Raw genomic sequence first — 288,358 nt, forward strand, 5'->3', positions numbered from 1 at the left:
CTGATATGTATCTTTACGTCAAATTTTATTTGAACTTATATATTGAAGAAAATTTTAAAACTCATGCTCTCACATTTGAATAATATTTCAGATTTCTTTTCAGTTAATAATTTAATAATATTAACCCATTGATTTCATGCATTCAGTATGGCTATGAATGTTGATTTGATTCTTGTTCCTTGGTAGGCAACCTGTTCTTTTCCTTTAGAAGATTCTAGAATTTTCTCTTTGGTGTCATTTTAAATTTCAGGTGTATATGTGTGTGTGTGTTTTCCTCTTCAATGCCCAGTTTGTAATCTCTGGGTTCTTTCAATCTAAGGTCATTCTCTTACTTTTTAAATGTACAGAAACCTTTTCTGTTATTTCTTATAATATTTCCTCCTATTTTGATCTTTCTCTTTTTTTTTTTTGGAAATGCTATTCTCTAGATACAGACAGTTCTATTTCTATTTTCCATATAACTTAATTTTATTTTTGCATTCCTACTTTTTTTCTTGTTCTTTTCTGTCAGAGTTTGCCAATCTGATATTCCAAATTTCCGCTTCATTAAGCAATTGTATCCATTCTACTATTAACTTCATGTCTTGTGACTTTATTTCTTGGTCTCTTGGTTCTTTTTAAAAGATTGTATGTTATTGTTCTTCTGCTGATAACTTCCCTTGGATTTGCATCCAAGTAATTTCAAAACATATTTATAAACACGCTTTCAGCATTTTTACTGAAAATTTACAGTTAATGTGGGGAAGTGGCTGTATTTTAGTGTATTTAATATGATGTGTGCTAGGACTTGCAAAGGAAAGAGTGCCTGTGGACCCCAATAAACCAAACTGTTTCTGCTTCTACTAAGAAGCAGAATTTTACAGGGTCTGAATAAAGAAATAAAAGCTAGGGATTGCAGGATTATACAGAATGTAGCAGTAATAGTTTGGGACAATAGAGAAGATTTGTTGAAAGTCTGAGCAGGGATTGTATGGGCTGTTCTGCATTCAATAGCTGTCCTATAATGGTGTCTCCAACCCTGGAATGTTACAATCACAGCGTTTGCAACATTTTCTGCAAACATGCATTTTGCCTGGTTCTAGCTAAACTGTTTGCATGGTATATAATGGGAAGAAACTTGATTGCTGTCAGTAACCAGAATATTTTTATATTTGTTTCTTTTCTCACTGTAACTGGAAGTTAATTAAAAAAGCGATGGTCTAAGTAAAAGATAGAAGCAAAAGCCTCACCAGGCACCACCCTAACCTGAGAATTAACAATTAGGAATCCTTTCTTCTTTAACAATAAACTGACGGGCGTTATCAATGCTGAGATACTTCTCTTGAGTGCTCAGCTGCCCGCCAGCAGCGCATTACCTACTTCCAATCACCTCCCGCTTCTTCCGTGAGCTTTTCCTCTCCGCCGCCTCTCTGGGCCGCCTCACGCGCGCTCAGCCCTGCGCGAGCTGCTCCTCTCCAGGTCTCAACGTCTCAACTGCTGTTCATCGCCAGGGCTCCAAGACAGCGAGCCATGTTCCTTCTTCTGGTGCTTCTCACGGGACTTGGTGGGATGCATGCAGACTTCAGTAAGTCCAGAAATCCAGGCTTCCGAGGGAGACCTTGTTCACTCTTTCCATCGCCCAGGTCCAGCTCAGACTTTACCCTGGCTCCACGCTCTCCCACTTTCTCCTGGCCCCTTGCCTCAAGGTCTGCGGCCAAAAAGGCAGAGAGGCAGCCTCCGACAGAAAATCGTTTTATTTCTTTGGGATGGCTTCCTGATCCAGAAAATGAACAAAAATGAAATTTATGGTTTTTTCCACATACAAAATTCTGCTACTCTACGAAAAATTGCATCACCGTAAAAAAAAAAAAGCTATTTATCAAGGATTGACTGATTTGGCAACTGTTAGCCTCCACCTGCCCCATTGAAAAGTGCAGATCATCCTTGTATTCAATATCTATATTCGTCCCTGCAAAATATCTCACTTTCTGGATGCATCTGTGTTTTCTCATTTCCACATCTGTTTACAACACCGAATTTGGTACTTAGCGTTAACTTAGTCAAGCTGTGCCATCGCCAAACTCTGTGTGTGTGTATGTGTGTGTGTGTGTGTGTGTGTGTGTGTATGTGTGTGTGTAGACAGGGATTTGCAGGGGAGAATGAGAATAAAAATTTGAGGTCTTGACAAGGGGTCAGAAATTTGTAGTTAAGAATGACTAGAAAGACAGTGTTGGGCGAGATGTGTAGATTATATTAAAAATAGCTGCTAATGTAGAGAAACAAATGCAGAATCAGAGAAGTGAGTAACATAAGATCACGGGTATCAAAATAACATAGTTTATATTTATTTTTAGATCCTCATAAAATCTTCCTGCAGACTACAATTCCAGAGAAGATTTCATCATCGGATGCTAAAGCAGATCCAGAACATAATGTAATTTTGATAATATTTTTAATATGAAATGTTGTTAAGTTGCGTTTAATGTCAAGACCAAAGGTGCTGAATGTGGGCAGGATTGCACTTCTTGGAGGCAGAGTTGACAGCTGAGAACAGGTTCACAAGAGGGAGCATTTTGATGTTTATGAATGTGTGAGACTGTGTGTGTGTGTTTCTGTTGATGATGAAGGATTTTAGGGATAAGATCCCTCGGGGTCAAAATGCTAGGTATAGGATCCCCCAAGTTTGAAATTTAAGGAGGCAGCAGAAAACTTGGATCCCCCCCAGGACCAGGATTAGGGTGAGGCAAGTGAGATGAGTCATGTAACTACAGGATCAGATCCTGTCTGTCTTGAAAATTTTGATATTGTTTTCATCATGGTTTTTTTGCATTGATTTTTAAAAAGGTTGCATTAAGATATTATTTATCTTGATAACCGGGTTTTCTGGTAGCCTAGTTCTAGCCCTAGTGATGCCCTAGAGATTTGTCTTAGCTTTCACTAAGTCAGTGAGGATCTGAATGGTGATGATCTCTGGGCAGGTTTATCTGTTAATGATCACGTCAATTTCACATCCAAGATTGAATGGTAGTGAAAGTTCCTTCTCTAATAATTCGGCAGAAGAATACTTCTCACATGATGTAACAAACCTGCACGTTATGCACATGTACCCTAGAACTTAAAGTATAATAACAAATAAATAAAAGAAAAAAATAATAATATCAGCAATGTCTTTAGAATTGTTAGCATTTTGTTTGCATTTATTGATAAGTAGTTTCATGTTTATTCCTGCAGAATACTATAAGATTTGCCATAAGGGTTATAAACTATAAAACCCAGCCCAAGACAGAATGATCTTTGCTTGTATATGCTTATGATTGTTGACTTAAATGAAAACAGCTGAATACTGAGATATTGTTATAAATAATTGTTATAAATACCCTTAAAACTAATCATAAGTTTTATTACTTAAGTAAATACCTGAAATTCACAGCTATAAAAATGGTTAATAGGAAAATAACTTTAAATATTGGCTATCATAATTTTTTGTAAATCATCTAGCTAAATTACTAAATTAATCAGGAAAATGTAATGGAACAAACTCATCATAATTTAGGATCTAAGGTTGTTAATTGATATTAAGTATCTGGGCAATTCCAATTTAAGAATTAAATAATTTATTAATAATTAAAGAATTAAAGAATTATTAAAATAAATTTAAGAATTTATTAAAGGTAAAATATCTTTGTCTAATTCAAGGCTTATATAAGGGTTATGTGTAAAACAAGGTAAAGGAATCAGGAAATAAGAGATATAAAGCAAGTTAAAGATATAAAGAGGTATTTTTGATTAAAAAAAGGGAAGTAACTTTATATAAGAAACAATCTTGCGTGGTAAATTTTTGTCCTAAAATAAAAATGATGGGGTTGTACAAGAAAGAGTGCTATATATGACAAAACAGTCTAAACACGTTGTAAATGAACTATGTAAGTCATAATAAGGTTAGTAAAACGAATTTTTTAAAGGGGTTGTATAATTCAGTTGGATGTAATTAAAAAGAAACCATAATAATCTTTCTAGAAATAGGTCTTTAATATTAAAAAATGCACTAACACAAAACTAAATAACTGGTTAAAACAAGCTTTTATTACAAATATTGACTTATTTTTAATTCAAGAAGTATTTAAAAGTTTAAATTCTGTAATCTGGTTTTTTCTTTTCTTTTTCTTTTTTTTTTTTTTTTTTTGAGATGGAGTCTCGCTCTGTGGCCCAGGCTGGAGTGCTGTGGCGCGATCTCGGTTCACTGCAAGCTCCGCCTCCCGGGTTCACGCCTTTCTCCTGCCTCAGCCTCCCAAGTAGCGGGGACTGCAGGCACCTGCCACCACGCCCGGCTAATTTTTTTTGTATATTTAGTAGAGACGGGGTTTTACCGTGTTAGCCAGGATGGTCTCGATCTCCTGATCTCGTGATCGGCCCACCTCGGCCTCCTAAAGTGCTGGGATTACAGGCGTGAGCCACCGCATCCGGTCTATAATCTGTTTCTTTAACATTCTTGGGATTGATATTTTAAAAGTGCTACTCTTTCACTTTTGAAAAGGCCTTGAATGATGGTTGTCTCCTTCACCTTTTGTTGGCTCCTGTGACTTTTACTAATTATCTAAAGCAAGGGAGAAAAATTGTTTTGAAAACAGGCAAATAAAGTATCTTTTGAACATAAAAAAAAAAAAAGAATACTTCTCACATGGTTTCTACCAGTATAAGATAATCTATTGTTGTTAGCAATTATGGGCCTCCAAATTTATCTTTTTTCGGTTTAGCGGTTTCAGAAACCTTTCCTGTCTGTTTCACATAAGGATATACTATTTATATTGTTTCCCCTTCCCCATACACCCTTTCTTTACCTTTTCTTCTTCTAGTAGCTGAAGGTTATTTACCAACATGCTTGTCATGCAGCTTTGAACACCCCCCTGCTCTACCTCCCAAGTGAATTACTTAGCTATGCTGGGTGTGTCAGCCCTACGACAGCTTCCCTTCCTGACTGGAAAGAAGAGGTGACATTACATCTTTGTTTAGTTTCCTTTTTCCTGAGATTAATAATACCAACTCTCCCTTTCCATTGTTTATCACTGATAATCTTTGAATTCCTCACTTGTCTAATTTCTAGAATTTTTATAAAGTCATTTATAATATGGAAATTCAGTGTGTTTCTTTTAACTATAATGATTAAAAAAGGTACATTGTAATATATTTTAGCAACAAAATTATAATTATTGTGGGATGTGATTTTATTTGAATATGTTTGGTATCATATGGGGTAGGACCTGCAAAAGTAAAAGCGCCTAAGGGCACACAGTTATAAGATTTAGTAAATAAAAACATAGAATACCCAGTTAAATGCATGTGCACATAAAGATAAAAGAGAAATATTACATGAGGCTTTACTTATACTAAAATTATTTGTTGTTCACCTGAAATAAATTATAAGCATCTAAATTACATACCTCCTTCTTAACTTACAGCTTCCTGATGATTTGACGTCCCCTAACAGTTCCCTGTTGTGTAGAATTTGCTTGTAACACTGCTTGCAGTTATAGTCTGTTTCTTTTAGATCGTAACATAATTTCTACAGTGGTTACACACAATGTATTTTATTCTTTTTTTTCTAGTGAACATTTCCAGTAGTTTTACAGTTTTCGCATTTTACATTTAGATGTGTGGTCCATTTTGAGTTAATTTTTGTGAGGGATTTAAAGTCTGTGTCTAGATTTTTTTTTTTTTAATGTGGCAATACTATTGTTCTAGTACATATTTTTGAAAAGACTCTCTTTTAAAAATATTGTTTTGCCTTGACTTCTTTGTCAAAGATCCATTGACCATATTTATGTGGATCTATTTCTGGGATCTCTATTTCTTTGAACTATTTGTCTATGATTTTGCAAACACCACCCTGTTTTGAGGACTGTACATTTATACTAAATCTTCTGTTTTTTTTTTTTTTGAGACAAAGTCTTATTCTTTTGCCTAGGCTGGAGCGCAGTGGTACGATCTTGATTTACTGCAACCTCTGCTTCCCAGGTTCAAGTGATTCTCTTGGTCTCCTGGCTCAGCCTCCTCAGTAGCTGAGACTACAGGCATCTGCCATCATGCCCAGCTAATTTTTGTGTTTTTAGTAGAGGCAGGGTTTCACCATGCTGGCCTGGCTAGTCTTGAACTCCTGACCTCAGGTGATCCACCTGCCTTGGCCTCCCAAAGTGCTGGGATTACAGGCGTGAGCCACTGTGCCTGGCCTTATGGTAAGTCTTGAAGTTGGTAAGTGTCAATTCTCCAACTTTGTTCTTCACCTTCAATATTATATTGGCTATTTTGGGTCTTCTGGCTCTGCATATAAAGTTGAAAATCAGTTTATTGGTATCTATAAAATAGCTTGCTGATAATTTCATTGGGTTTACATCGATCTGTGGGTGACACTGCAAAGAACTGACATCTTGACAATATTGAGTCTTTTTATCTATAAACATGGAATATCCCTCCATTTAGTTAGTTCTTTTTGAGTTTTTGCATTAGTTTTGTAGTTTTTCTCGTAAATACATATTTTGCTATATTTATACCTAAGCATTTCATTTTTCAGGGTGAAATGTAAATGACATTGTGTATTTTACTTAATTTATTACCTGTTCATTATTGGTATAAAGGAAAGAAAATGAGTTTTTAATATTAACTTTGTATGCTGCAACCTTGTCACAATTGTTTATTTGTTCTGGGGTTTCTTTTTGGTGATTCTTTCAGATTTTCTACGTAGACAATCATGTAATCTGTGAACAAGGACACACGTTTATTTCTAGCCAATCTGAATCCATTTTATTTACTTTTTTTTTTTTTTTTTGCTTTATTGCATTAGCTAGGACTTTCAGTATGATATTAAAAAGTACTGGAGAGAGGGGAAGTCCTTTGCCTTCTTTCTGATTTAATAGGAAAACTTCAGGGTTCTCACAGTTAAGAATGACATCAGCCATTTAGACCCTATCTCCAAATATGGTCACATTTTGAGGTGCTGGGAATCAGTACTTCATCTAATGAATTTTTGGGGGGTTACAGTTCAGCTTCTGTCATTGGGCATTGTATATGAAAAGATGTGGAGGCTCTAGATAATGTATCTTTGGGGAGTATTTTCCTCCCATTGGTTGGTTTTGTACATTTTTGGTTTATTTTAGTTTTATTTTTGTAAGATATGTGGATTTTAAATGTTATTGGTGCTTTCATATTCTCCTTTAATTTTCATCTTATTTGTTTAATATCAAAGGATTTTAAAGGGCACAATTTTAAAGGTCCCCTCCAAATTCCACTTATACTTCTTTTCACAATGCCATTCAACTAACTCCTCACAGAACATTTACCTGATACAAAGTACCTTGTTATGCTCCAGTATAAAGTTGAGGAATTGAAAACTGTTAAATGCTATTTCTCTTGCTAAAATAAATGTCAAAAATTAACCAAATACATAATTTAATGACCATTGCGTTTTGTATTGTCTTCTATGGTGTTCTCTAGACATGTCTTTAGTCTCCTTGTATTCTCTCCTACACTCTATTCCAGAGGAGTTTGATTGCTCACACAGATAAGTAAAATGCAATGGCTTTTGATGTTATATTGCTGGAGGTATATTCCATTTCTTGTACTTCTATCTTTTGGGAGGGTCTCTTTCAATGAGCAGGACAATTTACCTTCCAGGAGAGCTCTAGGTAAACAACCAATGGGTTCTCACATCCTTGATGGTGGGGTCTGTCTGAACTGAAAGATAATAATCACTGGGTAAGCCTCTCCCTCAGAGATGTGAGTAATAGTGAATAGCAGGCAAGTGAATGCTTTATACCTAGTTCTCAATGCAGAATTCTGAAGCTCCAAGTATCTGTGTGGGAAGGAAAGCCAACATAATGGTTACAGGTTGTTATTAATTTTGTCAATATTTTAAACCCTAATTTGGAGAAGATACACTATTTGGCATATGTTATTATTGAATTTTTCTAATAATTTTGTTATAGGTTGTTTACATGATTACAATAGAAGGAAAGCCATATTTTGTCCATCTCAAAAAGCAGTGAGTAATTATTTTGTCCTTTCAAAATTTAATACTTTGGCTTCTTAATTTCTAAAAGTACGTGTAAGTAGAATGAATCATTTTGATTCAAATATATTGATACCTACTCTATACTGGGTATTGAGGAAAAACCTAGGCATGCAAAAGAGAATAAAACATATTACACTGTTAAAGAATTATAATATAGAACGATAGATTCAGACACATTGATAGAAAGCAAATAATTTTATTATAATATGGTAATATGATAAATGTGTAAATAGTATGCCTTGGAAGTCAGGGGAGGCTTTTAGGGAAGAGGAAAGAGACTACTTGTATCTTAAGGGAAGAGACAGAGCTATGTAAAGAAGTGGGGCAAGACAGAGGAACACTTTTTTTTTCTCTGAGACAGAGTCTTGCTGTGTTGCCCAGGCTAGAGTGCAGTGGAGTGATCTCGGCTCACTGCAACCTCTACCTCCTGGGTTCTAGTGGTTCTTGTGCCTCAGTCTCCCAAATAGCTGAGACTACAGGTGTACACCACCATGCCTGGCTAATTTTTTGTATTTTTAGTAGAGATGGGGTTTCACCATGTTGCCCAGGCTGGCCTTGAACTCCTGACCTCAAGCATTCCTCCCTCCTTGGCCCCTCAAAGTGCTGGGATTACAGGCGTGAACCACCACACTCAGCCAACATTCTATTTAGAGAAGAAATTATGTGTACAGCATAGAGCACAGTGGCTTTTCTGATATGCACAAAGCCAATGTGAATTACTGAAGCACACATTTTCTGAAAAATAGAGGTAAAAGATTCTGGAAAGGTAGGTAGGGGCCAGGTTGTAGAAGATTCAGAATGCATGGTCAGATATTGGGAGCCAAAAATGGTTTTAAGTATGTACTTATGTAGCCACATTGAATCTCATAGGCTGTTTTTGAGGGGACAAAGTTAGAGTTAAGGTGACCAATTATATGACTATACAGTTTAGGTGAGTAATGGTGGTGGTTTGAATGATGGCACCAGTGATAGCACTTGAAAGAAAAATTCGGTGGACCTCAATACAGATTTGGTGGAATGATTGGTAAACAGTGAGGAATTTCAGATAATTTAGTTGTTGCTCAAGAAAATGAATAGGGTATAGTATAATTAACTGAGGAACATGAACAAGGGATATATTTGTGTGAGGAAGCGGTGATTTCAGTTTTTTAGCACATGTGAGAAACCCAAGTGTGTTTTTTCCTGTAGATCAGGGGTGTCCAGTCTTTTTGGCTCCCGTGAGCCACACAGGAAAAATTGTCTTGGGCCACATGTAAAATACACTTACAATAGCTGATGAGCTGAAAAAAATATTTTAAAATCTCATAATTTTTTTTTTTTTTTTTTTTTTTTTGAGACGGAGTCTCGCTCTGTCGCCCAGGCTGGAGTGCAGTGGCCGGATCTCAGCTCACTGCAAGCTCCGCCTCCCGGGTTCCCGCCATTCTCCTGCCTCAGCCTCCCGAGTAGCTGGGACCACAGGCGCCCGCCACCTCGCCCGGCTAGTTTTTTGTATTTTTTTTTAGTAGAGACGGGGTTTCACCGTATTAGCCAGGATGGTCTCGATCTCCTGACCTCGTGATCCGCCCGTCTCGGCCTCCCAAAGTGCTGGTAAGAAAGTTTACAAATTTGCTTTGGGCCACATTCAAAGTCATCCTTGGCCATATGTGGCTAGCAATTTGAATCTCTGAAAATATTCAATAGGAATATTGGAAAATAGATTTAGCTATAGGTATATAGATTGAGCAGAAAGTAGTAGCTTGTGCTCTACTTTCTTGTGCTTTTTTTTAAAATGAGTGCTGTTACGTAGGGTGCTTATAAATAGATCGTGGTTAAAGAGTGAACCCTGGGAAACAGCGATGTTTCCTGGGATAGGTTGAACAAAAACAGCAGCCAACATGGAAGATAAAGCTGAAGGGACCAGGGAGGTAGGAAGAATAGCAGAAGAATGAAGTGTTATGTAAATTAAGTGAGTGGACTGAGTGGCCACAGTTTTCAAAAAGAAGCTAGAGATCCAATGTAAAATGATTTTTTAAAATGCCTTCTGGATTTGACATTCTAATATTTGTGGATCTTTTCCAGGGACGTTTCAGGGATAATAAGAATTGAGAAACTGAAGGAATTGTGTGTAGACAATTCTTTTGATGAAATGCGTTAAGAATTGAAAAAAATGTACATAAGGAATAGCCACAGTAGAACATGGGGTCAACAAAGAGTTCTTTGGGATGATAATGACTTATTAGTATCTTTTAAAATAGCATTGTGATAAAAATCCAGTAGAGCACAAGAGTTCAAAATTATAGGAAAGAAAAAGTAGTGTCCTCTGTATATGGCACAGGATGGTATCTACAGCACCAGTGTAAGGGCTTGTTCTGAATGAAAGAAGTAACCTTCTGGCAATAAAGATAAGGAGTGCAGATGGCAACAGGTGATCTGAGAGGGAGGGAACATAGGGGTTTTGTGGGATGATTGACAGGAGTAGTGTCAAGTTTTTGAATAGTTACTGAGGGAAATAAAATTCTGACCAGAGTTATTGAGAAGAACTTGGCACTTAGCAAAGTTTAGCAAATATGAATTTGTAGTGAGACCAAGTAACTCTTTCTAAGTTTTCTGTTTATATGAGTCCGTTTTCACACTGCTGATAAAGACATACCCAAGACTGGGCAATTTACAAAAAAAAGAGGTTTATTGGACTTACGGTTCTACATGGCTAGGGAACCGTAGCCATGGCTCTCTCTTTTCCACTGTGTCCTGGGGTGGAGCATGAAGCACAATCATGGTAGAAGGCAAGGAGGAGCAAGTCACATCTTACATGGATGGCAGCAGGCAAAGAGAGAGCTTTTGCAGAGAAACTCCTGTTTTAAAAACCATCAGATCTCATGAGACCCATTCACTATCACGAGAACAGCATGGGAAAGACTTGCTCCCATGATTGAATTATCTCCCACTGGGTCCCTCCCACAAATGTAGGAATTATGGGAGCTACAAGATGAGATTTGGGTGGGGACACAGAGCCAAACTGTATCACTGTCCTAACTTTACACTTTAATTTTGAAACTTGGGTATAAAATCTAAAATCAATGAGTGAAATAGACAAAGATTAGAAAGTTCTATGCTGGAAATTGAGACCTATACTATTTCCTCTTCATGTCTCTAGCAATTTGAGTTGCTCATTTATGTGCATTTTTGTATGGTATGTCATTCTAGTTAAAATGTCTCACCAAGCACCTAATTCAGTTTAAGTGCTAGAAATACATGGACAATAGGATAAAACAAGTCAATTAACACTATTTTAAATTTTTCAGTAAAAAGAAAATTTGTATATGAATATTTTTTCTACCTTTTCTGTTTCACAACTTGGGCATGTTTTTTTATTATTTTTGCCTAGATCAATTTTATCTTCAGCTTCTCTTATTCATTCTTATGACAAAAATGACTTCCGTCATTCCAAACCTCTGCTAGTTCAGGTAAGAATTAGGTTTTTTTTTGTTACAAATTTGTAATTCTAGATTTCTTTAAAAAGACAAATATTCTATAATAACTAGAATGTTATTTTACATATTCACTGAAATTGAGTAACTTAGGCTGGTGTTTATTTCTACCTGGCACAAATTTATTAGGTAATTGCCAATCATATTAAAGTAGAAATGTAGCTAAAGTAATAAATAGTAAATGTAGCTAAAGTAAAAAATAAAAAAATATAAAGAAATATAAATAATATATTTGGGGTATATATTTTAAAAATAAGTTATCCATTAATTTTTCTTTTTTTTCGTAGATGGATTGCAATTATAATGGATATGTTGCGGGTATTCCAAATTCTCTTGTGACCCTCAGCGTATGTTCAGGACTCAGGTTGTAGACTACTTAAAGACACTCAATTTGCCAATATTATATCTGGTAGCCTATGAACTAATTCTCCATGTATCTGTTCTAATTCTATAATCACCTTTGTCATTTCAATTCCTTAAGGACTGAACCAAAATTACTAATAAAATAGGATTGATATTCCAGCAATATCTGTTCCTGATGAGAGGCTACTTGTTGATACTGACAGGATCTGCTGCTTTAGGCTTTAAGAAAGCTTGAGTGTAGGGAGATTGATTGGTCTCTTCACACTTTTTTAGTTTTCTCAAATTCTGCCCTTGTCCAATTTCTTAATGTCCTAGAATAATTGACAATTGTGGAATGCATGGGACTAATGGACACTGGCTCTGCAGTCAGTAATTATTAGGCATATTGTGCCTTCAATTCAGCCCACACAAACAAATGATTTAGGGTATCAAGTGTCAGAGGAGAGTTAAGTGTATCAAAGAGAAGGAATCAAAGACTAAAGAAGAGACTGCCTAGAGATTCTACAGGCTGATTAGAAAATCTACACAACAGAAAGGGGTTTCAACCTGTTTAAGTGCACAGATCCATGCCACTACCATGCTTTCTTGAAGATAATCACAGATTTGTAATGTAAGGTAACATGTATCCTGTGATATAGTGGTCCAGTTCTAGTGTAAGAAAGACTGCAAAAGAGAAAGAGATAAAAGTAAAAAAACCTAAGGTCTTAAAACTTAAAAACTTTAAATCTTAAAAACTGTGGCCCAAATTTCTCACTATAATATTATGGTTTTGGTAGAATCATTTCAGACTAGTTTCGATTGTCTTAACACTCAGGGGAACAATGCAGCTGAAAAACATCTCATATGTAATTGAACCAATGGAGGCTGTATCAGGATTTATACACAAGATTTATGAAGAAAAATTTGCTGACACTAATATTCTTTTAGAAGAAAATGACATTTATTCTTGGTTTAATTCAGAGTATCAAGTCAGAAAAAGTTCAGAAGTAAGTATTGGCTCTTTTATTTTAATTTAGTATAATTTTGTGTAATAAAAAATACTTTCAGAGCCAAGATTTGGTGACTTATAAATCTTAAAACTATTTTACTTTTTCATGAGGGCTCTACGTGGCTTTTAAAATGGCAAGAGAATAAACTTATGTTTGTCATTATGCTTGCGTTAGATGAAAGCTTAGCAAAAACTTAATCTTAGAAATATGAAGATATGAATATAGTATAAAAGAAACTGGAACATTAATTTTCATATGTGAGCATTTAGATAATTAATGTAAAATATTCCTTTTCTTCAATTACTCAGATAATTTAGGAGAGAATATTATACAACCTGGATTTCTCAGTTGACAGTTCAAAAATGGATGAGCGACTTACATAAAGTACATGTAAAGCAAAGTGATGAATTTTTTTCTCTACCAAGACCCATAGACTGCCCTAAATAACATGTCTGGCTCTAGCAAATTGCCATTGGTTGTAAATTTTAATATTTTTCTAGACTACACTGTTTGCCAAAAGTAACTTCCTAGTAATTGGTAGCAGAAAATCTGCTCGCATGAAAGATTAGTATGAAAAATTATCAAAAGGCTGAGAAAAACCAAAGCTTTATGTTATAAACTGAAAATTTCAGTTTCAATTATTATAAAAGTAAAAGATACCTGAGTTCTTATATATCTTGAGAAGTCTAATAGAAAAGTCTTACTACCCAGGGCACTTTGAACTGGAATCTTCTGAAATAGTACCTAAATTTTGTATTTGAAAATAGCCTCGTTATGTAATCAGGAACAATATATCTTTCAGTTTATCTCTCAATATAATTTCAGTAGAAGGTAAATTTTTGTAAATTCCTCATGACTCATGTTATGTGTTTTTCAGAAAACTGACTTTATTAAGTTATTCACTCGATATATTGAAATGCATATTGTTGTGGACAAAAATCTGGTAAGTCTTACTTTATGCATCATTATTTTAAAACTAATATATCTCTTTAACTTGATTTCAGTGAGGCAATGAAAATTACCAACCATGCTATTTTGCATTTGCAATGAACACATTCTTATAAATTATAAATCAAGTTTTTGTTATTTTGTATATAGCATCTACTCACTTTTGCAAAGTGAAGCATCTTAATTTCTAAAGCTTGTTGACTATTGTTGATTTTTCAAAAAACCTACATTCTCAGTGAAAGGATAGATTGCAACTCCCTTAAGCCCTCAACCCTCATATACAATAATAATATTTAACTGCCTCAGACTAATTGGAAGGATGGTCTATAAAACAAATACGCCACTTCTTTAAAGCAAAAGGAGAAAACAGATTATCACTTGTTTTCTTCTCAGTTCTAGGTAAATGAAACAATGAGAAAAACAAATGAACAAAATATTCATATTGAGAATTCATGGCTATACTTTGGATCTCTTATAGATTTAGGGTCCAAATATTTATTTATTTATTTATTTATTTTTTGAGACGGAGTCTCGCTCTGTCACCCAGGCTGGAGTGCAGTGGCGCGATCTCGGCTCACTGCAAGCTCCGCCTCCCGGGTTTACGCCATTCTCCTGCCTCAGCCTCCCGAGTAGCTGGGACTACAGGCGCCCGCCATCTCGCCCGGCTAATTTTTTGTATTTTTTTTAGTAGAGACGGGGTTTCACCGTGTTAGCCAGGATGGTCTCGATCTCCTGACCTCGTGATCCACCCGTCTCGGCCTCCCAAAGTGCTGGGATTACAGGCTTGAGCCACCGCGCCCGGCCCCAAATATTTATTACCTATGTGGTTAGGATTCTAATCCATGAGGCTACATTTGTCCCAGATTGGTAAAAGCCGAGGGTGCATGAGGGAAGCAAATAGTATTTATATTTGGAGGAATGCCACTTCAAGCAGAATACCTCAGGATTCCTACAGATTAATATCCGCCATACATATATGGACTCACAATCCATAAGGAAATAAAACACCATGAACAATGGTTAGCAAAACAAAAAATACATGTATGGCTAATACTAATTTTTTAAAAATATAGTTTATGATTGGCAGAACAGTAGGGTGACTGTCATTAACAATAACTTATTGTATATTTTAAAACAACTTAAAGAGTGGAATTGGAATGTTCCTAACACAAAGAAGTGATGTTAATGAATATTTGAGGTAATGGATATCCCAGTTACCCTGATTTGGATCATGACACATTGTATGCCTGTATCAAAATATCACATGTACCCCATAAGTATGTATAACTATTATGTACCCATAATAGCTAAAAATAAAAAAATTAAAATAAAATACAAGATTTTCCCCCTCAAAGAATCTGTTGATTCCAGAAAGGGTGAATATGAGTCAGGGTTGCTGAGCTAAATGTTGACAGGAATAACAGAACTTGAAGTTCATGGCTCATTAGAATTGAGTCGAGGGTACATTAGCATAGCTAAGTTGGCCCCAGTACAAAGCAAACGCATACCCTGAAATAATATTTCTATCAAATTACAAAATCAGAGGGAGGAAAGCAGAATTTTAAGCATAATCAACAAAAAGAAGGCAATTAAGAGAAAGAAAAACACATATTTAGGATTTGTTTCATAAATCCGGAACAAATTTGAAAGCTAATGTTAAGACAAAAGATTTAAACTAAAATACCTAATTAATTATATGTAGGGGGATTAAGTACTGCAATTAAAAACCAAAGATAAAGATTAAAAGCAAAGACAAAGATTATCGTACAACACACACACATAAACACACACACACATTCTGCCTACAAATGACATATGTAAAATATCGTACATATGTAACAAGAGTAAAATAATGGAAAAATATAAACAAATTTTAAAAACTAGTTTAGCTGAATTAATATCAAACAAAGTAGATTTTTAGACTTTAAGTATTTCTATTGTTGCGTAGCAAACCACTCCAAAATTTAGTGGCATAAAACGTAACAATTTATTTCTTTGGTTGGGAACCCAGAGACTTTTTGCATTTTTACCAATCTTAGACCCTTTTAGTTTAACTTGGTGGCCTTTTATTGAAATAGCTATCAGATATGGTTTTGCTGTGTCCACACCCAAATCTCATCTTGAATTGTAGTTCCCATAATCCTCATGTGTCATGGGAGGGACCGGGTAGAGATAATTGAATCATTGGGACAGTTTCCCCCATCCTGTTCTCATGATAGTGAGTTAGTTCTCATGAGATCTGATGGTTTTATAAGGCGCTCCCCCCTTTGCTGGGCACTCATTCTTCTCCTTGATGCTGCCATGTGAAGAAGGACGTTGATATGGTTTGGCTGTGTCCCCACCCATATCTCATCTTGAATTGTAGTTCTCATTATTCTTATGTTTGGTGGGTAGGACCCAGTGGGAGGTAATTGAATCATGGGGGTAGGTCTTTCCTGTGCTGTTCTTGTGATGGTGAGTAAGTCTCATGAGATCTGATGGTTTTATAAAGGGCAGTTCCCCCTCACAAGTTCTCTTGCTTGCCGCCACGTAAGACATGACTTTGCTCCTCCTTCACCTTCTGCCATGATTGTGAGGCCGCCTCAGCCATGTGAAACTGTGAGTCAAGTAAACCTCTTTCCTTTATAAATTACCCAGTGTCAGGTATGTCTTTATTAGCAGTGTGAGAACAGACTAATATACTATCTTAAACATTTTGTGGGATTTCTTTTTTAAACATTTTTTTTTTCCCAAAGAGAAAGTTCCTTAAATTAAGATTTCAAAAGCATAGAAATACACTTAGGAGGTATCAGCTACTTTATTAAAATGAAATACACATTGCCATGAGGTTACTTGTGGCAAGTATGAGGACTGACTTAGGTCTAGGTGCAGTCTAGTCGGGGGCTTGCAGGGGAAGTTCCCCTAGTGCCCTTTCTAGAAATGGTCACTAGTAGGAAATTGCCCATTCCTCTGGTTGTTTTCCAAATGTCATGTTTATGTCTGGATTTGCTTGCAGCGCCATTTGTTTGATTGCTTCTAGGTGAAAAGGGATACAGTTTATAAGAAGGTTTAAAATATTGGGCTAGAATATGAGTATAGTGAGGGAGTACAGGTTCATTGTGTTTAATAATATATTAAATGGTAGTGATTATAAGTGCATGATTTGGGAATCAGAGAGACTGGGGATTGAATCTTCCTTTTGCTCATTAGAACTCTATTTTTCTTTTTATTGGAGGAAAGCACGTAACATTAAGTTTACCATCATAACCATTTTAAAATGTATAGTTCAATAGTGTTAAGTATATACATACTGTTGTGAAACAGATTTCTAGATCTCTTTCCTTTTGAAATGGATACTATCCCCATTAAACATGAATTCCCTCGACCCTTTCCCCCCAGCTCTTGGCAACTACCTTTCTACTATCTGTTTCTGTGATTTTGACTACTTTAGATACTTCAAAGGAGTGGAATCATACAGTATTCATACGTTTGTGATTGGCTTATTTCATTGACATAATGTCTTAAAGACTCATCCATGTTGTAGCATGTAACAAAATTTTATAAATTTTTAAAGTTGAAAAATCGTCCATTATATGTATATGTCACATTTTGTTTCTCAATTCATCTGCTAATGGACATATGGGTTTCCACATATTCCTTTTGTGAATAATGCTGCTGATACACTCTGATGACTGGAGGAACACCAGGGTCCTTGGGCTCAGACTGATTTAGATAAAATGACACAGACATTGGTTTTAAGGAGTGGAGAGTTTGTTAGGCAAGAAAGAAGGAAGGAAGAAGAAAACAGCTCCCCTATACAGAGAGAGAGGGAGGGAGGATTCTAACAAAGAGAAATTCTGTGTGTGGCAGAAGAGTGGTTGCTTATATTGGGATGCTGGAGGGCCCAGGGGATTGGTTTGACCAGGTGTGTCATTCACATAGCCCACAAAAAACCTGGCCCTCCCACGTGAGCCCTTTAATATGCAAATATGGGTCACCATGATGTTTTGAACACATGGTATTATCTGGAGATGGCCATGACACTTGTGATACCTGGTGACAAGCAGAAGAAGGCAGGAATTGCCATATTGAGTGGACCCATTTTTTAATCGCTGGCATTTGCATGTCAAAGCCTGACAGTCTGGGCCTTCAAGCCTCCTTTTCTGTTAGAGAAGAAATGTTTCAGGGCGTTGCTTCTTTTTACAGGAAAATTTCCACTGAGAACCTCTACCTTTCTAGCTGCCTAAAAATTATTTATTCACAACTCCTGTATTATTCCCCACCTCAAGAGAAGCAAACCTAACTGCTGTTAGGGGATGTTGGATGATGGTTCTTTCTGGATACTTCCTGCTGAAAAAGCGCATCGTATGGGCAAAGAGCAGTGGGGTCTTCTGAGGTTGATTTAAGGGTTCTCTAAAGAATGGCATGTTTATGTGTGGATTTGCTTGCAGCACCATTTGTTGTTTGATTGCTCCTAGGCAAAAAGAGATAAATTTTACAAGAAGGTTTAAAATATTGGGCTAGAATATGAGTATTCAGATTACCACCATTAGTAGGGGTCCTATAGACCATAACTGATGGTAGAGTTTGACACCTGTTAGTTACACCAATGGATTGCAATACCAGTTTACCTTCACTAGATGTCGCTGTATGTTACTAGAAACCTTAATATAAAAGTAACATTTTCCTTGAGAAAAGCATACCTTTCCCCCTTGACTTACCATTAGAGAATAACTTTAGCTTTAGGCCCTTTTATAACTTGCAATATGATTGGGAGAAATATGCTATTGGGTGGCTAAAATGCCGTTAATTTTAACAATTCTTTTCCTTTAGTAATTAATTTTTTTATGACCTTTACAGACCATTTTATAAAATACTTAAACATTTTGACTTGTCCTAAACATCCATCCTTTAAACAACAAATCATTTCCTTTTAGGACAAGTATTTATTATATGAGATTCTTCCTTATATATGTTTTTTCTCTATAACCTTTTAATAGCTTAGAGTGCATTATATTACCGACCTTTAGTAAAAATCCTATTAAACTTAATGATAGTAAAACTTTCATGCTTCCTTCTTATTCCTGTTACTCTTGTTATAAGCAAAACAGCCTTGACTAAATCTTTTCTCCAGCTATTAATTCTGATGATGATAATTATTAGGCAAAATATTTTAGCAATTAGAATTCTACAAGGAGAATTCCGCATTGTGGGTGCTACAGTGTGCTACTGGGGTTTCAGTATAGCTTTATTGCAAATAGTAATGTGACTATAACAGTTTTCCACAAAAGGGGCATAATAAATAATTTCCATTGAAAACTTTACTTGCCAAGATCTAACATTACCCTTTGGGAACTTACGAAGTTATAAAGGCAATCCCATGTACAGTTAAATCTCCCTGCAAATATGCATGAAAATGAAGTTTTACCATTTGGCAGTGAACTTTGGGAGGAAAGGTTAGAAACAAGGAAAAGTATCTGGCGAGGTGGGAGTGGGGCTGAGTAAGGTGAGAGTCCTCACTTAGTTACTTATTTTTTATGTTTTTTTAGCTTAAGATCTTCTATTTCTTCACATTGATATTCTGGCCGTTTTTCTGGGCTGTCAGGGGTTGCTCCCTCAGTTTTTCAGACTTTGACTTGAGTGTAATGTATTCAGGAGTTGATGTTTGTAACTTTTACTGCCGAGGGGGTTGAAAGAACAGCGTAGGGCTCTTCCCAGCTTGGCTTAGGGAAGGAGAGAGAGATGAGAGTTTTTACTAATACTAAATTTCCTGGGTTAAATAAAGTTGGTTCTTATTGGAAGTGAGCTAGAGAGGCTCTATGTTTAACCACTTTAGAGGTTTTCTGCCTGAAAACAATTTTTGAGCACATTGATAAGTTTTATCCTTTCCCAAGTGAAAAGCTTGGTGAAGGAATTTTTTTTTTTTTTTTTTTTTTTGAGACAGAGTCTCACTCTGTCACTCAGGCTGGTGTTCAGTGGCACCGTATCAGCTCACTGCAACCTCTGTCTCCTGGGTTCAAGCAATTCTCCTGCCTTAGTCTCCTGAGTAGCTGGGATTACAGGTGCCCGCCACCACGCCCAGCTAATTTAAAAACATTTTTAGTAGAGACAGGGTTTCACCATGTCTCGAACTCCTGACCTCAGGTGATCTGCCTGCCTCAGCCTCCCAAAGTGCTGGGATTTTAGGTGTGAGCCACCGTGCCCAGCCCCTTGTGAAGGATTTTAAGGACTTTCTATTGGCTGGAGGCTGGCGAATGGAGTTTGCCATTCTCTGACTATAGCCATTTGGAGGGCTGAAAAGTATGCCCTTGAGAAGTGGCCTAGTTTATTTTTGCGGGGGAATACTGAGGTTAATTTTTCTTCCAGAGCCTTCCTAGATTGGAAGGGCTTGAAGCGTGTTAAGGCCTTGAAGCCTCCTTGTCACTGACTTAGCTGCCTGATCAGCTAACCTATTGTTTTTTTCTTGGCTACCTCATCTGTTTCCTTTTGCTGTTCCTTAGAGTGCATTTTGGATATTTTTTTTGTGGAAGAAAAACCGAGGATAATAGCCTGCTAATTTATTGGTGACATTTGATAGGAGATTTATTGGTGGTAAGAAAATGTTTTTGCTTTTAAATGGCAGCATGAGGATGCAGAGCTAAGAAAGCATACTTGGTGTTAGTATAAATGTTAGCTATTTTTCCCTTGGTTAATTCAAGTGCTCTTGTAAGAGCTGTTAGTTTAGCTAATTGAGTGCCTGTGCCTGGGGAGAGTGACTACTGTTTACTCAGCCTTATGTACTTCTTGCTTTAACCACTGTTTGTTAGCTAAGAAGACCTCCCCCTCGAGGACAGTAATCCTGCCACTTTATGTGGAGTGTACATAGTTAAATTATTTCCTGTGGTTAACTTGGAGGCTTTTTTGAATAGTAGAACTATCATGATAATGGCTTGGAAGCATGCGTTAGTAGGTCTTCTTAACTGCAAATAAACTTGAGAAAAATATTGGGTTAGAGTTTTTCTTGAGATGCCCCTTATGGTCATGGGAAGAGGGGAGGCCTGGATTAGAGAGGAGAAAAGAGAGAGACTGACTCTAGTGTTTAGAAGGAGATCTACTTTCCTTTCTTTAATTTGCAGAATTAGCTGGAATTGGAAATTTAATTTCCAAAAAGCTGCTGTGCTATAATGGCAGTTCGAGCCACTGGAGCTGGGGCTTGAGCCCCGGGACCCATTAGTCCTGCTGGACCATCTGTGAGACTGGTTCTGAACCCAGTAACCTCTGTCTCTGGGGGCAGTTTCGTTTCCAGTGGTTTCTGCCACAAACTAGACAGGGTTGAGGTGGCTTCATCTTGCTGCCTGGGCATTCCTTTGTAAAATGCCCTGGCCTGTCACACTAATAGCAATTAGCAGATGCACCTTGGGGGTCCTGGACTTTGCAAACCTGCAAAGCTGCTGCTGGAGACTTTGTCCTTCTTCTGAGCTTGCGTTCTTTCTTTTGGGCCTCCTTCTGGTTCCTATTACAAAAGACTGAAGTGGCCACCTTCAGGAAGTTCTCTAAGGTGCTCTTTGGTCCTATAGCTTGCTTCTGTAGTATTCTTCTAATATTGGGAGCTGCCTTTGTAATAAACTTGTCCTTCAGGATGAGCTGATCCTTGACTGAATTAGGGGATAAAGAGGCGTGTTCTATTAGGGCTTCTCTCAGCCTTTCCATAAAGGCTACAAGATTCTCATTTGGCTTTTGGTTTATTGTAGATGGTTTAGAGTAATTGAGTGGTTGGTCCTGGTTTTCCACAGGCCTTCTAAAAGTCATATGAAAAAGTGCAAGTGCTTTCTTTTCCATTCAGCTCCTGAGCTATTGGGGTTTCAGTTAGGGTTGTCTGCTGGAACTGCTTCCCTCCCAATTGGGAATGATGTTTCTATTACTTTTTCACTTTCCCAATCTGCTTTCTTACCTTTTGGTGTATTATGGGAGATATATTGTTCATTTTCAAAATTCTCTGCTGCTTGCGGAGCTGCTTGCTTTTCAGCTGCAGTGAGGGTCTGATTTAGGAGCAACATGACATTACTTCATATGAGGTGAAATACCTGAGTTAGATTTTGGAAAGTTTTTATATACCTATCAGGGTCATCAGAAAATCAGCCTAAGTCTCCTTTTATTTGCTTAAGGTCCTGTAATCAGAAGGGAACTTGAAAGGGGATCCTTAGATGGTTCCCCTGGAAGTTGCTTTCTTCATTTTGGGGAACTATTTTACCTGGGCCTGCCTGATACGATTGCTCAAAGAGCTGGGTTGGTCTTACAATGCTTGTAAAGGTTTAGTAAAAATGCTATGCCCTTGTGGAAAAGAAAATGAGTTGCTTTTTTCTTCAGTGTTCTGAGGTTAAGGAAATGCCAGTGTTTCAGAGTACATTCCAGAGGGGTGCAAGCTGAAGATAATTTGTTACCCATTTAGGAAAACAAAAGAGAATAAAAGCATTCTCTTATTCTCCTTCCTTTCCGTATGACCCAGAGTGGAGGAGAAGACAGGGAGCATCCTTGGACAGTTTTCCCTCCCTGGTTTCTGGATCCTGGCCCCATGTTAAATGTGCCACCCATGGTTGAAGGCATGGTCCTTCAAGCCATGGAATCAGATGAACTCACCGATGGGACTAACCATGCTTTACCCACGCAACCTTAGCTTCTCCGCCTTGTGTGATTCCCCTTTGACTTCCTAAACCTGTGTGATCTGCCTGGATCCCCAAAAAATGGATCTTGGGAGAGACTGTGTCACCTTTGGGTCAAGGTTCCTTTAATGTAGGCAATGTGCTAGATTGCCTGCTATTGCAGCCCATGTTAAAGCATTTACCCTTAAAAAAATGGTTCCGGCTATCTTCTGAATTTAAAATCCCCTTACTAATTAAGTACTATCTTAATTGGAGACAGAATAGGTGCCTTAAAAGAATGTAGCAACTGAATGGCCATTTTCCTGCTGATGGGACAATATCGAGACTAAAATTTGGCTGTGGAAGACATCTTACTCCTGAATGTGGCAAAGGACTGGCAATGTGTCTTATGAAGAGGATTTCTATGTCCACTAGGTGGCGCTGTTGGCTTAGAAATACCATGTGCTCATCAGCGAGTTAGTAGTGAGTGACCCCCCAGTGGGTGAACTCTCTTCCTAGAAGATTGCAATGGCATTTTCCTAAGCTATATCCCCATTCTACAGCATTTCTTGATCTTGCCTAACAGGATTATTTCCCTAGCCTGTAAAAGTTCCTACACATTCCACACACACAGAGAGTAAGAGAATACAGATAGAGAGAGAAGAAAAGATTGGCGACAGGATAACTGGAAGAGAGCCTTGAACTTAAAGGACAGATTTTTTTTTTTTTTTGTTTGTTTTTTTGAGGCGCAGTCTCGCTCTGTCGCAGGGGCTGGAGTGCAGTGGCCGGATCTCAGCTCACTGCAAGCTCCGCCTCCTGGGTTTACACCATTCTCCTGCCTCAGCCTCCCGAGTAGCTGGGACTACAGGTGCCCACCACCTCGCCCGGCTAGTTTTTGTATTTTTTTTTAGTAGAGACGGGGTTTCACCGTGTTAGCCAGGATGGTCTCGATCTCCTGACCTCGTGATCCGCCCGTCTCGGCCTCCCAAAGTGCTGGGATTACAGGCTTGAGCCACCGCGCCCGGCCATAAAGGACAGATTTAAGGTTGATTCGCTCCTAATACTCACCACTCCGATGAATGATTTCTCGGCCCATGCACCAAAGTGATACAGCTCTGATGAATGGAAGAATGGGGGACTCGGAACAAAGAGGAACCCCGTGTACAGCAAAGAATTAGTTGCTTATATTGGGAAGTTAAAGGAGGCAGCGTCTAATTTGCGTAGGGCCCAGGGAATTGGTTTAACCAGGTGTGTCATCCGAATAGCCCATGAAAAACCTGGCCCTCCCACCTTAGCCCTTTAATATGCAAATGTGGGTCACCTCAATGTTTTATCACATGGTGTTGTCTAAAGATGGCCATAATACTTGGCACACCTGGTAACAAGAAGGAAAAGGTGGGAATCGCCATATTAAGTGGACCTAGGTTTTAACTGTCGGTATTTGCATATCAAAGCTTGCTGGCCTGGCCCTTCATGCTGCCTTTTCTGTTAAATAAGAAATGTTTCAGGGGGTTGCTTCTTATTACAGGAAAATTCCCACCAAGAACCTTTACCCTTTCTAGTGGCCTAAAAACTGTTTCTTAATAACTCCTGTATTACTGCCGTGAACGTTGGTGTACAAATATTTTCTATGAGTCTGCACTTTCAATTTTTGTAGGTGTATACCCAGAAGTAGAAGGTTAGCTCATATGGTAATTCTATGTTTAACTTTTGGAAGAACTGTCATACTGTTTTCCACAGCAGCTGCACCATTTTCCATTCCCATTAGTAATGCACAAGGACGTCAATTTCTCCCCATCCTCACCAACAATTGTTATATTCAGTTTGTTTTATTAATAATAGTAATTCTAATGGGCATGAAGTGGTATCATCTTGTAGGTTTGATTTCATTTCCTTAATGATTAGTGATGTTGAGTGTCTTCTCATGTGCTTATTTCCCATCTGTAGATCTTCTTTGGAGAAATGTCTGTTCAAGTCCTTTGCCCATCTTTTAACTGCACTGTTGCTTTTGTTGCTATTGTTGTCATAGAGATTTGGGATTTCTTTATGTATTCTGGATATTAATTCCTTATATATATGATTTGCAAATATTTTCTTCCATTCTGTGTGTTGCCATTTTACTCAGTTGACAGTGTCCTCTGATGCACAAAAGTTTCTAATTTTATGTGGGTTTTTCTGTGTTTCCAGTTATAGTTTAGTCCATTCATCAAAAGACACATTCACAGATTCTTTTAAAAACAGGCACCTTTACTCTGGGAGGCTTGCCAAGCTTCTGAGTGACAACTCCCTTAATATTAGAAACTTTTGTATAACTAAGGGTGTCTACTAAGCGCAATCTTAAATCTCACAAAGGTGTCAACAAAATATATTATAGTTACACCCTTGATATGAGATAGTTTCTTACTTTGAGCATGAATGGCTGGAGATGAGGATTCTCCTTACGATCTGAACAGTTTTTTCCTTTAGAATATCTCTTTTTCTTTTACTTTATCAACAACAGCAAATATAATTATGCTAATTGACACACTTAACACTCTGATTTTAAATTATTTTGCCAAAGTTCACAAATTGATTAGGAACATTTAAAATTTTTTTTCCAAAGACTACACATTGGATACAAAGTACACTGCTCAGGTGATGGGTGAACCTAAATCTCAAACATCACCACTAAATAACTTAATTGTGTAACCAGACACCACCCTTTGCAAGTAAACTCTCAGGATTTTAGTTCCAGCGAATGAAGGCAAAAGTGACTAATCAGAGCAAACGAGACTGAGTCAGGTGCATCAGGTGCAGGGGGCATGAACCTCATCCAGCTGGCACAGAGCACTGTTTCTGTGGCCACCAGGCTGCAGACAAACCAGCAGACTGCAAAGAACCACATCACTTAGAAGCTGACAGAAGTCTTATTATTGTGATAGAATATGCTGAAACATTGAGCCTTACTGTAATACATCCTTTCATAGAGTTTTCACAATGACAGTAAAACCCTGCCACAAGTGGCACTGTCAACTTTTCTATGTGCGCTCCCTTTTCCTCACATCGACATTCGAATTACAGTCTCCTTCGTCTAAAGGAGCTGTCCTATTGAAGCAGCATCGTTGCCTGGGTTTGTCGTCTCGTGCTGAGATTAATGACACGGACACACACACACATGGAGTGGGTTAAGGAGCAGGAAGTTAAACAGGCAGAAGAAAGGAGAGAGGAGAGCAGCTTGCTCTTTCTTATGAGAGAGAGGTGTCCAAAAAGGAAAAGCCGGCCGGCCGCGGACTGCACCAGATCTTATAGGCAGGCTGGAGGAGGCAGTGTTTGATTTACGTAGGCCCCACAGTTTGGTTCGATCAGGTGTAATGTTTACATGGTGCCCGGGAAGGCTGGTTGCCCCACCCTAATCTTATTATGCAAATGGACTTTCTACGTGGCCAGCCAGCACCATCTTGTCTGCTCCTTACTGTACATGTGGCTGGCAAAGAGAAGAGATGATGGAGCCGCCATTTTGAACATGCCTGTTCCCAGGTAGCCTTTTCCTACTGGCACAACTGCCAGCATTCACCTGTACAAGCTTCTAGCTTGCTTGTCTACGTCTGCAGCTTGATTTTACAGGCTGATGTTTGTTAGAAAAGAAAATGATTTTGGAGTTGCTTTTCATTAAAAGGAAAACCTTACTGAGGACTCCTGTACCCTCACTATCTGCCTAAGTAATTTCTTCTTAACTCCCATGTAACTATCAGCTTGCTAATGAGACCAATTTATTTAACTTGCACTGCAGTACAGCCACAGAGCAGAGTAATATGTATAGGATCCAGAGGGAATGAGTCCTCCCAGCTGGCCTCTCCTGCCATTTGATTCAGTGATGAGTTCCTCTTTCTTTTGACTTAGGCTGATTTATAGAAAAAAAGCACATTCTAGAATAATTAAGTTAACTATTAGCCAGATCGCCTTTAGCTGCTGGCTTGGGTTATATAACAACTCCCTAACTCTAGAAGCTAAGGAACAGAAGGCCAGCATTTTCTTTGATTTCCTGTAGTTTTAATGCTTTTCCACTCTCCCCTCCCCTTCTCCCAGCCCACCGTTCCACCACTTCACCGCATGTGCCTTTGAAAGTCTCTGTGGATCATATTCCTCAAGTATTTTGATTATCTTGGGTGCTTCTGCTTACACTGCCATGTATTCTGGCCTCATAAGATATTCACTTTACATGACCCTTACTTGCTGTCTTTGACACACTCACCACATAACACTTGCAGAGCCAAAATTCTCAGAAAAGTACCTGCAATTATTAATGCGTAACTGGTATTCCGAAATGACTAAATGCATTGTTTCTGCTGTGGAAGAAAATGCTGGGGTGAAGCCAGAGCAAAGGTAAAAGACCTGGTTTTCCTTAAATGGATATAGCCTCAGAGACATTTATATTTTCAGAGGACCCAGTCCTGATGCTTCTGATCATTTTTCAAATCAACTTAATGAATATGAGATGGGCTGCACATTAAACTGATATAACAGGTAAATATCACCTGCATTTAGGGTGGGCAGCTGATACAGGGCAACTTTTTTCCTGTGATTCTAAAGAATTTATAAGGGGAGTAAAAATGCGGGCTGGATTTCTGAATGAGATTTACATTCTGCTCTCACTCTTGACTGGCTGCCACAATAAACATGGGAAGATATTTTTAAGCTCTCATGAGCTAAAAGCAATGCCAATTACTATGGATTGCTTTTGGTAGATTTTGGGTAATTTCACATGACAAATGTTACCTCTGCTTATGACTTCCTTAAAAGATAACTAAATGCTGAGCCCACTGGAATAAGCATCCAGAGTAGAGAGCTACATATACCCCAACATATTGTTTTTTCCAAAGCCACAAGCCTATGTCAGATGCTTTGTACCCTGCACTGCTGTCCAAGTGAAGCCTCCCTTTCTCTATCTTCCAAGTACAGCCCAAACCCTAAATGTGACCCTTTAAAAGGATCCTTTACAAAGTGGATGTTTAAAGTGAATAAAATGTCATCTAATCATCTATTCCTTTTGCCTTAAGCTGCAGAGTCATCCACATTTGCTATTTCCTTCAAGACTGCTTTCTTTTCCTAAACACCGGAAGCTTCAGAGCCACTCATGCATTGCAGTAATTTCACCCACTCAGGGTAAAAAATAAGGCCGCCTCTGTGTTGATGAAATCAGGCTGGTTCCTCAGTAGGATCTGTTGTCTAGGACTACCCTGGAGAGACATAAATTTCTAATTTTTATGCCTTACTCAAATTTCCTACATTATTTTTATTTCAAAATCCAGTGCTTTACGGCTGGGTGCAGTGGCTCATGCCTGTATTCAGCACTTTGGGAGGCTGAGGTGGGCAGATTGCTTGAAGCCAGGAGTTTGAGACCAGCCTGGCCAACATGGTGAAACCCAGTATCTACTAAAAATAAAATAAAAAACTAGCTGGGCATGGTGGTGACACCTCTAGTCCCAGCTACTCGGGAGGCTGAGGCAGGAGAATCGCTTGAACCCGGGAGGCGGAGGTTGCAGTGAGCCGAGGTTGTGCCACTGCCCTCCGGCTTGGGTGACAGAGCAAGACTCCCTCTCAAAAACATTCTTTAAAAATCCAGTGCTTTATAATGAACTGATAAGTTGCCTAAGGGGATCTCCATTCATATTATAAGATATTTCATTCACAGCTTCTCTGGGAGAGAAGCACAGAATTGTACCTCTCAGTCAGCCAACAACACTCCTGCTTGTGATGTTCACGTATAATAATGAGAAATGAGCCTCCCATGGGTGTCCCACACACGTGCATAAAAGAAATGCCATCAAAGTGAAAGTGTTGCCACGCTACACCTAGCGTAGGATCACCTGGGTTAGCTGGAAAAAAATGTGTCAGTGTCTGTAGTCATGAAGTGATTCTGTATTTTATTGTAGAAATCCTATCAAGTATCAGTTTCAAATGATTTTTTTTTTGAGATGGAGTCTCGCTCTGTTGCCCAGGCTGGAGTGCAGTGGTGCAATCTCCACTCACTGCAGCCTCTGCTTCCCAGGTTCAAGTGATTCTCTTGCCTCAGCCTCCCAAGTATCTGGAATTACAGGTGTGCACCACCACACCTGGCTAATTTTTATATTTTTAGTAGAGACAGGATCTCACCATTTTGGCCAGGCTGGTCTCGACTCCTGGCCTCAGGTGATCCACCTGCCTTGGCCTCCCAAAGTGCTAGAATTACAGGCATGAGCCACTGGGCCTGGCCTCAAGCAATTTTTACATACTCCATGCTTAAGTTGAGATGTTGCCTCTTCTTTCTTTCTTTCCAGGAGTGTCAGCAGCTATAGTCAAGTTTCAAGAAGGGGGGAATGCTGTTGGGACTGTGCAGGCAATGGCCTAAAAACAATAAAAAGCCCCACTAAAAGGTGGTTTTCTTTTGATTATTATCCTGTACTGACAATTCTAAGTAATATCAGTGATAAAATAAATCACTGGGGAAGACCACTCCCACACCTGCCCCTAGTTGATATGGCACTGTGAAAGCACTCCAATATCTTTCTTTTTTTTTCTTTTTTTTTGAGATGGAGTCTCACTCTGTCACCCAGGCTGGTGTGCAGTGGCTCACGGTAAGCTCCACCTCCTGGGTTCACGCCATTCTCCTGCCTCAGCCTCCTGAGTAGCTGGGACTACAGGCACCCTCCACCAGGCCCGGCTAATTTTTTGTATTTTTAGTGGAGATGGGGTTTCACCATGTTAGCCAGGATGGTCTCAATGTCCTCACCTCGTGAACCGCCCGTCTTGGCCTCCCAAAGTGCTGGGATTACAGGCGTGAGCCACTGCGCCTGGCTTCCAATATCTTTCTTAGGAAGGATACATCATCAGTTAAATAATGAAATCAATACATATTCACTGTAGAACATCTAGAAAATTTTGAAAAATTATTTTTAGGAGAGAATTAAAATTCGTATAACCCCGCCACTTATTGATAATCATAGACCTTTATGTCATTATTACTTTTTTGGTTATTAAAAGTAATTCTGCCATAAATATCCTTGTTACATATATTTCTTTTGGCGTTTGTGATTTTTTTTGGGAAGTGCATTCTTGAAAGTTTAACTTTTAAAAAGCATCGAATATATATCATCATGTCCTGTAAAAAGTATTTATCAATTTATGATTCCTAGATTGGTGTACACATCTCCCAACACAAAACTTTATCATGAAAAATGAATCCTGATTATTTAATTGATACTTTTTTTTGAGTTTTCCAATTGTTGTGTTACTACATTTAATAGGTCACTACTTTTGTCAGGGTAATAGTAGTTTCCTCATTGCTCTCTTAGCTTCTGGTAACAAGCGGCTCACCATTTCTCTAGCCTTTGCTAGAGAAGAGCTCCTCTGATGCATCTGGAACCCTGAGTTGCTTTCTTAGGCCGAGAGTAGTCACACATATTTGTGGTGCTTGTTATTATAGCACCTTACTTACAAGCACCAATTTTAAATACTCTAATACTCTGTAAAGAACCACCACAAAAAAGTGGCTTAATGCAAAAGCCATTTATTTAGTAATTTTGCTAGGTATTTCTTTTGGTCTGTATGTGGCTTGGCTGGGAAGTTCTGCTTGTCTCAGCTGGGCTCATTAATGCTTCTGAAATCAGCTTCTAGTCAAGAAGGTGTCTTTGATTCTGGAAGTTGGCTGACTATGAGATAGGGTCACTGGGCTTTGTGTTTTTGTCTACTAGGAGGGTATGCCAGGCTTCTTCACATAAGTGTTGCAGGGATCCCACAGCATCAAGAGAGTGAAATCCAATGTTCAAACACTTTAAAAGTCACTTTTGCTGCTGTTCCACTAGCCAAAGAAACAGAAAGTTCACCCTCCCCTCACAACCCCCACTACCCTTCCTAGTCTCTGGAAACCATCCTTCTACTCTCCATGACCATTAGTTCAATTGTCTTGATTTCTCAATCTCACAAATAAGTGAGAACATGCGATGTTTGTCTTTCTGGTCATGGCTTGTTTAACTTAACACAATAATCTCCAGTTCTGTCCATGTTGTTGCAAATGACTGGATCTCATTCTTTTTTTCATGGCTGAGTAGTACTCCATTGTGTATATGCACCACATTTTCTTTATGCATTTATCTCTTGATGGACCCTTCTAAATCTTAGTTATTGCAAACAGTGCTGCAAGAAACATAGGGATGTACTGATTTCCTTGCTTTTGGATATATACCCAGCAGTGGGATTGCTGGATCATATGGTAGCTCAATTTTTAGTTTTTTTGAGGAAAGTGCAAACTGTTCTCTTCAGTGGTACATCCCCACTAGCAGTGTACAAGGGTTTCCTTTTCTCTGCATCCTCATCAGCATTTGTCATGCGAGCCGCTTATATATTTTGGTTATTAATCCCTTGTCAGATGGGTGGTTTGCAAATATTTTCTCCCATTCAATGGGTTATGTCTTCACTTTGTTGATTGTATCTTTTTTTTTTTTTTTTTTCTTTTTTTATTTTTTATTATACTTTAAGTTCTAGGGTACATGTGCATAACGTTTACATCATGTATAACTCCCCAATGCAATCCCTCCCTCCTCCCCCCTCCCCATGATAGGCCCCAGTGTGTGATGTTCCCCTTCCCGAGTCCAAGTGATCTCATTGTTCAGTTCCCACCTATGAGTGAGAACATGCGGTGTTTGGTTTCTCTTCTTGTGATAGTTTGCTAAGAATGATGGTTTCCAGCTGCATCCATGTCCCTACAAAGGATGCAAACTCATCCTTTTTGATGGCTGCATAGTATTCCATGGTGTATATGTGCCACATTTTCTTAATCCAGTCTGTCACAGATGGACATTTGGGTTGATTCCAAGTCTTTGCTATTGTGAATAGTGCCGCAATAAACATACGTGTGCATGTGTCTTTGTAGTAGAGTAATTTATAATCCTTGGGTATATACCCAGTAGTGGGATGGCTGGGTCATATGGTACATCTAGTTCTAGATCCTTGAGGAATCGCCATACTGTTTTCCATAATGGTTGAACTAGTTTACAATCCCACCAACAGTGTAAAAGTGTTCCTATTTCTCCACATCCTCTCCAACATCTATTGTTTCCTGACTTCTTAATGCTTGCCATTCTAACTGGTGTGAGATGGTATCTCATTGTGGTTTTGATTTGCATTTCTCTGATGGCGAGTGATGATGAGCATTTTTTCATGTGTCTGTTGGCTGTATGGATGTCTTCTTTTGAGAAATGTCTGTTCATATCCTTTCCCCACTTTTTGATGGGGTTGTTTGTTTTTTTCTTGTATATTTGTTTGAGTTCTTTGTAGATTCTGGATATTAGCCCTTTGTCAGATGAGTAGGTTGCAAAAATTTTCTCCCATTCTGTAGGTTGCCTGTTCACTCTGATGGTAGTTTCTTTTGCTGTGCAAAAGCTCTTTAGTTTAATGAGATCCCATTTGTCAATTTTGGCTTTTGTTGCCGTTGCTTTTGGTGTTTTAGACATGAAGTCCTTGCCCATGCCTATGTCCTGAATGGTACTACCTAGGTTTTCTTCTAGGGTTTTTATGGTATTAGGTCTAACATTTAAGTCTCTAATCCATCTTGAATTAATTTTCGTATAAGGGGTAAGGAAAGGGTCCAGTTTCAGCTTTCTACTTGTGGCTAGCCAATTTTCCCAGCACCATTTATTAAATAGGGAATCCTTTCCCCATTTCTTGTTTCTCTCAGGTTTGTCAAAGATCAGATGGCTGTAGATGTGTGGTATTATTTCTGAGGACTCTGTTCTGTTTCACTGGTCTATTTCTCTGTTGTGGTACCAGTACCATGCTGTTTTGGTTACTGTAGCCTTGTAGTATAGTTTGAAGTCAGGTAGCGTGACGCCTCCAGCTTTGTCCTTTTGACCTAGGATTGTCTTGGCAATGCGGGCTCTTTTTTGGTTCCATATGAACTTTAAAGCAGTTTTTTCCAATTCTGTGAAGAAACTCATTGGTAGCTTGATGGGGATGGCATTGAATCTATAAATAACCTTGGGCAGTATGGCCATTTTCACGATATTGATTCTTCCTATCCATGAGCATGGTATGTTCTTCCATTTGTTTGTGTCCTCTTTGATTTCACTGAGCAGTGGTTTGTAGTTCTCCTTGAAGAGGTCCTTTACATCCCTTGTAAGCTGGATTCCTAGGTATTTTATTCTCTTTGAAGCAATTGTGAATGGAAGTTCATTCCTGACTTGGCTCTCTGCTTGTCTGTTACTGGTGTATAAGAATGCTTGTGATTTTTGCACATTAATTTTGTATCCTGAGACTTTGCTGAAGTTGCTTATCAGCTTAAGGAGATTTTGGGCTGAGACGATGGGTTTTTCTAAATATACAATCATGTCATCTGCAAACAGGGACAATTTGACTTCTTCTTTTCCTAACTGGATACCCTTGATTTCTTTCTCTTGCCTGATTGCCCTAGCCAGAACTTCCAACACTATGTTGAATAGGAGTGGTGAGAGAGGGCATCCCTGTCTTGTGCCAGTTTTCAAAGGGAATTTTTCCAGTTTTTGCCCATTCAGTATGATATTAGCTGTGGGTTTGTCGTAAATAGCTCTTATTATTTTGAGGTACGTTCCATCAATACCGAATTATTGAGCGTTTTTAGCATAAAGGGCTGTTGAATTTTGTCAAAAGCCTTTTCTGCATCTATTGAGATAATCATGTGGTTCTTGTCTTTGGTTCTGTTTATATGCTGGATTACGTTTATTGATTTGCGAATGTTGAACCAGCCTTGCATCCCAGGGATGAAGCCCACTTGATCATGGTGGATAAGCTTTTTGATGTGCTGCTGAATCCGGTTTGCCAGTATTTTATTGAGAATTTTTGCATCGATGTTCATCAGGGATATTGGTCTAAAATTCTCTTTTTTTGTTGTGTCTCTGCCAGGCTTTGGTATCAGGATGATGTTGGCCTCATAAAATGAGTTAGGGAGGATTCCCTCTTTTTCTATTGATTGGAATAGTTTCAGAACGAATGGTACCAGCTCCTCCTTGTACCTCTGGTAGAATTCAGCTGTGAATCCATCTGGTCCTGGACTTTTTTTCGTGGGTAGGCTATTAATTGTTGCCTCAATTTCAGAGCCTGTTATTGGTCTATTCAGGGATTCAACTTCTTCCTGGTTCAGTCTTGGGAGAGTGTAAGTGTCCAGGAAATTATCCATTTCTTCTAGATTTTCTAGTCGATTTGCATAGAGGCATTTATAGTATTCTCTGATGGTTGTTTGTATTTCTGTGGGGTCGGTGGTGATATCCCCTTTATCATTTTTTATTGCGTCTATTTGATTCCTCTCACTTTTCTTCTTTATTAGTCTTGCTAGCGGTCTGTCAATTTTGTTGATCTTTTCAAAAAACCAACTCCTGGATTCATTGATTTTTTGGAGGGTTTTTTGTGACTCTATCTCCTTCAGTTCTGCTCTGATCTTAGTTATTTCTTGCCTTCTGCTAGCTTTTGAATGTGTTTGCTCTTGCCTCTCTAGTTCTTTTAATTGTGATGTTAAAGTGTCAATTTTAGATCTTTCCTGCTTTCTCTTGTGGGCATTTAGTGCTATAAATTTCCCTCTACACACTGCTTTAAATGTGTCCCAGAGATTCTGGTATGTTGTATCTTTGTTCTCATTGGTTTCAAAGAACATCTTTATTTCTGCTTTCATTTCGTTATGTACCCAGTAGTCATTCAGGAGCAGGTTATTCAGTTTCCATGTAGTTGAGCGGTTTGGATTGAGTTTCTTAGTCCTGAGTTCTAGTTTGATTGCACTGTGGTCTGAGAGACAGTTTGTTATAATTTCTGTTCTTGTACATTTGCTGAGGAGTGCTTTACTTCCAATTATGTGGTCAATTTTGGAATAAGTGTGATGTGGTGCTGAGAAGAATGTATATTCTGTTGATTTGGGGTGGAGAGTTCTATAGATGTCTATTAGGTCCGCTTGGTGCAGAGATGAGTTCAATTCCTGGATATCCTTGTTAACTTTCTGTCTCGTTGATCTGTCTAATGTTGACAGTGGAGTGTTGAAATCTCCCATTATTATTGTATGGGAGTCTAAGTCTCTTTGTAGGTCTCTAAGGACTTGCTTTATGAATCTGGGTGCTCCTGTATGGGTGCATATATATTTAAGAGAGTTAGCTCTTCCTGTTGAATTGATCCTTTACCATTATGTAATGGCCTTCTTTGTCTCTTTTGATCTTTGATGGTTTCAAGTCTGTTTTATCAGAGACTAGGATTGCAACCCCTGCTTTTTTTTGTTCTCCATTTGCTTGGTAGATCTTTCTCCATCCCTTTATTTTGAGCCTATGTATGTCTTTGCATGTGAGATGGGTCTCCTGAATACAGCAGACTGATGGGTCTTGACTCTTTATCCAGTTTGCCAGTCTGTGTCTTTTAATTGGAGCATTTAGTCCATTTACATTTAAGGTTAATATTGTTATGTGTGAACTTGATCCTGTCATTATGATATTAACTGGTTATTTTGCTCATTAGTTGATGCAGTTTCTTCCTAGCCTCGATGGTCTTTACATTTTGGCATGTTTTTGCAATGGCTGGTACCGCTTGTTCCTTTCCATGTTTAGGGCTTCCTTCAGGGTCTCTTGTAAGGCAAGCCTGGTGGTGACAAAATCTCTAAGCATTTGCTTATCTGTAAAGGATTTTATTTCTCCTTCACTGATGAAACTTAGTTTGGCTGGATATGAAATTCTGGGTTGAAAATTCTTTTCTTTAAGAACGTTGAATATTGGCCCCCACTCTCTTCTGGCTTGTAGAGTTTCTGCCGAGAGATCTGCTGTTAGTCTGATGGGCTTCCCTTTGTGGGTAACCCGACCTTTCTCTCTGGCTGCCCTTAAGATTTTTTCCTTCATTTCAACTTTGGTGAATCTGGCAATTATGTGTCTTGGAGTTGCTCTTCTGGAGGAGTATCTTTGTGGCGTTCTCTGTATTTCCTGAATTTGAATGTTGGCCTGCCCTACTAGGTTGGGGAAGTTCTCCTGGATGATATCCTGAAGAGTGTTTTCCAACTTGGTTCCATTTTCCCCCTCACTTTCAGGCACCCCAATCAGACGTAGATTTGGTCTTTTTACATAATCCCATACTTCTTGCAGGCTTTGTTCATTTCTTTTTCTTCTTTTTTCTTTTGGTTTCTCTTCTCGCTTCATTTCATTCATTTGATCCTCAATCGCTGATACTCTTTCTTCCAGTTGATCAAGTCGGTTACTGAAGCTTGTGCATTTGTCACGTATTTCTCGTGTCATGGTTTTCATCTCTGTCATTTCGTTTATGATCTTCTCTGCATTAATTAGTCTAGCTGTCAATTCTTCCACTTTTTTTTCAAGATTTTTAGTTTCTTTGCGCTGGGTACGTAATTCCTCCTTTAGCTCTGAGAAGTTTGATGGACTGAAGCCTTCTTCTCTCATCTCGTCAAAGTCATTCTCTGACCAGCTTTGATCCGTTGCTGGCGATGGGCTGCGCTCCTTTGCAGGGGGAGATGCGCTCTTATTTTTTGAATTTCCAGCTTTTCTGCCCTGCTTTTTCCCCATCTTTGTGGTTTTATCTGTCTCTGGTCTTTGATGATGGTGACGTACTGATGGGGTTTTGGTATAGGTGTCCTTCCTGTTTGATAGTTTTCCGTCTGACAGTCAGAAGGACTGTCTGTTGGTCTGTTGGAGATTGCTTGAGGTCCACTCCAGACCCTGTTTGCCTGGGTATCAGCAGCAGAGGTTGCCAAAGATAGAATATTGCTGAGCAGCGAGTGTACCTGTCTGATTCTTCCTTTGGAAGTTTCCTCTCAGGGATGACTCCACCCTGTGAGGTGTGGGGTGTCAGACTGCCCCTAGTGGGGGATGTCTCCCAGCTAGGCTACTCAGGGGTCAGGGACCCACCTGAGCAGGCAGTCTGTCCGTTCTCGGATCTCAACCTCCGCGTTGGGAGATCCACGGCTCTCCCCAAAGCTGTCAGACAGAGTCGTTCGCCTCTGCACCGCCCCCGCTGCTTTCCCTATTGGACCTCAGCTGTGGGCTGTCCCCAGAGGTGGAGTCTACAGAGACAGGCAGGTTTCCTTGAGCTGCTGTGAGCTCCACCCAGTTCGAGCTTCCCAGCGGCTTTGTTTACCTACTTAAGCCTCAGCAATGGCGGGCGCCCCTCCCCCAGCCTCGCTGCTGCCTTGCGGATAGATCGCCGCAGACGGCTGTGTTAGCAGTGAGGGAGGCTCCGTGGGCGTGGGACCCTCCCGGCCAGGTGTGGGATATATTCTCCTGGTGTGCCTGTTCCTTAAAGCGCAGTATTGGGGTGGGAGTTACGCGATTTTCCAAGTGTTATGTGTCTCAGTTCCCCTGGCTAGGAAAACGGATTTCCTTCCCCCTTGCGCTTCCAGGTGAGGCGATGCCTCGCCCTGCTTCAGCTCACGCTGGTCAGGCTGCAGCAGCTGACCAGCACCGATTGTCCGGCACTCCCTAGAGAGATGACCCCAATACCTCAGTTGAAAATGCAGAAATCACCGGTCTTCTGTGTTACTCGCGCTGGGAGTTGGAGACTGGAGCTGTTCCTATTCGGCCATCTTGATTGTATCTTTCAATGTGCAGAAATTTTTATTATTTCTTTTTTGAGATGGAGTCTTGCTCTGTTGCCCAGGCTGAAGTGCAGTGGCGCAATCTCTGCTCACTGCAAGCTCTGCCTCCCGGGTTCTCGCCATTCTCCTGCCTCAGCCTCCCAAGTAGCAGGGACTAAGGCACCCACCACCATGCCCAGCTAATTTTTTGTATTTTTATTAGAGATGGGGTTTCACCATGTCAGCCGGCATGGTCTCGATCTCCTGACCTGGTGATGCACCTGCGTCAGCCTCCCAAAGTGCTGGGATTACAGGCGTGAGCCACTGCGCTGGGCCTGCAAAAGCTGTTTAACTTGATGTGATCCCATTTGTCCATGTTTGCCTGTGCTTGTGGGGTGTTGCTCAAGAAACCTTTTCCCAGACCAATGTCCTGGAGAGTTTCCTGATGTTTCTTTGTCGTAGTTTCATAGTTTGAGGTCTTAGATTAAGGCTTTAATCCATTTTGATTTGATTTTTGTATATGGTGAGAGATAAAGGTCTAGTTACATTCTTTTGCATATGGATATCCAATTTTCCCAGCATCATTTATTAAATTTGTTTAATTTTATCAAATGCTTTTTTAGCCTCAGTTGAAATGATCATATGTTTTCTATCCTTCATTCTGTTGATATGATGAATGATACTGATTGATTTGGATGTGTTGAACCATACTTGCAACCCAGGGGTAAGTCCCACTTGGTCATAATGAATGATCTTTCTAATGTATTGTTGAATTTGGTTTGCTAGTATTTTGCTGAGGAATTGTACATCAATATTCATCAGAGATATTGGCCTGTAGTTTTCTTTTCTTTCTTTCTTTTTTTTTTTTGATGTCCTTTTGTCTGGTTTTGGTATCAGGGTAATACTGGCTTTGTAGAATGAGTTTGGAAGTATTCCCTCCTCCTCTATTTTTTGGAATAGTTTGAGTAGCATTGGTATTAGTTCTTTCTATGTTTGGCAAAATTCAACAGTGAAGCCATCAGTTCCCAGTATTTTCTTCACTGAAAGGCTTTTTATTATGTCTCTCATCTCAGTACTTGTTATTCATCTGTTCAGCTTTTGGATTTCTTCTTGGATCAATCTTGGTAGGTTGCATATATCTATGAATTTGTCCATTTCTTCTAGATTTTCCAATGTATAGATATATAGTTGTTCATAGTAGACACTAATGATCCTTTGAATTTCTGCAGTATCAGTTGTAATGTCTCCTTTTCCATTTCTAATTTTATTTGGATCTTCTCTCTTTTTTTCTTAGTCTAGCTAAAGGTTTTTCAATTTTGTTTAACTTTTCAAAGAATCAACTTTTTGCTTCATTGATCTTTCATTCTTTTAATTTCATTTATTTCTGCTCTGATCTTTTTTATTTCTTCTACTAATTTTAGGTTTGGTTTGCTCTTGTTTTTGTAGTTCTTTAAAATGCATTGTTAGATTGTTTATTAGAGATTTTTCCTCTTTTTAAAATTTTTAAATTTTACTTTAAGTTCTGGGATACGTGTGCAGAACGTGCAGGTTTGTTACATAGGTACACATGTGCCATGGTGGTTTGTTGCACCCATCAACCCATCATCTAGGTTTTAAGCCCTACATACATTAGCTATTTGTCCTAATGCTCTCAGTCCCCTTGCTCCCAAGCCCCTGACAGGCCCCCATGTGTGATGTTCCCTCCTTGTGTCCATGTGTTCTCATTATTAAACTCCCACCTATGAGTGAGAACATGCAGTGTTTGGTTTTCTGTTCCTGTGTTAATTTGCTGACAATGATGGTTTCCAGCTTCATCCATGTCCCTGCAAAGGAAATAAACTCATTCTTTTTATGGCTGCAGAGTATTCCATGATGTATATGTGTCACATTTTCTTTATCCAGTCTATCATTGATGGACATTTGGGTTGGTTCCAAGTCTTTGCTATTGTGAATAGTGCTGCAATAAACATACGTGTGGATGTGTCCTTATAGTAGCATGATTTATAATCCTTTGGGTATATACCCAGTAATGGGATTGCTGGGTCAAATGGTATTTTGAATTCTAGATCCTTGAGGAATTGCCACACTGTCTTCCACAATGGTTGAATTAATTTACACTCCCATCAACAGTATAGAGGCATTCCTATTTCTCCACAGCCTTGCCAGCATCTGTTGTTTCCTGACTTTTTAATAATTGTCATTATAACTGGTGTGAGATGGTATCTCATTGTGGTTTTGATTTGCATTTCTCTAAGGACCAGTGATGATGAGCTTTTTTTCGTGTTTCTTGACCACGTAAATGTCTTGTTTTGACAAGTGTCTGTTCATATACTCTGCCCACTTTTTGATTTTTTTCCTTGTAAATTTATTTAAGTTTCTTGTAGATTCTAGATATTAGCCCTTTGTCAGATGGATAGATTGCAAAAATTTTCTCCCATTCTGTAGGTTGCCTGTTCACTCTTTTTTGATGTAGGCAATTATAGCTATAAACTTCCCTCTTAGTACTGCTTTTGTTGTATCCCATAGATTTTGGTATGTTGTATTCCCATTATCATTTGTTTCAATAAAATTTTCAATTTCATTCTTAATTTCTTCATTGAGCCACTGGTCATTCAGGATCATGTTGTTTAATTTCCATGCATTTGTATAGGTTCCAAAATTCTTCCTGTTATTAATTTCTAGTTTTATTCCATTGTCATCAGAGAAATGCTTGATTTTCTGTCAGTTTTTTGAATGCTTTAAGACCTGTTTTATGACCTAACATTTGGTCTGTCCTTGAGGACAATCCATGTGCTGGGGAGAAGAATGTGTATTCTGCAGTTCTTGGACGAAATGTTCTGTGAATATCTGTTAGATCCATTTGGTCTATAGTGCAGATTCAATCTGATTTTGTTTTGTTAACTTTCTGTCTGGAAGACATTTCTAATGCTGAAAATGGGGTGTTGAAGTCTCCAGATACTATTGTACTGGGGCCCATTTGTCTCTTTAGCTCTAATAATTGCTTTATATCCCTGCCACTTACCACTTTGTGAAAAAAAAAATAAAAAGAATTCGCTTTGTATACCTGGGTGCTCCAGTGCTGGGTGCATATATGTTTAAAATTGTTATATCCTCTTGCTGAATTGACCCCTTATTTATTATGTGCTGACCTTGTTTGTCTCTTCTTATAGTTTCTGTGTTGAAACCTATTTTGTCTGATGTAAGTGTAGCAACTCATGCTCTTTTTTGGTTTCCATTGGCATGAATATCTTTTCCTGTCTTTTTATTTTCATTCTATGTGTGTCTTTATAGTTGAAGTGTGTTTCTTGTGAACAATGGATCAATGGATCTAGTATTTTTCATCCATTCAGCCAGTCTGTATCTTTTGATTGGAGAGTTTAGTCTATTTGCATTCAATGTTATTACTGATAAGTAAGCAGAACTTACTGTTGACATTTTATTATTTGTTTTCTGGTTGTTTTGTGGTCTTTTCTTCCTTCTTTCTTTCATTCCTGTCTTTCTCTAGTGAAGTTGATTTTTTCCTTTGGTGATTATTTAGTTTCTCATTTTTTATTTTTTGTGTATGCATTGTATGTTTTTTGATTTGAGATTACCATGAGGCTTGCAAATACTCTCTTATAACATATTATATTAACCCGATGATAACACTATTTTGCATAAGCAAACAAAGAAGCAAAAAGAAAACTAGTACAAACTCTATACCTTAATTTCATCCTCCCACTTTTTAACTTTTTGTTGTTTCCATTTATATCTTATTGTACTTAGTATGTCATATACTTAATATAATCCTTGCTATTTAATACTGTCTTGGCATTTTTAAGCAATTAGACATAGGAAGAGCTTACTGGAAAAAGAAGAAATTAGAACATGTGTTATAATATGTTGTGAAAGACGATGTTTCTAACACAGTATACAGCATCATTTTTTTTTTTTATTTATTATACTTTAAGTTCTAGGGTACATGTGCATGACGTTTATATCATGTATAACTCCCCAATGCAATCCCTCCCTCCTCCCCCCTCCCCATGATAGGCCCCAGTGTGTGATGTTCCCCTTCCCGAGTCCAAGTGATCTCATTGTTCAGTTCCCACCTATGAGTGAGAACATGCGGTGTTTGGTTTTCTCTTCTTGTGATAGTTTGCTAAGAATGATGGTTTCCAGCTGCATCCATGTCCCTACAAAGGATGCAAACTCATCCTTTTTGATGGCTGCATAGTATTCCATGGTGTATATGTGCCACATTTTCTTAATCCAGTCTGTCACAGATGGACATTTGGGTTGATTCCAAGTCTTTGCTATTGTGAATAGTGCCGCAATAAACATACGTGTGCATGTGTCTTTGTAGTAGAGTAATTTATAATCCATTGGGTATATACCCAGTAGTGGGATGGCTGGGTCATATGGTACATCTAGTTCTAGATCCTTGAGGAAACGCCATACTGTTTTCCATAATGGTTGAACTAGTTTACAATCCCACCAACAGTGTAAAAGTGTTCCTATTTCTCCACATCCTCTCCAACACCTGTTGTTTCCTGACTTCTTAATGATTGCCATTCTAACTGGTGTGAGATGGTATCTCATTGTGGTTTTGATTTGCATTTCTCTGATGGCGAGTGATGACGAGCATTTTTTCATGTGTCTGTTGGCTGTATGGATGTCTTCTTTTGAGAAATGTCTGTTCATATCCTTTCCCCACTTTTTGATGGGGTTGTTTGTTTTTTTCTTGTATATTTGTTTGAGTTCTTTGTAGATTCTGGATATTAGCCCTTTGTCAGATGAGTAGGTTGCAAAAATTTTTTCCCATTCTGTAGGTTGCCTGTTCACTCTGATGGTAGTTTCTTTAGCTGTGCAAAAGCTCTTTAGTTTAATTAGATCCCATGTGTCAATTTTTGCTTTTGCTGCCGTTGCTTTTGGTGTTTTAGACATGAAGTCCTTGCCCATGCCTATGTCCTGAATGGTACTACCTAGATTTTCTTCTAGGGTTTTTATGGTATTAGGTCTAACATTTAAGTCTCTAATCCATCTTGAATTAATTTTCGTATAAGGGGTAAGGAAAGGATCCAGTTTCAGCTTTCTACTTATGGCTAGCCAATTTTCCCAGCACCATTTATTAAATAGGGAATCCTTTCCCCATTTCTTGTTTTTGTCAGGTTTGTCAAAGATCAGATGGCTGTAGATGTGTGGTATTATTTCTGAGGACTCTGTTCTGTTCCATTGGTCTATATCTCTGTTGTGGTACCAGTACCATGTACAGCATCATTTTAATGGTGATCCTGTCATTGAGGATTTTCCCACTTTCTCCACATATTGTTTTTCAGTCTAGGATTATATTTATAATAGAAATGAGAACTGCTTGAAATATCACATTTTAGAAATTCAGTATTCAATTTTCATAAAAAAGGAATAATACTGAAAATTGAATGTATTAAACATTGCTTAAAATCATGTTATTATATATTTTTATTAAATCATTATTTGCATATTATTACTGATTTCCTGGATTTCAATTGGAGTGGATTCCTATGGCTACTTTAGAATACAGCATATTGTAAAATAAAAGAGATGTGATATATTAATTACATCCACTAGTTTTTACAAATCATTTATCTTTTTCAGTTTGATTACATGGGCTCTGATATAAACGCTGTAACGCAGAAGGTTATTCAGATAATTGGCCTTGTTAACACTGTAAGTTTTTAAAAGCTATTTAAAAATATATTTTATAAAAATGATGTGTATAATAGTTTTCTGTGCTGTTGAAGAGTTTCCATAACCAAAGTACTGTATCAAATGTGTTTTTAGAAAATGTAATATAATGTTCATTTATTTATGATTTTTAATTATATTCTTCTTTTAGATGCTTACCCAGTTACAACTGACTGTTATTATATCTTCCATTGAAATCTGGTCAAATAAAAACAAAATTTCTACTACAGGGCATGCTGGAGATGTATTGTTACAATTTTTTGAATGGAAAAAGGACCATCTTAACTTCAATTGCATACTTATTTGTGTAAGTGTAGTATTCTGCATTTTATAACATTAAAGGAATAACTCAAAATGACTTAATATGTTCATTATGAAAAATAAGCATTTATTTTATATATATCTTGTGTTCTACCCATTTAATATAGATATTACAGAATGTGAGAAATGTAAGCAAGAGTCCTTGTCCTCAAGGAGTTAATGTGAGGCAAAACTTAAAATGTTTTATTAAACAACATAAAGTTATTAATAAAAGTAAAATTCCACAAAAGGTATTGAAATAACTAAAAGTTTTATTGTGAGTGCTACAATTTATTTGATTTCCTTTGGTTTATGAAACTTTACCCCAGGTTATCATATTTCTATATTCCTGGCTCACTTCTAGTTAATTCTTATGTTTTTATTTTCTAATATAATGAAGGGTTAAATTTTCCTACTGTCTAGAATTTAATGTGCAGAAAAATCTGGTCAAAAATAAGTAATAAATGAACAAAGAGGTCATAGAAATTTGAATTTTCAGGGCTATACATATAGAGGAAACCAGAATAAAAACTATAATCATTAGTGCAATAGTATTTCCATAAATTGTTAGGCCTTATCCTAATTATATTTCTGGATATTTATCAAATTCAAAAGAGAAAAGTGTATATTGAAATATTCTTAACATTGAAACTTTGAGAGAAATGTATTTATGGCATAATTCAAAGTAGTATGGTGTTTGGAAGATAGTAATTGTTTGATAATGTTTGCTTCTATGAAACTGATCACCAATAATACCACTTTTAAATTCACTTATGGCAAAAGTTATTTTTCAGCTACAGGAAACTTCCCACCTTAATAGGAGCCACATTTCCTGGGCAAATATGTAATAAGGATTTTGCTGCTGCAGTTGCTCTGGTAGGTAATTATCTGGTTTGCTCTCAATACTTTCATGTTTCAAATTTTCCTAAATATTTTAAAACATGCATAAATATATTACTTAGTTTCCTCATAATTTTATGGCTTTTATATTACTAATTTGGAGCATAATCAAGGGGTATGTCAGGAATGAGGCTAGAATGAAGCCAGTGAAAGCATGATGCATTTCCATAAAGATCAAGCACATTTACTCCTGGTTAAGGAGTAATGTTAGATCCTCCAATCCCTTTTCTCCTGGGATGTGATTATATTTTTGTGAAATGACTTGCTATCATCTTGCAGATCACTCTGTGTTCATTTTTTCCCCATTTTTGTTCTCTGTGCTTCACTTGAGATAATTTCTATTGATCTGACTTTAAATAGGATTATCCATTCTACAACAGTTTCAAATCTGCTATTAAGCCGACCAATTCAGATGGTTGAATTTTTTATTTATTTATTTATTTATTTATTTTTACTATACTTCAAGTTCTAGGGTACATGTGCATAACGTGCAGGTTTGTTACATATGTATACTTGTGCCATGTTGGTGTGCTGCACCCATCAACTCGTCAGCACCCATCAATTCATCATTTATATCATGTATAACTCCCCAATGCAATCCCTCCCCCCTCCCCCCTCCCCATGATAGGCCCCAGTGTGTGATGTTCCCCTTCCCGAGTCCAAGTGATCTCATTGTTCAGTTCCCACCTATGAGTGAGAACATGCAGTGTTTGGTTTTCTGTTCTTGTGATAGTTTGCTAAGAATGATGGTTTCCAGCTGCATCCATGTCCCTACAAAGGACGCAAACTCATCCTTTTTATGGCTGCATAGTATTCCATGGTGTATATGTGCCACATTTTCTTAATCCAGTCTGTCACTGATGGACATTTGGGTTGATTCCAAGTCTTTGCTATGTGAATAGTGCCACAATAAACATACGTGTGCATGTGTCTTTATAGCAGCATGATTTATAATCTTTTGAGTATATACCCAGTAGTGGGATGGCTGGGTCATATGGTACATCTAGTTCTAGATCCTTGAGGAATTGCCATACTGTTTTCCATAGTGGTTGAACTAGTTTACAATCCCACCAACAGTGTAAAAGTGTTCCTATTTCTCCACATCCTCTCCAACACCTGTTGTTTCCTGATTTTTTAATGATTGCTGTTCTAACTGGTGTGAGATGGTATCTCATTGTGGTTTTCATTTGCATTTCTCTGATGGTCAGTGATGATGAGCATTTTTTCATGTGTCTGTTGGCTGTATGAATGTCTTCTTTTGAGAAATGTCTGTTCATATCCTTTGCCCACTTTTTGATGGGGTTGTTTGTTTTTTTCTTGTATATTTGTTTGAGTTCTTTGTAGATTCTGGATATTAGCCCTTTGTCAGATAAGTAGATTGCAAAAATGTTCTCCCATTCTGTAGGTTGCCTGTTCACTCTGATGGTAGTTTCTTTTGCTGTGCAGAAGCTCTTTAGTTTCATTAGATCCCATTTGTCAATTTTGGCTTTTGCTGCTGTTGCTTTTGGTGTTTCAGACATGAAGTCCTTGCCCATGCCTATGTCGTGAATGGTACTACCTAGATTTTCTTCTAGGGTTTTTATGGTATTAGGTCTAACATTTAAGTCTCTAATCCATCTTGAATTAATTTTCGTATAAGGGGTAAGGAAAGGATCCAGTTTCAGCTTTCTACTTATGGCTAGCCAATTTTCCCAGCACCATTTATTAAATAGGGAATCCTTTCCCCATTTCTTGTTTCTCTCAGGTTTGTCAAAGATCAGATGGCTGTAGATGTGTGGTATTATTTCTGAGGACTCTGTTCTGTTCCATTGGTCTATATCTCTGTTTTGGTACCAGTACCGTGCTGTTTTGGTTACTGTAGCCTTGTAGTATAGTTTGAAGTCAGGTAGCGTGACGCCTCCAGCTTTGTCCTTTTGACTTAGGATTGTCTTGGCAATGCGGGCTCTTTTTTGGTTCCATATGAACTTTAAAGCCGTTTTTTTCCAATTCTGTGAAGAAAGTCATTGGTAGCTTGATGGGGATGGCATTGAATCTATAAATAACCTTGGGCAGTATGGCCATTTTCACGATATTGATTCTTACTATCCATGAGCATGGTATGTTCTTCCATTTGTTTGTGTCCTCTTTGATTTCACTGAGCAGTGGTTTGTAGTTCTCCTTGAAGAGGTCCTTGACATCCCTTGTAAGTTGGATTCCTAGGTATTTTATTCTCTTTGAAGCAATTGTGAATGGAAGTTCATTCATGATTTGGCTCTCTGTTTGTCTGTTACTGGTGTATATGAATGCTTGTGATTTTTAAACATTAATTTTGTATCCTGAGACTTCGCTGAAGTTTCTTATCAGCTTAAAGAGATTTTGGGCTGAGACAATGGGGTTTTCTAAATATACCATCATGTCATCTGCAAACAGGGACAATTTGACTTCTTCTTTTCCTAACTGAATACCCTTGATTTCTTTCTCTTGCCTGATTGCCCTAGCCAGAACTTCCAACACTATGTTAAATAGGAGTGGTGAGAGAGGGCATCCCTGTCTTGTGCCAGTTTTCAAAGGGAATTTTTCCAGTTTTTGCCCATTCAGTATGATATTAGCTGTGGGTTTGTCATAAATAGCTCTTATTATTTTGAGGTACGTTCCATCAATACTGAATTTATTGAGCGTTTTTAGCATGAAGGGCTGTTGAATTTTGTCAAATTTTGAACTTTTCTGCATCTATTGAGATAATCATGTGGTTCTTGTCTTTGGTTCTGGATTACGTTTATTGATTTGCGAATGTTGAACCAGCCTTGCATCCCAGGGATGAAGCCCACTTGATCATGGTGGATAAGCTTTTTGATGTGCTACTGGATCCGGTTTGCCGGTATTTTATTGAGGGTTTTTGCATCGATGTTCATCAGGGATATTGGTCTAAAATTCTCTTTTTTTGTTGTGTCTCTGCCCGGCTTTGGTATCAGGATGATGTTGGCCTCATAAAATGAGTTAGGGAGGATTCCCTCTTTTTTTATTGATTGGAATAGTTTCAGAAGGAATGGTACCAGCTCCTCCTTGTACCTCTGGTAGAACTCAGCTGTGAATCCATCTGGTCCTGGACTTTTTTTGGTGGGTAGGCTATTGATTGTTGCCTCAATTTCGGAGCCTGCTATTGGTCTATTCAGGGATTCAACTTCTTCCTGGTTTAGTCTTGGGAGAGTGTAAGTGTCCAGGATATTATCTATTTCTTATTTGTGTAGAGGTGTTTATAGTATTCTCTGATAGTAGTTTGTATTTCTTTGGGCTCGGTGGTGATATCCCCTTTATCATTTTTTATTGCGTCTCTTTGATTCTTCTCTCTTTTCTTCTTTATTAGTCTTGCTAGCGGTCTGTCAATTTTGTTGATCTTTTCAAAAAACCAACTCCTGGATTCATTGATTTTTTGGAGGGTTTTTTGTGTCTCTATCTCCTTCAGTTCTGCTCTGATCTTAGTCATTTCTTGCCTTCTGCTAGCTTTTGAATGTGTTTGCTCTTGCCTCTCTAGTTCTCTTAATTGCGATGTTAGAGTGTCAATTTTATCTTTCCAGCTTTCTCTTGTGGGCATTTAGTGCTATAAATTTCCCTCTACACACTGCTTTAAATGTGTCCCAGAGATTCTGGTATGTTGTATCTTTGTTCTCATTGATTTCAAAGAACATCTTTATTTCTGCTTTCATTTCGTTATGTACCCAGTAGTCATTCAGGAGCAGTTGTTCAGTTTCCATGTAGTTGATCGGTTTTGATTGAGTTTCTTAGTCGTGAGTTCTAGTTTGATTGCACTGTGGTCTGAGAGACAGTTTGTTATAATTTCTGTTCTTGTACATTTGCTGAGGAGTGCTTTACTTCCAATTATGTGGTCAATTTTGGAATAAGTGCGATGTGGTGCTGAGAAGAATGTATATTCTGTTGATTTGGGGTGGAGAGTTCTATAGATTTCTATTAGGTCCACTTGGTGCAGAGATGAGTTCAATTCCTGGATATCTTTGTTAACTTTCTGTCTCGTTGATCTGTCTAATGTTGACAGTGGAGTGTTGAAGTCTCCCATTATTATTGTATGGGAGTGTAAGTCTCTTTGTAAGTCTCTAAGGACTTGCTTTATGAATCTGGGTGCTCCTGTATTGGGTGCATATATATTTAGGATAGTTAGCTCTTCCTGTTGAATTGATCCCTTTACCATTATGTAATGGCCTTCTTTGTCTCTTTTGATCTTTGATGGTTTAAAGTCTGTTTTATCAGAGACTAGGATTGCAACCCCTGCTTTTTTTTTGTTCTCCATTTGCTTGGTAGATCTTCCTCCATCCCTTTATTTTGAGCCTATGTATGTCTCTGCATGTGAGATGGGTCTCCTGAATACAGCAGACTGACGGGTCTTGACTCTTTATCCAGTTTGCCAGTCTGTGTCTTTTAATTGGAGCATTTAGTCCATTAACATTTAAGGTTAATATTGTTATGTGTGAACTTGATCCTGCCATTATGATATTAACTGGTTATTTTGCTCGTTAGTTGATGCAGTTTCTTCCTAGCCTCAATGGTCTTTACATTTTGGCATGTTTTTGCAATGGCTGGTACCCGTCGTTCCTTTCCATGTTTAGGGCTTCCTTCAGGGTCTCTTGTAAGGCAGGCCTGGTGGTGACAAAGTCTCTAAGCATTTGCTTATCTGTAAAGGATTTGATTTCTCCTTCACTTATGAAACTTAGTTTGGCTGGATATGAAATTCTGGGTTTAAAATTCTTTTCTTTAAGAATGTTGAATATTGGCCCACTCTCTTCTGGCTTGTAGAGTTTCTGCCGAGAGATCTGCTGTTAATCTGATGGGCTTCCCTTTGTGGGTAACCCGACCTTTCTCTCTGGCTGCCCTTAAGATTTTTTCCTTCATTTCAACTTTGGTAAATCTGGCAGTTATGTGTCTTGGAGTTGCTCTTTTCGAGGAGTATCTTTGTGGCGTTCTCTGTATTTCCCGAATTTGAATGTTGGCCTGCCCTACTAGGTTGGGGAAGTTCTCCTGGATGATATCCTGCAGAGTGTTTTCCAACTTGGTTCCATTTTCCCCCTCACTTTCAGGCACCCCAATCAGACGTAGATTTGGTCTTTTTACATAATCCCATACTTCTTGCAGGCTTTGTTCATTTCTTTTTCTTCTTTTTTCTTTTGGTTTCTCTTCTCGCTTCATTTCATTCATTTGATCCTCAATCGCTGATACTCTTTCTTGCAGTTGATCGAGTCAGTTACTGAAGCTTGTGCATTTGTCACGTATTTCTCATCTCATGGTTTTCATCTCTGTCATTTCGTTTATGACCTTCTCTGCATTAATTAGTCTAGCTGTCCATTCTTCCACTGTTTTTTCAGGATTTTTAGTTTCTTTGCGCTGGGTATGTAATTCCTCCTTTAGCTCTGAGAAGTTTGATGGACTGAAGCCTTCTTCTCTCATCTCGTCAAAGTCATTCTCTGACCAGCTTTGATCCGTTGCTGGCGATGAGCTGCGCTCCTTTGCAGGGGGAGATGCGCTCTTATTTTTTGAATTTCCAGCTTTTCTACCCTGCTTTTTCCCCATCTTTGTGGTTTTATCTGTCTCTGGTCTTTGATGATGGTGACGTACTGATGGGGTTTTGATATAGGTGTCCTTCCTGTTTGATAGTTTTCCTCTGACAGTCAGGACCCTCAGCTATAGGTCTGTTGGAGATTGCTTGATGTCCACTCCAGACCCTGTTTGCCTGGGTATCAGCAGCAGAGGTTGCAGAAGATAGACTATTGCTGAACAGCGAGTGTACCTGTCTGATTCTTACTTTGGAAGCTTCCTCTCAGGGGTGTACTCCACCCTGTGAGGTGTGGTGTGTCAGACTGCCCCTAGTGGGGGATGTCTCCCAGTTAGGCTACTCAGGGGTCAGGGACCCACTTGAGCAGGCAGTCTGTCCATTCTCAGATCTCAACCTCCGTGTTGGGAGATCCACTGCTCTCTTCAAAGCTGTCAGACAGAGTCGTTCGCGTCTGCACAGGCCTCTGCTGCTTCCCCTGTTGTTGTTTAGCTGCGCCCTGTCCCCAGAGGTGGAGTCTACAGAGACAGGCAGATTTCCTTGAGCTGCTGTGAGCTCCACCCAGTTCCAGCTTCCCAGCGGCTTTGTTTACCTACCTACTTAAGCCTTAGCAATGGCGGGCGCCCCTCCCCCAGCCTCGCTGCTGCCTTGCAGATAGATCGCCGCAGACTGCTGTGTTAGCAGTGAGGGAGGCTCCGTGGGCATGGGACCCTCCCGGCCAAGTGTGGGATATATTCTCCTGGTGTGCCTGTTTCCTTAAAGCGCAGTATTGGGGTGGGAGTTATCTGATTTTCCAGGTGTTGTGTGTCTCAGTTCCCCTGGCTAGGAAAAGGGATTCCCTTCCCCCTTGTGCGTCCCAGGTGAGGCGATGCCTCGCCCTGCTTCAGCTCTCGCTGGTCTGGTTGCAGCAGCTGACCAGCACTGATTGTCCGGCACTCCCCAGTGAGATGACCCCAGTACCTCAGTTGAAAATGCAGAAATCACCGGTCTTCTGTGTCGCTCGTGCTGGGAATTGGAGACTGGAGCTGTTCCTATTCGGCCATCTTGCTCCGCCCCTGAGATGGTTGAATTTTTAAATTCTAGAGTATCTACTTTATGATTTTTAAAAAAACTTTGTTAATTAATTAAATCTTAAAATCACATAACTGAGGTATAATCAACATACAAAAGCTATACTTATTTACTGTACACAACTTGCTGAGCATGGAGATAAGTATTACACTTGTGAAACCATCACCACAATAAATGCCATAAGCATGTTTGTCATCTCCAAAAGACTAATCTGCTCCCTATGCTTATTATTATTTGTAGTATTTTGTCGTAGTAACATTTAATGGAAGTTCTATCCTCTTAGAAAATGTTTTTAAATTAATATTTTATAATTTATTTTAGATTCATTATATTCATGTGCCTGTTTGTTACATAGATATACTATGTACTGGTAGGGATTGGGCTTATAGTGTGCCCATTACCAAACAGTGAACATTGTACCCAATAGGTACAACTAGGTTCTCTATTCTCTTCCATTGATCTATGTGTCTATTTTTGTAACAGTACCATGCTGTTTTAGTTACTATAGCCTCATAGTATAATTTGAATTCAGGCAATGTGATGCCTCTAGATTTGTTCTTTTTGCTTAGAATTGCTATGGCTATTTGTGCTCTTTTTGTTTCCATATGAACTTTAGGATTTTTTTTTTTTCCTAATTCTGTTAAAACTGATGTTGATAATTTGATAGGGATTGCATCAAATCTGTAGATTGCTTTGGGTAATATGGTCATTTTAACAATATTTATTCTTCCAATCTATGAGTATGGGATATTTTTCCATTTGTTTGTGTCATCTACAATTCTTTTCCTAGTGTTCTGGAGTTCTCGTATAGATCTTTTGCCTCCTTGGTTAGATGTATTCCTAAGTATTCTGTGTGTGTGTGTGTTTATGTGTATGTGTTTGTGTGCCTACTATAAATGAGACTGTTTTCTCGATTTGGTTCTCAGCATAAATATTATTGGTATATAAAAATGCCACTCGTTGTTCATATATTTTATATCCTGAAACGTTACTGAAATAGCTTATCAAGTCTAGGAGTCTTCTGGAGGAGTTGTTAGGGTTTTCTAGGTATATGATCATGTCATCAGTGAACAGAGATAATTTGACTTCCTCTTTTTCAATTTGGATGCCATTTATTTCTTTCTCTTGCCTGATTGCTCTGGCTAGGACTTCCAGTACTATGTCGAATAGGAGTAGTGAGAGTGGGTATCCTTTCCTTTTTCCATTCTTAGGGGGAATGCTTTCAAGTTTTCTCCATTCAATATCATGTTGGCTGTGGGTTTGTCATATATAAAATTCTTATTACTTAGAAGTATATTCCATCTATGCCTCATTTGTTGAGGGGATTTTATCATAAAGGGATGTTGGATTTTGTCAAATGCCTGTTCTGCATCTATTGAGATGATCATATGGTTTTTGTTTTTAGTTCTGTTTATATGTTGAATCATGTTTACTGATTTATGTTGAACCATCCTTGGATCCCTGGAATAATGCTCACGGATTGTGCACTTGATCTGTGTTCTCTCCCTGGACTTGGAGCAGCAGGAATGGAGGCAGTAGTGGCAACAAGTGAAAAGGGCTCATCAGTGACCTCTGGGAGTAGAGTAGTATATATTCTGTTGGTAGATGAAAGTGCCTGGCCTCCTTTGTTGATGTGGTGGTGTCAACTGGCACTGGGCTCCTCAGCTCAGGCAGTGGGGCCAGGACTGCTCTGGGCAGCCAAGTCACCATTTGCCTGGGAGGCAGAGTGACACTTCAGCTCAGGCCCTGAGGGGAGAGGCAGGGCACAGTAGGGACTAGGATGGGTAGACCGAGTAGCTCCACAGTAGCTTGGCCCCACAGGGGAGGGTATAGCAGCAGCTTGGCTCAGGGATGGCAGGCCACCAGGCAGGGATGTTTCAGTAGTGGCAAAGCATCAGGGATAGAATGGGACACCTCCAGAACAGGACACACTCGGGTCCTTTTGCTTACCTTCTCCCCCAGGGAGAAGACCCTCCTGTATCTAGACTAATCTGAGCTGGGAGACACAGTCGTGGAGGCAAAGTGTTTTCTTCTGTTCTCTGTGTGGCTGTCCTGGGTTTCTATGTGTTTTTGTTTATTTATTTGTTTGAGTTGGAGTCTTGCTCTCTCACCCAGGCTGGAGTGCAGTGGTGCAATCTCAGCTCATTGCAACCTCTGCCTCCCAGGTTCAAGCAATCCTCCTGCCTCAGCCTCCTGTGTATGTGGGATTACAGTCATGCACCACCACGTTTGTATTTTTAGTAGAGACAGGGTTTCACGGCCGGGCACGGTGGCTCAAGCCTGTAATCCCAGCACTTTGGGAGGCCGAGACGGGCGGATCACGAGGTCAGGAGATCGAGACCATCCTGGCTAACACTGTGAAACCCTGTCTCTACTAAAAAATACAAAAAACTAGCCGGGCGAGGTGGCAGGCGCCTGTAGTCCCAGCTACTCGGGAGGCTGAGGCAGGAGAATGGCGTGAACCCGGGAGGCGGAGCTTGCAGTGAGCTGAGATCCGGCCACTGCACCCAGCCCCGGCGACAGAGTGTGACTCCGTCTCAAAAAAAAAAAAAAAAAAGAGACAGGGTTTCACCATGTTGGCCAAGCTGGTTTCAAACTCCTGACCTCAGGTGATTTACCCATCTTGGCATTCCAAAGTGCTGGGATTACAGGCATGAGCCACCATGTGTAGCCTATCCTGAGTTTTTGTGCTACACAGTGCTTCTGCTCTCGTTTAATATACTTGGCACACTTATTTAGCTATTTTCACCAAAGCGTAGTTGCTTATTCATTGTTTTGACTGTCTTTGTAGCGGGGAGAAGTGGTAGGGGCTTCAGTTGGCCATCTTGCTGCTGTCACTTCCCTCCCAATATCTTTTTTTAAAAAGTTTCTTTTTAATTTCATTATGATTAGTTTAAATTTGTGTTTCTTTGCTGTTCCGGTTTATCCATTTTGATTTCTGTTTGTATATTTTTCAGCTTACTTTCCTCATAGGACTTCCACTTATTAAATGCTACAGAAGGCAGGGCAAATTAAGAAAACAGGTACTACACTAGGTATTTCAAAAGGATTTAGAACAGAGAATTAGTTATACAGGTATTTCACATCTGAAAAAAGTCAAAAGGGAATAATGAGTTAACAGATAATAAAATGATAGTTACCACTCCAGAACTAAGGAAAATTGGGGTTCCCAAAATTGAGGTCAGAAGAGGGAACTTCCAACTGGCATTTAGGTCTCTGGAGGAAGGAGTATTGCCTCAAACTGCTGCTACATTGAAGGGGCATAATTACATGGGTTCTGATAGTACTGGAAGAAGTTGGAGTCAGGAAACTATTGATCCTGGAGTAAACTACAAATACTGAAATAAACTTCCACTTTAGGAGCAAAATGGTGCTGACTGGGCCATGGTGCTGAACAAAACAACTGTCCGCGGGAAAAAGAAAGCCACCTCTTTCTTCCAACTGCAGATAATTTGGTAACAAAAAAATATGAGAAATGTAGTTTGCAGAATCTTAGTCCCACAATCTTATAGCAGAGTATAGAAGGGTAGATTTGAAATTCATTTTGTTGTTTTTTATGGTGCTTGCACTCATCTGTTATATAATTTTTTCTTATGAGATTTCTTAACATATGAGGAAAAAAAGAGGATTCTAACTTTTTCATCTAACGGATAGTAGAGGGAATAGGGATCTACCAAAGTTAGGCAAAAATGTGGCCTTTGCTACCATTTATTCTTTGCTTCTTTCCTCATAATTTCTTTTGATCAAAAGCTGGGATGGGGAAGGAAAGATTGCTTGAGTTCAAGCAGTCTGCCAGGAAGTGAAGTTACTCTTTTTTGAAGGTGTACTGAAACGTTCGATGCATTCATTTATTGTTATGTTGGCCATGCTGTTTTTCTACCTGTTAGTGGGTGCAGGTGAACAATAAGCAACCCAGGAGAGTATGGAGAACCAGAAATTCAGAAACATCTCCGTGGATTGTGGCCGCCTTCTCTGAACTACTCTTCACTTATCACTCCCTCACTATCATTTACTTCAGGTTCATCAGAAACCAACTACCTTTTTACCTTAGAAGATCAGTTAACTTTCTTCTATGATGTTGTTGTTTTTGTATTTTGGAGATGTTCAGTGGCCCGTATTATTTTGCTATGTGGTGGAAGAATTAATTGATTTTGGTGGAAGTACTTAAATAAACAGAGTAATGTCATGTGAGTAATTAAGGCATATAACCGCTGAGTTATTCCGAATGTTTTCAATTTTACCTGCAACTTCAAAATAATTTGAAATTACTTAGAAACAGATGATAGCTATGTTCTTTCCCTGATATCATAACACTTTAATTGTGTTCTGAATAGTCATCTGAGCAGGACTCTTAAAGGAAAACATAAGCATTGGAAATTATGTACAGGAGAACAATAATACCTATGAGGATGTATTATTTATCGATTGTGACGTAACAGATCACACCAAAACTTAGCAGACAAAAACAATGCAGTTCTGTAGGTTAGGAATCTAGGAGGAATTCAGTGGGTGGTTCAAACTCTAGATTTCCAACAAAGACAAAATCAATGTGTCAGCAAGGGCTGGAATTATCTCAAGGTTTGACTAATGGAGGATATGCTTTCAAGCTCAGTCATGTGGCTGTTGGCAGACCTCAGAAAGTCATTTCCAAGATCACTCATGTGGGCTTCTCTACTAGTTCACCTCGTGGCATTGCAGCTGGATTCCCCTAGAGTGAGCAAGAAAGAGCAAGATAGAGAATTTAAGAAGCCAGTCCTTTTATAACATATCCTGGACATGATGACCCATCACTTCTGCTATACTCAGTTAATTAAAAGCAAGTCAGTAAGTCCAGCCTATACGCAATAAAGTGGGATTCCACAAGGACGTGAATACCAGGAGACAGGGATTATTGGGACCCATTTCAGAGGCTGTCTACTATAGAAGGAATGTAGAATCGACTATTGAAGAATATTAAAGGCATTTTGTTTAAAATAATTCAAAGAAGCCATAAACTAGGGTTTTTGACTGTTCTGTTTGCTAAGATAGCTGATAATGTCATTAAGTAATAGTGTTTTGAAACTTAATATAATTATTATGTGGACTCATTCATGTTTAATAAATCTATAATCAAAAAATTTATATAACTACTATAATTGCATCCACATAGGTATCTTGAGTGAATTTTAAGAATTACTTTCATATACTAACTTTTGATTCGGTAAATATTGTTGTATTTTAGAACTGATTATAATTATTAGTTAACTTTTTCTTTTTCTTATATTTAGTACACAGAGGGTTTATCCTTGGAGTCATATACTGTCATTATTGTTCAATTGCTTGGCCTTAATCTGGGATTAACTTATGACAAAACTGACACCTGCCATTGTTCAGGAGATGTTTGCACAATGACACCAAAAGCAGTGTAAGAATTTTCTTTATTAAATAGACATGTTCTTTCTTTAATTAATTTGTTTCTTCCTTGTTTTCTTTCAAACTTTTTTCTTTTTAATTTTTGTGGGTACATTGTAGGTGTATATATTTATGGGGTGCATGAGATGTTTTGATAGAGGCATGTAATGTGAAATAAACACATCATGGAGAATGGGGTATCCATTTCCTGAAGCATTTATATCCCTTGAGTTACAAACACTCCAGTTACACTTTTTAAGTTATTTTAAAATGTATAAATAAGTTATTATTCATTGTAGTCACCCTGTTGTGCTATCAAATAGTAGGTCTTATTCATTCTTTCTGTTTTTTTTTTTTTTTTGTACCCATTAACCACCCCCACCTCTCTATAGCCCCCTACTACCCTTCCCAGCCTCTGGTAACCATCCTTCTACTCTCTATTTCTATGAATTCAATTGTTTTGATTTGTAGATCCCACAAATAAGTGGGAACATTTGATGTTTGTCTTTCAGTGCCTGGCTTATTTCACTTAATGTAATGATGTCCACTTCCATCCATGTTTTATTTTTAATTGTGGATACATAATAGTTGTACATCATAAATACATACAGCATGCATATTTATAATATAGGTGCGATATTTTAATCCAAGCATACAATGTGTAATGATCAATTCAGGGTTATTAGGATTTCAATTACTATAAGCATTTATCAATTCTTTGCATTGGGGTGCTCCAATTCCACTCTTTTAGTTATTTTGAAATATGCAAGAAATTATTGTTAACTGTAGTCACCTTATTCTGCTACCGAACACTAGATCTTACTCTGTCTATGTAATTGTACTTTTCTACTCATCAACCATTCCCTTTCTACCTCCCCCTCCAACCTTCCCAGACTCAGGTAACCACCATTCTATTCTCTATCTCCATGCATTCAATTTTTTTAGTTCCCATATCTGAGTTAGAACATGCAATGTTGTCTTTTTGTGCCTAGCTCATTTCACTTAACATTATGTCCCAGTTTCATCCACATTGTTGAAAATGAGAAGATTTCATTCTTTTTTATGGCTGAATAAAATCCTACAGTGTATATGTACAATATTTTCTTTCCAGATTCATCCACTGATAGACACCTTAGGTTGATTTTATATCTTAGTTATTGTGAATAGTGCTGCAGTAAACATGGGAGTGCAAATACCTCTTCAATACACTAATTTTTTCTTTTGAATATACTTCTAGCAGTGAAATTGCTGGTTCATATGGTAGTTCTATTTTTAGTTTTTTCAGAAACATTTATACTGTTCTTCATAGTGGCTGTACTAACTTACATTCCCACCCAGAATGTATGAAGGTTCCTTTTATCTGCATCCTCACCAGCATCATTCTTGTCTCTCTTTTTGCTAAAAGTTATTTTAACCGGCATGAGATGATATCTCATTGTGGTTTTGATTCGCATTTATCTGGTGATTGGTGATGTGCAGCATTTTTTTTTTCCTATAGCTGTTTTTTGGCCATTTGTATGTCTTTAAAAAATGTCTGTTCAGATCTTTTGCCCATTTTAAAATCAGATTATTTGTTTTTCTGCTATTGAGTTGTTTGACTTCCTTATATATCTGGTTATTAAGCCCTTGTTAGATGGGTAGTTTGCAAATATTTTCTCCCATTCTGTAGCCTGTTCACTACACATTGCTTATTAAATCCTTGTTAGATGAGTAGTTTGCAAATATTTTCTCCCATTCTGTAGTCTGTTCACAATCAACAATCACTGTGTTGATTGTTTCTTTTGCTGTGCAGAAGCATTTTAATTTGATGTAATCCTATTTGCCTGTTTTTGCTGTGGGTGCCTGTGCTTTTGAAGTCTTACTCAGGAAATCTTTTCTCAGACAAATGTCCTGGTGTATTTCCCCAATGTTTCTTCAAGTAATTTTATAGCGTCAGGTCTTAGATTTAATTGATTTTGATTTGATTTTTATATATGGCAAGAGATAAGGTTCTAGTTTTATTCTTTGGCATGTGGATGTCCAGTATTCTCAGTATCTTTAGTTAGAGACACTGCGCTTTCCCCAGTGTATGTTCTTGGAGGCTTTGTCACAAGTGAATTGACTATAAATGTGTGGATTTATCTCTGTATTCCCTATTCTTTCCAGTGGTGTACATATCGGGTTTGTGACAGTACCGTGTTGTTTTGGCTACTGTAGCTTTGTAGTATAATTTGAAGTCAGGGATGTGATTCCTCTAGTTTTGTTCTTTTTGCTCAAGATGGCTTTGGCTCGTCTGGATCTTTTGTAGTTCCATATAAATTTTGCATTTATTTTTTCCATTTCTAAGAAGATTATCATTTCTATTTTGATAGGGATTGCCTTGAATCTATCTGTAGGTTGCTTTGGATAATATGGACATTTTAACAATATTGATTCTTCTAATTCATGAACATGGCATGTCTTTCCATTTTGTGTCTGTGTGTCCTCTTCAATTCCTTGCATCAATATTTTATAGTTTTCACTGTATGAATCTTTCACTTATTCTAAGGAACACTTGTATTTCTGTTAATCAAACTAAAATTTTTGGCAATTATACAACACTACACCAGACAACTGCAGAATACAACTTCTTTGCAACTGCAAATGGAGCACATGCAAAAATAGGCCTAGCACTCTCCCAGGCCTCTCCATGCCTGGGGAAACCCTTTCTCCTTACTATTTTCAGAATATGGATTGTAATTTTTTTCTTTTGGCCAGCTCAAGGGTACTTTCTATGGACAGGCCGTATGAATTGTCTATTTTTAATGATTCTGAAAGATCTAAATACTGACAAATGTAAAACATTGATAAAAGAAATTAAGAAGACACAAATAGAGAGCACTTGTTTATGGATTGGAAGAATTATTCTTATTAAAATGTTCATAGTATTTAAAATGATCTACAGGTTTGGTGTAATTTCTATTAAAGTTTTATTGTCATTTTTCACAGAAATAAAATAAAAATTATAAAATTTGTATGGAACCACAAAAGACACTGAATAGCCAAAGCAATCTTGAGCAGAAAGAACAAAGCTAGAGGTATCACAATACCTGGTTTCAAAATATATTACAAACATATAGTAATCACAACAGTATGGTACTGCCATAAAAACAGACAGATTGACCAAGGGAACAGGATAGAGAACCCAGAAATAAATCCACACCTCAAGTCAATTTATTTTTGACAAAGATGCCAATGGTACACAATGGGGAAAGGACAGTCACCTCAATAAAAGATGCTGAGAAAACTGATATGTGGTACTATGTTAACATTCAGAAGAATGAAATTGGACCCTTATCTCATACCATATGAAAATCAACTCAACATGGATTAAATACAAAAGCATAGGACCTGAAACTCTAAACCTACCAGAAGAAAACAAAGGGGAAATCTTTTTGACATTGGTCTGGGCAATGATTTTTTAGATATGACCCGTAAAGCACAGGAAACAAGAGCAAAGATAGACAAACGGGGTTACAACACAATAAAGGAAACAGCTAACAGAGTGAACAGACAACCCACAGACTTGGAGAAAATATTTGCAAACCATACACATGATAAAAGGATAATATCCTAAAATATATAAAGGACACAAACATCTCAACAGGGAGAACATATACAAGTCAATTCAAAAATGGGCAAAGGACCTGAATAGACACTTCTCCAAAGAAGACATACAAATGATCAATAGATTTATAAAGAGATAGTCAACATCAGTAATAATTAGAGAAATACCAATTAAGATAGCACCTCATGCCGGTTAGGATTGCAATTATCGAAAAGAAAAAATGTATGTGTTGACTAGGATGAGGAGAAGAGGAAACACTTGTACTCTGTTGGTGGGGATATAAATAATACAGCCATTATGGAAAACAATATGGATATCCCTCAGAAATACTAAAAGTAGAATACCATATGATTCAGCAATCCCACATCTGGGTATATATTAATAATAATTAAAATCCGTATGTTGAAGAAATATCTGCACCCCCATGTTCATTGCAGTTATTGACAATAGCCAAAATATGGCGGCAACCTAAGTGTCCATCAGTGGATGAATGGATAAAAACATGTGGTTGTCCTAGTTCATTTTGTGCTCCTATATCAGAATCCCAAGACTGTTAATTTATAAAGAACAGAGATTTATTTGCCTCACCATTCTGGAGTTTGAGAAATCCAAGGTGGAGAGGCCTGCATCTGGTGAGAGCCTTCTTTCTCTATCATGCTATGCAGGAGGAAGGGCAAGGGAGCACAGGTGCATATATGAGAGGAGCTGAACTTGGTTTTATAGCTAAACCACTTTTCATGATAACTGTGACAGTTCATTCAGGCCATGCATGATGGAAGCATCCTCAAGGATTAGTTCTCATGGTCTAATCAACTCTTGAAGGTCTCACTTCCCAACACTGTTGCATTTATTGGTTATTAAAATTGACACATGAATGTTGGGGGACACAAACTATAGCGTTTCACCCTGCCCCCCCAAATTCATGTCCTTCTCATAATTCAAAATACATTCATTTCACCCCAATAGCCCCCAAAGTCTTAACTTCTAGCATCAACTCAAAAATCTGAAGTTCAAATTCTAATCTAAGTCAGATGAGGGTAAGACTCTAGGCGTGGTTTATCCTGAGGCAAATTCCTCTCCAGCTGTGAGCCTGTGCAATTAACAAGTTGCATTGTTTTTTGGTGCTTCCAAAATACAATGGAGAAACAGGCACAGGATAGATATTCCCATTCCAAAAGAGAGAAATAGGCAAGAAGGAAGGGGTAACTGGTCTCACATGACTCCAAAACCCAACAGGGAAAAACAATACTGGCTTAAACCTGGAGAATAATCTCCTTTGACTCCATGTCCTACATCATGGGCATACTTGGGTGTAGGTTGAGTCTGCAAAACCTCAGGATTCTTGCTTCTTTCTGGTCAGTCCACCCAGCAGCTTTCACAGGTTGGAGTCTCATGCCTGCATCTCTCCCAGATAGAGGTTGCAGACTGGTGGCTTTAAAGTTCTGGGGCCTCAGGGGCTGCCCCACTCCCATGGCTTCACCAGGCATTTCCCTAGAAGGAACGTTCTGTGATGGTCTCACTTTTACGGCCTTGATGGGTTTTGCTCTAGTGGGAGCTCTCTGCAGTGGCTCTATCCCTGTGACAAGTCTCTGCTTGAGCTCCCAGGCTGTTGATGACATTATTTGAAAAAAATCTAGGTGGAGGTCACCATGGTCTGGCATCTCTTGTGTTCTGCAGGTTTGCAGAGTTAGCATTGTGTGGATATTGTCAAGGCTTACTACTTGTGCCCTCTGGAGAGGTGGTTGAGCCACACCTGGGCCCACTTGAGTAATGGATGGGGAAGCTGAGAAGCACTGTGTCAGAAAGCAGAGTCCCAGGGTAGTCCTGGGCAGTGAACCTGTGGATCACACCTCAGGCCTGTTCTCTGAAACCATTCAGCCCTTCTAGAGCTCTGAGCCTGTGATGCGATGAGGGGAGAGGCATACTCAAGGATCTCAGAAATGCCTTCAGGGTCATTCTCTTGTTGTCTTCCTGGTTAAGTTGGATAGAACCTGGCTTTATTCTATCCATATTAATCTCTTTAGCAAACAGTTGCTTTTTTTTTTTTGAGATGGAGTCTCACTCTGTCACCGAGGCTGGAGTGCAGTGGTGCAAGCTCAGCTTGCTGCACCCTCTGCCTCCTGGGTTCAAGCAATTCTCCTGCCTCAGCCTCCAGAGTAGCTGGAATTATAGGCTCATGCTACCATGACTGGCTAATTTTGTATTTTTAGTACAGAAGGGGTTTCACCATGTTGGCCAGGGTGGTCTAGAACTCCTGACCTCAAGTAATCCTCCCGCCTCCGCCCCCTAAAGTGCTGGAATTACAGGTGTGAGCCACCGTGCCTGGTCACAGTTGCCTTTTTAAACATGCTTTTTTATTTTTTTACATAGCCATCCTGAAAGTTTGTCAAGTCTGTCTGTTCTGCTTCTTCTAAAGATAAATTCCATATTTAAATCATTTCCATTCTCATTTTACTATAAGCAGCCAAAAGAAGCCAGGCAGCACCTTGAACACTTTGCCACTTAGATATTTCTTCTGCCAGATATCCTAGTTCATTACTCTTAAATTGAGTCATGGATGGGGAAGCTGAGAAGCACTGTGCCAGAATGCAGAGTCCCAAGGCAGCCCTGGGCAGTGAACCTGTGGAGCACAGGATGTCTTCTACCTGGTCCTAGGACGCCAAAACAATTCCACTAAATTCTTTGCAAATGTGTAGCAAGGATGGCCTTTACTTCGTTTCCAGTACCTTGTTTCTCATTTCCACTGGAGGCCTCATCAGAATGAAGTTTAAGTCCATAATTTTATTGGTTTTATGATCACAACCACTTAAGTAATATTTAAGATGTTCCAGACTTTTTCTACACTTCTTCTCTTCTTTTGAGCCCTTGCCACAATCTCCCTTAATGCTCCATTTATGACAATCTGGGACTTTTCTGCTTCTCCAAACTCTTGTAGCCCCTACCCATTATTAAGTTCCAAAGCTGCCTTTACATTTTTAGAAATTTGTTATAGCAATAGCTCCACTACTAGTACCATTTTTCTTCTTATTTTGATTTGTACTGTTAAAACAGAATGCCGATGACTGGGTAATTACAAAGAAGAGAGGTTTATTTGCCTTATGGTTCTGGATCCTGATAAGTTCAAGGTTGAGGGGCCCACATCTTGTGAGAGTTCCTTGCTGTGTTATCCCATAACAAAAGGTGTAAGGACAAGAAAGCATACACACGTACCAGAGAGGGGCTCAAACTCACTTTTATGACAAACCCACTGTTCTTTTTTTTTTTTTTTTTAATATGGAGTCTCACTCTGTCACCCAGGCTGGAGTGCAGTGGCTGGATCTCAGCTCACTGCCAGCTCCACCTCCCAGGTTTACGCCATTCTCCTGCCTCAGCCTCCTGAATAGCTGGGACTACAGGCAACCGCCACCTCGCCCGGCTAGTGTTTTTGTATTTTTTAGTAGAGACGGGGTTTCACCATGTTAGCCAGGATGGTCTTGATCTCCTGACTTCGTGATCCACCCGTCTCGGCCTCCCAAAGTGCTGGGATTACAGGCTTGAGCCACCGCGCCCGGCCTAAATTTGCTAATTGTTTTCTATGAAGAATAATGCTTTTTAAATCTCTCTTTAAAGTACCATATTATGGGATGTATAAAAATATACAACATTAATTTGTGTCATAACCATATTTTTATATTTTAGGTACTCTGGTGGTGTGAAGGATTTTAGCATCTGTAGCTTGGATGACTTTAAATATATTTCTTCTCATAATGGCCTTACATGTCTTCAGACAAACCTTCCTGAAATGCCAACCTACACACAAAGGAGAATATGTGGCAATGGATTGTTGGAAGGAGGTGAAGAATGTGATTGTGGCAATAACAACATCAGTAGAATTTTTTTCTAAAATTTTAAAAATATTCTAGTAGTAAAGAAGATAAATGCTTTATCTATTCGTAAAATATATTTGAAAAATATATTATTTGGAAAAGATGGGAGCCTTTGTTTTCTAATATTATTTTTGGAAGCATGGTCCTTAGATAATTTTTGTCTTTGGTTATTGTCTTCTGACATTATTTAGTGTATGTATTAGTTCCAAATGTAAATTTAATTGCCACTAAGAGTGTCAAAGGGATTGAAAGAATATACCCTCAACAACAAGCAGAAATAAAAACAGACAACAACATCTAAAAACAGTAGAGTATAACCAATGGGGTAGCAAAATGCATGGTTTGTTAATATAGGTAAAAACATTTTCTGTGGAAAGGTGATTCTAATTAAAATATTTTGAAATTAAATCTATCATAATTATAAAAAATATAAAAATATACAACTAAGATCAAACAAAAATAATTATAAAATATGATAAAGGGACATCAGCAGGATGGCCCATTAGACAGCACTAGAAGTGCCTAATGCTGGTCTCCCACCACAAGAAAGGACCAAAACAATGGATAAACAACTACATTTGACCAGAGTAACTTACATAGAGTGCTGGAGTACAGGAGAGGAGTGGCAAAAACCTAGCGGTGCACAGAAACTCAGAATGGCTGCCTAGAGAGAAGAAGGAAACACTGTGGTTGTGGCAAGATAAATATGTAATGATAAAGAGCAAGAAGTAAAACTCAATCGGGCCTAGAAATATAGATTACTGGCAATCTTCAAAATAATAAAACTAATGAATCTTGCAAGTCATTGAATACAAAAGTCAATATATAACAATGAATTGGATTTCTGTGTAGAAACAGCAAACAAATAGAAAATGAAATCAAATGGACAATTCTACATATAATATTTCCCAAAACATGATATGTATAGATATAACAAAATACGTGCAATTGTGCACAATAAAAATTAACATTACTCAGGAAAAACAAAAAACATTGAAATGAATGGAGACATATCCCACTTTCATGGATTGCGAGACATAATATTGAGATTTCAGCTCTACACAAATGGATCCATACATGTAACACAGCCCCAGCCAAAATCCACTTATCTTTTTGTAGAAATTGATAAGCTGATTCTACAATTGATATGGAAATGGAAATGACCTAGAATAAACCAAGCCATGAAAAGAAAAACAATAAATTGGAACACATATACGAATTTTCTATAAATTTCAATGTTTTCTATGAAGTTATAATAATGAAGACAAGGTAGTATTGACCAAAGGATAAATATATACAATTAATAAAGTAGAACAGAGAATCCAGCTATAAAATGATTTTATATGGCCACTTTATATGATAAGACAAAGGGCTATTCAATGGGTGAAGAAAATCTTTCCAACAAAATGGTATAAACTAAACATATGTGTAAATAAAATAAAACTTCACATCTCACCATACACAAAAAATTAACTTGAAATAAATTAAAGACCTAAAAATTAGAGTTAAAGCTAAAAAACTTTTGGGATAAAACATAGGAGACAATCTTTGTGGCTGGTGGTAGGCAAAATTTTTTAGATTATGGCAAAAAGAAGGAAGTTTAAAGAGAAAAATGATAAGTTGTGCTTTCTCAAATTTAGAACCCTTTTCACTCAGACTCTGATAAAAATAAAACGACAAGCTCCAGAATGTGAGAAAATATGTACAATTTATATATTGACAGGTGGCTTTTATTCAAATATGTGAAAAGACAAGACTTAGTTTCTGATCAGGTATCTAAGACACTTGGAAGTTGCCACTCCAATCTGTCAATAAGTAAAAAGGTGAACAGACTGAATAAGCAGCAACTCTTTTTAGGTCTGTTGGAGAAGTGAGATCACAGGATGAAGCACTGCCCCCAAATTCAATAGATTAACAAGTGCATACAGAGAATCACAACTTGCTAGAACAGAATCATGTGAGCTAAACTTTCACACAGACAGCACTGGAGTCGAAAAGCCTAAACTAAAACTGACAAATTGCCAGAGGCTCAGTGTATGTAACTGTGAGAGTTAAAAACTCCAGGAGGACCCAGTTATTGAGGATGTTCTCATACTTTTATGAGCTTTACCTCTAGAAGTTTAATCTTGTTCTCACAGTGAATATCAAAAAAATTCTCTTGTGCTTCCAGAAGAAGGAGGAGAAAAGGAACCATTTTGAAATAAGCCAGAGTGTTCAGTTCTTACCGAAAAGAAATGGAAGGGAGAAATTAGGATTATTATGTTTTTATGAATTGCACTATCCCTGAAGTGGTATACTGTTATTTGAAAGTGGACTTGGATTAGTTGTAAATGTATATTTTCATCTCTAGGGCCACCACAAAAAAAAATGTTTTAAAAAAGTATAACTGATACACTAAGAAAAGATAGAAAATAACATTATAAAATGCTTAGTTAAACACAAAAGGCAGGCTGAGCATCATGACGTGCAGCTGTAGTTTCAGCTACTTGAGAGGATGAGGTGAGAGGATTCCTTGAACCTAGAAGTTCAAATCAGCCTGAGCAACATGGTGAGATCATTTTTCTAAAAAGAAATAAAAAAGGAAAGAAAAAAAAGACAAAAGCAAGAAGAACTAAAGTCACACAAATAGAAAACAGCAATAAATATAGTAGTTATTCAACTGTATTCATTATCACTTTGCTTTCAATGATTTAAGTGCACCAATTTAAAAAATAAAAGAGATTGTCAGAATGGATCAAAAACCAAGATCTAGCTCTCTGTTGTGGTGGGTAATACCACAACAGAGAGTTGGAATGAAGGATGCAAAGTATTGTTCCTGGGTGTGTCTGTGAGGGTGATGCCAAAAGAGATGAACATTTGAGTCAGTGGACTGGGAGAGGCAGACCCACCCTCAATCTGCATAGGCACCATCTAATCAGCTGCCAGCACAGTTAGAATAAAAGCAGGCAGAAGAACGTGGAAAGACTAGACTGGTTGAGTCTTCTGGCCTACATCTTTCCCCCATGCTGAATGCTTCCTGCCCTTGAACATTGAACTCCAAGTTCTTCAGCTTTGGGACTCTTGGAACTTTGACCACAGACTGAAGTCTGCACTATCGGATTCCCTACTTGCTCCTCAGTGTGCAGATGGCCTATTGTGGGACCTCACCTTCTGATCATGTGAGTCAATACTCTTTAATAAACTCCCCTTCATATATACATCTATCCTATTAGTTCTGTCCCTCTAGAGAACCCTGACAAATACAGTTGTCTACAAGGAGCCCTTGTTAAGTATAAACATACATGTAGATAAAAATTAAAGAATGGAGAAAAATATGCTATGCTAACAGTAATTAAAAAATCCAGGAGAGCTATTATTAATTTCAGACAAGCAGTATGCAGAATGAGGAAAGTTTTCCTGGATAAAGGGGGACAATTATAATGACAAACGGGTCAATTCTGTAATAAGACATAAAAACTTTTAATGTGTATGTGACTAACAACAGAATGTCAAAATACATGAGGCAAAAATTTATAGAACTATAAGGAGAAGTAGATTAATCTATTATTTTAGTTGGAGACTTCAACACTCCTTTATCAGAAAAAGGCAGATCCAGCAGACAAAAAATCAGTAAAGGCATAGTAGAATTCAACAAGAACTTTAATCAACCGGATATAATGGACATCTGTAGATGACTTCATCCAACAACAAAAGAATACACATTTTTCTCAAAGTCATATTGAACATTCAGCAAGATAGACCATGTTCTGAGCCACAAATCACCACTGAACAAACTTCAAGGAATAGATACCATAAAATGTCTGACCTCAGACCACAATGAAAATGAACTAGAAATTTGTAACAGAAAGATTGCTGGAAAGTCCCTAATACTTGGGGATTAAAAATCACACTTCTAAATAACACATGGGTTATATAAGAAATATCAGGAGAAATTTAAAAATAGTTTGAACTGAATAAGAATAAATACACAGTTATCAAAAGCCATGGTATTCAGCAAAACAGTGCTCAGAGTAAAATTTATAACATTGGTTGCATGTATTAGAAAAGGAAAGAGATCTAAAATCAACAGTCTAAGCTTCCACCTTAATAAACCAGTAAAAGAACAAACTAAATTTAAGGTAAGCATAACGAAAAAATAATAAAAATTAGAGCAGAAATCAATGAAACTGAAAGCAATAAATTAATAGGTACAATCAATAAGATTAAAAGATGGTTTTTTGAAAAGATCAATAAAAGTAATATGCCTCTTACCAGACTAAGAAAAAAGAGAAATGACACATATCACTAACATCAGAAATAAAATAGAGCACATCATTACAGATGGGGTATTAAAAGGATGATCAAGAAACTATCAACAACTCTATGCCCACAAATTTTATAACTTAGATAAATTGACTAAATCCTTGAAATATAATCTGCCAAATTTAAACAAAAGCAGACAATATTAATAGGCCTATATCTATTTAAGAAATTGAATAAATAATAACCTTCTAGAAGAGAAAGCATCAGCCCCAGACAAATTTACCAATAAATTCTACTAATCATGTAAAGATAAAACATATACCAATTCTCTATAGTCTCTTTTAGAAGATAAAAGCAAAGGAAATACTCCTTAACTTATTCTGTGAAGTCAGCATACTCAAATACTGAAAACCAAAATGAAGGCCTTACAAAGAAAGAAAACTACAAAACAATATCATTCAAAAGCATAGAGGCAAAAATACCCAACAAAATATTAGCAAATAAATTCCAACAATGTATAAAAAGAGTTGTACAATACAATCAGGTAGGATTTATCCCAAATGTGCAAGGCTAATTCAACATTTGAAAATCAGCTAATGTAATCCATCACATCAACAAAGTAAAGGTGGAAAAATTATGTGATCATATTAATAGATGCATCAAAAGCATTTTATAGAAGCTAACAATCATTAATGATAAAAACTCTGAGTAAATTAAGAATAAGAAAACCTTCCTCAACTCAATTAAAAAATATCAACAAAGAACTTACCCATGAGGAATTGGAAGCTTTTTCACTAAATCAGGAACAAGTGAAGGATGTCCCCCTTCACCACTACTTTTCAATATCACACTGGAAGCCCTAGGTAATGCAATAAATGATAAATGTAAATAAGATTGATACACATTAGGAGGAAGTAAATTAAAGTGTCATTGTTCCCAAATGGCATGATAATCTATGTAAAAAATCTGAAAAAATCAGCAACAACAAAAAACTATGTGAAACAAATAAGTGGTTATAGCAAGGTTGTAGGATACAAGGTTAATATATGAAAGTCTATTGGGTGAAACCCCCACCCCTGATATCCTCGTGGGTCTTTTCTATTTCCCTAAGTGTCAGCTGGTCTGATAAATAAAGAGAAAGAGTACAAAAGAGAAACATTTTAAAGCTGGGTGTCTGGGGGAGACATCACATGTCAGCAGGTTCCGTGATGCTCCCTGAGCCGTAAAACCAGCAAGTTTTTATTAGTAATTTTCAAAAGGGGAGGGAGTGTATGAGTAGAGTGTGGGTCACAGAGATCACGTGCTTCACAAGGTAATAAAATACCACAAAGCAAATGGAGGCAGGGCGAGATCACAGGACCACAGGACGGGATGAAATTAAAATTGCTAATGAAGTTTTGGGCACAAATTGTCATTGATAACATCTTATCAGGAGACAGGGTTTGAGAGCAGAAAACCTGTCTGACCAAAATTTATTAGGCGGAAATTTCCTGTCCTAATAAGCCTGAGAGCGCTACAGGAGACTGGGGCTTATTTCATCCCTTTGGCTTTGACTGTAAAAGACAGTTACCCCTAAAGAGGCCGTTTCAGAGGCCTACCCTCAGGGGCCATTCTCTTTCTCAGGGAAGTTCCTAGCTGAGAAAAAGAATTCAGCGATATTTCTCCTATTTGCTTTTGAAAGAAGAGAAATATGGCTCTGTTCCGCCCGGCTCACCAGCAGTCAGAGTTTAAGGTTCTCTCTCTTGTTCCCTGAACATTGCTGTTATCCTGTTCTTTTTTCAAGGTGCCCAGATTTCATATTGTTCAAACACACATGCTCTACAAACAATTTGTGCAGTTAACACAATCATCACAGGGTCCTGAGGTGACATACATCGTCCTCAGCTTACAAAGATAATGGGATTAAGAGATTAAAGACAGGCATAGGAAATCACAAGGGTATTGATTGGGGAAGTGATTAGTGTTCATGAAATCTTCACAATTTATGTCCAGAGATTGCAGTAAAGACAGGCATAAGAAATTATAAAAGTATTAATTTGGGGAACTAATAAATGTCCATGAAATCTTCACAATTTACATTCTTCTGCCATGGCTTCAGCTGGTCCCTCTATTCGGGGTCCCTGACTTCCTGCAACAAAGTCAACCTTTTTCATATATACCAACAATGAACAGGTAGAATTTGAAATTAAAAATGTGATACCATCTACATTCTCATTCCCTGAAATTAAATACTTAGGTATAAATCTAAAAAAATGTTCAAGATCTATATGAGGAAAAGTATAAAACTCTGATTTAAAAAAATTCAAAACACCAAATAAACAATAATCCATGTTTATAAATAGGAAAACAATATTTTCAGATGTCAGCTCTTCCAACTTTGATCTAGAAATTCAATGCAATTCCAATCAAAATCTCAGAAAAGTTGTCTGCGGATACTGACAAAGTGATTCTAAAGTTTGTATGGAGAGGCAATAAACCCAGAATTGTCACAATATTGAAGGACAGTAACAAAGTTTGATGACTGATACTACCTGATTCAAGAGTTACTACAAATCTACAACAATGAAGAAAGTGTAGTATTTACATAAGAATAGACAGATAGATTGATGGAATGGGATACATGGGCCCAGAAATAGACCCATATAAATATAGTCAACTGATTTTTGACAAATGAGCTAAGATCATATGATGGAACAAAGATAGTATTTTCAACAAATGGTGCTAGAACAACTGGATATCCATGTGCACAAATGTGAATATTGACAAAAACCTTATACCTTTTGCAAAAACTAACTTAAAATGGATCACACTCCTAAATGTAAAATGCAAAACTATAACAATTCTATGAGATAACACAGGAGAAAATCTAGATGATCTTGGGTTTGGCAATGACTTTTTAGATTAAAAAAACCAAAGGCACATACATGAAAGAAATAATTGAGAAGATGGGCTGTATTGAAATTTAAATAATGTCTTCTCTGCACAAGATGCTTTCAAGAAAATGAAAAGACAAGTCACAGATTTTGAGAAAATATTTGCAAAAGATAGACATTATAAAGGACTTAATCCAAAATACACAAAGAACTCTTAAAGCTCAATTATACAGTTTGACTGTGTCTCTACCCTAATCTTGTCTTGAATTGTAGTTCCCATAACCCCAATGTGTGGTGGGAGGGACCCAGTGGGAGGTAATTTAATCATGGGAGTGGCTCCCCTCATGCTGTTCTTGTGATAGTGAGTGAATTCTCATGAGATCTGATGGTTTTACAAGAGGCTTTCTCCCCTTTTGCTCGGCACTTCTCCTTGCTGCAGCCATGTGAAGGATGTGTTTGCTTCCCCTTTTGCTGTGAATGTAAGTGTTCTGAGGGCTCCCCCCAAGCCATGCTGAACTTTGAGTCAATTAAACTTGTTTATAAATTACCCACTGTCAGGTATGTCTTTATTAGCAATGTGAGTCTGAACTAATACAGTAAATTGGTACCAGGAGTTGGGGGCTGCCATGGAAGGGACTTTGGAACCCAAAGATGTGGAAGTGGCTTTGGAACTGGGTAACAGGCAAAGGTTGGAAGAGTTTGGAGGGTTCAGAAAAAGACAGGAAGATGTGGGAAATTTTGGAATGTCCTTGAGACTTGTTGAATAGCTTTGATGAAAATGTTCAGAGTGATATGTACAATGAAGTTCAGGCTAAGGTGGTCTCAGATGGAAATGAGGAGCTTCTTTGGAACTGGAATAAAAGTGATTCTTGCTATGCTTCAGCAAGAGACTGGCAGCATTTTGCTCCTGCCCTAGAGGTCTGTGGAACTTTGAACTTGAGAGAGTTAATTTAGAGTATCTGGCAAAAAATATTTCTAAACAGCAAAGCATTCAAGATGTGACTTTTTAGAATTTATTCACAAAGATATTGTTTGGAGTTGGAACTTACTTACATTTCAAAGGGAAGCAGAGCAAAAAGTTTGGAAAATTCACAGACTGATGATGTGATAGAGAAGAAAAACCCCATTTTCTGAGGAGAAAGAGAAATTCAAACTATCTCCAGAAATTTGCATAAGTAATGAGAAGCCAATGTTAATCACCAAGACAATGGCGAATATATCCCCAGGGCATGTCAGAAGTCTTCAGGGCAGCCCTTCCCATCACAGACCCAGAGGCCTAGGAGGAAAAATAGTTTCATGGGCTGGGCCCAGGTCTTGCTGCTTTGTGCAGTCTCTGGATTTGGTGTCCTACATCCCAACCATGGCTAAAAGGGTGGAAGCACAGCTCAGGCCATGGCTTCAAAGGGTGCAAGCCCCAAGCCTTGGTAGCTTCCACATGGTGTTTAGCCTGTGGGTGCACAGAAGTCAAGAATTGAGGTTTGGAATCTCTGCCTAGATTTCAGAGGATGTATTGAAATGCCCGGATGTCCAGACAGAAGTTTGCTGCAGGCTGGCACCCTCATGGAGAACCTGTGCTAGGGAAGTGCAAAAGGGAAATGTGGGGTTGGAGCCTCTCCCAAGAAAGTCCCCACTGTGGCACTGCCTAGTGGAACTGTAAGAAGAGGGCCACCATTCTCCTGAACCTAGAATGGTAGATCCATTGACAGCTTGCACTGTGCACCTGGAAAAGCCAGAGACATTAATGCCAGCCCATGAAGGAAGCTGGGAGGGGTGCTGTACCTTGAAAAGCCACAGGTGCAGAGCTGCCCAAGGCTGTGGGAACCCACCTCTTGCATCAGGGTGACCTGGATGTTAGATGTGGAATCAAAGGAGATCATTTCAGAGCTTTAAGATGTGACTGCCCCAGTGGATTTTGGACTTGCATGGGGCCTGTAGCCCCTTCATTTTGGTCAATTTCTCCCATTTGGAATGGGTGTATTTACGCAATGCCTATACCCCATTGTATCTAGAAAGTAACTAACTTGCTTTTGATTTTACAGGCTCATAGGCAGAAGGAACCTACCCTGTTGGGAAAACATGATTGTGTTTTAAAATGTGACAAAGTGAGATTTGGGAAGGGCCATGGGCACAATGATATGGTTTTGCGGGGTCCCCACCCAAATCTCATCTTGAATTGTAGTTCCCCTAATGCCCATGTTTTGTGGAAGGGACCCAGTGGGAAGTAATTAAATCATGGAGGTGGTTAGCCTCATGCTGTTCTTGTGATAGTGAGTTCTCATGAGATCTGATGGTTTTATAAGGGGTTTTCTTCCTATTGCTTGGCACTTCTCCTTGCTGCAGTCATGTGAAGAAGGACATGTTTGCTTCCCATTCTGCCATGACTGTAAGTGTCCTGAGGCCTCCCCAGCCATGCTGAACTGTGAGTCAATTAAACCTCTTACCTTTGTAAATTACCCAGTCTTGAGTATGTTTTTACTAGCAGTGTGAGAAGAGAGTAATACACTCAACAGTAAGAAAACAAACAACCTGAGTAAAAAAGAGCCAAGGACTTTAACAGACACCTTGCTAAAAAAAGATATACAGATGGCAAATATGAAAAGATGCTCCACATCATATATTATTGCTGAAATGCAAATTAAAACACCAGGATACCACTACATACCTATTAAATGATCAAAAATCTAGAACACTAAAAACACAAAATGCTGGTGAGGCTGTGGGGCAACAGGAATTCTCATTCATTATTTAATAAGCAAGATGAGTGGAATACAAAATGGCACAGCCATTTTGGAAAATAGGTTGGTGGTTTCTTAGAAAACTAAATATGCTCTTACCATATTATCCAGCAATCGCTCTCTTTAGTATTTACCCAAAAGGGTTGCAGATTTGTGTCCACATATAAACATGCACACAGATGTTTCCAGTAGCTTAATTTTTAATTGACAAAACTTGGAAGCAACTAAAATATTTTTGAATAGGTAAATGAATAAATAGTCTTTGCTACATTGGACAATGGAACAATGCTCTAAAATATTATCTATTAAATAAAAAGTGCTAAAAAGAAATAAGCTATCAAGTCATGAAAAAACATGAAGAAATCTAAAATATGTATTACTAGGTAAAAGAAGCCATCTGAAAAAGCTATGTACCACATAGTTTCAACTATATGACATTCTAGAAAATATAACAGTATGGGGACAGTAAAAAGATCAGCAGTTGTCAGAGGTTAAAGGGAAGGGAGGGATGATTAGGCAGAACACAGAGGACTTTTAGGACAGTGAAACTACCCTGTATGATACTGTGGTGGTGGATACATGTCATTATAAATTTTTCAAACACATACCATGTAGAATACCAAAGTAAATCCTAACTAATGTAAAATTGAACTCCAGGTGATAATGGTGTGTCAATGTAGGGTTATCATTTGTAACAAATGTACCACTCTGATATGTTGATAAGGAGGTAGGCTGTGTATATGTGTGGGTGAGGCATGTGGAAAATCTCTGTACCTTCTGCCCAATTTTGCTGTGATCCTAACAATGCTCTAAAAATATTGTATATTAAATAAAAATTAAAAAGACAAAATCTATATTTCTTGAGAGTACATATTACAACTCAATTAAAAGGAGACAAATTACCTAATAAAAATAGGCAAAATAATTTGGGGAGTTTACAGTAGATTATTTATAAATGACAAAAAGAAGATGAAATGATGTTTAATATCACTAGTCATCTGGGAAAAATAATTAAAATCACATCATATATACTGCACACATATTAGAATATCTGTAATAATACACCCCCTTCTGATAAAAATAGTGAGTTTTGTTGAGATGTACAGCAACTGAAATTTGTTTAAATTGCTAGTTGAGTGTAAAAATATTTGAAACATTTTGGCCATGTCTTATAAAGTTAAATATATACTTTCCTTTTGCCCTAGATTTCCATCTCTGAGTATTTTTTTCCCAAAGAAATGAAAATATATATCCCCTAAAATATTTGTACGTGAATGTTTAGAGCTGCTTTATTCATGGCAGCCAAATACTAGAAACAATCCAAATATCCATCATCATGTGGACAGATACATTGTGGTCATTGGAAAACTACTCAGCAATACAAAAATGAACAAAATGCTGATAAATTTACCACCATTGGTTAATCACAAAATGATTATGCTGATTGAAATGAGCCAGATTCACAAGGTTATGTAATATATGATTCTGTTTCTGTAAAATTATAAAATATGGTAAGTAATCCTTAGTGTGAAGAAGTGGTTGACTTCAATAAGTAGGAGATGTCTCTGGTTGGCAATGAGAGTGTTCTGTAACTTGATTATATGAGTAAATGCATATGGCAAATTCATTAAACTAAACATTTTAAATGGGTGTAGTTTATTGCAGTTGAGTTAGTTGAAGGGTACATGCTTTCAGTTACGCAAGAATACCCTCTACTGTAAATTTATATAGCCAGAATGCTTCCCCCAGAATACTTTTGTTGATTCTGTAGTTAACTCCATTTATGATTGTGATTCAACAATGATTCACTAATTGGAGTTCTATCCTAATTTGCTGACTCTTACCAAGTAAATTTATTTTTATTAAATCTGGTATATTAGCTACTGTTGAATTATTTCTCAACCTCATACAAATTATATTAACCCAAAACCTTTCAGCACACACACCAAGACAATCAATAAAACCTGGGTTAGGGCCTGATTTGTAGCACTTGCTGAATTCCTTCCTTTAAACATTCCTACAATGGCAGATTTAAAGTGACAAATGCAACATTATTAAATGCAGAGTTGGAAAAATGTAAATGGTAGCAGATCATTATACAGTATTTCCACCAAAAATTAATAATAGATATTAATATCTTCAAGAGTATAGCTAAAATTAAAATGTAGGAAAATAAGAAATGATGTTGTCAATATTTGCTACCCTTTAAAAATATAATTTATTTCATTGTAAATTAATGAAATTCAATTTTTATTAATGGCTTTGTTAGCAACCAGTTCACAAAATTTCTGAAAATTTAACAATTGACCCTTGCAAGCCAGAACAGGGTTGGTCCAGAACACTAGGACATGTAATAATTATAAGTTAAAAATCACCCAAACATAGTTTCAAAATATTTTAAAGCGAAATTTTACTATGAGGAGAGACAGATAAATTCACAATCACTTTAAGAGGTGTTACATCTTTGGTAGCAAACAATAGAAAAAACATATGAAGGCCGGGCGCGGTGGCTCACACCTGTAATCCCAGCACTTTGGGAGCCAAGATGGATGGATAGCTTGAGGTCAGGATTTCAAGACCAGCCTGACCAACATGGTGAAACCCCGTCTCTACTAAAAATTCAAAAATTAGCCAAGTGTGGTGGCAGATGCCTGTAATCCCAGCTATTCAGGAGGCTGAGGCAAGAGAATTGCATGAACCCAGGAGGTGGAGGTTGTAGTGAGCTGAGATCATGCTACTGCACTCCTGCCTGGGCAACGAAGTGAGACTTCTCATATTAAAAAAAAAAAAAAAAGAAAGAAAGAAAAAAGAAAAAGCAAATAAAAAAATTGTTACAGATGCACAATATTTGAACAACATATTAAAGATGACCTAATTAAAATATGTAAAACATGTTTTCTAAGAACTGCTGGGAACACATTATTTTACTTATTTACTTTTTATAATTTTTACTTTTATTTCAGATTGGGTGGGGGTACATGTGCAGGGTTGTTTTCTGGGTATATTGTGTGATGCTGAGGTTTCAGATACAATTGATCCTGTCACCCAGGCACTGAGCTTAGCACCCAATAGTTTTTCCACCCTTGCCTCCCTTCCCCACTTCCCACTCTAGTAGCCCTCAGTATCTATTGTTGCTACCTTTATGTCTATGAGCACCCAATGTTTAGCTTCCATTTGTAAGTAAGAATAAGCAGTGTTTGGTTTTCTGTTCTTGCATTAATTCACTTAGGATAATGGCATATGGTTTTTGTTTTTAATTCTATTTATGTGATGAATCACATTTATTGATTCACATATGTTGAACCAATCTTGCATCCCATGAATGATGCCTACTTGATCATGGTGAATTAACTTTTTGATGTTCTGCTGGATTTGGTTTGCTAGTATTTTGTTGAGGATCTTTATGTCTATGTTCACCAGGAACATTAGCCTGTAGTTTTCTTTTTTTCATTATGTCTTTGCCAGGTTTTATTATTAGGGTTATGCTGACTTCATAGAATGAGTTAGGGAGGAGTTCTTCCTCCTTGATTTTTTGGAATAGTTTCAATGGAATTGGTGCCAGCTTTTCTTTGTATGTCTGCTTGAATTCAGTTGTGAATTCATCTGGTCTGGGGCTTTTTTTGGTTGGTAAGTTTTTATTATTGATTCAATTTCTGAACTCGATATTAGCCTGTTCAGGGTTTCAATTTCTTCTGATTCAATCTTGGGAAATGGTGTGTTTCCAGGAATTTATCCATTTCCTCTAGATTTTCTAGTTCATGTGCACAGAAGTGTTAATAATAGGCTCAGTATCTTTTACATTTCTATGTGGCTGGTTATAATGTTACCTTTGTCATTTCTGATTGTGCTTATTTGGATCTTTCCTCTTTTTTCTTTGTCAGCCTAGCTAGTGGTCTATCAATCTTGTTTATCCTTTCAAATAACACTTTTGGTTTTGTTGATTCTTTGTATTTTTGGGTTTCAATATCATTTCATTCTGCTCTGATTTTAGTTATTTATTTTTTTCTGCTAGCTTTGGGGTTAGTGTGTTCTTGTTTTCCTGGTTCCTCTAGGTGTGAGGTTAGAGTGTTAATTTGAGGCCTTTGTAACTTTTTGACATAAGCATTTGCCACCATAAACTTTCCTCTTAACACCATTTTTGCTGCATCCTAGAGATTTTGGTATGTTATGTGTTTTCATTTATTTCAAAACAGTTTTTGATTTCTGCCTTAATTTTGTTATTTACTCAAAAGTCATTGAGGAGCAAGTTGTTTAATTTTCGTGTAATTGTGTGGTTTTGAGAGATGTTTTGGGCATTTACTTCTATTTTTATTTCACTATGGTCTGAGATTATGCTTGGTGTGATTTTAATTTTTTAAAATTTATTGAGACTCACTTTATGGCCAAGCTTGTGGTTGGTCTTACAGTATGCTCTCTGTACAGATGAGAAAAATACATATTTTGTGGTTGATGGGTGGTGTGTTCTGTAGATGTCTATTAGGTCCAATTGGTCAAGACTCAAATTTCAGGCCAGAATTTCTTTGTTAATTTTCTGCCTCAGTGATCTGTCTAATGCTGTCAGTGGGGATGTTGAAATCCTCCAGTATTATTTTGTGGCTAAGTCTTTTGGTAGGTCTAGTAGTACTTGTTTTATGAATCTGGGTGCTCCAGTGTTGGGTGCATATATTTTTAGAATAGTTACATCTTCTCATTGAACTGAACCCTTTCTCATTATGTAATGTCATTCTTTGTCCTTTTTTTAAATGTTGTTGGTTTTATGTCTGTTTTATTTGATGTAAGAATAGAGACGCTGTTCTTTTTGTTTTGTGTTTGCATGATAGATGTCTCTGAAACCATTTACTTTGAGTCTGTGGTTGTCATTACATGTGATATGGTCTCTTGAAGACAGCAGACAAATGGTTCTTGTTTTTTTATCCAACTTGCCAATCCATGCCTTTTAAGAAGGGCATTTAGACCATTTAAATTCAAGGTTGATGTTTATATGTGGGGTTTTGATACTATCACAAAGTTGTTAGCTGGCTGTTTTGTAGTTTCTGTTGTGCATTGCCTTATAGGGTCTGTAGATTAGGTACTTAAGTGTGTTTTTGTGGTAGCATATATCATTCTTTGTTTCCTTGTTTAGAATTCTCTTAAGGATCTCTTGTAAGGCTGGTCTAGTGGTAATGAGTTCCCTTAGCACTTGCTTCTCTGGACAATATTTTATTTCTCTATTTATGAAGCTTAGTTTGGTGGGATATGAAATTCTTAGTTGGAATATGATTAAAAATGCTGAAAATAAGCTCCCAATCTCTCTTGGCTTATAAGCTATCTGCTGAAAAGTTCACTGTTAGCTGATGGGTTTCCCTTTATACATGATCTGACCCTTTTCTCTAGTTGCCTTTAAGACTTTTTCATTAGCATTGAACTTGGACAGTGTAGTGACTATGTGCATCGGGAACACATTTTTTTAACCATAATAAATATATTCAGTGTGTCAGTATTTTATCCCAATCACTGCCAACTAATCCTTGGTCTTAACCAAGTCATACCTAGCCCTAGAGGTTATGAGACAACTGGCGTAAAATTATATTTTCAAAGTAGGTATGTATTTTTAACTATGTAAGTAATACACAAATATATGATAATTGTAAAAAAATCAAACATTAAAGATTAACGTAAAATTTCCCCTTGGGACCATCACTCCCATCTCTAAGGTCCCCATTGTTAACAGCTTTGTGTATATTTTTTCAGACTTTTTATTCTATTTTTACATATATATGTGTCTATAGAAATATGGGCTATAATTCTGTGGAGGAGGTTTTGGACAAATGATACTCTATATATTTTCTGGAAAATTACTTTTCTTACTCAACAATATGCTTCAAATATATTTATATCTATGCATAAAGGCTGCATAATGTTCCAGTGGAAAAAAAAAGATACACAAGAGTATTTTTACCCAGTACATTGCAACAAAGTACAAATCAATAAATAAATCAATTAATAATTTATTTTGCTGCCGAGAAGTTCACTCAATAAACCAATTAACATAGCCAGAATATCCTCAATATTTGCAAAGTTAAAAAAAAGTATGCTTTTAAATTACCAGTGGGTAAATATATTACAATGAAAATTAGACATTATCAAAACTCAGCAATATATCTATAACTATATTTCAATGAAAATTTATAGACTTAAATGTATAAATAATAAAGATAAGAGCAAGAATTAATAAAATAAGCAATCATTATATAATAGATAGCTTAAAGAGAAAACTTGGTTCCTTGAAAAAACTAAAACAAAGTTAAAAATTTTCAAATAACACTAATGAAACCAAATAATAAAAGGTATAAACAACCAATATTAGGACTGAAAAAGAAAAAAAAAAAACTCAGAACCTACAGCTAGAAAGAGGACATAATGCAAAAATTTATGTTAATAAATATGAATATTCTGTGAATATGAGAATTGCTAGAATGGTAAAACTTACAAATTACTGACTCAATGAGAAACAACAAATTAGAATGTTCTCATAACTAACAAAAGAGTTATATCTCTATTTTAAAAGCTTCTGACAACTACCACCAGCCCAGTAGATTTCTCTGATAAATTCTAATATTGAAAGAGGTAATAATCCAATTTTCTTCTTCTTCTTCTTCTTTTTTTTTCTTTTTCTTTTTTTTTAACAAACAAGGCTCCATTCATTTTATAAACCAGTGTAAACTTGACACAGAAAAAACCTTTGAGAAGCTTATTAGAGGAAAAGAAAATTAGAGACCAGAGTCACCAATGAACTTAGATACAGAAATTCTAAACAAATGTTAGCAAGACAAATTTGGACTTATTTTAATAATGTAAAATTGATTTTGTATTTGAATATAAATCAACCTTATTCACCACAGTAAAATAAATAAGGACAAAATTTATGCTAGATCCAATAAATAAATACAAAACTTACTGTAAAATTAAACATCTGTTTTCTAGAGCAGTACTCTTCAATGGAACTTTTCATAATTATGGAAATGTTCTTTTGTGCCATACAATACACTTTCCACTAATCATATGTTAGTGTGTTGAGCACTCAAAATGTGGCTCATGTGACTGAGTACATAAATTATTAACTTTGTTTAATGTTAGTTAATTTAAATTTAAATAGCTACACATGGCCAGTAGTTGTCATATTTAACATATTTAACATTGTGGGTCTAGAATCTCTAGTTTCTCATTTCTTCCAAAGAAGTTAGGTGGAAGCATTGAGAAAACAGTAAACATTTGTGATTTTATGAACAATTTTTGAGGTTATTTAATTTTGGTTTCTACAGGTGAATAAATCTGGCTGATACGATTTGTTATAAAATGAATAATATAAGGAAATGTTTAAAGAGAATGTTAGTTAATAAGATATCTAATAACTGTTTTCTCTAGGTTTTGGCCCCATAGGAATATCATTGAAATTATATGAAATATAGTGACATAATATATTTCTTTTTTAAAATTTCAACTTTTAATTCAGCTACAGGGGGTACATTTGCAGGTTTGTTACATGGGCATATTGCACACAGGTGGTGAGCATAGTACTCAATAGGTGGTTTTTCAACCCCCTCCCTTTCTTCTTCCTCAAGACAATACATTTATTTTACACATTACTGAATGAGATATTGATTTCTACAAATCTCACATAAAGAATGGGATTATGAAAAATCAGTGAATTTTAGGAAAGCTTTATACTTTGTAAAGTTATATGTCACAGTTTTATTTGGTGATTCCTAATTATATGTGATTAACTAACAGTATTTTTTTTACAGAATTGTACACATAAATTATGTTGTGATCCTTTAACATGTAGACTGAAAGGTAATGCGCTGTGTGGTTCTGGAGATTGCTGTTCAAAAGATTGCAAGGTAAGCGGCAATTTATATCTGACAATGGCTCAGCATCAAATGTCTTGAAATACTTGTTTCAAGGAGATGGAAAACGTATCAGTAATATGTTCAGCCCTTGCCACCATATTATATCCAAGCAACCTAAGACCCACTATCATACTTAAATCCATTCAGTAATCTATCACTTCCTGTACTCTCATGTACACAATGCCTAATGCTGCTTCTCTCCCAGCTTGATGTTCCAACTCAACATATCAGTTATTGTTACAACCATTTTGTCTCTCTTATTGACACCATTTAATGAATTCCTGGTGGACAAGAGGTAGAGCAAGTTGGTGGAATAAGACTCTCCAGTGATTGTTCCCCCACAAAAACATCAGTTTGAACAACTGTTCAGGTATGAAAATACCTGCATAAGAGCTAAGGAAGCCAGGAGATGAAACAGCTCTGTCGTCTGGGTTATATACCCTGGTTCTTTGTCACGGTCCAGAAAGAATTCAGGACACGGACACACACGAGGAGTGGGTTTGGGAGTGGAAAGCTTAATAGACAAGAAGAGAGTAAAAGCTTCCTCATAATGAGAAAGTGGGTCGCCAAAAAGAGGGTCTCCTGTTCGTGTGGAACGCAATGGGTTTTGTACAGAGACTTGAGGAGGCAGCAATTAATTTACATAGGGCTCAGGGAATTGGTTTGACCAGGTGTGGGGTTTACACAGCCCTGGAAAAGACTGGCCCTCCCACCCTTGTCTTTTATTATGCAAATGCAGCCTCCACCTGGTGGCGGCCATGATACCTGTACACGTGGTTTTACTTCGAGGCTGTCATGACACCCTTAAACATGGTGACAAGGAAAAGAGGGCAGGGGACACCATATTGAATGTACCTGGCTTCCAGGTACAACTGCCTACATTTACATATAAAAGCTTCTAGTTTACATATCTATGCCTGACTTACCAGGCCGCTTTCTGTTAAGAGAAGAAATGGTTTGGGGCTGCTTTTTATTAAAGGAAAATTCCACCAAGAGCTTTTACCCTTTCTAGCTGCCTAAAAATTATTTCTTAATAATTCCTGTATTAGTGAGAGGTCATAGTGCCTGGTTATAGCATGATAAGAAAAGATGCATTAAAGAGGGTAGGAAGGACAGTTTTACATTACCTGCATCGCCCCTCCCTGAACCGCACAGCACAGCACAGCACAGAGAAAAGATACTGTCTGCTTGCCAGAAAAAGAGGGAAGTGAGACTAGGACTGTATCTTTTAACCAATACCAGGTCTGAGGAGTGGAAAAATACTGAATATCAGAGGTCAGAAAAGTCAGGAAACTCCCCTTAATGCTAAAACAACAAGGTTATCTGGAAAGTCCCTAGCAGGGCAAGCGGCCGTTTGTGGTTTGGTCAAAGGGTGGGAACCAATTAACAACTGACTAATGTTTAACTTTAAATGTCAGCCAATTGTAAACCTACAACTGTAAAAATTCCCAGTGACTCTGTAACTTGCTGTAACTTGTTTGTGTCTGACTATAAAAGACGGCTGAACACCAAGCTCAGGGTCTCTCCCTAGGATCGGATACCTAGCTGGAGGGAACCGAGTTCGAACTCGAAATAAAGCGATCCCTGCCACTTGGCTTTGTCTCTGGACTCTGGTGGTTGCTTTCGGGTCATCGCGGGTCTGGGCATTACAGGTCAACCGCAGTAAAACCTGGCACTAGGCAGATGCCCAAGGCCCTTGAATCTTGGCTGGTACTTATGATCTGAGCTTTCAGACCTGATGCAGCACCAAACAGTAATCGGTAGCCCCTGCAGGATGGCCTCAAGTTTCGGCCTGCATCACCACCCACCTACTACAACAGTGTTGGGCTCCAGGAAGCCCACAGTGACAAGCTGACTTCAGCAGCTGGGAGAGTTGAATTCTAGCCCAATGTTTCAGTAACTTTAGCAGCCAAGAGACCGAAAATCAAACAGGAATCCTGGAGCTGAAAATACAATGAATGATGTTTAAAAATGCAGTAAAGAGTGCAAACAGCAGAACTGATAAAGCCAAAGAAGGAATCTGTGAAATAGGACACAACTATTTTGAAAATATTCAGTTAGAGGAGAAAGCAGAAAAAGAATGAAAAAGAATGAAGAAAACTCACAGGATTTATGGGGCACTATCAGAAAAGGTAATATATGAGCAGCTGGTGTTCAAGAAAGAATAAAAACGATAAAGAGATAGTGGCCAAGTGCGGTGGCTCACGCCTGTAATCCCAGCACTTTGGGAGGCCGAGGCTGGCAGATCACAAGATCAGGAGATCGAGACCATCCTGGCTAACACAGTGAAACCCCGTCTCTACTAAAAAATTAGCCAAGCGTGGTGGCGGGCGCCTACAGTCCCAGCTACTTGGGAGGCTGAGGCAGGAGAATGGCATGAACCCGGGACGTGAAGCTTGCAGTAAGCCGAGATCACACCACTGCACTCCAGGACAGAGAGAGACTCCACCTCAAAAAAAAAAAAAAAAAGAGAGAGAGAGAGATAGCTTATTTACAGAAATAATAGCAGAAAACTCTCCACACCTAGAAAAAGACATAATCCAGGTACAGGAAAAGTCAAAGGTCTCCAATTAGTTTCAATCCAAATAATCAATAAATGTATATGTTCTAATTGATCCCTATCTAGCCATTCCCCTGTCTCTCTCCCTCTCCACAGCCTTTTCTGTTCCTCGAAAGACAACAATATTGACATTAGACTAATTAATAACCATACATTGCCTCTAAGCGTTCACCAGAAAGAAAGTTTCATGTTTTTCATTTTAAGTCAAGAGCTAGAAATGATAAAACTTCCTGCGACAGGCATGTCAAAAGCTGAAATAGGTTGAAAGCCAGGCTTTTGTGCTAAACAGTTAGCCAAGTTATAAATACAAAGGAAAGTTCTTGAAGGAAAGTAAAAGCCCTAGCCCAGTGAACACACAAATGGTAAGAAAGCAAAACAGGCTTATTGCTGATACGGAAAAAGTTTTAGTGGTTTGGATAGAAGATCCAACCAGTCACAACATTCCCTCAAGCCAAAGCCTAATCCAGAGCAAGGCCCTAACTCTCTTTAATTTTATGAGGGCTGAGAGAAGTGAGTAAGCTGCAGGAGAAAATTTTAAGCTAGAAGATGTTGGTTCATAAGTTTTAAGGAAAGAAGCTTTTTCCATAGCATGAGTGTAAGGTGAAGCAGCAAGCGCTGATATAGAAGCTGCAGCAAGTTATCCAAAAGATCTAGCTAAGATCATTGATGATGGTATCTACACTAAACAATGGATTTTCGTGTAGATGAAACAGCCTTCTATTGAGAAAAGATATTAATATAGTTTGGCTATTTGTCCCTATCGAAATCTCATGTTAAATTGTAATCCCCACTGCTGGAGGTGGGAGGTGTTTGGATTATGGGGGTGGATCCCTCATGGCTTGATGCTATCTTCACAATAGTGATTAAGTTCTCATGAGATCTGGTTGGTTAAAAGTGTGTGGCATGTCTCCCCTCTCCCCCACCAACTCCCTCTTGCTTTGGCTCCTGTTCTCCCCATGTGATGTGCCTGCCCTCCTTTGCCTTCTGCCATGATTGGAAGCTTCCTGAGGCCTCCTCAGAAGAAGATGCCACTATATTTCCTGTACACCCTGCAGAACCGTGAATCAATTAAATGTCTTTTATTATAAATTACTCAATCTCAGATACTACTTTATGGCAGTGGAAGAATGGCCTAATACCGATGCTTTCTAGAACTTTCATAGCTAGAGAGAATTTAATGCCTGGCTTCAAAGCTTTAGGCTGACTCTTTTGTTATGGGCTAATACAACTGGTGACTTTAAGTTAAAGCCAATGATCATTTATCATTCCAAAAATCCCATGACCCTTAAGAATTGTGCTAAATCTACTCTGCCTGTGCTCTATATTGGAACAACAAAGCCTGGATGACAGCACATCTGTTTATAGCATGGCTTAATGAATATGTTCAGCTCATTGTTGAGAGCCAATACTCAGGAAAAAAAGATTCCTTTGAAAACATTACTGCTCATTGACAATGCAACTAGTCACCCAAGAGCTCTGATGGAGATGTATAAGCAGATTAATGTTTTCTACCTGCTTAGCACAATATCCATTCTGCAGCTCATGGTCAGACAAATGATCAAGGAGTCATTTTGACTTTCAAGCCTTATTATGTAAGACTCTAGCTGCCATAGATAGTGTCTTCCAATGGGTCTGGGCAAAATTATCTAAAAACCTTCAGAAAGGATACACCATTTAAAATACCATTAAGAACATTTGCAATTCATAGATGGAGATCAAAATATCAACATTAACAGGAGTTTGGGAGAAGTTGATTCAAACTTTCATGGATGACTTTGAGGGGTTCAAGATTTCAGTGGAGGAAATAGCTGCAGATGTGATACAAATAGTAAGAGAACTAGAATTAGAAATAGAGTCTGAAGATGTGACCGAATTGCTGCAATCTCCTAATAAAACTTGAATTGATGAGGAGTTGTTTCTTATGGATAAGCAAAGAAAGTGATTTCTTGAGATGGAATATATTCCTGGTGAAGGTACTGTGAACATTGTTAAAATGGCAATGTTGTCCTATTTTAAGATATTGCCACAGCCACTTCAACTGTTAACAGCCACCACCCTGATTAGTTGGCGGCCGTCAACATTGAGGCAAGATCCTCCAACAGCAAAAAGATTACCAGTAAACTGAAGGCTTAGATGATTGTTATCACTTTTTATCAATAAAATATTTTTTAATTAAAGTGTGCATATTTTTTAGGCATAACCCTATTACACATGTAATAGACTACAATATAGTTTGAACACAACTTATATGCACTGAGAAACCCCAAAACTTACGTGGCTTGCTTTATTACTGTATTTGTTTTACTGAGGTTCTCTGAAACTGAATCCACAGTACCTCTGAGGTACATCTATATATAGAAAACTCCACCCCCCAAAAACCACAAAAACTGTTAGGTTTAGTGAATAAATTCTGTAAAGTTGTAGGATACAAAATTTACGTACTAAAGTCAGTGGTGTTCCTATACATTAATAGTGAATTATTTCAAAAAGAAATCAAGAGAACAATCCCATTATGATAGATAAAAATAAAATACTTAAGGATAAATTTAACTAGGGAGTTAAATGATGCCTACACTGAAAACTATAAAACATTGATGATAGAAATTGAAGACACAAATAAATGGAAAGCTATCCCCTGTTCATGGATTGGAAAAATTAATATTGTTAAAATATCTGTAATACCCAAAGCAACCTACAGGTTAATTGCAATTCTTATCAAAATACCAATGACACTCTTCACAGAAATAGAAAAATAATTCCTAAAGTTCAAATGAAATCAGCAAAGACCCCCAATAGCCAAAGCAATTTTGTACAAAAAGAACAAAGCCATAGGCATCACACTACACAGCTATGGTAACCAAAAGAGCATGGTACTGGCATAAAACCAGATACTTAGACCAATGGAACAAAATACAGAGCCCAGAAATAATTCCACTTGCTTACAGTCAACTGATTTTCTACAAAGGTGCCAAGAATACATAACTGAAGAAAGGGTAGTTTCTTCAATAAATGGTGCTGGAAAAACTGGATGTCCACATACAGAATTATGAAGTTAGATCCTTGTCTCTCTCCATGTGCAAAAATAAAACTGAAATGGATTAAAGACTTAAATATAAGACTCAAAGTTGTAAAACTACTTGAAGAAAACAGAGAAAAAGCTTCATGACATTGTTCTGGTCAGTTATTATTTTGGACATGACTTCAAAAACATAGACAATGAAAGCAAAAATATACAAATGGGATTACATCAAGCTGAAAAGCCTCTGCACAGCAAAGGAAACAATCAAAAAAGTGAAGAGAGAATCTACAGAATGGGAGAAAATATTTGAAAACTATACATCTGATAAGGGTTAATATCCAAAATACATAAGGAATTCAAACAACTCAATAGCAAGAAAACAACCCAATTAAAAAATGTGGAAAATATCTGAATAGGCATTTCTCAAAAGGAGTCATATAGATGGCCAACAGATATATTAAAAAAGTGCTCAATATTACTATCTTGAGTATCTTGTCAATCAAAACCACAATGAGCTATCACCTCACTTCTGTTGGAATGGGTATGATCAAAAGACAACAGATAACAAGTCTTGGCAAGGATACGGAGTAAGGAGCACCCCTACACACTGTTTATGGGCTTGTAAATTAATACAACCATTATGGAAGACAATAGGGGAGTTCCTGAATATATTAAAAATAGAATTACCATGAGACCCAGTGATTCCTCTACTGGGTTTGTATCCAAAGGAAATAAAATCTGTTTGTTGAAGAGACATTAACATTCCTGTGTTTATTCCAGCACTATTCACAATAGCCAAATTATGGAATCAATCTCTGTGTCCATCAACAGATGACTAGATAAAGACAGTGTGGTATACATACACAGTGGAATACTATTTAGCCATAAAAAGTAGGAAATTCTGTAATTTGTGGCAGTATAGTTAAACCAGGAGGATACTATCTTCAGATAAATGAGCCAATGGAACAAAATACATAGACAACAGAAAGACAAATAATGTATAACCTCACTCATATGTGGAATCTTACAAAGTTGATCTCATAGAATTAGAGATTAGAATGGTTGTTGTAGGGAGGAAGGAATGAGGAGATGTTGGTTGAAGGATGTGTAATTAAGTTATAGAGGGAGAATAAATCCAAGATAACTATTGTATAGCATAGTTACTATAATTATGTTGTATTTGTGACAAATGCAGAGCATGGATAGTAATGTTCTGACTACAAAAAAGCTATTATATAGTTCACTTTAAAATATTGTGTTGTATATGATAAATACATGTAATTTTATCTATCAATTAAAAAATTCCTAAATAATTTTCCACACCCAGCAGAGTTCACTGAAATACTCTGGGAAAATGAAACAAACTCTGGAACAGGGTAAATGGCAGACATCCATAAGATTGGTGGGAGTGTAGGCTTTTAAAATTAAGTCATTATAGGATCTATAAGCAGTTTCAGAAAAAAATACTATTCTCAAAAAAAAAAATTGCAAGGCTTGGCGTCTTTGAACTAAGAGAATGTTGTAAGAATAGAATAAAACAAAAGTGAAGATGAATAAAATGAAGAATCATTACAGATAACCTACATTCACAATTTAAACTTAAGATAAATGCCAAGCTTAGAGAATATCAGAATTCTTGTGGCTCAAACTAGTTATTGACATGGAAGATAAATGTAAGAAATTAGAGCCAAATGTAAGCATTATAGCAGAGATAAAAATAGAAAAAAATAGGTAGCACTGAACACACAGATAGTAAATTTTTAAAATCAATATAAAAATTCAGTGACTTCCAGCGTTCTGTTTAGCTTTCTCACATTATTCCTAAAATTACATAGAGCACCAGCACTTTGGGAGGCCGAGACGGGCGGATCACGAGGTCAGGAGATCGAGACCATCCTGGCTAAAACAGTGAAACCCCGTCTCTATTAAAAAATACAAAAAAAAAAAAACTAGCCGGGCGAGGTGGCGGGTGCCTGTAGTCCCAGCTACTCGGGAGGCTGAGGCAGGAGAATGGGGTGAACCCGGGAGGCGGAGCTTGCAGTGAGCTGAGATCCGGCCACTGCACTCCAGCCTGGGCGACAGAGCAAGACTCTGTCTCAAAAAAAAAAAAAAAAAAAAAAAAAAAAATTACATAGAGCGACAAAGTGCAGATCAAACCTTGCCAAAATAGGATGAGATAAAAGGCTGGCATTAGAAGCAGACAGGTTCATTTACAGCTTAAAGTTGTTTGTTCATTCACTAATTCAGGAAATAATTTACTCCACACTATCTAGTGGGAAATAGTAAAGAGAATAAACATATATGCAAACAAACACTAAACAAGATAGTTTCAGGCAGGGATAAGTGATTTAAAAATAAAACAAAATAGGACAATAGAATAAAAAGTGAGAGAAGAGGGTATTTAGCCAGAGTAAACAGGAATTGTCTTTCTGCAGGGTGACATTTGAGCTAAAACCTTAATGATAAAGAAAATAATTGGCATAGAGTCTTCAGGGAATAAGTGAAGTGGTAGAGAGATCCTTATTTTGGACATGACTTCAAAAACATAGACAACAAAAGCAAAAATATACAAATGGGATTACATCAACCTGAAAGGAAGATGTATGCATAAAGGAAGAAAAGTGACCTGTTTTGCTCTAATTTAATGACTAATAGAGAAATAGCGTGCTGGTCCTAGTCAATGTGACTCTTCAGAATTATTCAGCCATGATTTTTTTTTCTCAGTGTTACTGATGGAGAAACAAAAGTATATAGCTAACAGTTATTTTCAAAGTGTGGATTCTGTCAAGATTGTCAACTCAAATCATAATTAGGTAAGATGATTTAGAACCACATTCTAAAATGTTGTTGACTGCACGTTCTCACTTATAAATGGGAGTACACATGGACGCAAAGAACGAAACAGCAGACACCAGGGCTTAGATGAGAGTGGAGGGTGTGAGGAGAATGAAGATCGAAAAACTGCTTATCAGGTAAGCAGATAAGCTTACCTGAGTGACAAAATTATCTATGCAGCAAATCCCTGTGACACATAAGTTACCCATGTAACAAACCTGCATAGGTGTCCCTTGAACCTAAAAAAATGTTGGAAAGAAAAAAATGGAGATGTTAAGCTAAAAAATGTGGTTGACTAATCAAACAATTTTTAAATTGGTTCCTGTTTTAAAGGTGATTAAAAATGATTTTGTTTGCATACAAATATCAGCTCCTGAATTTACCAACAGATTTGCTATCGTGTAGTGGTAGATGGTTTACCAGACAGAGTTTATACGATTATTGAAATGGGCTCCATCATGGTTTGATGCTCAATTCTAATGCCAGATTGTTTTGAGAAGAAATGTTTCATGTGCTCTTTCCAGAGGCAAATCTCCTGATAGAGCAATTACATAGGATATATTTGGTAAAGCTCTGGCCAGTCTGATAATTCACTGCCTAAGTCCAGATAGCCTGACTGGTGAATTCTAACAAATATTTAAAGAAGGTATAATACAAAAATACTCCACAACCTTTTGCATAAAATAGAAGAGGGAGGAACACTTCAAAATTTATTTTATGAGAACAGTATTACCTTGATACTAACGCTAGACAAGGACATTACAAGAAAATAAAACTATAGATCAATATCCTTCATGAATATGGATGCAAAACATCCTTTAAAAATGGCAAACAGAATAAAGAAACATAAAAGGAAGTATCCATCATGACCAAAAAGGATTATCTCAGTAATGCAAAAGTGGTACAGTTAATGTAACACACCATACTTATATAATAAAGGACAAGAAAATACAAGATCATCTCAAGTGATGCAGAAAAAGGAATAACAAAATAACACCCATTATAGATTATTAACAAATGGTAAATAGAAGGGAACTTCCCCTACCTGATGCAAAGTATTTATGAAAAACCTACAGCTAGCATCATACTAACCAAGAAATTCTCAATGCTCTCCACCCTAAAATTAGAATGAAAGAAGGATGCAAGCTCTCAGTACTTCTGCTAAACATTGTGTTGGAGGTCCAAGAGAGTAAAATCAGGTAGGTATAAAAATTAAAATGCATCTAACTTGGAAGACAAAAAGTATAACTGTCTTTATTTGCAGATTACATGACCCTGTGTATGTAAAATCTTAGGAAATTTACCAAAATACCTGTTTGAATAAATAAATGAATTCAGCAAAGTCACAGGATACGCAATTGCTATGCAAAAGTGAATTGTACTTCTATATACTAGCAATGGAAAATACAAAAATAAAATTAAGAATAGAATTTCATTCACAATAGCATAAAAATGAATACTTAGGCATATATTAACAATACAAAATATACAGGCAAACAACAAAAAATTTCTGAGAAAAACAAAAACCTAAGTAAATGCTGAGGTATTCCATGTGAATGAGTTGAAAGATGGTATTGTTAAGATAGCGAATCTCCCTTCTGTCAGGGGTCTGCAGTATTACCCCTTGGTTCAGTAAATCAGTAGGAAGACTCATGTGATTGAGCATAGAATTGTACTCATCACTATAATTTATTACAGAAAAAGGATACAAAGCAAAATTAGCAGAGGAAAAAGGCTCATGGGTCAAGTATGAAGGAAAGTAGTCACAGGCTTCCAAGAGTCATTTCCTAGTAGAGTCACACAATGATGGACTTAATTTCTCTAGCAATGAATTATGATAATATGTGTGAAATATTGACTGCTGGGAACCCGGACCCTAAGCTTTTTATTGGAGGCTGGTCACACAGGCATCTTTTGCCTAGCATCTACCAAAATTCCAGACTCTTAGATGGAAATTGGTTGTTCATTATAAATACCAAGGTCTAAACAGTTCAGGCACAGTGACTTATTAGTTAGGCAATGGTGGGAACTCTAACTCAGGTGTCAGTCAAAGGCCAGCCTTGCGAATATACCTTTCTAAGTATAGCAGTCTTAAGTCTGCTATGTTAACTCTTTTCTGTACATCTCTAAATTGATCTATGGATTTAAGACAATCTTTGGCAAAATTCCAGTAGGCTTCTTTACAGAAATTGATGACATAATCCTAAAAATTCTGGAAATGCAAGGGACCCAGAAGTGCTGAAACAATCCTGAAGAACAAATTGATGGAGTCACCATTTCATATTTCAAAAATTACTACAAAGCTAAAGTAATCTAGCTCAACATTGTACTGGCATAACAATAAATACATGGATAAATGGGATGGAATTGAGAGTCCAGAAATAAACTCTTATATTTATAGTCCATTGAGTTTTGACAAATGTGTCAAGACAATTTGATAAAGGAATAATAGTCTTTTCAGCAAAGGCCGTTGGGACAATTCAATGTCCACATACAGAAAAGTAAATTTGGGCCCTTTTATCATGCCACACACAAAATTTAACTCAAAATAGACAATCAACCTAACTGCAGTAGTTAAAACTATACATTTATTGGAAGAAAACATACGAAAAAATATTCATAATCTTGGGTTTGCCAGAAATTTCCAAGATACAACACCAAAAGTATAATTCATAAAAGAAATAGTTGGTAAATTGGACTTTCTCAAAATTAAAAATCTTTGTGCCTCAGAAAACACTGTTAAGACAATAAAAAGACAAGCCACAGAGGGGAGGAAAATATTTACAAACTGTATTTCTGATATAGTACTTGTATACAGAATCTATGAATCATCCTAACAACTCAATAATTGAAGGGAAACAATCCAATTACAAATGTATGCAATATTTGAACAGGTTAAATACCTGTTCAAAGAAGATAGGCAAATATATACAAAGTTATATACAATGATAGACAAAATATATAGAAATATATACAAAATGGTAATTACATGGAATAATAAATAGATAAAAACTAGTAAAGACATTGTTAGTCATTAGCAATGTGTATATTCAAACAAGATACTACAAGACACCCACTAGAATGGCTGTAATCAAATGACAGAAAATAACAAATATTGGCGAAAACATAGAGAAACAGGAACTCATAGACTGCCAGTAGGACCAAAAAATGGTGTTACTACTTTGGGAAACCAGTTTGACAGTCTCTTAAGCAGTTTAACATAAGTTTACCAATTGAACGAAGGATTCTACTCCTAGGTCTACTCAAGATAAATGAAAACATGTATTTACAAAAATTTGCATATGGATGTCTATAGCAACATTATTCAAGGACCAAAATCTGAAAACAACTCAAGTATCTATAAACAAATTGACAAAAACTATGATATAGCTGTATAATGGAATACTAGAGAGCAATAAAGGTTGACAGAATACTCATACATATTACAATCTCAAAAACACTACTATGCAAGAGAAGCTAAATACAAAACCCTGCCTATTTTATCATTTTATTTGTAGAAAAGATCCCAAAATGCAAATTTTATAGAGACAGTAAGTAGATTAGTGGTTACCTGGGGCCAGCCACAGGCATGGGGATTAACTATAAATGGATATTGGGGATCTTATCCTATGCTAATAGAAATGTCCTAAACTTGGGTTGTGGTGCTGGTTGCACAACCATGTAAATTTTCTTAAAATATCACTAAAGTGTACACTTAACATAGGTGAATTTTATGGTATGTAAGCTATAAATTAAACCTCAATAAAGTTAAAAACAGAAAAGGTCACCCTGATGAAGATAAACTCCCACCTAGTGGCCAAGAAACATGTTTCTCCTGAATTTAGTGATTGTGGACTCATGAGTTGTGTTAGTTGATAATAAGTGAAAAAAATGATTTGAGCATATTTGTAGGCCATGGGAAATATTTATTAAAATGGTGACCTTGCAGGTTTTACAGTGAGAATTGTAGAATGATGGAAATGTCATCCAGTATGTCAGTGGAGCAGCTGACATCTCTAAAAAGAAGAAGTAAATAAGAATATGTAGGTGTTATTGAAAATAATATCACATGGTGAGAAACAATGTGGCATAATAGAACAAAACTGAAATCAGAATCTTTGGATTTAAATTTGTGTCTATACTTTTGTCTCTCATAATGTCATATAGTTGTAAGAATATACACATGTAGCCTTTTCAGGTTGGCTTATTTCAGTTATCAACATATATTTATAGTTCATCTATGTTTTATAGCTATAGTTCATGGCTTGGTAGCTAATTGCTTTTTATAGCTGGATAATATTCAATTATATGAATGTACCAGAGTTTATGTATGTATTTATCTATTGAAAGACATTTTGTTTACTTCCCAATTTGGGTAATTATAAATAAATCTGTAATAAACCTCCTAAAAATAAAAAATTCCATTACCCATCTTGTCAAGTCACATTATAGACTCACAACTTCCTAACCTGAAAAACAGTGTTTGTTTTAATTATTTAACAGATATATATTTGGGGTGCAATGTATTTGAATATTGTTTTTTGGAAATATGCTAATTCAATAAGCTATTCTTTTTTATCATACATTTTATTTGAGATTGCCACAGCTTTCTGGACACACACATGCACACACATGAGTAAGCGAAGATAATAGGTTGACCCTGAAAACAGCATAATTTTCAAAAAATTAAAAGGGCTCCTCATAATATACAATTAATATGTCAGAGTTTTATTCAACTCATTAATGAGGAAACTAGGAAGAATAATAGGCTTGTTCAAGAGTACGTAACAAAACTATATAAATAGGATTTGGAAACAAAAGAATGTTAGAATAATATTGCTATGTTCAAAACTGGTTAATATCCACAGGAAAAAAAATAACTTACTTGGCTATCTTTTCTAAATGATAGGAATTATTTCCTATTCTATCAGACAAAAACCTAAAAGTTAATATATAACTTCACAAAGTCTATGACAATTAATCAATATTTCTTAGTTTCATTACTTTTTTTCTAGCCTCTATTTCATTTATTTCTGTTCTTATCTTTATTTCCTTTTTTCTATTAACTTTGGATTTTGCTTTTTCTAGTTCCTTGAGGTGTAATTAACTTTAGATTGATTATTTGATATCTTTCTTCTTTTTTGATGTAGATATTTATTGCTGGAATGATTTTTGCTGCATCTGATAAGTTTTAGTATATTGTGTGACTATTATTGTTTGTATCAAGATGTTTCAAAATATTTTTACATTTTCATTTTAAGTTCTTCTTTTTTTTTTTTTTTTTTTTTTTTTTTTTTTGAGGCAGAGTCTCGCTCTGTCGCCCAGACTGGAGTGCAGTGGCGCAATCTCGGCTCACTGCAAGCTCCGCCTCCTGGGTTCACGCCATTCTCCTGCCTCAGCCTCTCAAGTAGCTGGGACTACAGGCGCCCGCCACCTCGCCCGGCTAGTTTTTTGTATTTTAAGTAGAGACGGGGTTTCACTATGTTAGCCAGGATGGTCTCGATCTCCTGACCTCGTGATCCGCCCGTCTCGGCCTCCCAAAGTGCTGGGATTACAGGCTTGAGCCACCGCGCCCGGCCTTAAGTTCTTCTTTGCTCCATTGATTGTTTAGCAGTATGTTGCTTAATTTTCATATACTTGTAAATTTTCCAAATTCCAAGTCCTGTTATTGACTTCTTGCTCTATATCAATGTGGTGAGAAAGATACTTGATACTATTTCAATCATTTAAAATTTTCTAAGACTTGTTTTGCTGCCTGACCTATGATCTATCCTGGAGCATATTTCATGTGTTCTTGAGAAAAATATATATTCTCTTGCTGTTTGATAGAATGTTTTTTATGTGTATATTAGGTCCATTTGGTCTAAAGTATAGTTTGAGTCTGACGTTTTCTTATTAATTTTCTATCTGGATTATCTGTCTGTTGTTGAAAGTGGAATATTGAAGTCCATTATGATTATTGCATTATAGTATATATCTCCTTCAAAGTCTATTAATATTGATATATATCATATTTTATATATTATACATACACACACAATTACTACTAGACCTCAGAAATGAGGTTGATGGCAACACAATGATAGTGGGGGACTTCAATACTCCATTGAGAGCACTAGAAAGCTCCAAGACAGAAAGTCAACAAAGAAACAATGGACTTAAAGTACACCCTAGAACAAATGGACTTAACACATATTCACAGAACATTCTACCCGACGACTGCAGAATGTACATTCTGTTCATCAGCACATGGAACATACTCCAAGATAGACCATATGATAGACCACAAAACAAGTCTCAATAAAGATAAGAAAATCAAAATCATTGTCAAGTACTCTCTCAGACCACAGTGTAATAAAACTGGAAATCAACTTCAAAAGGAACCCTCAAAACCATGCAAGTATATCAAGTTGAATAACCTGCTTCTGAATGATCATTGGGTCACCAATGAAATCAAGATGGAAATTGAAAAATTCTTTGAACTGAATGGTAATAGTGGCACAACCTATCAAAACCTCTGTGATACAGCAAAAGTAGTGCTAAGAGGAAAGTTCATGGCATTAAATGGTGACATCAAAAAGTCTGAAAGAGCACAAATAGGCAATCTAAGGTCACACCTCAAAAAACTCAAAAAACAAGGACAAACCAAACCCAACCCCAGCAGAAAAAGAGAAATAACAAAGATCAGAGCAGAACTAAATGAAATTGAAATAAAAAAATACGAAAAATAAATGAAACAAAAAGTTGGTTCTTTGAAAAGATAAACAAATATGATAGACCGTTAGTGAGATTAACCAAGAAAAGAAGACAGAAGATCCAAATAACCTCAATTAGAAACAAAATAGGAGACATTACAACTGATATTACAGACATACAAAAGATAATTCAAGGCTACTATAAACACCTTTGTGTGCACAAACTAGAAAACCTACGGGAGATAGATAAATTCCTGGAAATATACAACCATCCTAGATTAAAGCAGAAAGAAATAGAAGCTCTGAACAGATCAATAATGAGTAGCAAGATTGAAACATTAATAAAAAAATGCCAACAACAAAAAAAGTTCAGGATTACATGGATTCACAACTGAATTCTTTCAGACATTGAAAAAATTGGTACCAATCCTACTGAAACTATTCCAAAAGATAGAGGAAGAGGGAATCCTCCCTAAGTCATTCTATTAGGCCAGTATTACCCTAATACCAAAACTGGGAAAGGATGTAACATGGAAAGAAAACTACAGACCAATACCACTGATGAACATAGAAGCAAAAGTCCTCAACTCAATACTAGCTAAATGAATTCAACAGCATGTTAAAAAGATAATCTACCATGATCAAGTGGATTTTAAACAAGGGATGCACGGATGATTTAACATACAGAAGTCAACAAATGTGATACACTACATAAACAGAAGTGAAAACAAAAATCATATGATCCTCAATAGATGCATAAAAGCATTTGACAAAATCCAGCATTCTTTTATGATTAAGACCAGCAAAATTGGCATAGAAGGGACATACCTAAATGGGAAAAAGTTGGAAGCATTCCCCCCTGAGAACTGGAACAAGATAAGGGTGCTCACTTTCACCACTCCTATTAAACATCATACTGAAAGTCCTAGCCAGAGCAATCGGACAAGAGAAAAAAATAAAGGGGATCCAAATTGATAATGAGGAAGTCAAACTGTGGCTGTTCACCTATGATATGATCATATACCTAGAAAACCCTAGAGACTTATTTAAAATCTCCTGGATCCAATGAATGAATTCAATAAGTTTCTGGATACAAAATCAATGTACACAGATCAGTAGCACTTCTATCCACCAACAGCAACCAAGCTGAGAATCAAATCAAGAACTCAACCCGTTTACAACAGCTGCAAAAATAAACCCTTAAGAATATATGTAACCAAAGAGGTGAAAGATCTCTACAAGGAAAACTACAAAACACTGGTGAAAGAAATCATAGATGACACAAACAAATGGAAACATCCCATGCTCATGGATGGGTAGAATCAATATTATGAAAATGACCATATTGCAAAAAGCAATCTATAATTTCAATGCAATTCTCATGACAATACCATCATTGTTCTTCACAGAACTAGAAAAACAATCCTAAAATTTATGGGGAAAACAAAAAGAGCCCACATAGCCAAAGCAAGACTAAGCAAGAAGAACAAATCTGCAGGTACCACATTACTAGACTTCACACTATGCTGCAAGGCTATAGTTACCAGAACAGCATGATACTGATATAAAAACAGGCAAGTAGATCAATAGAACAAAACAGAGGACCCAGAAAAAGACCCAATACTTAACAGCTAACTGATCTTCAACACAGCAAACAAAAACATAAAGTGTGGAAAGGACACCCTATTCAACAAGTGGTGCTGGGATAATTGGCAAGCCACATGTAGAAGAATGAAACTGGATCCTCATCATTCACCTTATACAAAAATTAATCAAGATGAATTAAAGACTTAAATCTAACACCTGAAACCATAAAATTCTAGAAGATAACATGGTAAAAGCTCTTCTAGACATTGGCCAAGGCAAAGACTTCATGACTGAGGACCAAAAATCAAATGCAACAAAAACAAAGATAAATAGATGGGACTTAATTAAAAAGCTTCTGCACAGCAAAAGAAATGATCAGCAGAGTAAACAGACAACACACAGAGTAGGAGAAAATCTTCACAAACTGTGCATCAGACAAAGGACCAATATCCAGAATCTACAAGGAATGCAAACAAATCAACAAGAAAAACAACAACAGCAACAAATAATCCTATCAAAAAGTGGGCTAAGGACATGAATAGACAATTCTCAAAAGAAGATACACAGATGACCAACAAACATATGAAAAAATGCTCAACATCACTAATTATCAGGGAATTGCGAATCAAAACCACAGTGCAATACCACCTTACTCCTGCAAAAATGGCCATAATTCTTTTTTTTTTTGAGACGGAGTCTCGCTCTGTAGCCCTGGCTGGGGTGCAGTGGCCGGATCTCAGCTCACTGCAAGCTCCGCCTCCCGGGTTTACGCCATTCTCCTGCCTCAGCCTCCCAAGTAGCTGGGACTACAGGCGCCCGCCACCTCGCCCGGCTAGATTTTTGTATTTTTTTAGTAGAGACGGGGTTTCACCGTGTTAGCCAGGATGGTCTCGATCTCCTGACCTCGTGATCCACCCGTCTCGGTCTCCCAAAGTGCTGGGATTACAGGCTTGAGCCACTGCGCCCGGCCAAGAATGGCCATAATTAAAACATTTTTTTTTTTTTTAAAGATGTTGGTGTGGATGTGGTGAAAAGGGAAAACTTTTACACTGCTGGTGGGAATGTAAACTAGTACAAGCACTGTGAAAAGGACTATGGGCATTCCTTAAATAACCAAAAGTAGATCTACCATTTGATCCAGCAATCCCACTCGGGGACATCTACCCAGAGGAAAATAAGTCATTATATGAAAAAGACCCTTGCTTATGCATGTTTATAGCAGCACAATTCACAATTGCAAAAATATGGGACCAGTCTAAATGCCTATCAACCAACAAGTGGACAAAGAACCACCAAGTGGGTAAAGGATTTATGGTATGTATATATAGTGTATACATATGTGTATATATATACATACACACATATACAATTGACTACTACTCAGCCATAAAAAGGAATGAAATAATGGCATCTGCAGTAACCTGGATGGAATTGGAGACCGTTATTCTAAGTGAAGTAACTCAGGAATGGAAAACCAAACATCATATATTCTCATCGTATATTCTCAAACGATAAATCCTCATCATAAACATTTAAAAAGTATTGCAGGCTTTAAAAAAGAGATATTTTAAGAATCCCGTGTGATGCTTAAGTAGTTAATAGGTGGAAGCTAAGCTATAAGGATGCAAAGCCTTAAGAGTAATATAATGGACTCTGGAGATCTGTGGGAAAGTATGGGAGTGGGGTGAGGGATAAAAGACTACACACTGGGTGCAGTGTACACTGCTTGGGTGATGGGTGCACCAAAATTTCAGAAATCACACCTAAAGAACTTATCCATGTAGCCAAACCCCACCGGTTCTCCCAAACAATTGAAATAATTAATAGTAGTAATAATAATAATAATAATAAAGGTAAGATCCAGAATAAAAAAAGATGAGCCCATGAGGTGCACTTCTTGAGCAACACAATTCAATTTATTTAATTTTACCTCAATGATTGTGAAAATATATTTTTTTAATATTCTAAAGTCACCACTCTCATATACCTACAAAGTTAAAATATTTTTAGAAGAGTTTTCTCTGCCTCTCAATGGAGGAGCCAATAGGATGATAAAGCTTGTTTCAAAGAGTATTTGAGGAAGTGAGTGTTCATAGAGATTTTTAAAAATGTTAGAATAGGCCGGGCGTGGTGGCTTACACGTGTAATCCCAGTACTTTGGGAGGCCGAGGTGGGAGGATCACGAGGTCAGGAGATCGAGACTATCTGGGCTAACATGGTGAAACCCTGTCTCTACTAAAAAATACAGCAAAAATAAGCCGGGCGTGGTGGTGGGCGCCTGCAGTCCCGCTACTTGGGAGGCTGAGGCAGGAGAATGTCGTGAACCTGGGAGGCGGAGCTTGCAGTGAGCCGAGATTGCGCCACTGCACTCCAGCCGGGGGGACAGAGCCAGACTCCGTGTAAAAAAAAAAAAAAAAAAGAATAAAAGTACGATTGCCTTTTATACCAATTTGTAAAAGGAAACAAATTCTGAAGAAACAAGTGTTGATACTTTCTCATTATACATATGCAAATTTCCTCTATAAACACTTTGAATCATTAGTTTTGAATTTAATGTCTCTAAGCTTGAGTGACACAGTAGATACTGTATTTGTCTTCTCATGCATCACCTAAAAAATTTGTGTGAGACTTTCTACAGATAGCAAATACTTGAAAGCTTAAGAAAAAGTTGGCAAAAACAATTTTGAGAAGATAAATGTTATATAAGCTGGGCCTTCAGGACCTTTGAAAACTAGGAAAATTTTTATTTACTTTGCATAGGATAATGACAGTAGCCATAAGAGACTGGCGCATGTGTTGAAGAAAGAAGAGTTTTCAGAGATGATGATTAGATGCTTCTCAGCAAAAGTAAATATGTAGAAAGGGAAGCCCAGAAGCAGATGAGAAATATGTAATTATGGAAGTTATTTTTAAGTTTTTTGCAACACGAAATTTGAAATAAATATGAAATAAATTTTCTCATGTGTGTTCTTAGAATATCTTCATCATTTATGTGATACATTTCTTGTGTATAAAAAATGGGTAATACTTATAAGAGAAGCTAGAAACTCAAAGATAAGCAGACGTCCATAAAGGAAAGAAAAAGTGGAGCTGGGGAATATAAAAATTATTTGTAATCCATTTTGACTGAGTCCAAACTGCTCAGTTGGGCAGTTTCTGGTTTCTCCATATCAATCTTAAAGAAGAAATCAGCAGCCATTTATAAAACAATAACTCCTCATCATAAACATTTAAAAAATATTGCAGGCTTTAAAAGGAGATACTTTAAGAATCCCGTGTGATGCTTAAGTAGTTAACAAGAAGATTTAATTTTCTAATTGCTATTAGAAACTTAGGGGAAAAAAAATGGACCAGCATACAGAGCCTACAGAGAAATAAAACTTAAATATCATTGATATTTAAAGTTTTATGTTCCTCTTTCCTCCTAGTTCAAACCAGCTAATACGATTTGCAGGAAATCAGTTGATGAAGAATGTGATTTCACTGAATTTTGCAATGGAAGCCATCCATACTGTTTGCTTGACACTTATGTACGTGATGGAGAATATTGTGATTCAGGTGGAGCCTTCTGTTTTCAAGGAAGGTGTCGAACTTTTGACAAACAATGTGATGATTTAATCGGAAGAGGTAATAATTATAATTTTTTTCTTAGTCCCTAAATTCTGATTATTCCAAAGTCTGTTATTGAATTTTATGGAACAAAAATGTAAACATATGTGTTAATGACTGAAGTCTTGCACAGTGTATATTAGTGTTAAAGAAAAGCAAAATTATCTTTTCTTTTTCTTTTTTGAGACGGCGTTTCTCCCTTTCGCCCAGGCTGGAGTGCGGTGGCGTGATCTCAGCTCACTGTAACCTCCGCCTCTTGGGTTCAAGCGAGCCTCCTGCTACAGCCTCTGGAGTAGCTGGGATTATAGGAGCACGCCATCATGGCTGGCTAAGATTGTGTTTTTAGTAGAGACGGTGTTTCACCATGTTGGCCAGGCTTGTCTCAAACTCTTAGCCTCAAGTGATCTGCCCACCCCATCCTCCCAAAGTGCTGGGATTACAGGCACGAGCCACTGCGCCTGGTGCAAAAACAAAATTCTCTTGATTGTGAAATACAACAACAAAAAACCTCTCTGAATTTATATGGAATTCTTGTTCCCACGGAAAAGAAACCTCAAGTGAAAATGCAGTTTTTCAAAATATTATATAGAATTTGTGGTGGGGGTTTAGTTTGAAGGAAACAAGGTGTTTTAATCAGAGGAAAGCAGGGCGAATCACTGATTAGTTGGGTTTCGAAGGGCTTGCTGATAAGTGAGGGCTTCAGTTCACTACCAATCTAGTCCATTTTGATAATTTCCTATAAATGTCATTTGCTTCATTGGAAGATACAAATTCCTGAACGTATGCGGTGTATGTTCTCTGAGAGTGAAATCCCTTGAGGTCTTCTCTAACCAGGTCGTAGATCTCTAAATATTGTCTACAGCAATGTGACTGCCAGGAATTTAAGGAGAAGGTGAGATGGAGGTTTTGATGATTATCATAATTTATGGCAAGACAACAGCTATAGACTTTAAAACATTGTTCACATACAAACAAAGAGCTGGGTGCAGTAGCTCATGCCTGTAATCCCAGCACTTTGGGAGGCCAAGGCGGGCAGATCACAAGGTCAGGAGCTCAAGACCAGCCTGGCCAACATGGTGAAACCCTGTCTCTACTAAAAATACAAAAATTAGCCAGGTGTGCTCGGGATGAGGCGGGAGAATCGCTTGAATCCCGGGAGGCAGAGGTTGCAGTGAGCTGAGATCATGTCACTGCACTCCAGTCTGGGCGACAGAGCAAGACGCCATCTTGGAAAACAAAAACAAAAACAAAATCATACAAACAAATGACCAGTAAAATTAGGAGGAATGGGACAGTACTCCAGATTTATGATTTAATGTTTCTTTAAGTAAAGCCAGGACTCAATGCTAGGCAGATAAAATTAGAGCCACATAGTGGATTGCCAATCAGGTGTCTTCCAGCTTATGCTATTCACTGTGTATTTAGTATTATCAGTGATTTTGAGAGATTTTAAAGTCCTTTGTGAGAACTGTGGGAGTACAGGAGTATTTGCCCCAAATAATACAATTTTTTTTTTTTTTGGAAGACAAGCATGACTTCTAAAGCATCTTGATTTTAAAATAATGTATGTCCACTTCTAGAGAGCACGTATTAATGCATCTAGGACGTGATAATTCTACACTTGACTACCAGTGAGTTTTTGTACTTATTTTTGAAAAACAATCTCACTTTGCTAGCCTCCTGAGGGCAATAGAAGCCTGATGAAAATTTATCCTCAATGGTACCTGTATTTCAACACATTTTTTTTTTTTTTTTTTTTTTGAGACGGAGTCTCGCTCTGTCGCCCAGGCTGGAGTGCAGTGGCCGGATTTCAGCTCACTGCAAGCTCCGCCTCCCGGGTTCCCACCATTCTCCTGCCTCAGCCTCCCTAGTAGCTGGGGCTACAGGCGCCCTCGCCCGGCTAGTTTTTTTTTGTATTTTTTAGTAGAGACGGGGTTTCACCATGTTAGCCAGGATGGTCTCGATCTCCTGACCTTGTGATCCGCCTGTCTCGGCCTCCCTAAGTGCTGGGATTACAGGCTTGAGCCACCGCACCCGGCCTCAACACATATTAAATCCAATTCTTTGTACAATAACATGCTATATGGGTTTGCACCCTAGGAGCAATAGGCTACACCATATAGCCTAGGTTTGTAGCAGGCTATACCATCTAGGTTTGTTTAAGTACACTGTATGATGTTCACACAACAATGGATACATTGCTTAGAACATATCCTCATCATTAAGCAACTCATGACTGTACTCAGTAAATATAAGTTAGTATTATTATTAGATTATGATATGTGTTCCCTACAAATATCTAATTATTTGACTAGGTCATCTATGAGCTGTCATGGTCAGCTAAAATGATCCTTGAACAGGGTTTGATATAATTGTGAAGTAGGCATTAGTTTTGCATGGTAAAACCTATATACTGTTTGTAGGAAACAGACAATAAGAATTCTTATACCACAGGCCTAAGACAAATCATCATGCACCCCCAAATTGTTGGTTTCTGGACAAAATATACTAATGAAGTTGTCATATTGAAAGACATAGCTTATTCATCAAGCAATAGCATTTAAAGTAGGGAAATCTTGTAGATCTATGGTAAAAGAACAAGGTTAAGTATTAAGTTTTTTTTTTTTTTTTTCAAAAAATGAAACCAGTAAAGGAAAAACACCTCAACTGATTACCACCTTTTTCTAAGCTCTTTACTAAATATTGTTTTTGGAAATGTCTGGCCCCTACAGTACGCTCCTCTTCAGTGTTATCTCTGCAGATGCAAAAACTTCCTATTGTAGGTATAATATAAAATTATGTTATTACCTTTGGTGTTATTTGGTTTGTGGTTATGTTTGCCCTCAATAAGGCTGAAAGTCTCATTAGTTGTAAAGTTCCATATATTATTAGAGGGCTTCATGATCAAGTTGGGTTGTATATCATCTAGACAAATGTTAAGTGCTAATCCAACAGTTATATAAAGTTTTCTCAACCTCAGCACTAGTGATATTTTAGGCCAGATCACACTTTGTTGTGAGGAGTGGGGGCAGGGAATGCTTCTCCTGTGCATTGTAGGATATTTGGTAGTGTTTGTGGCCTCTGCCCACTAGACAGGATGCGTGGAGACACTTTTGGTTGTCCCAGCATGGATGGGGTGAATCTTGGCTTCTAGTGAGTACAGGTCACCAGATCAGGTGATGGATGCTGCTAAATGCTTTACAATACACAGGATAACCTCTACAACAAAGAATTATGTCTGCCGTGCTGCATTGAGACCTCCTTCTCTAGAGAGGGCCAGAAGTTTGACTACTTTTGCTGATTAAGACTCTGAAAAAGGATTATATTCCACACTAAAGTATGAACAGTTTTTGCAAAACTAACCTGGTAATGTTTCTTTTTCAATTTTTAAGATATGATTTATCAAAAACCGTGTTGGATCAATATTCTTATGAAAGTGTCACAAAGATTGACTCTGGGCATAGATATTTTCCAAACCATAGAAGCATACTTACCAGGGAATTGTAAAAGATTTGCTGGATTATTGGATAGTTGTGTGAGAAGGAGAAATAAACAATATTTCATGATTATTTAATCAACTAACAAAATATGTTCAGGGTTTTCAGCATATATGTTCAGGCTTATTTAGTTTAAAGCACTATAAAATTTAAATGTAATCCTTGTACAAGGTCTGAGGATGCTTCAACTAATTTATCTGAAGCTACAATTGCTCTGGATTTAAGAAACAGACTATAAACAGGTGATGGAGCTTTGATGAGCACTGGGCAGTTAGGTAAATATTCCTATAATACGACTCGAGCTTTAATGAACACATAGACACTAACATTTATGATAATCTGGAAAACAGAGTAAAGATGATTATTGAAGGCTGTGTTGGGGTCCTGAAGGCATCTTTTACCTCTCAGTTCACTGAAAGATATTCTGAAATGTTTGAAAAAGTAAAATCATGTATGGAACTTAGTATTGCATAAAATTAGGAACCAATTGTGTATTTAACCATTTAATCCTGGACATCCTTAAATTTATAAATGTCTTTCAGAAATTTCTTTTGGATAATTATGAATAGTCAACAATCTTTTGACTATTTCAGACAAAGTTCTTCCTTTGGCTGACAAATTATGGCTAGGTGATAAAATAGGATAGTGAAGCTTTTCCTTAAAAATTTTATACTCCCTTTTAGCCAATGCAATAGATAAATATATAGAGATAACTCGAAAACTCCAAATAAGTACAGATAGAAGATCGCCTACTTTGGATGAAGGTAGATCTGGAAGGATTCTTTATATTTTGAGATGCTGATTTAAACTATGAAAAAAGTAAGGTGGATACTCAGAAAAGCCTTAATGTATTATTGTCGAAGTATATTACAAACTTGCTCAGTTGAAGGCAATTAAATATTGGCTATCTTCTGTGACACAAAAGAATGCTGAACACAAGACTATCAAAATAATAAATTTAGCTTCAGGCAAGACTGAAAAAAGTGTACAGTGTTTTTTTTTTTTTTTTTTTTTTTTTTTAGTTTTTCAATGTTTATTTTAGCTTTGGGGGAGTACATGTAAAGATTTGTCACTGAGGCTTGCTGTACGAATGATCCCATCACTTAGATAGTGAGCATAGTCCTGATAGGTAGCCTTCCAACCCTCTCCCTCTTTTTATCCTCCTCCCTCAAGCAGTCCCCAGAATCTACTGTTCCTGTCTTTGTGTCCAAGTAAATTCTGTGTTTACCACAAGTGAGAACGTGTGGTATTTGGTTTTCTGTTCCTGCATTAGTTTGCTTAGGATAATGGCCTCCAGCTGCATCCATGTTGCTGCAAATAACATGATTTCATTCTTTTTATGGCTGCATAGTATTCCATGGTGTATATGTACTACATTTTCTTTATTCAGCCTACTGTTGATGGGCTTCTTGGTTGAGTCCATGTCTTTGCTATTGTGAGTAGTGTTGTGATGAAGATAAACATGCATGTGTCTTTTTGGTAGAGTCATTTATTTTTCTTTGGGTATATACTGGTACCAGGATTGCTGGGTTGAATGGTAGTTCTGTTTTAAGTTCTTTGAGAAATCTCCACACTGCTTTTTATAGTGGCTGAACTAATTTACATTCCCCCCAATAGTGTATAAGTGTTCCCTTTTCTCTACAACCTTGCCAGCATCTGTTGTTTTTGGAACTTTTTAATGAATGGTGATGTTGAGCATTTTAAAGTATATTTATTGCCCCCATGTTTTTCTTCTTTTGTGGAGTGTGTTCATATTCTTTGCCCATTTTTTTAAACAGAGTTATTTGTTTTCTGTTTGTAGAATTGCTTATAGATTCTGGATATTAGACCTTTGTCAGATGTATAGTTTATGAATATTTTCTCCTATTCTGTAGGTTTTCTGTTTACCGTCTTGATAGTTTCTTTTGCTGTGCAGCAGCCCTTTATTTTAATTAGGTTTCATTATCAGTTTTTGTTTTAGTTATAAATTCTTCTTCAAGGCTGATGTCTGGAATGGTATTTTCTAGATTTTCTTCTAGAGTTTTCATGTTTTTAGGTCTTATATTTGTTTTTAATCAATATTGAGTTAATTTTTGTATTTAGTGAAAGGAAGGGGTCCAGTTTCAGTCTTCTGAATAGATCTGTTGTTTCACAGTAGCAGAATCTATTATATAAATAACAGTGTACTATATACAAAAAATAACTTTACTGACAGTATATCTTTAAAGATCAGTTCATTTAGGAAGTCAAGGGAAAGATAAGGCATTGACAAATGCTGCAGCATCATTTGATAAGTGTTGGGCCATTGTACCATTGCTTTTTGGTCATATGGACCATTGCCTATTTCAAAAATGTTTCTTAAAATATGGCTATCAATATAGCCTTAATATCCTTAATTCTTAGAGAATGAAAGTTTTTTGATCGATTTTCTATGTTGGGCATCAGTTGTCATCAAAGGAGATCTACGTTGCTGTTCCTGGCTTGCTAGTTTTCTGAGTCCCTTTGAAAATGTTCAGCTGTGTTTTGGAGTCTCCCAGATTTGCAGATTCTCATTCCAATTTATTTTTTTCTTTCAATGTCTCCTATTTTGGATTTTATACAAAAAAAGAGGATAGGGCTTCTTTCATTTTAGGTTTCTACTCAACAGCATTCAATAATTTCTCTTCCTCTGAGGAGCTAATAGATGAATCGCTATAGGTCTACTCCCTTAGACGGTAAGTGGATAATAAAATAATACAACTAAAAATTCCAGAGCAAACTTTTTATGTCTCCTTGTGGCTTTGGAATATGCTTTATGTGGTTCTTAGCTCAGGTCTAGGCCATAACTTAAATTAAATTTGCAAAGATTACTATCTATACTAACAGTATTAAATAGGTATTAAATCATTAAATTGGTAGTTTTCTTGGGAGAGACCTTGAGGAAAAAGCAATTTGAATAGGAATTTGGGGAAGCGAGGTGAGGGAACAGGACAGTAGGTGATAATGTCAAAATAGGATAATGAATGTTAGAAGCACAAGGAGATAAATTTCAGATTGATTTACTTTCATTGGCTTTTTCCAAAAAATCTTTAAGAGATGCAATTTTTGTATCAGAATATTGTTCTGAAGACCCTGAACTTTTGTTCTAAAGTCTGATCCTTTCATATTTGGTACTTCTGTTCTTAAGCTCTTTTAGCTACATCATCTTTGGCATGTCAAAAGTTCTCTATGATGGCAATTGCTATTTTAAATCATCTTTGTGAAGTTTTGGTGGTTATCAAGGTAAACTAAAAATGGGGATTACAGTGAAAATCTATTTAGCAGTAATTCTGTCAGGTGTGTTTTAGATGCAGAGAGACCAATTTTAAGACAGTCATTTCAAACAGGATCTGTAAGTTTTGTGAAACGGTACCTCTGTCTTCTCAACACTGTATAGTTAATAGCCCAAAAACAATTAGCTTTAGACTGTCCAAACATGATAGGGAGGTTTTCTATGTTAAAGTGATATTGATTTTAAAGACAAAGACTCTCTTCCTGAGGGTATTTTAGAGCTCAGGGTAACCATTGTTGCTTCAGTGAAAAAACAGCCTAATGGGACCCTCTTATATATTTTTCTTTAAGGCTGGGCTAGACAATGTCTTATAGAATCTGTATACTGCCTGAGTTATTTGAAGGTTGTTTTAAAACACTGAATACAGGATCAAATGTCATAAACAACAGAAAGAACAAATGATTCCATAACTTGATTAATAAAAGAAAAAATATCAGCATATAAAGTTCACCCACCTCCTTGCTTTTGTTTTCTAGTTCAGCATTTTTTAATTTTTTTGAGATGGAGTCTCACTCTGTTGCCCAGGCTGGAGTGCAGTGGTTGGAGTGCAATGGTGCCATCTCGGCTCACTGCAACCTCTGCCTCCCAGGTTCAAGTGATTCTCCTGCCTCAGCCTCCCAAGTACCTGGGATTACAGGCATCTGCTACCACACCCAGCTAATTTTTGTATTTTTAATAGAGATGGAGTTTTGCCATGTTGGTCAGGCTGGTCTCAAACTCCCGACCTCAGGTGATCCACCCGCCTCGGCCTCCCAAAGTGCTGGGATTACAGGCGTGAGCCACCACGCCTGGGCTAGTTCAGCATTTTGGATTCCCACTAGCGTTGGGGCTTGACCACATAAGGCTCAGGGAATATGCAGTACTGTTGTAGAGTATGAAAGTTCTAATAAACAAAATCAACAAGAGTCTTGAAGGTATTTTCAATAGAAGACCTCTAGGCAATCATAATTCACTCTAATTTGAAAAACAAAAAGCTGAAACGATTTAGAGTTCTTGCTCTAGTTTATCTACAAGGCTGCACGCCTAACAGAAGGCCTACATCTTTCCTTATAACTTTGACATGAAGTAACTTTGAAAGCATATTTAATTAATGTAAAACGTCAGTATAATAATAAAATACTTTTAATGAGAGGGACATCAGAGTCTGACAACTTCACTTCACTTTACTAAGGAAATGAGGCCCAGAGAGGTCACATAAGTTTCCCTCTATCACACTGCCTAGTGGAGAGACAGACCTGAACACTGACTTTGGGTTCTGTTCAGTGATCTCCTCATTTGTGCCATTGCACCCTCCTGGCTGGACTGGCTATTAAAAAACTGCCTAGAACTTATATAACATTTCACCCCACTCTGGCATGATTAAAAGCTATAGGTGACTGGGCCCAAGAGCCACTGATGATATTAAACTTCAAAAATTGATTGACGGCATGAAAGATTGTATGAGATTCAATTAATTTCAGCTCTCCTGAGTAAATGCTAATTGTGAAAATTGCATAATTTTATTTTATTTGCTTACTAATGTGCTACTCAGTCTTATCACTTCAGCCTGGGCAATCCAAGCATAGGTCCACACTGGTTGCAACTTCTTTCTATTTTATACTAGAAAATATATTTATGAGACCCTCTGCCCCCAGCTAGGGCCTGTTTTATTATATTTTGATGCTTCTTGTTCAATTAGACATTTTGGTAATAGGTGTGGTCTGGAAATATTTGTATGTGGAATATAGTTTTATGGATCTATCTTGTCTCACCTTTGTCTTCTCCCTGCCCCAGATATTTAACTGCAGAAGACTAAAATGATGCATTCTTTTATTTGTATTTCCTCTACTTCTCAATTCTGATGTCCCAAAGGGACCAAATTTAGAAGTAGCAGCTTGTAGTAGTAGTCAGTGTAACCAAGTGCAAGACATTGGTTTTCCTAACCAGGTAAGCAGAAACACAGATACCTGTGAGCCTTCATCATAGGCCTGCTCTGGGATTCAGACGGGGTGGGAAAGCACTGTAGTTCTACAACACAAGGAATTAACAACTAAGGTGAACAATTGCATAAGCATCCACAAAATAGAGGCATTTTGTCCAAAGTTTTTTGCATGCAGCTGCATAAGAAAAGAAAGAAAAAGAAGAAAAGAAAAACAGAAATAAACCTCCACACGAGTCGTTGACTTTTACTCGGGCCATACCAGGCAAAAAACCCCACAACACAACATAACAAAAAAACCAGCCACACATTCTTTTTTATAGAATCTCCTCCAAGAACATTTCCACAGCAGGTTACTACAGTCCCTAATGTGATCAGCCCTTAACATAGTCTCTCCCACTATTGACTGTGCACCTTGAGGTTCCAGGAGGCACAGCGACTTCAGATGTCACAAGGGTTTGTCCTAAAATCTCCCAAACTAAACTCCAGTCACTGCCTTTCTTAAACTGTGCTTTTAGGTGTTGTGGAGACCTCAGTTCAAAGCCCATGAGATGGAGGCAGGAATAGGAAAGCTGCTGAAGAAAATGCCTGAATCTCCCAGGGCTTTGGAGAATTAGGTGGTAGGACTGCCCTGCACAGGTATCATCATCCTAGGGGGAAAAGAAATTCCTGGCCAGCAGTGGGTCACCCAGAGCAACAGGGCCTTGAGAGTCAAAAAAAAAAAAAAAAAAAAAAAACAACGCAGAAATTCCTGCCATCCTGACCCTCAAAAATGGAACTGAAAAGAGACACCAGAGAGATGCTGGGTTGTTAAGGGGTACATGGGAATATCCCATGTTTTGCTGCTTTTTCTCCTGGGCAAGGTGGGCTGCCAGGGCCACTCTGGGTTGGGTCCGTGGACTTCAGGAGGTTGCAGAGAAAGCTTCCTGAGCCTCGCCAGGGAACCACTGGCTAATTGCAAAGGCTGTACTTGTTGCTCAGTAAAGCAGGGTTATGGAATAATGACCCGTCCCTGTCCCCGTCTAGAGGTTTAGTGTTTTGTTCATTGTAGATTTTTCTTGCACTAATTTTGATTTTTTTATACTATTGCATTCAGATGTTATTTATTTTGTATTCTTAGGTTTATACCTTAAATTTTGAGCCATCTGAATTGTGGCTCTCTATATAATTTAGAGGAACTGGGAAGTTTAAATTAGATTTAATCAAAGAAGTATTTTGTCTGGAGCAAAGCACACAAACCCGATTACTTATTGGGTGAGTTCAAGAGTAGGCTTTTTCGAAAAAGAATTGCTGATGTTGGTGGATTCCACTCACAAATCTGTCCTGGCCTGTTCTGTAGCACCTTGTACATGTCTGGATTGTGCTCCTTAACAGAGTGACATTTGCAGATCATGTTCTCTAAGTATGAAAGTCTGTGAAATTATTCAAGAGAGCTCTCTTGTCAATTAAATAGTGGTAACAACAAATGATCTCTATTTTGATTACATATGACTAACATGATCAATGGAAGCTACCTCTAAACTACTAAGTGAAAGTAATAGGACAGTTATTATAGATGTTTGAATTTTTCATAATTTTAAAATTAGACATAACTAAATATATAAAGGACTGAAGTAGATGAACATTGATATTCTTTCTAATTTTAAAATTCAATTTTAATTTAGTGATTATTAGGATCTAATAATCTAACAATGGATGCTGACTCTAGTGTGGAGCAAGGAGAGTTAAATGAAGTGTTCATTGTGTTTGTCGTCATTATTGCACTACAGATACTATTTTTTACTGTTTCATTTGGAATAAGAGTAAACAGCATTTTCACATGGGGTAGAGAAGTAAGGCAGGAAGTAAATAATTTATAGGAAATAGGGTGACAGTTGCTTATTTGTCTAACAATACAGAACCATTCGAATAATGTTGTTTGTTTTCTGTTTGCTGCAGAAGAAAGTCTTCTAGGCTTATAAAAAGGAGTTTGTTTTTTAATCCTAGCTCTGCCCCCAGAAACTTTTAGTCCTGGGTAATGATAAACTTTCTTATGGATCACATTATAATTTCCAGACTGAGTCTATCATTTCTTTAACGTAATTTAAATTCTGTATTGTAATTTACTTAAGTTTTTGTTGTTGTTCATAGGTTCAAGAGGTGCTCCAATTTTCTGTTATGATGAAATTAATACCAGAGGAGACAAGTTTGGAAACTGTGGCACTGAATATTGTTTGTTTCAGTATGTATTTAGAAAATTATAAATCTGTTTGGAATGTAGGTTAGAGATTGCTAAAATCCTAGGAAATATATTCTATGCAGTCAAATCGAATGTTGGGGTCAGGTTTTCTTCATTACATAATCTGAGCTGGACAATATTATCCACTGCCTACAAGAACATGTGTTCGGTGCCTATAATGTTAAAACAACAATGACCGTAAAAATGGCCTCTGTTTATTGTTGTGATGAGTTAGACATTGTTATGCAGCTTGTATATATTATATATTTATAATATAAGTTATAAATATACAACTTACATACATCAAATGTGCATAATAATTACTTATCTCATTTACTATTGAAAAAACTGGAGACCAGAGATCATTTTCTCAAATTCAGCAGTTATTGTGGAACAGATCACAGCTGTCATAGTGTAAAAACCATCAGTTTTTCACTTGCCAGTTTGCCTTATGAAACAAAAAAGAATCATAACATAAGTCATTGTGCAACAAAAAAGTACTGAGAGAAAATTGTTGAAATTTGGATTTAAATTAGTAAATCACTTTTTAAAAATTTCACTATGTCAGCATCCTATGTTATCTCAATAAACAATAAGGTAATTTTTTTCTTCCTTGTGCTTCTAGACATATTCTATGTGGAAAATTAGTCTGTACGTGGGAACACAGAGACTTAATATCACGTCCAAATTTATCTGTGATTTATGCACATGTACGAGACCAAACATGTGTGTCTACATATCTACCCAGGAGGAAGCCACCTCCAGTACAGGCATCTGTTTCAAGCACATCATATTATTCAGTTGATGACAGAGATGAAACATTTGTACAAGATGGTTCCGTGTGTGGTCCTGATATGGTAATTAGAAATATAAAAATTAAAGTGTTTTAAAATTATTTTTATACTCATTTTGACAATATACTAACCAATGCATTTTCTTCCATTTTTTCTTGTGGTAAAATGCACGTAATATAAAAATTGCCATTTTAACCTTTTAAAGTATACAATTCAGTGGTATTATATACATTCATAATGCTGTAAAATCATCACCACCCTCTATCTTCATAAATCTTTTCATTTTGTAAAACTGAAACTCATTTCATTAAACAATAACGCCTCATTCCTACCTCCCCTGATCCCCTGAAAAACCACCATTCTACTTTCTGACTCTATAAATTTGACTACTATAGGTATCTGACATAAGAATAATATAGTATTTTTCTTTATGTGACTGGCTTATTTCACTTAGCATAAGACCCTTAAGTTTCAGCCATACTGTAGTATGTCAGAATTTCCTTCATTTTTAAAGCTGACTACTATTCTGTTGTATGTACATTCTGCATTTTATCTATACATCTGTTGATGAACATATGTGATCATTCCATGTTTTAGCTATTATAAACAATGCCACTATAATCATGGCAGTATAAATATATCTTCAAAACTGTACTTTCCATTTCTGAGGGTATATACCTGGAAGTAGAATTGCTGGATCACATGGTAATTCTATTTTTAAATTTTTGAGGAACTGCTGTACCGTCTTCCACAGTGGCTATACCATTTTACATTTCTACTAGCCATGCATAATGGTTTTAGTTTCTCCACATTCTCACCAACACTTACTTTCTATTTTTTTTCTTTTTTCGATCATAGCCATCCTATCAAGTGGTATCTCACTGTAATTTTGATTTGCATTTCCCTAATGGTTTGTGATTTTGAGCAGCTTTTCATGTGCTTTTTGACCATTTGTCTATCTTCTTTAGGGAAATGTCTATTTAAATGCTATTCCCATTTTTAAATCATCTTTCTTTGTTGTTTAGTTTTAGGAATTCTCTATATATTTTGGATATTACTCTCTTATGATATGATTTTAAAATATTTTCTTACATTCTTTGAGTTGCCTGTTTACTCTGTTGATAGTATCTTTTAATGCACAATTTAAGAACAATTATAAAGTCCAATTAGTCTATTTTTTCTTTTGTTGCATGTACTTTTGGTGTCATAGCCAATAAATCACTGGCTTTTGCCCTATATTTTATTCTAAGAGTATTATAGTTTTAAGGTCTTATGTTTACCTATAGGATCCATTTCAAGTTCATTTTTGTATGTGGTGTTAGGTAAAGGTTCAGTTTTATTCTTTTGTGTGTGGACATCTAGTTTCTCCAGCACAATTTGTTGCAAAGATTGCCCTCTCTCTATTGAATGGTCTCAGCACCCTTGTAAAAATTCAGTAGTATCTTTTGACCATATATGCAAGCATTTGTTTATGGGCTATTTATTCTATTCCATTGGTAATATATTAGTCTTTATGCCAGTACCACAATGTTTTCATTCCTGTAGCTTCCTAGTAAGTTTTGAAATTGGGAAATGTGACTCTTTTAGCTTTGTTCTTCTTTTTCAAGATTGTTTTTGGGGTTCCTTGAGATTCTCTATGAATTTTAGTATAAATTTTTCCATTTCTGCAAAAAAATCATTGGGATTTTTATAGTAATTGAATCTGTAGATCACTTTGAATAGTATGGACATCTTAAACTGCCTTGTTAAATTAATTCTTTAAGTACTTTGCTCTAAGTACTTTTTGATGCTATCATAAATGGAAATGTATTCAAAATATTCCTTTCAGAGTGTTCATTGTTACTGTATAGAAATGAAGCCAGTTTTTGTATGTTAATTTTGTATTTTGCCACTTTGCTGAATACATTGTTAATTCTAACAGTTTGGTATAATCCTTAGAGTTTTCTACCTGTAAAATTATGTCCTCTGGAAATAGAAAAGTTTTAATGGTTCCTTTCCAATTTGGATGCCTTTTATTTCTTTTTCTTGCCTAATATCTCTGACTAAACTTCCAGTACAATGTTGAAGAGAAGTAGTGAAAGGAAGTATCCTTGCCCTGTTCCTGATCTTAGAGGAGAAGCTTTAAAGTCGTATCATTAAGTATAATGGTATGTGGGGTTTTTATATATGGATTTTTATCGTATTGAGGTAGTTTTCTTCTACCTCATGACCGAGTGTACTTTGGGTGCTTGTGTTATGAAAGGTATTGAATTTTGTTAAAACCTTTTCTTTATCAATTAAGATGATCATTTTGTTTTCCTTCTTCATTCTATTAATGTGGTTATTACATTGGTCAGTTATCATACACTGAACCATCCTTGCATTCCAGAAATCTCAGTTGATCATAGTGTGTACTCTTAATATAGCGCAGTTTGTCAGCATTTTACTGAGGATTCTACATCTTTGTTCGTAATGGTTATTGGTCTGTATTTTTTCTTTACAGTGTATTTTTCTGGCTTTGATATCAGGGTAATGGTGACCTTATAAAATGAGTTAGAAGATGTTTCCTCTTCTTCATGTTTTTGGAAAAATTTGAGAAGAACTGGTGTTAATTCTTCTTTACATATTTGAAGCCATTATGTCCAGAAATTTTCTTCATAGGAAGGTTTATGATTATTAATTAATTAATTATTTGAATTATTAATTAAATCTCCTTATGAGTTAGGAGTCTGTTCAGGTTTTTAAGTTCTTCATAGTGTTGATAGGTTTTGTGTTTCTATTAATTTGTCAGTTTTATCAAGCTAATCCAGTTCACTGGTAAACAATTGGTCTTGGTATTCTTTTTTTTTTTTTTTTGAGATGGAGTCTCGCTCTTTCGCCCAGGCTGGAGTGCAGTGGCAGGATCTCAGCTCACTGCAAGCTCCGCCTCCCGGGTTTACGCCATTTTCCTGCCTCAGCCTCCCGAGTAGCTGGGACTACAGGCGCCCGCCACCTCGCCCGGCTAGTTTTTTGTATTTTTTTAGTAGAGACGAGGTTTCACCATGTTAGCCAGGATGGTCTTGATCTCTTGACCTCGTGATCCACCCGTCTCGGCCTCCCAAAGTGCTGGGATTACAGGCTTGAGCCACCGCGCCCGGCCGGTTTTGGTATTCTTATAATCCTTTCTATTTCTGTAGAATTGGTAGTAATGTTCTCACTTTTATTCCTGACTTTAGTAATTTGAGTTTTCTGTCTTTATTTGTACGTCTAGATAAAGTTTTGTCAATTTTGTTCATCTTTTCAAAGAACAAATTTTTGGTTTCATTAACTTTATTGTTTTACTCTGTATTTTATCTCTGCTTTACTCTTTATTTTCTTCCTTCTGCTAGAATTTAGTTTAGTTTGTTTTGTTTTCTCTATTTCCTTAAGTTGTAAAGTTAGGTTGTTGATTTTAAATTTCTCTTCTTTTTTATGTAGCATTTATGCTAATAAGTATTCCCCCTAGAATTTCTTTCACTTCATTCCATAAGTTTTGGAATATTGAGTTTATATTTCTATTTGTTTGTATTTTCTAATTTCCTTAGTGATTCTTTCTTTGATCCACTGGTTCCTTAAGATTGTTTTGTTTAATTTCTATGGCTTTGTGAAGTTTACAGTTTTACTTAGATTATTTTTCCAGATTTTTAATTTACTTTTTTTATTAGAAATTATTATTCTAAATTTTTGATAGATTAAATAATTTATTTTTAAATTTTTATAGATTCAGGGAGGTACATGTGCAGGTATTGGTGAAGTTTTGACATCTAGTGTGCCTGTCACCTGAATAATGAACATTGTCTCCAGTCAGTTATTTTTCAACCCTAACCCCCTGATTCTTCCCCACTTTTGGGGCTCCTGGTGCCTATTATTTCCATCTTTATGTCCATGTGTACCCATTTTTTAGCTTCCACTTATAGGTGAGAACACATGGTATTTGATTTTCAGTTTCTGAGTTAGTTCATATATATGATAATGGTGTCTACCTTTATCCATGTTGCTGTACTGCATGGGACATGATTTAATTATTTTTATTGCTACATAGTAATTAATGTATTATATATCTTTATATAGCTAGATATATAATTCATTATTATATATAAAAATATATAATAAATTAACATATATTAGTATAATATAAAATATATAATATATTTTATAATATTATATAAAAATATATATAATATATTATAGAATATATTTTACATATAATATAAAATATATTATATTAATGTATAATAAATAAATTATATAATTCATATATAATAAATTCAGAATAAATTCGTATATAATCATATATAATAAATAAATTATATACCTAGATATATAGGTATATAATACATGAATTACTACACAGTAATGTATATAATATAAATACATAAATAATATGTAACAAATTCATTTAATTATAATATATGATAAATGCATTTATTAGATATAGAATATAATTAATATAATTTATTATTTATAATGATTCTTATATATAATAAATGAATGATATATCTAGATATATAAAGATTTTTATAAAAGATATTTATATATAAAAGATAAAGATATATATCTAGATATATAAAGATATTTATAAATTTAGATAATTCATTTATTATGTATTATATAGTATATAATTAATTATATATTATATAATAAATGAATTATATATCTGTTACCTTTACACATGAATTATATATATGTGTTACCTTTTCTCCACATGAATTATGTATATGTGTTACCTTTTCTTCACATATATATAATTATATATGTGTTACATTTTATCCACATCCTTACCAACATCTATTGTTTTTAGACTTTTTAAGAATAACCATTCTGAGGCCTGGTGGGGTGGCGCACACCTGTAGTCCCAGCATTTTGGGAGGCTGAGGAAGGTGGATCTTGAGGTCAGGAGACTGAGACCATCCTGGCTAACACGGTGAAACCCCGTCTCTACTAAAAATACAAAAAAATTGGCCGCGTGTAGTGGCGGGTGCCTGTAGTCCCAGCTACTCGGGAGGCTGAGGCAGAGGAATGGCGTGAACCCTGGAGGTGGAGCTTGCAGTGAGCAGAGATTGTGCCACTGAGCTCCAGCCTGGGTGACAGAACGAGACTCCATCTCAAAAAGAAAAAAAAAAGAAAAAGAAAAAAACCATTTGGACTGATGTGAGATGGGGCAGCATCATAACTTTAAATTACATTTCTCTGATCTTTGGTGATGCTCAGCATTTTATCATATGTTTGCTAGCCACTCGTATATCTTATTTTGAGAGATGTCTGTTCATGTCCTTTGCCCACTTGTTACTGGGATTATTTGTTTTTCAGCTGAGTTGTTGCGTTCCTGGTGGATTCTGGATATCAGTTCTTTGTTGGATGCATAGTTTGCAAATATTTTCTCCCATTCTGTAGGTTGTCTGTTTACTCTGTTGTTATTTTTTTGCTATGTAGACACTTTTTTAAGTTTAATTATATCCTATCTATTTTTGTTGTTGTTGTTGTTACATTTTCTTTTGGAATTTTAGTCCTAAATTCTATTTGGGGTTTTAATCCTAATTTTTTTGGATAGAAGAGTTGTTTCCTAGACTTTCTTCAGGAATTGTTATAGTTCCATGTTTTAGGTTTAAGTTTTGAATCCATCATCAGTTAATTTTTGTATATTGTTAAAGGTAGGGGTCCAGATTCATTCTTCTGCATTTCGCTAACCAGCTATCCCAGAACCATTTATTAGATAGAGAGTCCTTTCTCCATTTCTTATTGAATTTTGGGTGTGGATCTTTTATCCTGCAACTGTCCTGTGTTAACTGAGTTGTAGGAGTTTGATTGTGGACTTCTTGGGATTTTTTAATGTAGAAAATAATTTGGAAATAGAGACCATTTTATTTTTTCCTTTTCAATCTGTATATGTTTTATTTCTTTTTCTTGCTTTACTGCAATGGCTAGAACTTACAGTATGATGTTGAATAAGAGTGTTGAGAGAGGATGTCCTGGACTTTTTCCTAATCTAAGAGGAATGTATTAAGTCTTTCATCATTAAATATGATGTTAGATGTAGGTTTTTTTTTTTTTTTTGCAGATGCCCCTTGAGTCAACCATCTTCTACTGCTAACTTATTGAAGGTTTTTATTATACTTGTGTCTTGAATTTTGTCAAATGCTTTTTGTGTGTCGATTGATGTGGTCACATGATTTTTCTTCTTTAATTCATTGAATGTTGGATTACATTAATCAATTTTTAAATGTAGAACCAGCATTACTTACTTGGTGTTAATATCACTTGGTCATTGTGTATAAACTTTTTATACATTGTTGCACTTAGTTTGCTAGTATTTTGTTGAATAATCTTTGTATCCAAATTCATGAGGGGTATTGGTCTGTAGTTTTTTTTGTTGTTGTTGTTGCAATGTGTTTATCTGATTTTGGTCATTTTATATGGCATTATAAAATTAATTGAAAACTGTTTTTTATTTTTCTGTTTTTGGAAAGAGATTGTGTAAAATGTATGTTAATTTTTTCTTTAAATGTTGATAGAATTCTCTAGTGAAATCATTTGGGCCTGGAAATTTCATTTCTTAGGAGTTTTTAAACTATGAATTCAATTTCTTCAATTGTTGTAATGGTCTTCAGATTATAAGCTGTTTCTTGGTGATTTTTGGTTGTTCATGGTTTCCTAGAAATTGGTCGATTTCCTCAAAGTTTCTGAATTTATAAAGGTAAAGCTGTTCATAGTATTTCTTTATAATTCTGTGTAATGGCTGCAGGATCTGCAATGATATCCTTTATCTCATTTCTGATATTGGTGATTTGTGTCTCCTTTTTTAAACTTGTCAGTCTTGCTAAAGTTATTAATTTCATAAAAAATTTTCAAAGAATTTGCTTTTTGTTTCATTGGTTTTTCTCAGTCTTGCTAACAATTTATTAATTTCATAAAAAAATTTTAAAGATTCCACTCTGATATATTGGTTTTCTTTATTTTCCAGCTTTTAATTTCATATGGAACTTGCAATCAACTTCATTGATTTCTGCTTTTATTATAATTTACTTTCTTTTGCTTTGAGTTTAATTTCTTCTTCCTTTCCTCCAGTTTCTTGAAGTGGTAACTTCAATGATTGCTTTGAGGCTTTTTCTCATTTATAGCATTTGCTCTTATAAATCTCCCTCACAGAACTGTTTTAGCTGCATCCTACATATTTTAATGTATATTTCTGTTTTCTTTTGGTTCTATGTTTTTTTTTTTAGTTCTTTGAGGGTTATTTGATACACGAATTATTGATAAATGTATTGTTTTATTTCAACATATTTAGAGATTTTCCTATTGTATTTCTTTTACTGATTACAGGTTTGGCTTTATTATTATCACAGAACATGTTCTCATAATTTTAATTTTTAAAAACTTGTTTAGGTTTTCTTTATGATAAGGAATATGATATATCTTGCTGCATATTCCATAGGCACTTGTAGAAATGTATATTCTGTTGCTGCTGGTTGTAGTGACCTGTATATGCATCAATTAAATCCTATTTTGTTCAGATTCCCGTATATCTGCTGACTTTCTGTATAATTTCTGTAAATTACTGAGACAAAGGTGTCAAAATATCCAACTTCAATTGTGGATTTGTCTATTTTCCTTTCAGTGCTATTACTTTTTGCCTCATGTTTGGAGGCTTTGTGGTTTGAGGTGTAGATATTTAGGATAATTGTGTGTAATTGTTGGAATGATTATCATATCATGACATAGTGTCTTCATTTGTCTTTAGTAATTTTCTTTGCTCTGAAGTCTACTCTATCAGGTATAAATATAGCTACTCCTGCTTTTATGGATAAAAGTTTGAATGAGATATTTTTTCTGTCCTTTTTATTTAAATCTATCTCTGCCATTGAATTCGGGGTGAGTTTTTAAAAGCATCACATAGTTGAGTCATGCCTTTAATACAGTGTGGCCTGGTCTTTTGGTTGGTATAATGTTTTTGCCTAAGTATGTTATTTCATTATTTGTTTCCTCTGGTTCCCATTCTTACTTTTCTCTTTTCTTGCCTTTCAATGGGTGATTTAAACATTGTTTTAGGATGCTATCTTGATCCAGTTATAATGTTTCTAAGTCAGCCATCTCTTTGAGTAGTTTTCATAGTGGCTGCTCAAGGTCTTACGATATATATATGTGGCCTAAAGAGGCCACTTTGAGTGAAATGAGAAAACAACCTCACTCTCATTTTAGTTGTATTTACCTTCCTTACATTTAAGTGTCATTGGTGGTGTTATAATTTTTGTTTCAATCATTAACTGTAATTTTAAAAACCTATAAAGAAATGGATAGTCCATTTTATTTACTCATCTTCCTTTCCTTGTTTTTTACTTCCTTTGTGGTGTTCCAAGATTTCTGATAAACGTTTCTTTGCTATTTCAAGTTTACTGATTTGAGCTCAGTCACTTGGCTTTTTTTTTTTTTTTTTTAATTTAGGTTATTCTATTTTTTCTTTCTATAATTCCCATTTGGTTTATTTTTATATCACCTTTTCCTTTGCTAAGATTTTTGTATTTTTAAATTTGTTTCAAGAAGATTTGTAATTGATTATTTATTTATTTTTAGAATAGCTGCTTTACAGTCCTTGTCGTATAATCCTATCATCTGAATCATCTTGGTTCTGATATCAGTTGGTTGTCTTTTATCATTCAAGTTGTGATTTTCTCAGCTTTTGGAAAGACTTAGTTGCATCCAGAAATTGTATTTATTATGTTAGGAGACTCTGTGTCCAATATAAAGCACTGTTTTAGCAGCAAGCAATCTCGTTTAGGTCTTGGCCTTCTTTTGTGGGCTGTTCCAAAGGCAGTCAGATCCTTTACAATGTTGTTTGGTTGGCTTGGTTTACCTATTGCCACTGGGGCTCTCCATGGTCTTTGCTGGTGTCTCCTGGAAGGATAGGAGATTCCTCAGGCCAGCCAACTGCATGTCTCTCTGTAGGGGAGAGGTACGGTGGAGTTCTTCATCAGGTCCCAAGTTTCTCACTCCCACAGTTTTCCTTATGTCTCTGGATAGAGAAAGGGGTCTCAGACCTGCACATTCAAACAAGCCTCCTGTGCTAATATATTTGTTATGTTTCCATCTCTCCTTTTTGTTCTACCCATTCACCTGGTAATGTCTTTACATGGTATGAATTTTCACTCAAATGATTACATAGTCTTTAGGTGGACCTTAGGTGGGCCTCTTAAAGAATGTTTAAATAGAATATTGAAAAGTTAGGTAATTCTCCATTTTCCCTATTTATTTACAAGTTCAGCAGTATATGTTATTAATGATCTTCACACCTCTTTTAAGAGCAATATAATATTTTAGCAATTTTTATACATAAATTTTTTGATGTTCTGACATATATAATCTAGTAATTTTGCATGCATTATTAGTGAGTAAATCTCTAGACAAGAGTTGAAGATCTCAAATGAATAATAGTTTTGGTTGAGTAAGATATTATGTGAGCAAGAATTTTTCTTCATTGGCATGGTTTTTGCGATAACATTTTTTGAATTGTATTTATTGTTTCAATAGAAAAGCCAAATGTGTGTTGGTTTTTACTTTTTATAATGGACTCTGATTTTTTCCTGATTGGTAGATGAATACTTTAATTAAACTATTATTACAATATTATGTTCTACTATAATATAATGCACATTATTGTTATTATTTATATAACATACCAAAATATGAAAACAACATTAACAATTAATTAATGTTGCACAATGTAATTATGCAATATTGTTGGAAACATGTAATATTCTATAAATTAACAATATATTTAATATGATTTTAATAGCCTAATTGATTTAAGTCAAGAAGATACTATGTGAAGTTAAATTAACATGCTGTTTTTGAGAGAAAGCTTCTGAGTAGACTTGCTAAATACAAATTTATTTCTATTTAGTAACATTTTGATAATAAATAGCATATAAAAAAAACAAAGTCCCTGTTATTTCTTGCTCATTTCAAAATATATGGAATACAAATATGATCTGAAGCCTCCTTTACCCTCGAAATCTAAATGGTATTAGCTCAAACCTCCATTACAGAGTCCTGACTCTCCTGTTTCTGCATATAGTCATTATTATGACCCAAAGACAAAACTCACTCCAAATATAAAACTCTTTTACAACATGGTGAATTTAGTGACAGTTTTTTGATAATTAAAGATCACATAAATGTATGTCATACGTTAGAAAAATTTAAATTCACCCATGACACTTTTCTTTCTTAGAAGGCCTTTTATCCATCTCACCAAGGGGAGTTTCCCATTGTCCCATTACCTCATATCATTACCTGTTGTCCTTTCTTCCCTCTTTCTTTGTATTTTGTCATATGGAATAGTAAACTATCTTCCTTTGCTGCTGATACTCCTGATTTTGAGATCTCACTTCTCTACTCAATAGTTCTCTAGCCTGGCTGCTCTTGAGAAACAACTGGATCCTCTCCCCAGAGTTTTTGATGTAGTGCTCTCAAGGGGAGCTCACACATGGGTATATTTTAAAACGTTCTGCAGATAATTCTTGAACTCAAAGGACTAATCAAGTTGTTTTTTCCAGTAATTTATCTAAGTTGACTTCCGATACTAAATGGAAAGAAAATAACACCTCTGGCTTCTTACATATGATTACATCTTTACAATCTGAAAGTACATAGTTTATTTCATGTTTACTTCAATGTAGTCACAATTTTTTTTTTTTTCCACTGGACACTCACAGCTTTTTAATGCAAACTTTTGATAATATGAATTCTAGTATTTTCTTGAAATTTTAAACGTGTTAGCCATGCACAAAATCTGATTTTTTGACTGATTTTATTTTGTACTTTTTTTGCTTTGTTTTTAGTATTGTTTCAAAATGCGTTGTAAGCATGTTAGATTCCTGATGAATTTTGAAATGTGCGAGGCTTCTAATCATTGCAATGGTCATGGAGTAAGTAACTGCAATGTTTATTTTAAGCAGCTTGCTTTTAACAATCAAACAATTTGACGATTTAAAAAACATGACTTTTTTTGCTTGCCATTTTTATGTCATTTGGTGTCATTTAACAGTCTATAATTTATAACCTCAATTTTGTCTTCTTAAGAAACTTATCAAACTACTTATTAGAGAAGACAAAGAGAAAACATTTAAGATGATTCTGGATGTTTAAAATGTTTGATGGATATGTGAGGTGGATGTGCTATAAGCAATAGAAGATAGAAACTGGTAAATAAAGATCATTAGAATTTTCTTGCTAATGATGCAAGTTAATTTAGTGTCTAGGCTGTCAGCTAGCAAGTAGATTATAATTAGTGACAAGTTACTGGTAATTTGAGGTATTTGGGCCTGGCTATGGGGGGAGTTAAAAGAATTTTTTAGAAAAAATTTGATTTGACAGCAAAAGCTAGATGTACTTTGCACAGTATGAACATCAGCAAGGGAAAATTCAATAAATTTATCTATTTAGATAAATTCTCTAGAATGAGATACTCTGTGGAGTAAGTATAGATTATTCATTAGTCTTCATTGAAATTATTCTTTTTTTTATTATTTAAGGTTTGCAACAATTTTAACCATTGCCATTGTGAAAAGGGGTATAATCCTCCTTACTGCCAACCAAAGAAAGAAGCATTTGGAAGTATTGATGATGGACACTTAGTACCAGCTGGTTAGTGTTCTTAAAATTGTATTAATTATGTGTAGTATGTAAGACAGTAAATTATAGGCTTCAAGCCAGATTACAAAGCAACTAATGTCAACATGCTTTTATTTTATTTGTAAGATTTAAAAAATGTTGACAGTGCAAGTTTGTGCTGTTCTTTCTATATTAGCATTGACACTGTTTACTGAGAAAAAGTATGGCTAATGTTAGGCAGTTTGAAAAGTAGAAATTTTGGTGTGTAAAATTTGACCAGTTAATTTAAACTGTTCACTTTGGATCATCTCCTATATTTATATTTACTATTATATTTATGTTTACTGTATTTATTATAAACTCCTATAAACTAGAGCTTATAATAGTGTCAGTATAGTCATTATTATATTAAGGCCCCTAGAATCTTTCAGACTGTCTTTTCTTCCTATTCACTTATAATTGGTTGTCTTTCTCCTGCATTGTAAGGGCTCCACGCTAATCTTTGGAAATTTGCTCTTTCTAATCCTGTCCTGATGTTCCTGAGTGGTATTTTGAGATTAATCAGGCCTAGATGAATTGGGGTCAACTGGAGGTGAAGGGCATACCCTGGTTTTAGAAGGTATGAGTCTACCCAAAATAACTGGGAGCATAAATGGGCTGCGAACTCTACCCCCATCTCTCTCTTTTTCTGTGTGTGAGATGGAGTTTCGCTCTTGTCACCTAGGCTGGAGTGCAACGATCTCTGCTCACTGAACCTCCGCCTCCTGGGTTCAAGCAATTCTCCAGCCTCAGGCTCCCGAGTAGCTGGGATTACAGGTGCCCACCACCAAGACCAGCTAATTTTTGTATTTTTAGTAGAGGCAGAGTTTCACCATGTTGGCCAGGCCTCTACCCCTATCTCTTTTAGGACCTTGCAAGAAAGTCCTGAAACTTTGGGGCAGACTTATCTGTAGCTTGGATGCTACATAAAAGCATACATAGGCTGATCAGCTTTTTAAAGAGACAGTACAAAGCCACATCAAACTATGTATCAGACAAAAAATACCCCATAGTAATTAAACCTATAACATATAAGTATATTCATATATTATTATTTTCATATAACATGAAAAATAAATGTTTATTTGAATTATATATTTTCAGTAAACAGTAGTTTACAATGAGAAACAGAAAGTCCTATAATATAGCAATTTAACTCTTTAAAAATCCTTTACTGGGCATTTAAATTTTTATTTTTATTTTTATTTAAATTTCTATTTTTATTTAAAATTTTCAGCCTATATTATTATATATCCTGAAGGTACATAAATGTAAGACTTTAAAAGAAAGAACATAAATTAGCTAATTGCTTGAACTTGGGAGTTGGAGGTTGCAGTGAGCCGAGGGCATGCCACTGCACTCCAGACTAGGTGACAGAGCAAGACTCTGATTCAATAATAATAATAATAATAATACAGTCATTTAGCCGCCTTATCTGTGATATCTGGGTCATGTTGGTGTTTGTATTATAATTGTTCTAATTTTCATAATCCAAGTTCTTAGAAAACACAGTTACAATATTCTCAATTTGAAAAATTATACCTGTGCTATCTTGATACAACAGTTATTCTGTACTATAAGTCAAAGTGGGACTGTTAACACTGATGCTTTCGATACCTTTAAATTGCACATTTAAGTTACATTAGTCAGAGTGAACACACAGATTGTGGTTGCCAACATCAGCAGTAATGGGAAGAAAAAGAAAAAAAAGCAGCAATAGCAACTATAGAAGATGGATAGTTGGTGTGTTAGTCATTTGACACTAAAACAGTGTTGGTTTTAGTCCCTATTTTTTTCGTCTTTTATATTTCATTTTATATTAATATTTTATATTTTGTTCTTTTCCCTGCAACCTTCCACAGTAGTTGCCAACCAGAAATTTTTCTATCCCAGTGACAGATTCACTAGTGTGTAAGACTTTCAGTACTACAACTAGGATACGTTTTAGGCAAACCTGTATGATTGATATCCTAGGCCGACCACTCTAAGTCTAGATGGAAGTCCAGATGGCAGCACATGAGCCTGCAGTCAGAGAAAACCTTCTAAGCCAACTAGTTTCCTTTAGCCAGTTGCCATGGGCTCTTCTTTCATCTCCTCCATTCTGGGGCTTACAGGTCTACCCTGAAAGACCTGAGCTGATATGTTAGTTGGCTGTATGTTTTGTCTCCATGTAGTCCCTTCGGAGGCCCTGTACCCAGTCAGGGGGGCCTTGGGCTTTCCCCAGTAAAGCCTGGACTCAATGTGGGAGAAACGCTTGTGATCCTGAATGCATTTTAGGACATAAAGAGTTTGGGTTGCAAAGGTCATCTAAATGAGTCCAGGTTTATTTCATTATCCCCATTCTGCTTTTTAATATCACTGATTTGTGTTACCATAATATGACCCAGAAAAAGTGTCAAATTATGGATTAGATTGCCTTAATTATAAGCCAAAAACATTGTTGACTTTTGTTACTATTTCATGAATATTTTCAAGGAACTTATAATCTGTTTTATAGCATTATGCATATAATCATATAAACATAAGTACATAATTGAATATGTATGAATATGTGCTTGTATGTATGACTATCTGCTTTTTGCATATGCTGGAGTCTAAATTCACACATATTTTTGCCTAATTGTCTACTTAGTATATAAAATTATAAAGAGTATATTTTAATCTAACTTTATGATTTTTCTTTCCATAGTTTTTCATTTTATCCTAACCCTCAGAGATGACCATTAATAATACTATATACATACCTGATTTTCAGAGGTTATTATTAACCCTTTTAATCTTTGACAAGCTCATAGACCAGAAAAAATTATATTCTACTTACATTTCTTTAATGTCATGGGGCTTCCCAGTTACTTGATGGCGATAGGAAATTTATGATTTTTCTGTGAATTACTATTTCATCACTTTTGTCTATCTATTTTATGTGTTTATTTGACCTTTTATAACATACGCATGCAAACACACACACACAAGTGTTGTACAATACTCATAAAATTTACCATCTGAATGCTTTTTAAGTGTTTAATTCCATGACATTAAGTCCATTGTTGTGCAACATCATCCCTCTGCAGAGCTCTTTCCATGTTGCAAAGCCAAAACTGTAAATCAATTAAACAATAAGCTCTCATTCCTCCTCTTCCCAGGCCCTGCAAACTATTATTCTACTTTCTGTCTCTGAATTTGACAACTTCAGTAACTCATATAAATGGAATGAATCATGCCATATTTGTCTTTTTTGAAAAAGCCTGGCTTTTTTCACTAAGCCTGATGTCCTTAAGGTTCATACATATTGTAGTGTGTGTCAGAATTTCATTTCTTTTAAAGGGTGAATAACATTTTATTGTATGTATATGCCACATTTTGTTTAGCCATTCATCTGTCAATGGATACTTGGGTTTCTTCCACGTTTGCGCTATTGTGTATAATGTTTCTGTGACTATGGGCTTACAAATATCTCAAGACCCTGTTTTCAATTATTTTGTGTATACATTCAGAAGTGAACTTGCTGTGTCATATGGTGATTATATTTCTAAGTATTCTGAGGAATCACCATACTATTTTCCAGCAGCGACATTGTTTTACATTCCCACTAGCAGTGTACAAGTTATTTTCTGTTTCAATTTCTCCACATCCTTGTCAATACTTGTTATTTTCTGTTTTTTTTTTTTTTTTTCTGATAGTAGCCATCCTGATGGGTGTGAAGTGGTATCTTTTTGTGTCTTTCATCCCTGTATAGGTATAATAGGATCTTATAGATCAGAAATTTATCATTTTTAAAAAGGGTATAGTTTTGTTAAAAATTGGTTATTGGGGGATATTTTCTGTTATTGTATTTCAACATCACTTGTTACATGTAGAAAATCTACTGATATTTGTGCATAAGTTTAATCAATGGATTATCACTGTATTGAGAAGTCTATTTGTTTATTTTTTTGGGGATTAACATTTTTGAAATGATGTAAACTGCAATTAATAGCAATTTTGCCACATCTTTTCAACAGTAGTTCTGTGAATGGAGAGAGAGATAGAGAGAGATAGAGAGAGAGAAAGAGAGAGAAACAGAAAGACAGAGGGAGGGAGGGAGCACGTACATTCTGGTCTCTCCACTTTTTGTGAAGACAACAATCCCATCAGATTAGGACCCCACACTTATTACCTCATTTAACCCTAATTATTTCTCAAAGTCCTCATCTCCAAACATCATCACATTGGGGGTTAAGGCTTAAACATATGTATTTAGGGGGACACAATTCAGTTCATAAAATTCTACTCTGTGTTGCTCAAATTCATGTTCTTCTTACATGCAAAAAAAATTCATCCCATCCCAAGAGTCCCAAAAGCCTTAAGTCATTCCAGTATCAATTTTAAGTACAAAGTCTCATCTGAATAGCATCTAAATCAGGAATGGGTAACATTCGAGATATGATTTATCTTGAGACAAAATTTCTCCCCAACTGTGAATGTGTAAAACCAGACAAATTATGTGTTTCCAAAATACATTTTATTTTATTTATTTATTTATTTTGAGACAGAGTCTTGCTCTGTTGCCCAGGATGGAGTGCAGTGGCGCAATCTTGACTCACTGCAAGCTCTGCCTCCCGGGTTCACCCCATTCTCCTGCCTCAGCCTCCCAAGTAGCTGGGACCACAGGTGCCCACCACCACGCCCGGCTAATTTTTTGTATTTTCAGTAGAAATGGGGTTTCACCGTGTTAGCCAGGATGGTCTTGATCTCCTGACCTCCTGATCTGCCTGCCTCGGCCTCCCAAAGTGCTGGGATTACAGGCATGAGCCACCGCACCCGGCCCTGTTTCCAAAATATAATAGTGAAATAAACATAGGACAGACATTCCCATTCCAAAAGGGATAAATTAGAGGGAAGGAAGAGATGATGAGTTTCAAGCAATTCCAAAACCTAGCAGTGCAAGTTCCATTGTATCTTAGGCGTGAGAGTTGGCCGTACACTACACACCAGACACCTCAATTGCTTTATCTTTAATCTTCCATATGAACTGAGATGTAAATTAAAATCCTATCCAAATCCTATTTGGCTTAATGTTCTTCCCTCCAGGTCCACTGAGGTGGTGCATTACTTCCACAGTCCTAGGTGGCAGACCCACTCCCTTGGCTTGGTAGGCTCCCCTGTTCGTACTATCTTTACAATGTCCCACCCATAAGGCACTGGGCTAGGGCTACCTGGTCCACTGAAATTAAAAAGGAGGCCCCACCCTCTATAACCAAAGAGAATGCAGCCTTGATCCTTTGGTCTGTGGCACTTTGATAATCTTTGAGTCAATGGCGCAATTATTCTTTCCTTTTCTTGAAAGATAAAGCATGCTCATAGCCAAAGAGCCCTTTTGTCCCATTCTTTTTCCTTCATTTCCAACTGGCAATGTCTCTGCCAGTATAATTCCATCTATGCTGGTATTGTCTTAGATTTCTGATTTCTGCTGAGATGGCTGATTAAATACATTATTCACATTCATAATCTCTTTATCAAATGATTTTCTGGCCCCATCCTTTGTATTCTCTCCAGAACACGTTTTCTGATTTTGAGAAATATGGATAGGCTGAGAATTTCTGGTTAACAATTATTTCAATTACTTCTTTAATCCATCTCTCCTCTCTTTCATTTTACCATAAGCAGTCAGGAGGACTCAGGCCATGTCTTGAACATTTTGCCTAGGGGTCACCTCAGCTGTTACCCAACGTCAGCTTGCAAACTCTATCTTTTACAAAACTTTAGAACACAATTTAGCCAAGTCTTTGCCATTTTTTTAAAACAGGAATGGCTTTTCCTTCATTGTCCAATAACATGTTGCTTTACTTCTGTCTAAGACCTCACTAGAAGCACCTTTAATATTCGTATTTCTCCCAACATTCTGTTCATGATTATGTACGTATTCTCTAAGAAGAGGTAGGTGTTCTCTTTTCTCTCAGTGCTCTCACCAGAACCACCTTTAATATCTATATTTCTGTCAACAGTCCTTTACTGCAATCTAGGCTTTTTGTAGTTTGCACCTTAAAATGATTCCAACCTCTACCCATTTCCCAGTCCCAAAGCCACAGCTATAGTTTTAGGTATTTGTTAGAGCAGCACCTCATATCTTGGTACCAAAATCTGTATTAGTCAGGGTTCTCCAGAGAAACTGAATGAATAAGATATCAGTTCATCATATGGTGGAAGGTTGAGAACTCAAAAATCATCAATAAAACACTAGCAACATCCACTTTATACTTTAGTGTTTTTGTTTTTATTATATTCATTTTTTATATATGAAAGAAATGTTTAATGTTTGGAAATGATGTTGGTAATGATATCTTCTCCTTTTCATTGGGATAATAAAATCTCTGATGTAATTTAAAATTGCTATTTTTCATTCCAGAGAAAAGTTACATGGAGGAGGGAAGACATGCCCCTTTTCAAAAACAACGTTTTCAACTCATTTTCTATATTTTGCTACCTGTGCTTATTATTACTACTGCCATTTTAATAAAACGGAAAAAATTGAGAGAGCTATGCTATAGAGGGGAAACTGAAAGTGAGAGGTATGTATATACATATATATATAATGTACACACAAATATATGTAAAATATATGTACATATATTTACTCTTATTACATTTAGAAAGACAAGAAAAATGTATTTGTGTTTCATCAGGAATAATCTCCAACTGTAGGTAAGGCAATATAAAGAGAGGCTCAGGGAGACATTTACAAAATGGTTTGATGCCCTTTGTTATTTGTTTTGATATTTCTTCTCATCTTACAAATTACTAAAACCACACAGTTTACCACTAGTATAATGGTAAGAGCAGATATGGCTGCCAGGGGAATTTTGGAGGTTTATTTAGCCTCTTAGTTCACCGACCCTGTCCATAAAGTCATATCACCTATGAACTCCATTAGAATTACATGACACTGCATTTCAAGGGAACTTCCAAAAACTAAATTTATTAGATACAGATTCTCAGGCCAGTGATGAACATCTTTATTAGAACACCTCTCTCAATTAGAGATAATGTCTATAAACCTATTTTGACAATATTTGTTTTTCTAAATATAGATATTGCTGATTTGTAAAATCATTTCTTAATTAGAAACTACATGTGTAGTTAATAATGTCAGGTTAAAGAGACAGGAGGCACCACCATGTAGGAAGAGAATTACACTTAGCTTCGGGAAACCTTGTTTTAAGTTATAAATCTTGCATGTAACCCTGTAATACAGTGAATAAGTGATTTAATCTTTATTTACTTAATATTATTCTCTATAACTCTACAGAATGGGAGATAATAATAGCTTTTCAATGTATCTAAACTTTTGAGTATATCAATTTAATGAGTGAAATCATCATGCTATCTGTAACCAGTTGCACAAAATTTTAAACTTCATATTGAGCCCCTTATTCATAATTTACAATATTTCATCACAGATATATTTACATCTAGTTTTACCCTCCAAGAACTGATGCAAAGATAAAACATGTTTATATTTTTTGAGAGAGAGAAAGAAATATATTGAGCTGTATATAAAAAGTATTTAAAATTTGTGAGTGCTACTTTATGTTTTGGCTTATTGGAACTGAGAAATTAGGGATATCATAAAATAAGGGGACCTGCCTATATAAATGTGGGTTTACAAACATAAATTATTGATTACATGTAGAATGAGAATGAGAAGACTCAATTACCAGACTGAGGTAACTGATGGCGTTTGTTCTAATATTGAAACAGTACCTGTTTAAGTTGTGAAAAGGAGATTTTCATTTATTTGAATTGCTGTTTCTTTGAAGAACAGTTTTCATTCAGGTATTTATTCAAGAATTACTATTTTCCTCACTTTAAAACAAAGTTTATCAATTTTATAGCTCTGTGTCAGAAGAAAGCAGCAGTAACAACAAGTCATCCCTCAGTGAAAGGTGAGTATAGAACTATATGTTGAATCATTTTGCATTGTAAGTTTTGATCATTGCTTATGAGCACTTAAAAATGGTTAGTTTGAAACCAAACTTTTTTAATGTATTTGTTTAATTCTGTCTATAGGTTGTTTTATAATAATAAATAATAAAACTTGGTTTTGTGATACCTCAGTCTCTCCTTCTTGACCTATAAAAGGAGAGAATTTTGTGCACTCACACTAGCAACTACCATCTATGAGCATGTAAATCATGGGTTTGTTTTTTTCTTTAGCATTGGGTAGGAGCATTTGTGTTTTAGTGATATCTTACTGGCATATAAAAAGATAACTGATGGCCGGGCGCGGTGGCTCAAGCCTGTAATCCCAGCACTTTGGGAGGCCGAGACGGGCGGATCACGAGGTCAGGAGATCGAGATCATCCTGGCTAACACGGTGAAACCCCGTCTCTACTAAAAATACAAAAACTAGCCAGGCGAGGTGACGGGCGCCTGTAGTCCCAGCTACTCAGGAGGCTGAGGCAGGAGAATGGCGTAAAGCCGGGAGGCGCAGCTTGCAGTGAGCCGAGATCCGGCCACTGCACTCCAGCCCGGGCGACAGAGTGAGACTCCGTCTCAAAAAAAAAAAAAAAAGATAACTGATGCTCTAATCAGCAGTACCAACCTTGTTGGCATCAGGGACGGGTTTAGTGGAAGAAAATTTTCCCATAGGGCGGGGTGGAGGGGGATAGTTTCAGCTCACACCATCAATCATTAGTTAGATTCCCATAAGGAGTGTGCAACCTAGACCTCTCACACGTGCAGTTCACAATTGAGTTCATGCTGCTATGAGAATCTAATGCCACTGCTGACCTGACAGGAGGTGGAGTTGAGGCAGCTTTGGGCCTCAGATGAGCCCCAGGTGAGCCCCAGTACTATGCTGATCTGGGAGGCTGTACGCTTCCGGTGTGACACAGCAGGGTACCAGCTGTGATGGCCACAGGAGTGCTCATATCTCCCCTTTCCCAATTCCAGGCAGCCCACTGCACAGACAGATTCCTTCTTCCTGAGGAAAAGAGAGAGAAGAGAGCAAGGGACTTTGCCTGTGAACATAGGAATTTCTCCCTATTTCCCTCCAAGGCCATCAGAGTTGGGTATTTAGGAGTCTGCAAGAGATACAGCATCTCTGGGCTTAGAGATCCCACTAGCACTGAAATGCCTGTAGAGGCAACAGACTTAAGTAACTTAATACTCAATCTTCTTTGAATTCTTGGAAAGTCCTTTGAAGAAGGACAAGTAAAAACAAAGCCAGACTGTGAAGACTAGAATAAATACCTAGAGACAGTGATAGACTGCAATACAATAATAGTAAGGGCCTTTTAACACCACACTTTCAGCAGTGGTCAGATCATCCATACAGAAAATCATCAATGAAATATTGGAATTAAACAACACTAGATCAAATGGCCCTAATTGACATTTACAGAATATTTTATGTAACTAGTGCAGAATATATGTTAATTTCATCGGCACATAGAACATCCTCCAGGACAGATCATATGTAAGGCCACAAAACAAGTCTTAACACATTGAAAGATGGAATAATATCAAGTTATCATTTTGAAAAACAGTGGAATGAAATTAGAAATCAATGAAAAGAGGAACTTTGGAAACTATACAAATACATGAAAATTAAACAATATGCTCTTGAAAGACTGGTGTGTCAATAAAGAAATTAAGAAGGAAATATTTTTAAAAATGGAAGGAAACAAAAATGGGAACATAACATACCAAAGTCTATGGAATGCAGCAAAACCAGTACTGAAAGGAAGGTTTATACCTATACATACTGACACCAAAAAAGTAGAAAGACTTCAGTTATGCAACCTCATGGTGCAACGCAAGAAAGAAAGCAAGGACAAACCAAACCACAAATTAGTAGAAGAAAATAAATAATAAAACCTAGAGCAGAAATAAATGAAATTGAGAATTAGAAAGGTCCATGAAACAAGAAGTTTGTTTTTGAAAAGATAAACACGTCTTTTGCTACATTGCCCAAGAAAAAGAAAAAAATGGATTGAATACTTAAATGTAAGATATGATTTATATGAGCACAAATCAGAGAAAAAGACCTTGCAATTGACACTTCAGTAATTTAAAGACAGCATTCAAGTAGAGATATTATGAGCAAATGTGTGTCAATAATTTGGAAAACCTAGAAGAAATGGACAAATTCCTAGACACATACAGTCATAATGAATAATGACATAGTAGCTGCAATAAAAAGTTTGCCATCCAAGAATAGTTCAGGACTAGATAGCTTTAATATTGTATTCTACCAAATATTTAAAGAAGAACTAGTACCAATTTTACTCAAACTATTCCGAAACATTGAGAAGGAGGGAATATTCCCAATATCATTCTACAAGGCCAACATTTCCCTCAAAAACCATACAAAGACACAGCAATAACAACAAAAACCTACAGGCCAACATCCTGATGAACATGCAAAAATCCTCAACACAATACTAGCAAACTGAATTCAACAACGCATTAAAAAGATTATTTATCACGATCAAGTAGGATTCATCACAGGGATGCAAGGATGGTTCAGCAATGCAAATCAGTAAATGTGACCTATCACATAAATAGAATCAAGGACAAAATCCATGCGGTCATTTCAATAGAGGCTCAAAAAGCATTTGTAACACTCAACATAACTTCATAATAAAAACTCTTAATGTAGTTTAGCAGGAACATATCTCAAAACAATAAAGGCCATGTATATCAAACTCATAGACAGCAGCATTCTAAATGGAGAAAAATTGAAAGCCTTTCCTTTATGATGTAGAAAAACACAAGAATGTCCATTTTGCTTCTTTTATTTATCATAGTACTGGAAGTCCTAGTCAGAGCGATTAGACAAAAGAAAGATATCAAGGGTGTCCAAATTGGAAAGGCAGAAATCAAATTCTTATGTGCAGATGATATGATCTCATATTTAGAAAAATCTAAAGACTCCTCCAAGGGGAAAAAAACTGTTAGAGGTGATAAATGTAATTAGTGACATCGGGGGATACAAAATCAAACAAAAATTAGTAGCATTTCTATATGCCAACAGTGAACAACCTACAAATAAAGAAAGTAATCCTATTTACAACAGCTATAAAAATACCTAGGAATAAATTTAATCATAAAAGTGAAAGATTGCTGCAATGAAAATTGTAAAACACTTAACTAACTGGTAGTGGTGGCTCACGCCTGTAATTCCAGCACTTTGGGGGGCCAAGGTGGGTGGACTGCCTGAGCTCAGAAGTTCGAAACTACCCTGGGCAACATGGAGAAACCTTGTCTCTACTAAAATACCAAAGAAAAAAAAAAAAGCCATGCATGGTGATGCAAGCATGTAATCCCAGCTACTCGGGAGGCCAAGGCAGGAGAATCACTTGAGTGTGGGAGGCAGAGGTTGCAGTGGGCCAAATCATGACACCACACTCCAGCTTGGGTGACACAGTGAGACTCCATCTCAAAAATAAATAAAAATAAGAACAAAAATAAAACACTTATCAAAGAAATTAGAGAGGACACAAAAAAGTGGAAATATATCCCAAGCCCATGGATTAGAAGAATTAATACTGTTTAAATGTCCATAAAACCCAAAGCAATCTGGAGATTCAATGCAATCCCTATCAAAATACCAATGACATTCTTCACAGAAATAGAATAATAATCCAAAAATTCATATGGAACCACAAAAGATAGTCTCTTTAACAAATAGTGTTGGGAATATTTTATATCCTCATGCTAAAGATTGAAATTGGGCCATTATCTTATACACAAAGGCCAACACAAAATGGATTGAAGACTTAAATGTAAGATATGAATTATAAAACTCTTAGAAGAAAACAGAAAAATCTTCATGACATTGGTCTTGGCAATGATTTCATGGATATGACATGAAAAGCACAGACAACCAATGAAAAAAAGACATATGGGGCAACATTAAACTCAAAAGCTTCTTCATAGCAAAGGAAATGCTGAAAATCCAATGGAATGGGAGAAAATATTTGCAAACCATTTATCAGTTAAGGAGTTAATTCCCAAAATATATTAAGAACTCTTTCAACTCGATAGCAAAAAACTAATAACCTGATTAAAAGTTACTTTAAGACTTGAATAGACATTTTGCCAAATAACATATATGACTCTTACAACTCTATAGCAAAATATCTAATAATTTAAAAAATGGGCTAAAGACTTCAGTAGACATTTCTCCCAAGAAGACATACAAGTGGCCAATAAGCATATGAAAAGATGCTCAATTTCATTAACTATCAAATGTATACTAATCAAAACCACAATGAGATTCACCTCACACCTGTTAGGATGGATCTTAAAAAAAAAAATCAACAATAGTGAAATGTTGAGGAGGATGTGGAGAAATTAGAATCTTTGTGTATACTGTTGGTGGGAATGCAAAATATTGAAACCATTATGGAAAATGACATAGAGGGTTATCAAAAATAAAAAATACAATTACCATATAATCCAGCAATTCTACTTCTTGAAATTTATGGAAAAGAGTTGAAATCAGGAAACCAAAGAGATATTAGCATTCCAATGTTCATTGAAGCACTATTCACAACTCTCAAGTGTGGCTACAACCTAAATGTCTGTCGATGAATAAGTGGATAAAAACAAATGTGGCATCTCTCTCCTCCTCCTCTCTCTCTCTCTCTCTCTGTCTGTCTCTGTGTGTGTGTGTGTGTGTGTATGTATCTAATGGAATATTATTCAGCCTTAAAAAGGAGATCCTGTAACATGTAAAACATGGATGAACCTTGAGGACAAATACTGAAATAATTCCACTTACTTGAGATATCTAAAAAGTCAAACTCACAAAATTAGAGCAGAATGCTGGTTTCCAGGGACTAGGGGGTGGCAAATGGGTAGTTGCATGTCAGTGGGCTAAAGTCTCAAATATGCATGATGAAAATATTCTAGAGATCTCATGAAAAACATTGTCCCTAAAATTAACAAATCTGTATTGTATGCTTAAAAATGTGGTAAGATGGTCGATCTCATGCTGTGTTCTTACCATATATAGCACAACTTTTTAAAAATAAAAACTTTTGCGATTCAAAAGATACCCTTAAGAAGGGAAAAAGGAACCGTGAATGTGGAAAAAATCTTTGTAATACATATTTCAAATGAAAGATTCACATTCAGAATATATACTGAACTCCCACAAATTGATAAAAAATAGATGAGAATATAATGACCAAAATATTTGAAGAAACACTTCACAAAAGATGATATCAAAGGGGCACAGAATATGAAAATGTGCTTAATGCCATTACTCTAAGATATGAATTAAAATCAAAATGATATTTTCCTAAACTACTACAACAGTTTCTAAAATTAAAAAAATGGACATCATCAAGGATAGGCAAGGATATCAAGCTACTAAAACTCTCACGTGGTGCTGGTGTGAGGGTATTCTGGTACAGCATACTTTTCACTACTGTTCAGGAGTTTAGCATCTTCTAAACCTGAATATTTATGTAATCTATTACAGCAGTCTGTGTTCATTCAGGGCATAGAAACAACACAGTGATTTAAGCAGGGGATGCAAGTATAAAGACGAATTTACCTATAATAGAAGAGTAACTATAAGATATTGGGAAAACATCCTTTTCATGAGACCCTAGTGGAGAGTACATAAGGAAGAACTAACTTAGAAGTGGGTATCCTTCCCATGCCTGAGGTGGAAAAGATACAGTTGCCTCGGTGGAAAAGATGTAGTTGCAACCTACTGAATGGCAGGGGAAGTTTATTCATTTTCTTGAGTCAGATCTGGTCATCAGTTGTGTGGCATGCAGAAGGAAACCATCTAGACCACAGAAAACCATAGTTGAGCTGCAGCTGGTGGCCAAGTATGAGATAATGTAGTGGAAGTGGGGGTGTCAGTTCAGTAAGAGGACTGAACCTCAATAATCAGATGTGAAATTCAAATTAAAAACACAGTATGATACTACTAAATGCATGCTAGATGGCTATCATTATAACAACTTACAATGTCAATTAGTGAGAATATGGAGCAACTGGAGCTTTTATATCCCCTGTAGGGAATGTAAATTTACAAAATCAATTTGGAAAACTGGTAAAATCTATTAAGGCTTTGCTAATGCCTATTTTATAACCCAGAAGATTCCACTCATTGGTGTGTACCATTAGTAATGTGCACATGTGTGGATCAAGAGACATGCACAAGAATGTTCATGGCAGAACTGGTTGATGAAAACATTGGAAACAACCTGACTTTACATCTTATTGCCTTCTTTCCCAATATCAGTAATATATGTATATGTGGGTCTCTGTTTATTTAACATAAACTCAGTCAAAAGGTTTTTGGAGACATGGCCAAGGAGAATCAGGAAAAAGATTCTGAAATTCATATGAAAGAAGAATATGTGGTATCCAGGTAAACCTTAGTATTAAATAACACGAATTAAAATAAAAATCTGTTTGTTTGTTTGTTTGTTGATTGATTGATTGATTGCTTGATTTTTTAAGAGAGGGAGTTTCTCTTCGTCACCCAAGCTGGAATGCAGTGGCATGATCATAATTCACTGCAGCCTCAACCTCTGGGGCTCAAGTGGACCTCCCATCTCAACCTTCCAAGTAGATGAGACTACAGGCACACATCATCACTCCTGGGGAATTATTTTTTGTAGACATGAGGGTATTCCTGTGTTGCCCAGGCTGGTCTCAAACTCTTCAGCTCAAGTGATCTTCTTGTCTTGGGCTCACAAAATGTTGGCATTATAAGCATGAGTCACCCATGCCTGATCTGCTTATTTTTTTAAAGTATATTTTCTGATTAAAATATATAAGAAATTTTGGTAGGTACATGAATTAAGACAAATATTTTCATAATTACAATAACTAATAAAATCTCCATCAATAATTGATATGTACATCTTCTCAAATATTTTTCTAAGCAAAATATTAAAAATACTTCTTTTACTTTGAGAATATTGGGACAAATTTTTATGTATTAAAATGCAGTCATATCATTTTGTGGGATGTAGTAGTCAAATTAAAAATAAAAAATCATTTATTTTATGTTAGAAAGAACAAATGAAAGTCACAAGTGAACACTCTGATAGTTGATTTCTCAGCAAGGCAAAGTTTACTCTGCAGAAGGGTGCTGTTCATTAGTTTGGTCACCATGAGAGCACACCGAACAAAGGAAAGCAGCAGCTTTATCCCTAATGCATTGGGTTCCTACTGCTGTGTCCAGTCTCCATTGGCTAGAGTTGGACCACAGAATCTAAGCTGAACCCGATTGGCTAACTTGAGAAGTGCAGGGATGTGGTTACACTGGCAGAAAACAGTTTTGGTGGGGTGGGGGGAGGAGGGGATCAAGCGGGGATAGAGGGAGCGTTGTGATGGGAGCGTTGTAAATCACAGAGTGAGTAACAGATGTGGAATGTGGGCTCTATAGATAAAGACTGTGAGGAAGTTTGTTTCCTAGGGCAAGGGAACACAGAGAGTAAGGGAGTCTTGCCTTGAAAGCAGGAAACAAAAGACTAGGAAACTTAAACAAGTTAACCCTTTGAAGAAGAATGTCTTACTGTATTTAACATCTTAAAAGTCTATAATTATGAGTGTTTGTGCTACTTCCAGTTTTTAGTTATTACAAATGCCCTGTAATAAGCATTCTGGTATGGATATATATCTGTGAGCAATTGTCCAGTTATTGCCTGAGATAAATCCCCAGAAGATATCAAGAATAAATATAGTGTAATATGAAGACTTTTGTTGTTTTAAAATATCTATTACTAAATTATCAGTCCGTTTGTATCCAGTTGTAACTTTCATAATTTACTTATTTATTAGCTAGTTTGGATATGTGAGTGATATACTTTCTGAGCCCTAGCATATCTTAAATTCTACTTCCTTTATTATACTACCTTATTGAATTTTCTTTGTAATTTTCCACTATGTCACTTAGTAATGAGCTATTTCTATAAGGAATATAGAAATAGAGGTAGAAAATACAAAATTTGAGCATATGGAATTAGAGGCATTTTGAGACTCCCTTTAGTATGAAGGAAGCTTAGCATGTTTTATCTTTAAAAAATCCCTTCACTAATCTTTCTGTTACGTAAATTGAGATTTTAGACCTAGCCTACTGCTAATAAATTTCTGCTTTTAAATATTGTTTATTTTGGTTCTAAAATATTTTGTCTTTTTCAGTTTTATACTTAAGTTTATAACAAACATTTTGAATTCATTTTATATTTAACTGGTTTCATTTTTTGAAGTTCTAAAGAATGATTTTAACTTTTAATGGTGTTAAAAGCCTTTTTCTAGTCAGAGAACTTGAAATGCTCGAATCTTGACTTTGCCATAACTTTCTTCTCTTATTCAATAAATAATGTGTGTATGTGAGTGTGTGAATCATTCTTCTTCTTCTTATAGTAGTAATGTATAAAGAACACTGATTAAAAATATATATGAGAGTAAAAGAATGAAACGGCAATCTTCATTAACCCCAGCACCAGGGATGATCATTCTTAAAAAATTTCATTATATAGATATATACACCAATGTGCATGCATGCATGTGTGTGTATATGTACATGTTGGTGTTATCTAATAAAAAGGTACTTAGAATTACTATCTTTTAATTTTAAAATAAAATCATTGCATATGTTTAGAATGGAGTTTTCAAGGCACTTTATTTATTGACCTAAATAGTTACCAAACATGGATTAAAAAAACCAGTGTACTTTCACAAGTCACTTCTATTATAAAACTGAGAGTATTGTCAGTTGAGGTAACAGGTAATATTTTTCTGGAATTTTTATTTTCTTAATGTTTTTGTTTTTAATCACCCATAGTTTTAAAATTACTTGAGTTAGAAATGTGTTAGCTACAAGAAAGAAAAATGACCAACACTGGCATTTTATTTGTTTTGTTTTCTCTTATAGCACCAGTCTCTAACAACCTTGAATGCTAATACTTGGAGAGAGGAGAGTAACAAATACATCATCAGAAACTGGCCCGAACCAAGGAGGAACAAAACACAATTTCTCTCTCAGTGCGAAGGGTTTTAAACTGTGAAATAAATCATCCGGCCTGAATCTCATGACTTATGTCCATTGAATTCTCTGTATTTGCAGTCCAAATTCTACCTTGTCAAATTTGGATCCATAAGATGCTCTGAATCAGGTGAAAGGAGCCTAAGACCTTCATCTAATAAAGCTAAGCGGGACTGCCAGTCAGCCGCACAGCAGAGTATCTGTTTCCCCTTCTGCTTCTTAGGTTGACCAGAATCTCTCTCAAGTCTGACCTATCCCTTTTCTTTCAGAGTTCCTAGCCTCTAGCTAGTCTGTGACTGGTTACAGTGACTTTTATGCAGATGATACCTGAGTCCAGTTCTTCTCTTCTTACTCCTGCTTATTTTTGAAAGTTGTAAACCCACTTTAGTGTGTTAAAATACCTATTTGCCAAAAGTAGATTTACCATAAAGCTAAGGAAGCAAAAACTTAAGAACAACTTAGTTGCACAGATTCTCTTTAAAGTCATGAGCCTAACTTTGTATTCTTAGAGTTTATCAAATTATATAAGTTTCAGGCCCCATTGAGCCTGAATCATGTCTTCTGTTCACACGTTCCTTTGGCAGTGGTGTGCTAGAGACAGTTCATATCATCTCACCAGAGCTCACCAGTTAAAGTTTCAGAATATGTGCAAGTCAGTTGTTAAACAGCCATTATAAAAAATATTATTTAAATCTAATACATTAAAAACCAATAGTCAAATAACACCATTCATTATTTTTTATTTTTATCTTTGCTTTTTAGGTTATGACTATTGCATCTTTATGGTTAAACTACTATACTATGGTAATGTGTGACTTACATGTATTACAAACTCTTCCAGAAATATCAAATGGTAGCTTGAAATTAGCCTTTGCTGAGACTGATAAACCTATCGTTGTGGACTTCCTCTCCTTCATATCACAGAAATAGCTGTATAATAATTGCTAGCAAACCACTGTTCTTGGGGATAGTTCACCTTTTTTCTGTTTTTGTTTTTAATAGCTTGTTGAAGGTACTTTTCTCTCATTGCTCAAATCTATCCCCAACTCTTTCTGAATATGAATACCCAATTGGTCTCAAAAAAATTGAGTATAGAAAGAATATAAATAAACACAATAAAGGTCATGTGTTAAAAATTAAACCCCACAGCTAACATCATACTGAATGGGGAAAAGCTGAAAGCTTTTCTTGTAAGATCTGGAAGAAGGCAAGTTTCCCACTTCTACTACTTTAATTCAACATACTATTGGAAGTACTAGCCAGAGCAGTTAGGTAAGAGAAAGAAAATAAAAGGCATATAAATAGGAAAGGAAGAAGTCAAAGTATCCCTGTTTGCAGATGACATAATCATATATTTAGAAAATCCTGAAGACTTCACCAAAAAAAAAAAAAAAATTGTTAGAAAAAATAAGATAGTAAAGTTGCAGAATGCAAAATTAACATATAAAAATCAGTAGCATTTCTATGTACCAATAGTGAACTATCTGAAAAGGAAATCAAGAATCAAGTTAATTTACAATAGCTACAAAATGTTAAATATCTAGGAATAAACCAAGAAGATGAAAGAACTCTACATGAAAAATATAAAAGATTGATAAAAGAAGCTGAAGAGAACACAAGTAAAAAATTCCATGTTTATGGATCAGAAGAATTAATATTGTCAAAATGTCCATATTTATCCAAAGCAATCTTCAGATTCTTCAGAAATCTCTATCAAAATATCAGTGAAATTCTTCCCAGAAATAGAAAAAACAATCTTAAAATCCAGATGGAAATGGAAAAGACTCTAGTAGCCAAAGCAATCTTGCAAAAAGAACAAAGCTGGAGGCATCACAGTACCCACTTCAAAATATGCTACAAAATATAGTAATGAAAACAGCATGGCACTGGCATAAAAAACAGTCACATAGAACAATGGAATCAAATAGAGAATAAATCCATGTTCAGGGCCAGCTAATTTTCATCAAAGGTAGCAAAACACACATTGGGAGAAGGACTGTCTCCTCTGCCGAGACCAGCTTGATTGGGGAGACCCTAACCCAGTGGCACTAGAGGAATTAAAGACACATACATAGAAATATAGAGGTGTGATATGGGAAATCAGGGGTCTCACAGCCTTCAGAGCTGAGGGCCCTGAACAGAGATTTGTCCACATATTTATTAACAGCAAGCCAGTCATTAACATTGCTTCTATGGATATTCGATTAACTAAAAGTATCAAGGGATGGTCCGAATTAAAGAAATAGGTTGGGCTAGTTAACCGCAGAAGCAGCATGTCCTTAAGGCGCAGATCACTCATGCTATTGTTTGTGGCTTAAGAATGCCTTTAAGCGATTTTCTGCCCTGGGCGGGCGAGGTGTTCCTTGCCCTCATTCTGGTAAACCCACAACCTTCCAGTGTGGGCGTTAGAGCCATTATGAACATGTTACAGTGCTGCAGAGATTTTGTTTATGGCCAGTTTTGGTGCCGGTTTATGGCCAGATTTTGGGGGCCCTGCTCCCAACTCTCCTCAGTAAGTGGTGCTGGCAAAACTGGCTATCCACATACAGAACAGTAAAACTAGGCCAGCATCTCTCACCATACACATAAAATTAATTCAAAATAAATTAAAGACTTAAATTTAAGACCTCAAACTGTGAAACTACTAGAAGACTATAGGGGAAACACTTTATAAAATTGGACTGGGCAAGGATTTTTCTCAATAAGACCTCAGAAGAACAGGCAATAAAAGCAAAAATAGACAAATGAGATTACATCAAACTAAAATGCTTCTGCATTACAAAGGATATCAATAGTGTGAAAAGACAACCTATTAAGAAAAAGTATTTGCAAAATATGCATCTGACAAGGGATTAATACCCAGAGTATATAAGGACCTGAAACAACTCAGTAGCAAAACAAACCAAATAATCCAATTTTAAAATGGGCAAAAGACCTGAATAAACATTTCTCAAAAGAAGAAGTAATGGCTAAGAGATACACAGGCATATGAAAAGGTGCTCAACATAATTGATTGTCATAAAAATGAATAGAAATTACCATGAGATATCATCTCACCCCAGTTAAAATAGCTTATATCAAAAAGATAAGGAATAACACATGCTGGTGAGAAAGTAGAGAAAAAAAAACACCCTTGTATACTATTAGTGGGAACATAAATTAGTACAACCACTATGGAGAACAGTTTGGAGGTTCCTCAAAATCTAAAACTTGGGGTATCATATGATCTAGCAGTCCCACTGCTGAACATATACCCAAAAGAAAGAAAATCAGGCCAGGCGCAGTGGCTTATGCCTGTAATCCCAGCACTTTGGGAGGCTGAGGCAGTTGGAAGTCAGGAGTTCGAGACCAGCCTGGCCAACATGGTGAAACCCTGTCTCTACTAAAAATACAAAAATTAGCCAGGCATGGTAGTGGGCACCTATAATCCCAACTACTTAGGGGGCTGAGGCAGAAGAATTGCTTGAACCTGGGAGGCGGCGGTTGCACTAAGCCAAGATTGCACCACTGCACTTCAGCCTGGGCAACAAGAGTGAAACTCTGTCTCAAAAAAAAAAGAAAGGCAAAGAAAAAGAAAAAGTTCAGAATGTTGAAGAGATATATGCACTCCCATGTTTGTTGCAGCACTGTTCACAATAGCCAAAAATTGGAAACAACCTAAGCATCCATCACAGATTAATGGATACAGAAAATGTGGTACACATACAGAATGGAGTACTTTCAGCCATAAAAAGAATGAGATCCTGTCATTTGCAAGGAGGTTGAACTGCTGATCATTATGTTAAGTGAAATAAGCCAGGCACAGAAAAGCAGACATCAAATATTGTCACTTATTTGTGGTATCTAAAAATCAAAACAATTGAACTCATGGAGATAGGGAGTAGAAGGATGGTTACCAGAGGCTCAGAATGGTAGTGGCAATGAGGGTGAGGTTTTTAGAAGGGAGATGTTCTTATTCATTCATAGAATTTTATTCATTCATAGAAAGAATGAATAAGACCTACTAATTGCTAGCACAACAAGGTGACTATAAAAATGTACATTTTAAAATAACTAAAAGTACAATTGGATTCTTTGTAACACAAAGGAAAAATTGAGGGAATAGATACCTCATTCTGCATGATGTGATTATTACTGATTGCATACTTGTATCAAAATATCTCGTGTATCTCATAAATATCTACACCTACTATGTATCCACAAGAATTAAATATAAAAATAAAATGGCCAAGATATATATGAAAAAATGGTCAACATCACTAATTATCAGTAAAATTCAATTCAAAGTCATAATGAAATACTATTTCACCTTAGTTAGAATGGCTATCAAAACACCAGGGGTTTGGTCTTGGTTCTGCTGCTCACTGCACAGAAAGTCAATGACTGAGACAATGAGTATTGACAGGGAAGATGCTTTAATCGGGTGCTGCAGCCAAGAATCAGTCCAAATTCATCTCCCTGACCGAATTGGAGATTTATATAGCAGGGAAGAAATATGTAACTAGATGTGGGAAAACAGGAACTCAGGAGGGGTAAAGAAGCAATCATGGGCTGGGTGTGGTGGCTCACGCTTGTAATCCCAGCAATTTGGGAGGCCAAGGTGGGTGAATCACCTGAGGTCAGGAGTTGGAGACCGGCCTGACCATCATGGTAAAACCCCGTCTTACTAAAGATACAAAACTTAGCCAGGATTGGTGGTTGGTGCCTGTAGTCCCAGCTACTCAGGAGATTCAGGCAGGAGAATCACTTGAACCCAGGAGGGGGAGGTTGCAGTGAGCTGAGATTGTGCCACTGCACTCCAGCCTGGGTGATAGAGACTCCTCTGAAAAACAAAAAAAAAACCAAAAAAACAAAATAAAACAAAAAAACCCAAATAAAAAAAAGAAGCAATCATGACAAATGAGACAATGAATTATTGTCTGGATGTGATGATCTGGTGAGTTTCAGTTTTTAAATACTTTCTGAGAGACCTGGGAGTCCTTTCCTGAGGAAGGAGCTCAGATAAAATGAATGTAAGTTTTAAGTTTTAACACCAGAAGAGTCAATTTCTATGTTTATCAAAAACAAACAAAAATAAAACTGTCCATGGGACTCTTGGATTGGCTTCATGGCTATGATAAAAAATACAAAAAATAATGAATGTTGATGAGAGTGTAGAGAAAAGGGAACTCTTTTGCACTGTTAATGGGAATGTAAATTAGTACAGCCATTATGGAAAACAGTAAGGGGCTAAAAACTCACATGTTAGTTTTTGGAACTACCATGTGAGTCTGAAATCCCACTACTGGGTATATATCCAAAGGAAATGAAACTATATGTTGAAGAGATATATGCCATCCCTTGTTTATTATAGCTTTGTTAACAATAGCCAAGATATGAAATCAACATAAAAGGCTATCTACTGATTAATGTATTTAAAAATGTGATATATATACAAAACAAAATATTCTTCAGCCACATTAAGCAATGAAATTCTGTCATTTGCAGCAACTTGGATGAAGCTGAAGGGCATCGTGTTAAGAGAAATAAGCCAGGCAGAGACACAAATGATCTCAACTCACATGGGATCAACAAAGTTGATTTCATAGAAGTTAAGAATAGAATAGTAGTTACTAGAGGTTTGAGGTGAGGATACTGTATTAGTCCATTTTCATGTTGCTGATAAAGACATACCCAAGACTGGGAAGAAAAAGAGTTTTAATTGGACTTACAGTTCCACATGGCTGGGGAGGCTGCAGAATTATGGTATGGCAGGAGGCAAAAGGCACTTCTTACATGGTGGCAGCAAGAGAAAATGAGGAAGAACCAAAAGTAGAAACCCCTGATAAACCCATCAGATCTTGGGAGACTTACTCACTATCACGAGAATAGCACGGGAAAGATCAGCCTCCAGGATTCAATTACCTTTCCCTGGGTCCCTCCCACCACATGTGGGAATTCTGGGTGACACAATTCAAGTTGAGATTTGAGTGGGGACACAGTCAAACCATATCATTCCACCCCGGCCCCTCCCAAATCTCATGTCCCCACATTTCAAAACCAATCATGCCTTCCCAACAATCCCCCAGTCTTAACTCATTTCAGCATTAATTCAAAAGTCCACAGTTCAAAGTTTCATTTGAGACAAGGCCAGTCCCTTCTGCCTATGAGCCTGTAAAATCAAAGGCAAGCCAGTTACTTCCTAGATACAATGGGGGTACAGGCATTGGGTAAATACAGCCATTCCAAATGGGAAAAATTGGCCAAAACAAAGGGGTTACAGGGCCCATGTAAGTTCAAAATCCAGCAGGGCACTCAAATTTTAGAGCTCCAAAATGATCTGTTTGACCCCAGGTCTCACATCCAGGTCACACTGTTGCAAGAGGTGGGCTCCCATGGTCTTGGGCAGCTCCACCCTTGTGGCTTTGCAGGGTATAGCCTCCCTCCTGGCTACTTTCATGGGCTGGCATTGAGTGCCTGTGGCTTTTCCAGGTGCACAGAACAAGCTGTTGGTGGATCTACCATTCTGGGGTCTGGAGAATGGTGGACCTCTTCTCATAGCGCCACTAGGCAGTGCCCCAGTAGGGACTCTTTGTAAGGGCTCTGACCCCACATTTCCCTTCCACACTGTCCTAGCAGAGGTTTCCCAGCCCTGCAGCAAACTTTTTCCTGGGCATCCACGTGTCTCCCTACATCTTCAGAAATCTAAGTGGAGGTTCCCAAACCTCAATTATTGACTTCTGTGCATCCACAGGCTCAATACCACATGGAAGCTGCCAATACTTGGTGCTTCCACCCTCTGAAGCCACAGCCTGAGGTCTATGTTGGTCCCTTTCAGCCATGGCTAGAGCAGCTGGGACACAGGGCACCAAGTCCCTAGGCTGCACACAGCACAGTGACTCTGGGTACAGCCCATGAAACCACTTTTTCTTCCTGGGCCTCTGGGCCTGTGATGGGAGGGGCTACTGTGAAGGTCTCTGACATGGCCTGGAGACATTTTTATCATGGCTTGGGAATTAACATTAGGCTTCTTGCTAATGCAAATTTCTGCAGTCGGCTTGAATTTCTCTTCAAAAAATGAGTTTTTCTTTTCTACTGCATTGTCAGGCTGCAAATTTTCTGAACTTTTATGCTGTTTCCTTTTTAAAACAGAATGCTTTTAACAGGAGCCAAGTCATCTTTAGAATGGTTTGCTGCTTAGAAATTTCTTCCACTAGATATCCCCAAATCATCTCTCTCAAGTTCAAAGTTCCACAAATCTCTAGGGTAGGGACAAAATGCTACCAGTGTCTTTGCTAAAACATAACAAAAGTCATCTTTGCTCCAGTTCCCAACAAGTTTCTCATCTCCATCCAAGATCGCCTCAACCTGGACCTTATTGTTCATATCACTATCAGCATTTTTGTCAAAGCCATTCAACAAGTCTCTAGGAGGTTCCAAACTTTCCCACATTTTCCTATCTTCTTCTGAGCTTTCCAAAGTGTTCCAACCTCTGCCTGTTACTCAGTTCTAAAGTTGCTTCCACATTTTCAGGTATCTTTTCAGCAACACCCCACTCCTGGTACCAATTTACTGTATTAGTCCATTTACACGCTGCTGATAAAGACATACCTGAGACTGGGAAGAAAAAGAGGTTTCATTGGACTTACAGTTCCACATGCCTGGGAAGGCCTCAGAAGCATGGCAGAAGATGAAAGGCACTTCTTGCATGGTGGTGGCAAGAGAAAATGAGGAAGAAGCAAAAGTAGAAACTCCTGATAAACCCATCAGACCTCATGAGACTTATTCACTATCATGAGAATAGCATGGGAAATATCTGCTCCCATGATTCAATTACCTCTCCACTGGGTCCCTCCCACATGAACATGAGAACACATGAGAACACATGAGAATTCTGAGAGATGCAATTCAAGTTGAGATTTGGGTGGGACAGAGCCAAACCATATCAGGTACCAAGATACATTGGTCAATGAGTACAATGTTACAGTTAGACAAGAAGTTATAGTGTTCTACTACACTGTAGGGTGACTATAGAAAATAAAAACATATATTTCGAGATAGCTGGAAGAGAAGACTATGAATGTTACCACCACAAGAAGTGATAAACATTCAAAGTGATGGGTACAGTAATTACCCCAATTTAATCATTTTATTCAATGTTTACATGCATTGAAGAATCACACTGTGCCCCAGAAACATGTACAATCATTGTGTATAGGTTATAAATAATAAAAATGAATAATACATAAAAGAATACTCAATTTTCTGGGTCCCTAGGACATTTGACATGGTTTGGAGTGAGCTTAACACCAACATCTGTCAGAGTTCCAAAAGATACATTTCAGACCTGCTCTCTGTTATGGAGGGTGGAGAAGCTGCTAAGAGATAACTAGAGTTGCACCACCAAAAATAACAAGGCTACCAAGTCTGTGATCCACGGACCTTACCCTTAGAGCTGTTCAAATACTGATAAGCTGGGAGGTCTGAGAAGAGGAGCAGTACGTAAGGCAAACATTTACCAGTTGCTATGATTAAATGTACCAAGTTTATGAAAACCTAACGTAAGTGAAATACTCTCAAGGCTCTGGGCCAGTGTGAGTTTGGGACATCTTATAAAATAGGATTTCTCCTTTTACTGACATCTACCCTGAAATTGTAGAAAGAAGTGGAGGGGAGAAGAAATATTTGAAGATGGAGTAGAAATTTCTTGGAAAAAAGTGACTTGCTTTTATATCTGAAGAGAGAGGTAGGTGCTACAAGTTTGAAGGTGCTGTAAAAAGAAAATATTTTGCTTCCTGGAAAAAAACTTTCTTGTTACTCAGAACTCCATACAAAGTGTGTCAAAGGCTGGTGATGATTTTGGTCCCTTATTTTTTTCTGAAATTACTCTGGAAAAATCATCACTTATCTCTACAGTGTTAAATTTATGAATTCCTATTCCTCCTCTTTTTTTTTTGCTTTTTAAATTGGTATTTGATTGTCTTTTTAAAAACTTGCTCCTTTCATTTCTAAAATGTTTTTTATCTGTTTTGATTTTTAGCCCTGTGTCTAATCTCTCCAAGAATTTTTTCTTGCTTTGCTTTATTACAATCAACTTATTTGTTTATTAATGTTTACTCACTCTTGATTTCTATCTCTTTTCACTTCATACCAGTAGTTTATAACTATGTGTGTAGATTATTCCACTTGGGGAGATTTTCCAAATACTCATTACATAGCACCAATTCTAAAGATTCTTATTCAGTAGGACATTTCTCTGATACCATCAGTTATTCTTTGGGCACAAATATTTGTATTGCTAATGATTCAAATATACATATATAAAGCTCAATATTTTAACTGAATTCTTATGCCTAGTGAACTTGAGAGTAGGTTCATGATGAACTGAACATCAGATGACCAATTCTCCATGAGTATTTTATGCAACTTTACATATTTTTTTTCCTTTTAGATTCATCATGCAGATGTGTAGGTTCGTTACAGGCATACATTGTGTAATGGTGAGGTTTGGGCTTCTAGTGAACCCACCACCTAAATAGTGAACATTATACCCAACAAATAATTTTTCAACCCTCATTCACCTCCAGTCTCCTTGCTTTTGGAGTCCCCAGTGTTTATTATTTCTGTTTTTGTGTTCATGTGTATCCATGGTGTAGGTCTCACTTATAGGTAAGAACATGCAGTATTTCATTATCTATTTCTGAGTTATTTCGCTTAGGATAATGGCCTCAGGCTCCATCCATGTTGCTGCAAAGGACATGATTTCATTTTTTGACTGTAAAGAATTCCATGGTGTGTGTGTATGCATTCAATCAACCATTGATGGACACTTAGGTGATTCCATGAGCAAATTCACTTTTTGAATTCCAGGGCCAAGGAAGAAGCCTACTTAAACAGATATAGCACAGATCATGCAGGACACCTCTGTGAACCACCAAGAAAACCTGTAAAACTTGCCTTCTTTACCAGAATTATAGTTAAGAACAAAGACAAGTTTCGGGGGATGCTCTTACCCATGATGCTTGAGATGATCCATCCTAACATTTTAGAATTTCTAACAATTTAAAATCCATCTGATGTTGGTTATCATATATCATCTTAGGCAGGTCCAACAATTTTCCTGGGCAGCAGAGTCTGTCCTCTATGTGATAACTAGATATCCATGCTTCTTCAGTCTTGTGGCTCCATATTCTCACCACATGGTCCCACAGTTGCCAACAAAATTGAAGGAAGTGTGAAAAACTCATACTTGCTCACTAAGTGCCTCTAACCAGCAGTGATACAACAAGTAATTTATTCTCAGAGTCCATTGACCCAATCTAGTCACACAGTCCTAGCTGCAAAGGTGGCTGGGAAACATCAAGATAACCTATAGAATATTTGGTGAGTGCTACTTCCCTCTCACACTGTGAAATAGAAACTATGAAGGTTGTACCGCCTGTGACTAGTTACGGGCATGCCATAGTTCCCATATTGGAACATCTTCTAAATCACTCTGTGACAGGACTGTGATCATTTATCTGGCAAATGCATTCCAGCTCCCTTCCTCCCTTTTTGGAGTACTCTTGTTATCTAGGATGGGTGAGACAAGTTCTTGTATAATCAGTTTGCTGCTTTTCAGGTTGGATGTCAAATAAATCTCTGAGTTACATCAATGTTGGAACAGCGTTGTCACTGTGCTGACAAAGTCTAGAGCCATTTTTAAAGCCTGGAAATTCTGGAAGCAGGTATGCATATCAATTGATGCAGAAAAACATTCACAAACACGAAACAAACTGGGAATAAAAGAAAAATGCCTTAATATAATACAAGCCATAGATGAGAAACCCATAGTTAACATAATCGTCACTGGTGAAAGTTTGTAAGGTTTTTCTCTAAGATCAGAAGGAAGATAAAGATGCCTGCTTTTGCATAATCTGAGTGGTATGGGTGGCACATGGGAGTGCCATTTGCAGATCTCCCACTACCAGGAGCATAAACAATAAACGGGCCGAGCGCGGTGGCTCAAGCCTGTAATCCCAGCACTTTGGGAGGCCGAGACGGGCGGATCACGAGGTCAGGAGATCGAGACCATCCTGGCTAATATGGTGAAACCTCGTCTCTACTAAAAAATACAAAAAACTAGCCGGGCGACGAGGCGGGCGCCTGTAGTCCCAGCTACTCGGGAGGCTGAGACAGAAGAATGGCGTGAACCCGGGAGGCGGAGCTTGCAGTGAGCTGAGAGCCGGCCACTGCACTCCAGCCTGGGCGGCAGAGCAAGACTCCGTCTCAAAAAAAAAAAAAAAAAAAAAAAAAAAAAAAGCAATAAACGGTCTGAGCAGCTGCAGGCTGAAATGCATCAGTGCATTTTTATGAAGTCCTCACTTCCCATGGTGTGCTCCCAACCAGTGACTGAAAATGATGGAGATCCTAAGGAAGGCATTCTTAGGAGACCTGAGATTCCCCTGACAGCGGCTCTGGCTTGAGGACTTCCCAACAGCTTTGTGAAAACTTCCTGGTAGTGCATGGGCCTTCTTTAAGCTGTATAAAGCCTGGATGGCTTCCATCCAACTTTCTCTCCTTCTCTTTTTTACTTCAGTGTCTGGCAGCTTTCTCAGCCTTTTCATCTTTCTTTTCTTTATTTTTATTTTTTTGCACAGGGCTGTTTCTCCTGTCTTGGTGTCTATTTCTCAGAAAATCCAAACGAAAAGAAGTGATAATGAGACTATTATAAGTACACAAGGGGTAAGATGTAAATTTGTCTTGGCTTAACTAACCTTGCAACTGACAGAGTATATGATCCTGGTTGGGAGGTGGGGGAGAGATAGTCCCTGCCACGAGATGACAGTAAAATTATAAAAAATGTTTGGTAACTGAGAAAAATGTTCCAATAGAGACACATTTGACAGATGCAATAAAGCAGACATTTAAAGTCAGTGGAGTTTGGCCAGGTGCAGTGGCTCACTCCTGTAATCGAAGCACTTTGGGAGGCTGAGGTGGGATCACCTGAGGCCAGGAGTTCGAGAACAGCCTGTCCAACATAGTGAAACCCTGTCACTACTAAAAATACAAAAATGAGCTGGGCGTGATTGCGCGTGCCTGTATTCCCAGCTACTTAGGATGAGAATTGCTTGAACCCGGGAAGTGAAGGTTGCAGTGAGATCACACCACTGCACTCCAGCCTGGATGACAGAGGGAGACTCTGTTTCATAAATAAATAAATAAGTCAGTGGCGTTAGCTGATTGCTGCTAAGTTTTATTGATTATTGATGCCATGCAGAAGGATAATGAGATATTGAGGGCTGTTAACAAGCGATTACTGGCTATGATTGAGACCCAGAGAATCTCAGTGGTAACTTACAAAGAGGCCTTTATCAGTCATAGCAGATAGGAGAATGGCAGGTGGAAGTTCTGTTTGTTGCAGCAGCAAGCTCTAGAGAATCTAAATACTCAGCCAAAAGAGCTTTGTTGTGCTAAGGTTTCGACATTGTAGAGACAATTTGGGATCCTGAGAATTAGAAAGAGGACTTCTGGATGTAAGTCTCTGAAGATATTGACTTCACAAAACCCACTTCTACTGGGTTCATTGGGTTTGCAGAGTAACCCAGTTTTGCATTTCCACATTTATTGTAGATGCTGCTGAGCATGTTAGAATCCTGTGTCCAGAGATCAAATAGCAAACAAATGAACAAACAAACAAAACAAAGAACAATCACTGTACTGTTAAGGAAAATTGATTTTAATCAGCAGGAGGAGGTAAGGGTGTTTTACCCAATGGAGGCAGCAGAGAATAGAGGTGGAACCCAAATGATCTGTTTGGGATTATTCCACTGTAACTATGAAAGGACATGTGCAACCCTGGCATGAGAAAAGTATGACAATTCATGGTGCAAGCACGATAAAGATTTGATTACATACCCATTAAGGCATGGAGTCAGGCCATGTGAGACCTGAGCAGGAGGGTTGTTCAGAATGTGCTGTAGGTATTAGGGGCTAATTTATAACAAATAGTTAGATACAATTTTCCCTTAAAGTTTAGATACATCTTTTTAAAAAAATCCTTTATATTACCTAAAATCAGAAATGTAGTAAAATGTAGATTTGTTGTATAAATTAATTTTTCAATATAAGATTCATTAGATCTAGAGTTCTAGATCCATGAAATCCTTGCATTTTAGTTTTCTAATTTGTTATTTTGAAGCTAACAAATAAGCTACACCCTTATAAATTTTGAGTTGAGCATAAGCAATTGAATCCAAGGACTTCAAGTTCTGTATTAAGTACATTTGATGTGAAATCTAACTTGGCTACAAAACAAGGGGTTGGGGGTAGAAAATGCAACTTCTGGCATATGTTTTTATGGGTGTAATAATTCTATGGGGTTTTAAATAACTTTATTGAGATATGTTTTGTATATCCTAAAATTTGCCTACTTCAACTGTACAATTCAATATTTTTAATAACTTGTGCTGTGGCTATCATCATAAATCACTTTAGGCCGTTTTCATCCATCACCCCATAAAATCCCTCTTGTCAATTTACAGATAATCCCTGTTTCCAACCATAGCCCCAGGCAACAATTAATCTATGTTCTGTTTCTATAAACTTGCATTTTCACTACATTTCATACAAGTGGAATCAAAATCCCTTATTTCTGCCTGAGTTTTTAGAGTTGAACAAGGCTGGAGAAAATTAATCTCACATGGTTCATTAATGTCTCCACTTAATTCCGGCTCACTACACTTGCATTGGCCTTAATGCCTCTACAATTCCATTAGAAATTCTCTTTGTTAAATTTTTGGCAACTTTCATGTTTCTAAATGCAATGGTTATTTCTTTTTATCTATTATTTTAGGTTCAAGGGGGCACATGTGCCTGTTTGGTTATGTTGTTAAAATAATGTGCCACTGATGTTTGGTGTATAAATGATCCCATCATACAGGGAGTGAATATAGTACCTGATAGTTTTTCAATCTTCTCCCACTTCCTGACATCCCTCCTCTAATAGTCCCCACTTTGTGTTGTGCACATCCTTATGTCTTCGTGTACCCAAAGTTTAGTTCCTACTTATAAATGAGAACATGTGATATTTGGTTTTCTGTTCCTGCATTAATTCACTAAGATAATGGCCTCCAGCTGCATCCATGCATTCATTTTTCTTTTATGGCTGCGTAGCATTCCGTGGTGTATATGTACACATTTCCTTTATTCAATCCACCATTGATGGGCATCTAGGTTGATTCCATTTCTTTGCTATTGTGATTCCATGTCATTGCTATGTTGCAATTAACATACAAGTACATGTGTCTTTTTGGTAGAATGCTTTATTTCTCTTTGGGTATATATCTAGCAATGGGATTGCTGGGTCGAATGGTAGCTCTCAGTTCTTCGAGAGATTTTTAAATTGCTTTCCACAGTGGCTGAACTAATTTAAATTACCAAAACAGAGTATGAGTGTTCCCTATTCTCTGTAACCTTACCAACATTTGTTATCTTTTGACGTTTGAATAATAACCATTCTGACTGATGGCGAATAGTATTTCAATGTGGTTTTGAGTAGCATTTCTCTAATGATTAGTGATGTTAAGCATTTTTTATATATTTATTGGTCACATGTATGTCTTATTTTGAGAAGTGTCTGTTCATATCCTTTGCCCCTTTTAAATAGGGTTATTTAATGCTTGTGGATTGTTTAGGCTCCTTACAGATTTTGTATATTACACCATTGTCAGATCATAATTTGTGAATACTTTCTCCCATTATGTAGGTTGTTTACTCTTTAGTTTCTTTAGCTATGCAGAAGCTCTTTAGTTTAATTAGGTCCCACTTGTCAATTTTTGGTTTTTGTTGCAATTGCTTTTGAGGACTTTGTCATAAATTATTTACCAAAGCTGATGTCTACAATAGTATTCCCTAGGTTTTCTTCTCATATTTTTGTGGTTTTAGGTCCTAAATTTAATATTTTAACCCATCTTGAATTAATTTTTGTATATGGTAAATGGAAGGGGACTAGTTTCAATATTGTGCATATGTCTAATCAGTTATCTCAGCACTGTTTATTGAATAGGGAGTCCTTTCACCATTGTCTGTTATTGTTGACTTTGTCAAATATCAGACAGTTATAGGTTTGTGGCTTTATTTCTGGATCCTCTAATCTTTTCCATTGGTCTATGTGCCTGTTTTTGTACCAGTACCGTGATGTTTTGATTACTGTAGCCCAGCAGTGTAGTTTGAAGTTGGGTACTGTGATACTTCTGGCTTTGTTCCTTTTGCTTTGGATTGCTTTAGCTATTCAGGCTTTTTTTTTTCTTTGGTTCCACATTAATTTTAGAATAGTTTCTTTCTAATTCTGTGAAACATAACACTGGTAGTTTGACAGGAATACCACTGAATGTGCAAATCATTTTGGGCAGTATGACCATTTTAACAATATTGATTATTCCTATCCATGGTCATGGAAAGTTTTTCCATTTGTTTGTTCCATCTCTGATTTCTTTTTGTAATGTTTTGTAGTTCTTATTGTAGAGAACTTTGTCCATTCTAGTTAGCTGTAGTCCTAGAGATATTTTTTCTCTTTGTGAGTATTGTAAATGAGATTGCATTCTTGATTTGGCTCTCAGCTTGAATACTATTGGCATATCAAAATACTACTGATTTTTGTACACTAATTTTGTATCTTAAAATTTTACTTTAGTTGTTTATCTGTTCTAGGAGGCCTTGGTGGAGTCTTTAGGGTTTTGTAGGTATAGAATCATGTTGCCAGCAAAGAGAGAGAGTTGAACTTTCTCTATTCCTATTTGGATGCCTTTAATTTCTTTCTCTTACCTGATTGCTCTGACTAGGATTTCTAGTACTGTGTTGAATAAGAGTGGTGGGAGTGGGTATCCCTGACTTGTTCCAGTAATTAGAAGGAATGCTTCCAGCTTTTGCCACTTCAGTGTGATGTTGGCTGTGGGTTTGTCATAGATGGCTCTTAGTATTTTGAGGTATTTTCCTTTAATGCGTAATTTGTTGAAAGTTTTTGACATAGAGGAATGGTTGAATTTTATTGAAATCCTTTTCTGTGTCTATTAAGATGGTAACATGATTTTTTAAAAATTATGTTTATGTGGTGAATCACTTTTATTGATTTGCATATGTTGAACCAACCTTGCATCCCTGGAATAAAGCCTACTCAATTGTGGTGAATTAACTTTTTGTTTTGTTGGTGGATTTCCCTGGCTAGTATTTTATTGAGGAGTCTTGCATCTATGTTCCTCAGAGATATTGGCCTGAAATTTTCTTTTTTGTTGTGTCTCTGCCAGGTTTTGGTATCAGAATAATGCTGGCTTCATAGAATAACTTAGAGAGGTGCTCCTCCTCCTCAGTTGTCTCTAATAATTTCAGTAGGATTTGTACTGTCTCATCTTCATATGTCTGGTAGAATTCAGCTGTGAATCTGTTTGGTCCAGGTCTTTTACTGGTAGGTAGGTTTTTTATTAGTGATTCAATTTCAAAGCTCGTTATTGGGGAGTAGGGGTTGGGGCCAAGATGGCTGACTAGAAGCAGTGGAAATCAGAGGCTCTCATTGAAAAGATCCAAAAGAGCATGTAAATCCTGCACTGGTGACTGAGGTATCCAAGTCCTGTTATTAGGACGGACTAGGTGACTGGTGTGACCCATGGAGGAAAAGGAAGAACAGTGTGGTGCAGCAGCCCACCAGAGAGCCACATGGGGCAGGGGAGCTCCCACCCCCAGCCAAGGGAGGCAGTGAGTGAGCATGATACCCAGCCTGGGAAACCATGCTCTTTCCAGGGAAATGTGCAATCCATGAATTGGAAAATCCCACTTGGGAGCCCATGCCACTGGAGCTTTGGGTCCCAACCACGGAGCCATGCAGATTCTCAACACCTTCTAGGGTAGGATCAGCCTAAACCTGAGTTCCCATGGGCAGGGGTGGCCATCACCACTGCTGTGACTGCGTGCAGTCTAAGCCATCTGAGCTCCTTGGGGGAGGGGTGGGAGCCAAAACTATGGCTGCAGGGCCTCTCTGCAGGAACTCCAACTCCAGTCAGGGGCTCAGGGACAGAACTATGATTTCCCTGGGCCTGAGCTCCCTTGGGAGAAAGGTGGCTGTATGCTCCATGGACCAGCAGAGTTAGCCTTTTCTCCTGCTAGATTTGAGGAATCTGTGCAGCCCAGATGACTGGGTTTCCCCCCAATGCAGCATGCTCTTTCCACCAAGGGACAGCCAAAGTGCCTCATTAAATGGGCCCTGCTTCCCATGTCACTGAACTGGGTGAGACTCCCCCAACAGGGATTGTCAGGCAACCTATACAGGGGTGCTCCTACTGGCATTAGGTCAGTGCCCCTCGAGGTCAGGGATCCCAGAGAAAGGAGCAGGTAACCCTTTTTACTGTTCTCCAGCCTCCTTGAGTGACGTCTCCAGGTATGGGAGCAAACTAGATGAATAGGGCCTGAAGTGAAACCCCAGCAAATTGCAGCAGCCTTAGAGAAGAGAGACATGACTGTTGAAAGAAACAACAAAAACAAAAACAACACAAAGGAACAACAGCAGCATCAACAAAAAACGTCTCTGCAAAAATTTCATCCAAGGGTCATCTGAAGGCAGTCTCAAAGATTGAAACTAGACAAATTCATGAAGATGAGAAAGAATCAATAAAAGAACATTGAAAACCAAAAGGTCAGAGTGGCTCGTCTCCTCCAGATGATAGCAGCACCTCTCCAGCAAGTCTCCAGAACTGGACAGAGGATGAGATGGACTAATTGACAGAAGTAGGTTTCAGAAGGTGGGTAATAACAAACTTCACTGAGGTTATGGAGCATTCTCCAACCCAATCCAAAGAAACTAAGAACCTTGATAAAAGTTAGAAAAGCTGTTAACTAGAATAACTAGTTTAGAGAGGAACATAAATGGGCTAATGGAGCTGAAAAACACAGCATGAGCATTTCATGAAGCATACACAAGTATCAATAGCCAAATCAAGCAAGCAGAAGAAAGAATATCAGAGATGGAAGACTATCTTGCTGAAATAAGGCAGGTAGAAAAGCTTAGAGAAAAATGAAAAGGAATGAAGAAAACCTTCAAGAAAGTGGGACTATGTAAAAAGACCAAACCTATCACTGATTGGAGTACCTGAAAGAGACAGGTATAATGGAACCAAGCTGGAAAGCACACTTTAAGATATTAACCAGAAGCACTTCCAACCTAGCAAGAAAGGCCAACATTCAAATTCAGGAAAAACAGAGAACCCCATTAAGACACTCTACAAAAAAATCAAGCCCATGACATATAATTATCAGGTTTTCCAATGTCAAAATGAAGGAAAAAATATTAAGTGCAGCCTGAGAGAAAGGCTGGGTCACATACCAAGGGAAGCCCATCAGACTAACAGTGGATCTCTCAGCAGAAACCTTACAAACCAGAAGAAAGAAAGTGGGGACCAATATTCAACATTTTTAAAGGAAAGAATTTTCAACCTAGAATTTCATATCCAGCCAGACTAAGCTTCAAAAGTGAAAGAGAAATGAAATCCTTTTCAGACAAGCAAATACTGAGGGAATTCATCACCACAAGCTCTTCCTTGCAAGAACTCCTGAAGGAGGAACTAAATATGGAAAGGAAAATCTCATATCAGCCATTGCAAAACACATGAAGACACAAAAACCAGTGATACTATGAAGAAATGACATCAACTAGTGTGCAAAATAACCAGTTAGCTTCATGATGACAGGATCAAATTCACACATAGCAATATTAACCTTAAATGTAAATGAGCTAAATGCCCCAATTAAAAGACAGACTCGAAAACTGGATAAAGAGTCAAGACCCGTTGGTGTGCTGTATTCAAGAGACCCATCTCATGTGCAAAGACACACACAGGGTCAAAATAAAGAGATGAAGGAATATTTACCAAGCAAATGTAAAGCAGAAAAAAGCAGGGGTTGCAATCTTACTCTCTGACAAAACAGACTTTAAATCAACAAAGTTAGAGACAAAGAAGGGCATTACATAATGGCAAAGGGATCAATTCAACAAGAAGAGCTAACTACCCTAAATATGTATGTACCCAATGCAGGAGCATCCAGATTCATAAAACAAGTTCTCAGAGACCTACAAAAAGACTTAGACTCCCATGCAAGAATACTGGGAGACTTTAACACCCCACTGTCAATATTAGACAGATCAATAAGACAGAAGGTAAACAAGGATATGCAGGAGTTGAACTCAGCTCTGAATCAAGTGGACCAAATAGATATCTACAGAACTCTCCACCCCAAAACAACAGAATATACATTCTTCTTGGTGTCACATGGCACTTATTCTAAAATCTACCACAGAATTGAAAGATTCTGCAAATGGAAATAACTGAACTTATAACAGTTTCTCAGATGACAGTGCAATCAAATTAGAACTCAAGAGTAAGACACTCACAACCACACAACTACATGTAAATTGAACAAGCTGTTACTTAATGACTCCAGGTAAAATAATGAAATGAAGGCAGAAATCAAGAAGTTATTTGAAACCAATGAGAACCAAGAGACAATATACCAGAATCCGCTGGACACAGCTAAAGCAGTTTTAAGAAGGAAATGTATAGCACTAAATGCCCACATCAGAAAACTAGAAAGATCTCAAATTGACACCACAATTAAAGAATTAGAGAAGCAGGAGCAAACAAATCAAAAGGCTAGCAGAAGACAAGAAATAAATAAGATCAGAGCCGAACTGAAGGAGAGAGGGAGAGAGATGAAAAAAACCCTTCAAAGAATCAATTGATCCAGGAGCTGTTTTTTTTTTTGAAAAAATTAATAAAATAGATATAATGGTAGGTAGGTTAATAAAGAAGAAAAGAGAGAAGAAGCAAATAGGCACAATAAAAAATGATAAAGTGAATATCACTGCTGACCCAATAGAAATACAAACTATCATCAGAGAATACTATACACTACTCTATTCAAATAAATTAGAAAATCTAGAGGAAATGAATACATTCCTGGACACATACACCCTTCCAAGACTAAACCAGGAAGAAGTCCAGTCCCTGAATAGACCAATAACAAGTTCTGAAATTGAAGCAGTAATAAATAGCCTACCAACCAACCAAAAAAAAAAAAAAAGAAAAACCTGGGACCAGACAGATTCAAACCCAAATTGTACCAGAGGTACAAAGAGGAGCTGGTACCATTCCTTCAGAAATGATTCCAAATAATTGAAAAGGTGGGACTCCTCCCTAACTCATTTTATGAGGCCAGCATCATCTTGAGACCAAAACTTGACAGAGATACAACAACAAAAAAAGAAAACTTCAGGCCAATATCCTTGATGAATATTGATGCAAACATCCTTGATAAAATACTGGAAAACTGAATCCAGCAACATATCAAAAAGCTTATCCACCATGATCAAGCTGGCTTCCTCCCTGGGATGCAAGGTTGGTTCCACATATGCAAATCAATCAACATAATTCATTACATAAACAAAACCAATGACAAATTCCCATGACTATCTCAACAGGTGCAGGAATTATGTAACATCTCTTTTTTTTTTTTATTTTTATTTTTATTTTTTTTATTTTTTTTATTTTTTATTATACTTTAAGTTCTAGGGTACATGTGCATAACGTTTATATCATGTATAACTCCCCAATGCAATCCCTCCCTCCTCCCCCCTCCCCCTGATAGGCCCCAGTGTGTGATGTTCCCCTTCCCGAGTCCAAGTGATCTCATTGTTCAGTTCCCACCTATGAGTGAGAACATGCGGTGTTTGGTTTCTCTTCTTGTGATAGTTTGCTAAGAATGATGGTTTCCAGCTGCATCCATGTCCCTACAAAGGACGCAAACTCATCCTTTTTGATGGCTGCATAGTATTCCATGGTGTATATGTGCCACATTTTCTTAATCCAGTCTGTCACAGATGGACATTTGGGTTGATTCCAAGTCTTTGCTATTGTGAATAGTGCCGCAATAAACATACGTGTGCATGTGTCTTTGTAGTAGAGTAATTTATAATCCTTTGGGTATATACCCAGTAGTGGGATGGCTGGGTCATATGGTACATCTAGTTCTAGATCCTTGAGGAATCGCCATACTGTTTTCCATAATGGTTGAACTAGTTTACAATCCCACCAACAGTGTAAAAGTGTTCCTATTTCTCCACATCCTCTCCAACATCTATTGTTTCCTGACTTCTTAATGATTGCCATTCTAACTGGTGTGAGATGGTATCTCATTGTGGTTTTGATTTGCATTTCTCTGATGGCGAGTGATGACGAGCATTTTTTCATGTGTCTGTTGGCTGTATGGATGTCTTCTTTTGAGAAATGTCTGTTCATATCCTTTGCCCACTTTTTGATGGGGTTGTTTGTTTTTTTCTTGTATATTTGTTTGAGTTCTTTGTAGATTCTGGATATTAGCCCTTTGTCAGATGAGTAGGTTGCAAAAATTTTCTCCCATTCTGTAGGTTGCCTGTTCACTCTGATGGTAGTTTCTTTTGCTGTGCAAAAGCTCTTTAGTTTAATGAGATCCCATTTGTCAATTTTGCTTTTGCTGCCGTTGCTTTTGGTGTTTTAGACATGAAGTCCTTGCCCATGCCTATGTCCTGAATGGTACTACCTAGATTTTCTTCTAGGGTTTTTATGGTATTAGGTCTAACATTTAAGTCTCTAATCCATCTTGAATTAATTTTCGTATAAGGGGTAAGGAAAGGATCCAGTTTCAGCTTTCTACTTGTGGCTAGCCAATTTTCCCAGCACCATTTATTAAATAGGGAATCCTTTCCCCATTTCTTGTTTCTCTCAGGTTTGTCAAAGATCAGATGGCTGTAGATGTGTGGTATTATTTCTGAGGACTCTGTTCTGTTCCACTGGTCTATTTCTCTGTTGTGGTACCAGTACCATGCTGTTTTGGTTACTGTAGCCTTGTAGTATAGTTTGAAGTCAGGTAGCGTGACGCCTCCAGCTTTGTCCTTTTGACCTAGGATTGTCTTGGCAATGCGGGCTCTTTTTTGGTTCCATATGAACTTTAAAGCAGTTTTTTTCCAATTCTGTGAAGAAAGTCATTGGTAGCTTGATGGGGATGGCATTGAATCTATAAATAACCTTGGGCAGTATGGCCATTTTCACGATATTGATTCTTCCTATCCATGAGCATGGTATGTTCTTCCATTTGTTTGTGTCCTCTTTGATTTCACTGAGCAGTGGTTTGTAGTTCTCCTTGAAGAGTCCTTTACATCCCTTGTAAGCTGGATTCCTAGGTATTTTATTCTCTTTGAAGCAATTGTGAATGGAAGTTCATTCCTGACTTGGCTCTCTGCTTGTCTGTTACTGGTGTATAAGAATGCTTGTGATTTTTGCACATTAATTTTGTATCCTGAGACTTTGCTGAAGTTGCTTATCAGCTTAAGGAGATTTTGGGCTGAGACGATGGGTTTTTCTAAATATACAATCATGTCATCTGCAAACAGGGACAATTTGACTTCTTCTTTTCCTAACTGGATACCCTTGATTTCTTTCTCTTGCCTGATGGCCCTAGCCAGAACTTCCAACACTATGTTGAATAGGAGTGGTGAGAGAGGGCATCCCTGTCTTGTGCCAGTTTTCAAAGGGAATTTTTCCAGTTTTTGCCCATTCAGTATGATATTAGCTGTGGGTTTGTCGTAAATAGCTCTTATTATTTTGAGGTACGTTCCATCAATACCGAATTTATTGAGCGTTTTTAGCATAAAGGGCTGTTGAATTTTGTCAAAAGCCTTTTCTGCATCTATTGAGATAATCATGTGGTTCTTGTCTTTGGTTCTGTTTATATGCTGGATTACATTTATTGATTTGCGAATGTTGAACCAGCCTTGCATCCCAGGGATGAAGCCCACTTGATCATGGTGGATAAGCTTTTTGATGTGCTGCTGAATCCGGTTTGCCAGTATTTTATTGAGAATTTTTGCATCGATGTTCATCAGGGATATTGGTCTAAAATTCTCTTTTTTTGTTGTGTCTCTGCCAGGCTTTGGTATCAGGATGATGTTGGCCTCATAAAATGAGTTAGGGAGGATTCCCTCTTTTTCTATTGATTGGAATAGTTTCAGAAGGAATGGTACCAGCTCCTCCTTGTACCTCTGGTAGAATTCAGCTGTGAATCCATCTGGTCCTGGACTTTTTTTCGTGGGTAGGCTATTAATTGTTGCCTCAATTTCAGAGCCTGTTATTGGTCTATTCAGGGATTCAACTTCTTCCTGGTTCAGTCTTGGGAGAGTGTAAGTGTCCAGGAATTATCCATTTCTTCTAGATTTTCTAGTTGATTTGCGTAGAGGCATTTATAGTATTCTCTGATGGTTGTTTGTATTTCTGTGGGGTCGGTGGTGATATCCCCTTTATCATTTTTTATTGCGTCTATTTGATTCCTCTCTCTTTTCTTCTTTATTAGTCTTGCTAGCGGTCTGTCAATTTTGTTGATCTTTTCAAAAAACCAACTCCTGGATTCATTGATTTTTTGGAGGGTTTTTTGTGACTCTATCTCCTTCAGTTCTGCTCTGATCTTAGTTATTTCTTGCCTTCTGCTAGCTTTTGAATGTGTTTGCTCTTGCCTCTCTAGTTCTTTTAATTGTGATGTTAAAGTGTCAATTTTAGATCTTTCCTGCTTTCTCTTGTGGGCATTTAGTGCTATAAATTTCCCTCTACACACTGCTTTAAATGTGTCCCAGAGATTCTGGTATGTTGTATCTTTGTTCTCATTGGTTTCAAAGAACATCTTTATTTCTGCTTTCATTTCGTTATGTACCCAGTAGTCATTCAGGAGCAGGTTATTCAGTTTCCATGTAGTTGAGCGGTTTGGATTGAGTTTCTTAGTCCTGAGTTCTAGTTTGATTGCACTGTGGTCTGAGAGACAGTTTGTTATAATTTCTGTTCTTGTACATTTGCTGAGGAGTGCTTTACTTCCAATTATGTGGTCAATTTTGGAATAAGTGCGATGTGGTGCTGAGAAGAATGTATATTCTGTTGATTTGGGGTGGAGAGTTCTATAGATGTCTATTAGGTCTGCTTGGTGCAGAGATGAGTTCAATTCCTGGATATCCTTGTTAACTTTCTGTCTCGTTGATCTGTCTAATGTTGACAGTGGAGTGTTGAAATCTCCCATTATTATTGTATGGGCGTCTAAGTCTCTTTGTAGGTCTCTAAGGACTTGCTTTATGAATCTGGGTGCTCCTGTATTGGGTGCATATATATTTAGGAGAGTTAGCTCTTCCTGTTGAATTGATCCCTTTACCATTATGTAATGGCCTTCTTTGTCTCTTTTGATCTTTGATGGTTTAAAGTCTGTTTTATCAGAGACTAGGATTGCAACCCCTGCTTTTTTTGTTCTCCATTTGCTTGGTAGATCTTTCTCCATCCCTTTATTTTGAGCCTATGTATGTCTCTGCATGTGAGATGGGTCTCCTGAATACAGCAGACTGATGGGTCTTGACTCTTTATCCAGTTTGCCAGTCTGTGTCTTTTAATTGGAGCATTTAGTCCATTTACATTTAAGGTAATATTGTTATGTGTGAACTTGATCCTGTCATTATGATATTAACTGGTTATTTTGCTCATTAGTTGATGCAGTTTCTTCCTAGCCTCGATGGTCTTTACATTTTGGCATGTTTTTGCAATGGCTGGTACCGCTTGTTCCTTTCCATGTTTAGGGCTTCCTTCAGGTCTCTTGTAAGGCAGGCCTGGTGGTGACAAAATCTCTAAGCATTTGCTTATCTGTAAAGGATTTTATTTCTCCTTCACTGATGAAACTTAGTTTGGCTGGATATGAAATTCTGGGTTGAAAATTCTTTTCTTTAAGAACGTTGAATATTGGCCCCCACTCTCTTCTGGCTTGTAGAGTTTCTGCTGAGAGATCTGCTGTTAGTCTGATGGGCTTCCCTTTGTGGGTAACCCGACCTTTCTCTCTGGCTGCCCTTAAGATTTTTTCCTTCATTTCAACTTTGGTGAATCTGGCAATTATGTGTCTTGGAGTTGCTCTTCTGGAGGAGTATCTTTGTGGCGTTCTCTGTATTTCCTGAATTTGAATGTTGGCCTGCCCTACTAGGTTGGGGAAGTTCTCCTGGATGATATCCTGAAGAGTGTTTTCCAACTTGGTTCCATTTTCCCCCTCACTTTCAGGCACCCCAATCAGACGTAGATTTGGTCTTTTTACATAATCCCATACTTCTTGCAGGCTTTGTTCATTTCTTTTTCTTCTTTTTTCTTTTGGTTTCTCTTCTCGCTTCATTTCATTCATTTGATCCTCAATCGCTGATACTCTTTCTTCCAGTTGATCGAGTCGGTTACTGAAGCTTGTGCATTTGTCACGTATTTCTCGTGTCATGGTTTTCATCTCTGTCATTTCGTTTATGATCTTCTCTGCATTAATTAGTCTAGCTGTCAATTCTTCCACTTTTTTTTCAAGATTTTTAGTTTCTTTGCGCTGGGTACGTAATTCCTCCTTTAGCTCTGAGAAGTTTGATGGACTGAAGCCTTCTTCTCTCATCTCGTCAAAGTCATTCTCTGACCAGCTTTGATCCGTTGCTGGCGATGGGCTGCGCTCCTTTGCAGGGGGAGATGCGCTCTTATTTTTTGAATTTCCAGCTTTTCTGCCCTGCTTTTTCCCCATCTTTGTGGTTTTATCTGTCTCTGGTCTTTGATGATGGTGACGTACTGATGGGGTTTTGGTATAGGTGTCCTTCCTGTTTGATAGTTTTCCGTCTGACAGTCAGAAGGACTGTCTGTTGGTCTGTTGGAGATTGCTTGAGGTCCACTCCAGACCCTGTTTGCCTGGGTATCAGCAGCAGAGGTTGCCAAAGATAGAATATTGCTGAGCAGCGAGTGTACCTGTCTGATTCTTCCTTTGGAAGTTTCCTCTCAGGGATGACTCCACCCTGTGAGGTGTGGGGTGTCAGACTGCCCCTAGTGGGGGATGTCTCCCAGCTAGGCTACTCAGGGGTCAGGGACCCACCTGAGCAGGCAGTCTGTCCGTTCTCGGATCTCAACCTCCGCGTTGGAGATCCACGGCTCTCCCCAAAGCTGTCAGACAGAGTCGTTCGCCTCTGCACCGCCCCCGCTGCTTTCCCTATTGGACCTCAGCTGTGGGCTGTCCCCAGAGGTGGAGTCTACAGAGACAGGCAGGTTTCCTTGAGCTGCTGTGAGCTCCACCCAGTTCGAGCTTCCCAGCGGCTTTGTTTACCTACTTAAGCCTCAGCAATGGCGGGCGCCCCTCCCCCAGCCTCGCTGGTGCCTTGCGGATAGATCGCCGCAGACGGCTGTGTTAGCAGTGAGGGAGGCTCCGTGGGCGTGGGACCCTCCCAGCCAGGTGTGGGATATATTCTCCTGGTGTGCCTGTTTCCTTAAAGCGCAGTATTGGGGTGGGAGTTACGCGATTTTCCAGGTGTTATGTGTCTCAGTTCCCCTGGCTAGGAAAACCGATTTCCTTCCCCCTTGCGCTTCCAGGTGAGGCGATGCCTCGCCCTGCTTCAGCTCACGCTGGTCAGGCTGCAGCAGCTGACCAGCACCGATTGTCCGGCACTCCCTAGAGAGATGACCCCAGTACCTCAGTTGAAAATGCAGAAATCACCGGTCTTCTGTGTTACTCGTGCTGGGAGTTGGAGACTGGAGCTGTTCCTATTCGGCCATCTTGCTCCGCCCCTCCAACATCTCTTCATGTTAAAAACTCTCAATAAACTAGGTATTGATGGAACAAACCTAAAAATAATGAGTCATATATGACAAACCCACAGTCAATATCATACTTAATGGGCAAAAGCTGGAAGACTTCCCTTTGAAATCCCGCATCCTATTCAACATAGTATTGGAAGTTCTGGCCAAGGCCATCAGGCAAGATAAAGAAATAAAGGTATTCAATAGGAAGATAGGAAGTAAAATTGTCTCTGTTTGCAGACAACATGATCCTATATTTAGAAAACCCCATCATCTCAGTCCCAAAACTCCTTAAGCTGATAAGCAACTTCAGCAAAATCTCAGGATACAAAATCAGTGTGCAAAAGTCACAAGCATTCCTATACACAAACAATTGAAAAGCAGAGAGTCAAATTATGAATGAACTCCCATTCACAACTGCTACAAAGAGAATAAAGTACCTAGGAATACAGCTAGCAGGGGATGTGAAGGACCTCTTCAAGGAGAACTACTAACCACTGCTCAAGGAAATAAGAGAGAACACAAACAAATGGAAAAATATTCCATCCTCATGGATAGGAAGGATCAATATTGTGAAAATGGCCATACAGCCCAAAGTAATTTATAGATTCAATGGTATTTCCATCAAACTACCATTGACATTCTTCACAGAATTAGAAAAAACTACTTTAAAATTCATATGGAACCAAAAGAGAGCCCACATAGCCAAGGCAATCCTAAGCAAAAAGAACAAAGCTGGAGGTATCATGCTACCTGACTTCAAACTATACTACAAAGCTATGGTACCAAAACAGTATGGTACTGGTACCAAAACAAACATATAGACGAATGGAACACAATAGAGACCTCAGAAATAAAACCACACATCTACAACCATCTGGTTTTCAACAAACCTGGCAAAAAACAAAACAAAACAAAACAAAAAACCAGGAATGGGGAAAGGATTCCCTATTTATTACATGATGCTGGGAAAACTGGCTAGCCATATGCAGAAAACTGAAACTGGACCCCTTCCTTACACCTTATACAAAAATATACTCAAGATGGATTAAAGACTTAAATGTAAAACCCAAAACCATAAGAACCCCTGAGGAAAACCTAGATAATACCTGTCAAGACATAGGCATAGCCAAAGATTTTATGCTGAAATTGCCAAGAGGAATTGCAACAAAAGCTAAAATTGATAAATAGTATCTAATTAAACTAAAGAACTACTGCATAACAGAAGAAACTATCATCAGAGCAAAAAGGCAATCCATAGAATGGGAGAAAATTTTTGCAGTCCACCCATCTGACAAAGGTCTAATATTCAGAATTTATAAGGAATTTAAACAAATTTACAAGAAAAAAACAATCCCATGAAAAACTGGTTAAAGGATATGAATAGACCCTTCTCAAGAGAAGACATTTATGTGGCCAATAAACATATGAAAAAAAGCTCAACATCACTGATCATTAGAGAAATGCAAATCAAAACCACAATGAGATACTATCTCATGACACTCAAATGGTGATTATTAAAAAGTCAAGAAACAACAGATGCTGCTGTGGCTGTGGAGAAATAGGAATGCTTTTACATTGTTGGTGGGAATGTGAATTAGTTCAATCATTGTGGAAGACTGTGTGGGAATTCCTCAAGGATCTAGAACCAGAAACACCATCTGACCCAGCAATTCCACTACTGGGTATATACCCAAAGGAATATAATTCATTGTATTATAAAAATACATGCACACACATGTTTAGTGCAGCATTATTCACAATAGCAAAGACATGGAACCAGCCCAAATGCCCTAGTGATAGACTGGATAAAGAAAATATGGTACATATATAACATGGAATACTATGCAGCCACAAAAAGAATGAGATTATGTTTTTTGCAGGGACATGGATGAAGCTGAAAGCCATCATCCACAGCAAACTAACACAGAAATAGAAAATCAGTCACCACCTGTTCTCATTCATAAGTGAGAGTTGAATAATGAGAACACATGGACGCAGGAAGGGGAACAACACACACAGGAGCCTTTGATGGGAGGTAAAGGAAGGGAGAGCATCAGGACAAATAGCTAATGTGTGCAAGGCTTAAAATCTAGATGATGGGTTGATAGGTGCAGCATACCACCATGTCACACATATACCTATGTAGCAAACCTGCACCTTCTACACTTGTATTCTGGAACTTAAAATAAAAACAAAACAAAAACAGTGAAAAAGAAAGAAAAAAGTTCATTATTGTTTTATTGAGGGTTTAAATTTCTTCCTTTTTCAATCTTGGGAAGCTGTGCATTTCCAGTAATTTATCCATTTCTTATATATTTTCTGTTTTCCATAGAGGTGTTGATAATGGTCTCTCAGGATATTTTGTGTTTCTGTAGCGTTGATTGTAAAACTACCTTTGTCATTTCTGATTGCGTTATTTTGATCTTCTCTTTTTTTAAATTCTCTTTGTTAAACTAGCAAGCAATGTCTCAATCATGTTTATTCTTTAAAAAAACAACTCTGGGTTTCAATGATTTTGTTTTCCCTTCCCTTCCCTTCCCTTCCCTTCCCTTCCCTTCCCTTCCCTTCCCTTCCCTTCCCTTCCCTTTCCTTCCTTCCCTTCCCTTCCCTTCCCTTCCCTTCCCTGCCCTTTTCCTCAGAGTATTGCCCTGTAATTCAGGCTGGATGGAGTGCAGTGGCATGATCTTGGTTCACTGCAACCTCTGCCTCCCTCCTTCAAGCAATCCTCATGCCTCAGCTTCCTAAGTAGCTGGGATTACAGGCACACATCACCACACCGGGCTCATTTTTGTAGAGACAAAGTTTCTCCAGGTTTGGCAGGATGGTCTCAAATTTCTGGCCTCAAGTAATCTGCCTGTCTTGGCCTCCCAAAGTGCTGGGGCTACAGGCCTGAGCAACCGAATCTGGACTTTCATTGATTTTTTTTTTTTTGATGTAAGTTCTCATTTTCAATTTTGGTCAGTTTTGCTCTGATTTTTGATACTTCTTTTCTTTTCTGCTAGCTTTGGGAGCAGATTGCTCTTGTTTTTCTAGTTCCTTCAACGGTGATGTTAGGTTGTTAATTTGAGATCTTTCTAACTTCTTGATGCTAGGTGTTTAACACTATAAACTCTTTGCTTAACATTACTTAAGCTGTGTCTCAAAGATACCAAGTATATTGTGTCTCTGTCTTCATTTATTTCAAATATTTAAAAAAATTTTTGCATTAATTTTATTGTTTGCCCAAAAGTCATTCAGGAGTACATTGTTTAATTTCTATGTAATTGTTTGATTTTGAGAGATCTTCTTGGTATTGATTTATATTTTTATTGCTTAGTCTGATTTCAATTTTTGTGAATTATTTGAGACTTACTTCATGATCAGGCATGTGATTGATCTTAGAGTAAGTTCTGTGTGCAGATGAGAAGAGTGTATATTCTGTTGCTGTTGGGTGGTGTATTCTGTTGATGTCTTTTAGTTCCAATGGATCCAGTGCTGAGTTTAATTAAGTTCAGAACTTCTTTGTTAGTTTTCTGCCTTAATATTCTGTGAAATGCTCTCAGGGGGATGTTGAAGTCCCTCACTATTCTTGTATGGCTTTCTAAACCCTTTTGTAGATCTAGAAAAACTCTTTTTTATGCATCTAGGTGCTCCAATGTCAGGTATGTATAAATTTAGGGCAGTTACATCTTCTTGCTGAAGAGAAGCAATGGTTATTTCTTAGTCTTTATTTTTTTCTGATTAATCAGCAACATTTGGCATAGCTGATCAGTCTCTCCTGTATAAAATACTTCCTCATTTGGCTGCAGGATGCCACAGGCTCTTTCTTTAACTCTTGCTAATGTAGTTACTGCTTCTCAGTTTTTTTTTTCCAATACCTCCTGATTTGTCTCTAGAAGTTAGTACTCCATGATGCTGTCCTTGAATTTTGTTTTTCTAGATACATTATTGCCTATCTCATCTAGTCTTATGTTTATTATTATATCTTTAAAAATAGCTAAAAGAGATTATTTTAAATGTTCTTGTGTAAAGAAATAAATATTTGAGTTGATGGATATGTTAATTAACCTAGATTTGATCATTCCACAATGTATGCATGTATCAAAACATTACATTGTACCCTATATATAGATACAGTTGTATTTGTTAAAAGTAGAAACAGTAACATAACAGTCATATATGTGTTAATTACTCCCAGTATCTATCTCTGCTTTATACTTCTTCAGTGAACTCCAGATTCAATTATTTCACTACCTACTTGATAGTTCCACATGAAGATACTTATTAGAATTCTCGTATTTAAAATGACCCTAATGGACTTCTGATCACATTCCCAATACCATTTGCATTCTTCTAGTTTTTCAGAACAAAACCTTGGAGTCATTTTGCCATCTTTTTTTATTACTTTGTTTTCGCCTCAAATTCAGTGAATTATTAAATCTCATGTTTTTCTCTTTAAAGTACATCCAGAATTGTGCCTCAACCCCTGCTACTATTCTATTTAAAACCATCATCATGTTGTGTGGATGGCTGCAATAGTCTTCTGACTGGTCTTTTTACTTCTGCTTATTTGCCTTGCAGATTATTATATGAAAATATTGGTCTGATGCTGTCACTTATTTGTTCAAACTCTCTGATGATGTCTCATTTCTATGACACCATCTGTAACTACATTCATGCTCACTCCAGGCGCATTGCCCCCCAGCTGTTCTTTGTATAAACAAAGGATACTTTGGCCTCAGGGTCTCTGCATTTTTTCCTAACTCTATCTGGAATAACATTTATGTGAAAATACATGTTACTTCTACTTTATATCTTTACCTATTCAATAAAATTTTCCATGTCATCCAATTTACATTTTGTTACCACCAGTCTTTCCCACTAGGCTTAATTTATTGTTATCTAAAACACAAGAAAACTAAGAATGTTGTCTTTTCTTTACTGCTGTATCCCAGTGCCTAGAAGAGGGTCTGTCAGATAGTAGACACTAAGTATTTGTTGAATGAACACATACACAGCCCTACATGCTAATGTCTGATCCAAAGGAGTCACAGAGTCTGTTCCAGTGTTAAGAAAGTGTGAACTCTCTGATACACCATTTCTATGAATTTCAACCAATTACTTAATTGCTAAGACATAGTGAAATTACCATCATCAAAAAAATGCTGTTATATGAATCCTATACATTCATATTAATTTTATTGTTTATAAACATATATATTAAATTCATAACTCAAACATTATTTCTATTTATCTTTGATAATTCTATTCCAGAAGTATTTGTTTTATGCATATAATAAGAAATCAGCTGTTTGTATTCTGATTCTTCACATTTTAAACTAAGACTGAGTTGTCTTTGACTTTTATTTTCACATGCTTCTCTCTTGAGCTAGACATGTTACTCAAGATTGATATGTTTTTCCATGTTGAGTATTTAGTTCAAATATTTTATTGCATTTATTTGACCACTGCTTCAATTTGACTGTCGTAGATAGAAGGTGCATGTGACAGTGATAAAACCCAGGCACAAAAGAATACTTGTTGGGTCATAGGTGGTCAAGAGTATAGAGAGTTTTCACAACTTTTGTCTTCCTGTAAATGTGTATTAATAATTCTGTATCATTGACATTATTGTTATTAGCAAATCTTTGAGAGAGTTGAGAGAGAAAAAGAGAGAGAATAACTGCAATGGCAAGAGTTAAATCATGAGACTGGAATACTCTGTAAGCTAAATGAAGAAAATAATTCGTGGAGTAGACACTTATCAGCTATGCCAAATGTTGCAAACAGGATCAAGAAAAGTGAAGATTAAAAAAAGCCATTGTCAGGGGCAGACCAAGATGGCCAAATAGGAACAGCTCCAGTCTCCAGCTCCCAGCGTGAGCGACACAGAAGACAGGTGATTTCTACATTTTCAACGGAGGTACTGGGTTCATCTCACTAGGGAGTGCTGGACAATATCAGTGCCGGTCAGCTGCTGCAGCCCGACCAGCAAGAGCCGAAGCAGGGCAAGGCATCGCCTCACCTGGGAAGCGCAAGGGGGAAGGGAATCCCTTTTCCTAGCCAGGGGAACTGAGACACACAACACCTGGAAAATCGGGTAACTCCCACCCCAATACTGCGCTGTACCAAGGGTCTTAGCAAATGGGCACACCAGGAGATTATATCCCACACCTGGCCGGGAGGGTCCCACGCCCACCCAGGGAGCCTCCCTCATTGCTAGCACAGCAGTCTGCAATCTAACTGCAAGGCAGCAGCAAGGCTAGGGGAGGGGCACCCGCCATTGCTGAGGCTTAAGTAGGTAAACAAAGCTGCTGGGAAGCTCGAACTGGGTGGAGCTCATAGCAGCTGAAAGAGGCCTACCTGTTGCTGTAGACTCCACCTCTGGGGATAGGGCACAGCTAAACAACAACAACAACAACAACAGCAGCAGCAGCAGCAGCAGAAACCTCTGCAGATGCAAAGGACTCTGTCTGACAGCTTTGAAGAGAGCAGTGGATCTCCCAACATGGAGGTTGAGATCTGAGAACGGACAGACTGCCTGCTCAAGTGGGTCCCTGACCCCTGAGTAGCCTGACTCGGAGACATCCCCCACTAGGGGCAGACTGACACCCCACACCTCACATGGTGGAGTACACCCGTGAGAGAAGCTTCCAAAGCAAGAATCAGACAGGTACAATCGCTGTTCAGCAATATTCTATCTTCGGCAGCCTTGGCTGCTGATACCCAGGCAAAGAGGGTCTGGAGTGGACCTCAAGCAATCTCCAACAGACCTACAGCTGAGGGTCCTGACTGTTAGAAGGAAAACTAACAAACAGGAAGGACACCCACACCAAAACCCCATCAGTATGTCACCATCATCAAAGACCAGAGGCAGATAAAACCACAAAAATGGGGAAAAAGCAGGGCAGAAAAGCTGGGAATTCAAAAAATAAAAGCACATCCCCCACTGCAAAGGAACGCAGCTCATCGCCAGCAACAGATCAAAGCTGGACAGAGAATGACTTTGACGAGATGAGAGAAGAAGGCTTCAGTCCATCAAAATTCTCAGAGCTAAAGGAGAAATTACGTACCCAGCACAAAGAAACTAAAAATCTTGAAAAAAGAGTGGAAGAATTGATAACAAGAATAATTAATGCAGAGAAGGCCATAAACGAACTGACAGAGATGAAAACCATGACACGAGAAATACGTGACAAATGCACAAGCTTCAGTAAACGACTCAATCAACTGGAAGAAGGAGTATCAGCGATTGAAGATCAAATGAATGAAATGAAGTGAGAAGAGAAATCTAAAGAAAAAAGAAGAAAAAGAAATGAACAAAGCCTGCAAGAAGTATGGGATTATGTAAAAAGACCAAATCTACGTCTGATTGGGGTGCCTGAAAGTGAGGGGGAAAATGGAACCAAGCTGGAAAACACTCTTCAGGATATCATCCAGGAGAACTTCCCCAACCTACTAGGGCAGGCCAACATTCACATTCAGGAAACACAGAGAACGCCACAAAGATACTCCTCCAGAAGAGCAACTCCAAGACACATAATTGCCAGATTCACCAAAGTTGAAATGAAAGAAAAATCTTAAGGGCAGCCAGAGAGAAAGGTCAGGTTACCCACAAAGGGAAGCCCATCAGACTAACAGCAGATCTCTCGGCAGAAACTCTACAAGCCAGAAGAGAGTGGGGTCAATATTCAACGTTCTTAAAGAAAAGAATTTTAAACCCTGAATTTCATATCCAGCCAAACTAAGTTTCATAAGTGAAGGAGAAATCAAATCCTTTACAGATAAGCAAATGCTTAGAGATTTTGTCACCACCAGGCCTGCCTTACAAGAGACCCTGAAGGAAGCACTAAACATGGAAAGGAACGACTGGTACCAGCCATTGCAAAAACATGCCAAAATGTAAAGACCATCGAGGCTAGGAAGAAACTGCATCAACTAACGAGCCAAACAGCCAGTCAATATCATAATGGCAGGATCAAGTTCACACATAACAATATTAACCTTAAATGTAAATGGACTAAATGCTCCAATTAAAAGACACACACTGGCACACTGGATAAAGAGTCAGAACCCATCAGTTTGCTGTATTCAGGAGACCCACCTCACAGGCAGAGACATACATATGCTCAAAATAAAGGGATGGAGGGAGATCTACCAAGCAAATGGAGAACAAAAAAAAGCAGGGGTTGCAATCCTAGTCTCTGATAAAACAGACTTTAAACCATCAGAGATCAAAAGAGACAAAGAAGGCCATTACATAATGGTAAAGGGATCAATTCAACAGGAAGAGGTAAGTATCCTAAATATATATGCACCCAATACAGGAGCACCCAGATTCATAAAGCAAGTCCTTAGAGACTTACAAAGAGACTTAGACTCCCATACAATAATAATGGGAGACTTCAACACCTCACTGTCAACAGTAGACAGATCAACGAGACAGAAAGTTAACAAGGATATCCAGGAATTGAACTCATCTCTACAGGAAGCAGACGTAATAGACATCTACAGAACTCTCCACCCCAAATCAACAGAATATACATTCTTCTCAGCACCACATCACACTTATTCCAAAATTGATCACATAATTGGAAGTAAAGCACTCCTCAGCAAATGTACAAGAACAGAAATTATAACAAACTGTCTCTCAGACCACAGTGCAATCAAACTAGAACTCAGGACTAAGAAACTCAATCAAAACCGCTCAACTACATGGAAACTGAACAACCTGCTCCTGAATGACTACTGGGTACATAACGAAATGAAGGCAGAAATAAAGATGTTCTTTGAAACCAATGAGAGCAAAGACACAACATACGAGAATCTCTGGGACACATTTAAAGCAGTGTGTAGAGGGAAATTTATACCACTAAATTCTCACAAGAGAAAGCTGGAAAGATCTAAAATGGACACTGTAACATCACAATTAAAAGAACTAGAGAAGCAAGAGCAAACACATTCAAAAGCTAGCAGAAGGCAAGAAATAACTAAGATCAGAGCAGAACTGAAGGAGATAGAAACACAAAAAACCCTCCAAAAAAAATCAATGAATCCAGGAGTTGGTTTTTTGAAAAGATCAACAAAATTGATAGACCGCTAGCAAGACTAATAAAGAAGAAAAGAGAGAAGAATCAAAGAGACGCAATAAAAAATGATAAAGGAGATATCACCACCGACCCCAAAGAAATACAAACTACTATCAGAGAATACTATAAACACCTCTACGCAAATAAGAAATGGATAATTTCCTGGACACTTACACTCTCCCAAGACTAAACCAGGAAGAAGCTGAATCCCTGAATAGACCAATAACAGGCATTGAAATTGAGGCAATAATTAATAGCCTGCCAACCAAAAAAAGTCCAGGATCAGATGAATTCACAACTGAATTCTACCAGAGGTACAAGGAGGAGCTGGTACCATTCCTTCTGAAACTATTCCAATCAATAGAAAAAGAGGGAATCCTCCCTAACTCATTTTATGAGGCCAACATCATCTTGATACCAAAGTCTGGCAGAGACACAACAAAAAAGAGAATTTTAGACCAATATCCCTGATGAACATGGATGCAAAAATCCTCAATAAAATACTGGCAAATCGGATCCAGCAGCACATCCAAAAGCTTATCCACCATGATCAAGTGGGCTTCATTCTTGGGATGCAAGGCTGGTTCAACATTCGCAAATCAATAAACGTAATCCAGCATATAAACAGAACCAAAGACAAAAACCACATGATTATCTCAATAGATGCAGAAAAGGCCTTTGACAAAATTCAACAGCCCTTCATGCTAAAAATGCTCAGTAAATTCGATATTGATGGAACATATCTCAAAATAATAAGAGCTATTTATGACAGACCCACAGCCAATATCATACTGAATGGGCAAAAACTGGAAAAATTCTCTTTGAAAACTGGCACAAGACAGGGATGCCCTCTCTCACCACTCCTATTCAACATAGTGTTGGAAGTTTTGGCTAGGGCAATCAGGCAAGAAAAAGAAATCAAGGGTATTCAGTTCGGAAAGAAGAAGTCAAATAGTCCCTGTTTGCAGATGACATGATTGTGTTTTTAGAAAACCCCATTGTCTCAGCTCAAAATCTCCTTAAGCTGAGAAGAAACTTCAGCAAAGTCTCAGGATACAAAATTAATGTGCAAAAATCACAAGCATTCTTATACACCAGTAACAGACAAACAGAAAGCCAAATCAGGAATGAACTTCCATTCACAATAGCTTCAAAGGAATAAAATACCTAGGAATCCAACTTACAAGGGATGTAAAGGACTTCTTCAAGGAGAACTACAAACCACTGCTCAGTGAAATCAAAGAGGACACAAAGAAATGGAAGAGCATACCATGCTCATTGATAGGAAGAATCAATATCGTGAAAATGGCCATACTGCCCAAGGTTATTTATAGATTCAATGCCATCCCCATCAAGCTACCAATGAGTTTCTTCACAGAATTGGAAAAAACTGCTTTAAAGTTCATATGGAACCAAAAAAGAGCCTGCATTGCCAAGACAATCCTAAGTCAAAAGAACAAAGCTGGAGGCATCACAATACCTGACTTCAAACTATACTACAAGGCTACAGTAACCAAAACAGCATGGTACTGGTACCAAAACAGAGATATAGACCAATGGAATAGAACAGAGTCCTCAGAAATAATACCACACATCTACAGCCATCTGATTTTTGACACACCTGAGAAAAACAAGAAATGGGGAAAAAATTCCCTATTTAATAAATGGTGTGGGGAAAATTGGCTAGCCATAAGTAGAAAGCTGAAACTGGATCCTTTCCTTACTCCTTATAGGAAAATTAATTCAAGATGGATTAGAGACTTAAATGTTAGACCTAATACCATAAAAACCCTAGAAGAAAATCTAGGTAATGCCATTCAGGACATAGGCATGGGCAAGGACTTCATGTCTAAAACATTAAAAGCAATGACAACAAAAGCCACAATTGACAAATGGGATCTAATTAAACTAAAGAGCTTCTGCACAGCAAAAGAAACTACCATCAGAGTGAACAGGCAACCTACAGAATGGGAGAAAATTTTTGCAGCCTACTCATCTGACAAAGGGCTAATATCCAGAATCTACAAAGAACTCAAACAAATATACAAGAAAAAAACAAACAACCCCATCAAAAAGTGGGCAAAGGATATGAACAGACATTTCTCAAAAGAAGACATTCATACAGCCAACAGACACATGAAAAAATTCTCATCATCACTCGCCATCAGAGAAATGCAAATCAAAACCACAATCAGATACCATCTCACACCAGTTAAATTGGGAATCATTAAAAAGTCAGGAAACAACAAGTGCTGGAGAGGATGTGGAGAAATAGGGACACTTTTACACCGTTGGTGGGATTGTAAACTAGTTCAACCATTATGGAAAACAGTATGGCGATTCCTCAAGGATCTAGAACTAGAAGTACCATATGACCCAGCCATCCCATTACTGGGTATATACCCAAAGGATTATAAATCATGCTGCTATAAAGACACATGCACACGTATGTTTATTGTGGCACTAGTCACAATAGCAAAGACTTGGAATCAACCCAAATGTCCATCAGTGACAGACTGGATTAAGAAAATGTGGCACAGGGGCGGAGCAAGATGGCCGAATAGGAGCAGCTCCAGTCTCCAACTCCCAGCGCGAGCGACACAGAAGACCGGTGATTTCTGCGTTTTCAACTGAGGTACTGGGGTCATCTCGCTAGGGAGTGCCGGACAATCGGTGCTGGTCAGCTGCTGCAGCCTGACCAGCGTGAGCTGAAGCAGGGTGAGGCATCGCCTCACCTGGAAGCGCAAGGGGGAAAGGAATCCCTTTTTCCTAGCCAGGGGAACTGAGACACACAACACCTGGAAAATCGGGTAACTCCCACCCCAATACTGCGCTTTAAGGAAACAGGCACACCAGGAGAATATATCCCACACCTGGCCGGGAGGGTCCCACGCCCACGGAGCCTCCCTCACTGCTAACACAGCCGTCTGCGGGGATCTATCCGCAAGGCAGCAGCGAGGCTGGGGGAGGGGCGCCCGCCATTGCTGAGGCTTAAGTAGGTAAACAAAGCCGCTGGGAAGCTCGAACTGGGTGGAGCTCACAGCAGCTCAAGGAAGCCTGCCTGTCTCTGTAGACTCTACCTCTGCGGACAGCGCACAGCTGCAGCCCATTAGGGGAAAGAGCGGGGGCGGTGCAGAGGCGAACGACTCTGTCTGACAGCTTTGGGGAGAGCCGTGGATCTCCTAACGCGGAGGTTGAGATCCGAGAACGGACAGACTGCCTGCTCAGGTGGGTCCCTGACCCCTGAGTAGCCTAGCTGGGAGACATCCCCCACTAGGGGCAGTCTGACACCCCACACCTCACAGGGTGGCGTCACCCCTGAGAGGAAACTTCCAAAGAAAGAATCAGACAGGTACACTCGCTGTTCAGCAATATTCTATCTTCGGCAACCTCTGCTGCTGATACCCAGGCAAACAGGGTCTGGAGTGGACCTCAAGCAATCTCCAACAGACCAACAGACAGTCCTTCTGACTGTCAGACGGAAAACTATCAAACAGGAAGGACACCTATACCAAAACCCCATCCGTACGTCACCATCATCAAAGTCCAGAGACAGATAAAACCACAAAGATGGGGAAGAAGCAGGGCAGAAAAGCTGGAAATTCAAAAAATAAGAGCGCATCTCCCCCTGCAAAGGAGCGCAGCCCATCGCCAGCAACGGATCAAAGCTGGTCAGAGAATGACATTGACGAGATGAGAGAAGAAGGCTTCACTCCATCAAACCTCTCAGAGCTAAAGGAGGAATTACGTACCCAGCGCAAAGAAACTAAAAATCTTGAAAAAAAAGTGGAAGAATTGACAGCTAGATTAATTAATGCAGAGAAGATCATAAACGAAATGACAGAGATGAAAACCATGACACGAGAAATACGTGACAAATGCACAAGCTTCAGTAACCGACTCGATCAACTGGAAGAAAGAGTATCAGCGATTGAGGATCAAATGAATGAATGAAGCGAGAAGAGAAAACCAAAAGAAAAAAGAAGAAAAAGAAATGAACAAAGCCTGCAAGAAGTATGGGATTATGTAAAAAGACCAAATCTACGTCTGATTGGGGTGCCTGAAAGTGAGGGGGAAAATGGAACCAAGTGGAAAACACTCTTCAGGATATCATCCAGGAGAACTTCCCCAACCTAGTAGGGCAGGCCAACATTCAAATTCAGGAAATACAGAGAACGCCACAAAGATACTCCTCCAGAAGAGCAACTCCAAGACACATAATTGCCAGATTCACCAAAGTTGAAATGAAGGAAAAAATCTTAAGGGCAGCCAGAGAGAAAGATCGGGTTACCCACAAAGGGAAGCCCATCAGAATAACAGCAGACCTCTCGGCAGAAACTCTACAAGCCAGAAGAGAGTGGGGGCCAATATTCAACGTTCTTAAAGAAAAGAATTTTCAACCCAGAATTTCATATCCAGCCAAACTGAGCTTCATCAGTGAAGGAGAAATAAAATCCTTTACAGATAAGCAAATGCTTAGAGATTTTGTCACCACCAGGCCTGCCTTACAAGAGACCCTGAAGGAAGCCCTAAACATGGAAAGGAACAAGCGGTACCAGCCATTGCAAAAACATGCCAAAATGTAAAGACCATCGAGGCTAGGAAGCAACTGCATCAACTAACGAGCAAAATAACCAGTTAATATCATAATGACAGGATCAAGTTCACACATAACAATATTAACCTTAAATGTCAATGGACTAAATGCCCAATTAAAAGACACAGACTGGCAAACTGGATCAAGAGTCAAGACCCATCAGTCTGCTGTATTCAGGAGACCCATCTCACATGCAGAGACATACATAGGCTCAAAATAAAGGGATGGAGGAAGATCTACCAAGCAAATGGAGAACAAAAAAAAGCAGGGGTTGCAATCCTAGTCTCTGATAAAACAGACTTTAAACCATCAAAGATCAAAAGAGACAAAGAAGGCCATTACATCATGGTAAAGGGATCAATTCAACAGGAAGAGCTAACTCTCCTAATATATATGCACCAATACAGGAGCACCCAGATTCATAAAGCAAGTCCTTAGAGACCTACAAAGAGACTTAGACGCCCATACAATAATAATGGGAGACTTCAACACTCCACTGTCAACATTAGACAGATCAACGAGACAGAAAGTTAACAAGGATATCCAGGAATTGAACTCATCTCTGCACCAAGCGGACCTAATAGACATCTATAGAACTCTCCACCCCAAATCAACAGAATATACATTCTTCTCAGCACCACATCGCACTTATTCCAAAATTGACCACATAATTGGAAGTAAAGCACTCCTCAGCAAATGTACAAGAACAGAAATTATAACAAACTGTCTCTCAGACCACAGTGCAATCAAACTAGAACTCAGGACTAAGAAACTCAATCCAAACCGCTCAACTACATGGAAACTGAACAACCTGCTCCTGAATGACTACTGGGTACATAACGAAATGAAAGCAGAAATAAAGATGTTCTTTGAAACCAATGAGAACAAAGATACAACATACCAGAATCTCTGGGACACATTTAAAGCAGTGTGTAGAGGGAAATTTATAGCACTAAATGCCCACAAAGAAAGCAGGAGAGATCTAAAATGGACACTCTAACATCACAATTAAAAGAACTAGAGAGGCAAGAGCAAACACATTCAAAAGCTAGCAGAAGGCAAGAAATAACTAAGATCAGAGCAGAACTGAAGGAGATAGAGACACAAAAAACCCTCCAAAAAATCAATGAATCCAGGAGTTGGTTTTTTGAAAAGATCAACAAAATTGACAGACCGCTAGCTAGACTTATAAAGAAGAAAAGAGAGAGGAATCAAATAGACGCAATAAAAAATGATAAAGGGGATATCACCACCAACCCCACAGAAATACAACTACCATCAGAGAATACTATAAACGCCTCTACGCAAATCAACTAGAAAATCTAGAAGAAATGGATAATTCCTGGACACTTACACTCTCCCAAGACTAAACCAGGAAGAAGTTGAATCCCTGAATAGACCAATAGCAGGCTCTGAAATTGAGGCAACAATTAATAGCCTACCCACCAAAAAAAGTCCAGGACCAGATGGATTCACAGCTGAATTCTACCAGAGGTACAAGGTGGAGCTGGTACCATTCCTTCTGAAACTATTTCAATCAATAGAAAAAGAGGGAATCCTCCCTAACTCATTTTATGAGGCCAACATCATCCTGATACCAAAGCCTGGCAGAGACACAACAAAAAGAGAGAATTTTAGACCAATATCCCTGATGAACATCGATGCAAAAATCCTCAATAAAATACTGGCAAACCGGATTCAGCAGCACATCAAAAAGCTTATCCACCATGATCAAGTGGGCTTCATCCCTGGGATGCAAGGCTGGTTCAACATTCGCAAATCAATAAACGTAATCCAGCATATAAACAGAACCAAAGACAAGAACCACATGATTATCTCAATAGATGCAGAAAAGGCTTTTGACAAAATTCAACAGCCCTTTATGCTAAAAACGCTCAATAAATTTGGTATTGATGGAACGTACCTCAAAATAATAAGAGCTATTTATGACAAACCCACAGCTAATATCATACTGAATGGGCAAAAACTGGAAAAATTCCCTTGAAAACTGGCACAAGACAGGGATGCCCTCTCTCACCACTCCTATTCAACATAGTGTTGGAAGTTCTGGCTAGGGCAATCAGGCAAGAGAAAGAAATCAAGGGTATCCAGTTAGGAAAAGAAGAAGTCAAATTGTCCCTGTTTGCAGATGACATGATTGTATATTTAGAAAACCCCATTGTCTCAGCCCAAAATCTGCTTAAGCTGATAAGCAACTTCAGCAAAGTCTCAGGATACAAAATTAATGTGCAAAAATCACAAGCATTCTTATACACCAGTAACAGACAAGTAGAGAGCCAAATCAGGAATCAACTTCCATTCACAATGCTTCAAAGAGAATCAAATACCTAGGAATCCAGCTTACAAGGGATGTAAAGGACCTCTTCAAGGAGAACTACAAACCACTGCTCAGGGAAATCAAAGAGGACACAAACAAATGGAAGAACATACCATGCTCATGGATAGGAAGAATCAATATCGTGAAAATGGCCATACTGCCCAAGGTTATTTATAGATTCAATGCCATCCCCATCAAGCTACCAATGACTTTCTTCACAGAATTGGAAAAAACGGCTTTAAAGTTCATATGGAACCAAAAAAGATCCCGCATTGCGAAGACAATCCTAAGTCAAAAGGACAAAGCTGGAGGCGTCACGCTACCTGACTTCAAACTATACTACAAGGCTACAGTAACCAAAACAGCATGGTACTGGTACCACAACAGAGATATAGACCAATGGAAGAGAACAGAGTCCTCAGAAATAATACCACACATCTACAGCCATCTGATCTTTGACAAACCTGAGAGAAACAAGAAATGGGGAAAGGATTCCCTATTAATAAATGGTGCTGGGAAAATTGGCTAGCCATAAGTAGAAAGCTGAAACTGGATCCTTTCCTTACCCCTTATACGAAAATTAATTCAAGATGGATTAGAGACTTAAATGTTAGACCTAATACCATAAAAACCCTAGAAGAAAATCTAGGTAGTACCATTCAGGACATAGGCATGGGCAAGGACTTCATGTCTAAAACACCAAAAGCAACGGCAGCAAAAGCAAAAATTGACACATGGGATCTAATAAACTAAAGAGCTTTTGCACAGCCAAAGAAACTAACATCAGAGTGAACAGGCAACCTACAGAATGGGAAAAAATTTTTGCAACCTACTCATCTGACAAAGGGCTAATATCCAGAATCTACCAAGAACTCAAACAAATATACAAGAAAAAAGCAAACAACCCCATCAAAAAGTGGGCAAAGGATATGAACAGACATTTCTCAAAAGAAGACATCCATACCGCCAACAGACACATGAAAAAATGCTCATCATCACTGGCCATCAGAGAAATGCAAATCAAAACCACAATGAGATACCATCTCACACCAGTTAGAATGGCAATCATTAAGAAGTCAGGAAACAACAGGTGTTGGAGAGGATGTGGAGAAATAGGAACACTTTTACACTGTTGGTGGGATTGTAAACTAGTTCAACCATTATGGAAAACAGTATGGCGATTCCTCAAGGATCTAGAACTAGATGTAACATATGACCCAGCCATCCACTACTGGGTATATACCCAAAGGATTATAAATTACTCTACTACAAAGACACATGCACACGTTTGTTTATTGCGGCACTATTCACAATAGCAAAGACTTGGAATCAACCCAATGTCCATCTGTGACAGACTGGATTAAGAAAATGTGGCACATATACACCATGGAATACTATGCAGCCATCAAAAAGGATGAGTTTGCGTCCTTTGTAGGGACATGGATGCAGCTGGAAACCATCATTCTTAGCAAACTATCACAAGAAGAGAAAACCAAACACCGCATGTTCTCACTCATAGGTGGGAACTGAACAATGAGATCACTTGGACTCGGGAAGGGGAACATCACACACTGGGGCCTATCATGGGGAGGGGGGAGGAGGGAGGGATTGCATTGGGGAGTTATACATGATATAAACGTCATGCACATGTACCCTAGAACTTAAAGTATAATAAAAAAATAAAAAAATAAAAAAAAAAAAAAAAAAAAAAAAAGAAAATGTGGCACATATACACCATGGAATACTATGCAGCCATAAAAAAGGATGAGTTTGAGTCCTTTGTAGGGACATAGATGCAGCTGGAGACCATCATTCTCAGCAAACTATCGCAAGAACAGAAAACCAAACACTGCATGTTCTCACTCATAGGTGGGAACTGAACAATGAGATCACCTGGACTTGGGAAGGGGAACATCACACACCGGGCCTCTCATGGGGAGGGGGGAGGGGGGAGGGGGGAGGGGGAAGGATTGCACTGGGAGTTATACCTGATGTAAATGATGAGTTGATGGGTGCAGCACACCAACATGGCACAAGTATACATATGTAACAAACCTGCACGTTATGCACATGTACCCTAGAACTTAAAGTATAATAATAATCATAATAATAGTAAAAGAAAAGCCATTGTCATTAAAAAATATAGGGACCATTGCTGATCTCTTAAAAATAAACATTTTTATTGCAGTTGTAGAGTCATGAAAGGCCAACATGACGTTTGTAAGCCTTCATTAATTAGGGTGGTGGTCATAAATTAAGTGAGAATAATTTTCTCCAGCCTTGTTCAAGTACATGGTTGCAGGCAGACAAGGGGTAGTTGTTATAAATATGTATTTTAAAAGATACAGGCAGAGAAGAGGCTGTTTGATTTCATTTGTATGAAATTTTGAAAAAAAAAGCAAACCAGGAAAGAGAAAGCAGAGATTTATTGTTGACTGGAGCTGTGGGTGAGAACAGATTAACTGAAATGACATGAAAGCTCTCATTTGGAAAATAAAATGTTGTGAAACTGATACGTGGTTGATGGTTGCAAAACTGCATAAAGTTATTTAAAAAATTGAATTTTTACATGTCAGTGAATTTTATGATATATAAAATACACTAAATAAAGTCTTTTAAAAAAATAAACACATACATGATTTATACATTATAAATAAGTATGCAACTAGATTAATTTCCCACCAATAACCACTTGTATAACTATATTCAATTTCACATTAGACATAATATATAACTTGTTGTTCTTTATTTTAATGGCTTATACTCAGTTGGAGATTTATAAATACGTAGCTTATTTTTTTAAAATGCAAAATTCTCACAGATCTAATATACAAGACCTGATGAATCCTAAGTGAAAAATAGAACAATAAAACTGTACATTTTACTGCATTTGTGAATTTAAATATGGTACAAAAACTTTAAAAAGGAAAATCTAAGCTTGAAGAAAAAATAATATCTTATTGTTAAAGGGTACAAACATACAATAAGCAGATGGAATAAATTAAATGCTTGATAGCAGAATAGGATGACTACATTTAATGAAATGTTATGTAATCAGGTGACGGGCACCCTAAATACCCTCGCTTGATAACCGTGTATTATACACATGGACTGAAATTTCAAAAAAAAAAAAAACATGCACCCTATATATTTGTACAAATATAAATATAAATAAAATAAAAATGAAAATAAACACAAGAAGTAAAAATGCTTCAAAATTATAACTTGCAAAATCAATATTATTGGTCATTTACCTTCTCTGAAATTTCATCCTCATTTTGCCCTATCTTCTGTGGAACTGGGGTATGCAAGAATATTCCTTCAGAATCTGCAGTTGAAAAATGTTTTTTGATTTTACGTTGTTTGTATCAACAATCACCTCAGTCAAGCAATGCTTATTAATCCTGAGTCAATGGTGGGGTCAAAATGTAGGAAAAGTTATTTATGAGTGTCCACTCTCCAGTGTGATATACACTTTCACGACGTTATCAATGGTACATTGAAAATGATTGAGATACAAAATATCAAACAAAAAAAATCAGTTTCTGCAGTTCCACAGGATAGTCCAGTTCCTCTTCTGAATCACACTGGAGCCCATTTCTCCTCAGATTGAAGGCAGTGCATCCCCATCTCTATTCTCCATCACAGAATGGGGAGACCCTGAAAGTCCTGCTGCGTGTGGGTAGCTAAAACCCTGGGCCCTGATGCAGAGCTCAGATATCTCCTCTGCTAACGTCCGTGGCTCACCTGGCCTGATCTGAGAAGGTGTGATACATGAGAGGCACCAGCATGGGATCCGGGAAAGGGGCTGTAGAGGGTCTCAGAGATACGGGAAATTGTTCTCCAGGAATAGTCCAACCCTTTTCTGAGCAAAAGGAAAATAAATTTTAGGCTACTATGGACTTAGGTGGGCTTGAAGCCTTCCATGCTCAGCAAGGAAGGTAAAGAGTAAGAACATGGCTTGGCCAGAGTGCAGGAAGCACAGCCAAGGACAAAGGTCCCCTGAGGCTCATGGAAGCTCTTGGTCACTGGGCCAAAGGGCCACTTCAGAGTAGAGTGTGCTGTCCCAGAGCCCTTGAGGTGACAACTGAGGTTGCTTTCTGCCTGAGTTGGCTCAGCATTATGGAATCCAAGAGCCTGGGAAGCTTCAGCAGGGCAAGGAGAGGAAACACCAGACACAAGCACACGCAATGGAGCACAACTGCTTTGTTGTGGGGAAGCTTAAATTCTTTAAACCCTTTAGTAGTGATGTAAAGGCAAATAAGCCTCATTTGGACTCATAGTGAAGTTCTTGAAAACATCTCTGCATCACAGTTTTTTTTTTTTCTGGTAGGATTTATTTATTATGGAGAAACAGGAAAATAGAAATATTAATTACCATTACTAGCAATTACTACTGACAACTTCTTACATACCACTGCCGACTTAAATGTTTAATATGTTTGCAAATGAAAACAAATCAAGAAAATGGTACTTTATCCTGATAATTCCATCAAAAAGCACTTTTACTCAACTATGCATCTTTTTAAAAATACTAGATTACAATCAGTGGAGAAAGGGAAAGAAAAGCTTTAAAATGCAACCTGACTGTGTTGTGTAAATGGTGATTCTAAGCACTACTGAAGAACCCGTGGAGATCAGAAGGGCAGCAAGGCAAGGGGAGAGAGGAAAAGTGACACCACTGTAAAAGGAAGCGTATATATCTGCCTTCCTGCACTTTGACAAATATCTTAAACTGCACATGTCCAGAACTAATTCTTTTTTTTTTTTTTTTGAGATGAAGTCTTGCACTGTTGCCTTGGCTGGGGTGCAGTGGCATGATCTTGGCTCACTGCAACCTCTGCTTCCTGGGTTCAAGCAATCCTCCTGCCTCAGCCTCCCAAGTAACTGGGATTATAGGTGCCCACCACCACTCCTGGCTAATTTTTTTTGTATTTTTAGTACAGATGGGGTTTCACTATGTTGGCCAGGCTGGTCTCGAACTCCTGACCTTGTGATCCACCCACGTTGGCCTCCCAACCTGCTGGGATTACAGGCATAAGCCACAGTGCCCAGCCCTAACTCATCTTTTATCCCATTCCTTACCTAAAACCCAAGTACACCATGTTACAGGGATGAACTGTGTTGACAGTTTCAAAATAAAACTCTGGTCAGGACTAAAACTCAGGCCTACTAGAGACTGGTACATCTGGGCAATAGAAATCATAAGGAAGAGGCAGGACAGTGAGCATAAAGGCCCAAAATTGCCCTCATTGCCATGAGGCTGAGATAAATCTAGTAGAACAATTCCAATTTGCATTTTAAACAGCCTTATTAAGACATAATTCACATACCACAAAAATCACCCACTTAAAGCATAAGACTAAATGATTGTTAGTATGCTCACTGGTATGTGTGACCATCACCATAATCAATTTGAGATAAGTTTCATCTTATTATGAAGAAACCCTATACCCTTTAGCCATCACCTTCCCATATACAAGTTCTTTATCTCACACCTCTACTCCCTAAAAAAACCATTAAACTAAGAGCTGTCCGTGTTCTGGACATATCATACAAATAAATACACATGTAAATATCTGGTGTTGGTGACTGGCTTTATTTACTTAATATAACGGTTTCAAGGATCAACCATGTTGAATAAGAGTGGATATACCACATTTTGTTTATCCATTCTTCAGTTGATGGATGTTTGGAATAGGAAACTCTGGACGTCTGTGATGAGGCTCCTCTACCCCTGTCCCAGGAGCATCTTCGTTTGTGATGGAGACTGTAGGTCCTAATTGGATTCCACGTGGGCTGGTGGATCCCTAATCCATGTGTAATGCTCTGCGATGTGTAGAAGTGCCCCCATCTCAGCAAGAGGTGGAGGGGAGGGGAGACCAAGACAAGAAAATCTTACCCAGAAAAGCCCAGCTTCAGGGAAGACAGAGTGGCAAGTTTGGGTTTCCCCAAAGGACAGAGAAATATTCTAGAGCAGTTTATACAGGGCCAAGGAAGCATAATACCTGGTGGTACAGCTGTCTATGACCCAGAGCTCAGTTTGAGCAATTCATTTAAGGTAGGATTTAGGCTAATGACTAATGTGACTGTGGAGCTGACTTTACTCAGCAATACTTCCTCTCTCAATATTCCAAAACCTAGAATGAATAGGACAAGGGGATAATTAACTATTAGAGGGGGGTGGGCTGCAGGTGTCCTGTCTTGGGATGAGAGCAGTCAGCATGCCATGGGCATCTGAGAGTGGGCAGGAGCAGTGGACAATGGAAGTGATATGGATTGGAGAAAGGGAAACACAGGGTGGAAGAGGGTGGCTCCCCAGAAAAGGCCCACCCTCAAGCCTGGATACAATGGCCCTAACTGAGAACAGGCATTCCTGTTTTCATGCCCAAAAAGTTACCTTTTGGCCCACCATGATCCCTATCTTGTACTCATAAACCTTGAACTCTAGCTTCCAGAAGCAGACAAGCAGATGAGGAGACAAAACAAGCAGATGGACAGCAGAATGACATGGCAGAGAAAAAGAGAAGAGAAGGAAAGTCTGAACACTGAGATGAGTTTGGCAGGGGTCAGCTGGAGAAGAGTCTGGCCACTTGATGCTCAACTCCAGGGGAAGGTCGTCTTCCCACTCCATTCCCCTCTTCCAGCTCCTCATCTATCCCACTGAGAGCTACCTCCATCACTCAATAAAATCTCACATTCATCCTGACAGAGCAGAAGCATCATGGTCTTGGATAAGCACAGTCATTTTAAAGTTCACCTTGATCAAAAATTGCCTAAATCCAAAGGGCATCAGCCTAATGGGTAAGGTCAGCATGACCATAAACCACAAATAACATCTCCAACCAGAAACATTCCAAACCCCTTCCTCAGCAGAAACATACCAGTACCAAGCTAACCTCCCCTCTCGCTGGAGGAATGTCAGCCTCAAGATAACCTCCTCTCTGATCAGAGACATTCCAACCCTGCCATAAACTTCTCCCCCACACAGAAACATTCCAAGCTTGTGATAAGCTCTCTCACCCTAAAAAACCAATGAATACTCTTAGTCTGTAAGAGACAGAGCTCCTGACCACACAAAAAAAAAAAAAAAAAAAAAAAAATCCAGGAAGGCCCTCTCAGGTTCATATTCCAAAATAAACCTGTCTTTGACTGTTGGGTCACTTTTTGTGTTTCTCTCCTCTTTCTTTAACTCTTACAAATTCTTCAAGCCCATGTGTGACCCAATTCTTCCAGGCAGGAGCTAGAATACAGAAAGCTGTCACATTGGCCCTCTGCCTTTGCAAAAAGGCAGAGGGTCCACTGAGCTGGTTAACATAAGCCGTATGTGAATGGCAAAGTGGAAAGAGCTCTGTAATACTGGGGTTACAGGCACCCACCCCTAGACACTACCATGGGTCTGGAACCCAAAGCACTCAATCTGGCTCCTGCACCTCCCTGTCTGTGTGCTCCCCATCACGTTAGGGGTTTGAGCAGTGTTGGCACTGAACGGGCAAGCCATACCCCTGTCACACCTCCTGTGAAGAGATCCAGGAACTCTCCTGTTTCACCTGGGGTCCTGTCCAGGATACAAACAAAGGTGAGTTAAAAAGCAGATCTGCCTCTTCTCCGAGACTCTGCCACCTCTCTCTTTCCTGCTCTGTTTCCCTCCAGGGAGGTCTAGCCACCACATGGGACTGGAGTAAAGCCATGGGGCAACCAAAAGCATTTTTTTTTTTTTTTTTTTGCTGAAAGGCCCCAGGACTGAACTCTGTAGGTCAAGACCCCAGACTTCCACTGGTGTCTTTTCTTCTCTCACAGTTTAAAACGGCTCTTATCTCTTCCTTTATAATGTCAAAGGTTTTGCTACATGTTGCGGCAATAATATTAAACAGGATGAGCACTTGACTCAGCCATCAAAGATGCAAATCAGAACAAATACTTTTCATTTGTTCTTAAATGTGCCATCCCCAGCCTGACAGCCACAGGCACGTGTGGCCCCCAGCATGTCCTCTCCTTACCCCCTCCTGTCCTGACTCAGGCACCTAGAGGTGTCCACAGCACGCACAAGAGGAACAGGAAAAGACTGTGAGACTGTGGCTGCCACAGGGACCTAGCACAGCCAGCTACCTGCCCATTGTGCCAATAGAACTTTTCCTCCCCAGCCAAGGAATTTAGCCAGATCTGAACCAGAGGAAGAATACAAGGATTAATGGGACCCATTTGCACTGAGCAAGGGGTTCTTCCCCCAGGACCTTCCCCTTTTGCCTCGTAAGCTGTTTTTTCTTTTTTACATTTTCTAAGAGAGGGTTCCTACCCCCAGCACTCTGCTTATAATAGAGAAAATAATGGAAGAGTGACCCCTGCTGATAACTGAAAATTCAGCAGGGCTCATTTGAGACAATCTAAACAGATATAGCCCCTGAAATACTTTGTCTGAAACTCGGTTCCAAGCCTCAGGCTGAAGTCCTAGTAAGGAAAACCAGATTTGAGGGATCCAAAGCCAGGCAACAGGCACAATGTAGATGGGCAGGACCAATCCCTGCCAACTAAACACCCCCACCTCATGAAAGGAGGCTATGTTCCATGGCATAATGAGGCCCAGGGAACTCAAAGTTTGCCAACAGTTGGGAAGATGGAGGCATAGGTGAGAGTGGGTAATTCCTATTCTCTAGGCCTTCCCTGCTTCATGGGTGCATGCTGCATTAGCACCCATGCATGGCACCTGCTAAGGTTGCCAGGACTTGGGGACGAAAAGATGGAAGAGAAAGGGAGGATGTTCACTTACTCTCTCACACCCCGAGTTTTCACCGAAAGAAGAGTTGAGGGATGCCTCTATTCCCTGTCTTTCAGAATGGGCAATCAGCTGTCTTTACCATCCCCAGCTTATACTCCTCTGAAGTGTATTTTGAACCACTGGAACTGCTTTGACACTCAGAATGTGAAGGAAGAATGCCTCATAGCCCTCTGCATAAATTTTTGGCTAAATTATGGACTGGAAGACCATTCATTTCAGTACCATCAGGCAGTTGGACCTTTTCTGTAGACGTGAGGACAGATGGTGTGAGGCCCCATATGGGCAGGCTTTCTATACCTTGAAAGGTCATCCAGACCTTTGCTAACAGTGTAGGATAGATCCAGCCCTACTGTTTGTTGTCTCAGGAAAGGCTGCAGGGGGTGAGCCAAGGGAACTAAGGATACAAATCCTAGAGGCACCCCCAGCAGAGGAGCCATTTCCCTCCAGCCCTGCTCCTCCAGGTACATCTCAATCTCCCTATCCAACTTCAGCCTCTCACTTACCCCCTCCTAGAAATCTTCACCTGAGACAAGCCCCAGTCTCACCCCTGCCCTTCCAACAATTGCTTCAGATGCCTGGTGAGTTTGACCCCAGTAAAGTCCAGATCCCCTTCTCACTACAGGCATTAAAGCAAATTAAAGGGGCTCTTGGCAAGTTTTCAGATGGCCCTGTCCAATATATAGAGGCTTTCCAGAATTTCATCCAAGTATTTGAACTCTCCTGGAGAGACATGGTGTTACTTTTGAATCAGACCCTGACAGACACAGAGAAGCAGGCTGCTCTTCAAGCAGCAGAGAAATTTGGGGATGAGCTTTGTAGCACATATAGCATCAGGGAAGAAGGTGAACATTATCCAACTGGAAGAGAGACAGTACTAATGAATGACCCTGGATGGGATCCCAATGGTGAGAGGGGAGACTGGAAGACGAGACACTTTCAGGTGTGCATAATGGAGGACTTGTGTAGGACCAGGACCAAGCCTCTCAGTTATACTAAGTTATCCATGATTGACCAGGGAGCTGATGAAAATCCCACTGCCTTCTTGGAAAGACTTAGCGAGGCCTTGGTAAAGCACCTGTCTATCTCCTGATTCAGTTGAGGAACAACTAATCCTAAAGGATAAGTTTATTATTCAGGCAGCCCCTGATATCAGGAGGAAGCTGCAAAAAACAGGTCCTGGGACCAGATAGTACTTTATAGAACTTCCTGAAAGTGGCCACTTCAGTCTTTTGTAATAGAGACAGGGAGGTCCAGGAAAGAGAGAGGAAATACAGGAAAGAGACAAGGGCTTTAATGTCCACCAAGCAAGACCACAAACCCCAGAATTCCCAGGGTGTACCTGTTAACTGCTACAGATGTGGCAAGACAAGCAGATCAGCAAACGAGGGCTTTGAGCAGGGGCATCCGAACAGGTGAGCCACTCCCCTGCCACATGTCCTGTGAGGGAGATCACTGAACTCTCCTGTTTCAGAAGGCTTTAAAGCTTATGATGTAACAACTTCCAAAGTTACAAAGAGACAAAGCTGCTCACTTCCTGCTAAAGGATCATGGAGGGTAGAAGAATCAATAGACACAAGCTTGTATGCTTTTAGTCATATGATTTATTTTGTTTTGTGAAATTGAAAGTTTTAAGTTAACGGTGAGTTTCTTGGTAATATCCTTTCTTCATCTGATGGCTTTGATTTTATCACTTGGTTACTGTTGCAGAGGAAATACGAAAAAATAAAAATGTTAAATCTTCACTGTTAATAAAAGCTGTTATTTACTATTCAACTATTGGTAGAACACTTAGTTAGTATAGTGAGACACTGATTATACTGGTGCAGTCTGTGTCTGTGATTCAGGAAATTTATAAATCTAAATTTATTTTTCATAAATGGATTGTAATAGCTACATTAAAAGGGAATATTATAAATTGATATTTATATTTTTAATTTACACAGTCTCTAAACTTTACATGGATAAATGAAAATCATCAACAAAGAAACAGAAGAAAAGTATAAAGGAAAACCACAAAAAGGAAACAGAAAAAAAACAGCAACAGAAATATGTGAAAAAATAGGAAAGAATTACTATAAATTTTTCTCTATGTATCTGAGGAGGAAAAGAACTTTCAAAAACCCTCTGTGCATTTCCAGTGGTAAGAACCCACACACTTGTTTAAAGGCAAACTAACTCTTCAATCCTCTCCACTTCCTCACCCCAAACAAAACCAGTTATTTCTCTACTATAAAATGTGTCACTGGTAAAAGATGTCACTATCCATTCTGTCAGAAGAGTGGAGGTTTTTTAGTTCTCTCTTTTATTCTAACCCAAAAACGTCCATCCAGTCACTACTCTAACAGATCGGGCCTCTGTCATACCTCTGAAAACGTTTTTGTGCTTTTCCTCCTCTGCAATCCTGTCCTCATCACACCTTTCCTGTGCATTCAACAGTCTCTTAACAGCTTCACTACTTTCCATTTGTGACTGAATCTACTTTCCCTATTTTATCCCAGTGAAATTTGTAAACTGCAAGACATATAGTACCAAATCCGTTTCTTACCATCTTGAAAAGTACCTTACCTATGTTCTTAGTCATACAGAAGAATATTTAAACTCCTCATTGTGACATACAAGATACTTATTTTGGCTCATGGTTACCTACATGGATTTTACATCTCAGCATTCATAAACTTGCAAATTCCCAGCACTTTGGGAGGCCGAGGTGGGCAGATCATGAGGTCAGGATATCGGGACCACCCTGGCCAACATGGTGAAACCCTGTCTGTACTAAAAATACAAAAATTAGCTGGGTGTCGTGGCACACACCTGTAGTCCCAGCTACTCAGGAGGCTGAGGCAGGAGAATCACCTGAACCCAGGTGGCAGAGGTTGCAGTGAGTCAATATTGTGCCATTGCACTCCAGCCTGGGCAACAGAGTGAGACTCCATCTCAAAAAAACAAAAAAAAAAGTCAAAATTTTGTAAATAAAGAGAGGTGGTTTTACTTTTTAGCCTTGCTATTTTCCTGCTGTATATCAATAGCCATATTATTTAAGCATTTTTTCTTACATTCTGCATCCAAACTGTCAGTACATTCTGTTGCATTACCTTCAAAATGTATCCATAAGACCATCCTTACCACCCCTGGTCTGAAGCGCCACCTTTTCTCACCTGGATTACTGCAGTAGTTTCTCCACATCTACTCTTGCCATCATATAGCTGTTTGTTTTCAACAAAGCAGCTTTTTAAAGTGTAAGTCACATGCACCATCCAGTGATTCCTCCTTTTCACTCAAAGTAAGACAGATGGCCTCCAAGAGCGCCAACACCCTCCATGGGTGTTACTTCTCTGACCTCATCACAACTGCAACCCTCTTGGTAACTCTTCTCCAGATAGAATGACATCCTTGATATTTCTCCAACATTCCTGACTTATTTTAGCATCATATCATATATATGTTTTGAAAGCTGCTGTGAAGATATTTGCATGGATAATGCCAATATATGCCTGTGTGGGGTAGATTTGATGTGCAGCTGGAATGGAAAAGCTCTATCTTTATCCCTGGAAAGCCTGGATGTCTGGTTTTGACTTTTTCCTAGGAGAAGGGGAGTAGTATTTATGATGATCCACTTACAATTTAAAATAAGAAAGCTTGGGCCCTAGTGTCTCTCTAATTCCCAATGCTTAGTGGCAGGTAAGGAAACAGAGACCCATTGACTTAACTGTCAACAAAGTCAGATATGAGGGAATGGCAGCTAAGTAATTAGATGAACTCTTGATCTCACTCATGGTTGAAGTTTTGACTTTTCCATTTATTCCCAGTGATAGGCCTAACACATCAAATATAATTATTTCTTTACACATATGAATTAGAACTTTGAACAATATATATGAATGCCTATTTTATCCCATGTTAAACATTTTTTAAAAAGTATCTTTCTGCCTTTGAAGAAAGGTGCATTTAACATTTTGCCTGGCATCTCATGTGTCTCAATCGATGTAAATTCCATTCCCAATCCCCAGTCATATATCAGGCTATATTTGTTCAAGATTGTGGCAATCTTAAGAGTTTAAATTCTGAAGTCCGATTGTCTTAAGTTAAACTCTACTACAATACTCACTAAAATTCTATTTTCCTGGGGAATCAGTTTATTTCCTTTTATCCATTTCCTCATCTCTAAAATACCGGTAACAATATCTATGGCATTTTAGTAAGGATCAATCATCGTAAATGTGGAGAGACAATCTGTGTAAATCGCCCAATGAGAACCTTAAATAAGGCCAGAGGAGGTATGATTGTTTATGAATATTTTACAAAAATATTTATAATCTCTGTAACATCATTCTTTATTACAAAAATGTTGTTCAATACATCTCTGGCTAATGTTTCTAAATAAGTATAATATTTAGAATATTTCTAAATAAGTATAAAACATGATTAACATCAAATATATTCTCTTATCTTTGTGTTTTTTTTTTTGAGATGGAGTCTGGCTCTGTCACCCAGGCTGGAGTGCGGTGGCCGGATCTCAGCTCACTGCAAGCTCCGCCTCCCAGGTTTACGCCATTCTCCTGCCTCCACCTCCCAAGTAGCTGGGACTACAGGCGCCCGCCTTGTCGCCCGGCTAGTTTTTTTTTGTATTCTTTAGTAGAGATGGGGTTTCACCGTATTAGCCAGGATGGTCTCGATCTCCTGACCTTGTGATCCGCTCGTCTCGGCCTCCCAAAGTGCTGGGATTACAGGCTTGAGCCACCGCGCCCGGCCTCTTATCTTTGTTTTACTAGATGGTATTAATAAATAGGAGTCAAGATGATGAAATATGGGAATAATAGTTTTCTCGTACTGAGGTATTGTTAAAAGTAAAAAAATACTCCATGAGTTATCATTTTCTTAACAATTTGATTACTTCACATCACCTTTAACTCTGTGACTGGCTGTTGTTACTACTGCTGTCTTCTGAGATAGATCTGTATAAAAGAGATAACGTTAGGAAACACTGTAGTCTTGAGTGAAATCAGGAAAAGTTTAAAAAGCTAGATTGGCACTAATTAATCAATTAATATGTATCAAGTGGCCAAGTGCAAGCAGAGCAGTCAATTTGGAAAAAACGGACATAGACAAGAAGGGGTGACGTCAATTATAAAGCCTTCAGCTGCTAAAGAGAATGACCTAGTACCTGATCATCTGGCTCATTGCTATCCTTTTTTGCTTCAGCCCTACTTCATTTCTTACCCTGGCGGCCCTGAAACCACTTACTGTTGTAAAACTTAGGCTGTTGTGACCAGATTTTGTCAGTTTTAATCAATGATCCCACTTGTTCTTCCTTTTGAGTTCTCAAATCCCTACATATACATAAAACAAATTATGGTTTGATATGGTGTTAGAGTAAAAAAAAAAAAACAAGCTGTACAAGTTACCTTACCTATAATTTCCAAAAAACATGAGCCATATTAATTATGCACAAAATACAAAGTATCCTGAGTTCTCTCCCTCATTCTATACCATCTCCTATTTTTCTTAACTTCTACATATTCTATTCACAAAATTTTCTTCCCTGACTATTTCTGTGGACCTTTTTGGCACAACTGGTTGTCAATGCAAGAGAAATGGGGTTCCTTGGGAAGTCAACAGAACTTCCTAAACAATTGTAGAGAACTTGAATTTCTATGTGAAAGGCAATGAGGCTTTACTGAATAGCTTTAATTGTTCTTGGCCCTGTAAGAACATGCAGGATACTCAGATGACTGAAATAAAAACACAACACAACAAAACAAAAAGCAAACAAAAAACTGTTATATGCTGAGAACTTACTCAATATTTCTTGTCTCACTCTGTTGCCCTGGCTGGAGTGCAGTGGCATGATCTTGGCTCACTGCAACCTCCGGTTTCTGGGTTCAAGCAATTCTCCTGCCTCAGCCGCCCGAGTAGCTGGGACAGCTGGGACTACAGGCGTATGCCAGCACGCCTGGCTAATTTTTTGTATTTTAGTAGAGACGGGGTTTCACCGTGTTGCCTAGGCTGGTCTCACATTCCTGAGCTCAGGCAATCTGCCTGCCTCGGCCTCCCAAAGTGCTAGGATTACAGGCCTGAGCTTACTAAATATTTCTAAACATTAATCCAATCCATCCTAGAGTCCCTTCTTGGATTCTGAATTGCACTGAATTCTTCCCATAATCAATTTTAATATTAAATTAAAAATAATACATTTACTTACTTGCTGCTTATTGTTCCCACTTTGCTCCAAAATCTCTTCATTTTATTCCATTTAAGACTGACAATAGCAATTAAAATGAGCAAAGGTGAAAAAATGTAGAAACTGATCAAAAGACCATTGTTTTTAGGAGCAGCACGTCGTTTTGGAAACAAGGGTACACTTTTATCTGAAAACATGAGAGTACCTTTTTAACTATTTGAAAAATGATCAAATCATACCAGAATTTGAATTATAGAAATTTAGAGCTCAGTACAGTTAAAGAATGAATATATTTGAATTTAAAAGTGTTTTTAGCCTTCTCTGACTGGGCCCCAAAGTGCATTACACATTTTGTATGTCAACTCAATACACTTATACATATAATTGACAATACACTGTCATTGACAATATATAATATTTTCATAAATGTACTTATTTTATTGACATAAAAATACATATTTATTGACATAAATTTACTTATAATTCCTTCATGTATACTTAATATTTACTTATATAATCTATTTTAGTGTATCATATTTCTTTTTGTGAACTGCATTAAGTACATACACATTGATGTGCAACCATCACCACTACCCTGCTTCAGAACTTTCTCATTCTGCAAAACTGAAATTTTTTACCCATTCAATATTAATGCACCATTTTTCCCTCTCCCCAGCGGAACCACCATTATTCTGCTTTGACTCCATGAATCTAACTAACCTAGGTACTAATGGAAGCAGAACTCAGCCCCTGGCAACCACCATTCTACTTTGACTCTGAGTTTGACTACTCTAGGTAGCTGATAGAAGCAGAATCGTATAATATTTGTCATGTTGTGACAGGCTTATTTCACTGATCATAAGGTCTTCAGTTTATATCTACATTGTAGGGTGTGACAGGATTGTCTTCATTTCAAGGGTGAATAATCTTCCATTGTATCTCTACACCTTATTATGGTTATCCATTTACTTGTCAATAAACATTTGGGTTTTCCATGTTTTGGCTATTGCAAATAATGCTGCTATAAGCATGGGTATAGAAACATCTGCTTGAGTACAAGGAGGAGCTGCTACCATTCCTTCTGAAACTACTTCAATCAATAGAAAAAGAGGGAATTCTCCCTAACTCATTTTATGAGGCCACCATCATCCTGATACCAAAGCCTGGCAGAGACGCAACAAAAAAAGAGAATTTTAGACCAATATCCCTGATGAACATAGATGCAAAAATCCTCAATAAAATACTGGCAAACAGAATCCAGCAGTGCATCAAAAAGCTTATCCACCATGGGCTTCATCCCTGGGATGCAAGGCTGGTCCAACATATGCAAATCAATAAACATAATCCAGCATATAAACAGAACCAAAGACAAAAACCACATGATTATCTCAATAGATGCAGAAAAGGCCTTTGACAAAATTCCACAGTGCTTCATGCTAAAAACTCTAAATAAATTCGGTATTGATGGAACGTATCTCAAAATAATAAGAGCTATTTATGACAAACCCACAGCTAATATCATACTGAATGGGCAAAAGCTGGAAGCATTCCCTTTGAAAACTGGCACAAGACAGGGATGCCCTCTCTCACCACTCCTATTCAACATAGTGCTGGAAGTTCTGGCTAGGGCAATCAGGCAAGAGAAAGAAATCAAGGGTATTCAGTTAGGAAAATAAAGCAAATTGTCCCTGTTTGCAGATGACATGATTGTATATTTAGAAAACTCCATTGTCTCAGCCCAAAATCTCCTTAAGCTGATAACCAACTTCAGCAAAGTCTCAGGATACAAAATCATTGTGCAAAAATCACAAGCATTCTTATACACCAGGAACAGACAAACAGAGAGCCAAATCGTGAATGAACTCCCATTCACAATAGCTTCAAAGAGAATAAAATACCTAGGAATCCAACTTACAAGGGATGTCAAGGATCTCTTCAAGGAGAACTACAAACCACTGCTTAGTGAAATGAAAGAGGACACAAACAAATGGAAGAATATAGCATGCTCATGGATAGGAAGAATCAATATCTTGAAAATGGCCATACTGTCCAATGTAATTTATAGATTCAATGCCATCTCCATTAAGCTACCAATGACTTTCTTCACAGAATTGGAAAAAACGGCTTTAAAGTTCATATGGAACTAAAAAAGAGCCCACATTGCCAAGACAATCCTAAGCCAAAAGAACAAAGCTGGAGGCATCATGCTACCTGACTTCAAACTATACTGTAAGGCTACAGTAACCAAAACAGCATGGTACTGGTACCAAAACAGAGATACAGACCAATGGAACAGAACAGAGCCCTCAGAAATAATACCACACATCTACAGCCATCTGATCTTTGATAAACCTGACAAAAACAAGAAATGGGGAAAGGATTCCCTATTTAATAAATGGTGCCGGGAAATTGGCTAGCCATAAGTAGAAAGCTGAAACTGGATCCTTTCCTTACTCCTTATATGAAAATTAATTCAAGATGGATTAGAGACTTAAATGTTAGACCTAATACCATAAAAACCCTAGAAGAAAACCTAGGTAGTACCATTCAGGACATAGGCATGGGCAAGGACTTCATGTCTAAAACACCAAAAACAATGGCAGCAAAAGCCAAAATTGACAAATGGGATCTAATTAAACTAAAGAGCTTCTGCACAGCAAAAGAAACTACCAGCAGAGTGAACAGGCAACCTACAGAATGGGAGAAAATGTTTGCAATCTACTCATCTGACAAAGGGCTAATATCCAGAACCTACAAATAACTCAAACAAAAAGAAAAAAAGTTAATTGCACAAATATAAAAACCATATAATTTTATTTATATAACATTCATAAAACCACATAATTAGAGAGATGGAGAAGCATTTAATGGTTGGAAGGAGAGTTAGAGATGAGGGAAAAGAAAAAAATGTATCTACCAAGGGGTCATGTTAGACAACCATGTAGTGACGATACAGCTATGCACTGTCATTGTGATAGCTGTACATAAATCTAAACTGTGATAAAATTGCATAGAACACACACACACGCACACACACAAACACACAGACACACAAATGAGTGTAAATATACTGGAGAAATCTGATTAAGGTCTCTGTATGTTAGCAATGTTCATTTCCCAGTTTTGACATTGTAGGACAGATTTGCAACATTTTAACATTGGTGAAAGATGAGGGTAGGTTAATTTATTCTTCTTTTAATTTACTTATGTATATATTTATTTCAACTACTTTTTTCTTCCTAAACTAACTGAAACTACTTTCTTCAGTATCATCTACCAATAAAGTACCCCAAATTCTAAGTTGTGGGAACAAGGAAACTCATTCTAACAACCTCTTGGCATATATTTTTTCTTGATCTTTAACTCCTATTGTCTTTAACTCCTATGCTCTTAAGTTGCCATATTAAGATATTCACACATCTAGTTATATGCCACTTCAGCATATTTGACATATGAATCCATTCCTCAAGTATTTATTCAAGTATAGAATTCTAATAGTAAAAGAAAGGTTTAGTAAAAACAAATATATTTATTCATGACTTTCATCAAATTAATTTAAAAATATTCATTGCCACAGACTATTCATATGCTGTAGGCATGAACAATTTCATGATTTTTCTCTTTTGATATTACAGTTAACTTTAAAGATTGAATTTGATTGTGAATTGGGATATCACAGTAGGTGACGTCCTTGGAATACACAGACTATATAATAAAACTACAATGTTTTCTATAATTTAACTACACTTGCATAGAAAACTCTGCGTATAAATAGAAATATTCTGGTAACCCTGCTTAAAGTGAAGGGGAGGGCTTTTAAAATGTTTGTTTCTAGGTGAGAATTAAAACTATACAGAAAATTTTGGTTGGCAGACAGATTTAGAGCTGTCTGGCTCTAGATCCAATTTAGTAGCTGCTAGTCACAGTGGTCATTTAAATTTAAATTAAATTAGGTAAAATACAGTTGAAATTTCAGTTCCTTAGTTGCATTATCCACATGTTGGATGTTTGATAGTTATACAGGACAGCAAAGATGTAGACCATTTCTATGAGAGCAGAAAGCTGTATTGAAACACAGATCTAGAGACTAACCTACTGAAAGCCAAAATCCGTCATCGATGCTTCCTCCTGGTGATGACATTGATGGCTCACAATCTGGAGGAGCATAACCAGGATCACATTGACAATGGAAATGTTCATTGCAAATCTAAAACCAAAACAAACAAACAAAAAAAGCATTTATATACAACCAAAAATTAACTGCCTTATATGTGATTGTTAATACTACCATTTAATATAAGGAGTTTTAAACTTAATATGAAAAATAATTTTAAAAATAAGAGACAGTATGATAAGTGTTCATGCAATATATTTTCAAACATCATAGAGGTATCTTCTTGTTTGTCTCTTACATTTCTAATAAAGTCAATACCATTCTTGATACAATTTAAATGCTTTTTATTAGAAGGGCATACAGATTATGATGCTAGAAACCATAGAATGGTGGAAGTAAAAATTTATTATAAATTGTGTTGGACTTAAAAAAATAGTTGTGATGAGAGCCAAATTTTATTTAAAAAAATAGGGGGGAAAGCCAAAATTTTAAGACGCTTGCTCAATCAGATACAGACACAAAAAATTTGTATAGAAAGCTAGAAAAAATGTAAAAATGTGATCTGGCAGACGAAAGGAAAAAGGGCCAGTAGAGAATTCAGAAATAAATGCACGCAAAATTCATTATGAAATTCAATTAAAACTATGTAAGAAAGAAAAGAAACTGTAAATAATAGATGTGTAAGTAATTTTGGGGAAAAATTGACGTAAACCACACAGGCAGGCCACTTTTTTCCTGAATTACTATAAAAAAAAGAATCATCAATATGGCAGAAGACACTGACCACAAGGAGACAAATGCATGCTTAGAATAACTTATAAAGTTTACAACATTTCTATAAGCCAGTAGATAAGTTTACAATAGATGAGGAGACAGAGATGTGAGTGGCAGATATGACCATACATACTTAGGAACTGTGTTATTAATTATCAAATAAATGCAAATTAATAATGGACTTAGCATGTTAAAAGATTAATACAACTAATCTGGACAGAATATGAGGAAATGCACATTTTCATACATGATAGGTGGGAGAAAAAACTGGTATAATGTTTCTTGATGACAGTATATTAATTAGAAAAATTCAAATTGTGCATATGTTCAGCCCAAACAAATTTTATTTGCTAATAATTTAAAAAAGCATATCAATGTGCAAAGGTAAATTTACAGTCATATCTGTTGTACCACTATTTGTAATAATTAAGCTAAAATTTAACATTAATTGAAAGGCCATCAGTGAATGGCGTTTCAAATATAGTATGGATGAGCCATATAGTGAAATAAGTCGAAGCTCTTGAGGAATGAAACATATTTTAATGGATTGAAAACTGTGATCTCATAAATCAATGTGCATAACAGTGTGTGGATGTTCATAAATATTATATAAGTATACATACACTCAATTATAAACAATATGTATATATATGCATAAAAGTATAAGTATAGTCCTTAATACATCCATTTCCAAAATTTAATAATCTTAATCTAATATCATAATAATGGATTCTGTTTCACGGTGCATTTTTTACAAAGTGTAAACTTATTTGCTCATGAGGCCTATAACAATGTGATTATACGCATAAATAATATGTATGTATAAATAGTAGATCTACTTTCCTTATTTAATGACAATTTTCAAAAAGAAATTTTCACATCTAATACTTGTGAACTTTGTTATTATCGTAGAACATGTTATTGACATAGATTAAAATAATTATACTGAGAAAAATAGTAACTGTTACATACCCCATTCTGTCCACAATTTGTAGTACATTTTGTTATATTTAGTTCACTAAGATATCTGCATCCATGCGAATGACATACCTAAAATGTTACAAAGCAAACAACAAAAAAAATACTAAATGTAAAGTAAAGAGATAAGGAATTATATTCGTACAAATATTATATGCACAGGAGACCTACAGAACAGATGAATCTGAATTTCATAACATTTTAATAAAAACCATAGGAACAATTCTAAATGGTATGTTATTACTTAATAAGAAATATTACAAGTGAGATATTTTCAGAAAGCAGAAATATACATTTTTATTGCAAACTGGTACAAGAAAAAAGTAGCCAGCTTGTACTAGCAATTTTAATTTATAGGACCTCTTTTAACATTTTTTATGCACCTTTCTTTTATTTACTCATGTAGACCCTTAGAAGGAGATATTTGTTTTTTATTTTTTTATTTTTTATTTTTTATTATACTTTAAGTTCTAGGGTACATGTGCATAACGTGCAGGTTTGTTACATATGTATACTTGTGCCATGTTGGTGTGCTGCACCCATCAACTCGTCAGCACCCATCAATTCGTCATTTATATCAGGTAAAACTTCCAATGCAATCCCTCCCCCCCCATGATAGGCCCCGGTGTGTGATGTTCCCAGAAGGAGATATTTTTATGCTCATTTTGTATTTGAGTAGTACGGTGGCTGTGTCAAATGGTGGGTCTACATTTAGTACTTTGAGAAATCTCCATACTGTTTCTCAAAGAGGTTGTACTAATTTACATTCCCAACATCAGTGTATAAACTTTCCTTTTTCTCCACATTCTTGACATCTATTGTTTTTGACTTTTTAATAATAGACATTCTGACTTGTGTAAGATGGTATCTCATTAAGGTTTTACTCTGATAGTTGGTGATGTTGGGCGTTTTTTCCCATGTTTTTTGGCCACTTGTATGTCTTAGTTTGAGAAGTGTCTATTCATGTCCTTTGCCCACTTGTTAATGGGGTTACTTGGTTATTTTGTTGCTATTGCGTTGTTTGAGTTCCTTGCAGATTCTGGATATTAGTCCTTTGTTGGATTTATAATTTGCAAATATTTTTTCCCATTCTGTAGGCTATCAGTTTACTCTGTTGTTTCCTTTGCTGTGCAGAAGCTTTTTAGTTTAATTAAGTCCCATTTGTCTGCTTTTGTTTTCATTGTGTTTGCTTTTGAGGACTTGGTCATGTATTCTTTGCCTGGGCCAATGTCCAAGAGTTTTTTGTAGGTTTTCTTCTAGGGTGTTTATGGTTTCAGATCTTACATTTAGGCCTTTAATCCACTTTGAGTTATTTCATGTATATGCTGAGAGGTATGGGTCCAATGTCAGTCTTCTGCATATGCTATCCAGTTTTCCCAGCACCTTTTTGAAGATGGTCTTTTCCCCAATGTATGTTCTTGTTGGCTTTATTGAAGATCAACTTGAAGTAAATATGTGGATTTCTGGTATCTCTTTTCTGTTCCATTGATCTATGTGTCTATTTTTATAATTATATCTTGCTGTTTTGGTTACCATTGGATTGTAGTGTAACTTAAAGCTAAGTAATGTAATGCTTCCAGCATTGTTCTTTTTGGTTAGGATTACTTTGACTAATTAAGCTGTTTTTGTGTCATATAAGTTTCATATTTTTTTATTTCTGTGAAAAATGACATTTTTTTAAAATAAGAAAAACGTAACTTTATATACACAGTCAGAACTTCATCATTTCAAAATGAAACAAGTATTCTTGAGTTTGCAATTAGGCCTTAAGCATTTATCCATGCATTTAACGGGAACCTTTCCAGGAACATTTGCACAAACTGAACAGCCACATGTCATCTACATACATCAAGGATGGAAAACACCTTGTTTGCTTGTTACCACTGTCCCCATGGAATTTCCATGGCAAACTTTCTTTTTTACTTTTTAACTTATTTTTTTATTATACTTTAAGTTCTAGGGTACATGTGCATAACGTGCAGGTTTGTTACATATGTATACTTGTGCCATGTTGGTGTGCTGCACCCATCAACTCGTCAGCAACCATCAATTCGTCATTTATATCAAGTATAACTCCCAATGCAATCCTTACCCCCTCCCACCTCCCCATGATAGGCCCCGATGTGTGACGTTCCCCTTCCCGAGTCCAAGTGATCTCATTGTTCAGTTCCCACCTATGAGTGAGAACATGCGGTGTTTGGTTTTCTGTTCTTGTGATAGTTTGCTAAGAATGATGGTTTCCAGCTGCATCCATGTCCCTACAAAGGACACAAACTCATCCTTTTTGATGGCTGCATAGTATTCCATGGTGTATATGTGCCACATTTTCTTAATCCAGTCTGTCACTGATGGACATTTGGGTTGATTCCAAGTCTTAGCTATTGTGAATAGTGCTGCAATAAACATACGTGTGCATGTGTCTTTATAGCAGCATGATGTATAATCCTTTGGGTATATACCCAGGAGTGGGATGGCTGGGTCATATGGTACATCTAGTTCTAGATCCTTGAGGAATCGTCATACTGTTTTCCATAATGGTTGAACTAGTTTACAATCCCACCAACAGTGTAAAAGTGTTCCTATTTCTCCACATCCTCTCCAGCACTTGTTGTTCCTGACTTTTTATGGTTGCCATTCTAACTGGTGTGAGATGGTATCTCATTGTGGTTTTGATTTGCATTTCTCTGATGGCGAGTGATGATGAGCATTTTATCATGAATCTGTTGGCTGTATGAATGTCTTCTTTTGAGAAATGTCTGTTCATATCATTTGCCCACTTTTTGATGGGGTTGTTTGTTTTTTTCTTGTAAATTTGAGTTCTTTGTAGATTCTGGATATTAGCCTTCTGTCAGATGAGTAGATTGCAAACATTTTCTCCCATTCTGTAGGTTGCCTGTTCACTCTGATGGTAGCTTCTTTTGCTGTGCAGAAGCTCTTTAGTCTAATTAGATCCCATTTGTCAATTTTGGGTTTTGCTGCCGTTGCTTTTGGTGTTTTAGACATGAAGTCCTTGCCCATGCCTATATCCTGAATGGTACTACCTAGGTTTTCTTCTAGGGTTTTTATGGTATTAGGTCTAACATTTAAGTCTCTAATCCATCTTGAATTAATTTTCATATAAGGAGTAAGGAAGGATCCAGTTTCAGCTTTCTACTTATGGCTAGCCAATTTTCCCAGCACCATTTATTAAATAGGGAATCCGTTCACCATTTCTTGTCTTTCTCAGGTTTGTCAAAGATCAGATGGCTGTAGATGTGTGGTATTATTTCTGAGGACTCTGTTCTCTTCCATTGGTCTATATCTCTGTTTTGGTACCAGTACCATGCTGTTTTGGTTACTGTAGCCTTGTAGTATAGTTTGAAGTCAGGTAGCGTGATGCCTCCAGCTTTGTCCTTTTGACTTAGGATTGCCTTGGTAATGCGGGCTCTTTTTTGGTTCCATATGAACTTTAAAGCCGTTTTTTCCAATTCTGTGAAGAAACTCATTGGTAGCTTGATGGGGATGTCATTGAATCTATAAATAACCTTGGGCAGTATGGCCATTTTCACGATATTGATTCTTCCTATCCATGAGCATGGTATGTTCTTCCATTTGTTTGTGTCCTCTTTGATTTCACTGAGCAGTGGTTTGTAGTTCTCCTTGAAGAGATCCTTGACATCCCTTGTAAGTTGGATTCCTAGGTATTTTATTCTCTTTGAAGCAATCGTGAATAGAAGTTCATTCCTGATTTGGCTCTCTGTTTGTCTGTTACTGGTGTATAAGAATGCTTGTGATTTTTGCACAATGATTTTGTATCCTGAGACTTTGCTGAAGTTTCTTCTCAGCTTAAGGAGATTTTGGGCTGAGACAATAGGGCTTTCTAAATATACAATCACGTCATCTGCAAACAGGGACAATTTGACTTCTTCTTTTCCTAACTGAATACCCTTTATTTTTTCTCTTGCCTGATTGCCCTAGCCAGAACTTCCAGCACTATGTTGAATAGGAGTGGTGAGAGAGGGCATCCCTGTCTTGTGCCAGTTTTCAAAGGGAATTTTTCCAGTTTTTGCCCATTCAGTATGATATTGGCTGTGGGTTTGTCGTAAATAGCTCTTATTATTTTGAGATACGTTCCATCAATACCGAATTTATTGAGCGTTTTTATCATGAAGGGATGTTGAATTTTGTCAAAAGCCTTTTCTGCATCTATTGAGATAATCATGTGGTTCTTGTCTTTGGTTCTGTTTATATGCTGGATTACGTTTATTGATTTGCGAATGTTGAACCAGCCTTGCATCCCAGGGATGAAGCCCACTTGATCATGGTGGATAAGCTTTTTGATGTGCTGCTGAATCCGGTTTGCCAGTATTTTATTGAGGATTTTTGCATCGATGTTCATCAGGGATATTGGTCTAAAATTCTCTCTTTTTGTTGTGTCTCTGCCAGGCTTTGGTATCAGGATGATGGTGGCCTCATAAAATGAGTTCGGGAGGATTCCCTCCTTTTCAATCGATTGGAATAGTTTCAGAAGGAATGGTACCAGCTCCTCCTTGTACCTCTGGTAGAATTCAGCTGTGAATCCATCTGGTCCTGGACTTTTTTTGGTTGGTAGGCTATTAATTATTGCCTGAATTTCAGAGCCTGTTATTGGTCTATTCAGGGATTCAACTTCTTCCTGGTTTAGTCTTGGAAGAGTGTAAGCATCCAGGAAATTATCCATTTCTTCTAGATTTTCTAGTTGATTTGCGTAGAGGCATTTATAGTATTCTCTGATGGTAGTTTGTATTTCTGTGGGGTCGGTGGTGATATCCCCTTTAGCATTTTTTATTGCGTCTCTTTGATTCTTCTCTCTTTTCTTCTTTATTAGTCTTGCTAGCGGTCTGTCAATTTTGTTGATGTTTTCAAAAAACCAACTCTTGGATTCATTGATTTTTTGGAGGGTTTTTTGTGTCTCTATCTCCTTCAGTTCTGCTCTGATCTTAGTTATTTCTTGCCTTCTGCTAGCTTTTGAATGTGTTTGCTCTTGCTTCTCCAGTTTTTTTTAATTGTGATTTTAGAATGTCAATTTTAGATCTTTCCTGCTTTCTCTTGTGGGTATTTAGTGCTATAAATTTCCCTCTACACACTGCTTTAAATGTGTCCCAGAGATTCTGGTATGTTGTATCTTTGTTCTCATTGGTTTCAGAGAACATCTTTATTTCTGCCTTCATTTCGTTATGTACCCAGTTGTCATTCAGGAGCAGGTTGTTCAGTTTCCATGTAGTTGAGCGGTTTTGATTGGGTTTCTTAGTCCTGAGTTCTAGTTTGATTGCACTGTGGTCTGAGAGACAGTTTGTTATAATTTCTGTTCTTTTACATTTGCTAAGGAGTGCTTTACTTCCAATGATGTGGTCAATTTTGGAATAAGTGCGATGTGGTGCTGAGAAGAATGTATATTCTGTTGATTTGGGGTGGAGAGTTCTATAGATGTCTATTAGGTCCGCTTGGTGAAGCGATGAGTTCAATTCCTGGATATCCTTGTTAAGTTTCTGTCTCGTTGATCTGTCTAATGTTGACAGTGGAGTGTGGAAGCCTCCCATCATTATTGTATGGGAGTCTAAGTCTCTTTGTAAGTCTCTAAGGACTTGCTTTATGAATTTGGGTGCTCCTGTATTGGGTGCATATATATTTAGGATAGTTAGCTCTTCCTGTTCAATTGATCCCTTTACCATTATGTAATGGCCTTCTTTGTCTCTTTTGATCTTTGATGGTTTAAAGTCTATTTTATCAGAGACTAGGATTGCAATCCCTGCTTTTTTTGTTCTCCATTTGCTTGGTAGATCTTCCTCCATCCCTTTATTTTGAGCCTATATATGTCTCTGCATGTGAGATGGGTCTCCTGAATACAGCAGACTGATGGGTCTTGACTCTTTATCCGTTTGCCAGTCTGTGTCTTTTAATTGGAGCATTTAGTCCATTAACATTTAAGGTTAATATTGTTATGTGTGAACTTGATCCTGCCATTATGATATTAACTGGTCATTTTGCTCGTTAGTTGATGCAGTTTCTTCCTAGCCTCGATGGTCTTTACATTTTGGCATGTTTTTGCAATGGCTGGTACCGGTTGTTCCTTTCCATGTTTAGGCTTCCTTCAGGGTCTCTTGTAAGGCAGGCCTGGTGGTGACAAAATCTCTAAGCATTTGCTGGTCTGTAAAGGATTTTATTTCTCCTTCACTTATGAAACTTAGTTTGGCTGGATATGAAATTCTGGGTTTAAAATTCTTTTCTTTAAGAATGTTGAATATTGGCCCCCACTCTCTTCTGGCTTGTAGAGTTTCTGCCGAGAGGTCTGCTGTTAGTCTGATGGGCTTCCCTTTGTGGGTAACCCGACCTTTCTCTCTGGCTGCCCTTAAGATTTTTTCCTTCATTTCAACTTAGGTGAATCTGGCAATTATGTGTCTTGGAGTTGTTCTTCTGGAGGAGTATCTTTGTGGTGTTCTCTGTATTTCCTGAATTTGAATGTTGGCCTGCCCTACCTGGTTGGGGAAGCTCTCCTGGATGATATCCTGCAGAGTGTTTTCCAAGTTGGTTTCATTTTCCCCCTCACTTTCAGGCACCCCAATCAGACGTAGATTTGGTCTTTTTACATAATCCCATACTTCTTGCAGGCTTTGTTCATTTCTTTTTCTTCTTTTTTCTTTTGGTTTCTCTTCTCGCTTCATTTCATTCATTGGATCCTCAATCGCTGATACTCTTTCTTCCAGTTGATCGAGTCGGTTACTGAAGCTTGTGAATTTGTCATGTATTTCTCGTGTCATGATTTTCATCTCTGTCATTTCATTTATGACCTTCTCTGCATTAATTATTCTAGCTATCAATTCTTCCACTCTTTTTTCAAGATTTTTAGTTTCTTTGTGCTGGGTACACAATTCCTCCTTTAGCTCTGAGAAGTTTGATGGACTGAAGCCTTCTTCTCTCATCTCGTCAAAGTCATTCTCTGACCAGCTTTGATCCATTGCTGGCGATGAGCTGCGTGCTCCTTTGCATGGGGAGATGCGCTCTTATTTTTTGAATTTCCAGCTTTTCTGCCCTGCTTCTTCCCCATCTTTGTGGTTTTATCTGCCTCTGGTCTTTGTCAATGGTGACGTACTGATGGGGTTTTGGTATAGGTTTTCTTCCTGTTTGATAGTTTTCCTTCTAATAATCAGGACCCTCAGCTGTAGGTCTGTTGGAGATTGCTTGAGGTCCACTCCAGACCCTGTTTGCCTGGGTATCAGCAGCAGAGGTTGCAGAAGATAGAATATTGCTGAACAGCGAGTGTTGCTATCTGATTCTTGCTCTGGAAGCTTCGTCTCGGGGTGTAGCCCACCGTGTGAGGTGTGGGGTGTCAGACTGCCCCTAGTGGGGGATGTCTCCCAATTAGGCTACTCAGGGGTCAGGGACCCACTTGAGCAGGCAGTCTGTCCGTTCTCAGGTCTCAGCCTCCATGTTGGGAGATCCACTGCTCTCTTCAAAGCTGTCAGACAGAGTCGTTCGCATCTGCGCAGGCCTCTGCTGCTTCCCCTGTTGTTGTTTAGCTGTGCCCTGTCCCCAGAGGTGGAGTCTACAGAGACAGGCAGGTTTCCTTGAGCTGCTGTGAGCTCCACCCAGTTCGAGATTCCCAGCAGCTTTGTTTACCTACTTAAGCCTCAGCAATGGCGGGCGCCCCTCCCCCAGGCTCGCTGCTGCCTTGCGTTAGATCGCAGACTGCTGTGCTAGCAATGAGGGAGGCTCCGTGGCTGTGGGACCCTCCCGGCCAGGTGTGGGTATAATCTCCTGGTGTGCCAGTTTGCTTAAAGCGCAGTATTGGGGTGGGAATTATCCCATTTTCCAGGTGTTGTGTATCTCAGTACCCCTGGCTAGGAAAATGGATTCCCTTCCCCCTTGCGCTTCCCAGGTGAGGCAATGCCTCGCCCTACTTCAGCTCTCGCTGGTCAGGCTGCAGCAGCTGACCAGCACCGATTGTCCGGCACTCCCCAGTGAGATGACCCCAGTACCTCAGTTGAAAATGCAGAAATCACCAGTCTTCTGTGTCACTCGCGCCGGGAGTTGGAGACTGGAGCTGTTCCTATTCGGCCATCTTGCTCTGCCCTCCCAACATTTTTATTTTGATAAGGATTGCATTGAATCCTTATCCTGTAGATTGTTTCGACAAGTATGGTCATTTTGATGATATTGATTCTCCCAATCCATGAGCACAGGATGCTTTCCCACTTGTCTGCATCATCTGTAATTTATTTTATTTATTTAATTCAGTGTTTTGTAGTTCTTGTAGAGATCCTTCTCCTCCTTGGTTAAATACATTCCTAGGTATTTAATTTTATTTTTTGGTAGCTATTGTAAATGAGACTGTTTTCTTGATTTTGTCCTTGGCTAGATCATTATTGGTATATAGAAACACTACTAACATGTGTCTATTAATTTTGTATCATGAAACTTTATTAAATTCATTTATCAAATCTAAAAGTTTTTTTTTTGGAGTCATTAGGGTTTTCTAGACAAAAGCTCAATCATCAGGAATAATTTGACTTCCTCTTTTCCAGTCTGGATGACTTTATTATTTTCTCTTGCCTTATTGGTTTGGTGAGGACTTCCAGTTAAGTAAGAGTGATAAAAGTGGGCATCTTTACCTTGCTTTAGTTCTTACAGGAAATGTTTTCAATTTTTCCTTGTTAAGTATAATGTTGGTTGTATGTTGGCTCTATGTTTGTTGTAGATTGCCTTTATGATGTTGAAGAATGTTCCTTGTATGCTGAGTTTATTGCAAATTTTTATCCGAAGAGATGCTGTAATTCATACAGTGATTTCTCAGCATCAATTGAGATTATCATATGGTTTTTTCTTTCATTCTGTTGATGTGATGGATCAAATTTTTGATTTGCATATGTTGAACCATCTTTGGATCCCTGGGATGCATCCCACATAATCACGATGTATTATGTTTTTGATGTGCTGTTCGATTTGATTTGCTAGTATTTTTTGAGGACGTTTGCATCTATGTTTTCCAGAGATATTGGTCTTTACTTTTTTTTAAGCCTTTCTTTGGTTTTGGTATCAGATGATACTGGCCTTGTAGTATGAGTTTGAGAGACTTTCCTCCTCCTTGATTTTTAAAAATTGTTTCAAAAAGATTCTAATTATTATTTATTCTATTAGTCTAATTATTATTCTATTCTGGAGGTAGAATTGGGCAGTGAATCCATATGGTCCTAGCCTTTTTTTTGTTCTTGGGATAATTTTTAATTACTGATTCAATTCTCACTAGTCATTATTGGTCTCCTTGGGAGTTGTATTTCTTCCTGGTTCAATCTTGGTAGGTTTTATGTTTTCAGGAATTTATCTATTTCCTCTAGCTTTTCTAGCTTGTGAGCATAAAGTTGTTCATAATAGTTTCTAATAATCTTTTGTATTTCTGTGGTGAGTCATAATGCCTGCTTTTTTATTTCTCATTTTGTTTGTTTAGATCTTCTATCTTTTCTTCTTCTTTAGTCTAGCTGATAGTGATAGGGACAGGGGGCAGAAAAATCGTAGGCAGAAGAGGGTGGGTCCCTGGCAAAGCCCCACCCTCAAGCCGAAAAGCCTGAGACCGTAGCCCAAAGTGAGAACTCATAACCCTGTTTTCCTGCTCACATGCTGCCTTTTCCCAAACATCCAAGGCCCACCCCACTCCCTCACCCTGTGCCTATAAAGACCCCCAGACTCAGCCAGCAGAGAGAAGCAGCTGGACACTGGGGACTACAGCCGGACATTGGAGAGAAGTGGTTTGACTTCAGAGGGGCAGCTTGATGGTGTAACTTTGGAGAAGAGTCCAGCTGGAGATGGCCTGACTTGAGGGGATGATTACCTGCCCGTCCCCTTTCCAGCTCCCCTTTCCACTGACAGCCCTTTTCCCTGGCAATAAAATCTCTCGCATTTACCATTTTCAATTCGCTTGAGCGACCTCATTTTTTTCTGGATGCCAGGCGAGAGCTCAGGAGCCATGAGTGTGGATACAAAAGGCTGCCACACTGGCCCTTTGCCCTCGCTGGCAGAGGACATCTGCCGGCCCACTGAGCTGTTAACACTTAAGCCATCTGCAGACTGCAGAGCTAAAAGAGCACTGAAACATGTCCTCTGGAGCTTCAAGGGTCACAGGCACCCCCCTTAGATGCTGCTGTGGGGCCCTCAGGGAGTTTGTTTCTGCCACACCCAAAAGCACTTGCTGCGGCTCCTTTACCCGCTCACCTGCACGCTCCCTCCTACGAGGGGTGGAATGCAGCAGGTCCCAGCGAGTGGAGTTCACTCCTGCCAGCACCACAGTGGCTGGCTGGTTTCTGCGCTCCTATACTCCAGTTCCCGCCTCCTTTGCTCCTGTGCTCCCTCCCGCGAGGAGCTGAGAGCAACAGGCTGAGTAAACAGGGCACCCCTGTCGTGAATCCCGCGAAAGGGTTGGGGAAATATCCTGCTTCAGTAGTGTATCAATTTTATCTTTTTGAAGAACAAACTTTTTGTCCTGTTGATCCATTGGGTTTGTTTTGTTTGCTATCTGTTTAGTAATGACGGACCTCTCTTCTCACTCTGTTAGTTCTCATGAGAGCTGGTTTTTTTTTCCCAAAGGTGTCTAGAACTTCCCTCCTCTCTCTCTTGCTTCTTCTCTCACCATGTGATCTCTGCACATACCAGTTCCCCTTCTCTTTCCACCAAGAGGAAGCAGCCTGAAGCCCTCACCAGAAGCAGATGCTGGCACTGTGCTTCTTGTTCAGTCTGCAGAACTGTGAGCCAAATAAACCTATTTCTTTTATAAGTTACCTAGTGTTAGTATTCCTTCATAGCCACACAACAACTGACTAAGACACATTAAATCTCACAAGTTAAGGGGCTTCGCCCCTCAAGACTGGCCCCATATCAGGTGCAAGTATTAGGTAAGCCATACTTCTGACAGACCAGATATAAATTGGGGGTTCTCATGATACCCTCCACAGTGTAACAATGTTAGAATGGCTCACAGAACTCAGGAAAATACTTTACTTATAGTTAATGGTTTATTATATAAGATACAACTCAAGAACAGCTACATGGATGATATATTTAGGGCAAGGTATTGGAGGAGAGGAGAAGAATTTCCATGCTTTCTCCAGCTGCACCACACTCCCAGCAAACTGATATGTAATAAACCCAGAAGATCATTGAATCTCTTTTTTCAAGGGTTTTAATAGAGCTCAATTTCCAGCCCTGCCTCTCTTCTTCCAAAAGTCCAGTGAGTCAGGCTGAAAGTCCCAACCCTCTAATTGCTTGGTCATCCTGATAACCAGCCCTGTTCTAAGGCCAGCTGAGGGTCCCACCCTAAATCACCTGATGGAAATAAGCACAATTTCAGGTGTGACTGAAATGTGTTTATTCATTCTCAAGAACAAAACACACTCCCATCGCTTAGGAAATTCCAAGGGTTTTAATAGAAGCTGTGTGTCAAGAATCAGAGACAGAGACCAAACATGTTCTGTGTTATGCTATATATATTATATATATATAAAAGATAAAATTAGTATACCTTTTATATATAAAAGATGCAATTAGTTAATATATTTAAGTATTTATGCTTCTGTATTTATAGTAAATATTTTCTCAGTTTGTTTTATATGGTCTTTGAAGGGATGACATATTACTTTATGATATAGTCAGCATCAGTATGTTCCTTTGATTAATTCATTACTTTTATGTGTGACTATCTTTTCCCATTCTGAGATAAGTATACTTTTCATTTAAATTTATCTTTTATTTTAAAAATATATTTTATATGTAAATTATTTTTATAAAAATGTGTGATAATTGTATACTTTCTAAATTAGTCAACTGGCCTATCAGGGAGTCTTAGATTCTCAAGCAAGAGGAAACAAGTTTAAATATCGGTAGTAAAAATTTAATAAAAATAACGGATAGTAAAGCAAGGATTTCTTCAACCAGCTGAAATTCTGATCAGTGTATCTTAAGATCTTGATATGGTAACTGAAATTTGTAGCATTAATTATAAATGAAAATTTAAGCATCCTCTCAATCTCTCTTTCTTTCTCTCTCTCATACACACACTTCAGACACTCACAGACAAATCCACCATCTATAGTATCAATAAAAATTTTATTTACCTTTTGCTGACCACACGCAGTTATATCTTCTGTATAGGTCCTCAATTGTTTTGAAGCATTTCTTGCATGTGCCGACACACATACATGACCTCCAAGGTAAGTATATTGTATATCTAAGTCTGTCATTGGTACTAGTTGTGAATGTATCCAGTGACAAACAATCTTTCCACAAAGGATATCACTAGCAACATAAGACAGAAAAACGTTACCAATTTGTCACTCAGGTACACAATTATTAGGTTAATAACAATTCAAAAGTAAGGATAATTCAAAATATTACTCAGATCATAACAGCAAAGCTTTTCACAGCACACAATGCCTTATTAAATGCAACAAATAAATCTATCTGCATATACTAGATACTGTCTCTCATTTATTTCAAGTCACTCTTTGCAGTACATACACAAAACACAACATATGCACTTGGAAGATGTATACTTTTCTAAATACGTACAAAAAATGACAGCGTTGACCACAGTTTCCAAATTTGTCATTTTGAAAATTCACTTCCTCTGTACACAGAAGATTAGCGGACTTAGAAACTGAAAACATACGAAGTTATAGTTACTTATATTAAAAATATTAAAAGGTAAAAGTGTGATAAGTGAATAGAGAGCTATCTAGACCACAACAATGTCCAGTCAGTATAATCTGCTATAAATTTTTGATGTCCTTTACTGGCTTTACAAGGAGAAGCACTTACTGAAAACTACACACACGAGAAGAGAAAAATTCATGTTATAGTGTAGAAATAATTAAGAAATCAGTCACCTGCTCTCTTATCTACTATTCTAATAGTCTACTCCCTTTGCAACAACCACCTTCAGCTGGACTAATGTCCTACTATTGCGTCCTGTAGCTATTAGGTCTATTTTAACTCTTGACATCATTCAAAGTTGCTTTTATTTGCAATTTTATTTCCAAATTTGAATGTAAAACAACACTTTCAGTGATGGCTCTTGGGTGGGTTACTGACTTTAGAATAGCTACAATTTAAATATAAACCACAAAAAAAAGGTATAACAATTACATTTTCCAAATAACTGTGAACACTGTCTATCCCTTTCTCTGCATATTCCTTTAAAGCAATAGCTAGTCTTATTACTGCAGGATTCTAAATCAGCAGCTTTCACATCAGGTACACAAAACTCAGATGTTCCATTGCAATATTCTGGAAAATCACACATATCTATGCTTTTTCTGCAGACATGGCCTCTTGCATGGATCTGTGAGAGAAAGAAAAACAAATACATTTATTTTTCAGGCTCAATCCGGTTTACCTCCACTACCAAGAATTGAAATGGACTAAATCAAACAAGGAGCTCCAATGACCTATCTATACGACATATTGAGAATGCTTGCTTGAGAATTGTCAGCTTAAAAGCAAGGATATCCAAGAGATGCATCGAATCAAATTCCTGTTTGAAACAAACACTCACTAGAGCATGAAGCCAGACCTATCTTCAATTTTAACCTAAGTTCGTGTTTATTTTTCTTTGCTCGGACATTCATCATCCAGTTACAACTGACCAATACATAATCAGTATTAATGTTTTTATTTAAAAATTACCTGTAGGAATATCTAAGCACTCATTAGAAACAGGTAATAAAGGCCAGGTGTGGTGGTTCACACCTGTAATCCCAGCACTTTGGGAGGCCGAGGCGGGCAGATCACCTGAGGTTAGGTGTTCAAGATCAGCCTGGCCAACATGGTGAAACCCCGTCTATACTAAAAATACAAAAATGTGCTGGGTGTGGTGGCATGCTCTGTAATCCCAGCTACTTGAAGGCTGAGGTGAGAGAATCACTTGAACCTGGGAGGTGGAGGTTGCAGTGAGCTGAGACCGCACCACTGCACTCCAGCCTGGGCAACAAGGGCAAAACTCCATCTCGGAGGGGGCGGAGGGGAAGAAAGAAAAAGAAATAGGTAATACAACTTACCGTACAAGTTTTATTGTTACAGCATGGTCCAGTGCCACATTCTGCAAATCCAATTAGAGTACAATCTGCAGGATTACAGCATTTTTTATAAGTGCATGCCTAAAAGCAAATACAATAAATTTAAATGTTTTACATCAAACTTTAGTAAATAAATAGTTTTATTTTCAAAATAAAGTATCTCTCCAACTTGATTCTAATCACACCATGACTTTTGGATTCTGTATTTTTACACCACTTCACTTAAACTTAATATACTTTCTTTATAAGAAAAAAAAAGATGACAATGAAAATACTCACAATTTCATTCTAAAGAAATTGATCTATTAAAAATTTAGTGCAATTTTTTTAAAAAATTATTTTTGTTTATGAAAGCATGCATGCAAGTTTTCATATTTTTTTTACTTACTATGCCATAAGTACACTTCTGTATTATCAAATCCTCTCAAGGGGAGTCGCTGGAAGAGTTTGGAGGAACAGGATAGAAAAAGCCTACATTTGGCCAGGTGCAGTGGCTCACCTGTGATCACCCAATCAGGGTGGAGGCTGCAATGAGCTGAGATCGGGCCGCTGTACTTCAGCTTGGGTGACAGAGCAAGATTGTATATCAATAAATAAATACAAATAAAAAGCACAGATTCTTGTTAGGGATTAAAGGACAAGAAGATGAGGGAAAGTTTTAAACTTCTTAGAGATTAGATAAATGCTCATGACCAGAATGTTGATAGAAATATGGATAGCAGGCCGGGCGCGGTGGCTCAAGCCTGTAATCCCAGCACTTTGGGAGGCCGAGACGGGCGGATCACGAGGTCAGGAGATCGAGACCATCCTGGCTAACACAGTGAAACCCCGTCTCTACTAAAAATACAAAAACTAGCCAGGCGAGGTGGCGGGCGCCTGTAGTCCCAGCTACTCGGGAGGCTGAGGCAGGAGAATGGCGTGAACCCGGGAGGCGGAGCTTGCAGTGAGCTGAGATCCGGCCACTGCACTCCAGTCCGGGCGACAGAGCTAGACTCCGCCTCAAAAAAAAAAAAAAAAAAAAAAAAAAAAAAAAAAAGAAATATGGATAGCAAAGATCATTCTCATCAGGTTAAGATGAAACTGAAGAACAAGGTTTTGGAAGCAAGGGCCATCCTTGCTATAAACTGGTCAAGAACTTGGCTGAACTATGACCATGCCTGAGGGGTTTGCAGAAGGCCAAACATAAGAGTGATGAACTAGGATATATGGCAGAAAAAATTTAATGTAGCAAAGTTCTCAGAATGTTGTGTGGTTGCTTCTAATTTCTTATTGTAAACTGCTAGAGAAAAGGGCGATGGAGCAGAAAAACTTGAAAAATTCATAGTTTGGCAGTCTAGTAAGGAAAGAAAGTGCATTTACAGGAGAGAAAACCAAGGATGTAGCACAGGGACACCTTTGCTTAAGAGATTAACAAAGATAGAAGAAAGCTGATACGGTTAGGATCGGTGTTCCTACCCAATTCTCCCTGCAATGTCAATTGTAATCCCCAGTGTTGGAGGTGGGGTCTAGTGGGAGGTGGCTGAATCATAGGGGTAGTTTCTCATGGTTTAACACCACCCCACTGTGGAACTGTTCTCATGACAGAGTTCTCACAAGATTTGGTTGTTTAAAAGTGTGTAGCACCTCTTCCTTCTCTCTCTCTTCCTCCTCCTCAGGCCATGTGAAATACACCTACTTCCCCTTCATCTTCTGACATGATTGTAAGTTTCCTGAGGCCTCCCCCAGCTGTGCTTCCTGTAGAGCCAGAAGAACGATAAATCAATCAAACCCTTTTTCTTTCTTTATAAGTTACCCAGTACCAAGTATTTCTTTATAGCATTGAGAAAATGAACTAATACAAAAGCCGAGTGCTATTCCTCAAGCAATGAAAGAAATGCCCCAAAGGCATTTCAGATACCTTTGAGGCCCAGATGCCTAGGAGGGCTGAATGGCTTCAGAGGACAAGTCCAGGGCACTCTCCATGAGCTCACTGACCAATTCCACCTCAGGATACTGCTCCTGGCCCTGCTGCACAATGCCCTACAGCTACCATGGCCTCAGCTGCAACGGCCATAGGTACAGCTCCTATCGCAGCTCCAGATGGTACAAGTCATTAACCTTGGTGGAATCTACATGGTGCTAATTTTGCAGGCTTGCAGAAAGTAAGAACTGTGGAAGCATGGCAGCTCCCACTCAGATTTCAAAGGATGTCCTTGAAAGCCTGGAGACCCAGCAGAGACTTGTTGCAAGAGCAAAGCCACCACAGAGTCTCCCCAGAGCAGTGCCTAGTGGAACTGTGAGAGTGGAACTAACACAGAGACCCCAGAACTATACAGCAACCAGCATACAATGCCAGCCTGGTGGTGTTGGGATGATTGAGCCCAGCCAAACCATAGGGATAGGGCGACCCAATGCCCTGGAGCCCACAGTACCTGTTTGTAGAAGATGCAGGACATGTCGTCAAAGGAAATTATTCAGGAGTCTGAATGCCCATCATTGGCTCTCTTGGGTTTCAGACTTGCTTGAGGCCTGTTACCCATTTCTTCTTGTCTATTTCTCCTTTTCAAAATGGGGTTGTGTGTGCTGTGCTTGTAAGTAAATAACTTGTGTTGATTTTACAGGTTCTTAAAGTATCCCTAACAGACATATTGGCAGTCCTCCCCAGTGGACTCCTTGTGGCTAAAATGAGACACACCAGAAACCAGAATATCATGGCTAGCAAAATGAAGGGGTAGTCATGTATTCTGGTATAGTTAATTCTATGCCAGCTGATAACCCTCTCCCGTACCTTGTGGTCCTGCCACAACTCCAACTGGACAGAAGATTTGTCTTATAAACATTCTTTATTGATAAACACTCATGAACTTCAAGCCAGTTTCAGACAACTTATAGAGACTGCACACGAACTGTCTTTGTGCCCTACAGTCCCCTTTTGACATAAAGAGCCAAATTCCACCTCATTTTAGTGCTAATTAAAAGTGAAATGAAAGTAGAACATATGTTACACAAATGTTTACTCACTGTATACGTGCCTGACTTCCTTTATGAATATTCATAGATTTCTCCCAATTTTGCACAGATGTGTGTAAAGCCGACTCTGTAAGACATATATACCACCTCCCACTTCCCTTCTGCAGAGAATGAACTTCTAGCTTTCACTGGAAGCTGTGTTCCCCAATCTACAGATTGCTTCTCCCTCTGAAAATAGTCTTTTCCTTTTCTTCCTTCATGGCTATCAAAGTCTTTTGTTAACAATTCTGGCAACATGGGATGGGATTCACAGTGGCCCCTGATTTCTTTCTTGGCACTGCCTTGAAAAATTTCTAAGTTCAATTTCTTCCTGGTTACACTGGGCAAGAACTGGGTAAGCACTATTGAATCTAAGAGTTCATGCTTTTAGATTGAAATCTAGGGAACTGTTTTCTTTAAGAAAGGTCTGCCCATTCAGCTGTGGCCTGCAGTCCACCTGCAGTCCAGCAGGGATGCCTGCACCAAGGTTGCACTGGGAAGGCCACCTTCTTTAGGTGAGTGCTGTGTGTAACTTACCCAGTATGGAAATGGTTTTGGACCAACTACTGTCAGAGACTCTGGGGTTTACACATGTTTAAAAACTATAGGAAAAATTCTTGTTAATATTTGGTATCCTGGATAAAAATAAGTCGATATAACTTAAAGCTTTCTTGGCCACAATGGGGAACATCTAACATGTCTCAATCAGTTTATCTACATGCGCAATAAAGAACAGAAGATTCCACACCTCTCAAAAGCAATGTGAGGTCTTTTTCGTTTGCTAAAATGAAAGCTCTAAGTGAAATCAAGGATCCCTAGTTGCCCCTTTAAATGAGACTAAATCAAAACTTAATCAAGATCTTAAAAAAATTGAAAATCCTTCTAAATCGGACCCTAAATCCAAAACTAAAAAGGACACTGTGCCTTCTTGCCTTTCTCCTTGAACTCCACCAATGTCACCCCCATATGCATTAGCCCCTTGCTGCCAATCACTTCTCTCTGAGCTGCCTTTCTTTCCTTCACCTTCTATTCATGGGCAACCCTCTCTAGTTGCTAATTCTGCAACCCCTCTGATCACACCTTTTTTTAAATTTCCAAACATAATTATATTAATGTAGATCAAACATCTGAATGATTAACAAAATTTTCCACTTTTCTTCACACTTTAGGGGTGATACAAAATGTACATTAAAAAAAATATTGACTGAAGACTCATTAATATTATTATTATTATTATTATTTTTTCGTCAGAAGATTGTGTGTCAAGTTTATTGAGGTCTAATTTACATACAATAAAAGGCCCTCATTTCTTTCTTTTTTTTTTTTTTTAGGATGAGTTTGTGTCCTTTGTAGGGACATGGATGCAGCTGGAAACCATCATTCTTTGATAGCAAACTATCACAAGAACAGAAAACCAAACACCGCATGTTCTCACTTATAGGTGGGAACTGAACAATGAGATCACTTGGACTCGGAAGGGGAACATCACACATCGGGGCCTATCATGGGGAGGGGGGAGGGGGAAGGGGGAAGGGGGAAGGGGGAAGGGGGGAGGGGGGAGGGATTGCAATGGGAGTTATACCTGATATAAATGACGAATTGATGGGTGCTGACGAGTTGATGGGTACAGCACACCAACATGGCACAAGTATACATATGTAACAAACCTGCACGTTATGCACATGTACCCTAGAACTTAAAGTATAATAAAAAAATAAAAAAAAAATAAAACAAACAAACAAACAACAACAACAACAACAAAACCAAAAAAAAAAAAAAAGAAATGATCACACTTTTTAAAAGGATTGCTAACCAGGCTTGCAGATTACCTCTTACTGTCCTGGGACAAAGTCTGAGCTTTCCAGCATTAGTCAAAGATTTTTCTAATCCTAAAATAGACTCGCTTGAGTTTGAATGCTGCTTTAGTTTGATTATAAATGTTTACCAGCCAGGACCTCCTGATGTTCACTAGTTGATTCAAATGTTAGTGGAAAATGTCTTAACCCAAAGATGGATGTGTTTAGATGACTGGACTAAGCCCCAAGATGATTTTCAGCATACTAGGGAAATAGCCTTTGAAGTGGTGAGAAAAACAATTGTTGAAATGATTAAAGCCATCTCGGCACTCTTTCTTGACAAACTAATTGGAACGCCATTGACTCAGAAAAAAGACAAATCTGTCATTGATTCCTTTGACTGATTCAAAAGACTTTCTTTTTTCTTTCTTTCTTTCTTTTTTCTTTTCTTTTCTTTTTTTTTTTTTTTGAGACAGAGTCTCACTCTGTTGCCGAGGCTGGAGTGGAGTGGTACAATCTCGGCTCACTGCAACCTCCACCTCCTGGGTTCAAGTGGTTCTCCAGCCTCAGCCTCCTGGATAGCTGGGATTACAGGCACATACCACCACAACCGGCTATTTTTTTGTAAATTTTTTGTATTTAGTAGAGAAGGGGTTTCACCATGATGGTCTGGCTGCTGTCAAACTCCTGACCTCAGGTGATCCACCCACCTCGGCCTCCCAATGTGCTGGGATAATAGGCGTGAGCGACTGCACCTGGCCGATTCAAAAGGCTTTCTACAAAATTCTGGTATCAAAGATCTAACTGATGATATTATAAAACTTTTAAACTCACTTTCCCTCAAGTAAGTTAAAGCCCTTAGCACCCTGGCTAAGCAATATGATCCCAACTGGCCTTCTAAGAGACCCTATGATATAGCTTCTTTGGCCAATCACCTCTCTAAAATCCTAGAAAAGAAAAAAGAGGCTAAAGCCACCAAGGCACTAGATGGCAAGAAAGACAGATAAACTCATGACCTTGCATATTCAACAACTTGTAAAGTCTCTCCCATATCAGCGAACTCCATTTAATAGTTAGAAATTAGTTTTGTCTGCTGCAAGAGGTATAATTTGCTTTTTCTGGCATTGGAAATGAGACTGTAAAAAATATAAATGAGGGCTTCAGAAGGACACCAATAAGATAAAGAAGCTCCCTTCTGTGGAAACAATAAGAGAAATATTTATTGATCAGAACTAGGGGAATCCTTTCCCCATTTCTTGTTTCTCTCAAGTTTGTCAAAGATCAGATGGCTGCAGATGTGTGGTATTATTTCTGAGGACTCTGTTCTGTTCCATTGGTCTATATCTCTGTTTTGGTACCAGTACCATGCTGTTTTGGTTACTGTAGCCTTGTAGTATAGTTTGAAGTCAGGTAGCGTGATGCCTCCAGCTTTGTCCTTTTGACTTAGGATTGTCTTGGCAATGCGGGCTCTTTTTTGGTTCCATATGAGCTTTAAAGCAGTTTTTTCCAATTCTGTGAAGAAACTCATTGGTAGCTTGATGGGAATGGCATTGGATCTATAAATAACCTTGGGCAGTATGGCCATTTTCACGATATTGATTCTTCCTATCCATGAGCATGGTATGTTCTTCCATTTGTTTGTGTCCTCTTTGATTTCACTGAGCAGTGGTTTGTAGTTCTCCTTGAAGAGGTCCTTGACATCCCTTGTAAGTTGGATTCCTAGGTATTTTATTCTCTTTGAAGCAATTGTGAATGGAAGTTCATTCCTGATTTGGCTCTCTGTTTGTCTGTTACTGGTGGATAAGAATGCTTGTGATTTTTGCACATTAATTTTGTATCCTGAGACTTTGCTGAAGTTGCTTATCAGCTTAAGGAGATTTTGGGCAGAGACAATGGGGTTTTCTAAATATATAATCATGTCATCTGCAAACAGGGACAATTTGACTTCTTCTTTTCCTAAGTGAATACCCTTGATTTCTTTCCCTTGCCTGATTGCCCTAGCCAGAACTTCCAACACTATGTTGAATAGGAGTGGTGAGAGAGGGCATCCCTGTCTTGTGCCAGTTTTCAAAGGGAATTTTTCCAGTTTTTGCCCATTCAGTATGATACTGGCTGTGGGTTTTTCATAAATAGCTCTTATTATTTTGAGGTACGTTCCATCAATACCGAATTTATTGAGCGTTTTTAGCATGAAGAGCTGTTGAATTTTGTCAAAGGCCTTTTCTGCATCTATTGAGATAATCATGTGGTTCTTGTCTTTGGTTCTGTTTATATGCTGGTGCTGGGAAAATTGGCTAGCCATAAGTAGAAAGCTGAAACTGGATCCTTTCCTTACTCCTTATACGAAAATTAATTCAAGATGGATTAGAGACTTAAATGTTATACCTAATACCATAAAAACCCTAGAAGAAAACCTAGGTAGTACCATTCAGGACGTAGGCATGGGCAAGGACTTCATGTCTAAAACACCAAAAGCAACGGCAGCAAAAGCCAAAATTGACAAATGAAATCTAATTAAACTAAAGAGCTTCTGCACAGCAAAAGAAACTACCATCAGAGTGAACAGGCAACCTACAGAATGGGAGAAAATTTTTGCAATCTACTTATCTGATAAAGGGCTAATATCCAGAACCTACAAAGAACTCAAACAAATTTACAAGAAAAAAACAAACAACCCCATCAAAAAGTGGGCAAAGGATATGAACAGACATTTCTCAAAAGAAGACATTCATACAGCCAACAGACACATGAAAAAATGCTCATGATCACTGGCCATCAGCGAAATGCAAATCAAAACCACAATGAGATACCATCTCACACCAGTTAGAATGGCAATCATTAAAAAGTCAGGAAACAACAGGTGCTGGAGAGGATGTGGAGAAATAGGAACACTTTTACACTGTTGGTGGGATTGTAAACTAGTTCAACCATTATGGAAAACAGTATGGCGATTCCTCAAGGATCTAGAACTAGATGTACCATATGACCCAGTCATCCCATTACTGGGTATATACTCAAAGGATCATAAATCATGCTGCTATAAAGACACATGCACACGTATGTTTATTGCGACACTATTCACAATAGCAAAGACTTGGAATCAACCCAAATGTGCATCAGTGACAGACTGGATTAAGAAAATGTGGCACATATACACCATGGAATACTATGCAGCCATAAAAAAGGATGAGTTTGTGTCCTTTGTAGGGATGTGGATGCAGCTGGAAACCATCATTCTTAGCAAACTATCACAAGAACAGAAAGCCAAACACTGCATGTTCTCACTCATAGGTGGGAACTGAACAATGAGATCACTTGGACTCGGGAAGGGGAACATGGCACACTGGGGCCTATCATGGGGAGGGGGGAGGGGGGAGAGATTGCTTTGGGAGTTATACCTGATGTAAATGATGAGTTGATGGGTGCTGACGAGTTGATGGGTGCAGCACACCAACATGGCACAAGTATACATATGTAACAAACCTGCACGTTATGCACATGTACCCTAGAACTTAAAGTATAATAATAATAATAAAAAAAGATTAAAAAAAAAAAAAGAACTAGGGGTACTCCAGGGAGACATGGGAGATTTTTCCTCTCCTTTCAGTCAATCGGTTGGGAGAGGTTTTTCTTAAAAATTAACAACAGAATAGTCCAAGTTGTAATAAACACTGCATCTATGCTTAACCTTGACTCCTTTTAAAATCCAACCACCCAGAGTGACCAAGCTATTCATATGGCTGAGTCACTAAGCAATCTAAGACTATCTTCAAGTCTGAACTAGTTTCTTACCAACTAGGGCCTCTTACTGGCATTGCAGCTTTTTACTTCTTCCTTTTGCCCCAATACACCTAATAGGAAGGGACTTTCTTGAAAAATATCAAGCTTGTTTTTCTTTCACCTATAATGGAGACATTGTTTTAAAGGTCTCCTTGCCTGAGACTTCAGCCTCTGACCTCAGCCATGTATTCCCCTTAGTAGTGTCCAGTCATCCAGTTGATCCTGGACATCCAGCTCTAAAGAAACTGTTTGAAATCCTTTGGGAATAAATCAATACCAATGTCAGCCTGATCCAGTCAGCACCACCCATTTCTACACAAATAGATCCTAACAAACCTCTACTGAACATAAAATAATATCCCTTCCACCATGAGGCTTTAGCTGGTATAGAACCCATTGTCAATAATTTCATTTTCAAGGAGCTTATAGTCCCTTATACCAGTCCCTGTAACATACCCCTTCTACCTGTTTCTAAGCTAATAGAAAGGGATGGAGACTTGCCCAGGATCTTAGAGCCATTCATAACATTTTATTTCCTTGCATCTTGTTGTGCTTGTTCCACATACCCTCTTAACCAATATACCTTCTAACACCCAATATTTTTCTGCTGTTGATCTCTGTAGTACTTTTTTTCACCATCCCTGTCGACCTCGAAAGTGCGTTTCTTTTTGCCTTCACATGGAAGGGCCATCAGTTCACCTGAACAGTGCACCCTCCAGGATGCACTGAAAGCCCTACCTATTTTTCCCAGATCTTACAGGCTGACTTAAAAGACATAACCTTCTCGACATGAACAGACACTTCTCAAAAGAAGACATTTATGCAGCCACCAAACATGAAAAAAAAAGCTCATCATCAATGGTCATTAGAGAAGTGCAAATCAAAACCACATTAAGATACCATCTCACACCAGTTAGAATTGTGATCATTAGAAAGTCAGGAAACAACAGATGCTGGGGAGGATGTGGAGAAATAAGAACGCTTTTACACTGTTGGTGGGAGTATAAATTAGCTTAACCACTGTGGAAGACAGTGTGGCAATTCCTCAAGGATCTAGAACTAGAAATACCATTTGACCCAGCAATCCCATTACTGGGTATATACCCAAAGGATTATAAATCATTCTACTATAAAGACACATGCACATGTATATTTATTACAGCATTGTTCACAATAGCAAAGACTTGGAACCAACCCAAATGCTCACCAATAGATAGACTGCATAGACTGGATAAAGAAAATGTGGCACATATATCCCATGGAATACTAAGCAGCCATAAAAAGGATGAGTTCATGTCCTTTGCAGGGAAATGGATGAAGCTGGAAACCATCATTCTCAGCAAACTAACACAGGAACAGAAAACCAAACACTGCATGTTCTCACTCATAAGTGGGAGTTTAACAATAAGAACACATGGACACAGGGAGGGGAATATTACACACCAGGGCTTGTTGGGGAGATGGGGGCTAGGAGAGGGATAGCATTAGGATAAATACCTAATGTAGATGATGTGTTGATGAGTGCAGCAAACCACCATGGCATATATATACCTATGTAACAAACCTGCATGTTCTGCAAATGTATCCCAGAACTTAAAGTATAATTAAAAAAAAAAAAGGCATAACTTTCTCACATAGCCCAACTCTATTGCAATACATTGGTGATTTGCTTTTGTGTCCTCCCTTATGAAATATCTGTCTCACTGACACACTCTCCATTTACTTCACCAGCTATGTCTTAAGGGCCATAAAGATTCTAAAGATAAACTACAGTTTTGATGACAATTAAATCTCTTGGATATTTGCTGACCCCTTGGGACTCAACGTTAACCCTTTCCTTCTTCAAGGCATATTTTTCTTCCCCATTCCCACTATGAAAAGACAAAACTTAGGGGCTTTCTAGGAAACATGGACTATTGTAGAGCTTAGAACATTAATTTTGCTTTACTGGCACAACCTTTATATACCCTGATTAAGGCCTCTTCTCCTGACCCCCTTACCTGGACTACTGATGGTGAACAGGACTTTAAGTCTCTGAAAGATAAGCTGTCCTCTGCCCAACACCCTCCGCCCCCCAATTTGGGACACTGTATTTATGACCTCCCTTTTCCCCCTTTTTGTTCATGCTCAAGAGGGAGTTTGAACTCAACCACATGGGGGTAATAATTTACCCAACTGGTTACAAGAATGCCAAACTAGATTGTGTTTATCTGGGGCTACCACCATGTTTCAAGACAGTTGTCACAACCACTGTCCTTATAAAAACCACCGAGAAAATAGTAATGGGATTTCCTCTCACTGTTTATGGTCCTCACTCAGTTAAAGCCCTTCTCACTTCTCGCCAAATCCAGTGTCTTTCAGCCAGGCTACTGACTGCCTATGAAATACTTCTCTTTCCCAACCTATTTTCTGTTGTAATCTCCTTAACTCTGTTCCTCCTTTCCCTTCACCAGAAGATTCTCTATGACTGCATTACCTTTATACTCTTCTTTCACCCCATATGAATTTAAAGGAAACGCCCTTACCCAATTCTGATTTTGTCTGGTAGATTGATGGGCCTTTTTTTCAGAGACCCTACTGGCTTCTATTAAGCTAGGTTTGCAGTTGTTTCCCTGCAAACTATTGAATCAGGCCTTCTGCCCAACAGGCAGAATTCAGTGCTCTTAACCGAGTTTGCCTGTTGGCCAAAGATAAAACTGCAAACATTTACACAGATAGCAGGTATGCTTTTTGGGTTGCTCATGACTTTGGAATTCTCTGGAAATAGAGGATTTCTAACCTCTTCTGGACTGCTCATCAGAAACAGAGACCACATTTTGTCACTTCTTGATGCCATTCAAGTTCCTAGGGCTCTGGCCATGATTAAAATTCAAGGCAATTCCTTTAGACATACCAAAAATAGCAAAGACAAACATCTAGCTGAGAGTGCAGTTAAGTCTGCAGCCTTAAACAACACCCCCTCTTCTGTTATGACTGTCTTAATCCAGGCTCCATCCTTACATCCTGTTCTAAAAATCTCTTGAAATAACATCTCAAAAAAGTGCTCAGAACTTGAAAAGGAAAACTAGACAAAACGAGGCTGTATCTATAATCCCAGATCCCAACTATGGGCTAAACCTAACAAACATTCAGTCCTTCTAGAAAATTTACCAAGGGTCACTCTTACTTTTGTATATAACCCCACCATTAGAGTTCTGACCAAAGGATCCAATGGTGTAAACAGTGCTGTTGGGGATTCTCCCTGGTGATTGCTTCTCAAGTTAATATATTAGGCAAAATTCACTCATACAATGCAGGGAAGTCCTTAAGGGCTACCCCAGGCAAATTCCCATTGCGAAAAGGGCCTTTCTAAAAACTGACTACTGACTTTATCTAATATTCCCTTTCTCAGTGATACAAATATGTACCTGTCATGATAGATATGTAGTTTTACAGCGGGAAAGCTTTCCCCTGCAGACAAGCCACAGCGCTGCCAGTAGCCAAAGTACTTCATGAGAAAATTACCTATGGAGTTCCACCAAGTTCCATAGTGATCAGGGAACTCATTTTACTGGCCAAGCATTAAAATGAGTTGCTAATGTTTGGCCTATTCTACGACATTTCAGTGGTGCTTACCACACCCAATCTTTTGGGCTTGTAAAATGAACCAAGAGAATATTAAACTCAATTGGCTAAAATTACAAGCAAGTTCAATCTGTCCTGGCCCAAAGCTCTTCCTCTGGTTTTGGTAATTGTGAAGTCTATCCCCACCAGAGTTGCTTTTCCCCTTTTGAGGTGGTCACAGGTCAATCCATATATTTAACCGAAGAAATATTTTCCCCTACTCAGATACAAGAAGATCTCCTGACCTACTGCCAAGTCCTGGAGGACTTGTTAAGGCTCTAAAGACTAACAGCTGGTTGTGAGACCCTTTACAGTCATCAAACAGGAGATGAACCCCAATATCATAATGTCCAGCCCAAAGACTTTATATATTAGAAGAGATATTGCTGAATGACTCCCTCCAATCCCACTAGAAAGGTCCATTTCAAGTACACTTAATTAACCCACTGTGCTGCTAAGGTACAGGTCATTAACTCCTGAGTACATATACCTCACCTAAAAACAATACCAGACTCTGCTGAGAACTGGGCTTCAGTATCAGTATCTGACACTAAGCTCAGGTTGACTAAAGCTTCAATGCCAAGACAAGAAAAGGATGACAACTGAGGTAGACTGCCCTCTCACAAAACTCCAGGCCTATATGGTCTGGATGAATCAATGTTTATATTTACCTTATAATACTCATTGTTCTTATCACTTTAGGAGTTTTCTATCCAATGTAAAATAGAACACTTATCTTTGCTTTACTTATTCTAAACTAACATGCCCAGTCTTTATGATTACTTTATAACTGTTTCCATTATTATAACATTAGCAGTCTTGTCTATCCTGGATATCTTAAGCCATGCTGGGATAGTTCCATGTATTCCAGTACTTAGATACTCATAAGCCTTTGCAAAACTGTAAGACTTTTTGTCTGGTTAAACTCTTTGTTCCAGAGCTTTGTGAATGGTTATGTTGACTAGTCCAGTTCAAAATATATTTTACTCTCTTCTTTATAACTGTTCCTTGGTCTCACTGCATAGACTGACACGATGACACTTTGGCTAAGCTGCCCTAAAGTATTGTTACAAAAAGAAACCTATCAGATGGTTAGATTCACCAATAACTTCCCACATTCATTCATGGTAAACATGTGACATTGACAATACTTGTCACTGACTTCTCATGTATCCTTAACATCACCACTTATCTGGACCAACTGCTTTCCCTGTTGACTCTGAGTCCAATTGCCTCAAGACTCAAATATTACCACCTCTTGGTTTAATTTGTCCCATGTTATTAATGTTAGAAACCCATTCTATACCAGTAGACTCCTCGATCTTTAAACTACTGGATAGATAAATATAGTCTAGATTGAATAAAGAAAGGTATGTCCCTACTATTCAAATGATTCATGATTCAATTCAATACTGTCAACATTTACCATGAATAAATTAGTGAACACACCCTTGAGGGCATCGCTTGTGCCTTCACCAGGATTTGTGTTTATATGGGACATAGGGTCTGATCTGCCTGGATGGGGATGGGCACACCATTGCCTCAACAGGTTACACATAAAAGGTTCAGACTTGCTTATGAAAAGACCCCTGCTCTCTCTTTATTATAAAACTAAAAGGTCTATGCTAACAGGATGTAAAGATAATATAGGCAAAAACATCCTAGAACTATTACTTCTAAGTGCTTGGGTTTATGTTACTAGAGATATAATTCAGAAACCTATCCACTACCATTGGTTAGATAGTTAATGACACTGTAGAAAGCCTCAGAGCGCAACAAAAAGTTTCTGAACTCCCTTGCTCAAATAATACTAAATAAACGATTGCCTTAAATTTTCTCCTAGCCAAACTGAGAAGAGTCTGCACAGTGGCCCATGTAACTGGTTACACTTACATCAACACCTCAGATAAAGTAGAGGTTCCTATAAAAAGAATTTCCAAACAAGCGAAATCGTTGTGAGATATACAAACTACTGATCCTCTCCATCTATTTAGTAGGCTTCCTGTCAGCCTGGAACATTCTTTTCACGCTGACATTCAAGTGCTTGTTATAATCACAGTCTTCATCATACTTTTCTTCCTAATAGTTAAATTACTTAAGCAACTGCTGTAAGTCTACTGTTAAAATCAGAATTATGGCAGCATAAGATATTCAACTGATAGATAAAATAAACCTATAAACCTAGCTACAGTCTCATCCCTACAGTGCTGTTCTGGTGCAGGAATGTGTATATGTACGAAGACAGCTGTGCTAGTTAAAAACAAGTGTTACAATCTCCCATAAATAGAGAGTTTTAACTGTAACCCTGATGCCTATGACTTCCCTGTGTAACTGGAGTCTGTGAAGTATTTCACTGACAGGTACCAGCCACAAGCTTGTTTACTTAGTCTCTGTAAACATTTTAATAATCTTCCTGCCAGACTGCAGCTTTCTCCCATCTCCAACAAAATATTTTTAACCTGTCTACCCTTTTCCCCTGCCTGGCCTAAGTTATACAGTTAGTTCTAAGTCTCTCTGCCACATGAGTCTCTTCAAGGGACTTGATATACTCAGGACAGGTAGCCATGCCACCCTGGCACCAATATGGGACATGGTGTAAATTGGTCATCAAGGCTGCCTATAGCAGGTTTCAACTAACAGGGAAAACAATGAATATAAATATTCCAACAGGCAGCCAAAATGGACTCCCTGTGGCTAAAATGAGATTTAGCAAAAAAGAGAATCTCATCCCTAGCAGGATGGAGGATCAGTCACATATCCCAGTGTTATTAATTGCCATAAGATTTCTCTCTGGTAATTAAGCAGAAATAAACCCCTGAAAAGCATTCCTGAAACAACTGCAGCTGGGAAATTTCCCAGCTGACCCTGACAGGCTGCTAATGCTAGTCAACACCCCCAACACCCCCTATGCCTGCGCCTTGCAGTCCTGCCGTAACTCCAGTTGAACAGAGGACTGGTCCTTCATTGATAAACAGTCACAAATCTCAAGTCAGTTTTAAGCAGTTTACAGAGACTATGCACAGACTATCTTTGTGTCCTATTGGTTCTTTTTGATGTAAAAAGCCAAATTCTGCCTCATTTTAATACTAAAACCCTACACCAAAGTGAACATTGAGTGCATGTTACATGTATTTTCACCCACTGTGCAGGCACTTGACTTCCCTCACGAATATTCATAGATTTTCCCCAACCCTGCTTAATATGCAAGTAAGTCTGACTCTGTAAGATATGTATCAGCTCCCCCTTCCTTCTGCGGAACATGCAATTTTGATTTTCCCTGAAAGGGCATTTCCCAAACTGTGGATTGCTTCTCTCTCTAAAGTAAAGTATCCTTTCTTTCCTCTGTGGACCTCACAGTCTTTTGTTCATAGATCATAGATGAGACTTCAGCCCACACATCAGTGGATAGGAGATGTTTTAAGATGGTATAAGGTATACAAGCAGCAAACTGCCAAACTACCTAGGGATGAATCCAGCTATTTGGTTTGGTTTTGTGTGATGAGCAAGGAGAAAGGGTAAAGTGGTTGCTACAGACACTGGTTATCTGATCATGTGGCCATGAAACAAGAGCAGCTATGGCAGGTGGATAACGAACACCTTAGACCCTGGGGAGTCAAGAGTAGAAGGAGAAAAAATTAAAATCTCAGCTCTCATTTGTGGGACAGTTGGGCTGACCCTGTCGACTCACAATGCTTTGGTGATCATCTTGTTCTGGGCTATCACCACTGTTCTTAACCTAAGTACTGGATACCCCTACTAAGGAAACTTTTCTTAAGAAAACCTTAACCTGAGACCTTTCTCTTTTTTTTTATTTAAGGATCTTATTTTTTATTTCTATAGATTTAGGGGGTACAAGTGCAGTTTTGGTCACTTCTGGGCTTTTAGTTTACCCATCACCCAAATAGAGTACATTGTACCCAAAAGGTGTTTTCTTGTCCCTTACGCTCCTCCCACCTTCCCACCTTTCCAAGTCTCCAGTGCCTACTGTTCCACTCTCCATGTCCCTCTGTACACGATTTGTTTATGTTACAGGTAGGCAGCCGCTATGCAAGATAAAGTTCTGCACACTAATATAGTTTCCTTTAGCCACATCTTGTTAAATATGAATGTCTCCATTACTGTCAAGGAAAAGAAAGACTCTCTTGTGTATTTTGCTCAAGCCCATAGCTACCCCTCTGAATTATATGGCTTGCTGGACCTGTCAACTCAGTAATCGTCCTGGCAAAAACCATTAGTTATTACTCTGAACACTTCAGAAATAGATTTCCTCCCACAGGAAATAATAATTTCCTCCCACTACAAAATGCTGCTGAGAAAAAAAATCAGACATAAATAAATGGAGGTGTACACCTCAAACATATCTAAAGATTCGATGCAATATCTTTCAGGAGATCAGTCTACTTTGTTTTTGGTACCAATTGAAAAAAAGTCAGAAATTTACAATAAAATTCAAAGGGCCCAAAATACTCAAGACAACTATGAACCAGAAAAACAGTGTGAGGAATATACAATACAATATCTCAAAAGTTAATAAAAAATGTGTATTTGTCCTGTGTCCAAGTGTTCTCATTGTTCAATTCCCACCTGTGAGTGAGAACATGTGGTGTTTGGTTTTCTGTCCTTGCGATAGTTTGCTCGGAATGATGGTGAACATCACACACCGGGGCCTGTTGTGGGTTTGGGGGTGGGGGAGGGGCAGCATTAGGGGATACACCTAATGTAAATGCCGAGTTAATGGGTGCAGCACAGCAACATGGCACATGTATACATATGTAACAAATCTGTACATTGTGAACAAGTACCCTAGAACTTAAAGTATAATAATAAAAAAAAGAAATGTGTATTTATCAAGATAGTGTACAAGAGGAGGAAAAGCAGAAACTATTGGTACAAGAGGAGGAAAAGCAGAAACATGCACATATGTTCACTTGATTGATGATCAAGGGTATGATTCAGTGTAATAATGAAAGGACAGTCTTCAAATAAATTGTGAATATTTAATTTAATAACTTTATGTGTATATATGTGTGTATACACACACACACATAAACTACAAACTGAGTGCATATCTAAATTAAAATGATAAAAGGTATTCCAAATATCTTGAGAAAAACAGATCAACACACATTAAGTCCTACGTGTTATCTGTAAGTATTTGCTGCATGGCAAATACTTAGAGGCTTAAAACAATGGATCATTTATTATTTTATGTTTTCTTTGGGTCAGGAATGCAGGTGTGGCTTACATGGCCAATTATGGCTTAAGATCTCCCACACAGTATTGTTAAGATGAAGCTCTCCTGGTTCTGAGTGCTGTTTAATTCATGAATCACACTGTGCTTCAATAAACTGCTATATTTCTCTAAAGTTTTTCTTTTCACAAATGGAAGACATCTTTAAAAAAAGAACCAAAAGGAAATTTTAAAGATGTTAAATATTGCAATGAAAAATTAACTGGATCTCTTAATAAAAGGAAATATTAGTGGTCTTGAAATATAATAGTCAAATATATCCATATCAAAGCACTGAGTGAAAACTGAAGAAAAAAAAAAGAGCTTCCATGAAAAAAGAGTAAAACTTTCACTAGTCAAACAAAAACATATTACGAAGCTGAAATAATGCAGTTTTCAATGGAAACACATTAATGTTTTAAGTAAATTGTTTACATAAAAATTATGTTGAAGAAAGTGTAAGAATATGAAAGACATTTAACATATATTAATCAGCATGAGAATATATAAATAAATAGAAAGGAAAAGGGTGGGGCATGGTGGCTCACGTTTGTAATCCCAGCACTTTGAGAGGCCGAGGCAGGTGGATAACCTGAGGTCAGAAGTTTGAGACTAGCCTGGCCAACATGATGAAATCCTGTCTCTACTAAAAATACAAAAATTAGCTGGCGTGGTGGCAGGTACCTGTAATCCCAGCTACTCCAGGGGCTGAGGCAGGAGAATCGCTTGAACCCAGCAGGCAGAGGTTATAGTGAGCTGAGATCACACCACTGCACTCAAGCCTGGGCGACAAGAGCGAAACTCCGACTCCAAAAAAAAAAAAAAAAAAGGAGAAAATACAAATAAAATAAACCTTTCACAGGAAAGAACAGACATTTCACAGCAAAGAAAACTTATACAGGGTTAGTAAAACTTTGAAGATATAATCAATCTGACTAGCAATTAAGGAAAGTCTAATTGAAACCACAAAGAGATAATATTTTACACAAATACACTGGCAAAAATGACAAAGTCTGGCAATACTATGTACTAAATAGGGTATAAAATAAACAACTTGTTATACAGTAAACAGCCATTGGGTGTGTTAATTAGCACATTTATTTTTGAAATAAATTTCCCATTGCCAAGGCATGATCCACCCACTTGATAATCCAGAAATTCTACATCTAAGTGTGTAGCCAGAAGATGCTTATGTACATCAAGAGTTAAATACAAGACATAATAAAACTCTTCAGAATGCGAGGGGGAAAAAACCTATGAGCACTCCAACTGCTCATAAATAGAAAAAATCAGTAATTGTATATTTCCATACATACTGGATTATTACACAAAAAGTGAATAAATGAACTGTGTCACACAAAATTACTTGGATATTGTTAGTAATATAGGGGATGAAGAAAACAGTCCCAGAAGATTATGCTACATTTTTTAAATGGTCTAAAATTCAAAGCTAATAAAAACTGTGGTCAAATTATAAAATGATATTGTTAAATTAAAAATATGGATAGAATTTACTTTTTGGATAGAGAAAAGGGTGAAAAATTAGGGATAGTTGGGCCATGGATGTATCATTATTGTATCATGTATATTATCATAAATGACAATGAACCAAAGACTATAATTAGTCTAATTCTTTGGAAGCAAGTTAACATAAATGAAGTTGCTACAGATGCAAGGACTAAAATTAGGAGGTAAGAAAATAAATGAAAACACACATGTAACAACTTAGCCACCAATGTAGTCACTTTGGTGGAATTTAAGGGATGATTAGATTATGATATTATTGATGCTACTGATGTGTGTGGTACTAAAAAGTGATATTGCTACCATTGCTTCTAAAATGATAAAAATCTGTTTTTTAAATTGATGTCACACTTACCCGGGGCTTAGACTCTAAACATTTCAAATTTAGGATGAGTCAGTTATTGCATGCCCCATATCTCTCTATCTTATATTTGACAAAATAGTAAATATTTTTTAAAAATTTCCTCCTTGTATATATCATATCTATATCTATAGACTCCATAAAAAATAAACACAAAACATAATGAAAAAAACGAATCTTTGGATAACCTGTAAGCTTTGCCACTAACCTTTCTAAAGCCACAATCACACTGCTCTGTAGGTTCCAAAATTCCATTGCCACAAGTTGCAGATTTTTGGTAAGTCATTTCTGAAACTGTTTTATCCTGAAAACATTTAAGTTCAGGCTGCAGAACTATCTGTTTAAATCCATCCATGCTGCAACTGCTAAAAAACTTCATACCATGGGATCGTCTAAAATTAAATTGTACTTCTTAGATAAATGTACTAAAAGAATCAAAGTAATAGTCCTCAACAAAGTACTACGAATGCTGAACTACTTCAATTAGAGAAGAGCCAAAAGGAGAAGAGGGTGCTTTTATTTTTAATACAGGTGATAAGCAAAAAATAAATTAGTTTCTATTGTTATTTGATATGATAGACACTGAGAGAGTAAAGAAAGTTAAAATGGTAATGCACTTAATAATATTTGGTACACAATAAGCTCCATTTGAGTATATCCTATTATTGTCAACATTAAGAAACAAAATTTGGTTGATTGCATTAATGAAAAATCATAATTACTTGTTTTTTGTTAAAATTAATCAAAAAAGTTATTCCAATACTGAAGTATATAAGTTGTACAAATTCTAGATTCCTTTCACTTTGTTTTAATTTTTGTATTTCTACACATTTAAGTATACTGCTTAATGTGTAATTTTGTGTAATTTTGTAATAATCTCAAACTTTAAAGAAATAATGCAAATATAGCCCCCAAAATAAATTTTGTTTTCTGAAACAGTTAAGAGGCCAACAATATGTTCCGCGAACACTAGATACATCTATATAGTTCCTACACAGAAATGGGTTATTCTACCTCAGCACTCTAGACCCTTCAAAATCATAAAATAAAGATGTGTTATTAATATCTAATCCTTGAACTCCATTCAGATTTTCCCAAACATCACAGTCCTAGCATTTTATAGCAACAGAATCCAGTTCAGAATCAAGCATTGCAAAATTCTCATGTCTTCTTAGTTCTCACATCTCCTTAGTTTAGTTGCTTCTCAAACTTCTTACTACCTAGGTACTATTTCATCTGATGACGCTGAACAGTTTTTCAACCAATGCAACTAGACTGTTGTAAGGTAATCATTAGCATCCACTTTTTCTCTAAATAATATCATTGAATGTAGAACTATTAAGCACATTTTCTACAACATTCTATACTTTCTTTAATGTCTTAAATAAGCACACTTGTATCTAAAAAAATTTCTTAAATTATATTGCACGAGGTTCTACATCAAGGAATACTAGAAATATTTCTTAAGAGAAAACATAGAGTTGATAAAAACAACGCCTTACATCGCATCAGGATTCATTATGCATGTAGGTCGTGGACAGTAACAGTTGTAGATATCATCATATGTCAATCCCAGATTAATTCCAAGCAACTGTGCCATAACAACTGAAAAGGCCTCTACAGTGATTTTCTTTGGATACTAAATAGAAACAAACAAACAAAAACTCAGATTTATTGCCTAAGATTTTTTTGTTCACTCCTTTGATCTTGTCAAATGTTTCTGGCCATACTGCATAAATGCAAGTGCAAATTTTAAAAACTGCTATTTATTTACTTAGAAATAAATTATTTCTAACTATTTATTTAGAAATAAAAATATGTACAGTTTTTTATTCCTTTTGAGTGACAATATTTTTAATCAAAATGGCATTGACCTAAAATAAGAATAATTCAATCATATATTTTTATGACATACTATTGAATTTAATTTCAGCAAATTTCAGAAAACATTCTGAGAAGTAGGAAGATTATTTTAGTAACTATAATATTTCTCAAGAGAACACTTGGAAAAGATATACAGATTTTGGAGAATTGAACTGGCAATCAGTTTTGACCTCAGAAATAATTTGCAAAGAGTCAATTAATTTTTTAAAGTAGAATAATATAATATCTTACAAGTAGCATTTCTACAAACTTCCAGAAACCTTGTCATTACCTCTATATTTTTTCCTATTTCTGAACATCATATAGTGAAAATAATACCACATATAGTCTTCTAGCAAGGGTTTCTCTCATCACAAATTTAAGGATTTTCCACATCTTATTGTGGCTTATTATTTAAATCACTGAGTAGTATTCCGTTGTATGGATGTTCTAAAGTTTGCTCATCCATTCACCTGTTAAAGGATATCTAAGTTACTTCCTAATCTGTGACAATTATGAATAAAGCTAAAAACACATATGTGAAATTTTTTTGGTGGATAAAAGTTTTTAACTCATTTAGGTAAATACTAAGGAGGATGATTGCTGGATCATATGGCAAGGGTAAGTTGAGTATTGTAAGAAACTGTAAAACTGTTATCCACAGTGGATATCATTCGCATTTCTGTCAACAATAAATGACAGTTCCTGTTGGTCTCACAGAATTTGATGCTTTCCATATTTGATGTTGACTGTGACTGGTAAGCTACTTTCTTGTCTTTTTCCTGATCTAAGTAGTAACGTGTTATTTACTCAAAATATGTTGTTTCCTGGTTTTTTTGATGCTCTCTTTAAGTTAAATAAGTTCCCCTGTATTTTTAGTTTGCTGAGTGTTTATTATAAATAGTCTCAGATTTGTTTTTTCGGAATCTACTACTAGAATCATAATTTTTCTTTTTTAGTCTATTAATATAATGGAGGACATTATTTTATATTCATATGATAAACCAATCATGCATATCTGGGATAAATTACATATGTATGTACATTATTGCTATATATATGTATGTTACATATATTATACACACACTTTTGTCGCCCAGGGCTGAAGTGCAATGGCGTGATCTCGGCTCACCGTAACCTCTGCCTTCTGGATTTAAGTGATTCTCCTGCCTCAGCCTCTTGAGTAGCTGGGATTACGGGCATGCACCACTATGCCACTATGCCCAGCTAACTTTTTAAAATTTTAGTAGAGATGAAGTTTCACCATGTTGGCCAGGCTGGTTTTGAACTCCTGACCTCAGGTGATCCACCCACCTCGGCCTCCCAAAGGGCTTGGATTACAGATGTGAGCCACTGCACCCGGCTCTGGTTTTAATTTCACATAGCTGAAAGAGGTGCTGAAGTAGAAAAACCACTGACACAATCCCTCGTCAATCCTGTGGCAGCAGTGGCATACTGCAAAGAGCATTTCTTTGTGCTGGCGGGAGGAGAGCGCAGCAATTGTGAGGCATTGAACTCAGTGCTGCACTGTTATAGCAGAAAACAAAACTGGGCCAAACTCAGCTGATGTCCACCTATGGAGGGAGTATTCAAACCAGCCCTAGCTAGAGAGGAATCGTTGATCTCAGTGGTTGGAACTTGAGTTCCTACAAGACTCACCACCATGGGCTAAAGTGCTCTAGGGCCCTAAATAAACTTGAAAGGCAGTCTAGGCCACAAGGACTGCAATTCTAGGTGAATCCTAGTGCTGAACTGGGCCCAGAGCCAGTAGACTGGGGGCACATGGCCTATTGAGATATGAGTTGGTGTGACTAAGGGAGTGCTGGCATCACCTCATCCCCAACCCCAGGCTGCAGAGCTCACAGTTCCAAAAGAGACCCCTTCCCTCTGCTTGAGGAGGGGAACGGAAAGAGTAGGGAAGGTTTTGTCTTGCATTTTGGATGCCAGCTCAGCCACAGCAGGATAGGGCACTAGTCAGAGTCCTGAGGACCCCTTTTTAGGGCTTAGTTCCTGGATATCATTTCCAGAAGGAACCACTGCCTTGAAGGGATGGACCCAGTCCTGAAAAACATCATCACCTGCTAACTGAAGAGTCCTTGAGACCTGAATAACCAGCAGTGATACCCAGGGAGTGTGCCATGGGCGTTGGGTGAGGCTGTGAGACTTGCTGGCTTTGGGTGAGACTCTACATTCTCAGCTGTGGTGGCAACAGTCTCAAGACTCCTTTGCTTGAGAAAAGTGGAGGGAAAAGTAAAGGGAACTTTGTCTTGCATGTTAGGTAGCACCTCAGCCATAGGGCAGTAGACCACCAAGTAGGCTCTCTGGGTCCCTGATTCATTTCTGGACCTGCCCAAGGCCAGAGGGGAGCCCAATGCCCTGAAGGATGAGTCCCAGGCCAGGCAGCATTCACCACCAGCTGACTGAAGAGCCCTTGGGCATTAAGGGAACATTAGCAGTAGTCTGGCAGTGCTTTCCATGGGCCTGTGTTGGTGATGGCAATGGGGTGAGGCTCCTCACCCAGTTTGTCCATACATGACAAACAATATGCTCCTGAATAACCAGTGGGTCAATGAAGAAATTAAGATGGATATTGAAAAATTTCTTTAAACAAATAATAATGGAAAAATGACATACCAAAACCTGTGGGATACAGTAAAAGCAGTATGAAGAGGGAAATTTATAAGTATGCACACCAAAAAAGAAGTAAAACTTCAAGTAAACAACCTAATATGTGTCTTAAAGAACCAGAAAAGCAAGAGCAAACCAAATTCATAATTAGTAGAAGAAAATAAATACTAAAGGTCAGAGCAGAAACAAATGAAATTGAAATGAAGAAAATAATACAAAAGATCAAAGAAACAAAAAGTTGGTCTTTTGAAAAGTTAAACTAAATTGACAGACCTTTAGCCAGACTAAGAAAAAAAAAAGAGAGAGAAGATCCAAATAAATAAAATCAGAGATGAAAAAGGAGACATTACCACTGATATCACAGAAATTCAAAGGATCATTGGTGGCTACTATGAGCAACTACATGCCAATAAAATGAAAATCTAGAAGAAATGGACAAATTCCTAGAAACATACAACCTACCAAGATTGGACCATGAAGAAATCCAAATCCTGAACAGACCAATAACAAGTAACAGATCGAAGTGATAATAAAATGCCTTCCTGGAGAGAAAAGGCCAGGACTTGATCGCTGCACTGCTGAATTCTACCAAACATTTATGAAGAACTAATACCAATCTTACTCAAATAATTCTGAAAAACAGAGTAGAAAGGAATACTACCAAACTCATTCTATGAGGCTAGTACTACCTTGATACCAAAACCAAAGACACATGGAAAAAAGAAACCTACAGGCCAATATCTCTGATGAATATTAACATAAAATTTCTCAACAAAATAGTAGCAAACCAGATTCAACAGTGCATTAAAAAGATCATTCTTCATGTCCAAGTGTGGTTTATCCCTGGGATGCAAGGATGGTTCAACACATGCAAATCAATCAATGTGCTACATCTTATCAATGGAAATCAAGGACAAAAACCATGTGATTATTTCAATTGATGTTGAAAAAGCCTTTGATCAACTTCAAAATCTCTTGGTGATAAAAATACTCAAAAGCGGGGGTGCGCCCAAGATGGCCGAATAGAAACAGCTCCAGCCTCCAGCTCCCAGCGTTAGTGACACAGAAGACGGGTGATTTCTGCATTTTCAACTGAGGTACTGGGATCATCTCACTGGGGAGTGCCAGACAATCGGTGCTGGTCAGCTGGTGCAGCCCGACAAGCGAGAGCTGAAGCAGGGTGAGGCATTGCCTCACCTGGGAAGCGCAAGGGGGAAGAGAATCCCTTTTCCTAGCCAAGGGGAACTGAGACACACAACACCTGGAAAATTGGGTAACTCCCACCCTAACACTGCACTTCACTAAGGGTCTTAGCAAATGGTACACCAGGAGATTATATCCCACACCTGGCCCAGAGGGTCCTATGCCCACGGAGCCTCCCTCATTGCTAGCACTGCAGTCTGGGATCTAACTGCAAGGTGGCAGCAAAGCTGGGGGAGGGACGCCAGCCATTGCTGAGGTTTAAGTGGGTAAACAAAGCCACCAGGAAGCTTGAATTGGGTGGAGCCCACTGCAGCTCAAGGAGGCCAGCCTGCCTCTGTAGACTCGTCCTCTGGGGACAGGGCATAGCTAAACAAAAAGCAGCAGAAACCTCGGCAGAGGTAAATGCCCCTGTCTGACACATTGAAGAGAGCAATGCATCTCCCAGCATGGAGGTTGAGATCTGAGAACAGAAGACTGCCTGCTCAAGTGGGTCCCTGACCCCTGAGTAGCCTAACTTGGAGACATCCCCCACTAGGTGCAGACTGACACCTCACACCTCACACGGTGGGGTACACCCCTGAGACGAAGCTTCCAGAGCAAAAATCAGACAGCAACGCTTGCTGTTCAGTAATATTCTATCTCCTGCAGCCTCTGCTGCTGATACCCAGGCAAACAGGGTCTGGAATGGACAGCAGGCAAACTCCAACAGACCAACAGCTGAGTTCAGGTCCTGACTGTTAGAAGGAAAACTAACAAACAGAAAGGACAACCACACCAAAACCCCATCAGTACGTCACCATCGTCAAAGACCAAAGGCAGATAAAATCACAAAGATGGGGAAAAAGCAATGCAGAAAAGCTGGAAATTCAAAAAATCAGAGTGCATCTCCCACTCCAAAGGAACGCAGCTCATTGCCAGCAATGGAACAAAGCTGGACGGAGAATGACTTTGACGAGCTGAGAGAAGAAGGCCTCAGTTGATCAAACTTCTCAGAGCTAAAGGAGGAACTACATAACCAGCACAAAGAAACTAAAAACCTTGAAAAAAGAATGGATGAACAGATAACTAGAATAATCAATGCAGAGAAGACCTTAAAAGAACTGATAGAGATGAAAACCATAACACGAGAAATACGTGACAAATGCACAAGCTTCAGTAACTGACTCGATCAACTGGAAGAAAGAGTATCAGTGATTGAGGATCAAATGAATGAAATGAAGAAAGAAGAGAAGTGCGGAGAAAAAAGAGTAAAAAGAAATGAACAAATCCTCGAAGAAGTATGGGATTATGTGAAAAGACCAAATCTACATCTGATTGGTGTGCCTGAAAGTGAGGGGGGAAATGGAACAAAGTTGGAAAACACTCTGCAGGATATCATCCAGGAGAACTTCCCCAACTTAGTAAGGCAGGCCAACATTCAAATTCAGGAAATACAGACAATGCCACAAAGATACTCCTTGAGAAGAGCAACTCCAAGACACATAACTGTCAGATTCACCAAAGTTGAAATGAAGGAAAAAATGTTAAGGGCAGCCAGAGAGAAAGGTCAGGTTACACACAAAGGGAAGCCCATCAGACTAACAGCAGACCTCTCGGCAGAAACTCTCCAAGCCAGAAGAGAGTGGGGGCCAATATTCAACATTCTTAAAAAAAAGAATTTTAAACCCAGAATTTCATATCCAGCCAAACTAAGTTTCATAAGTGAAGGAGAAATAACATCCTTTACAGACCACCAAATGCTTAGAGATTTTGTCACTACCAGGCGTGCCCTACAAGAGATCGTGAAAGAAGCACTAAGCATGGAAAGGAACAACAGGTACCAGCTATTGCAAAAACATGCCAAAATGTAAAGTCCATCGATGCTAGGAAGAAACTGCATCAACTAGCAAGCAAAATAACCAGCCAATATCATAATGGCAGGATCAAGTTCACACATAACAATATTAACCTTAAATGTAAATGGACTAAATGGTCCAATGAAAAGACACAGACTGGCAAACTGGATAAAGAGTCAAGACCCATCAGTCTGCTGTATTCAGGAGACCCATCTCACATGTAGTGACATACATAGACTCAAAATAAAGGGATGCAGGAAGATCTACCAAGCAAATGGAAAACCAAAAAAGCAAGGTTGCAATCCTAGTCTCTGATAAAACAGACTTTAAACCATCAAAGATCAAAAGAGACAAAGAAGGCCATTACATAATGGTAAAGGGATCAATTCATCAGGAAGAGCTAACTATCCTAAATATATATATGCACCCAGTACAGGAGCACCCAGATTCATAAAGCAAGTCCTTAGAGACTTACAAAGAGACTTAGTCTCCCATACAATAATAATGGGAGACTTCAACACTCCACTGTCAACATTAGACAGATCAACGAGACAGAAAGTTAACAAGGATATCCAGGAATTGAACTCATCGCTGCACCAAGCAGACCTAATAGACATCTACAGAACTCTCCACCCCAAATCAACAGAATATACATTCTTATCAGCACCACATCACACTTATTCCAAAATTGACCACATAGTTGGAAGTAAAGCACTCCTCAGCAAATGTAAAAGAACAGAAATTATAACAAACTGTCTCTCAGACCACAGTGCAATCAAACTAGAACTCAGGACTAAGAAACTCAATCAAAATTGCTCAACTACATGGAAACTGAACAACCTGCTCCTGAATGACTACTGGGTACATAACGAAAAGAAGGCAGAAATAAAGATGTTCTTTGAAACCAATGAGAACAAAGATACAACATACCAGAATCTCTGGGACACATTTAAAGCAGTATGTAGAGGGAAATTTATAGCACTAAATGCCCACAAGAGAAAGCAGGAAAGATCTAAAATTGACACTCTAGCATTGCAATTAAAAGAACTGGAGAAGCAAGAGCAAACACATTTAAAAGCTAGCAGAAGGCGAGAAATAACTAAGATCAGAGCAGAACTGAAGGAGATAGAGACACAAAAAGCCCTCCAAAAAAATCAATGAATCCAGGAGCTGGTTTTTTGAAAAGATCAACAAAATTGATAGACTGTTAGCAAGACTAATAAAGAAGAAAAGAGAAGAGAATCAAATAGATGCAATAAAAAATGATAAAGGGGATATCACCAGGGACCCCACAGAAATACAAACTACCATCAGAGAATACTATAAACACCTCTATGCAAATAAACTAGAAAACCTAGAAGAAATGGATAATTTCCTGGACACTTACACTCTTCCAAGACTAAACCAGGAAGAAGTTGAATCCCTGAATAGACCAATGGCAGGCTCTGTAATTGAGGCAATAATTAATAGCCTACCAACCAAAAAAAATCCAGGACCAGATGGACTCACAGCCGAATTCTACCAGAGGTACAAGGAGGAGCTGGTACCATTCCTTCTGAAACTATTCCAATCAATAGAAAAAGAGGGAATCCTCCTTAACTCATTTTATGAGGCCAACATCATCCTGATACCAAAGCCTGAAAGAGATGCAACAAAAAAACAGATTTTGAGACCAATATCCCTGATGAACATGGATGCAAAAATCCTCAATAAAATACTGGCAAACAGAATCCAGCAGCACATCAAAAAGCTTATCCACCATGATCAAGTGGGCTTCATCCCTGGGATGCAAGGCTGGTTCAACATATGCAAATCAATAAACATGATCCAGCATATAAACAGAACCAAATACAAAAACCACATGATTATCTGAATAGATGCCCTTCATGCTAAAAATTCTCAATAAATTTGGTATTAATAGAATGTATCTCAAAATAATAAGAGCTATTTATGACAAACCCACAGCCAATATCATACTGAATGGGCAAAAACTGGAAAAATTCCCTTTGAAAACTGGCACAAGACAGGGATGCCCTCTCTCACCACTCCTATTCAACATAGTGTTGGAAGTTCTGGCTAGGGCAATCAGGCAAGAGAAAGAAATCAAGGGTATCCAGTTAGGAAAAGAAGAAGTCAAATTGTTCCTGTTTGCAGATGACATGATTGTATATTTAGAAAACCCCATCATCTCGGTCCAAAATCTCCTTAAGCTGATAAGCAACTTCAGCAAAGTCTCAGGATACAAAATCAATGTGCAAAAATCACAAGCATTCTTATATACCAGTAACAAACAAACAAAGAGCCAAATCATGAATGAACTTCCATTCACAATAGCTTCAAAGAGAATAAAATACCTAGGAATCCAATTTACAAGAAATGTGAAGGACCTCTTCAAGGAGAACTACAAACCACTGCTCAGTGAAATCAAAGAGGACACAAACAAATGGAAGAACATTCCATGCTCATGGATAGGAAGAATCAATATTGTGAAAATGGCCATATTGCCCAAGGTAATTTATAGATTCAATGCCATCCCCATTAAGCTACCAATGAGTTTCTTCACAGAATTGGAGAAAACTGCTTTAAAGTTCATATGGAACCAAAAAAGACCCTGCATTGCCAAGACTATCCTAAGCCAAGAAAACAAAGCTGGAGGCATCATGCTACCTGACTTCAAACTATACTACAAGGCTACAGTAACCACAACAGCATGGTACTGGTACCAAAACAGAGAGATAGACCAATGGAACAGAACAGAGCCCTCAGAAATAATACCACACATCTACAGCCATCTGATCTTTGATAATCCTGACAAAAACAAGAAATGGGGAAAGGATTCCCTATTTAATAAATGGTCCTGGGAAAACTGGCTAGCCATAAGTAGAAAGCTGAAACTGGATCCTTTCCTTACTCCTTATACAAAAATTAATTCACGATGGATTAGATACTTAAATGTTAGATCTAAAATCATAAAAAACCCTAGAAGAAAACCTAGGTAGTACCATTCAGGACATAGGCATGGGCAAGGACTTCATGTCTAAAACACCAAAAGCAAGGGCAACAAAAGCCAAAATTGACAAATGGGGTCTAATTAAACTAAAGAGCTTCTGCACAGCAAAAGAAACTACCAGCAGAGTGAACAGGCAACCTACAGAATGGGAGAAAATGTTTGCAATCTACTCATCTGATAAAGGGATAATATCCAGAACCTACAAAGAACTCAAACAAATTTACAAGATTAAAAATAAACAACCTCATCAAAAACTGGGCAAAAGATATGAACTGACATTTCTCAAAAGAAGACATTCATACAGCCAACAGACACATGAAAAAATGCTCATCATCACTGGCCATCAGAGAAATGCAAATCAAAACCACAATGAGATACTATCTCACACCATTTAGAATGGCAATCATTAAAAAGTCAGGACACAACAGGTGCTGGAGAGGATGTGGAGAAATAGGAACACTTTTACACTGTTGGTGGGACTGTAAACTAGTTCAACCATTGTGGAAAACAGTGTGTTGATTCCTCAAGGATCTAGAACTAGAAGTACCATATGACCCAGCCATCCCCTTACTGGGTATATACCCAAAGGATTATAAGTCATGCTGCTATAAAGACACATGCACACGTATGTTTATTGTGGCACTATTCAGAACAGCAGAGACTTGGAGTCAACCCAAATGTGCATCAGTGACAGACTGGATTAAGGAAATGTGGCACATATACACCATGGAATACTATGCAGCCATAAAAAAGGATGAGTTCGTGTCCCTTGTAGGGACATGGATGCAGCTGGAAACCATCATTCTCAGCAAACTATCACAAGAACAGAAAAACAAATACCGCATGTTCTCACTCACAAATGGGAATTGAGCAATGAGAACACTTGGACACAGGAAGGGAAGCATCACACACCGGGTCCTATTGTGGGGAGGGAGTTGGGGGAGAGGGATAGCATTAGGATATATACCTAATGTAAATGACGAGTTAATGGGTGCAGTACAGCAACATGGCACATGTATACATATGTAACAAACGTGCACGTTGTGCACATGTACCCTAGAACTTAAAGTATAATAATAATAAAAAAATACTCAAAAGCTAGTATAGAAGAAGCTGGCCTCAAAATGATAAAAGCCATATATGACAGACCCACAGTTAGTATCACACTCACTGAGGAAAAACTGAAAGCCTTTCCTCTGTGATCTGGAATATGAAAAGGACACTTTCTCCACAGTTATTCAACATAGTACTGAAAGTCCTAGCTAGAGCAATCAGACAAGAAATAAAGGGCATCCAAATTGAAAACTCAAAAGTCAAGTTATCCATGTTTGAAGATGATATAATCTTATATTTGAGAAAACCTAAAGATTCCATGAAAAAACTATTAGAATTGATAAACACATTCAGTAAATTTGTAGGATACAAAATCGACAAACAAAAATCAGTAGCATTTCTATGTACCAACAGAAAATAATCTGGAAGAGAACATTTTAAATGTGATAACATTTTCAATAGCCACCAATAAAATTAAATACCTAGAAATTAACCAAAGAAGTGAAAGATCTCAGTAATGGAAACTACGAAGTATAAAACGCTGATGTAAGAAATTGAAGAGGAAACAAAAAAATGAAAAGGTATTCCATGTTTATGGATTGGAAGAATCCATATTGCTAAAATGCCCATACTACCGAAAACAATCTCCAGATTCCATGCAAACCCTCTCAAAATACTGATGACATGATTCACAGAAAGAGAAAAAAATCCGACAATATATATGGAACCACAGAAGTCCCAGAATAGGCAAAGCCAAAATAACAAAGTTGGGGGAATTACATTACCTGACTACAAATTATGCTACATCGCTACAGTAACCAAAGTAGCATGGCACTGGCATAAAAGCAGATATTTAGACCAATGGAACAGAATAGAGAACCTAGAAACAAATCCACACAGCTACAGTGAACTCATTTTTGACAAAGGTGCCAAGAACATACACCGGGGAGAAAACAGTCTCTTCAATAAATGGTGCTGGGAAAACTGGATATCCACGGGCAGAAAAATTAAACTAGACTCTTATCTCTCACCATACACAAAATTCAAATAAAAATGAATTAAAGTCTTAAATCTAAAACCTCAAACTATTTAACTACTAAAAAATTTAGAGAAATTAGAGAAATTTATGAAAGGATGAATCCGTTCATGGATTAAAGTATAAACGGGCTATCCTAAGAATGAGACTGGTGGCTTTATAAGAAGAGGAAGAGAGACCTGACTGGCATGCTCAGGTCCCTTGCCACGTGATGCCCTGTGTCACCTTGCAGCATTTTCATCAGCCACAAGCACTCACCAGATGTGGCCCCTTTACCTTAGACTTTGCAACTTCCACAACTATAAGGAATAAATTTCTCTAAAATTACACAGTTTAAGGTATTCTGTAATAAGTGATAGAAAATTGATTGTTAAGACAGTATTTATCCAAAAGTAATAGAATCAGAATATCAAGGAGATACATGCGCTTCCATGTTTATTGCAGCATTACATACAGTAGCCAAGATATGGAAATAACCTAGACATCCATTGTCAGATGACAGGATAAAGAAAATGTGGTATATACTTACAATTAAATACATTTCAGTCATCAAAACAATGGAAATTCTGTCACGTGCTACAACATAGATTAACATTGAAGAGATTATGTTAAATGAAATAAACCAGTCACAGAAAGAACATACTGCATGACTGCACTTATATGAGGAATATGAAGTTATTGAATTGATGGAAACAGAAAGTTAAATGGTGGTTTCCAGGTGGTTAATGGGTATAGAGTTTCAGTTTTTTAAAAAAAATGTTCCAGAGATTTGTTTCACAACAGTGGGAATATACTTAACACTACTAAACTGTACACTTGAAAATGGCTAGAGTTATACATTTTATGTTACCTGTTTTCACTCCCAGCAAGAAACCTCTTGAAAAATTACATTTGATTTCCCAAATCTAAAAATACAGTTTTCAAAGATTATCAAAACAGTGTGAGAGATTACCAGAGCAATTCCTGTTGCAAACTTTGGATCACATGCCATTCCATGATATGTTGCTCCCACATAAGTAGAATGGTTCCTATAATTGAATAATGAAATTTTTCTTGTGGATATGTGTATTTCAAAATAGCAATAACTTACTCACATTTTATGAGTTGGATTTCTATATAAAGGTATGCTTTCTCCAAAACACAGAAATTACATATAATGTCTTATGCTTTCAGTCATTAAGATTTGGGTATCCCCTATAGTTCATACAAAGTTAAGTCCTAAAAGTTGTTTAACATTATCAAATACACAGCCCAAAACCTAGCAGTGCCTGATTCTTTCAAAAAATTAATCATCACTGGAAGGATATAATTAATTCCATGATATAAAAGTCAAAAGTGTTTATTGCTGTAATTTGTATGTAGTAAACTAACTCCAAAAGTGTGAAGAAAGGTAGGACTGAAAGCGATAGAGATAAAATATGCATCAGATGTATGAAGAGAAAGAGAGGTAGGGTGTAGAAACTATCCTTATATATTTATAGTGTAATATTTCTCTGCAATCCTAGAGACTCTTTATTCCAATGCATTGATAAATATATTCCACATATTGCCTAAGGTCTTTAAATTGGGTTTTTGAGTTTTGCATATGAAATAATCAAGTTAGTAAAATAAAAATATGTAAAGACTTTTGAAAGATACAGACCAAGTAGGTAAATAGCTATATCTTAGGTCAGTATAGAAATACCAGAAGGAAACCACAGGGAGAATAAAGTAGTCTGTTTTAGTTTTTTATTAATATTTCATATTGTAAGAAGCATTTTATGCAATTATTGCATTCAATGAATTAACTTATATTTATGTAATGTTAAAGTGATAGTTTCAATTATTTACCAGTGAGAAGGTCTTTACAGAGAGGTATCATGTTTTTATCACAAGACTTTCCATTTTTCAGCTTATTACATTTCTATAATTAAACAGGTTACTATGAGCTACTATGATTTAATTAGTGTCTTACATGGTTATTAGAATCTTAATATTTTACAGTTCGCCAATACAGTCTTGAGATAGCTTTTTAATAATTTTTTGTTATATAAAATTTATATATAATTATGATAGCTAAGATAATTTGATCAAATCTTTCTAAATATGAATAAAGTACTTACATTAATAAGTATGTCATATCATAAGACCTTTGAAACAAAAGTTTTTGTTTCCAAGGCAAAAATCGCTGTAGTATTTCATCAGCATGACCACTTGTTGAAATCTTATTTTGATCTGACCAGATCTCCAAGGAAGACAGCATAACTGTTACATTAAGCTGGGAAAACATCTGAGAACAGAAATTAAGTGTTTTACTATTTTAGGTAACCATAAATATGACATTACTTCTCAATATCTAATGCTAATATATTTAATTTACTATTTTTTGAAGATAAAATCATTGGTGAATAAAACTAGTGGTTGGGCTACATTTACATTTTTACTTTTTGTTAAAATGTAAATGCTATATATATGTACACAAACACAAACAATTTTACTTCATTAATTGCTATTTTGCTTACTTAAATATAAAATATAAATACTTACAGTGTTGATAAGACCAAAGATTTGGAAAACTTTCTCAACTGCAACTGCCACCGCAGAGCCCATATAATCATACTGAAAGACAAATTTTGTTTCTTAATCATTAGTTAAAAACAACTAACTACCACATTTTAAGTGGATTTAAATATAAATGTAAAAGTAACTCAGTGGTCAATTGAAGAGGCCCTAAATAGAATTAAAATATATCACAGCTTACCAGGTTTTAAACATCAGCCTAGCATTTGATAAATTAATCAATGATATTAAAATGAGGTAATTGTGATTATCTTCCTCTTTACAGATAAAGAAATTCAAAGTCAAAGTATTAAGGTATGAAGAGTGAATAACCTACTGGTTAGCCCGGTGTGGAGGCTGGCGCCTGTAATCCAAGTAGCTAGCTTTTAAAAAATTTAATTAATTAATTAATTTAAAATTTCAATTTGCATATAGTTGTTTTTTATTGTCTTTGTCATTTATTTACTGTTTAGTCTGTTGATATTTTGAGACTATATATCAATCAATTACATATCAGTATATCAGTTTTGTGTTTATATATCAATAATCACAAGATATCAACAGACCAAACACTAGATGACAAAGACAATGAAAAAACAACTATATGCAAATTAAAAATTTAAAGGAATATAAGTACATAGAAATATTAATAATCAAAGGATGAAAACACATCATCTAACATCAGGAAAATACTACAAAAGAAAAAATATGTTATGTGATAATTATATTAATTAACATAATACATTGATAAGAATAAAACTTAAGGGCAAAAAATGGACATGCTTATTGCAACGTATTAATAAAATAATTCATCAGGGAGATGGAGACTTTTTAAATTTGCTTATAACTAAAAACATGGCTGCAAAATATATAAAACAAGATTTAACACAATTAAAAATAGAAGCTGACTATCACACTGAGATATTTTACATAGGTCTCTTAATAACAAATAAATTAAGAGGAAAAATTAATAGGAAAGATACCCAAGACTTTAAAAACCCAAAGGAATGTTGGATAAAATATACATACATAGAAGCTTATGTACAACAATGAGAATATGTATTTTTTTTTCAAATACAAGTAAAAGTTTTATGCACATTGATTCATATTAACCAATATCAGGCCATAGAACACATCTTTGAATAAGAAACAGAGTGTCACTTAAATCACATTATCTGAATACAATGCAACTAAGTTATGGTGGACTTGATAAAAATATTTTAACAATGCTATTTTTAATGAAATGGATACCTCTGTTGTGGTTATATGAGATGATAGGCTTATTCTAGGCAAATACACACTAAAGAATGTAAGAGTAAAGCTTCATGATGAGCTTTACAAGTTACTTTCAAATTTAAACGAAGAGTGCACAAGTGATAATGGGATACAATATTAATAAATGTGAGAAAAGAGAATAAGGGTCCTCTTTGTATTATTTTATTCTTGTAACTTTTCTGAGAGTTTCAAATTATTTCCAAAAGAAATGTTTAAAAAGTGAAGATGAAATAAAGACAATTTCAGATGAAAAGAAACTGAGGAGAATCCAGCAGGCTAAAGAGAAATATCATACATTAAGACCTACTAGAAGGTATGAAAAGTTCTGCAAGTGAAAAATGTATGTGTGTGTGTGTGTGTATTTTCATATATATTCATATATATGAAATACTTTTGAAATATATATGAAATACATATGTATGAATATTTATGAATACATATTCATATATATAATACTTTTTATTTCTTTAATTTCTTTTTAAAATCATTGAATATTTAATTTTTAAAAATCTATTTTTCAGTTTATAACACATGGAGAGGTAAAAATATTTAAAAACAGAATCATAATGACTTACCAGGCTTAAATGAAATTTTACTGCTCTGAGGCTCTTACATTATTAATGAAGTGGTATAACATTAATTCTAGATGATGATAAGTAAAGAATACTAATCAGAATCCCTAGGGAAACTACTAAGGTTGGACACTGGAAAGAGAAGCATAGCAAAAAATAAATAAATAAATAAATAAATAAAATAAAGGTTAAATATAACCCATTGATCCAAGTGTAGGAAAGAAGAAACAAATAAGCAAATAATTGATGGGATGTAAGAACACTAATAGTAAAGTATTATTTAACCTACATCCATAGTTATCAATTCTTTTGAGAAAAAAATCAACATTCTATGATTCTTCCCATTTTTAAGATACAGAACTTCTATCAGAGATGGTGACTATAAAACATAAAGTAATCTTCTGAGGGATAATATTTAATAACAAAGATTTCCAACTGAGTAATAAAATAACTCACTTAAAAATAGAAATAGATTGAAGAATTTCAATCAACAATTGGAGTGGATCTAAAAGTATCTGCAGCTAGATATGCTACAATAGATTAGAGTGTAGTGGAACCCTTCCACATGAAGTTATACATTATTGGGACAATTGATATCAATTTAGAAATCAATATATAAATATTGATCCCCCATGTCACTATAAAAACAAGTGAAAACATTTCTTTATCTCCTGCTAGACTGAGACACACATTCAAACAGATTAAAATATATCTGCATTGAAAACGTTGAGAGTTTTTTATTCATATTCTCTCTGAATTTCAACAAAAGCAAAGATATAATAAACATACTGATATTGCATACCATGGCTTTATCCATAATGATTTGTATTTTCAGAGTTCTTTTCGATAGCATGGCACCTGAATTTATCTGTGAAATAGAGGACATGAATTACATAGCACATTTTCAAAATTTTTACATTGCAGTTGTCATGCGCAATACATATACACACACACTCACAAGTGAGATATAGAATATCTATCCATTTAGCTACCTATCTATCTATATGCAGATGGATGATAGATACACAGACACAGATACACGAATATAGATATAAGTAATAACACAAGAGGATGGGTACACACTTAGCAGGTGGGATTCCAACCAAGAAAATCAGAAGCATTTTACTTTATGTTGTTGATAATTAGAATTGTCAAAAAGTCACTGAAATGAGGAAAAATCCCATATTTCCTTCCCCTTTTAACATTACTATGTACTCTGTAGCACACCACTCCCTCACCAATCTTCAAAGTGAACTAACATCCGTAAACATTTCCCCAAATGTTGCCTTTATTTTCTTACTATTTTTGTACTTCTACTTCTTCATGTTAACTTTATTGGGGTTTACATTCAATAAAATATGTCCATTTTAAGTATAAACTTACATTAGTGAGTAATGTATACACCATCACAATTTATAAATTGGTATTTAGAACAATTGGAAGAATTACATCAAAATATTAAGAGCACTATCTTTAAACAATGAGGTTTCACACAATTTCTACAATTTCTAGTGTATTATCTTGCCTCCTTTTCACTTTTACATTTTCTATCAAAATAACACCTTTAAATAAAAAAAATGCATGTGCCAAAAAACTTATAAAGCAATTTGATCAAATTGGTAATAATTTTCTTAGTAAGATACAAAATCAATATAAAAATAACTGTATGTCAATAAAAATCCCCGCAATTAAGGAAACAGGTTATGATGCTTTAGAATTATGTGTGTTTATAACGATTACATTTTCTAAATATCTGAATAAACAAATACATGCTGTAAACAAATATCCTACAACTGAACTTTTTAATATAATAAATATCAGTTTAAATTTGTTCTCCAAATGTGTCAAATTTCAGAATTTCACTGTGAATAACCTTATCAACAGTAAGACCAATGAAGAACTCATAAATGAGAATACTCACATCTGATTTGACAAGAATCCTGTACGACTGATCTATATATTGAGCCACGGGGTAATTTTCTTGAAAGGAGGAATGACCAATAGCATCATTTTTTATTCGATAAACTACATGCTCATATGTAGGTGAAGATTCCAATGGTTCAATACCATAACTGATATTATCTAACTGCAATAATCCTCTGGATATTCAAATACAAAAAAGAAATAAAAATGTTATTGGTGCATTTGAATACACTTTATGCTAATAAGAGTTTTTTTTCTGAATACATTTTATGCTTGCCAGCCTGGGATAGAGAAAAAGAGAATAGAAAAAAAGATCAAAAGAATATGTAAAAAAGAAAAGTATTTAAGAAAATAAAGTTTATATTTCTCTGTATTTATTCTGCCCTTCAGGAAGTTTCTGGAAATTAAAGGCTCACATAAAATCTCAATGTACATATCTGGAATATGCCATTACCTGAGTCCAGAACAGGTGCGTAGTGTCACAGCTGATTTTGGAGTGTCTGCAGCATATCCTTGGTAAAAGCAATGAGCCTAAAAAGGAATACAGAAAGATATATTCATAAATGATTTGGAAACAAAGTCCTAGCTTTCATCTTTACTTCCTATATATTGTCAAGCATTCACATTTAGCCATTGTCATCATATTATTTATCAGGTATTGAATCTCCATATTAATCTACAATCTCTTTCTCTAAGTTCTTTTCTGCTATGTTATTAGCTCCTAAACATTTTCATAATTTCTATCCCAATTGCTGACACTGGTAGGCCAAATTTACCCCTAGTAGCAGTTATCAGAGCCCAAGTGGACCAATCAATCCTACCCAAACACGCATTTACAGCAATGTGCCTATTACACTCACACCATCAAGACTAACAAACTCAAGCAGGGAAATCCATACCCTGCTCCATGTCCAGCAACAGCAGCAGTCACCTGCACTTGCGATGGTGCCAGCAGGATCTGAATCTATAAGCCCCTCACAAAGAGGTAGAAGGCAAACCAGGTCCCAACCTCTCTCCAGCAGTAGAGAGGAATCCAGACTCAATAGCTTCCGGCTGTGCACCCAGCAGGAGAAAACGATCCTCATGAGTTACTTCCCATTTTTCCCTACTGTAAGTAGAAAAAGATAATTCAGATAGGAGCTATCTTCAACCAGGGTCACCAGCAGAGATAGAATCAAGCACACTGAAATCTAGTAGCGGAGAAAAGGCAGGATAAATGTTCTCCATCCTATGGATCTTTCCTTACCCACCTCAAACAGAAACACTACCTGGCCCACGGAAGTACGATTTATACCTCTAGCTTAACTGCTTAAGAGGCAGCAGAAGGTCCAATGCAGCCAGAGCAATGAAACACAACAGAATAATATTGTAAAGAAAAACTGTTATTGGAACAGTGGACTCCAGTAAAACAAAGCTCAAACTGAATGACTGTCTTCTAAAATAGAATATTAAAAGAAGGTCAAGAGCCTTGACTAAATGTCAAGGATACAATCAAAATAATTCATTATAACAAGGACCAGGAATATCCCAACAGGAATGAGAAAAGAAAATCAACTGATGACATCGTTGAGATGAGTCATAGGATATTAAAAAATATTTGAAAGAAGTAATAAAAATTGCACTAATGAATAATGACAAATTCTCTTGAAATAAATGAAATAACAGAAAATCTTAGGAAATAAATAGAAGCCAAAAAGGGAACAAATGAAAATATTAGAACTGAAATATATAATAAACAAACAAGTGAATCACTGAATAAGCTCTATAATCTGGAGTACAGATGACAGTGGATAGGATCACCAGGGTTAAGGAGAATTCAATTCCATATACCCAACCTACAAAATAGAGGACAAGTGGCTGAAAAATGTATGATGTCTCAATAACTTGTAAAACAATAGCAGAAGATCTATAATTTATAATTTAAAAAGAAAAAAAATGGGGTTTAAATAATATTTAAAATATTATTACTAAAATAATTTTAAAATATTATTTTAAATATTAAATAATATTTAAAATATTATTACAGCCAGATTGTGAAATAGGAATCCCAGAACACTTCTTCTCCCCACAAGCATACCAATTCAGCAACATTATATGGGAAAATTACCTTTGTGAGTAATCAGAAACTAATATAGAGACAGACACGCTGGGAGGATGCAAAACTAGACTCCCTAAAGCTGGTAGAGAGATTGGGTCACTCTCTTCCCAGGGAACCCAAAGATATCCGCACCTAGATCTATTTTAATCAAACATTAAAAGATCAAAAACAAAGAGAATTTTGTAAACTACAAAAGAATGGCAACTTGTCGCATACAAAGGAAACTCCATAGGACTGTGAACAGCCTTTTTTTTTTTTTTTTTTGTCAGAAGAAACCATGCTGGCCAGAAGAGAGTGGGATGAGACATTTTTTAAAAGCGCTGAAAGAAAAATTAAGCCAAAAAGAATGCTATACAAAGCATTATAGATTTCTTACAAAATCTATAAGAAACTCACTTGAGACTTAAGTACACATATAGGATGAAGGTAAAGAGATGGAAAAATGAATTCTATGCAAATGGTAAGCAAAAGGGGGCAGAGATTTGTATGCTTATATCAAAGAAAATAGATTTTAACACATAAACCATCATAAGAGAAAAAATGGCATTTTTCAGGGTCAATATCTGAAGAAGATAGATTACTTATAAATATGTACACACTCAATATTAGAACATGTAAATAAATCTGAAGGAAGAAAGAGACACCAATACTATAATGACAAGAGACTTTAATACCTTATTATAAATAATGAATAGAACATCCAAAGAGAAGATTAATAAGAAAACAGAAGATTTGAATATTACTATAAATCAAATAGTTCTAAAAAACATTTAAGGAATTTCATTGAACAGCGGAAGAATACACTTTCTTCTAAAGTACACTTGGATCTTTTCCAGACAGATCACATATTAGGCTAAAAAACAAATCTAAAAATTTTAAAAATATTGAAATCATAACAAGTGTCTTTTCTGAACCCAATAGAAAGAAGCTAAAAAATAAATAGTATAAGGCAAACTAAAATATTAACATATATGTTGAAATTGACACACTATTGAATAACTATTGACTGAAAGAATAACATCAAAACAGAAATTAGAAAATACCTTGAAATAAGTGAAAACATAAAAATAAAAGTAAACAAAAAATATTAAAACAAATGGATGCAGGAAAAGCAATACTATGAGAAGAGTTCATAGCAATATATGCCTACATTAAAAAAGGCATATCTCAAATATGTTTATCTGAAGGATCTAGAAAAACACGATGAAACTAAGCCCCAAATTAGCAGAGAAAATTAAAAAAACAAAGATTAGAACAGAAATAAAACAAAAATAGAAAAACCAATATAGAAACAAAGAAGTTCATGTTTCGAAAAGAAACAAAATTGACAATTAAACTTAGCTATGCTAAGAAAATAGAAAGGATGCAAATAAATAAAATCAAAAATAAAACAGAGACTTTCTGACTAATCCCACAGAAACAGAAAAAGATCATGTAAGAGACTAGTATGAACAATTTTCTGTCAGCAAACTGGATAATCCAGAAGAAATTGATAAATTTCTAGAAACATAGAAACTGCCAAGATTGAATCATAACGAAGTACAAAATTTAAAAGGACTCACAACTAGAATGAAGATTAGATCAATCAAAACCTACCGACAAACAAAGCGCAGGATCAGAGAACTTTACTGTTGAACTCTACCAAACATTTAAAGAATAATCAATGCCACAATAACCATTCTTAAACTCTTGCAAAAAACTGAAAAAGGAAACACTTCCAAACTTACCCTACGAGGCCAGACATCAAAGCCACATAAATCATTATAGGAAAAGAAAACTACAAGCCAATATTCCTGATGCATATAGATGGAAAAAGTCTCAAAAACATCTGAATGCAACAGAATATTAAAAGTGTCCTACACTATGACCAGGTGGGGTTTATCTCTGGAATGTAATAGTAGTTCAACATAAGACAATCAATTAATGTGATACACTATATTATATAATAAATAATACAATTTACAGGATGAAATTAATAGATGCAGAAAAAGCAAATTTCAGCTTCCTTTATAGGATCTTATCCATACATTATTATGACCCTAATACAAAAATCAAAGTCAGTACAAAACAAAACTTGCAGATCATTATCTCTCATGAATACTGATGAGAGAAACCTCAAGATAATAAGTCATGTGTAAAAAAATTATAATTAATCATGCCAGGACTTGGTTGTAATTTTTTAGGTATGCAAAACTGTTTCAAGATTTAAAAATAAATCAATTCGACCCAGCATGCCAAAAGACCAAAAAAGAAAAGAAAAACTTGTAATCCTATCAACTGATGTAGAAAAAGCATTTTCTGTAACTAAATAGCCATTGATGAACAAAAAGAACAAAATAAACTTTTAGCAGGCTAGAAATAGAGGAGAATTTTCTCAGCTTCATACAGAGACTATAAGAAAACCTAAAGCTAAAATTATTTTTTCACAATGAAAGACTGAATATGTTTTCCAGGAAACTGAGAATAATCGAAGAATGCCCTCACTATGGTTATTCAGCATAGTCCTGGACATTTTAGCAAATTACAGTGAGGCAAGGCAAAGAAATGAAAAGCGGACTGACATACTGGTTGAAAATGAAGAAAGAAAATTGTCTATATTTGTTAAAGACGTGTCTATGTAGGAAATCTCAAGGCATCTATTAAAAAGCCCTTTTAGGCCGGGCGCGGTGGCTCAAGCCTGTAATCCCAGCACTTTGGGAGGCCGAGACGGGCGGATCACGAGGTCAGGAGATCGAGACCATCCTGGCTAACACGGTGAAACCCCGTCTCTACTAAAAATACAAAAACTAGCCGGGCGAGGTGGCGGGCGTCTGTAGTCCCAGCTACTCGGGAGGCTGAGGCGGGAGAATGGCGCAAACCCGGGAGGCAGAGCTTGCAGTGAGCTGAGATCCGGCCACTGCACTCCAGTCCGGGCGACAGAGCGAGACTCCGCCTCAAAAAAAAAAAAAAAAAAAAGCCCTTTTAGAACTAATTGGTGAATTTAGCAAGATTGTAGAATAGTAGATGAAACCCAGAAAACGAATTGCATCACTAGAACAGTATACATGTGGAAACTAAAATTAAAACACAATATCATTTACAGTTGCTCCAATAAAATGAAATACTTAGGTATAAACCTAAAAAATGTATAGGATCTGAAAGCTGAAATAACTAAAACACTAGTGAAAGACATATGTAAAAGACCAAATAAATTGAGAGACTTACTGTGTTTTTGAATTGGAAAACTTAACATAGTAAAGATGTCAGTTCTCCCCAAATTGATCTATGGATTTAACACAATTTCTATCATAGTCCTAGCAAGTTTTTTTTTTTTTTTTTTTTTTGCACATGGAGTAGCTTTATCTAAATCTTACATAAAAAAGCAAAATATCTAGAATAGAAGAGTTTAAAAAGTTTAAGAAAGAATAATAAAATGGGAAAAACCACTCTAGTTAACAACCCAGACATATATCCACACTAGATCCACAGATTTTTTTTGACAAAGTAGTTAAAAGAGCAATTCAAAGCAGAAATATAGCCTTTTAAAAATATAGTGTTGTAACTATTATACATCTAGTCAAGACTGAACTTTGATCCAAATTCCACACCTTATACATTACCTCAACATAGATAAAGAATTAAATGTAAAGTATAAACTTAAAAACCCCCCAGAAAGTCTTCAGAAACTACTGTTACGTAGAGTCCATAGGTATGACATGCAAACAGCCAATCATAACAAGAAACTGTTGATAAATTAGCCCTCATCAAAAATAAAACTCTTTGATCAGTGAAGACCATTTGAAAAGTAAGACAAATCACCGACAGGGACAAAATATTTGCAAAGCACATGTTTGACAAAGGACATATTCAAAATATAGAAAACTTAAAAATCAACAGTAATCAGCAACCTTAAACTCCAAACTCTCAGATTTCTGCTTGGTTCCATGTCTGGATGCTACGGTTCCGACTATCTACAGTAGGGGGCAAACTTAAACATGAAATTCACCTCCTGTGCTTACATTCTCTCAGGTACAAAATTCCTAATCAGCCTATTGCCACATGGCTCAAAACAAGTGTCTCACGTAATTTTTTTTTTTTTCTGACTTCGAATTGTAATTTGGTAGGGAGGCAAAATCCTTTACCAGTTACCATACTGTAGATTTCGTCATCTCTCAGTTCCAATTCAGCAATAGAGTGTGACCAGTCATTGCCTTTCACTTCCTCTCAGTCGCGTGAATAAATGTCTTACAGAGTCATAAATACCTTACAGGGTGTAATAAATATCTTACAGGGTAAAGTGAACTTTCTCATATAATTTCAAAACTTTCTTGACTCTTTAATGTCTTTCAGCCTGTAATCCCAGCACTTTAGGAGGCCAAGGTAGGCAGATTACTTGAACCTAGGAGCTGGAGACCAGCCTGGGCAACATGGTGAAATCCCGACTCTACTAAAAATACAAAAATTATCTGGGTGTGGTGTCGTGTACCTATAGTCCCAGCTACTCGGGAGACTAAGGTGGGAGGATCACCTGAGCCTGGGAGGCACAGGATGCAGTGAGCCAAGATTGCACTGGGGTGACAGAGTGAGCCCTCGTCTCAAAAAACAAAGAGAAAACAAAACCAAAAAGAAAAAAGTTTTTCTGATACAACTCGAATTCCGCGGTTTCACATTTGGACCTATTAAGCTTCGGTACACTGTCTACTTTTTCGCATCCTCACTCTCATTAGTTCCCTGGGGTCTTTCTGTAAGGTAATGTCTACCATTTTCTCCACTGCCCAGGCCCTCTCATATATCGATTGAAACTTCTCGGTGTGTCTTCGCTGCTTCAGACACTTTTTTTCTCCCTAAAACTCCTACTAATACTTCCAGACATACTTTAAATGTCCTTTTTGGAGAAATGATTCCTAAGTTCCAGATTTTTAAAAACGTAGTTCTATTCAATATGCTTTCATAATAATTGCCACATTATATTTAATTTTGTAATCTGTTTTCTCAATAATTATGTGGGCCATAAAGCATTCATTTCCTCCCCAACAATGGCACCTTAACCACATAAAAAAATGTACATTTACTTGGCAGAAACCAAAACTTACCTTTGAAAATGAAGAATCTACATACAATGTTCCTGATTCATTGTATAAATACACCAGGAAATGTGGGTGTAAAAATGACCTAATTCAATAAAAATAATGACACTTCATTGTAATTATATCATTAATTAAAAAATAACTTCCAGAATAATAAAATTAAACAAAATTTACTTTCAATACAAACATCTAAAAATGAAATGGACTTATCTCTATATTAACTTGCTGCTTTTTGATACCATATTGTGAATATAAGAAAGAATAATAACCAGTATAATCAGAAAAATGTGTGGATGCTTTAATGAATTTAAAATAATCAGCTAGGGCCAGGTATAGTGGCTCACACATGTTATACCAGCACTTTGGAAGGCCAAACCTGGAGGATTGCTTGAGCTAAGGAGTTCAAGACCAGCCGGGGCAACATATGGAGACCACTCATCTCTACTAAAAATAAAAGTAAAAATAAAAACGAATTGGTGGATCATGGTGGTGTGTGCCTGTAGTCTTAGCTACTTGGGAGGTCAAGGCGAGAGGATGGCTTGAGCTAAAGAAATCTAGGCTGCAGTGAGTTACGATTGCACCACTGCACTCCAGCGTGGGCAACTGAGTGAGACCCTGTCTCAAAAATAAAATAAAATGAAATAAAATAAAATAGGCCAGGTGCGGTGGCTCATGCCTGTAATCCCAGCACTTTAGGAGGCTGAGGCAGGCGGATCACGAGGTCTGGAAATCGAGAACATCCTGGTGAAATCCTGACTCTATTAAAAATACAAAAATTATCTGGGTGTGGTGGCGTGTGTACTTGGGAGACTGAGGCAGGAGAATCGCTTAAACCCAGGAGGCAGAGGTTGACCCAAGATCATGCCACTGTGCTCCAGCCTGGTGACAGAACGAGACTCTGTCTCAAAATAAAAATAAATAAATAAATAAATGAATAAATAAAATAACTGACAAACACAGATAGATGTATGTACAGTAATAGGTAGGTCTACCAGATTTCAAAAGAGGTTTTCTTTTAGATTCAACTGTAATTTTATGGCTCATATACTTTGTTAACAAGTAACAATAGATTTTATATATTTGCATTAGTGTTCATGATGTTACTTTACATGATGTTAGTTTACATGATGTTTTCATGATGTTGGTAAAAACAACCCCAAAATTCTTAGTGTCATAAAACAGCAATGAGTGCCCTTCACAAGTTTACTAAAAATTCAGCTCCATCCTTCCTTCCTTCTGGAACCTAGGAAAAGGCAGAGTGCCTCCCTGAAACAGTCTCAAAATGACAACCTGAAATTGATGACTAAAATGAATCACAGAGAAGATATAAAATGTTAAATGAATCTAATATTCAGTCTCTTATTTAAGCTCAATTTAGGGTAGTGATTGTAAAAATTTGAGACACTAAAAATAATGAATGAAAAAAATGGTAACTTACTGTTTTTCAAGCAGGAAAGTGTATGGTTTCCCCTCAATTTTGATGGAATAAGTGGCCTGTAGCAAAATATTCAGAGAGAAAGTAATTGGTAGAGATTCTAACTTCTCAAAAGTTAAACGTCACAGTTCCTTGAAACATATATTCATTCATACAAATGTAGATTATATCCTGCATGTATCAAAATTGGAACGTACAACAGAATTAATTGTAATTTAAATAAACACAAGGAGTCTAAATTTCAAAACTCAGATCATTAATCATTAGCATATATTATTATGAGATTTGAATTTAAAATGGGGATAATGTTTAGAAATGCTGAGAAAACAGTTTAAGAAACTTGAATTTTGTTATCTTTGTTCTATTTTGCAGCTCTCAGCACAAATAAATTGAAAATGAAATAATGCAGCACAGGTTCCCAGTTAAAAATAAAAGACTTACTGCTCAGCTGCCAGAGGTACTACCCACAGGCAATCCTCATCTCCCTGCCCACTTTGGCTCTCGCCTTAGCTCAAGAGAGTCATCTTACACAAAGTCACGCTTTCTGGGACAGCCCACATTTAATTAGAAGCTCCTCTATTTAATGGAGGTTTCTGGTTCAGAAAGATTTAGTATGGTGTTCCAAACAGATTAAATATGGTGATATCTTCATGATAAATTGATATTTGTATCAATAATAAAAATTCCTTTCGTTTCCACAACCTTTTAAGGCAATTTTATTTTTTCAACTTTATTGAGCTATGACTGAAAAACAAGTTTTGTATTTATTTAAAGTGTGTAAAAGATGTATATGATGTTTTAACATACATATACATTGTGAAATGATTAAAACAATCAAATTACTATATCTATCACCTCACATAGTTACCATTTTATCATATATGGTGAGAACATTTGAGGTCTATTCTTAGCAAATTTTAAGTAAACTAAACATTATTATTAACTATAGTGACCATGATGTGCATTAGATCTTCTGAATTTATTAATCTTATAACTGAAAGTTATAACATTATATAAGATTATATAAGAAATTAATAAATTTTTAACATATTTGACCAATGTCTTCTCTTTTCACCCACACCTCCACCCCCTGGTGACTACCGTCTAATTTCTGTCACTATGTGTTTGACTTTATTTTTAAGATACTATGTATAAGTGAGATAATGCAGCATTTGTCTTTGAGTGTCTGGCTTATTTCACTTAGCATAATGTCCTCCAGGTACAACCAGGTTGTTACAAATGATGGATGGCAGGATTTCCTTCTTTTTAAAAACTGAATACTTTCCATTGTTTGTCTCTTTATCGATCAATTGATCGATCATCTATCAATCTACATTTTCTTTATCCATATACCCAGAGATGAATGCCATACTATTTTGATTATGATAGATATATAATTTACTTTTAGTATATTGTATATATTTAAAGTATACAACATAAGTTTTTGATAGTCTTATCTTGATATAGAAATAGATAAGTGATTTTGGCAGTCAAGCAAATTAAAATATATATCATTCCAATATAGTTACTTTCTTTTATATTTTCCTTGTTGTTGTTTTGGTGGTAAGAGTACCTAAAATCTACTTTACTGGCAAATTGCTGGTATAAAACATCTTATTGTTAACTACAGTTCTTTTGTACATTAGATTTCTTAGATGTTTCATCCTATGTAACTACGACTCTGTACCTTTTTACCTACATTTTCACATTTGCCCCTGCACCCTCCTCCTCACACGGAGTCCCTGGTAACCATTGTTTGCTCCACAATTCTATGTATGAAAATTTTTGAAATTCCACATATAGGTAAGATCAGGCAGAATTTTTCATTCTGTGTCTAGCTTATGCCACATAGCATAATGTCCTTTCCCTTATTTCATGTCATCACAAGGGTAGAATCTACTTCTTTTTAAAGACAGAATAATATTCTATTTCATATATAAATACATATATACCACAATTTCTCTATCCACTCATCTGTATATGGACATTTTGGTTACTTTCATATCTTGACTGTTGGGAATAATGCTGCAATGAACATGAGAGTGCAAATATCTTTATGAGGTAGTGATTTCATTGTAATATAATTGGAAATGAAGAAATGTGATGGTGCATCAGGGTTTTTGCTCAGAATTGTTTTAACTATTTTGAGTCTTTTGCGGTTCCATGAGAATTTTAGATTTGTTTTTTTCTGTTTTGGTGAAAAATGCCATCAGAATGTTGGTGGGCATTGCATCATTGCATTGAATCTGGAGGCTGCTTTGGGTAATATGCACATTTTAACAATATTAATCCTTCTAATCCATGAGTAAGGGATATCTTTCCATTTGTTTCTGTCTTCTTCAATTTTTCTTATCAATTTATAGCTTGTAGTTTTCAATGTACAGATCTCTCACCACCATAGTTAAATGTATTGCTAAATATTTTATTCTTTTTGATGTTATTATAAGTAATTTTTTAAAAAAATTCTTCCTCAGCTAGTTTACTATCAGTGTGTGGAAACACAGCTGATCGGTTTTATGTTGGTTTTTGCATACTGCAACTTGACTGAATTCATGTCTTCGTTCTAACCTTTTCTTCATATAGAATGTTTAGGATTTTCTATGTATAAGATCATGTCTTCTGATAATAGACAATTTCACTTGGAGGCATTTTATTTTCTCTTCTTGAATAATCCTTCTGGTGCAACTTCCACCTATGGAGAAGTCCAAAGATAATGTTAGTCTTATCTCGCAAAGAGGCAAGTTTCTCTCATCTAATTGTCGAGGAAGGGCTATCCAAGAAAAGGTCAGAAGGACTTCCTGACCGAGGGGCTTTATGTCAGGGCCTGCATGGGCACTTCCTCTCCCTTGGCAAAGACTGCGGTCTCTCATAGGACACTTGAAGTGACTTAGGTCTTCCCTGCTTAAGACCAGTGGCTGCCATCTAAGTCCCATATGTGTTTGGAGAAGGCAATACTCCATTTGGCTGTAGTTGGCAGCTCAAGTTTGGCTTGGGATTTTCCAAGTGTTCCCATCCTTTGGCCTCTTCATTGGAAGCACCACATCTCCTGTCACTTGCACACTCTGCCATTGATGGCATACAACAATTTAGTTTTCCTGTGCTTGTTTCCTGAGAGCAAGGCAGCGGCAGGTCTCAGATTTCTTTGAATAAATGTGAGGTGTTATGTAAGAAATGCAGCCACATACACACCGATTTTATTTTATTTATTTATTTTTTTGAGACAAACTCTCACTCTGTTGCCCAGGCTGGAGTGCAAGGGTGCTACCTTGCCTCCCTGCAACCTCCGCCTCTGGGGTTCAAGCGATTTTCCTGCCTCAGCCTCCCTAGTAGCTGACACCACAGGTGCTTCCCACCATGCCCAGCTAATTTTTTTTTTTTTTTAAGTAGAGATGGGGTTTCATCATATTGGCCAGGCTGGTCTCAAACTCCTGACCTCAAGTGATTTGCCCGCCTTGGTCTCCCAAATTGCTGGGTTTACAGGCATGGCCACTGTGCCCAACCTGATCTCTTTATCTTTTCCAGGCTGTCCTCCCCCGACCTTCCCTTTCTTCCTTCAGAACATGCTCACAAAGGCCCCCTAAGCAGTGGGTACTGGAGATAGCAGAGAGAACAAGGCTCAGCCCTGCTGGGTGCAGTGTGGGTGGCAGACAAGGATATTGAAGATTACAATAGCCCAGTCTCCTGGTGGAAATGCACAGGGGACTGTGGGAATGCGCAAACAGGTGGCCTAGCCCAGCCGTGAGAGGGACTTGCAAGGGGGGCTTCCTGGGTCCCTGGGTGAGGATGTGAATTCTGGCTTCCACTGGGCCTACACTGAGTGCCCCTGGCTAGGGGTCAAAAGACCTACAGGAAGAAGCTGAGACACAAAATACAATTTTAAAGACTTAACTTGAATTGAAGTGAGGATTGCTGTCGGGGATGCACTTCCAAGTGGTCTTTGGGAGTGGTCTGCTTGGCCTTTGTTACAAGCAGGTAATTTTTTTTTTTTTTAAGATGGAGTTCAATGTTTAACAGTAGTGGTGAGACTGGGCACCAGTGTAGTTTTCATGATATTAGAAGAAAAGCTTTCAGCTTTTCCATATTGAGTATGATGTCAGATATAGGCCTGTCATTTATGGCCTTTATTATTTTGAAGTAAATTCTTTCTATACCCAATTAGTTGAGAATTTTTATCATAAAAGAATGCTGGATTTTGTCCAAAGCCTTTACTTTATCTATTGGAATGATGATATGTTTGTTATCCTTTATTCTCTTAATATCCTTGGAGTATCTCAGTCCAACTTTGGTATTAGAGTAATATTGTAATACTGGCTTCATGAAATAAGTTTGGAAGTGCTCCTTCCTCTTCCATTTTTTGGAAAACTCTGAGAATAATTGTTGTTTACTCTTTTTTAAAAAAAATGTTTGGTAGAAATCACCAGTGAAGTCATCTGGTCTTGGACTTTTCTTTATAGGAGATTTTTGATTATTGATTCAGTCTTACTTGTTATAGATCTCCTCAGGTTTTCTATTTTTCATTATTCAGTCTTCATAGATTGTTTCTAGGTTGCTGTCCATTTCTTCCAGGTTATGCAGTTGGTCGGCATAAAATTGTTCATAGCATGATGCTTTTACTTGGTGATGTCAATTGTAATGTCTCCTCCTTTATTTCTGGTATTGCATATTTGAGTCCTCTGCTTTTCCTAATATTATTAAAGGTTTATTAATTTTATTTATCTTTTTAAAAATATAACTCTTAGTTTTGTTCCTCTATCTATGGTTATTTTACTCTCTTTTTTTCACCCTTTGTTTTCTTCTTTGACCAATTGGTTATTTAAGAAGGTGTTGTTTAATTTCCACTTATTTAGGAGTTTTCTATTTTTCCCTGTTTCTATTTGATGGAACGTTCTACAGAGGTCTTTTAGGTCCATTTGGTCTAAAGCGTAGTTTAAGTCTAAATGTTCCTCATTAATTTTCTGCTATATAAATCTATCCATGGTTGAAATTGGGGTATTGAAGTCCCTGTCAATATTATTTCTCATTTCCATTCTGTTTAAATTTGCTTTATACATTTAGGGGGCTCTGTGTTGGGTGCATATACACTTTAAATTGTTGTAGCTTCTTGATTAACTGGCCCCTTTTGATTACAGTATGACTTTTTTGCCTTTTGCTACAGTTTTTGACTTAAAGTCTATTTTTGTCTCATAAAAGCATAGAGATTTCTTTCCTCTTTGGATTTTGATTTCCATGCAATATCTTTTCCTTTCCCTTCACTTTCAGCCCCTGCATGTTCTTAAAGCTGAAGTGTGTCTCTCTCAGGCAGCATATCTTTGGATACTTTTAACCCATTCAGCCACTCTAGGTCTTTTGATTGGAGAGTTTATAGTCCATTTAAATTTAGAGTAATTATTGACATGAAGACTTACTATTGCCATTTTGATAATTGTTTTCTGGCTGTTTTATATGTTGTTTTGTGCATTTTTCCTCTCTTGCTGTGTTCCTCTGTGATTTGATGTTATCCTGCAGTGGTATCTATTAATTATTTTCTCTTTAATTTTTGTGTATTTACTACAGATTTTTGTTTCATGGTTTACCACGAGGCTTACATAAACATATAGTTATATCAGGTTATTTTAAGATTCTAGAAATTTAACTTCAATCACATACAAAAACTATGCATTATTATTTCTACACATATGCATAATTTTATGTTATCTATGTCAAATTTTCCATCTTTTTATGTTTTGTATCCATTAACTATGGCAGTGATAGTTATTTGAACACTTTTGACTTTTAACCTTTATGTTAGAGTTATAAGTGATTCATACACCACTATTACAGTATTATAGTATTCTGAAATTGACTTATATTTACCTTTGCCTGTGGGTATTACACTTTCATATGTGCTCCTGTTAAAATTTAGCCTCCTTTCGTTTTAGCTTAAATAACTCCTTTTAGCATTTATTAGGCAACCCTGGTGGTAATAAACTTCCTCAGCCTTTGTTTGTACAGGATATTTTTTATCCTTCATTTCTGAATGACAGGGCTGTCAGGTAAAATATTGGCTATTTATATATTTTTAGTTATATTCCTATGCAATTTTCAAGTGCATGTCAAATTTATGTATGTAATTTATTTAGTCTTACTCATCATGCATTGTGTAATATCCATTATCACTTATTTCTTCTTCACCCTGTGAAATACATAGAAGTATGTCTACAAATTGCTAAATGCATTTTTGACTTCCTTGTTAAGTTTTATCCTAATTGACTGTTACCATATAATTAGTTTTATGCTACTAGTATTTGATTTTTAATTTTCTTTCTTCACTATCATCAATTTTGTTGACCGTTTTATACATTCTTCAGAAGAATGTACATTACCTACAGTGGCATAGAGCTAAATTACAGCTGGATTGGAAAAGCTCTATCTTTAGATCTGGGGATCCCTACACGTCTGGATATTTCAGATTCCTGTCCAAAACAAAGGGAGTGATATTTATAATGGGCTTTCAGGGCTCAAAACGTCCCTGGCCAAGGGAGCCTCCTCAGTGTTTGCCTAATTATTTTGACAAGCCCTGCTTGACTATTTAAAGAGTCACTGAAAGATGTCAGCTGAGTTCTCTGAAAGCCAACATTTCTCCTGTAGTTCTTTTGTTGGTAGACTCAGTATGCTTCAGGAACACAGAGATTGTGTTTCTAAACAGGGAGCTCACAGTGAATGTTTCTTGGATTCATGGGTGATAAACTGTAGAGTCTAGTGAGTCCTAAAACATATCAGAACTGGAGAAAACAATACATTCACTTCACTGGGTTCATGTTCTATATATGTCCATTGGATAAAAATATTTTTGTTGTTCAAATTTTCTTTATCTTTATGAATTTTTTTATGATTTGTCAACCAACATTCGAGGAAAACATTTTAAGATCTCACTATGGAAATGGATTTCACAATTTCTTCCTCTAGAGGTATGAATTTTCACTTTATAGGTGCTGAATGCATTTTATTAAATTTATACAACTTCAGAATTGTTAAATGTTCCTAGTAAGCTGAATATTTCATCACTAAAACATAATGCTTATCTCTCACAGTGGTGTGTGCATGTGTGTGTTTGTGTGTGTTAGTGGAGATGAGAAAACTGAACAAAGCCTGGTGACAGTTCAAAAAGATATATATCATTATTGTTTGTTAATGAGAGTCAAATGTAAAGTAACTTTTCTGGAAGATATTCTGCGATGTTTATTAAAAAATTTAATGGCTTGCCCATTGATCTACATAAACAACTATCAAAGAAATTTTATGAAACTACAAATTGAAAATTTGATAAGATATATGTTACATCCATATGACATATCAGGAAGTCATAAAAATGAGAGCCATATTAATTATCATAAAAGTAAATCCAATATTTATAAATAAATGAAAAAGTCAATTACAGTCATATATAATCATTGAAAATATATGTGTGCATGTGCATATGTTTCTAAATATTCATTTAGTACAAATTTATTATTTTTAGAGACTGGTGTGGATATTCACTTTATTCAGCAATCTCTGTATTACCTCAATTTAATTTTACAACATACCTACTTTCCTATTCTAATCAGATGAAAGATGACATTACTTTCATTTTTACAAAGGATTTATATACACATGTATAGGCATGAAGATAGTCTTTATATATTATCATATTAAAAACATATTGCTTGGTAAATATTAGTATGACCTCAACTATATAATAATACAGATTAAATGTACATATTTTCTAAAAGAACCCAGTAGACTGAATATGGTTCCTTTATGTTATAGGAATCTGGGGATTCTTTTTCTGAATCTCTGTTTTAAAACAGTTATCTAACATTCATATATTACTTGAGAAATGAAAAAAATATCAAACTCTTGCTGTCATTCAGACCAAATGACTCCTTAGCACGGTAAATTAGAACACAAACAAAATTTCACAAAGGGATATGTATGAATCGACTGGGGCCATGTAGTCCAGAGAAAAGAAAACATCATAATTTTAAAAGGTGATCTCTTAATTACATGCGTTTCTGAAACATCGCCATCATTGGTGTTTGTCTGGATCTTCCGTGGTACTGTAATTTGCAGAACTGGTGTTTCAGAATCTGCATGAGGAAAAGCATATGTGAACATTCCCAGTGTATTCATGTCACAGGGTCCTTTCTCATCACTCTTTAAACTTTCATCGCGTACACGCGCGCGCGCGCGCGCGCGCACACACACACACACACACACACACTCTGTCCAGTTCCAGGAAACAGCTCCTGCAGGCGTGGGAGGTTTACCCTAGCTCTGCCCAAGGACACTTCAGGGCTTGGTGACCTCAGCCCTGCGTGGGAGAAGTATGGGCTACAGGTCCCAGACCCCATCCGGCATCCCCGCTTCCCGCTGCAGCCTGTGATCCGACACTTGTGAGCGGTTCTGAGGCGCCCTCCCCAGCCTGGCCTGCGCTTCTCTGCCCTGCGAAAGGCGAAAGGGGAAAGGCGGCGTCCTCTCCTGCAAGGCTCTTTACTTACGCGGGCCCGCGGAGGTCAGCCGGCCCAGGCCTGAGAGGATCAGCAAGACAGACAGCATTGCGTAGCCGGCGGCCCAGCCACAGGGACGGCCGTTGCCCTTGGAACGGCTCCAGCTCGAGGCCAGGGTGGTGGAGGCGGAGCGGAGCGGAAGGGCCGTGTGGTCTGCGAGGTGCGGAGGGAACCCAGCTCCGTGGATCCCGAGGCAGGTGGATCCTACAGCCCAGCGCGCCCGCCCACAGTGGGCTGCATCGGAGGAGGCACGTGGGAGCCGGCATTTCTGGGCACGTGGGCTCTTTTTTTTCTAAAAAGTTGACATTTACAATGCATTCAGGGGTAACATAGGGTTATAAAGCACATTTCTACTCTAGACCTTTTGCTGATGAAGTCTTGGCAAGATGACTGTTCCACATCATAGCCTTCTGGGAAGACGGTTGAATTACTGTAGTGAAGGAAAACAGAAAAAAAAAAAAAAAGGAATCACAGTATGTTTAGCAGCAGCCAATTGCCAATTTTAGTAATATCTAGTTCTAGTTTTCTGCTCTTAAGACTCAGGTGAAAACACAAACACATACTGAAAACTAAAAAATCAGTTTCTTAGAAAACTGTCTAAGGAGTTTAAATAAAATGCAAAATATGAATATATGGATGTATTTTATTATTTTAGTACGATTTATAAGTATCAGGCAAAACAAATCGCACCTATAAAATTACTTCATAAAAACAATCAAAATCCATTTATGTATTGACTTTTCCACACTTTGGTTCTTAGAAAAGCTTTATGGCTTAGGGAGACTGAATGAAAAGCCAGACATATTTTCCCCCATCACTATGGAGTTCACACAAGGAATGATAATATAGTTAAGTGGAAATAATTTTATTTTATCTCTTACTACATAGGTAGGTGGTTTGCCTAATTTCAATTTTTTTTACAATTTATTATTTATTGTAACATTTGTATTATAGTAAAATACACAATATAAAAATTACTATCTTAATGCTTTTTAAGCCTACTTTTCAGTGGAATTAAATACATCCGTATTGCTGGGCAGCCATCACTATCATTCATATCCAAAACTTTGGATTTCGCCAATTTTTACATAAACTGACTTGTGTTTGTGATTTCATGTATAGATTTGTGTACCCAATACAAAAATTGACATACATATTGACATACAGAGCTATTGCATGACCACAAGGATCCTATATACAGTGGCTATAGAGTATACTGACCTGCCTTACTCCTCCTAATTCTTAATCCCTGACAAACGCTAATCCAGTCTCCACAATCCATCTCCGTAATATTATTTTTGGTAGTATATATAAGAGGCATTATATAGTGTCTCTTGAAATTTGTTTTTTCACTCATATTATTCCCTTGAGATACATCAAATTATTTTCTTATATTAGTAATTCAGTCTTTGTTATTTCTGAGTAGTATACATAATACAAATGTTCCACAGTTTATTTAACCATTCATCCATCAAACAACATTTGGGTAGTTTCCAGTTTTTAAATTTGCAAAAAACATTGCTATGAATGTTCATGTACATGTTTTTATATATAAATCAATTACATATTGGTTAGACTAAGTAAGAAAACAGTAGACTGAAATAAATGAAAATTCAAAATAAATGAAGAGACCTCCCAACTGATACCAGAAAAATAGAAATGATCATAAGGGAATACTATGAACAGTTATACGCCAAGAGATTGGATAAACAAGGAGAAATAGATACTTTTTTACATGCATACAATCTATTAAGATTGAATCATGAAAAATAGAAAATCTGAGCAGGCCAATAATGAATAAGAAGATTGAATTAATAATAAAAAGGCTCCCATGAAATAAAAGTGCAAGACTTTACAGCTGAATTCTACCAAACATCTAGAGAATTGATACCAATCCTTCAAAACTCTTCTGAGAAACTGAAGAAGAGGCAATTCTTCCAAACTCATTTTAACACACGAACATTATCCTGAAACCAAACCAGACAAGGACATCATAAAGAATGAAAACTACAGGCAGAGTGCGGTGGCACACAACTGGAATCCCAGCAATTCGGGAGGCCAAGCAGGTGGATCACCTGAGGTCAGGAGTTCAAGACCAGCCTGGCCAACAGGATGAAACCCTGTCTCTACGAAAAATACAAAAATTAGCTGGGCATGGTGGTGGGTACCTGTAGTCCTAGCAACTTGGGAGGCTGAGGCAGGAGAATCACTTGAACCCAGGAGGCAGAGGTTGCAGTGAGCCAAGATCGTGCCACTGCACTCCAGCCTGGATGACAGACCAAGACTCTGTCTTAAAAAAAAAACAAAAACAAAAACAAAAACTACAAGCCACTAGTCCTATAAACATGGATGCAGAAATCCTCAACAAAATACTAGCAAATCAAATTTAACAGTACATTAAAGGGGTAATCCTCCGTGATCAAGTGGGATTTATTCCTAGGATACAACAATGGTTCACAATACACAAATGAATTCATAGAATATACCACACTAACAGAATGAAGTACAGAAATCCTATGATTATCTCAAAAGTTGAATACAAAGCATTTGAGAAATTTCTTCATCCTTTCATAAAATACTCTGATCAAATTAAGCATAGAAGGAATGTTTCTTTGTTCAATAAAGGCTATGTATGACAAACACAGAGCTAACATCATAATCAATAGTGAAAGGCTGAAAGATTTTTTTCTCTGCGATTACAAACAAGACAAGGATATCCACACTCTTCACTTTGTTCCAACATAATATCATTTCTGGTCACAATTAGGCAAGAAAAATTTAAAAATGCATTCTAATAGGAAAGGAAGAAGTGAAATGGACTCTTTGTAAATGACATAATATCATATCCAAAATTATGTATGTTTTATGGCTATAATATAAATTTTTATATATTAAAATATAAATATGTATATATTTTAATATATAAGTATATATAAATTCTATATAATTTATAATTTTAAATTAATATAATTTAAAATTAAAGACTCCACCAAAAAACTGATAGAACTAATAAACCAATTCAGTAAAGATGCAGAATATAAAATCAGAGTATAAATATCAGTAGTGTTTGTATGCACTAACAAAAACTGTGCGAAAAAGAGATTTAAAAATTAGCATCTTTATTAAAATACTTGGGAATCAATTTAACCAAGGATGTGAGAGATCTACCTATGTGCTGGAAATAATAAAACATCAATGAAAGAAATTGAAGAAGGTACAAATACTTGGAAAGATATTCCTTGTTTATGAATTGGAATAATTAATATGTTAAAATCTCAGTGATATCCTAAGCAGTCTACAGATCAGTCCAATCCCTATCAAAAATACAAGGACATTTTCCACAGAATGGAAAAAACAATGCTAAAATTTTTATAGTACAACAGAAGACCTCAAATCATCAAAGAAATCTTGAGCCAAAAAGACAAAGCTGAAGACATCACACTGCTTGTTTCAAAACATGTTACAGAGCTATAGTAATCAGACCTTCATGTACTGACATAAAAACAGACCGATTAAGCAATGGAACAGAATAGATCCCAGAAATAGTCCCCACAAAATTTTGGTCAATTGATTTTTGAAAAAGGTGCCATAAACATATAATGGGGAAATTACAGTTTCCTCAATAAATTCTTTTGGGAAAAGTTCATATCCACATGCAGAAATATGAAATTGGATCCGTATCTCATAGCATATGCAAAAATAGACAAAAATTGCATTACCGACATAATGGTAATATCTAAAATTGTAAACTGTTAGGAAAATACAGGGGAGGAGCTCCACAACATTGGCCCGGGGAATAGTTTTTTGAGAACTGCATCAAACTGAAAAGCTTTTTCACAGCAAAGAAAAACAACACAATGACGACATATTTTCTGATTGGCAGAAAATATTAGTAAGCTATAAATCTGATAAGGGACGAGTATCCAAAATATGTTGGAAACATCTTAACAGCAAGAAAACAAATAACCTGATTGGGCAAAGTATCTGAGTATAGACATTTCTCAGAAGAAGACACACAAGTGGCCAAAAAATATATAAAAATATGCACAAAATCACCAATCATCCAAGAAATGCAAATTAAAATCACAATGAGTTATCACCTTAGACATGTTAAAATAGGTATTATCAAAAAGACAAAAGATAACTAGTGACAAGAAGGATGTGGACAAAAGGAAACCCTTGTTCATTGTTGGTGGAAATGTAATTTAGTGCAGCCATTATGGAAAACAGTATCGAATTTCTCAAAAAAATTAAAACATAGCTACCATATAATCCAGCAATTCTACTTCTGGGCATATATCCAAAGCATTTTAAATCAGTATATTAAATAAATGTCTACACCCATTTTCATTTCAGCATTATTTACAATAGCCAAGATTCATCAACAGATGAATGGATTAAGAAAATGCCCAGTATCTATTTCTCCTATTCTATTGTTCACAATGGAATACTTTTCAGCCTTAACAAAATGAGGAAATTATGTAATTTGCAACAACATGGAGAAAGCTTGAGGGCATAATGCTTAGTGAAATAGGCCAGGCACAGAAAGACAAATATTGCATTATATCAGTTATGTATGAAATCTAGAAAAGTCAAACTTAGAATTAGAGAACAGAATGATGGTTAACAGAGCTTGGAGGTAAGGAAGTGGAGAGATGTTGGTCGAAGGGTACAGAGTTTCAGTTAGACAGATGGAATAAGATTTTAAGATCTATCATATAGTATGCTGAACATAGTTAATAATAATGTAATTCATATTTCAAAAATGCTATTAGAGTAGATTGCAATTTTTCACACCACAAAAAGAACAATTATGTGAGGTGGTTAATATGTAATTTATCTTAAGTATTCCATAATGTATGCATATATCAAAACATCATATTGTACCCATAAATAAATACATATATTTATTTTATTTAAAAATTAAATACAAACACCCAATATGTAATGTGAAAGTCACATTTAAGGAAATAGAGAAAAAAGTAAATTAAGAAAGCAATGATATAAAACTGATGGGAAAGAAAATCTAATAACATGTGATGGTTAATTTCATGTGTCAATTTTGCTAGGCCACGTTGCTCAGATATTTGGTCAAACATTATTCTCGGTGTTTCTATGAGACTGTTTTAAATGTGGTTCACACCGGTGGACTTTGAGTAAAGTGGATTGTTCTCCATAATGTGGGTTGGCCTCATCCCATCTGTTGAATACTGGAGAGAATGAAAAGACTGACCTTCCTCCAACAGGAACTTCAGCATCGGGTCCTTTTGGTTTTCAGCCTGACAGCCTCTGGACCTCAATTGTAGCATCAGCTCTTCCTCTCTCCACCCTCCTGGCCAACTCTGCTGATTTTGAACAAGTCAGCCTCTGTAATCATAAAAGCCAATTCCTTATGATAGATAGCTTTCTATTTATATAAACATCCTATTGATTCTGTTTCTCTGGAGAGCCCTGACTAATATAGTAAGAAAAGCTAACAATGGCAGTTCAAGATAAGTGAAATTATCATGAATAAAGTAGCATGAAAAGTATTCCAAGTTATTAAAGAATAGAAGTTTATTGAAATAAAGTTGCCCTAAATGAGAAAAAAATATTTTAAGAAACTCTGATAAAAACTTGTATCACTGAGGTATAGTGAAATTAATATATTGGACTGTGTAATTAAATAATGAAAAATCCTATGGGCATCTTGGCCACAAGGAAAGTCAATAATGAGGTTAGGAAAACTGACTGGTGTTGGGCTTTGACAAAATGGGGTGCTTACAAATGAGTCAAATAATTTCTGTGAACTTACTGGAGGACATACAGTATCTCAGTGTTTTACACAGTCAAATTCGCATTGTAGTATAAACATTCTCACTTTTTCAAGAATTCTAAGACTGCAGTATCTGTGGAACTTTGTGGCAATGTTACTTAAATCAATACAGCCAAATAAGAACTGAAATGCACAATGTAACAGATACATGTAGAGAATCATGGGATCATAAGGATAGTTCCAGGAAAAATCCTTTGCAAAAATTCCACATCCATTCATGATTTAAAAGTAGGAATGGAGAACTTTATTGGTCCCAGAGTGTATAAGGAAGTTTAGAATACATATATATACTAGGTATAAGGAGGTTTAGAATATATATATATATATATATATATATATATATATATATATATATATATATTTTGAGACAGAGTTTGGGTCTTGTTGCCCAGGCTGGAGTACAATAGCGCAATCTTGGCACACCGCAACCTCCAACTCCGGGGTTCAAGCAATTCTCATGCCTCAGCCTCCTGAGTAGCTAGGATTACAGGCATGCACCACCACTTCAGATTAATTTTGTATTTTTAGTAGAGTGGTGTTTCTCCAAGTTGGTCAGGCTGGTCTCGAACTCCCGACTTCAGGTGATCCACTCGTCTTGGTCTCCAAAAGTGCTGGGATTACAGGCATGAGCCACCGTGCCTGGCCTGTGTAATATATTTTAATTCTTATGTGTCATAAATTGCACAAGAAATTAATTTTTAATTGAGTATTTAGTTGTTGTTTAAAGAAATTAAAGAAAGAATGTATTTTATGTTCCTCCACATATTTACCATTTCCAAAGCTTTTAATTCCTCTAAAAGGTCTGTGTTTCTGATGTGTATTTTTTGACTATTGAATTTTCTTTAGCTTTTGTTCATCTGAAATTATCTTTACTTGTTAAATACTTTACTTGGGAATAACATCAACTTTCAGAAAAGCTGCAACATTGAGAATGATACAAAGAATCCCTCTATTCTCTTTATCTATATGTATTGTTAATTTGTATCTTATTATCACTTTGTTCTCTCCATGTAAAAACAAGTTGTATATTGCATCATGAAGCATTATTCTCAAATATTTTAGTGTGTATTTACATAGAACAAGAACGTTACCTTTTATAATTACCGTGGAGTTATATGCCTCAGAAAGAATAGCCACATTTATCTTCTACCACTTTGTTGGATAATATAAGTGCTACTATGTATTATATTTAAAGAAGCTGTTTTATGGTCTAATATGGATCAGTTTATATAAGACTTTCATATATGCTTCAAAAATGTATATAATCTCTGAAACTTCCATATACGTGTATGATATCCACCACTTCCTTGGGTTTTAACATCTTGTGTATTGTTACAGATTAATTCATCTGCTTGATCTATTAGTTATTGAGATAACTACATAGCAATAGCTCACTCTAATAGTCAATTTCTATTTATTATTTTATTAGTTTCTTTCAAGTGTTTTGTAGCCATATTACTAGGTATAAGGAAGTTTAGAATAGGTTTATTTTTCTGATGAGTTGAATATTTTTATCAATATGTTGTGATAAGCATGTCCATTTTTGGCCTTTAAGCTCTATAATAGTTATATATTAAACACAACTATTAACATATAATGATCAATATAACTATTATGTTAACTAATATAACTATCATATAACATAACATATGCTTATTTTCTAGTATTTTTCTGGTATATTGTCATCCTTTAGCTCTTAGTATTTCTGTGTCCTTATGTTTTCAGGGTTTTAAATTTGTTTATACAGGATTTTTTTTACCCTCTTTATCCGTTAGTATTTGATCTGTTGTTATTTTGTGGTTATTTGGACTCGCTTCCATTATCATGCTTTTGTTTTCTGCTGTCTTGCTTTTCATATGTTCAGCCTTGTAAATGAGCACCTTCACTCATGCCACATATCCTACATTGTGTAAATGTGTAATATGGTTAATTGAGGAAGGTTACATACAGAGAACTAGGAAAATGTAAAACTATTTCTAAAAGGCCTGGACTCCAAGTTAGGAAAATAACATCTCTTTTGTCTATATCAGAGAGGAAAATTCTATTGCATTATTTTTTTCTGTCAGGAGTTTTCTGTAGACTTGCTGGAGACTGTTGAAGATCCCAAGCTATGAATTTTTGTGTTTTCAGCAAACAGAAATGTGTGTGTACACTATTTGCTACAATGTTTCAGAGAAAATGCTATAATTTTTCTGTTGAATGAGGATATATTATTGAAATTAATCACCATTGCAGTACTCAGGGCAGTGTGTTTAGAAGGCACATTGTTTATTCAGGATAAATAGTCATGTTGTTTTATTGGAATGAAGACGAATGATGGAATTATACAACAGTAGACAAAATAGGCTTAGTAGCTGAGTAAAATGTCTGAGGCCTGGTTCTGGTCTTTAATGAATATGTGCTCTTGTGGAACAGGAATTAAAAGAAATTAAGGAGTGTGTAAGCAGAAACTCAGTTGTATGTAAGAAAACCCAGTTCCCTCTGAGAAAGAGAAAGAGCTGGAGTCCTTTAAAAATTAACTGCCTGTTTTACTGTGGCCAGTGAGCCTTTCTCTCCTCCTTTCCCAGGCATTGTGAAGACCCTGATTCCCTAGCTGTGCAGTTGCAAGGTCACTAGACAGATAAACTCAAGTCACAAAACATGTTTTTCTTTTAAAAGTAAGAAATGATGTAATACATGTCACAATTAATTAAATAACTGTCTTTATTTCTCACTTCTGTAATATGCTTCCCCCTGCACAGATCTCCCCCCGCCCCCACGAAATGCTTAAAAGGTAACGTAACTCGTTGTTCAGGGCTCAGTCCGTCCTTTGGATGTTAATCTGACTGGGCTGGTGCACCTAAATAATTAATAAATATCCTCCTGAACCCCATCAGTCTCTCTGATTCCTTAAAAATATCCCACAACATTGGAAACTTCACTTTTTGACCTTTTATACATACATATATGTAAGGAAGATAATCACAACTGTGTCATTTTAATATCATCAATTAATGTATAAAGCCTCTAGGGTTATGCCTCAAACTTAGCACTTAATTTTGTTTTTGTCTCTTCACTTTAGCACTGCATTATTCTAACATTTTATATTTAAATACATTTACAATATGATAGTTCAGTCATTTTCACTAGGGATTAAGAAAGAAAATTTGTCTTTTAGTATGCTTATATGGGCTCTGACATGACAGCTGCAGCTGAGAAAGTTGTCTATATCTTTGGTCTTGTCAACACTGTAAGTATTTATCTTTAGTATTTAACAAGAAACATTTATTTTAATGCAGTAACTATATAAATAGCATTTTCACTTTTATAAAAACTACAGTTGTGCTAACTAGTTTCATCCACCAATGGATTCTTCTCCAAAAAATAGTAAATTGAGCATATTAGCATTACATATGGAGATGTAATGTCATATTTATGGTCACCCAAAACCGTATATCATATATCTTCTGTTTTCAGATGTTTTCTCAGCTTAAAATGACTATTATTCTATCTTCTTTGGAGCTCTGGTCAGATGAAAATAAGATTTCAACTAATGGGGATGCTGGTGATGTACTGCAAAGGTTTTTGTCAGGGAAACAAAAATTTGTGTTTCAAAAGTCCAATATCATGGCATATTTATTAATGTAAGCAATTTATTCACACTGATAGGGGGGTTTTCAAATATTTAATATGTTCACTATCAAAACTATACACAAAATTTATTATACGTATAATGCTAAGACATCTTAAAAAGATGTATTAATACTGTGTTGTCAAAATGCAGAATATAAAAATCTGATAACCATATAAGGCACCAATTAAATCATAGTAGGACGTTGTTCTTAAAGTGGACCATTTATTTATGAAAATGTAATGAGCTGAAAAATGTAAAGCTTTTGGATAAACGTGGCGCCTTAATAATTGTAAAGCTCTTCTCAGTGATAAATAGTTAAAACCATCATTTTATCATTATTTAAAATGTAAACCAATGGCAAGCAAAATATGCAAAAATAATGGAATAGAAAAATTGCATATGATGCTGGCTATAACACAAAACATTAAAATAGTAAATAACTGAAATGGATTACTTTATGAACCCTGTAGTTTTTCTGGCATTTCTATGATAATCTAACATATAGCTATTAAACTAATTGCTGTGCATCTTTGAAGAGTCTTTACATGGATTTTTTTGTTTGTTTGTTTTACTAATTTGATTATTTAGGGCCAAAAACCCAGTCCTAAAGATCTTAAGCAATACGTAATAAATTTGCAAATCTATGGTGTGTACTATGGAAGCAGAAATAAGGTTTAGGAATTCAGAAGCAACATTAACAAACGACTAAAATGTGTGAAGATATCATACTATATCATCTCTCTCTTTTTTGTAATGAATGTACTGCATGTTCTATCTCTCTCTCTCTCTCTCACCTTTAACATTCCTTACAACATTTAGTGTCGGTTTACTATGTGAAAATTATGGCAGTATGGAAGTTGATTCCTGATTTGGCTCTCTGCTTGTCTGTTACTGGTGTATAAGAATGCTTGGGATTTTTGCACATTAATTTTGTATCCTGAGACTTTGCTGAAGTTGCTTATCAGCTTAAGGAGATTTTGGGCTGAGACGATGGGGTTTTCTAATATACAATCATGTCATCTGCAAACAGGGACAATTTGACTTCTTCTTTTCCTAACTGGATACCCTTGATTTCTTTCTCTTGCCTGATTGCCCTAGCCAGAACTTCCAACACTATGCTGAATAGGAGTGGTGAGAGAGGGCATCCCTGTCTTGTGCCAGTTTTCAAAGGGAATTTTTCCAGTTTTTGCCCATTCAGTATGATATTAGCTGTGGGTTTGTCGTAAATAGCTCTTATTATTTTGAGGTACGTTCCATCAATACCGAATTTATTGAGCGTTTTTAGCATGAAGGGCTGTTGAATTTTGTCAAAAGCCTTTTCTGCATCTATTGAGATAATCATGTGGTTCTTGTCTTTGGTTCTGTTTATATGCTGGATTACGTTTATTGATTTGCGAATGTAGAACCAGCCTTGCATCCCAGGGATGAAGCCCACTTGATCATGGTGGATAAGCTTTTTGATGTGCTGCTGAATCCGGTTTGCCAGTATTTTATTGAGAATTTTTGCATCGATGTTCATCAGGGATATTGGTCTAAAATTCTCTTTTTTTGTTGTGTCTCTGCCAGGCTTTGGTATCAGGATGATGTTGGCCTCATAAAATGAGTTAGGGAGGATTCCCTCTTTTTCTATTGATTGGAATAGTTTCAGAAGGAATGGTACCAGCTCCTCCTTGTACCTCTGGTAGAATTCAGCTGTGAATCCATCTGGTCCTGGACTTTTTTTCGTGGGTAGGCTATTAATTGTTGCCTCAATTTCAGAGCCTGTTATTGGTCTATTCAGGGATTCAACTTCTTCCTGGTTCAGTCTTGGGAGAGTGTAAGTGTCCAGGAAATTATCCATTTCTTCTAGATTTTCTAGTTGATTTGCGTAGAGGCATTTATAGTATTCTCTGATGGTTGTTTGTATTTCTGTGGGGTCGGTGGTGATATCCCCTTTATCATTTTTTATTGCGTCTATTTGATTCCTCTCTCTTTTCTTCTTTATTAGTCTTGCTAGCGGTCTGTCAATTTTGTTGATCTTTTCAAAAAACCAACTCCTGGATTCATTGATTTTTTGGAGGGTTTTTTGTGTCTCTATCTCCTTCAGTTCTGCTCTGATCTTAGTTATTTCTTGCCTTCTGCTAGCTTTGAATAAAATACCTAGGAACCCAGCTTACAAGAGATGTAAAGGACCTCTTCAAGGAGAACTACAAACCACTGCTCAGTGAAATCAAAGAGGACACAAACAAATGGAAGAACATACCATGCTCATGGATAGGAAGAATCAATATCGTGAAAATGGCCATACTGCCCAAGGTGATTTATAGATTCAATGCCATCCCCATCAAGCTACCAATGACTTTCTTCACAGAATTGGAAAAAACGGCTTTAAAGTTCATATGGAACCAAAAAAGACCCCGCATTGCCAAGACAATCCTAGGTCAAAAGGACAAAGCTGGAGGCATCACGCTACCTGACTTCAAACTATACTACAAGGCTACAGTAACCAAAACAGCATGGTACTGGTACCACAACAGAGAAATAGACCAATGGAACAGAACAGAGTCCTCAGAAATAATACCACACATCTACAGCCATCTGATCTTTGACAAACCTGAGAGAAACAAGAAATGGGGAAAGGATTCCCTATTTAATAAATGGTGCTGGGAAAATTGGCTAGCCATAAGTAGAAAGCTGAAACTGGATCCTTTCCTTACCCCTTATACGAAAATTAATTCAAGATGGATTAGAAACTTAAATGTTAGACCTAATACCATAAAAACCCTAGAAGAAAATCTAGGTAGTACCATTCAGGACATAGGCATGGGCAAGGACTTCATGTCTAAAACACCAAAAGCAACGGCAGCAAAAGCAAAAATTGACATTAAACTAAAGATCTCATTAAACTAAAGAGCTTTTGCACAGCTAAAGAAACTACCATCAGAGTGAACAGGCAACCTACAGAATGGGAGAAAATTTTTGCAACCTACTCATCTGACAAAGGGCTAATATCCAGAATCTACAAAGAACTCAAACAAATATACAAGAAAAAAACAAACAACCCCATCAAAAAGTGGGGAAAGGATATGAACAGACATTTCTCAAAAGAAGACATCCATACCGCCAACAGACACATGAAAAAATGCTCATCATCACTGGCCATCAGAGAAATGCAAATCAAAACCACAATGAGATACCATCTCACACCAGTTAGAATGGCAATCATTAAGAAGTCAGGAAACAATAGATGTTGGAGAGGATGTGAAGAAATAGGAACACTTTTACACTGTTGGTGGGATTGTAAACTAGTTCAACCATTATAGAAAACAGTATGGCGATTCCTCAAGGATCTAGAACTAGATGTACCATATGACCCAGCCATCCCACTACTGGGTATATACCCAAAGGATTATAAATTACTCTACTACAAAGACACATGCACACGTATGTTTATTGCGGCACTATTCACAATAGCAAAGACTTGGAATCAACCCAAATGTCCATCTGTGACAGACTGGATTAAGAAAATGTGGCACATATACACCATGGAATGCTATGCAGCCATTAAAAAGGATGAGTTTGCATCCTTTGTAGGGACATGGATGCAGCTGGAAACCATCATTCTTAGCAAACTATCACAAGAAGAGAAAACCAAACACCGCATGTTCTCACTCATAGGTGGGAACTGAACAATGAGATCACTTGGACTCGGAAGGGGAACATCACACACTGGGGCCTATCATGGGGAGGGGGGAGGAGGGAGGGATTGCATTGGGGAGTTATACATGATATAAACGTTATGAACATTACCCTAGAACTTAAAGTATAATAAAAAATAAAAAAAAAAAGAAAATTATGGCAGTAAATAACCCTGACTTTTAGCTTTTAGAATTTTATCCAGCCAGTTATGATGACAGCAATAATTAATTTTGGGGAAAGATTAGACACTGCTAGGTTATGTGCTACGTATCATAAACTGTTCAGTAGCCCTCAGAATTTAACTTTATAGAAACTGTGGGAGATTATCCAAATAGAAAATGCTTGAAAGTATAAGACACGACCTGCAATATTCATGTTTTAAGGAAAGTATAGCTTAATTGGGGTACCCAATTTATGAAAGGTGATTAAGTTATTAATAAATTAAAATATGTTTATTTTAACAAGAAAAAATTTTAATTCAGTTATAGGGACCTTCCTACTTACGTGGGAGCAATGTACTATGGAGTGGCATGTGATCCAACATTTGCTGCAGGAATAACTTTGTTTTTTTGTACACTTTATTTCTATCTCTTAAGTAATACCAGATTTTGAAACTTAATTCTACTTGAAGGAGCATAAGTACACATTTTTAGATTTTGAAGCAC

The 288,358-nt window shown here is 37.2% G+C and overlaps 2 protein-coding genes and 1 long non-coding RNA gene across 5 annotated transcripts; 1 reads left to right on the forward strand and 2 right to left on the reverse strand.

Moving 5' to 3' along the window:
* Window positions 1–1,383: 1,383 nt before the first annotated feature.
* LOC117095166 (disintegrin and metalloproteinase domain-containing protein 5) lies at window positions 1,384–134,272 on the forward strand. Its single transcript, XM_033231875.1, has 21 exons — window positions 1,384–1,564; window positions 2,334–2,413; window positions 7,956–8,011; window positions 11,406–11,484; window positions 11,796–11,872; window positions 12,686–12,857; window positions 13,738–13,803; window positions 42,555–42,626; window positions 42,796–42,951; window positions 43,728–43,820; window positions 55,719–55,855; window positions 63,107–63,290; window positions 80,929–81,024; window positions 101,158–101,356; window positions 112,173–112,263; window positions 112,886–113,117; window positions 123,887–123,973; window positions 124,580–124,691; window positions 131,083–131,245; window positions 132,569–132,619; window positions 133,629–134,272. The coding sequence occupies exons 1-21, from the start codon at window positions 1,510–1,512 to the stop codon at window positions 133,753–133,755; spliced, it is 2,385 nt and encodes a 794-aa protein (XP_033087766.1). The 5' UTR covers window positions 1,384–1,509; the 3' UTR covers window positions 133,756–134,272.
* Window positions 54,912–82,218, reverse strand: LOC117095169. The gene is made up of 5 exons (XR_004441843.1): window positions 82,161–82,218; window positions 68,306–68,395; window positions 63,891–63,958; window positions 60,017–60,085; window positions 54,912–55,159 (listed from the first exon to the last, which is right to left on the reverse strand). It is a non-coding gene; the product is annotated as an uncharacterized LOC117095169 (long non-coding RNA).
* Window positions 134,273–194,706: 60,434 nt separating the features above from the next.
* LOC117095176 (A disintegrin and metallopeptidase domain 3-like) lies at window positions 194,707–274,902 on the reverse strand. Of its 3 annotated transcripts, none has more exons than XM_033231916.1 (21): window positions 274,579–274,902; window positions 266,063–266,118; window positions 264,631–264,709; window positions 258,360–258,568; window positions 257,915–257,991; window positions 257,459–257,636; window positions 256,340–256,405; window positions 253,679–253,750; window positions 253,255–253,421; window positions 252,105–252,186; window positions 240,027–240,163; window positions 238,733–238,916; window positions 219,225–219,323; window positions 218,314–218,509; window positions 217,738–217,825; window positions 217,284–217,464; window positions 205,162–205,239; window positions 203,394–203,508; window positions 199,323–199,488; window positions 198,025–198,075; window positions 194,707–194,821 (listed from the first exon to the last, which is right to left on the reverse strand). In XM_033231916.1, exons 4-20 carry the CDS (start codon window positions 258,543–258,545, stop codon window positions 198,027–198,029), a joined length of 2,121 nt encoding a protein of 706 aa, XP_033087807.1. In that variant the 5' UTR covers window positions 258,546–258,568; window positions 264,631–264,709; window positions 266,063–266,118; window positions 274,579–274,902; the 3' UTR covers window positions 194,707–194,821; window positions 198,025–198,026. The 3 variants fall into 3 exon arrangements, with proteins under 3 accessions (XP_033087807.1, XP_033087788.1, XP_033087799.1); XM_033231897.1 differs by lacking the exon at window positions 258,360–258,568 and adding an exon at window positions 274,085–274,167 and having other exon boundaries at window positions 274,579–274,870; XM_033231908.1 differs by lacking the exons at window positions 194,707–194,821; window positions 258,360–258,568 and adding an exon at window positions 274,085–274,167 and having other exon boundaries at window positions 197,995–198,075; window positions 274,579–274,877.
* Between the last annotated feature and the right edge of the window lie 13,456 nt (window positions 274,903–288,358).

This window comes from Trachypithecus francoisi, unplaced genomic scaffold (genome assembly GCF_009764315.1).
Source record: "Trachypithecus francoisi isolate TF-2019V2 unplaced genomic scaffold, Tfra_2.0 Contig01440, whole genome shotgun sequence".
NCBI classification, from domain to species: Eukaryota; Metazoa; Chordata; class Mammalia; order Primates; family Cercopithecidae; genus Trachypithecus; species Trachypithecus francoisi.

Coding starts and splice junctions, on each gene's coding strand:
- LOC117095176 (XM_033231897.1), bottom strand. CDS start 274,636: ATGCTGTCTGTCTTGCTGATCCTCTCAGGCCTGGGCCGGCTGACCTCC. Junction 252,187..253,254: donor GATATGACATACTTATTAAT/GTAAGTACTTTA, acceptor TTCATTATTCAA/TTATAGGAACCATTCTACTT. Junction 240,164..252,104: donor TTGCAACAGGAATTGCTCTG/GTAATCTCTCAC, acceptor GTTTCTATTTAG/TATCCAAAGAAAATCACTGT.
- LOC117095166 (XM_033231875.1), top strand. CDS start 1,510: ATGTTCCTTCTTCTGGTGCTTCTCACGGGACTTGGTGGGATGCATGCA. Junction 63,291..80,928: donor GTGATTGTGGCAATAACAAC/ATCAGTAGAATT, acceptor TTTTTTTTACAG/AATTGTACACATAAATTATG. Junction 123,974..124,579: donor ATCATTGCAATGGTCATGGA/GTAAGTAACTGC, acceptor TTATTATTTAAG/GTTTGCAACAATTTTAACCA.